The sequence below is a fragment of the Coffea arabica genome, chromosome 1e (assembly GCF_036785885.1).
Source record: "Coffea arabica cultivar ET-39 chromosome 1e, Coffea Arabica ET-39 HiFi, whole genome shotgun sequence".
NCBI lineage: Eukaryota > Viridiplantae > Streptophyta > Magnoliopsida > Gentianales > Rubiaceae > Coffea > Coffea arabica.
In genome coordinates, this window is record NC_092311.1 from 49,697,197 (window position 1) to 49,947,723 (window position 250,527).

The 250,527-nt window shown below is 37.2% G+C and overlaps 29 protein-coding genes, 3 long non-coding RNA genes and 2 other non-coding genes across 66 annotated transcripts; 20 read left to right on the top strand and 14 right to left on the bottom strand.

The window, feature by feature from the left end:
* Window positions 1-267: 267 nt before the first annotated feature.
* Window positions 268-1,463, bottom strand: LOC140021576 (uncharacterized). Its single transcript, XR_011825459.1, has 2 exons — window positions 1,306-1,463; window positions 268-713 (listed from the first exon to the last, which is right to left on the bottom strand). It is a non-coding gene; the product is annotated as an uncharacterized lncRNA (long non-coding RNA).
* A 2,457-nt stretch (window positions 1,464-3,920) lies between these two features.
* On the bottom strand, window positions 3,921-6,859 carry LOC113711266 (PHD finger-like domain-containing protein 5A). Of its 8 annotated transcripts, none has more exons than XR_011819804.1 (5): window positions 6,546-6,859; window positions 4,964-5,342; window positions 4,780-4,829; window positions 4,355-4,397; window positions 3,921-4,252 (listed from the first exon to the last, which is right to left on the bottom strand). XR_011819804.1 is itself a non-coding variant. In XM_027234437.2 (4 exons), exon 2 carries the CDS (start codon window positions 5,297-5,299, stop codon window positions 4,967-4,969), a length of 333 nt encoding a protein of 110 aa, XP_027090238.1. In that variant the 5' UTR covers window positions 5,300-5,342; window positions 6,546-6,859; the 3' UTR covers window positions 3,921-4,252; window positions 4,355-4,397; window positions 4,964-4,966. The 8 variants fall into 8 exon arrangements, 4 of the variants coding, with proteins under 4 accessions (XP_027090238.1, XP_027090243.1, XP_071917039.1 ...); XR_011819803.1 differs by having other exon boundaries at window positions 4,355-4,426; XR_011819805.1 differs by lacking the exon at window positions 4,355-4,397.
* Window positions 6,860-9,419: 2,560 nt separating this feature from the next.
* LOC113711284 (gibberellin 2-beta-dioxygenase 8) lies at window positions 9,420-12,150 on the top strand. 2 transcript variants are annotated; one of them, XM_027234449.2, is made up of 3 exons: window positions 9,420-9,927; window positions 11,129-11,456; window positions 11,610-12,150. In XM_027234449.2, exons 1-3 carry the CDS (start codon window positions 9,470-9,472, stop codon window positions 11,838-11,840), a joined length of 1,017 nt encoding a protein of 338 aa, XP_027090250.1. In that variant the 5' UTR covers window positions 9,420-9,469; the 3' UTR covers window positions 11,841-12,150. The 2 variants fall into 2 exon arrangements, with proteins under 2 accessions (XP_027090250.1, XP_027090256.1); XM_027234455.2 differs by having other exon boundaries at window positions 11,648-12,150.
* A 3,332-nt stretch (window positions 12,151-15,482) lies between these two features.
* On the top strand, window positions 15,483-22,212 carry LOC113711298 (uncharacterized). Its single transcript, XM_027234467.2, has 11 exons — window positions 15,483-15,687; window positions 16,369-18,960; window positions 19,050-19,179; window positions 19,302-19,390; window positions 19,793-20,037; window positions 20,200-20,286; window positions 20,373-20,472; window positions 20,611-20,818; window positions 20,892-21,021; window positions 21,475-21,532; window positions 21,622-22,212. Exons 1-11 carry the CDS (start codon window positions 15,598-15,600, stop codon window positions 21,820-21,822), a joined length of 3,930 nt encoding a protein of 1,309 aa, XP_027090268.1. The 5' UTR covers window positions 15,483-15,597; the 3' UTR covers window positions 21,823-22,212.
* A 1,712-nt stretch (window positions 22,213-23,924) lies between these two features.
* LOC113711317 (protein PMR5) lies at window positions 23,925-28,101 on the top strand. Its single transcript, XM_027234482.2, has 5 exons — window positions 23,925-24,398; window positions 24,552-24,723; window positions 24,873-25,051; window positions 25,226-25,384; window positions 27,209-28,101. Exons 1-5 carry the CDS (start codon window positions 24,058-24,060, stop codon window positions 27,537-27,539), a joined length of 1,182 nt encoding a protein of 393 aa, XP_027090283.1. The 5' UTR covers window positions 23,925-24,057; the 3' UTR covers window positions 27,540-28,101.
* A 1,144-nt stretch (window positions 28,102-29,245) lies between these two features.
* On the bottom strand, window positions 29,246-33,393 carry LOC113711332 (asparagine synthetase [glutamine-hydrolyzing]). The gene is made up of 13 exons (XM_027234497.2): window positions 32,952-33,393; window positions 32,198-32,336; window positions 31,980-32,075; window positions 31,753-31,894; window positions 31,461-31,651; window positions 31,155-31,316; window positions 30,990-31,070; window positions 30,649-30,870; window positions 30,428-30,562; window positions 30,266-30,346; window positions 30,089-30,175; window positions 29,889-29,996; window positions 29,246-29,767 (listed from the first exon to the last, which is right to left on the bottom strand). The coding sequence occupies exons 1-13, from the start codon at window positions 33,029-33,031 to the stop codon at window positions 29,522-29,524; spliced, it is 1,770 nt and encodes a 589-aa protein (XP_027090298.2). The 5' UTR covers window positions 33,032-33,393; the 3' UTR covers window positions 29,246-29,521.
* A 9,118-nt stretch (window positions 33,394-42,511) lies between these two features.
* Window positions 42,512-44,794, top strand: LOC113711339 (probable protein phosphatase 2C 25). The gene is made up of 4 exons (XM_027234505.2): window positions 42,512-43,093; window positions 43,507-43,845; window positions 43,958-44,137; window positions 44,249-44,794. The coding sequence occupies exons 1-4, from the start codon at window positions 42,635-42,637 to the stop codon at window positions 44,408-44,410; spliced, it is 1,140 nt and encodes a 379-aa protein (XP_027090306.1). The 5' UTR covers window positions 42,512-42,634; the 3' UTR covers window positions 44,411-44,794.
* Window positions 44,795-50,742: 5,948 nt separating this feature from the next.
* On the top strand, window positions 50,743-53,165 carry LOC113695888 (mitogen-activated protein kinase kinase kinase 18-like). The gene has a single exon (XM_027215081.2). It carries the CDS (start codon window positions 51,546-51,548, stop codon window positions 53,163-53,165), a length of 1,620 nt encoding a protein of 539 aa, XP_027070882.1. The 5' UTR covers window positions 50,743-51,545.
* A 6,429-nt stretch (window positions 53,166-59,594) lies between these two features.
* LOC113711344 (ERBB-3 BINDING PROTEIN 1) lies at window positions 59,595-63,380 on the top strand. 2 transcript variants are annotated; one of them, XM_027234509.2, is made up of 10 exons: window positions 59,595-59,808; window positions 59,920-60,026; window positions 60,219-60,303; window positions 60,400-60,549; window positions 60,706-60,859; window positions 61,921-62,136; window positions 62,220-62,356; window positions 62,471-62,562; window positions 62,679-62,861; window positions 63,092-63,380. In XM_027234509.2, exons 2-10 carry the CDS (start codon window positions 59,936-59,938, stop codon window positions 63,166-63,168), a joined length of 1,185 nt encoding a protein of 394 aa, XP_027090310.1. In that variant the 5' UTR covers window positions 59,595-59,808; window positions 59,920-59,935; the 3' UTR covers window positions 63,169-63,380. The 2 variants fall into 2 exon arrangements, with proteins under 2 accessions (XP_027090310.1, XP_027090315.1); XM_027234514.2 differs by having other exon boundaries at window positions 59,676-59,808; window positions 59,891-60,026.
* Window positions 63,381-66,096: 2,716 nt separating this feature from the next.
* LOC113711355 (ran-binding protein 1 homolog b) lies at window positions 66,097-69,374 on the top strand. The gene is made up of 4 exons (XM_027234522.2): window positions 66,097-66,420; window positions 66,548-66,699; window positions 66,817-66,942; window positions 68,766-69,374. Exons 1-4 carry the CDS (start codon window positions 66,269-66,271, stop codon window positions 68,996-68,998), a joined length of 663 nt encoding a protein of 220 aa, XP_027090323.1. The 5' UTR covers window positions 66,097-66,268; the 3' UTR covers window positions 68,999-69,374.
* Window positions 69,375-81,226: 11,852 nt separating this feature from the next.
* Window positions 81,227-86,964, top strand: LOC113711362 (potassium transporter 1). Of its 3 annotated transcripts, none has more exons than XM_027234527.2 (10): window positions 82,051-82,342; window positions 82,541-82,597; window positions 83,390-83,633; window positions 84,052-84,297; window positions 84,508-84,558; window positions 84,671-84,931; window positions 85,013-85,065; window positions 85,168-85,282; window positions 85,365-85,619; window positions 85,717-86,964. In XM_027234527.2, the coding sequence occupies exons 2-10, from the start codon at window positions 82,547-82,549 to the stop codon at window positions 86,721-86,723; spliced, it is 2,283 nt and encodes a 760-aa protein (XP_027090328.2). In that variant the 5' UTR covers window positions 82,051-82,342; window positions 82,541-82,546; the 3' UTR covers window positions 86,724-86,964. The 3 variants fall into 3 exon arrangements, with proteins under 3 accessions (XP_071917088.1, XP_027090328.2, XP_027090345.2); XM_027234544.2 differs by adding an exon at window positions 82,722-83,072 and having other exon boundaries at window positions 82,053-82,597; XM_072060987.1 differs by lacking the exons at window positions 82,051-82,342; window positions 82,541-82,597 and adding an exon at window positions 81,227-81,959.
* A 1,906-nt stretch (window positions 86,965-88,870) lies between these two features.
* On the top strand, window positions 88,871-91,738 carry LOC113711383 (INCREASED PETAL GROWTH ANISOTROPY 1-like protein 1). 2 transcript variants are annotated; one of them, XM_027234551.2, is made up of 5 exons: window positions 88,871-90,073; window positions 90,267-90,583; window positions 90,675-90,786; window positions 91,129-91,260; window positions 91,412-91,738. In XM_027234551.2, exons 1-5 carry the CDS (start codon window positions 89,327-89,329, stop codon window positions 91,562-91,564), a joined length of 1,461 nt encoding a protein of 486 aa, XP_027090352.1. In that variant the 5' UTR covers window positions 88,871-89,326; the 3' UTR covers window positions 91,565-91,738. The 2 variants fall into 2 exon arrangements, with proteins under 2 accessions (XP_027090352.1, XP_027090355.1); XM_027234554.2 differs by having other exon boundaries at window positions 88,874-90,073; window positions 91,405-91,738.
* A 1,074-nt stretch (window positions 91,739-92,812) lies between these two features.
* Window positions 92,813-93,504, bottom strand: LOC113711391 (uncharacterized). The gene is made up of 2 exons (XR_003453102.2): window positions 93,177-93,504; window positions 92,813-93,068 (listed from the first exon to the last, which is right to left on the bottom strand). It is a non-coding gene; the product is annotated as an uncharacterized lncRNA (long non-coding RNA).
* Window positions 93,505-95,906: 2,402 nt separating this feature from the next.
* LOC113711396 (6-phosphofructo-2-kinase/fructose-2,6-bisphosphatase) lies at window positions 95,907-105,996 on the top strand. Of its 7 annotated transcripts, none has more exons than XM_027234569.2 (23): window positions 95,911-96,516; window positions 96,652-96,715; window positions 96,809-97,107; window positions 98,172-98,381; window positions 98,878-99,087; window positions 99,202-99,297; window positions 99,534-99,632; window positions 99,715-99,744; window positions 100,562-100,615; window positions 101,215-101,268; window positions 101,339-101,416; window positions 101,718-101,809; window positions 101,885-101,942; window positions 102,026-102,100; window positions 103,030-103,077; window positions 103,234-103,331; window positions 104,208-104,283; window positions 104,569-104,631; window positions 104,774-104,859; window positions 105,163-105,231; window positions 105,324-105,387; window positions 105,480-105,545; window positions 105,700-105,996. In XM_027234569.2, the coding sequence occupies exons 1-23, from the start codon at window positions 96,325-96,327 to the stop codon at window positions 105,772-105,774; spliced, it is 2,256 nt and encodes a 751-aa protein (XP_027090370.1). In that variant the 5' UTR covers window positions 95,911-96,324; the 3' UTR covers window positions 105,775-105,996. The 7 variants fall into 7 exon arrangements, 5 of the variants coding, with proteins under 5 accessions (XP_071917110.1, XP_071917101.1, XP_071917106.1 ...); XM_027234565.2 differs by having other exon boundaries at window positions 95,913-96,516; window positions 104,774-104,865; XR_011819810.1 differs by lacking the exon at window positions 105,700-105,996 and having other exon boundaries at window positions 95,908-96,516; window positions 105,303-105,387; window positions 105,480-105,540.
* A 113-nt stretch (window positions 105,997-106,109) lies between these two features.
* LOC113695902 (RING-H2 finger protein ATL64-like) lies at window positions 106,110-108,670 on the top strand. The gene has a single exon (XM_027215103.2). It carries the CDS (start codon window positions 107,633-107,635, stop codon window positions 108,509-108,511), a length of 879 nt encoding a protein of 292 aa, XP_027070904.1. The 5' UTR covers window positions 106,110-107,632; the 3' UTR covers window positions 108,512-108,670.
* Window positions 108,671-115,634: 6,964 nt separating this feature from the next.
* TRNAI-UAU (transfer RNA isoleucine (anticodon UAU)) lies at window positions 115,635-115,708 on the bottom strand. The gene has a single exon. It is a non-coding gene; the product is annotated as a tRNA-Ile (tRNA).
* Window positions 115,709-116,530: 822 nt separating this feature from the next.
* LOC113711409 (zinc transporter 6, chloroplastic) lies at window positions 116,531-119,479 on the bottom strand. Its single transcript, XM_027234579.2, has 2 exons — window positions 118,453-119,479; window positions 116,531-116,927 (listed from the first exon to the last, which is right to left on the bottom strand). The coding sequence occupies exons 1-2, from the start codon at window positions 119,179-119,181 to the stop codon at window positions 116,613-116,615; spliced, it is 1,044 nt and encodes a 347-aa protein (XP_027090380.1). The 5' UTR covers window positions 119,182-119,479; the 3' UTR covers window positions 116,531-116,612.
* Window positions 119,480-123,467: 3,988 nt separating this feature from the next.
* On the bottom strand, window positions 123,468-125,230 carry LOC140012729 (probable N-acetyltransferase HLS1-like). Its single transcript, XM_072061018.1, has 2 exons — window positions 124,905-125,230; window positions 123,468-124,697 (listed from the first exon to the last, which is right to left on the bottom strand). The coding sequence occupies exons 1-2, from the start codon at window positions 125,076-125,078 to the stop codon at window positions 123,684-123,686; spliced, it is 1,188 nt and encodes a 395-aa protein (XP_071917119.1). The 5' UTR covers window positions 125,079-125,230; the 3' UTR covers window positions 123,468-123,683.
* Window positions 125,231-136,225: 10,995 nt separating this feature from the next.
* On the top strand, window positions 136,226-138,307 carry LOC113711424 (BAG family molecular chaperone regulator 4-like). The gene is made up of 4 exons (XM_027234592.2): window positions 136,226-136,597; window positions 137,047-137,303; window positions 137,377-137,523; window positions 137,819-138,307. The coding sequence occupies exons 1-4, from the start codon at window positions 136,369-136,371 to the stop codon at window positions 138,014-138,016; spliced, it is 831 nt and encodes a 276-aa protein (XP_027090393.1). The 5' UTR covers window positions 136,226-136,368; the 3' UTR covers window positions 138,017-138,307.
* A 1,392-nt stretch (window positions 138,308-139,699) lies between these two features.
* Window positions 139,700-143,282, top strand: LOC113711429 (uncharacterized). 2 transcript variants are annotated; one of them, XM_027234598.2, is made up of 3 exons: window positions 139,700-140,550; window positions 141,197-142,000; window positions 142,607-142,976. In XM_027234598.2, exons 1-3 carry the CDS (start codon window positions 139,866-139,868, stop codon window positions 142,675-142,677), a joined length of 1,560 nt encoding a protein of 519 aa, XP_027090399.1. In that variant the 5' UTR covers window positions 139,700-139,865; the 3' UTR covers window positions 142,678-142,976. The 2 variants fall into 2 exon arrangements, with proteins under 2 accessions (XP_027090399.1, XP_027090402.1); XM_027234601.2 differs by lacking the exon at window positions 142,607-142,976 and adding an exon at window positions 142,998-143,282 and having other exon boundaries at window positions 139,704-140,550.
* Window positions 143,283-144,199: 917 nt separating this feature from the next.
* Window positions 144,200-144,272, top strand: TRNAE-CUC (transfer RNA glutamic acid (anticodon CUC)). The gene has a single exon. It is a non-coding gene; the product is annotated as a tRNA-Glu (tRNA).
* A 170-nt stretch (window positions 144,273-144,442) lies between these two features.
* LOC113711441 (SAGA-associated factor 11-like) lies at window positions 144,443-146,603 on the bottom strand. Of its 4 annotated transcripts, none has more exons than XM_027234607.2 (4): window positions 146,432-146,603; window positions 145,921-145,998; window positions 145,171-145,482; window positions 144,443-144,972 (listed from the first exon to the last, which is right to left on the bottom strand). In XM_027234607.2, exons 2-4 carry the CDS (start codon window positions 145,960-145,962, stop codon window positions 144,790-144,792), a joined length of 537 nt encoding a protein of 178 aa, XP_027090408.1. In that variant the 5' UTR covers window positions 145,963-145,998; window positions 146,432-146,603; the 3' UTR covers window positions 144,443-144,789. The 4 variants fall into 4 exon arrangements, with proteins under 4 accessions (XP_027090408.1, XP_027090416.1, XP_027090411.1 ...); XM_027234615.2 differs by having other exon boundaries at window positions 145,921-145,991; window positions 146,432-146,514; XM_027234610.2 differs by lacking the exon at window positions 146,432-146,603 and adding an exon at window positions 146,237-146,418 and having other exon boundaries at window positions 145,921-145,991.
* A 2,673-nt stretch (window positions 146,604-149,276) lies between these two features.
* Window positions 149,277-151,920, top strand: LOC140012746 (uncharacterized). Its single transcript, XR_011819811.1, has 2 exons — window positions 149,277-150,031; window positions 150,899-151,920. It is a non-coding gene; the product is annotated as an uncharacterized lncRNA (long non-coding RNA).
* Window positions 151,921-154,979: 3,059 nt separating this feature from the next.
* Window positions 154,980-158,250, bottom strand: LOC113711452 (probable phytol kinase 2, chloroplastic). 2 transcript variants are annotated; one of them, XM_027234626.2, is made up of 7 exons: window positions 157,990-158,126; window positions 157,733-157,913; window positions 156,452-156,519; window positions 156,234-156,365; window positions 155,918-156,033; window positions 155,580-155,694; window positions 155,130-155,501 (listed from the first exon to the last, which is right to left on the bottom strand). In XM_027234626.2, the coding sequence occupies exons 2-7, from the start codon at window positions 157,847-157,849 to the stop codon at window positions 155,324-155,326; spliced, it is 726 nt and encodes a 241-aa protein (XP_027090427.1). In that variant the 5' UTR covers window positions 157,850-157,913; window positions 157,990-158,126; the 3' UTR covers window positions 155,130-155,323. The 2 variants fall into 2 exon arrangements, with proteins under 2 accessions (XP_027090421.1, XP_027090427.1); XM_027234620.2 differs by having other exon boundaries at window positions 154,980-155,501; window positions 157,733-158,250.
* A 5,164-nt stretch (window positions 158,251-163,414) lies between these two features.
* Window positions 163,415-164,637, top strand: LOC113695922 (uncharacterized). The gene is made up of 3 exons (XM_027215143.2): window positions 163,415-163,979; window positions 164,116-164,206; window positions 164,469-164,637. The coding sequence occupies exons 1-3, from the start codon at window positions 163,549-163,551 to the stop codon at window positions 164,625-164,627; spliced, it is 681 nt and encodes a 226-aa protein (XP_027070944.2). The 5' UTR covers window positions 163,415-163,548; the 3' UTR covers window positions 164,628-164,637.
* On the bottom strand, window positions 164,628-168,702 carry LOC113711467 (uncharacterized). Of its 3 annotated transcripts, XM_027234634.2 has the most exons (7): window positions 168,159-168,702; window positions 167,978-168,054; window positions 167,744-167,780; window positions 167,493-167,592; window positions 166,832-167,401; window positions 166,676-166,748; window positions 164,628-164,829 (listed from the first exon to the last, which is right to left on the bottom strand). In XM_027234634.2, the coding sequence occupies exons 1-7, from the start codon at window positions 168,424-168,426 to the stop codon at window positions 164,731-164,733; spliced, it is 1,224 nt and encodes a 407-aa protein (XP_027090435.2). In that variant the 5' UTR covers window positions 168,427-168,702; the 3' UTR covers window positions 164,628-164,730. The 3 variants fall into 3 exon arrangements, with proteins under 3 accessions (XP_027090435.2, XP_027090439.2, XP_071917146.1); XM_027234638.2 differs by lacking the exon at window positions 164,628-164,829 and having other exon boundaries at window positions 165,998-166,748; window positions 166,832-167,395; XM_072061045.1 differs by lacking the exon at window positions 164,628-164,829 and having other exon boundaries at window positions 165,998-166,748.
* Window positions 168,703-177,939: 9,237 nt separating this feature from the next.
* LOC113711497 (pentatricopeptide repeat-containing protein At2g30100, chloroplastic) lies at window positions 177,940-181,623 on the top strand. Its single transcript, XM_027234661.2, has 2 exons — window positions 177,940-178,945; window positions 180,576-181,623. Exons 1-2 carry the CDS (start codon window positions 178,238-178,240, stop codon window positions 181,347-181,349), a joined length of 1,482 nt encoding a protein of 493 aa, XP_027090462.1. The 5' UTR covers window positions 177,940-178,237; the 3' UTR covers window positions 181,350-181,623.
* A 3,981-nt stretch (window positions 181,624-185,604) lies between these two features.
* Window positions 185,605-191,899, top strand: LOC113711480 (ethylene-overproduction protein 1-like). Its single transcript, XM_027234647.2, has 4 exons — window positions 185,605-187,972; window positions 188,708-188,999; window positions 189,072-189,381; window positions 191,506-191,899. Exons 1-4 carry the CDS (start codon window positions 185,868-185,870, stop codon window positions 191,736-191,738), a joined length of 2,940 nt encoding a protein of 979 aa, XP_027090448.1. The 5' UTR covers window positions 185,605-185,867; the 3' UTR covers window positions 191,739-191,899.
* A 631-nt stretch (window positions 191,900-192,530) lies between these two features.
* On the bottom strand, window positions 192,531-198,025 carry LOC113711488 (probable inactive receptor-like protein kinase At3g56050). The gene is made up of 9 exons (XM_027234654.2): window positions 197,525-198,025; window positions 197,313-197,451; window positions 196,251-196,322; window positions 196,012-196,155; window positions 195,794-195,931; window positions 194,504-195,045; window positions 193,840-194,030; window positions 193,627-193,759; window positions 192,531-193,410 (listed from the first exon to the last, which is right to left on the bottom strand). The coding sequence occupies exons 1-9, from the start codon at window positions 197,637-197,639 to the stop codon at window positions 192,809-192,811; spliced, it is 2,076 nt and encodes a 691-aa protein (XP_027090455.1). The 5' UTR covers window positions 197,640-198,025; the 3' UTR covers window positions 192,531-192,808.
* Window positions 198,026-206,343: 8,318 nt separating this feature from the next.
* LOC113711519 (uncharacterized protein At5g39865-like) lies at window positions 206,344-207,129 on the bottom strand. The gene has a single exon (XM_027234681.2). It carries the CDS (start codon window positions 207,127-207,129, stop codon window positions 206,344-206,346), a length of 786 nt encoding a protein of 261 aa, XP_027090482.1.
* Window positions 207,130-211,537: 4,408 nt separating this feature from the next.
* On the top strand, window positions 211,538-215,676 carry LOC113711504 (LRR repeats and ubiquitin-like domain-containing protein At2g30105). 2 transcript variants are annotated; one of them, XM_027234668.2, is made up of 10 exons: window positions 211,538-211,805; window positions 211,924-212,018; window positions 212,130-212,288; window positions 212,857-212,967; window positions 213,069-213,169; window positions 213,999-214,136; window positions 214,443-214,491; window positions 214,736-214,801; window positions 215,139-215,258; window positions 215,344-215,676. In XM_027234668.2, exons 1-10 carry the CDS (start codon window positions 211,619-211,621, stop codon window positions 215,455-215,457), a joined length of 1,140 nt encoding a protein of 379 aa, XP_027090469.1. In that variant the 5' UTR covers window positions 211,538-211,618; the 3' UTR covers window positions 215,458-215,676. The 2 variants fall into 2 exon arrangements, with proteins under 2 accessions (XP_027090469.1, XP_027090474.1); XM_027234673.2 differs by lacking the exon at window positions 214,736-214,801.
* Window positions 215,677-219,091: 3,415 nt separating this feature from the next.
* LOC113711536 (ubiquitin-activating enzyme E1 1) lies at window positions 219,092-225,323 on the bottom strand. Of its 3 annotated transcripts, none has more exons than XM_027234702.2 (7): window positions 225,152-225,323; window positions 224,486-224,895; window positions 223,546-223,763; window positions 221,693-222,487; window positions 220,604-221,472; window positions 220,068-220,500; window positions 219,092-219,805 (listed from the first exon to the last, which is right to left on the bottom strand). In XM_027234702.2, exons 2-7 carry the CDS (start codon window positions 224,877-224,879, stop codon window positions 219,209-219,211), a joined length of 3,306 nt encoding a protein of 1,101 aa, XP_027090503.1. In that variant the 5' UTR covers window positions 224,880-224,895; window positions 225,152-225,323; the 3' UTR covers window positions 219,092-219,208. The 3 variants fall into 3 exon arrangements, with proteins under 3 accessions (XP_027090503.1, XP_027090508.1, XP_027090498.1); XM_027234707.2 differs by having other exon boundaries at window positions 224,486-224,892; window positions 225,152-225,321; XM_027234697.2 differs by lacking the exon at window positions 225,152-225,323 and having other exon boundaries at window positions 224,486-225,122.
* Window positions 225,324-228,128: 2,805 nt separating this feature from the next.
* On the bottom strand, window positions 228,129-231,683 carry LOC113711555 (uncharacterized). The gene is made up of 3 exons (XM_027234716.2): window positions 231,039-231,683; window positions 229,671-230,754; window positions 228,129-228,744 (listed from the first exon to the last, which is right to left on the bottom strand). Exons 1-3 carry the CDS (start codon window positions 231,440-231,442, stop codon window positions 228,460-228,462), a joined length of 1,773 nt encoding a protein of 590 aa, XP_027090517.1. The 5' UTR covers window positions 231,443-231,683; the 3' UTR covers window positions 228,129-228,459.
* Window positions 231,684-232,863: 1,180 nt separating this feature from the next.
* LOC113711564 (uncharacterized) lies at window positions 232,864-245,680 on the top strand. Of its 5 annotated transcripts, none has more exons than XM_027234724.2 (23): window positions 232,864-233,247; window positions 233,341-233,503; window positions 233,809-233,852; window positions 234,001-234,064; window positions 234,586-234,700; window positions 234,789-234,856; window positions 234,975-235,072; window positions 235,913-236,084; window positions 237,062-237,281; window positions 237,617-237,743; window positions 237,979-238,085; window positions 238,238-238,333; window positions 239,025-239,156; window positions 239,280-239,413; window positions 239,682-239,765; window positions 239,885-239,958; window positions 241,457-241,643; window positions 241,734-241,805; window positions 242,482-242,521; window positions 243,387-243,664; window positions 244,363-244,540; window positions 244,627-244,838; window positions 245,211-245,680. In XM_027234724.2, exons 2-23 carry the CDS (start codon window positions 233,444-233,446, stop codon window positions 245,511-245,513), a joined length of 2,865 nt encoding a protein of 954 aa, XP_027090525.1. In that variant the 5' UTR covers window positions 232,864-233,247; window positions 233,341-233,443; the 3' UTR covers window positions 245,514-245,680. The 5 variants fall into 5 exon arrangements, with proteins under 5 accessions (XP_027090525.1, XP_027090538.1, XP_071917196.1 ...); XM_027234737.2 differs by having other exon boundaries at window positions 233,404-233,503; XM_072061095.1 differs by lacking the exon at window positions 233,809-233,852 and having other exon boundaries at window positions 233,404-233,503.
* The last annotated feature ends 4,847 nt before the right edge of the window (window positions 245,681-250,527 follow it).

The window sequence follows — 250,527 nt, forward strand, 5'->3', positions numbered from 1 at the left end:
AATCTCCAAGCTTGATGGGCGTTGGACCCCAAAAGCTAGGAAAAGTAAAATAAAATGTTTCAGCATGTGTCTGTCACACATATAGATATGATAGATAAATAATCAATAGAATCTAACTCCTCTCGATCGGCCACTTGTGATTAGAAAGGAAAATGCATCAGTTGATCTAAAGTTTCAATTCACAAATTGATATGAGCAAAGAAGCAAATGTTGTAGTAGTGGATAAATTGTAATCCTCCTCCTCCTCCTCCTCAATGAAAATGCCACTTAATAACAAAGTCTTGAACATGAATTTCATTAAGAAAAAAAAAACATGGAAAGAAAGAAACAGCATACACGACAAACCCTTCAACGAAAATGTAAACAGGAAACTGTTGCCTTGACGAAGCCCTCCTTAAGCATAGGAATATCCATAACCGCAAAAATAAACAAAACATCAAACGGAGCTCTTTATTGCACATAATGCATCAGTTGATCTAAAGTTACAGTTTTAGACCCCCAGGATTGGATCATACTCTTTAGCCACTCACGTCGTATGCAGAAAAAGGTACTGATAGCAAATTTCCGGGCTTGGTTTTATCAACGTTTCCTGGGCCGTCATTTGCGGTGACCGCGCCTAGGATCATGGCCGGTGTTAGCCGAGGGTGCGCTGTAATCATCAAGCTTGATTTTCAGAGACCTTCCTTCCATCCCGGCAACAATCGTCTCCTCTTCTGAAAAACATATATCATCATCAATAAACACTGATATGGCTGGCTCAGACTTCAGAAGCAATATCCAATTAATTATTAAACCAAAAAGAAAAAAATAAGATATGCATTTTCAGCACAGAACGAGATGAGTTGACTGTTTTTTTTTTTTTTTTTAATATGAAGATTCTCATAATATGTTTTTAGAGCCATTGAGGGCCGTACCACCGTCTGCCATGGTTGGCTCGTAAACCGTAACGAAGGCTCTATAACAAATTAAGCACGTCGCACAACAATATCTCATGATCTCATCGTAATAATGAACATACTGATAAACATATACAAGAACCGAGGGGGCCCAAATAAAAAAAAAAAAAATGACCCCAGCATCTGCAATTACAAGCTCAGAGCACCAAGTCCCCAGAGTGCAAAGTAGAAAAAATCTTAGGTGAAATTTTAAGTTGATTTCCTTTTTTTTTTTTGGGTTAAGAATATTCCAGGATGCATGCCTGGGACAGAAACGGAGAGAGAGCCCATTTACATTTTCTGTGAATATGTACGGGTGTTTCGTTGGAAATAGGTAAATGCGTGAATGGATAATGATACTCGAAAATACCTGAAATGAAAATGGTGTTTCTAGCGGAGCAAATAACGAGAAAGGCAAGCAGAATACAGAAGCAGAATCGACTTCCTCCTCCGAAGCCCATTCCTCTTTTCAGTTTTTACTCCTAAAGAAGACGGTGTTGTGCAGTGAATGCCCTTCCTTCTATATAGAAAGAGTTCTTTCTACGACTGTGGGTGCCTGGAGTCATATATATATGTAGCGTCATTTCTGTTCCCCTTTTTTTGTTTAAAAAAAAAAAGTGGGGTTTGGTGGAAAATTGGAGTTGACATTTGCAAGTTGCAACCCGTTTGCGATGTGGAGTATTCTTGGAGTATCTGAACCGCTCATTTTGGTCAACGGATTGCTTTTTTTTTTTTTGGGCCAATGGATTGCTGTTGCTTGCTTATCTAATCAAGGTAAACGTAGCTGGGTAGCGATCACAAACTTTACGGACTCCATGAGATTGAGAAGCCAGGAAATTACTGTGGAGAGTGTGTTTGAATAGTAGAATTATTTTAAATAATATTTTATTTATATTATAGATATAATTTGAATTAATTTTTTTTATTTCACATACATCAAATCCTAAAAAATGCTATAATAATTGTTCTAAATAATATTTGAAATAATCTCATATTGCATCCTTCATGTAGTTTTTTGGACAATATTTTCCCCCTGATTTTAGTTTTATTTTTGCAAAACTTTAATGGCCCCAAATCCAATGAGTAGAACACGACAAAGTATTGGGACCGACCCAAATGAGTGGTTAACAGGGAAGAACCATTTTCCCGATCAAATGAATTATGGAGGAAACTAATAATCAAGTTAATTGTCACAAACAAACTATTGGGATCAAACCAGTAGTTAGGGAAAAAGTCTTTCAGAATCTTCCCCTTTATCAATTTAAGGATTCGAATTGTGTTCCTGACAATTACGGGTGAAAGAGAGTGTGGGTAGGGATGAGAAGGTTAAAAGTTAATTTCACAACAACAAAAAAAAGAAGAAGATGATCATTATTTTTTCCTTCAAGAAAAATAGATTTGTACATAGAACAGCTTATGACTGCCACTAAATCCAAAGATTAGCATAGCAAATTATTGTCAAAGTATTCAAATAGTTTCCGCAGACATTCCTTGCACCTTCCATACATTCTTGTTGGCAGTTGGCAGCACCATGTACAGGACTTATTCCTTCCACTGGGATTCTCAGCTATTTCCGTACCTTCCGATTATTCCCATGCCAAAGTCGTTTGCAGGTACCATCAGAACCATTCCACTAGGCATTTTATTTTTCATTTTATGATGTGAAATTCAATTCAAGAGATTCAAACATTGAGGACGAAATTTGTGGTGGACGAGCCATATACATGTCTCATATCACAACAACATCTATGGACTATGGATGCAGCATGAAAGTAGAGAGAACTAGCAATCCGACGAAGTTCAGCGTTCACGTTCATCACAAAGTCTCTCCGGCCAAAAAGCCATCCTGCTGCACGTTCACACCCTGAACTATGTGGCTTTCTAGAGACAAAAACCGGTGGCCAAATTAACTTCACACTCACTGCCACTGGTGCTTCTTAAGCTATAACCCCTTCTGCAAAACCACGTACATATACACGTAAGCTAGGGTGAATCTCTACTAGCCACCATTTACCCCTTTTTTTTGTAATAAAAAATTTATCTGAATTCGACTCCAACCATAACCACGCTTTAGAATATGTTTTTGAGATCATAAATTACTTGCAAAAGAGCTATCCCTTATTGAGTCCCCTTCCACGTCCCGGTCAATAAAGAAAATAAATGAACAAGGGTTTTAACCCCGCACCGAACGGCATAAAGTTCATCGTAATAGTTGTGAGTCTTGTGACTTGCAAGCTGCGCCTTTTAAAAAAACAAAAAAAAGAAGGATTTATTCAGCCGTTTTCCTTCTTTTTTTAATTTACCTTCCAAAGAATTTTTCTGCTGTTACTTGGACATCCAACCATGGAGAAGACCTTATGACTTCTATAAGCCATAACTGCCCCGTTTATCTTCATATTTATCAACTACTTGCCAGTCGATGGCATATGCATCGTCCTCACGAACTGACACTTAAAAATTTACCGGATAAAATAATCAAAAAACACACCAAGAGAATCGACACAATGTCATTCATTAGAGGTATTAAAATGGATGACTCCAACGACTTTGGACATGTCATGATTGGATAATGGATTTAAGTTCATCAATTCATTTATACCAATTTAAATAAATGAGTACTCATATATATATTTATTTAATAAATACATATTGATATATCCAATTACCCATTTATGAACTACTTAAAATTCTACTTATTTTTTTCTTTTTTTTAGCATTTTCTTTGACAAAAAAAATATTTTGTTACTATCAGATTGATAAAAAATTCAAATTTATTTACTTAACACTCACTAAAAGTTGAATTTAAATATATATAATTATTTTTAAATAGATATACATGAGTGAATCGAATCAACTCACTACTTTAATTGACTACCCATTTAGATCCATTCAAAATTAACGAGCAAGTTTAAATGAATTATTGGTGAACGAATCAACATAATTAGTTGTGATGGACACCTCTAAATGTCACCAAGCAAGAAAACCTTGTGGAGAAGACTTTGGCAATACGTATTAGGCCTGGTAAACTCGACTAGCATCAAAACATCCGGAAAAGTAGAGTGATACTCGACGAGTTTTAAGGAGAAGACTATGGTAATACAAACTAGGCTTAGTAAACTCGACTAGCATCAACACATCCGGAAAAGTAGTAGTACTTAACCGGTGTGCCACACGCCTTCATTATGGTAACAACTTTGCATTGTTGTCTTTTGTTTGTCACATGGCATCTAAGCATGCTGTGTATTCCTCCTTTCAATGGAAAAAATTCGTGAAGAAAACATGACTCCCCACCGTCCAGATACTCGACTGGATCTTACCTGATCAGAGCAAGTTATAAAAAGAGGAAAAAGAACTCAGAAAAGTGCTTTTAGCCAGCGTCATGACAATCAAGCAAATTCTTCAAGCAAATATTACATTACCAGAAAAAAAGGTCATCTGGCATCTTTAGCATAATCTGACCTGCTGCGAGGGGCACAGGCATGAATGTGGATCTTTTAACAAGAAGATTATGGACATAAACAAGAAAATGGAATATATTAATTTTCTGTTTACACCTTAAAATAACAAGCAAAGATCAACGCAAAATGGTGCATGCCATGGAAAAATCCCGCAAAAAAGCGGTACCACAGGAATCACTGAATCAAGCACCCACAGCAGGGAATATCCAACCAAAACATAAATAACAGAAACTAATATGCAAACAATTTTGACAGCTAAAACAGGTTCTTGAAATACACCTATCCATAACAATATCAAGTGCAATAAGTTGTTGATACACCATAAGAAACATCAAACCTAAAAAACCGTTAGCTGTTTATAAAGTGAACAAACTTCAGAGAATTACCAGCCAGAAAGGAAGTTCAGCTTTAGCAAGGCCTAGACAGAGATTGCACACTATAGAGAGAGAAATTTCAGATCATTTCCTTCCCACAAAAGTAGATATAAAGATATGATTTTGCACTTCTATCTTACAGTAGTACCACAATTCCAATACACCCCCAATTAGTGAAGCAATGATGAACCTATACCTTCTATCTTTTCTTGAAGCCATATTTCTTACGCTCATAAAACAAATCTGTCTTAGCACTTCCAAGATTAACGATTTTAGGACACCCATCCCGATCTTTCTCTTGTTGAGTACACTCTTTACAGTAGTAGGCATCAGAGATTCCCACTCCTCCACAGATGACACAGCGACCCTGAAATGATCCGTAGTTGCACTCATCACAAACTCGGACCAGCGTGCAAGGGCGCACATAAGAATCACAGACTACACACTTTCCGTCACATTTTTCACAAAGCCGTCCAATGGCTATCCCCGGCTGCTTCCTGCACATAATCAAATCAGGATGATGCTTGGCCATGTTTTCAACAGATAAATCCCAGATCCCAAATCCAATTAGTAACCTGCAAAATGGACAGACTCGAGGGTAAGTTACTAAAATTGGTAAACAACATTTAAGACCGAAAAGTTGAAAGACTTCACCAGAGTTTCATATTAAACGATTTCGCAGGATCAATTTAGTGCAATAGAGAATCTCTATTTCATTGAGATCATTTATCATTTTATAAAGTGTCACAAGCCCCTCCAACTAGCAAGCATCAAATGAAAGCTGAAAAAGATAGTCAGCATCATATGCAGATACTAGTCATAAACATGATCAGCCAATATTCTACCTTGCCCTTGCCACATGATCCCAAACACTTGGTCAATTTTGATCCACATACGATGTGTAGGTAAAAAGACGATACAAGAGCTGCTGAAAACCAATGCTCATAATAACAAGTGCACAAACCTTCAGAGTAGCTATGTTATGCACAGAATCACATATTAAGACAAACTTTCAGCACTGGATATGTTATGCACAGAGTAAAACAGATCAACAATAAAAAGAGCACGCTATTCCTGAAAACTTTAATCTGTAAACTATAACGACTGTCCTTAACCACTTTACACCTGTATTTTCGCCAAGGGAACTACAAGAGATGGATCATACAGACCTTAACTTTTATATTGTATATGCCCAAATTCATCAAAAACCTTTTAGCAATTAAATCAAAACTTTCCACATAGCATAGGCAAGTTTGCCACAAAATGCACTACAGGACTGTTCAATGCCGTCCATATTCTGGTAAAAGATTATAAGGAAATAAATGCATCTTTTGCCTATTGTTTTTTTAACCCAGAAACGAACACACGCTCCAACCTAGAAATTGTCTTACAACATACAAGCCTTGATACTAATATTTTGACAAAGAACCATAACTATTAGGGCTTAAAAGTGGCCTGGAAACTAGGCCATTCCATCAGAAATAGTGGACATAATTAATTCACCCAATCATTTTGGTTGGTAATGCTTTCAGCAAGTGACTGTGATAACCAGTTTGAAACCAAATATCATTACCAAAGGTAAAACACACCAGGTACCATTAACTTGTTCCCCTTTACATCATAATCGAATTTTAAGGCATTAGACCACAAAATCAGAAACCTGGATTTCACGATAGACATTAGCTAAAACAATAAGACTAACATATTTTCATAAATTATTAAACACAGAATTCTACAGACAAGAAATGGACAACGATAAGATTTTGAAGAGTACTAACCACGTCCCAGCAAGAATGCTATGGAGAGTTTCCGACGGAAAAGGCACGCCTCCGACAGCAAGTCCCGAATTATCTATCAGCTGGAAGATTGAGGAAGGCAGCTGCTAATCTGTCAAGGTGCGTGAACACAGAGGCCCGACTATAGAATACGCAATGGAATGGATGGTAACTTGAACCGTATCCGAAAAACAAAAGTCTAGGTTAGGCTCCGCCTCCTGATTCCTAAACTCGTGAATCAGGTCGGATATTTTGACCCGTAAGCTCAACCGACAGAAGGGCCCAGAACAGATTAGAAACTGGGCCTTCTTTCTTTATTTCTATGAAAGAGATTCATATTTAAATATTTACTAGACTTTTGAGTTTAGACTTCGGTGACATTTGCATTCTATGTATACATAAAAAAAAAAAAAAAGTTTATCCATGAACCGCTGGGCTGGAAACAATAATATATTTCGCTAGTGGTAGCATTTTAGAGGGGCTCCAAATTCCTTACCATTTCTCGACTCTGACCCCAAAAGAAAAAAAGAAAATATAAATTACCTTATACTTTAACATTTTACATTCGATCTCCCTACTGTTCAATAATATTCACTTAAGTATCTTTTTTTTTTGTCAATACAATAGATTCTATTCTATACGTACTCATACTCTATATTGGGGAAGGGGGATTTAAAGAGGTTAAAGAGAATTTGGTGAACCATCACAGGTCCAAACGGGTATGCGGTGAACTAACAAAGAACCTAAAGAGGTCAAGAAGAATCCAATGAACCACCATCGATTCTAAAGCGATAAAAAAAATCCGGTGAACCATCACTAGTTCAAACAGGTGTGCGATGAACTATCATCAGAAAGTCTGGATAATAAAATGCAGGTTAAGAGATTTGACTTACACCTAAATAGAATTTTAAAACTCTGTTAATAGCCAATAACTTTAGGAGTAGTTAGTTAATTACTTTTGTTTGATTGATGTATATTTGCTCCTAGTGTAAGTTGTATAAGTTTAGCACTTCAAAATTGCAATCCAATTAATTTTGAATTGCTAGTCTGCCCATTTTAAAGTAGTAGTTGTACGAAAAAGTAGTCGAGATTTGCAAAAATGGGTTCCATGCAAGGAAGTTGCTAACTTGGCTTATAGGCACAGGGAACCAACATCCGGACACGGATTCCCCTCCATTATATGGACGTTAGAAAAAGGGTACTTTTTTTTTTTTTTTTGGAGAAGAGGGGGGGGGGGGGGGGGGGGGTTTGTTTAGTGTTGGCAGATTTAGCCAAATCCCCAATTGCCCAACTGGTCAATTTATCTTTAGACCGCGCCAATAATTTCACAGCTCAATTACTCACATAATAAATCAGATCCATCATCCAAAAACGGTGGATCTAGACATGGTATTTTTGTTTGCACTCCAACCAAATCTTGACCGTCAAACAATCCAATTCAACTCTAACTAGAAATCTTCTCAAACCAACCGAGTCGCAAGAACAGGCAACAAAATAGGCAGCAGCCGTTTCTGAATCTGATGACTTCAGCACTCTTCTCTTCCTCAATTGCCATTGGAGTCGGTCAATTCGGATCTACTGTGTGTGTATCTCCCCACTACTGTCCCCACAAACCTTTCCTATTGGTTTCTTGAATCTTGATTGTTGGGAGCTTTATCCTCAGAAATTTTTTTCCCCAAAAAATAAAAGCAACCCTGATATATATATTGATATAAAAAATCAAAGGTAAATTGGACTTTACAATATACCACTCCATCGCCAACTGTCCTCTTTGCACAGGAGCTGCTCCTCTGCGTTGGCAAGTGGCAATCCGCGACGGGAAGCTCTCCTCCTCCAGGTCCACCTTCCATTTCCACTTCCACACATCTCTTCTGTGGCGAAGATCTTTATCCTCGTAACGACTCCCCGCGAATCCTGAAACTTGTGATTCATGTCTCTATCTTTCCCCGGTTTACGAGTTTCAACGCGGTACGTACTAGCGTACTAGTGATGTGCTCGGTCACACTTACAATGGGACCACGACAGTTGTGTCAAAGATCCACGAATAATTAGGGGCGGTCCCTTCCGCTTCAACTTTGTGGTTTGGAAGTGGAGTTAGAGAAAGAAGGAAAAAAAAAAAAAAAAAGGACCCAAATTTCCTCGTCTAAAATAAATCAAAGCATATCGTACTACTTTATTTTCCTTGATGAATTCTAAAAACATGCGTTGGACCCATACACTAAAACATGCTTTTAATTCTGAAATGCGCTTTGTTTTCTTGATTTGACCCACTCCCAAATCCTAACGATCTTGCTTAATAATTTTACCTTGCTTATTACTATCAAAATAAAGTAGGGCAAGTGATTAAAAGTGAGTTGAGGTTGTATTTAACTTTCATTTTCTATACTCATTGGTTTGATGACATAATCCAACCCGACTCACTAATCGTACGTGAACTATTTATTGCAGAATTTCAGTTTCCAAAAGTAACTTGGTTCATGCATCAAACTTTTTTTAGATAGGGATTCATGCACCAAACTTGAGTTTGAGTTTTATCTTTGCTCAAAGCTGTCAATAATAGCTTACCACATATGGGAAGGTAGAAATTAAACACATTTTAACAAGTCTTGTATTCTAATATGGGACAGTAACTAGAAATTAAGTGATTTTTTCTTTTGTAATTTTTCATAAATGAAAGATTTTAAATTCAAAACTTTCTACCGACAGCCTCTTCTCTTTTACTGTCTAATCTAATCCTCTGATCTAGACGCAAAAGCTATCGCTGCGACTCTCTGTCTAAAATAACGTGTCAATAAAACTCTTTTTTTTATTTTTTGCCCGGAATAAAATACTAATACTACTACGTCATTAAAACTCACTGATGAGTACAAATAAAAATTTCGTGCCTAAGGATTAAGGAATCTATCATAGTTTTGCTCGAAAACGTCATGTCTCAGACCGAGTACGACTCCTACCCTCCGTTGTTCCGCCCAAGGAGAAGCCCAACCCTCCCCAGCCCCGATTCTGATGACTTCTTCAACCAACAAGTTCCAGATTTCGACCCCGTTCCTGTGATAGATTCCGAGTGCATAAACCAGAAGAAGCTGGATGAAGCTTGTAGAGAGTGGGGTATGTTTCGGTTGATCAACCACGGGATTCCTCTGACCCTTTTGAACAAACTTCATGACCACGCCAAAAAGCTCTTTTCTCTCGCCTATGAATCCAAGCAAGCCTCTTTCACCCCTCCCATATCCTACTTTTGGGGCACCCCTGGCCTCACCCCATCTGGTGTTGTCATACAAAGAGATGTTCGTGCCCAGAACTTCAACTGGCTCGAAGGTTTTCATGTTCTTTTAACTCCATTATCCCAGCTTCAATATGAAGATCCTATGCTCGACTCTTTCAGGTTAGCTGCTTTTTTCCCACCATCATTCCAATTAACAACTTCTTTTCTGCTCTGGTTTGTCACGTTCAAGATTTTTATTGTCTTTTACTACTCAGTACACATTTCCACCTGTAGTATTTGCTTTTTTTTTTTTGGAACTTGGCCAGAAATGCTCTCCTGAACCGCTTTTAGAAGGGGATTGACGAGAATTAAGAAGCTTGATTGCGTGAAGAGGACAGGACAGTGACAATTGAATTTGAAACCACCCTCGTTTTAAAGATTATAATAATAAACGAAGACTAATGAATCAACAGACAATACTAGATTCTAAAAATTTGCAGCCGTAATATGTGGACTCCATCGCCTGTTGCTTACTTCTGTATGTTGGCCATAGGCAAATAAATTCGTAGTGAAAAAATAAAATATTTTAGTTTGGTCACTTATTAGATGCAGGTTGACAATTGAGATTTGACAGTTAGTTAAATCACTGAAGATATTTCGCTCACTAAAGTTGGTTTTTTTTTTTCACACGGAGAGGCTTAGTTAGATGAGCGTTAACGTGGGGTGGCCAAGAAAAGTCAGTACAGTACTAGAGATTCAGCAATTTGAGAATGGACGTCCGTCTTGGTGGCACTATTGACAATCAAATCCCACTGCCAATCCGACGCTCCCAGTTTAAAATGTGTAAATTTTTTGTTTAGGTGAAGGAAGTGGAAGATGTAGCAAAATTGTATGGTAGTTAGTTTGTCCACTCCACTAAGTTAGGTTGGCAAGATGATTACGAAAACAAGAGAGCTGCAGTTTTGTAGCGAATCTCTTCACATTTATGATTTAACTTTAAGTGGGGGACTGACTGAAAAGCAGAGGGAACACGAGCATCCAATCATGTTTTAGTGCTATCAATAAACTGCATTAACAGAAGCTCGTATCTGCCCCATCACTCCATCACTCCATCCTTTTTTTTTTCTTTTTTTTTTTTTTGAGTTGAGGGGTACGTAGATGCCAGTAGAAGAATACAGTTAATAAGTATCTTCCGGACCCATTCCTGTTCTCAGGAAGAACCAGCCAGCCAGGATTTTATGATTGGAACAATTTGCTTGCGGGGGGGGAGGGGGGGGGGGGGTGGAATTTAAAAGGAACGAGTAGCGCTTTTCTTTTTTTCTTTTTTTTTGATAGTGAAAATCTTAAAAAAGAACCAGGCAGGCTGTGGCAATTTTTGTAGGTGCTTGCTGGAAGAATACGGGAGGCAGCAGACTAGGCTGGCTACGACAATTTTCGAGGCTCTGGCAAAGAATCTCCAACTGGATTCTGAACGTACAAGAGCTTATCTGTCGACAGCAACGGGACACCTACGAGTTCATCGCTACCCATGCTGCTTCGAGGCAGAGCAGTTGCGAGCATGGGGCATAGATGTCCACACTGACAGTTCTGTACTTTCCATTCTGCACGAAGATGAAGTCGGTGGACTTCAAGTCTGCTCCAACAATCAATGGTTTGACGTCAAGCCTCAATTCGATTCCCTGATTGTGAACCTCGGCGACATGATGCAGGTGATCCATAAATAATGCATGGGATGATCCTATCCTGGCGCATATTGATTACTGAATCGAATGAATTTACTAGTGATTTTAAGTTTGGTCATCATTTTCAATTCTTTCACTCATCAAACTCCCACCGGTGATGGCGTTTTTTTCATATATAAGGCCATGAGCGATGACAATTATATTGGTGCCAAGCACAGGGTGAAGGTGAACAAGCACAAGGAAAGAATCTCGGTGGGGTATTTTGTGCTCCCATACGAAGATACCGTTATAGAAAGCTCCAAGTACAAGCCCTTCACTTATGCTGATTTTCGAGCTGAAGTGCAACGAGATTTGAAGACCGTCGGATACAAGATCGGCCTCCAGAAGTTCAAGCTCAGCGAGACGTTTTAGTCGTAGAGCACATTTTGGAAGTGCCAGTCAAAATCAATCTTCTCTGTTCTCTTTTTTTTTTGGTTGGAGACAGGTTGTTGGATTGGCATTTTTCGCGATTCTAGCTACTTCTGTTTTGGTTTCATTCTCTGTCGTGCTTTTTAGCTCTCGATGCGGTCTGGAGAAGCTGCGGTTTGGAGAGAATGTTCTATTTTCTTCTTTTCCAATTTGGTCATCATGGTTAGGTGTCGTATCTGGCTTCCAAGAGCGGAGGAGATAATTTCTTATCCACTCTCTTTTAAATAATAAATTACTAGTACTGTTATTATTATTTCTCTCCTCTTTAACAAAAAAAATAATAATTGCTTTCTCCTCTTTATTTCCTTCAAATTAATAAGCATCTCTAATCTTTCTCATTGCAAGATCCATAAAAGTCGCGATATGTTAGCACTCTGCCGGCAGACTGAACTTGACAATTTGGCATAATACTTGGAATGTAAAAGAAAAGGACAATCATTGGATCGGAGAAACCAATGTTTAATCATTAACACAATATATATAATAGCTTCAAAAAATTTAAAAAAAAAAAGAAAATCATTGACACCATATACGTTTGTAAACTCATCAGGCAACTGAATTATGGGATGCCTTGGCGAAACAGCTGCCGTAGCAAGGGCTAGATGGGGGCCGGACGGGGGGAAGGGAAGGAAGCGGAGACGGGCGGAGTATAACGCTACAAACGGGTGGCTACTTGGCCTTCTTTACGTTGGTTGCTGGTCCAACAATTCCTTATGCGGTTATGCCCCATCTTTTTCCTTAAGGACATATTCACCGCATTTGCATTGATGTCGACTTATGATATGGTTGCTAGCTATACCAGTTTTTTTTTTTTTTTTTTCTTTCTTTCTGGGCTGATAGATATATTGTAATGCTTGCTACTCTTTTTTTTATTTTCTAGTTGCCAAAAATTTTCGAAAAAATTATTGGTGCAATGCAAACTCAAAAGACTCGTAGATTTTTTTTTTTTTTTTTTTTTTAAAAGTTAGATTAGGGACAAGAGATTGCATGTCACAATTATTGCTGTGGGTGCTTTATTAGAATATTTTCATGATAGTGATAGAGATATGGCATCTCGGGATTCTTCGTTACCATCTTTATATGATAATGATACGGTATTTCGAGATTCCAGAACTCAAAAGGAGAATTATTTGCTCCCTCCAGTCCAGTCTGATGGCAATAACCAGATTTGCTTTACTATTTTCACGCATATGTATTATTGCTCTAGACTAGAAGAAAGGTTGCTAAGGCTAGTTTCAGAAATAAATCCGCATACTGTGCTTTTTTTTATCAAAGAAAGTGACGACAGGGTAGACTTCTGATAAGGCTTGAAATTATACGCATAGTCATATATAGACTTCCTGTGGTAGTGGTACATCACTCAAAGTCGTTATCTACCATTGACACGCCTTTACAAATTTCCCATTTCCATACTATATTCGCTTCTAATTTTTCAAAAACAGGAGAATCAGTCTTCTATTGGTGGAAATGCTGAGCAACGCCATTTGCATGGTCATGCTTGAAGGCGTTCCTTTTCTTTTTTTGGGGTTGGATTCTCTGGTTTTTGATCTTGTCCTTTATGCATTCTTACTGCCATACGTTATCAATTATTACTTTAATAATATTAATAACAGCAGAAATGTTGATACCGCAAATGTGATTAAGGACCCGTATCTCAGCTTTCCTTTCTAATGTAAAACTCCTTAAGAATACTTCTAGTACTACATAACTTTCCTTTTTTTTTTTTTTTTAGTGAATGGAAAAAATATTCACCAAACTACCTAATATAGCATTGTTTGGTCATTGAACCTTTTTTTTTTTTTACAACTAAAAAGGTCACTCAACTTCTTAAAACATGTCTTTAGCTTATATCTTCCAATTCAACCGGTAAACCAACCATAAAGAATCGTATTTGACCTGCTGTAGTAGGTTTTCAAGAGCAAAACTGTCTTGCATTGCCAGTTATTTTCAATTAATTTAGTGGAGACTGACCTGAAAGGACTTTTTTTGCTACAAAAAAAAAAAATAAAATTAGTGACCACATTGTGCTAGATAATTTAGGAGCCATTTTCACGATTTATTCTTTGTTTTTTGACAAATTACTACTGCATAACTCCTCTTCTCCTAATATGTAACTTTCTACACCTTTCAATATCTAATAGATCTAACAAATCATGAATTATCTACCACGTTTAAGCATGAACATTTGATGCTGGTTGTCACTTGGATGGTGAAATTGCCCCAAATAATATTTCGCTTGCATTATATATAAACACATTTCTCAACCTATACTTTTATATTTTCAACCACCTTTTTTATCTCACATACATCACATCATAAAAAGTGCTACAGTAATTATTTCAAATAATATTCTATCCAAACAACCCCTTTTAATTTATCTCATGTTGCGTTCCATGATTTGCCTTCCCTTTTATATGTCTATCTTTCCTACTCATGTTCATCCCCTACCTCCCCTTCTCAATATTAGAAATATTTACAGTAGAAAATGACATTTTAGAGTGGATCGAATGTATTGTATAATTAACGTTCCTCTACCATTCTTGAGGCAAAAAAGAAAAGAAACAAATGGAAATTATGAGGAGTATCTAACATTTTCATTATAGTCATATTACTTTTATTTTTCTCATTTCCCAGAAGGTTGTATACAGCTCTGATTGAATATATATATATTTTTAGGGTTTTTAGTTTTTAAAAATATTTTACTATAACATATTCATTTGGTAATTTTAAATGCGTATTAGAGATATAAATTTGTTGAAAACCTACATGCCCTAGCAAACAGAACCTTGTAATATAAATTTTAAAAACTCATTATCCAGAAGTTTTCCAAGTAAATGGCAATCCAAACCAAGCTTATTATATAAATTATAGTAGCATTTTTCTCATGAGCTCTTAGTGAACACTTGTTTATACACTTAATTATATTTATTTGTATATTTAATGTCGCATAACGAACATTTAAACACTTGCAACTTAAGAATAAATTGCTAAACTTAAAAAAAGAGAGAGAGAGAGAGAGAGAGAGAGAGAAGCGCCCACGAATCAAAGTATTTAATTACTATAGAACTTTGTGCAAAGTGGAATCGGACGGTCCAGCATTCTCCTGCGCTGCGTCACACCCTACGTTGATCACCATAAACCATTCTTTTTTATTTATAATATAATAATAAAAATAGTCATAATAGTTGTACACTTGGTTTTTTCTGTATTTAAATCCACCAATCCTCCTCACCTCAAGCTGGGACCCCACACAATCACACTTTTTCTAAAAGATTTCCTTTATGTTATAATGCCCCCAAATTGGATACAAATCAAACAAGACAGAGAAAAAAAAAAAAAAAAGAAAAAGAAAACACTACTTTGATTAGATAGGGGGAAAAGAGAGAAGAAGAAACAGTCATCTGCTAGACTGGTACTACTTACTTGGTAACCAAGTATGAAGAAGAATAATTATCAATTATCGATAAAATCAAATAAGAAAATAAATAAAAATAGCTGCCAAAATCCGAGCTTTTTGCGCGCACACACTTGTATTGTAACTACATAAATACAAGAATCGGACGCATTATAAACTAGTACCACTGCCAAGTATTTCTTTGTATTTATGTAGAAGTGTAGAAGAACCGAGCCCAAAACCCAAGCCCCCCCACAATTCCAACTTGCCCCCACACTAAAACCTGCGCTCTCCTCCAAGCTAATCATGGCGGCCCTCAACGATGAAGCCGCTGCTAAGAAAAAGAGGAAAAGGATTAACGGGAAAAAGAAGCTTCTCATCCATGATAAAGTTGAGGTAATGCTGCTCATGTTGTTTTTCTTTTTCTTTTTTTTTCGTTGGTTATCTGATTGTCTGCATCATTGTTCATGTGTTTGGGTAATTTTATTTAATTTTTTTAATGAAAATTTTGATTCTCGAATGTGGGCTTTTGTCTTTTTACAATTGGGTTTTGGATGTTTTTGTTGTTTTTCAATTCTTGATGACGTTTACAAGAATTGTCTCTCCGGGGCTTGATTTTACTGGCATTGTGTGGTTTTGGGGTATTCCTGTTTAGTAAGCATTTGGGAAGGCTATGTTAAGGCACAGGGACCGGTTGCATGTTGGCTTTTGTTAGTTTGCGAAGTGATCATGTGGATATTCTGTTAACTGGAGAGCTCTATGTGAGGTAATCAATAATTTTCTTTTCTTGATTGAGCTTAATTGCACATGCAATGCCTCATCCTTGACTCAAAATTAAAAAGGGTTAAGAGTTAAGCACCTTTCATCTATTTTTCCCTTTTCTTTTTTTAATATTAGTTAGAGTAATGCGCGCTTGTTTTTGTTTTTACCTTTTTTTGTCCCCCTTAGTGTGGGAAGTGATTGATTTTCGGTTGCATGAGTGTCAAAAGTGCCTGCTTTGTTGTATGGGAGCGTCTTCTGCAATTTCACTGTCGTCGGGAGTCAGTGGTTGTGTTTGACCTTGTAATTGTGGTGCAGGTAAGGAGTACGGAAGAGGGGTTTCTGGGCTCTTGGCATGCTGGAACTGTGGTTGGATGTGGAGAATTGCGTCGTCGCATCAAGTATGATGAAATCTTAGATGATGATGGTTCTGAACGTTTGGTTGAATGGGTAAAGGTGAGTCCTGTGCTGGATGGGCTTGTTCGTGGGAATCAAGCGACAAGCAATTGTTGCCGTGGCAATATAAGGCCATTGCCCCCTTCGGTTGATTTCCAAAAGTGGTCTCTTCATTATGGACAGTGTGTCGACGTGTTTGTACAGGATGCCTGGTGGGAAGGTGTGATTTTTGACCATGAGGATGGCTCCGATCAGCGGAAAGTCTTCTTTCCGGATATGGGTGACGAAGTTAAGGCTCAAATAGAGACGTTCCGCATCACTCGGGAGTGGGATGACATTACTGATGAATGGAGACCTCGAGGCAATTGGTTGCTTCTCGAATTGATTGAGGAAGTTGAGCTAGAGTGGCCTCTTCTTGTTTCAGTGAAGCAAATTTGGTATGAAATACGAGTCAAAATGGAATTTGGCAAACTTAAGGAATGGACGTCTTCTTCAAGGGATATTTGGAGACAACTGCTGTTGCAAGTTCTATCCACGAGTTATAAGCTAACTGTGAAGCAAATTTTTCATGAACTAAACTCTTCAGAAAACTCGACAGAGGAAGGCCAGCCATTATTTGAATTCTCTGCAAATGCACTTGATGCAATTCTTGACCCCGAAAGCATTTTTTCTGACTCTATGGCTATTGTTCCCTATGGAACTAATTGCCAGTTGGAAACTCATGCAGCGCTGTCTGCTGATTTGAACCCTTCTGAAGAGCAAAATGCTCCCAATGCTTTGGCTTGTATCGGCTGGGTAGAAATGGATAACTCCACTCATTCAATGAAAAGGCCCAATGAACTACCCTGTGTTCAGGCTCCTGCTTTTTCAGGGTTACCTCCCAACCCAGATCACAGTCCTGAAGCTGAGTCAGGTGCAAAGAGTGGAAGGTGCCCTACGAGCTCCGACAAGCTGAATGGGAAGCTGAAAGCTTCAGGCGATAGAACAAAACTACAGTGGCTTCCTGCTGGAATCGACATGGTTCCAGGAACTGCATGTTGCCCTGGTTCAGTAACTGATTATATTCAGAAGTGTAAGTTGAACTTTAAATCTCGGGCTGCTTCAACGTTGGAAGTTAGGATGCATATTTCATACTTGGGCTGGAAAATTCAGTTTGCAAGAGATAAAGCAGTAACTAGAATGCGATACATCTCCCCCGAAGGTGAGATTCACTATTCACTCTATCAGGTTTGTCTGAGATTGCAACCTGGATCAGATGTTCCTTCCCGGATATGCCAAGATGATGAAAGTAACAGTGATGATCCTGTAGAAAGCTCGGTCTCATCTTCATTAACTGTGATCCCAAAAGCAGACACTGGGGCACTGAAAGTGCTTTCTTGTTCTGAACCGGTTTATTTTGAACGCGATAATTGTCCTGAAGCTGTGCTGAACTATTCGAATTGGAGAGGGACAACTTGTCATGGACAGAATGGTGCAAAGGGTGGTATTATGGCTTTAAAGGCTAAAAGGCACCTATCCTTTCTGGGTTGGAAGTTCTATCTCGAACCAAAGGGGTTTAAGAAGGAGATGAGGTATGGATCCCCATGCGGTAAAAAATTTTACTCTCTTCGAAGTGCCTGCCACTGGTGCGTAACTGAAGGGAGAATTCATCTTAGTAATGATGCTTATAACAGTAAACAAATCAAGGAACCATTTGCAAGCCAAGAATGTGGAGTCCAGCTGACTTTGACAGATCCATCTCCTCCATCAAATGCTATGGTATCAGAAGGACATGTGAATGATGATCTGTCAAAACAGCTGCTAATAGAGTCATCTTCAAAAACATCACAGCCAAAGCAACTTGCTCAACAAGGTCAAGTCAAATGTCATGGAATTAGAGGACCAGAAAGGAAGAGAAATCATTGCTTGCTACAACAATCCTTGGCTGCTCTTCACACAGGCCCCCAAAATGAGGACTCATATTTGCTTGATGATGTTAAAGAATCTCAGGCTTCAGCCAAACAAAGAGATGATGTGAATGCAGAAATGTCTTCCTGTGTGTTGCGATCAAGTAAAAGGGCTCGGCAATCAGTTGTTTCTCCTTCAATTCACCAGACTCCTAGGACTACCTTGTCTTGGTTGATCGATAATAATGTAGTTTTACCAAGAGCAAAAGTGCATTACCGAGGGAAAAAGGATGGCCGCGTCATGAAAGAAGGAAAAATAACCCGTGAAGGAATCAAATGCACTTGCTGCCAAAAAGTTTTTACTCTCAGCAAGTTTGAGGCGCATGCTGGCAGCAATTATCATAGACCTTCAGCAAATATATTTTTGGAGGATGGTAGGTCAATATTTCAGTGCCTGTTGAAACTAAAAGGTGAGACGAATAAAAGAAAAATAAGATCAGAACCTCATGAAATGAAGGGTCATAGTCTTCACAATGACCATATTTGTTCTGTCTGTCACTATGGTGGCGAATTGGTCTTATGTGATCAGTGTCCATCATCCTTTCATACAATTTGCCTGGGTTTAAAGGTATGCTTCTCAAGACCTGTTATACTTTATCTCTGTCTTTATCACCTTATAGCAAGTACTTGGAATTGTTAATAACATCAGATAAGCAGGAGGTTCCCGATGGCGATTGGTTCTGCCCATCCTGCTGTTGTGGAATTTGTGGCCTGAGCCGATTGAATGAAGACACAGGACGACCTGTAGATGACAGGCTTATCAACTGTGGTCAGTGTGAACGTCAGTGTAAGTTGCTTATGTCTTAATTTTATGTTTGACAATTATAATGCCTCTTCAATCATCTTTATGCTCATCTGTATTAGCAATTATCTCAACTTTTTACTGATAATCTATCAATTTAATGCCAGATCATATAGAGTGCTTAAAAAAGAAGGGTCTTGTTAAGCGTGACTGTCATCCGGAAAGGAATTGGTTTTGCAATGAAAAATGTGAACAGGTACTTGGACCCTGACTTTCTCTATACTGCATTTATCCTAGGGATTGTCTAATAAGGTGGCCCTGGGACACTCATTATTTAGAGGCGCAAGTGTCAGTTCTCTGGAGAGATGAAGTTGGATCAGGAAAGTTACTAAAAGCAAGGGGTTTTAAATAATTATGAGTGTGCACATTTATATGCTTTTCTGGCATGTGTATGTGCTTTAAGTACTTACCCTTTCATGATGTACAGGAAATAGATCATCCCTGCCATCCCTTATGTAGTATCCCACAACTTATCTGTCAAGTCTTTGGAGTGTTAAAGAAAATCTAGCACAAGTGTCTACATTGGGTGCATGTTCTGTCTATGGTCTAGGCTTGCAAGTTCAATGTGTTTACATTTGTCTTTTGTCATAATGCACAGATACATCTGAGTCTCCACAATCTCCTAGGAAAACCAATTCCCGTGGGGCATGATAATCTTACTTGGACATTGTTAAAGTACAAAAATGCTGAAGATTCTGATCAAGATGGTTTGGATAATGAGCATTTGATGGAAAGCTATAGCAAGCTTAATATTGCTCTCAGTGTAATGCATGAGTGTTTTGAACCCATGAAAGAGCCTCGCACCAAAAGGGATCTTGTGGAAGATGTTATATTTAGCAGATGGTAAGAGCCTGTTTCTTTCAATATATAATTTTTATATTTCTGCTTTATGGTTTTACCCTTCTTTTGGTATGTATGTGGGTCTGTGTGCATGTGTGCGCTCCTACTTCCTTGGGAATTGGTTTTGCTGGCTATAGGACTTATGATTTTTCTCTTGTACTGTAGGTCAGAGTTGAACCGTTTAAATTTTCAGGGGTTCTATACTGTGGTATTAGAAAGAGATGATGACTTGATTACTGTGGCTACTGTAAGGTATGATTACATTTTTGCTTTAACTTGCATATTTTACTTGGCTTGAATAATCTTCCTGAAATTCTGTTTTTCTTTCTTATTTTAAGGGTCTATGGGGAGAAAGTTGCTGAGATCCCCCTTGTTGCCACACGTTTTCAATATCGCCGCCTTGGAATGTGCCGTATTATGATGAATGAGCTTGAAAAGGTATCTGTATTTAACCCACCTGGGGAGTTTAACATCAACGTAATTGGTTGCTTTTTTGGAATTTGCTGAATGGTGGCATCATTTGTATTCTAGATTGCTTCTCTGTTTATAATATCTGTTTGTCCTCATGGTTGCCAGAAACTCATCGAATTAGGAGTTCAGAGGCTGGTTTTGCCTGCTGTGCCTAGTGTGCTAAGCACTTGGGAAACCTCATTTGGGTTCTCAAGGATGACTGAATCTGAGAGATTAAACTTTCTGGACTGCACTTTCCTTGATTTCCAGGGGAGTCACATGTGCCAAAAACTATTGAAGAACACCCAGTGTACAGAACTTATCCAATTAACAGGCAAGCTTGGTGATCTTGTTAATTCAACGGGCAGAAAATTGACTTAATCACTAATTTGATATCATTTTTGTAGGAGTTCAGCAAAAGCTGTCCCCTCATTCTGGTGAAAAAGACAATGACTTGGAAGCCAGGGGTGCTGCTTCTGAGGTACTTCAAGCAGAGCAAGTTGAGGATATTGAAGTGGTGGATCAAGGAGCTGCAGAGTACGTAGATTTTCTCTTTTCCTATGAATTTGGGTAATAGTATAATTAATAGCTAAAATGCATTTTAGTTAGTGGCAGCTACTCAAAATACTAGTCCCAAAAAAAAAAAAAAAATTTGCTTTCTTTGATATGCTCCTGCAAATTTGAAGATCTCTATCCATTAATAACCAAGGATCTGGCAAGGTGCATGTTCAGCCTCAGGAGCACGTAGATGTAAATTTTGGCAAGACTAGTTGGGCTATTTCCAAAGTGAAGGGTGCATGGGAATTGGGATGCGTGAATTGATTCCATGTTTCTAAAATTGTTTATTCAATGGAATACAATGAGTCCAAGCTAAGTAAATCTCCATCAGGTGTCTTCATTAGTTCATATTGCATAAAAGTGTTTAGTTTTCAATTTGTCAAATTCATAGCTAGATATGCACATTCTATTTGAATCTCTTTTGTTTTGCAGTCTTCTGAGAGAAATTGGCAGCAACAATAGCAGTGTTGTCACTCCTTCAGTTATTGTGGTAACTTCTCGTCATTTAACTTATCTCTTAATCTGTCCCTAATAAGATTTTCCTGCTTTAGTAATTGCCTGATTTATATATGCAAGCAGGTGAACCAACCACCTGAACCAGTGAACCAGCCACCTGAACTTGTGAACCAGCTGGCTGAACCGGTGAACCAATCCCCTCTCTTTAATTTCTTGTCATGCCAGAATGAAATTAATCTGGGGTACTCGGTAGGAGCAAGTGGTCAAAGAAATCACATTTTCAAGTGCTACAAACGGAGAAGATTAGCTACTTGTGGAAGTTAAACTGCCTTCTACGATAAGAGCAAATACAAGTTCAGTTGTCATAGAGCCAAGAGAAATCTTGTGAGCCTGTTTTTTGACTCTTGATGGGCTTCAAATTTTTGTGTAGAATGTGCAGTCTCCTCTGTAAATGGTAAAGTAGAAAGGAGTCGCAAGAACTTCAAGTCTCAGGCTCTTGTTAATTCATGTATATTCCAGTAGTTCAAGTCTGTAGATCCCCGCGAAGCTCATTTTGGTTTCTGGAAGTTATCATGGGTAGAAAACTAGAAACTACAAACTAAGCCGAAGAAGCAATGGAATACGGCCCTATTTATCTCACATCATAAAATGGCAGCTCTCTACAAGAAACGTCCTAAGGCGATAAGCCTATAACGTTTCTTTGGTATCGAACCACGTAGATGTCCCTCAAGGCTTTGCTAACTGGCCAGAGAACTTTCGATTGTATATTTGTGTAGATCTTTTGATTTGCTTTTGCAGTTTAAAGCAAGCCTCAGAAACAGAAAAGATGGAAAAGTCATGACTGCAAGTGATAAAAAGAGGCCATGGAATTTAGGCCAATTAAAATTTTATCAACTAGTCCAACCTCAACTTCGTGAAGGAGTATTTGTATATTGGGTAATTTATCGCAAGTTTAGATTTTTACGACTTCATCATCCTGAACCCCCTAAATCAAAAGTGAAACAACTTTCAATAATCCCTGATCTTAATATATGCTCATGAATCTTTAGTTGGTGCTAAAATTGGTAAATTTGAAAAAAGAAATCATGAATTTAACTTGTCTGATTAAAGTCTTGATTTGAATGGTGTGATTTGCTCATGAATCTTTAGTTGGTGCTTTTTATTAAAATTTGGAAAAGAATATTAGACACAGCCAATTGCAAACCAAATGTCAATATGTGCATCATTGTTCAATTTTTGGGTACAGTCCAATATCAATATGTGCATCATTGTTCGATTTTTGGGTACATTCCAAGGATTCCATTTTTCACATTTGAGTGTCTGCAGTCTGCAGTCATCATCGCCAGAATGGATGTGGTTCATGATGAATCAACATCCAACACTTTTAATCAGTATGGTGGCCCCAACTTGGTCCACCAATTTGTGCTACAGTAGAATTATGCTGCTACCATGGTCTACAAGGAAGGAGAAGCAACGTAAAGTGGTCTTTCCATTTGTACAGTAGGCAGCATTGAACGTTTCCCTCGATGGGCAGGCAGGTTTGATACTCGACTTTTCTTCATCATCCAAGTATTCCATTATCTCTTGCTTCCACCGGAGTTCAAGAAATGGAAGGGAATCAGTTTTAGAGGCGCGGCTCCCTCCAAAGCACAACACAGCATACTGCCAGTTGGGAATGAGGGGTGACCTTTGGTCCTCAACCACTCTTGTTCCTTGGCCTTTTCAGGCTGCTAGCCTCTTGCGTCTGCCCCTCTCGTAAACAAGTGCACTCCTAAGAACGGTGCTCAACTTGTTTGGCCCCATAAACACGCTGGCTTCGCCCCTCATAGCAATTAAGCACTCCCTTTCAATTTCCCTACTTTCATTTCATGGTTGGTTGCTATTCCTCTTCAAGAATGTTGCCTACCTATATGCAGAAGATGAATTTTATCATCCAAGGAATTAGGAGCACTAAATAAAATACTTAAAAACTACAAGCATGACTACTCATGCACTGCTGTGCGGATCCCACGATCAACAGATGCCTGTCACAGGGTCACGGGCCCAGAAAAAGGAAAGCCATCGGGATTATTAGTACATCCAAATGAATTAATCCCATAAAAGGAAGCAATCAAAGCCAGAAATGTATAATCCCAGTTCATAAGATCACGATAGGCGGCTAATGTCCGTCTTAAATTAGAGATGCATAATCAGAGTTAATCGTTCTTTAAATCGTGTTGTCTGCAAATGGTCCTCCCGGGTCACTTCTGCATTAGTGGCAGAATGCCACCGTTATGACCAGGGGCACCAATCACCAGCGATTAATCTGCATATTTAAAGCACGTGAGCCATCTTATCTATCCATCACATGCAGAGTGCAGACTACTAGCGGACAAAAATACCACCCAACCCCCGTCCCCTTTTTATATTGAAACATTTCTGGAAAACAACACCAGTAAAAAGTACCCCCAACTCCCTCCAAAAACTTCCCTCCTTATTCTCTCCCACTGTTTCTTGATTTCTTCTTTAGTAAGCAGTACTTACAAAGACTTCCTATCTTTCTAGCTAAAGCTTTATGCCATGGCTCTTCTGTACTCAAAATCTGCTTCATTTTTGGCTTGTATCTTCTGCTTCACTACAATTCTATGCCTAAACCTGCTGCAATTTGACAGTGCCTCGGCAGTCTTGTTAGTGGGTTTGAGGAATCAGCACAGTCACCCTCACCATAGAAGGCCAATGCTCCAAGCCAACCAGAGGTCATGCTCCTTGTTTGTGGGCTCCTGGGTTCGTGATGATACTTATCCTTTTTATCCATCTTCTTGTCCCATCATCGACCCTGAATTCAACTGTCAAGCGTATGGCCGACCCGACTCTGATTATCTCAAATTTCGTTGGAAACCAGCCAACTGTGATCCTCCCAGGTACTAACAATCATACTTCTAGTTCACTGTGATTAAAAAAGTTACTGTCTTGATAATATTCTCGTCATGTTGTATTACTGTTTCCGAATTCGTTCCTTGTGTTGCTGGTGTATTCCCTGAAATAGAAGTAACCTTTGTTCGAACCGGTGCTAGGTTCAACGGGCTGGAATTTCTGATAAAAATGAAAGGGAAGACTGTCATGTTTGTGGGCGATTCACTGGGACGCAACCAATGGCAATCTCTAATTTGCATGATTTCAGCTGGGGTCCCAAGTTCCCCAACGCAATATCAGAGGGGTGACCCTCTGTCAACCTTCAAATTCTCGGTAAGCCCATCCCATAATGGATCAAAAATATATCTTTTTTTTTTCTTTTATCCAAGCAATAATTGCGATTCAGTTTCTATTGTGGGGGTCTTTGCGAAAGAAACAGAGCTTTGAGACCGGTAACTAAAATGGGCTCGCTCTGTTTGCAGGAATATGGTGTGTCCGTGTCGTTTTACAGAGCACCATATTTGGTGGACATAGACACGGTGCAAGGCAAGAGAGTGCTGAGATTGGATGACATAAGAGGAAATGGTAATGCGTGGAGGGGAGTGGATGTGCTGTCATTTAACACAGGTCACTGGTGGTCTCACAGAGGAGCTCTTCAAGGGTCAGAACATTTGATACTTAATTATTACTAGTGTTTGGAATTAATGCCTTTTCCCTTTCAAGAATAAACAAAAATTGAATTGGTCTGTTTCTTCTAGCTGCATTTTTAAGACCAATAATAAATGAGGACGATAATGATGATGGCTGTTTGCAATTGGGAAATGATTCTGTATAGGTGGGACTATATGGAGTCAGGTGGAAGCTTGTATCGAGACATGGATCGCTTGGATGCATTGGAGCAAGGTCTGAGAACGTGGGCCAGATGGGTTGATGCAAATATTGATGCTAGTAGAACCAGGGTCTTCTTTCAGAGTATCTCGCCTACGCATTACAAGTATGTTTTTCCCACATTAAATTATATTTCCACCTTCATCTTCTTTGTACTAGTAATTATTATTGTTCGACGACAGCCAGCTTGATTGCAACAACTCTTTTCTTAGTATTATGGGTACTGAATTCAAAGGCAAGAGTTAGTAGTGTTAAAAGAGTCCAGACTGCTGTTTCATTGCCATCGGGTGCCTCGTGAGTCTGATAGCTGTAATCACTAACTGTTACTTTTGTGGTGCAAGTTGGACTAGTATGAAATGAAGCTGAATTATTGGGCACTGGGACCTTACCGTCCCTTTAGGCCTTTTCCAACCTTGACCAATATTTCAGTCGAAAGTTCCTTTCCCATGCATCTGTCAAAGTCTTGACCGTTGGGCCAAATTTTAAAGTTAAATTGTAGTAATGATTTAAGTTCACCTAATGAAGTCTGGTAAATTAACTTGTGCTTCGGTCTAATAGTAGAATAGAGTCCTGACATCAAGAGACTGTAACCATGTCATTTTTAGCTTTTGATTGGTCTTGTTTTGCGAATGTGGAGCTGAATCAGTAGTGTTTGTAGAGTCCAGTTGAAATGGTATGTTTTAGTGTTTGTAGTTTCACTTTGTAAGTACATCGAATCATCGATGCTGGCACATTTTCTTGTTACAAAAAATGTTCACATGTCTATGTCGAAATCCGTGTGGTTGTGGTTCGTGAAGTTGTCGGTTGTCGATGATGAAGGGTGGCTTGTTTTCCTGTTCCTTTCCACCTGTGAACAATAGTAGTGGAGCATGTAATGTAATGGTATTAAATATTTAGGCAAATCCAGCTATATGTGAGGTCATGCCAATTCCTACTTGCTGCATTTTTTTTTATATACATATATATATATATATTTTTCCCCTCGAGTCACTTAGCTGAAAAAAGGTAATGTGTAGAGAACTACTTGTCAGGTGCTTCATATGTAAGACCAACCTCACCTTGTTAGTGGCCCTTCTTTTTTTCTTTTTTTTTTTTTAACGAAGCTCACAACCCAAAATCCTTCTAAATTTAGCATTGTGGATGTATAAATGCGCTTTTAGGACGATATGCCTGATTTGACTTTCTTTGAGATCAATAGATATAATTGAAAATGCCAGCTGTTTAGATATATGTAGCATACACAAAACACTAATGAAAGTGTCCCATGGAATTATTCGGTCCTTTTCCGCCGATACAATAAATAGAAATTGGGACATACGTTAATATAGATGGAATTCAGGTGTTAATGTTTTAGAAAAGTCATATTAAGTAGGGAAATTCTATGGTGTGAAATAGGGTAATGGTTGTCGGTTTGTGCATTGCCATAATAGGTTGGGTGTGATTTGGGCGTACTAGCAAGAACTAGAGCGCTTGTTAGAAAAACCCCGCGAATACTTTTGCATCCAAAATTAACAGAATGATGTGAATTTTTTTGCCGAAAAAATAATAATAATGAAATCACTGAATCAGTTGACTGGATGTGGACAGAAAATTTCACTCACTGAAATTGCTGGTGCCACAGCTCAACAAACTGGGTATAACTTGGCTTGGAATGGTACCGTGGAGTGTACTTGAACCACTTTTGTAGGGAAGGAAGCTCTTGGGAAAATGTGTGTACATCTTGGGATAACTTCTTTTTTTCCCAGATTCTCATGAATAGTGGTAAAATCTGTAAATTTAGTTCCTTGCCATGCAGTTAATTCAAAGTAATGCAACTACATTGGTTGATACAAGTGTCGTCACTTTCTTCATAGCTGTTCTTCATGTGGATCGCGGTACATAGAAGAAAATCTGGTAGCTAGTACTGATTGTTGAGTATTTATGGTGGCAGCCCCAGTGAGTGGAGCACAGGTTCAGCAACAGCAGCCAAGAGTTGTTATGGTGAAACATCCCCAATGACAGGGACAACCTATCCAGGAACCTACCCGGATCAAATGACTGTTATAAAGACAGTGATGAGCGACATGAACTACCCTCCATTTTTGCTTGATATTACTTTGCTCTCAGCAATGAGGAAAGACGCTCACCCTTCCATTTACAGTGGTGATCTCACCCCTGAGGAGAAAGCCAATCCTGACCATTCTGCTGATTGTAGCCATTGGTGCCTGCCTGGCTTGCCTGATACTTGGAATCAACTATTCTACACTGCCATGTTCTTCTGAACTCATTTTAGGCCTTTCTGTTCACCCTTTCCGTTCGGATTTCATTTTTTTGTCTTTTTCAGTTGTCCTTTCTCTGTAGGTGTTGATGCAATATTATACCCCAGGAAAGCTGAGGCTAAGAAATCTCCTCTCCTCCTTGCAACATACAGTGCATTTAATTAGGTGGTTGGACTGAAAGGATATGAACATATATTTAATGATTCTGTATATTTAAAAACAAGTCTTACCTCTGCAGCAGAACGAATGTAGAAAAGTGTGTTGAATTTCATATGACTGGCATGGTAGCCCAATATGAATCTGGATTATCCTGGATGCCGACTTCTTAGTGATCATTGCCTGCATAAAGGAGGCATTCATCATCGAGGAGCCCATCATCAACACCAATCCATCAACGTTTTAGCTTCGTGTGTGATTGTACTCTTCACGTGGTTGAGCTGCTTTTATAGAGGATATGGTGGATGTTACCCATCCTTGCAACATTACTATGTACCATGATGGCTTCGGCCTCCATTTGGAATAAAGAAAAGGCAGCAGTCCCTCAGGATGGATGAAATGATTGAAAGAGAGTTGCAAAGGTGAATGAAACACCAAGAAACATGAATATGACATGCTCCTCCCATTCGCTCCAAGAATACTCTATTTGCTTTTCCTTTTTGTTACATGTACCTCTTCATGGCTTTTCTGCACTGCCGTTTACTTTTCAGTTAATTTGAATGTGCACAGAGGAAGAAGCAAGATTAGATGCAGTTGATAAATCCAGCGCCGAAAGCCTCATGAAAGTCATTCCACATTCTTTAAATTCTTTCTACTCTGGCTATGGAAGCTCCATCAATTCAGTGGCTATTATACCTTCAGTTCCCGTACATTTGAAGTTTGAGAAAACACCACCTTAATCTGCGATCAACTTTTCAACTTCATACAGTACCAAACCCGTTAATGAGCTGGTTTCTGTATTCAAAAGTTAACATTGAATAGATTTTGTAAAACTGCTTTATATGCTCCTTAAACATGACATGACAGTGAATTTGTTTTCACTGTCCATTCATCTGCATAAGCTAATTTCAAAATCAAAAGAACATGAAGAGAGGTTTATATTATTCCAAAGTAGTACTCATTAGAAAACGATACTCTTGAAAAAGCACTCGAGCAACATAAAAATGTTGTGTCGAATTCATTTATTACTCCTGGAAGGATGGAGTGAAGTCCAAGTTCGGATAGACTTGAACCAGCCACTATCTGAGATACAATACAAGCACAAGGAGCTCTTCTTTTCCATGCTTATATTTTGCTCCCTCCCCTTTTGTACCAGACCGTACTTTTCATTTTGAAATGTCCTAAAATACTTGTCATTTTACTAAGTCAAAGTTATTTTTTATCTCTTTTTTCAATGTTATTCCCACCTCTATTTATATCTAATACTAAATTCAAATTTAAAATTTAAATTTTTGAGGATATGTTTGAAAATAAATCCGCTAACATCACTATGAATTCACTATTTTTAAAAAGTTGAAATCCTGAAATGCTTCGTAGGGAGTACTACTTTCTCTAGCCTCATTAGTCATTAGGTTGAGTTGTGCGGGAGGGGGAGGAGGGAGTTGCACACTACTTTCCTGCGTTTGAATGTCTACAATAATGTAGAACAAAGTACAAACAAAATGGGGAAAAAAAAAAGAAAAGAAAAGAAAAGTAGAAGTACTTGGTGCGGGTAGCCAAAACAGAAGAAATAGATTACAAAACATAGGTTACAACACAAAACTTGCTGCTTGAACCATCGCACCACAGCTCCGTGCACAACTTAAAAGCTATCCCCTAAACTGTTGCGCCACAGGACTGTATCAAGATTTTCATAGTGCCAAATGGCTTTATTCAACTTTACAATCCTAATAGTAATAGTAACTTCTTTCATACAGCAGGGCACTAAAAACTCATCCTGCATATTCTAACACGACCACAAACAAGCAGTTATATTCTTATTCGAAATGTTAGCTCTGGATTGTGAGCTCCTTTGCGGGTATTCCAACCATGCGTGGAACGTCGTCAATCATCGTAGGTGCCAAATTTCCATTAGCAACTGATGGAAGAAGCTTCTCGTAAGCTGAATTATGCACCCCGACAGCAGCCCTGCCCGAAGGATCAAGGTTCTCTGACCATGAAGCATCCCATTCAATAGCTTTTGCTGTACTGCATGCCACACTTGGCCCGCCAGGAACAGTAAGGCTTGCTGAATTCTGCACAAAATGGAACAGAGGAAAGACGCAGAGTTTAAGTTCATTTCTGTATCAAAATGACTAGTTACTCTTCAAAGCTCTTTTTTTTTTTTTTTTTTTTTTTTTAAATCTGAAAAGCTACCTGGGGGAAGGACCTCTCAAAAATTGTTCGGTAGTAGTATGCTTCCTTTGTGGTTGGGGTATTGTGGGGGAAGATGTGTTCAGCATTAAGCATCATCTTGTCGGTAACCTGAATGCACAATAGCCCACTAAATTAACCACTAGACCTGGACATAAACCAATTTCATACTGGACAAGCCAAAAGACAAGCGCACTACATACGTGCAGCTCAGCATGGGCTTTAAGGCCATCAATCCAACTATAACCTACGCCATCACTGAATTGCTCTTTCTGCCTGTACAGAATATGCTGCAGTAGATAAAAATAGCCTAGGTGAGTGGGAGGTAAACATTGGTGAGAATCCACGGACAAAATATTGGAAAATTGTAAACTTTAGACCTTGGGGAGATAGGGGTGCTCCTCATCATCAAAAGCTCTCCTAAGAATCCACTTCTCAATACGCCCCTCCCCTAGTTTAATCTGAAGTGGAAGGACAAATTCAGAAAGGCATTTAATTAAATTAAAACCAGTATCCAAGATGCTCATTATTTGCTGTCATACCATCTTCGACTCAGGGTCGATGCTCATGGCGACATTAATGAATTCTTTGTCCAGGAATGGAACACGAGCTTCTACACCCCAAGCAGATGTTGCCTTGTTTGCCCTCAAGCAATCATACTGGTGAAGGGCCTTAATCTGAACACATGCAGAAGTGAACAATTACTTCTACTTTGCTTTGATTCAAAACTTTAGGCAGCTGGCAAGCAAATATGTGGTCGTACCTTGCGACATGTCTCTCGGTGGAACTCTTCCTTGTTTGGTGCTTTATGAAAGTACAGATAACCACCAAATATCTCATCAGAGCCTTCACCAGATATGACCATCTTAACTCCCAGAGACTTAATCTTCCGCGACATGAGGAACATAGGCGTGCTTGCTCTGATTGTGGTCACATCATAAGTCTCGACGTGGTGAATAACATCTTCAATTGCATCGATACCATCCTTTACGGTGACAGGAAGCATGTCATCAATTAAAGCAGGAAATGAGGATAAATTGTTTCATGAAGAGAAACAGACAGCAAAGTTGAGCGCGGGTCAAAATGCAATATTTGTATAAATACCTGAACAGTGAAGTGAAATTCATGATGTACAGTACCCAAATAATCAGAAACTTCTTTTGCAGCCTTCAAATCTGGAGATCCCTGTTTAATAAAGCAAGAATGATTTTCGACCATCAAGGACTAAAAGTATTGAGATTTTCCCTTAGTGGAAGTGCGGGAGCTGACCTCTAGACCAACACAGAAGGAATGAAGCTGTGCTCCCCATTGCTTGGCGGCCTTTGTACCAGCCAAGTAACGAGCAGTGATAGCAGCGACCAATGACGAATCAAGCCCTCCAGACAGCAGAACCCCAAAAGGCACATCAGTCATCAATCTTTTTATCACGGCCTGCATTCATTTCCGTAGCAAGGGATATCATGCTTGATCGTTTTACGCGTTCAAGACAGTCCATGAGGGAAATTTTTCTGATATTACTTTGATTAAGCATGTACTTCTCAAACGAGGAACAAATATACTACAGTCAAATCTTACATTTTCAAATGCACGCCTCAGAACGAGGGGCTCATAAGGAGTTGATGGAATAGCCTCAGAAAACCACGGAGGATTGTACCATCTTCGGAGGCCACCATTCTTGCTGGAATACAAGTGCCCTGGTGGAAAGACCTCAAAATGTTCGCAATCATCATGCAAACCTTTCAATTCTGATGAAATCCAAACAGAACCTGAAGACAAACAGAAAAAAAAATCTCTCATCTGTATAAGTAATTCCAAAAGTAGGCTAATCTATAGCTGATAATTCATTCAAGAAGCTACCCAAACTTACCGTCAAGCCCCCAGCCAATGTACAGGGAAGTGATTCCAATGGCATCCCGGGCAACAATAAAGCTGTTGTCACGGGTATCCAGCAGAACAAAAGAAAACATTCCATCCAGCATGTCCACAAAATTTTCTCCATGCTCTTCATACTGACCGAAAAAAAAAAAAAAAAATTTTGAGTCAACGGTTTTAACATCAGAAGGAAAACAACAAAACCAAAATATTGATGCTTACAAGATGTGCAATAACATCACAATCGCTGCCAGTTCTGAACTTGTGATTAGGCAAACTCTTCCGCAGCTGCTCGTGATTGTAGATCTCTCCATTCACCTGAATTTTTATACACGTGACATGCCCCCAGTGTTAAATGAATCTCTTATGCTAATTTCAAAACAAAAAAGAAAAAAGAATATAGAGAATAATTAATCAGAAACCTGAAGCAATTAACTCACAGTTACAACGATCCTTTTGTCTTCATTGAACAGAGGTTGATCACCCGAGGCGGGATCAATGATTGCTAGGCGCTGGTGAGCCAGATAAAAGTCACCGTGCTGATATAATCCACTCCAATCAGGACCCCGATGCTTCAGTCTGTTTTTAGTGTCACGATTGCAGTTAAAATTTCAAGGGTCCTCCAGGAAATCAAATGAAACTAAATTTTCATCTCGATTAATCCATGAAGCGAGTTCTTCATTAAATTGACAGGACAGAAGGTAAAATACTAATCATGATTTGGGATTTTATTTAAGAGAATTGGAGCCCGGATGGATGCTAGTTACTTCAGGTAAAGCGTACAAGAAAAATAACCACGCTCGCTGATTAGTCACACGACAACCAAATGCAACAACGAAACAGACAAAAGGCTAGCGGATGGTTCGAGCAAATAAATAAAGTTAGGTCCCACGTTGGAAAATTATAAAAGATTAACCAATCATAATGAACTAGGAGCACCCTGTGTCTGGTTTTCACATCCCCAGTTGACGGGGTCGGAGATTCCCATGATTACGACGTCTCCTCCATTTACATCCGCAGTTAAGGTCAGTCTAACATCGCTCAGTAGTCGCACGCATTTTTATGATCAACTCAGTATTAAAATTTAAAACACGATACCGTTGAAAGGAAAACTGTGACACATAAAAGCTTAACGTCAAAATTAAAGGGGGGAAATAAAAAAAAAAAAAAAAAAAAAAGAGGATAAAGAATTGCCTGCGAGAGAGCTCGAGGACGCGAACCCTTTTGGCCTGAGAATCATCAGAACAACCCAAAACTGCTAATATTCCGCACATGATTTTTAGTGATCTATTGCAGTCCTCTTTTTTTTTATATATATTTTTTCCCTGTTTCTGTTTATTTGCTGAGTTTTAGTGGAAGGATAAGTCTATAACCAGGACTAGCTGAAAATTAAAAGTTGAACTGGCAATATAGATAGATGGATGGGTGCAGGGGATAGATTCTGAGGGTGGATAACGTCAGGAAATTGGATAAAAATACAAAAAGTAGTAGTGTTAAAAGAAAGAAAGAAAGAAAGATGAAAAAGGAGAGATATTTAGGGAGGTGTAACGTGAAACGAGCAGAGAAAGTTTATGAAGTGAGAATGGCGGAGAGGGAAAAATGAGTTTTAACTTTAAACTTGGAACGAGTTTTCTGTGAAGAACCCCCGTTAGAATAGCGTACGTATTTATAGCAGTCTGGAGGCTCAAGTTGACGATCGCAGATAGATAAATAAATATTTAATTTTTTTTTAAGAAATAAAAAAATAAAAAAAAACGTATGCGGCGACGTTTCATCGCTAGTCTCTAACAGATGTAGAATCTCAAAAGCTCGAGCACCTCGGGTATATTCCGGGACCACGCTGATCTCGCCACGTGCATTGTCATCCTTCGTCGACGATGTCCCTTTCCTTCTTCTTCTTTTTTTTCATTTCCTTCTTTTTTGTGTTTTTTAAGTTTGAGGGAAGGGTTTATCCGCTTAGAATTCTACGGATCGCTGAGTCAGCAACAATTATTTTGTTACTTTCTCCCGCTAGAAATCAGAAATGCACTGCGCCATTAATCAATAATCTATCTGTATCAGTATTAGCCATTGGGTTAAGACAGGCCAAAAGTCTTGTGCAAATTATACGGTGATCTTCTTCGAACGGAGGGCGGGTTTACGTGGCGACAAGGAAGACTTTGGGAGTCTAAAACAAGGCAAAGGTTTTCATTGGCTAGTTGGGGGCTTGTCAATGCTGTCATGTGCATCGCGTATAATCCAAAGTCCAGCGATGAATTTGCAATGGTGGCATCCGATTAATTACCAAAGCCCCAAGATTAAAATTTAAAAAAAAAAAAAAAAAAAGTGGCCATTGATGGTACACCCACTTTGAAAACAAATTTTTTTTTTGTTCGGAACTTTGAAAACATTTTTAAGTCTTCATTTTGCCTGTTCCTTGTTAGTGTCTTTCTTATGTCACTTGGTTATATCTTCTGCCACAATGATCGAAATGACATCGAAGCACTTGTGTAGCAATGGATGACGAAAAGATAGCACTAACCTTTGTGTTTTGCATTGAGCATTTGTTGCCTCCAATTGAGCTACTTATTGGCGTCCGTCTAGATTTCCAACAGCCGTTCTCTTTTCAATACCTTATTCGTTTTGGTGATTCCCAAGCGTTAATCTTTGTTGTTCTCTTCTCCATCTTAAAATTGTCTAGTCCATTACTGGGGTGCCATTTGAATAGAGTTAAAATCGAATAGTGTACTTCTCTGAATTTGAACTCGATCTCGTTAAGCTTTCAGAAGTCGAGTTCGACTTCAATTTACATTCCTCGAGTTTGAGTTCAATCAATGTGTTAATAGAGTATAATTGAGTTCACCTAATAAACATCAATATTTTGCATATAATTCAAACAAAATATGTAATCAACACTCCCAATTCTCAACAATAAACATAAAAGATTATATATATATATATATGGGTTTAGAAATATAATACTCGACCTCGGTTCATAAGTATTTTTGAGTAGTTCAGATTCGACTCGAACTCGGTAAATATCTAGTTCGAGTCAAGTAATTGATGGAGCTACTTGCAAGTTCGAGTCAAGTAGTTCGGTCAACTTGTAGTCCTAAACCAGTCTATATACTACAGAGTGTGATCTCGATCAATATGATTGACAAGTGGAATGCTTTTATGAAAAGAAAAAATGGTTGAATTTCCGTGAGCAAAATAGGAATGCGAGACACCTTACGAACCGCTCTTTAGCAACTAATTTGTGTAAATCGAGGGTTATTTTATCTCTTTATCTGTATATCTTAACTTAAGTAGTTGTACTACTTGATTTTTAAACGCCTTCGCATGGCAGATGCAGTGATTTGAACAATCCTTTCCGGGAATTCCAACTAGAAGAAAATATTTCAGCATCAATCTTTCTCTTTTGTATCACTTTGTCTACTTTCTTAAATCTACGACAAGTAGTAGGCGACATTTGCCAATTGCCATGAAAAGTACGGTAACGTACATCATTCGCTAATCCGGTGAAAATGCCAGATGATACACTACTATTTCAACCGGTAAAGGAACCATTCTGATTCTGCAAGGAGAATCACATCATACTCTTGTGCCTTCTTCGTTTCTAGATTTCTGTTGCGTCACCGTAATATAGGCTCGAAACCCTATCAAAGTCGCCTTCTAAACGTTATTTTCTATTAAGCTCATAACATTATTGTTATTAACTCATTAATTCGCACCGCAAAAGAGAGAGGGGGAAAATAAAATTTGTAAAATGTCTCTTTCTAATAATGGAAAACGCACTAAAATCAGATGCAGGCAGTTGGTTCCTCTTGGCTCTTTAATAGTGCAAATGCATGTAGTTATTACTGACGTATGCTAGTCATTTGTGATCCAAATTCATTGATCCGGTTTTGGCATCCATAATGGTTTCTTTTTCTTCTTCTTTTTTTTTTTTTTTCCTTTTAAGAATGATAAGAATGAAGAAAGGAGGAGGAATTGGGCAGTCAAAATTGAAATCTCAATGTAAAACGAGAAAATAGGCTCCCTTGGTTGGTTGGTCGGCCAGGGGCAACAACAGTGATCACCAAAAGTTTTCAGAATTCATCGAAGTCTTGCTATCATTTCCTTCAATAGCCAGTAGCCACGGCACATAATTTTTGGGAACATCATAATAGTTCCATTTTCCAAGTTTACTGTCCCTACCAGAACTTTTATGACGTGAGCGTCTTCATATCTGATAATAGAGGCCAGCTAGTTTATTGTGTAAATTACTGCATAATTGCCAAGATTCTTTTGTCTCTTTCTTAGGCTAGGAATAGAATATCATGCCAAAGAATATTCAAATACGTGCATATCCGTCGCCGATTCTATTGAAATACATAACACAGATAATATAATAGTTTAAGGATTAAAAAATATATATATTGCTGTCATCCCCGTATGTACACCAAAAAGAAACGGCAAAAGGCTTACACCTGCAGCGACACTTGCGTCCTTCGTTTATTAATCTTTTGGAGTAGAAACTCTTAAACATAACAATAAAAGGAAAAAAGGTATAATCTTTTTAAAATATTAGTTCAGATGGACTGGCCTTGTGCATAATTGATTGGATGAATCCTGCCTCAGCAACTATGCATGCCTTCTTGCTCCTCCAGTCCCGTGTCCATCCAACCCAATTGCTTTTCTAGATAAAATTATTGCAGAGCTTCCTTTTCTTTTTTTTTTTGGGCGCCGGGGGTATAAAGGTTTTACAAATCATTCATTAACGGAATTCTCATATAGACAATCGGATTCGACTACGTCAATGGAGTTCTCACATCGACAGTCGGATTCGACCACATCAACGGAGTTCTCACATCAACAGTCGGATTTGAACATACCAATTTTTATAATAAAAAAAAATAATTCGTATTTACCACTTGAGCGATTGAGTTGACTTATATTAACAATTATCGTAGAATTTAAATCGTGACAAACAAGTTCTATCATCACATACATACAAGGCCATTTTCTATTACGTGTCTTTAAGCCACAAAATAAAAAGAGGGGATGGATTCACAATAAAAGTTAATTTCATATACCTTATCAAGGTTGAATATATGATGCGTATGTAAAATTTGAAATTCAAATGTCAATTTAAATTAATTATCATATGTTTAACGATGTCAATACTAAGCATATACAGTTTGATACACCAACATGGAGGTCGAACACAAAATACCCCTAGAAAAGTCAAATTATAAAATGTCATGCGTTGATCCCTTTGACCGAGTTAGAGCTGCAAAATCTGAAGCTCGTAACATCTATATTCCCGTGTCCATCCATTCTCGGCTAGAGCGGTTAGTGTTTTGAATGCGGGAGGCATGACATATAATACCAAACAAGCAAAGGATTTCATGTCGTAAAACCTCAAAATTGCATGCAAGCTAAAATCAACCTAAAAAGTAAAAAAACTAAAAAGAGTAGGCCTTATCCAGATCCAAACTGGTTGGATTGGACGGATCAATGTCGGACACCTGTCTTCCGCCTGCAGCACAAAAACAAAATACACGGGCACATCTCCGTCCCACAAGGACCAATGGCTTAACACGACAGCATAGATATCCACTCACGTTTCAAGTAAGAGGGAACAACGTGACATTAACGATACTCATTGGATTTTTTATTTTTTTTTGGGTTTGAATGAAATTGTTCACCTGTGACGATCGAGAGAGGCTGGACGCGATAATTGCACTGATGCTCATCTTTTCTTGTCTGTGGAAAAACCGTTCTTCTTTAACCTATTGTATTCATGCCTATCTTCATCAAATGTGGGAGTTGACGACGGTACACATTCATTCAAAGTCCGGACGTGGAAGGATAGAAAACGTTTTATCACCAAGGTCCGTTAAAGCTGGGGCTTGGCTGTGAAGGACAAGTGTTGCAACATGAATGGGCAGTACACCGGGGCTTGCTTCCTTCAATTGTCGGACACCGCTGATTATTAATCACATCAAGCACCTATCACAGAAGGAAACGAAAAGGAGAAGGAGAGAAGACTTTTTTAAGTTACTGTGGGGGTTAGATTTATTTGTAAAAATATTCTTACTTTCTGTATGAAAATGTAAGGAAATAAAAAAAAAAAAAAAGGAGAAGGAGAGAAGGCAAGTCAAAGCTCTTGTGACATGAAGTTTAGTTTAATACTACTAACTACTACGTACTACTACAAGCTACAATCACATTACTTAAGACTTTGTTTACAGTCCGGCATATTTTAAGAATTGTCTTGAAAACATCTCCTCTTAATTTGTGTTGGGGTATGCAAGCAAAAGGCTCAATTAGTTATGCAATCGCTGTCTAATTTATAGATTGTTAACAATTGATGCGGCGATTTTGAACGGTTGAACGAGTGTAATAACATCTTTGGCTGGCTCATATTAATAGAGAGGACCACAAAGCTCTGTCTCCTTTTCATTCTGTCTCGTTTCGTTTTAAATATGAAATTGATGAGAAGGGACCATACCCAACATTTCATTTCAACGCTCTTTGGCGAGCGTTTTAGGTGACATTCAAATTTATGCACCGTGCGTGTAGTTATCTTAAGACATATACTAATACTCTACTCACATGATCATTTGCTGTTAAACTATTTTATTATTATTATTATTATTATTATTATTATTGAGAGGGGTTAAGCAGTTACATTCATGAAAGCAAATTTCTTACGGCGTCCCTTCGAGTTTATGCGCCCGAGTGATGTCTGTATGGACACCATGGTTTCAGCATGGGATGACTGACTCTCCTAAAATAATCAATAATTAATCCACTTGTTGGTTGTAAACCCAAAATAACTGCTGCAGTCCACATGCTGTGGGTCGCGGTGGCGTGCGGCGACACGGTTAAGTTGCGTGCAAAAGTCCAGACCGTAACATTAAATTAAAGCCATTTGTTTTCCTGAATATGGATAGAATCACCTCCTTTTGTGGGGCATTAGATAAGACCTTGAGATGTTGATGTGAAATCCTACCCCACCCCACTCGTTAACTTTTAGTTCAGGAATCTCCTTGCTACTGCTACGACCCGGCTCTGCAAATATCAAAAAAATGGTGCAAGAATTGAAAGAATGGACATGGCCCCTCGGGCGCAGATCGACTGGCTATGAGATAACTTTATTAGGTCTCAGGTCATGTGGTTGATTCTGGCTCTTCTACCGTCTCGTGTATTCTTCAGGAAGGACACTCCCTGTGTTGACAAAAAATAAAATAAAATTGAAAGAATGGACATGCGAGCTACGCCACAGTTGGAGAGAAGGGAATAAATGCCCAGACTTCATAAGCAGAAATGGGGGTGGAAGAACCTCCGGAAGCAATCAGAAAAGCTGCTCAGGGGTGACTGAACCCCAACTTGCTTTGTGTAATTCTTTTTTTTTTTTTTTTTTTTGGGGTCATGGGATGCTGAGGAAGTGTGAGATCAGTCCAATCAGACTTCTCATGAGACGTTTGTTTGTGGTAAGTTCACTCTCATGGGACTGTTTGAATCAGACGTCTCACGCTTGGGACGGTTCGTTTGTGATAAGTAATTCGTTGATGAATAGGACAAATTGTTTCGTGCGGATTGAAAGGGGAGAAGCCTGAATTGATTCTTCTTAATTGGAAGGTCTCTAACGTCTTTCATAGTAGGTTTTTTTAAGGCAACTGTAGTAGAAAAGAGGCTACTCGAATATTCGAGCACCACCGACGGTTCTTATCAATTCTCGGTATTAATCCAAACGGGCTCTAAGATTTTCTTTTGCAAGTTTAGAGTCAAAGAATTCTACGGGACAACGAAAGAAGAAGCCGTGGAGTATTCTGCCGTATTATTCCATCCTTTGCATATCTCTAAATGGCGTCATCTATGAATCTACTCCGCTTTTGAGTCAGAGTTCAAATCCTGCCTATTCATCCGTATGTGGATGGCTTAATTGGGCTTGATTATTTGTCACTTTTTTGGGCCACAATAGCTTATGACTAAAAATTAATGGGTTCATGATAGGCCGCGCCTGTCTATTCTCGCCTTGGCAATTGGTGCATTACGTTATTTTAAGAAAGGCAAAGAAAAATGGTCTCTTTCTTTCGTTTTAGATTCAACATTAACTTGACGTTGAACACATAGGTTTTGCAGAATTTGATATTTGCCTAGGGGCCAAGCCACTGTAAGCTGACGCCATAGTGCCACTCTCCGTTCTAAATTGATAGGTATCTCTCGTTCAAGTTAATGCTTAACTGTACATTCTAATCCCTTCGTCCCATTGAAAATGTCATTTTTTTCATTTTAGAATATTCCAAATCATTTGTCATGTTAGAAAAGTTAAAACATCTTTTAGCCTCTCTTTGCAATATAACCATTCTTTTTAATCATATACATGTTATCATTTAAATTTAAATTTTAAATTTTTGAGCGTAAAATAAAAAAGAGAAGCACAAACATCACAATCAAATCACTATTATTAAAAAATTGGATTCCCGAAACATGACTAAATAATTGTGACGGAGGAAGTACTAGTTTAAACAAAAGAACCCGAATCATATGTACTTATATTTTATGTCCTCAGATTAAGTCAAGACGGAGCATCGGACCTCAAAGTGTAATTGATACCACTATCTTTTTAGTGGAATGAGCGTTGGTGTTTCGCCTGTCCAAGCCCACTTTGATCTGTTCCTGATGTGCCACCACTTTGATAACTGGCCTGCTTTGTGTACCTTTGGTGTTTTAACAAACGTTTGAGTCCATTTTGCTTTTGCCTATCATACAATCCTAAAACAAGAAAGATTACTATCTTTGTAACGGGTTTAAGCCATCTTAAGGACAAGAAAGAAGACCCAACAAGTTCTGCAAAACCTAATTCATTGTACTAATCCTTGCAACTTAATTCGTATGGTACCACGTCTCTGATAATATCAAGCAACAAGAATGATCAGCTATATAACTACAGTCCTCCCCTGATGAGTGTTTTATTTCTTTTCCCCCTTTCGTTACGGCTACTAGGTGCTAACCATGTATCCAACACTATTCCTAAATTCTCTATCACTACTAAATTCAAAGCAATGTATGATTCCAAAATTTCCACGAACACAATACTAATTTGATTAGTAGTATTTGCACGAAGAATAGTAGATCTAGAAAGATGGCTGGACGTGTAAGAGCGGTAGAATTCTAACACTTAACTAACTCAGACCCGGTTTAATAACTCAGTTCAGCATATAAATTTAATGGATTCAGATCTTAATATATTCAGACCGTTTGATAATCAAAAATTGAACATCTAAATTAATTAAGTGACACTAAATTTTCTAGACAAAATTTGCTCTCAAAATTAAGTGATAAGATATTCACTTATCACTGAATATAACATACACTCAGATGTATTAGATTTAATACTTAACAATTCATTAATTTAATGGATTCAAATTTCAAATTTTAATTTTATTAAACGCACCCTTACAATTCTAACACTTACTGACTCCCATATATATATGTGTATGTATGTATCAATTATATTTAAAAAAAAAAACAAAACAAATCTGTGTTCCCTTTAACAAACTATTTCCTTAATTTTTATTTATTAGTGAAAATAGTGATTTCATTTTTAAATGATTAAAATTAATATAGTATAGTCTAAGGGCCCAAAACACTTACTTCACAAACCAGCAATGAATTAAACTTAATTTGAAGGCATGATACTGAAAACGAACGGTAGAATATCCCTCGATTATGTAGGTTCGATAATCAGCCTTACAAATGGATTAATTGCAGGCAATGCATCTATTCCACTCAAACACGTTCTTAATATAGAAATCAATAGTAATAGCGAGTAACAAAAAATCAACACATAATGATGTCGTTGGCGAAGTTAAGAGGACACGAAACGCGGTTTTGAAGATTGGACGAGTTAGGGTTTGATGTTAGTGGGGCTGTTAAGAAAAAAGAATGATGAGTAGGTAGAGGGGGCTCTGATTGTGCTATCATTTTCTAATGATGTCAGTGTGTGTAACGGTCACCACCTCAGCCTTCAGCATTCCATCCATCTGGCAACGGTAGATTCCCAAGCAGCTTCTGCTGCTACTGTTGAGTTGCAGACGCGACTCGTACTTATTGGCTGCCCGGTGAGAAAAGCAGAAAATAATCACGGCAAGACTTGAAAATCTCGGCTCTTGAATTGAACTTGTATCCAACAAGCCTCCATTTTCTTCAACGCATCGAGCACTCTTTTACTGGGTTTCAAACACGCATTACCGCAGCTTTTTTCTTTCTTTCTTTTTCAAACGGCATTGCTGGAGCTGGGATGTTCATATTTTTTACAAGTTTTTTTCCAATTTACACACTTGTTGAAAGATCAAGAGGGGGCCCCTTTTGCTTTCATGACACCAAACATATCTGATATTCCAACAATTTGCAAACGAAGATCCACGTGGCATATAATGTAGGAGTATTTATGGTTGTCAAGTTGGATTTGCCCCAAATTTTTAATATTGACGAAGACTACTTCAAATGTTTAATAATGCATTTAACTAAAAAAAATAAATTAAAAAAAAAAAGAAAAAAGCCTGGGCTGTGCTAGAATGAAGAAGTATCATGGCCAGAACCAGTTCACTTTGGTCAAAACTACAAGGAATATAAAATCAGGAATTCAGGCTTCCTGTCTTCAAACGCGGCATGGGCCATGGACTTTACTTTGACTCCAAAGAAGAAAAGACAACACGAAAAGAAAAGCCCACAACAATAGGCTCTCATATAAATACCACCACCATTTCCTTCACTCTCCCTCTTTTTATCCAGGAGTCAAACAACCAAAGCAGCCTACAGCAGAAAACAACAACGACCAATCAGACCATACCGCAAAACCACATCATAGATTCGAACGTTGGAAGGAAAACAAAAAGAATATGTCTTGCACCGTTGCTCTTTCAAACTCACCCGTTTTCTCCCCATCCGGTCGGGTTTCATCTTCTCTATTCTGCAAAACCTCTTCTGCTGCTGCTCCATCGGCGGAAACTATCAAAAACCCATCATCAACTTCCCCATCATCGCCTTTGCGAATACTCCGCCTGCAGAAGCCGCACCCGAGTCCAAGCGGGCTAATTGTGAATTCTTCGGATTTTTCGGCTTCCGGTTCGCCTTCGCCCTCGATTTTGAAGAGGAAGAGGCCCGCGAGGTTGGATATCCCTATAGTTTCAATGGGTTTTGGGAATGTTCCGCCAACCCCATCCGCGGCAGCGGGGCGGGATACGGATGTTGTGGAAGTGGAAGGGGATGGATACGTGGTGTATTGTAAGAAGGGGAAGAGAGAAGCCATGGAGGATCGTTTCTCAGCTGCAATCAATCTTCAAGGAGATTCCAAACAGGTACTGCTACTTAATTTTTTGCGAGTTTTAACTGTTTTTGGTTCTGCTCGTGGGACTTTCTTTTTTTTTTTTTTTTATGCTAAAACTAGCTGAGTTTCTTATTACCACTTAACTTTATTTTGTTTACCTAAATGATGGGATTTTAGGATTATGGGATGAGGAAATAGCAGGAGCGTGATTACATCTTAGTTAAGTAGACTTTAATTAATGGCATTACAAATTTTGTTACAAAAGTGTTTGATTTTAAACTATATACTCTGGATAGATAATCTTCGTACCTTAAGACTTTAGTGGATGGATATCCAGCATCTGATGTTCGTACCTTAGGACTCTCACAATTTGTATTTGTTGATATTTGGAGAGATTAATTTGGTTCTCTATGCTTAAAGAATTCCATGACATTGGATTTGTAGGCTTGTTTTGGGATATTTGACGGGCATGGAGGTGCAAAAGCTGCTGAGTTTGCAGCAGAGAACTTGCAAAAGAACATTATGGATGAAATTGATAAGCGTGGAGATGCTGAAATTGAGGAGGCAGTTAAGAATGGTTATTTGAGAACTGATGATGAGTTTCTAAAGGAAGATGTTTGGGGTGGAACATGCTCGGTGACAGCACTGATCAGGAAAGGGAATTTAGTGATATCAAATGCTGGTGATTGTCGTGCTGTGCTGAGCAGAAAAGGCATTGCTGAGGCTCTTACTTCTGATCACCGGCCTTCAAGGGAAGATGAGAGAGACAGAATCGAGGCTCTGGTAACCAATCAACTTCGCGCTTTATTGTATTTGTTGATAACTTCTCGACCTTGATCAGTTTATTGTCAAATTCAGATGGCTAATGATCTTATGTCATGGTGCAATTTTGCAGGGTGGCTATGTGGATTGTAAGCATGGTGTTTGGAGAATTCATGGGTCGCTATCTGTGTCTAGAGGTATTGGTGATCAGTACCTTAAACAATGGGTTATCGCAGAACCAGAGACGAGAATCCTCAGTGTAAAACCTGAGTTGGAATTCTTGATCCTTGCGTCTGATGGATTATGGGACAAGGTAAAACTAGTTACTTAGCATTATGAGAACTCTCTTCGTTGCGCAATAGTGTTGGTATTCGTTAAAGCATTTTGTGTCAAATAAAATGAGTCTTTCTCCTTATTTTGGCAGGTTAGTAATCAGGAGGCAGTAGACCTTGCCCGCCCTCTGTGCATTGACATAGAAAAGCCAGAGCCATTATCAGCTTGTAGAAAACTTGTTGACCTTTCCATTTCACGAGGTTCTGCTGATGATATTAGTGTCATGCTAATTCAGTTGGAGCAATTTCACTGACGAGGACCCCTATGGTAGAATGAGAAATAATCTAACAAATTGACCAATGGAATTCATCCTCTGATTCTTATTATTTATTTCTTGCTGGGGTTGCTGCTGTTTACCGGGTAGTAATGTTTGCTTAGACTTTAGAGAATAAAGAAAATTAATCTATGATGATGATAAGATTTGACGGGAAGAGCCCAATTTCGAGGCTTTTTTTTATCCAATTTTTTTGTTCCGTATATTAGACACTGTTAGAACACACTTCACATGACTGATGACTTTGATATGTACATGAAATTTATTGAGTACAGCTTCATGTAAAAATGATGAAAGAATCATATCATGCACGCTGAGTTTGTCTTTTATTATTCTTTTATACCAATTTTCTTCTTCCCTGCCTTTGCTGGTGATCATGGGCGAGTGTCGAGATCAATTATGGTCAGGGTAACTGTTTATCTTTCGACTAAGAAACATGTTTCATTTTCTTCACGCGTGAAAGTTCTGGCTAAAGCCTAGAATTTACAATTCTGAATGATCTCTTACATTTTAGTGTGATGGTTGAACATGAAAAGCACAACTTGATTCCTCCAAGGGAGATCATTCCCAGTTTTAGACTCTATATTAATCGCTTGTTGCGTGCAACAAACTGCCTGCTAGGATTAGAAAAGCCGTTGTTTTGTTTCTGAAGATGAGGGAGGAGAGTTTGAGATGGGAAAAGTGGGTGCTTCGACAATGGTATTCACAAGGTGAAACCCGGATTCATTAGAAACCATATTTCAGTGTAACCAAGTTGAAATGTGATCAAAATGTAAAAATTATACCAACTCTGTGATTAGAATTTTGCCCAGCAGACTAAAATGTAGTAGTAGTTAGAGGAATTTAAAAAGTTACTGTAAAAGCGCTATGTATGAATTCTATATACATATGAAACGAATAATCATGCAAAAAAATAGAACGTTAATTGAGCCGGAGTTAATGGGGATTGACTCCTGGGAAAACAACACGACGGATGCGTTAATTTGATTGCAGTTATTCTGCTTCTTGGTCCTCCGTAACCTTTTCAAATAGGGCAAATTACACTTTACCCCTCTGTAGTTAAGTATTTTTTACATAACCCCCTATGATTTCAAAAGTTATACATAATCCTCTCATAGTTTGAATTAAAACATCAAAATAACGGAATTTGCAATTCATAATAAAGCCAACTAAAATGTCAAAAATACCTCTGTGTAAAGTTGAAAATTATTTATTAACTACAAAGAGGTTATGTCTATATATTAAAAATCACAAGGAAGTTATATGATAAAATATTAAACCATAAGAGAGAGATATATATATGGTAAAAATATAAAATCATATCGGATTAGAGTGTCATGCATATTTCAAACTATGAATGGGTTATATTTAGCTTTTAAAACTATAGAGAGATTATGTGAAAATTGGCTATACTACAAGGGGGTAAAGTGTAATTTGGCCTTTCAAGTAAAGCGTGCAAGACTTAACTATTTGTCTTGATTTCTGGCCTTTTGGGCTCTTCGATGTCTAGAATCTAGATCCGCAGTTGACCCGGTGAAGTTCTCGATAGTCTATGATGCTACTTTTTGACATCCAATTCGATTTTCATTCATGGCTAGCTAATTAACAGCCAGAGGGACCATACGGTGCACGTCAGAAAGGAAAATTTTCTTATTTCATTCACTGTAAGATGTCTTAATTTGTAGAATATTCGGACAGCCAACCGTTTCAATACTGAAATACAATTCAAGCATCGAGGTGCTGGATTTTGAGCATGACCAACCAAGAAACTTACACCAAACGCGCTCTACTTTCTGCCTATAAAGTCTGATTTATTAATATTGCACTTGCAACTGTTACAGGTAAGAGTCCTGTGAATTATCCCATACATCTCTTCTAAAAGTGGAAATACAAGCTGTATTAGTACCCTCTTTTTCTTTTTTCTTTTTTGGGGGTGGCGGTGTTGATGGGGGATAGGGTTTATCCGCGTACTGACAAGATAAAGATGGATCTTGAGTCACTTCACAAAAATTCAACGCGTTATGAAAATAGCAAACACTACTGAATTTGTCGATTGAGTTGAATACCGAAAAACGTCCTATGTATGTGTGTTGGTTGGTTCAAGCTTCTAGTAACATTTTGTGCGTAAATGTCCTGTATTGGCATGGCATACCAAGTGGAAAAAGGCTACGGTCTTTCAAAGAAGATTACCGATCCTAATTAATTAGTCAGGACGGCCATTTTGGAGGCTGTGTACATGAGAACAGATATATAAGTTGCAGTATCCATGTTGATGTGGTGGTATCATATCACGGGTCGAATTGTTCAACATATGACGTGATATGCTGTCTGGTGCAACTCACAAGTTGTGCCTGTACCTAAGAATTTGACATGACCATGATTTGGTGCCTATGATTTCCCCACATCGCACGTTGTTTATACTTGCACTCTTGTGGTGTAATTTGTTTGGATATTCTTGGCAGGGACAACTTGGGCTTCTGATGCCCTTTTGGTGGATTATTAATGTGTCCGCCTATATCACCAAACGAAATTTCAAGCTCAAAAAAGAGAACAGACCAGAAATATGATGGTTAAAAAAAAAAAAGGAAGCAAGAGAAAACGCAGAGAGAAAGAAGAGACTCTGAGTGCAAGGTAAAGTAATGTCGCAATTAGAAGAGCCAAAGATAAAGATGAAAGCATAATTTAAGGAAACCATGTGAAAACAAGTTACTGTAATTCTTATGAATCCCGCGGATTATCAGGAACAAGTCTTCTTGCATTTCTCGACCTTTTTGTCGAGTTAAATTCATCAGACTTGTTAAATTCTGCCTTCAGGGACCGTTGCATCATTAGCAAAAGGGATTGCGAGACAACTTCTTGATTATTTTTGTGGACAACTTACAAGTCGAGTTTCCTTTTAATAAGATAAAATTGTGTTTAAAAAAAAAAAAAAAAGACCACATGCACGATGTAACCACCTTCCGACTTTAAACAAATTTGAGTAATCATGACACAATGCATAGATATAAAACACCAAAAATGTATGATTATTAGAGAGTAGGGAGTGGTCTGCTTCTGCTTAATATTCGGGGGACGCTTTGATCACGAAGATTTAGACATGTCGGACGATCTCATGGTTTGTGTACTTCGTGCTGTCTAGCCCTCTTGCGACACGACACTGGTGCCCTCCTAACGAAAGCCTCAAGTTGCCCACTAAACTCCAGATTTCAGTCATGACCCAAACAAATATGCTGTTAATTACCTTAACATGAGATTGTCTGCTGATAGACTGCTTGCTTTGCTGCCCTGTGAATTTTGATAGGCGGATGAATTAATAATTTATTTGATGAAAACATTTTGAGATACTGCTATTTCTTTAGTGCATGTATACGGTTGGAGATTGTCAACCCTTCTTGTCAACAAGAAAACACCACAAGAATCACCACCTCCTATAGGAATGCAGCACTTGTAATATTTCGTGTCGTTGGTGTTCTACAAAAACACTAACACAAATTGTGGTATTTTTGTAGGTAGTGACTTCTAAAGATAAGTAGTAATTAGATAAAAAAAAAAAAGTTAGTCATTCGGGCGAATATTTTGTTACGTTCGTTAACAGCGTCAAAAAGATTAGTCCATTCAATCACAAAATGACCTGTTTTTGAACTTGAAATCTTTTTATCTTACCCAAAAAAAAAAAAACAGAAAAAACTTGAAACTTCAGTTGGCTAACTTGTGTAATGAGTAACTTCAACTAGCTAGGTGCATGGGGAGCGAAAGCTGGTTATTGCATGCTGTTTAAAGCATATTATATTATTACTACGATGATGTTTCCAAGTGCGGTGTATATACGCTTCTAGCTAGACTTGAGACTTTACTACTTCAGTTTTAAATTTTGCTTGGGAAAGGCTTTTGTTGAAGTATCTCGACTCTCTCGAGTTAGATATAAGCTTATTTATATATATATATATATATATATAAATTTTGTGAAGCAGGAGTCAGCATGGTTGTGGGCTGTATATAATATCCCAACTGACCTGGACCACCCACATAGAATTTGACCACAAATTCTGCAGTTCTTCATTTCTATTTTCTGGACATTCACCAAATTTCGCTTTTCTGTTTTCCCCTTTTGTGCACTGAAATATGTGGCCCGCATTCATGATTTCATGCCAGCCGACCTTTTCCGGCACAGCAAGGCATCGTTCCTCGTTATCCAGTGTAGAACCCAATTCCGGTGTCTTTATCACTTGTCAGGATTCAAAGGATAGCTCTGTTTTTTTTTAAAAAAAAATTATTATTATTATTTTGGGCTCCTTTATAACTAGTGTTCCATAAACGAGTTTGGAGGACAGAGTCCATGTCGTTTCTCTTTTTTGCTATAATGTGACCGCCAGCATGAGCAAGGTTGGGGAGCGGAGGGACATCGTACTAAAGGCATACAATTTAAAAAGATTCAACAATCAATAAAATTGTCCCCAAAAAAGAAGTTATTAATTCTGGACATTGACATTCTATTGCCTGATGATATTGCCATAGTCATAATTTTTTATTTTCATCACAATTTCAAATTAGAATAGCTAAAATATCCCTTCATCAGGCAAAAACAAGCGGGGAGTGCTAATGAGAAATTTTGCCCTCCTGTGAAAATTTTGACGTAGCAATAAAATAAGCGTTAATCTTATACACACAGATAAATAAATATATAATATATGTGTAAAATTTAGATATTAAATTTTTTAAATTTAAATTGACTATCATACATCTAGTAGTAATAGTAGTTGTACCGTAAATGCATAAGACATTAATCTATAAAATTATGGGAATGATATCTTATTATTAGCCCCGATGAACATTATTGATGATTGAGGCAAACAACAATAAAGGATTTGATCACCCGTGACACCAGGTAACCACCTTGTACGCTTCATTCCACACGTCACACTGTATTTTTTTTTTGGGTTCTATCTAACGAGTCACTAGACCAGAATTTATTCGCGTCTCAACATGAAGATAAACTTGTAGCGCTATAAATACTAGCCAATTCCAAAGATCATCGAAACTGCAGTGCCCATACCATACTATGCTTTACAATCAGATGATTGGCAGCTGGATTATTATCAGCGCATGCCAGGCAGGCCTTATCCTAACTTCTACCTAAAATTCTGGCTCCCAATTTACGGTAGCGTAGTGTGTCATGTTGTGTGGTTGGCCAGTTAGTGCGTGACTGTGTGTTTCACAATTTGGGAACTTTATTTAATTTTAGGGGCGTGTCCTAATCTCATAAATAAATAAGATACGCAATGGAGATATATATATATATATATATACGCACACAGAGAAGGGGGAGGTGCAAAATAAGTATAGTGGTTTTATTACAGGGCCATGAAATTTCACTTGTCTGTGTGTGTTGAAAAGTTTGATACTGCTATCTATAATTGTAGAGAAAGAAATAGTTACGGATTATTGTGGTGGCTGGGTATGCACGTCTCGTCTCGTTCTGGTGGTTCAATTGCAGCACCGGCATATGTGCGCAAACGCAAAGAACGACGTCCATAATCCATTTGGCATCTCCCCTCCGCAGCCTCTCGTTTCTCTTTTGCGGAGACGTGAACCTACCATTTTGCGCCACGTAAGCCCGCTGTGGGTTCCCCCCTTAGTTCCCAAACCCAACCCCAACGAAACCTCAACAGATCGCTGTCTGCCCTTTCCCATGTGGTGGATTCGTACTTTTGGTGTTGGGGTCGCATTCGGATATCCATACAAACAGTAGCGACTGCGTGCTACTACTTCCCATGATCCGCTGAGCTGCTGCCTAAACTGCCCCAAAAAAAAAAAAAAAAAAAAAAGAAGAAGCCATAAGCAGTTTCTAACTCAACAATGCAGAAAAAATGTTTTAAGTTTCGGCCGCAAAATTCATTCATTCACACTTGAGATAACGATCCTTCAATTCTGCTTTTGAGCACCACACACGCCAATTGCATGTTTCCGTCGTGTAGAATTGCGCGTATTTATATCGATCGACTTACAAAAAAGAAAAAAAAAAGTAGAGTTTACTTTGAAAGTAAATCAAAGGTTAATTAAAGTCAAGAACAAACGAAAATACTACCACCACAAAACTTGAGGAAGAATTAAGGATTAGTATGCGGGTGAAGAATATTCTTGGGCACCTAATAATGGAGCATGATCAATCGTTGAAGCTGGATGCGTGGGATTAGAAATTTACAATTAGTAGAATATTGACACCTAAGATATCCATAAATTTCTGGAATCCAGGTCATCAATACAAGAAGGTTGCAGTAACCTACCAGCCGCTGCAACCGATACAGTTATCGCCTGCCTTTTTGTTTTAGAAAGACCACACCAAACATATGTTTATTTTTTTTATAAAAAAAAATACAGAAAGTAGCAGTAGCAGTAATAGTACCAAACTAAACCGAACGCAACTCCCAAAGTCCCAACCCAAAGGACAAAGACAATATGCCAAATCCTGCAATCAAACCACGTTTCCTAGACTGACTGGTTTCCCTTCCCCTCCCCCTCCCCCCACACAAAAACCAATTACGACTACATAAATCATCAAATCCTCTACAATAACAGCAGCATCGGATAAACCATCAGCCTTAGGCTGATGGCCACCACCAAGCCTTTAAGGCTTTGGTGGGGTGGGAGGCAAGGGTTCGAACCTTGCCTCCCACCAATTTGCCACAGTTGTGGTTCTTCAAAAAATCCAGATGGGTGCGTGGTGCACTCATCTGGTCTGGTGGTGGTTCTTCTCCATCGGTCCCCCCATAGGTCCAGTTGGGTCTCCCCTCTAGTTAGGTTAGAATAGAGTAGAAATAGGAGTAGGGTTGACGATTGACAAAAAAAAAAAACAGCAGCATCGGATAAGGATAAAACCCAGTATCACAAACTCTCTTTCGCGTCAATTACCTCGTGTCAGGTCCCAACCTCCCTCTAGAACCCCGTTAATTCTTTACATACGCTAATCCCCAATTCGGACAGTATATATACCCCCTTTCAACTCGGGCCCCCTTCTTCTTCAAGAAACACAAGTGCTCTTTCCTTCTTCCCCCAAAGAGAAAAAACAAAACCACAACAAGTACAGTTCACCTTCCTTCCGTCCGTCCCTGCTCACATGGATAAAGTGAAAGTTCCAAACAGCTGGATGAGAACCGCCGTCATCGGCAGAGGCTCCTTCGGGACTGTCAGTCTTGCTGTCAACAAGTCCAACGGTGCCCTTTTTGCTGTTAAGTCCGTTGATACCAACTCTGCCTTGCCTTCCCAAATTGAGGCGCTGGAGAATGAAATTGGAATCCTCCGCTCGCTCTCTTCGCCCTACGTGGTGGAGTGCCTGGGTGATGACGTGACGGTGGAGGCGCCCAGTATGACGCCGCTTAGGAACCTGCACATGGAGTACTTGCCAGGTGGCACCGTAGCTGATGTGGCAAGATCATATACTCCCTGTGGCGGCGGGGCCGATGAATGGATTGTAAAGAATTACACCTTCTGCATCGTCTCCGGGTTGAAGTATCTTCACTCCCAAGGCATTGTGCATTGCGACGTGAAGGGTGACAATGTCTTGGTAGGTCCTGCTCCAGGCACCGCCAAGCTGGCCGACTTTGGATCGGCGATGGAAATCCGCCGCTGTAGGAAGGCGAGCATCACGCCGCGTGGGACTCCCCTGTGGATGGCGCCGGAGGCGGTTAGAGGGGAGTATCAGGGGCCGGAATCCGACGTCTGGTCCTTGGGCTGTACGGTCATCGAGATGGTGACCGGAAAACCCGCGTGGGAAGATAAAGGAGCGGCGGACACGCTCTGTAGAATCGGTTACTCTGACGAGTTGCCTCGGTTACCAACTCAGTTGTCGGAATTGTGTCGCGACTTTGTGGAAAAATGCTTGCGAAGAGACGTTAGTGAAAGATGGAGCTGCGATCAGCTGTTACAGCATCCGTTTCTATCAATGTGCTCACCGTCCTCCGATTTACCCACTTATTATTGGTCGCCACGTTGCGTGCTGGATTGGTTCAATTCAGATTCCGATGAAGAAGATGAGGAAGAAACACCGAGCAGCGGGAGTAGGATCAGTGATTCCGACGTGAGGGGTAGACTTGGGAGATTGGCTGAAGGGAGAGGGGCAATTTGGGAATCGGATGGTTGGGTGGAGGTAAGGGGTTTAGCTAGTAGCAGTAGTACAGAAAGAGAAGAGGAGGTTTCACTTCCGGTTTCGGAGGCGGGGCGTTGTGGCAGAGGGGGGGAAGGGACGAGTTCGGAATATGGGGAATTGATGCGGATGGAAATTTCGGGGGCAGAGGTGGAATATGGGGATTCCCTTGGGATTGGGGAATTCAGTAGAAGGACGAGCGGGGAATATTTGGCAGATTCTAATTGCAGTGCCGTAGCAGAAGCACGAATTGATAGCCACCACGACGGCGTCGTTACGGACTCCGGACTGGTTGAGCGGCCTCAAGCTGGAGATTCACATCATGGGGGATGCACATGTCCATTTTTAGCTTTACTTTATTTATTTTTTTATTTTCAACCGACTCGACGAGAGAATTTGTATCCAATTCCTTCATTCCGTGGCATATACGAGAAAGTTTTGCTACATTTGCTTTTGTGCAAGACAACAGCGTATTATTTGAATTTTGTTAATTTTACGAGTCACTCAAACTTCCCCGCCTCCCCAAAATTTATGAATGGGCCAAACCCCGACTTACAACATAAAAGTAATAGCAACAAATCCGATTTGGTCTAAGCCGGTGGGTTTTTTGTTACACGTTCTTATGCATTTGCGTGTATCCTTCTTAAGAGTTCTCTTAATTAGGATATATACGTGTCAATATATTAAAGCATATGACATGAGTTTTACACTTCATTTATTTATGTGTGCTTCTTAAGAGTTGAACTTAATCAGGACGTAAAGAGAACGGATGTCAACATATTATTAATGTATGTAACATGAATTTTACACCTGATCCAATGTGTAACAGAAGGCAAGTTATTGTTGGGCTGACTAACTTTCTAACAAGGCAGGTATCAAGATTTCTTTTTCATCTTTTGGCCCTAATTCTCATCTTAGTTTCTTGCATGACATGGCAGCTGAAATTACGAGTGAGACTCGTAATAGAATTAAGGCATGCTCTGCCATCAGCCTACCTCTTATTTGTTCGATTTCGTATCGTGTTTTTTTTTTTTTGGCCCCCTCTCCTTACTCCTTGGTCATAAAATAAAATTCACAATAATATTACAGAGTTGACTTTCTTCTTATTTTCCTTTTTTGGGTAGATCAAAATTGATAATATTAGAGTTTATGCTGTTTGTTTTTGCTCATTGCATCGCCAAGATAGAGGCAATGGAGTATGTTTTTTTTGCCAACAACGATACATTGTATAACCTACTCTATCCTAATCTAGGGGGAGGGGGAGCCCAATGAGGCTTGTATTAGGGGCTAGTGGGTATACAGACCCAACAAAATCAAGCGAGTGGTATGGCACTACCCTTAGATTTTATTTGCTGCAGATGAGGTTTGAACCCTCACCGACAGGCCAAGGAGTGGCCACTGAGCTGGCTAAGGCAATGGAGCATGTGAGTTAGAGGTTTCCAATTAAGATAGGTGCGAAACTCTGATAGAGTACAACTTTTTTGGTGCAATATGATTTGTCACGCTGATTGGATTATCAATTTGGAAAGCGGAGGACCCTGCAAACTTTTTTGCTTTAGCTTTTTTTGAGGGAGAGGTATCCAAACCAGACGCGGTCCGACCGAGACTTATCTTGAGTAATTCTTAACGAACAAGAAAGAAGTTTCCCGCACGTAATAATTCTTGTCCAGCCCGCCGGTTAAATAAGCAAAGCAACTTCCTCGAGGTAAAAGCAAACTTCACAAGCTCCAATTAGATTGTAGCATGATCAATTTTATTAGCCCACAGATTGGATAATACTTCTAGATGGGTGTAGCGTGTAATCTTTCTAACTGTCTTTGACAAGTTTGCCTTCCAATTTCCTAGGAATAGAGATCAAACGACTGATAATTTAGTATCTCCAGCGAGGCTTTTCCAAAAGATGTGATTCTGTCTTCAATTGTCTCAAGCAAGTGATGCATGATTTCACATATAATTTATCTTTTTTTTTTTCAAGAATCAGATCACTCGTGATGTTGAGATTTACTGCACCTTTTGCGTCTTTAATTATAAATTGTGTCCTCTGATTATATATATGTATATATATATACTTTCTGTGTAAATTAGATCAATTGTGGGCTTAAACTGAATTTTGGGGTAGGCAATCATGCACTAGCATTGCTCATTTTCACCCCAACAGGCTAGATTTTTATTCCGCTATACAGTATTGGAGTTCTTGGCTTGATGGAGTATTTCTTCGGTTGTTGTGGCCGAATGAAGGGGGTTTGAATGAAAATTTAAGGTAAATCAAAAAATATTCTAGGTTGTTTTATCCTCCTTTTCTGTGATTCAACTTACTCTGCATCTATATATTTTCTATTTTTGATAAAATGAAAACCAGATATTCACCCAGCAAAATAACAGTAGTGTAAAATTAAATCTACAGTTCAACGCAAGTAATGTAGTTTTTTTTTTTTATCTGACTCTGGTTGCATGTTTGGCAAGAATTGTTAAGGACAGTTCAGAAATTTGACCAAATCCGTCAAGTTTTTCATGTCTTCTATTTTCAAACCAAACTGCTGTCGGCCGTGTTGAAGACTTGAACTAAAGCATTTGATGTTTATCTTCTTACCTCGAAATCCCAGATAATAGCCTAAACACAACCAAATGGGATTTTACCTACGTCAAGAATCTCATACAAAACTATGTCTTGGCATAATTAACATCTTACTTCTTGTGAAGTTGTGATTTGTCAGTTTTTTCTTGACTTAATTTTACTTGTTAGCTTCTTTTGAGTGTTTATGAAGATCTTCCGGTCTGTCCCCATTAGTCGAGTCCCCCCAAATTAAAATCTAGATGGATATGTTAAGCCACACCATGACAACGGAGTCCCTAATCTCTTGCCAACGTATCGCTGCATGATTGGTTGAACTTCTTCTGTGTTTGGATTAGTGCTTTATTCTTTATTAATGAAGAGATTGCTGATGGATTTTGGGAAGCAAAAAGAATCGTCTTCCCATTTGTTATTTTGTTTTCATTCGGATGACCTAAAAGTCCAGCTAATCCAAGGATTCTCATTCATTCCCTTCCTCTGTTCATCGAATATAATAAACTAAGCTAATATATAAAAGGGATAATTTCATAAATCTCCCTTAAATTTTATGACAATTGTTGGAAGTACCCTCAAGATTTTAAAATTACATAGACCTCCCTCAGAAAATAGTTTGGGGCTCACTTTGCTGATGTAAGCAAAATATCCCCATTGATAATCCTATACTGCTCTTAGGTGATTTTTTGCAATAGAAATAAAATTCCTCTGTAATTTTAAACTTAATACATTGACACATACTGTAAGAAAGCTATCCATCAATTTCATTTCTCTTCCCTTGGATTTTTAAAAAAAATTTCACATGGACAAAAGGAAAAAAAATCCTTTGATACCAGTTGAGTAAGTAATAGATTTTTGTAAGAATATAGAAAATTTCTTCCAAATTACTACAATATCGAGTAAGACTAGATTGAAGTGATTTGAGTGGTTTCGACAACAAATAATCTATTGCTCTTGCTCTTCTTTTTTTTTTAGCGGCTTGTTAACTTTGATTTCAAATATGAATTACTTTACTTCATGGAGATGTTAAATTAAGTAATTTATGAAGGCCATTTTTGTCATTTTACATGATTAGAGGAGGTAGGTATAATTTTTTAAACATAGTAGGTATCATTTGTAATTATTATAAGTTTTAGGGGAGGTTTGTGCAATTATCTCAATATAAAAATCCAAACTGAGTTGTCTGAATTTAGTACTGCAGATCTTGTTCGTGTTTATTTGGATATGTTTTGGCTTATGAGGTGGTCAATCGTACCATCTCCCATATTACTACTGGTTCTACTACGCAGTCACCACCAATTCATTTAGATCGTAATTATGTAAAATAATAAAATGTCCTAAATCCCTTCCCGTCTGTTTTCTTTTCTCTTTTTTTTTTTTTCTCTATCTTTATCATAAACTCGATGAGTCGATGCTTGTTCCCAATTGGCGTCTAAAATGATCCACTGCCTCATCCGTGTTCATTTTTCGACCATAGAGAAACATATGTTGGTTTATTTAAGATTCGCGCCGATAGACAATTGAGCTTCCCCAATGGATGAAACTTAGCTTTAACCAAAAAAAAGGCTATCTCAAAACTTAATCTAATTTCGGCAGGGGCTCTATGTGTAAGACAATCATTAAAATACGTAATCAATTATTCATTTAATTAATAGATTCAGATTTCATATTTCAAATTTATCAAATGCAAGCTTTATATAAGTCGAAGTTAAAGTGCCTGGTCATGTTATTAGAATCCTTTGTATATATAGTTTTGTGAAATCCACTTGCTTGCATTCAAACCAGCATCAACAGCCACGATAAAAAATAAAAGGGAATTTACCTTGTCAAATTAAACTTTCTAAGTATCCAAAAGATGTCAACTCCTACTATATCTTTTTCAAAATAATTAGGGGGACAGAGAATTTTGGAAAATGACTTATTTAATCCCTCACTTTTCACAAAAATATTATTTTCATTCTTCACTTTTAAAATGAAATAAATTCGTCTCTGATATTTAAAAATTGAAACTATTACATCCATGAACCCAACTTTCAATATGAATTAAACCATCCAATAACTCGATAATAAATTTTAGAGATAGAATTAATGGATCACTCAGTTAATTCTATCACGTTCACATGACATTCATTAAACCAAAAATGAAAAAAAAATAAAACATAAAACATAAAAAAGACGTTCCTATGTCTTGGAATAGTAGGGTTTCTTTTTTGGATAAATCTTTTCATGCACCATTAATGTATGCACTTGTGAATCAAGATATATATATATATATATATATATATATACCATACATACAAGTCTGGTATTTAAATTTAAATTGAAATGATGTGGTAGGTATTTAGACTCGTCAGTATATACAATGAAAGTATTGGAAAGATTAATCTTTCCTTTTTATGTTATAATTTTTATTTTATTTTTTTTGGATTCATTAATTTTCCCGTGAATATTAATTTAAGTTAAACGAGTGATCTATCAATTTTAACCCCAAAATTTGTAATCACTTCAGTTGAGTTTAGGAATGTAATATGTTTAGTTTTTAAATGTCAAGAACGAATTCGTTTCGTTTTAAAAGTGAGGGAAGAAACGAATATTTTTGTTAAATACGAGGGATGAAATCGGTCATTTTTCCAAGAAATTTTGCCAAAGAAAATCGCGTGGGAGGAGTTATCAGATTGGCTATAATTGTTATCTTTTAGCTGGCTGCTTTTTGCAAATCAGATCAATATATAAAAATGCCAGGTTAAAGGCCTACTCCAGCTTGAGAAATGCTGTCTCCTGAACTAATCCATCCATGATTTATTACATTTAGCTCGTTATTGTTCAAAATCCACGGTTTAAGCCTGGAGCCCAATATCCATTAGGACCAGCAGCAAAGAGGGATATGCATTTTCGCTTTGGGCTCGTATGGTTCTTTTAGCCTGTAACGTCGGACGATATGGGAATCGATTCAAAAAGAGCTCGCCTTTGTAAATTGAACCAAAAAGAGAACGATATGTAATTTGTGCAAAGGTGAATCGTTTATTTTGTGTACAATTTCAAATTATGGGTACAATTTCAAAATAGCAAGTTATGTACGTGTAGACATAAAATGTCTATGCGGCGCAATCCAAGAATTCAAGGAGAAATGGGCATTACAGTGCAGAAATTTTGAAAGATGCCAATTTAATTTTCTATTAAGAAATAAAATATGCCAACCAACCCATGATATGAAGCGAGAGTTGAAAACCAAAAGCCATAAGAAGATTTGAAGTAAAAGAATTTACTTCACAAATTTCAATCACCTTTTTATCTCACATACATTACATCACAAAAAATGTTACAGTAATTATTTCAAATAAATCATCCAAATAAACTCTTATCCAAACAAATATGATTTTCTTCTATTTCCATCAACAACGTGGTTAAACTAAAATGTTTGGAATGCCATTTTCCTTTAATTTTTAAAAAATTTTTAAATATATTTTTTAATTACCTTTTTATCTTACATACATCAAATAATTACAGTTTATTTTTCTGCAAGGCTTCAAAAAATACAGTCGAAACAGTTAGAATTTGTGGTTATGCAATGACCCTGTTCAGCCTTTTTTCTGTTTCAAGTAAACTTAGGATGGCTTCCTTGCATCTTCATCTATTTAATTTAAAATACTATACCAAAGCTTCAAGTTTTATCCTATTTCTCCATTTTCTTCCTCAAATTAAAGCTATTTACTTTCCTTTCACCATTCTATCCTAAAATAAAATAACACATTTTCCCCCCTTTTTGCTTTGTCTATTTTGAACGAAATAAGTTTCATGACTCGCTCTTAGGCATTTTCATATTTACTTTGCTTTGCCTTAAAAAAATCATTTCAAACATAAAAACATATATTTCTCTAAAGAAATTTTGCATTTTTTTAAATATAGTTTTCAATCACTTTTTTATCTCACATATATTAAATTAGTATAGTATAATTTTTTTACAAAATTTCAAAAATAGCATTACAAACAACTATTTCCTATTTTATCCAATTCTTTTTATGTTTCCATTACAATCAGTACATAGCTGCAGTGATCCATGAATTCCGGACGCGGGGCTGGAGCGGTTGTCAGAACAACCGCTCCGGAAGGTGTAACACTATTTGTACATGGTGTAACAATAGAACAACAGCGAGTAAAATAAAACAACATTTTTGTGGGTCCCACGCGACGTAAAAATCGAATTACAAAACGTGATCTGAACCGCACAAATTTTTGAGGCCTCATCCAGGCCGTGAACTGCCTGGGACGGTTGTCTCCTCGTCCATGAATTCCGAACACTATGATATGATCCGTGAGATTTGGGGAATATAATTGTTTATTACTTACAGCTTATACTTCACATCCCACCGGCAAAAAGAATAAAAAAAAAGCGGTAATCCCCAATTTTTCAAGAATGACACCAGTTCAAGTATATACCACTGCTTCCGTTTCCAGTGCACCTCACTGACACGTAGATGCTACTAAGAAAAAAAAAAAAGGAGAAATAGTTCTGTATTTTACTAACGTCTAATTTAAAATAAAAAGAAAAGGTTCCATCGCCTGGGCTCTCACTCTATCACTTCGCTGTTCCTCAAAGAAACCCTAAACCTCAACTCTAACCTCCACACTTCTCCACTTTCACTACCTTACCGCCCACAAGCTTCATTTCAGGTAACATTTTCATCTGAATTGCTGGAAATTTGTTTTAGTTTTGGCTTATATGTATCATCAATTCATGCCTGATATTCTCTAGTTTTCGTCCCCATTTTATTTCTGTTGCAGAGGTTCTCGATTAACTATGTCGGACGACGAAAGGGAGGAGCGAGAGCTGGATCTCACCAGTCCTGAGGTCGTCACAAAATACAAAAGCGCCGCCGAAATTGTTAACAGTTAGTCCCCGACTATCTTTTCACTTATATGTTTACGGATATGCTTGAATTTGTTTTTCTGTGTGGATAGAAACTGTTGATGTTTAAATGGGTTAAATTAATTATGAATTTTTCTATTATTATTATCTTAGGTTAATAATTGATTATGTGCTTGAATTATTTTACTTGTTTAATGAATTTGAATTAATGCAGAGGCATTGCAGTTGGTATTGTCTGAATGCAAGCCAGCAACAAAGATTGTTGATTTATGTGAAAAAGGGGATGCATTCATCAAAGAGTAGGGGATTTTTGTATATGCATAGATATTCTTTGCTCTGTTTTAGTTAGCGTTTTATAAAAATGTTGGGCTGATGATTGACTATATGGTCTGTAGGCAAACCGGGAATATGTATAAGAATGTAAAGAAGAAGATTGAACGAGGTGTTGCCTTTCCAACTTGCATTTCAGTGAACAATACTGTTTGTCATGTTTCCCCACTGGCTAGCGATGAGGCCGTTTTGCAACAAGGTGACATAGTTAAGATGTAAGTGACGGTTTAAACCTAATTTCGTTCTCTTGTTTTGTAGGGGAATGGTTTTAGCTGGTATTAGAGACATTTTTGTACTTCGGTTTTATGTGACACTTGTAATTTGGCAAGAGAATGTGCATGGTGATTCATCTTTACCTTTGATGGTTTCAGTGATATGGGGTGTCACATTGATGGTTTTATTGCTGTAGTGGCCCATACTCATGTACTTCAGGATGGGCCCGTTACTGGTAGAGCAGCTGATGTTATTGCGGCAGCAAATACAGCTGCTGAAGTGGCATTAAGGCTTGTTCGGCCAGGGAAGAAGGTAATAAGATGATTTACATTATTTTGTCTATTTGCCTTGGAGATGTACAAATGTGTTGTAATTTGACTTCCTGTGACTCCTATTCTAGTTAGATCTTCAATGCACTGGTTTTCGTCCGCTCTAATCTGTGAAAGTTGATCTATAGTTCAAGTATACCACCATCTATATATTGATCAAATGTTTATGGCATGGTGTCATAAAGCATAAGTCGTTCAGTCATGGAAACACTAATTTGTCTATTTCTGCATTCATCTGCCGTGCCAATCACTCGGACATGATAAGTTGCTGCTTTTTTTCCCCTTTACTTTCCACTTCAAGTTGAGAAATGGAAGTTCAACATGTGTATTTTAGATGGGCATTGTGACAATTGGCAGTACCATGTGAGATTGTTGTAGTACTGTATAGTTGCCAGATAATTGGCAACATGACCAATTGTAAATTTCCCTGCATGTATTTTTTTTGGTTGCATTTAGATGAAAGAGGTGGGAGTTGGGGGGTGGGGTGAAATTGCTAGTTGGCATGTTCATGTTCATGATATATGGTGAACAAACAAAATTTTTTAACTGGAGAATAGAATTGTAACAGGGTTTTTGCTTTTAGAACATGTTAGGCAACATTATTCACTGGTGATTTGAGTCCTTAAAATTCGAGAAGTTGGTTCTATCTTTTAACCTGTTCATAGTTTGCCCGAGGAAGCATCTGTTACTTGCTGGCCCCATACATGGGTCACTTTGGATTCATTCATGCAGGAATGACAAAGTCTTCGAGTCACCTATGATTTTTTTGGACCACCTATTGATGTAGAAGTCATTGACAATGTCATACTGTCCTCCTGTACAGGCTGAAGTACATTATCCGTGCTTCCCATAAGTGCAACCAAATATTGCGGAATATCTGCCTAATTAATTTGTGATGGGGCAATCTATTTTGGTGTATTCACGTCTATCAGCCTTTTCTAGTGTTGTATGGCAGACAAGGGTTGGGATAGTGTACGGTTCATTATTTGTCGTGTATGAGGTTTCCTTTGACATATTTACCTTTTTTTTTTGTGGAAAATACAGAATCAAGAAGTAGCAGAAGCAATTCAAAAGGTTGCTGCAGCTTACGACTGCAGGATTGTTGAGGGTGTACTGAGTCACCAAATGAAGCAGTTTGTTATTGATGGTAATAAAGTTGTGCTGAATGTGTCCAGCCCTGACATGAGAGTAGATGATGCAGAGTTTGAGGAGAATGAGGTTTATGCAATTGATATAGTTACTAGCACTGGTGATGGCAAAGTAAGTCTTATTTTGAATTTCATCCACGAATTTCTTAGATGATTTATCATCTTGTATTACTTATTTGAGGCGTGACTTTGCAGCCAAAGCTGTTGGATGAGAAGCAAACAACTATCTATAAGAGAGCTGTGGACAAGAACTATAATTTGAAGATGAAAGCATCAAGATTTATTTTCAGTGAAATAAGTCAGAAATTCCCTATCATGCCATTCACTGCAAGGTTTGCCACCTCTGTTGTCTTGCAAGATTAGTTATGTACGTGAATAGTAACTGCCTTAATTTTTGTTGTCAACTTTTTCTATGGTTTGCTTCTTACCCTTTTTTCCTTGAAAAGAGACTTGGAAGAGAAGAGGGCTAGGTTAGGGCTGGTTGAATGTGTCAACCATGATCTTCTGCAACCATATCCTGTTTTGCACGAGAAACCTGGTAAATACTCTAACTGGAATCTACGTGCTTTGTCCTTTCTGTTGTTCTCAAGTTTTTCATTTGCTGATTGATATGAAAAAGCATGCTTGTTTTTACTTATTGGGGTTGTCATGCAGGTGACTTGGTTGCTCATATTAAGTTCACAGTTCTGCTCATGCCAAATGGATCAGATAGGATCACATCTCATTCTCTACAGGAGCTGAAGCCCACAAAGACGGTAGACAGTGATCCTGAAATTAAGGCCTGGTTATCCCTTCCAATTAAGACAAAGAAGAAAGGTGGTGGGAAGAAAAAGAAAGGTAAATTGAAACAAAACTTGGTTGAATTATTATATTGAGTAATTTAATCAAGATGCTCTCTTATCCTAGAACGAGCACGGGCTTTTAAGAGTGTTAGCGAACTAGTAGTTCAAGAATATGAAAGAAATTATATCGTTGTTATGATTCTACTTTCCAGATTTCTTGGAAGGGGTGGAAACCTTAATCAAAGGGTTATTAATGGTCTATGATATCTACAACTGTTATTTTAGGTAAGAAAGGAGACAAAGCAGAAGACTCAATGCAGACTGAACCAGTTGATGAAGCGGCAAATGGCGCATCTCAATAATGAGCTCCTGAGCTGCTGGTCTATTAACCAACCACCTGTTTCAAGTTTGAAGTTATTAAGCTGTTTCTGGGATTGAGCAAATCAGCTAGTCGTTTTTCCCCTTTACTTGGGTGATGTAATACAAAATCATAGATAAAAGATATTTGTTATCCTTTCATTTTGACGCTTCACCATGGTCTCTGGTTTAAATTGAGCAGTTGGTTGTCGAGGAACGTAGCAGAGTTTTGCATCAGTTCAAACATAGGGCACTTTTATAATTTCCGTTGTTTTCTGCATGAATAGAACTGAGCAAGTTAGGATTGTAGTAGTTGACAGTTACCTTTGCCTCCTTGGGGAAGATGATGAAATCCGTGAAAAATGTTTGTCTTGACATATTAATTGCTGATGTAGACTTAGACGCATCAGATCCTCAGGAAGATGATAGTAAGCTCAAGAGCACATTGCGTTTCTGGACATTTGAGTTAGGCTTGATTCTATGGCACGTGTGTGGACATGGAACTAATAGGGAGGGAGTGGGGGGCAAATGCTGTTAGTGCCAGAAAAACTTGAGTTGTTTGGCGGGGTGAAAAAACATTAAAGCTCAGTTTTGGAGTTATGAACCTGTCACAAAAGATAGATCTGACAGGGTTATAAAGTATATCTTACATATATAAAGCGTCAATCGCTTATGAACAGTGCAGAATGAGCAGGTTATGCCGTTATTTTTGTGACTTTGAGGGGTATTTTGGTCTTTTGCTGATGGGTGGCGTGGTTTTGTTGGAAATTCGCTCCTGTCCGCGTGGGCAAATGGTCTGGTTACTCTGTAATTTTCATGAACTCTGGGGGTGTTTGTTGGTTGCATGATTTTTGGGTGGCTTGAGGAAACGTGGGTGCAGATAGCCTCGTTGAATCGGTGGACGCTTTTTGCTTTACCTTCCGTCTCTCTTCCTTGCTCTCAATTTCAATCATTGCTCTCTTCTAATTACCACTTTCTCTCCTGCTCTTCTGTCCGCGTAGGCCTCTTGGATGGGACCATTTTGGCGGTCAGCAATTTACTCTTATTCTGTTCTTGGTTCTGTTCAATCTGTTTTTGGCAACAGGATAAACTTTCTTTTAAAAAAATGCAATTTAAGAAATGGATTATAGTTTTTGAACTTTTACAATAGGTCCAATTTTTTTTCTTTTGAGCATGAAAAAATGATTCAATAAATACAAATTATCAAAACCAAAATCATCAAAATCTCCAAAAAAAAAAAAAAAAAGATATAGACAGCCTAAAAAAGGGAAGAAAGAGAGAAAAATAAGAAAATATATATATTCACCTTGCAAGTTAAACTTGTTCAATATTGAGAGTCCCATGCTCATTTTCAATAAATGATGTCTGTTCAAAGAAACCATTGTTGCTCCCTCCATTCTTGAACACTTTTAATCTATCAATCAAACAATCATCTAAATTGCAACAAAAAGAATAGGATCCAATATGAAACCCTGATTAGGAGACATGGTAGTATATATAAACCGAGGTCATGGTGGGATAGAGTTGAATAAAAATTATGTGTCATGAATATAGACCTATTAATGTAAAACAAAAAAGCCACTGAATATATAAAAAATATTAATTCAATTTTACATTGGTTTGAAAATATTTTTAAATATGTTTGAATGCTCATTCAAGTCTAGCAAACAAAAGAAAATGACAAACCCATTTTATAATTGTCTTTCTTTATTTCTTTCTTCCAAAGGATTGTTAAGTGTGAAGTACTAGCAAATAGAAAGTGTAAAAAAAAATGGAAATTGTCAAATTGCTTGTCTTAGAGAAGTAACGTGACTAATAAGCAAGGCTACACATTACATGTATAGCCATATGCCTTTTAGTTCTACCTAATTTTAGGCATTACTTACTGATTAATGCTATATTAAGAGTGTAAGATAACCTAATTTTAAAGTCATGTTTATTTGTGCAATTAGGAAAAAACATACATTCACACACATGACTACTATATCTAACAAAGAAAAAAAAACACACAAACATAACCGCAAAATAATGAGTCTCAGCTACCTGACGCATGGCGTCAGGGCTAAAAAACTAGTAGAGAAGAAAGTGAGAATGGGGAAGCAAGCAAAAAGGCGTTTTGCACGTTTGCTTATGGTTGCTGTTGCTGCAGACATCTTTGGTTAAAAGAGAAATGGGTGGTGCTGTCAAGTGCCAAGGATCTGTAAGTGTCCGGCGATGTGTTGCACAATCAACATGACAATGGGTCTGTTTGGTAAAGGCCCGTTGGAAAAATGATAATTTGGGCTTTAGTCTACGATCCACGGGCTTTTAACTGCCTTCCCGAACAGTTTCAAATATGGAGAGCTGCACTGCACAGCCTTTTTTTTTTTTTTTTTTTTAAATAATTTTTACCCTATCACAAATTAACTTAAGATTGCATGCATGGCCTTGTCGCAATAAACATTGCGACTTACAACATTTTTAGTCCAAATTTTTATCTTTTACGAATGAATTGAATAAAAAGACAAGATATCCTTTCTTGATCCTTTAATTTGGCCTTCTTTGAATTGTTATGAAAAATATCAAATTATCTGAAGGCAATGAGGCTTAAATTGGCACACAATGATTTGGCAAGAATTAAGCACGGTTTTTCTATTTATGCACTTGTAGAAAATAAAATGAGAAAAGAAAAACATAAGTCTTCAACTGGTCCAGCACGTAAAGAAAGGAGAAGAAAATTCTAGAAAATTCCGTAGCTTTTTTCTTTTCCTTACCTATTTAGTAGTCTACCTTTACAAAAAAAAAAGAAAAGAAAAGAAAAAAAAACAGTTGAAAGCCACCACGACTTCGTAGTCCGTATACCTGTAGTGCTGCGTAAATCTCACGCCTTCTTCGCAGTTCCAATTCCCCAAACCAAAACCCTCTCTTCCAGCATTCCAATCCTCCTATCCCTCAGGCTACTATATAAACCCTCATACCTACTCCATCGCACCCCTTAGGCATTTCCCAGTTCCCCACCCTCACCGCTCCATTGTCTCTCTTTCACGCACAACACATACTTGCTTTCGAAGTTAATCAGCATTGGCATAGAGCTCGAATTTTTTCTCTCTCCAGAGCACTATTAAAATGGCCAGTAACGAGCCCGAGCACAGCAGAGAGGAGGAAGAGACCGCTGCCGCTGAGGACGAAGATACCGGAGCTCAGGTTGCCCCTATCGTCAAGCTTGAAGAGGTTTCCGTCACCACTGGCGAAGAAGATGAGGACGCCATCCTCGATCTGTACTTTCCTTTCCTTTCCTTTCCTTTTTTGTTTTTTTTAATCTTTTGCCTCTCGATCTGCTACAATTATGGGATTTATGTTAGAAAATTATAGGGTTTTTCATTTTTTCTTTAAATTGTTAATTAGGAAATCAAAGCTTTACCGATTTGATAAAGACGGAAATCAATGGAAGGAGAGAGGCGCTGGCTCTGTGAAGCTCTTGAAGCACAAAGAGACTGGAAAAGTTCGTCTCGTTATGCGTCAATCTAAGACTCTTAAGATCTGCGCTAATCATCTAGGTCCGTTTCTATTTCTTTTTTTTTTTTATAAAAATATTTGCAGTAGTTTACCTGATTAGTGTGTTATTAATTTTCTTTGGAAAATTGTGATCTGAAAAATTTTGTATTGTTCTGCAGTTGGGCCGACCATGACAGTTCAGGAACATATTGGAAATGATAAGTCTTGCGTGTGGCATGCTGCGGATTTTGCAGATGGTGAACTTAAGGATGAGATGTTCTGCATTAGATTTGCATCTGTTGAGAGTAAGTATATGTCGCTGTTGATCAATGGATTTTTTTTGGGGGGGGGGGAACGTATCCAAGTTCACGTTTGTTCGATGACTTGCTTAACACAGTTTGATGGTGATGTTATCTGCTTCATTTTCTACTTTTACTTCAAGCATGCTGCGTGTTTTTATGTTGAGATCCATGCTTGTCCATTCTTTGTAGAATTAATAATATTTTCAGACATATGTAGTTTTTCTAATGCTTGAGATCATTTTATGCTTATTGCTGTGGTGATTTGATAGGTTCAAATTCTTTGCAGCATTTGGTTGTTTTTTGTTCCGAGCTGTTGGTTTTGTGTATCATTTGTATGCTATGTATTAGTAAAGTTTAGATATGATAGGCTTATTGCCTAGCTTAACTGTTAATGATAAGAATTGAGATATCTTGCCACATTTTGGTGGAGGGATCTTATCTCTTAGGATGGTTCAGGTTGGCTTTCCCATGAATTGTCTTCTGTTGAGTGTTTCTCTCTGATGTCATTGCTGTCGGCAGAAACCTGATAAAGGAGTCATGTAACACTTTCCTATGCTTGAAGGGCAAATGTTTTGACTAAGGTTATCATTGAAGCATACTTTTCTTTTTTGCCTATTAACATAAAATTTGCTACCATTGAAAACTTTTTGGCTTTTTAGGAACTAGTTGCTCTGAAGGTTAATGTCATTTAATGTGGCAGAATCATTGGGTTTTGATCTCATTAGATGCTTACTTTGTTGTGACCAATTAATTCCAGGGACGTGGCAGAGCGAAGGAAAGCATAACAACTGTAACTGACCCTTTTTCTGTTGCATGACTACTTGTTAATTAGTTTTCTATTTTCTAGGCAATGACTCGAGAAGAGCCAAAGACGAGAGTTCTTTTTTTTTTGGGGGGGGGGGGGTCGGGAAGGGGTATAGGGGAGATATGAAGCTACATTACTAGTCATTGTGTTTTTGCAGAATTTCAGCTTTCTCTGTGTTACCCTTCACCATGTAATGCCCCACAAAAACATTCACCTGTCATTCTTTTTTTAATAATTTTCCCTTTTTGGTTGTTTATATCCTTTCACTGGTTTCATGATTTGCAATTAGTGCTGGAAGAGGTAATTTTGCCAACATATGGATGACATGGACTCTTTTTTAGTTTATCTTCATAAACAAGTGCAAATGAAGAAGTGATCTATTTTTCTTTATAACCTACTGTGCTAATGATTGGAAAATGCTGGAAAGCTTCAGTGTAGTGATCTGCTAGTTAATTTATAATAAAAGACAAACTGATGCTAAATAGAAGAGGAGATGCTTGTGCGTTTTGCATGATTTGTTACTTATATCTTGCCAGATTGGGACTCTCAATCTGGGAAGATGAAGTATTTATACTTCCATTCGCTTCTTCTTGGTTACAGCTCTGTGAGAGTTTTCCGGTTGCCCATTAGCCACTAGGTATCATTTTATCATACATGGTTAATGACACACTTGACAAGGGACTAAAGACATTCATGGCTTCCTTTCCCTCACTCTCCTTCAGTAATTCTTTAGATGTTAAATATGTTAAAAATCTATTGATCACTCCTGATTATGTACTTATTATCCATTGATTTAGTCAACTTATTAAATCAGGAGAGGAAGTTTTGGGACCTTTTGGGCCAATACTTGAGAGTTGTGCCTTGTGATATTTCAAGTTGGTACTTGGCAGTACATTGATTATAGTGACGCAGGAGTAGTAGTTGTTCTACAATTGCTATGTTTCTATGGAGGATCAATTATTGTTGTTGGGTTGGTAGCTCTTGTTCTATTGCTTATGCAGTCGTTTGCTCCTCTGTTTAGATTGCAGAACCTTTATGGAAAGGGTTCAAGAAGTTGCTGAATCCCAAAGGAGTAAAGAGGAAGACAAAGATGCTTCTGCTGCTGCCGGAGTGCTTGAGAAGTTGAGTGTTGAAGACAAGGCAGGCAAAGAGAAAGCTGAAGAAAAACCCAAAGAGGAGACCAAAGAAGAGGCTCCTGCTGCAGGCAAGGAGAAGGTTTCGGAAAGTGAAGACAAGGAGACCGCTTCAACTTGAGAGAATATTGATGATGCCTTCAGTTCCCATTTCTGATTTGGTGAAGTTAAAACTCTCACTTCAGTCACCACCCATTCCATAGAATGTCTAGTCTGGTGAGGTCAGTGGAGTGTCAGATATGGGTGGCAAATGGTGTGGGTCTTCTTGGTCAGGTGTAGACAATGGTTGGTTTAAATTCGAGTCCTCTTTATGTGGGGATTCAACATTGTTTCGATTTTGGTCTTGTGTGCGAATATAACTAGAGGTTTTGGCCAGTGGTATTTATTTGCCTGGAGTAAGTTGTTCTGTTGATTTATATGCTTGATGTTACAAATTACAAACGGCTTCCGCTGCCGAAAGAGTTGGGGGAAAAAAATTTTCCATCTTGAATGCCTTATTCCTTCTATTATATCATTATATGTTTTGATTCCTAAACAAAGGCAGTTAGCTAGTAGTAGTAAGTTACCGTCCCAAGTATTTGCTCGTATTAGAAGAACTTGTGGCATGGCTGTGCAGCCTTCCAAAGAATTCTTATCGAGCATTACGTAGACACTGGAATTCCCATAAATATTGTGATCTAGTGATGGTCGCAAGAAGTGTAACAGCCTGAGTGGTTTGGGTGGTTCTAACGGGCTTGAAAGTTCTTGTTGCGTATGGTGGTCAAAGCAGAGTCTTATCTTCGCCCCCTGGGGCAAACCAAAAGGATTGAAAGAGACCCAAAATGGTCCATTACTTGTGCTTTCTTTGCTCACTATAGCAAGGACAAAATAGCCAGCGAAGGAGGTTGATTCCCTTTCTTTTGAGGATTCCCGGGGCCAAATTTGGATCCTGAGTCCTGGCATCATCCCGTGTGCAGTACATGTGAACTATTTTTTTAGTATTACCTCTTTTACCGTAGAGTGCGAGGAGATTTTGCTGATCAGTTCAGTTGGGCAGAATCAGAGTAGCAGCAGCAGCAGCAGTGTTAATTGTTAAATCACATAAATCTCCAAACGAAGCGCATCACAAAGGGGGTCACGAGCGTCAGGGAATGGGCTTGGGCCTGGCATTCAAAGGATGGTGGGTACAACAATAACTAGACCAAAGTAATTTCCTGCCTGCAACAGTTATGCCTTTACCAGCCTCCTTTACGGTATGCATTTTGCAGTTGAAATTGTCTGCTGCTGGAGGACTGGAATCGCAGGCAAGATCTGAGCCTTGTGGATTCCTGTAGGGTTGGCTGGGTTTATCATCTAATCCTCTCATTGACAATAGTACTGCGGGATCAGCCGATTATGACATGAATGATCGGAAACAAATCAATGAACCTAATCTTATCAAATAACCGGGGAGGGATAGAAATTGCCAAGCTCCCAAACAAATCCAAAGAACTCGAACTGACTTCGTTTGTCTGCTTCTGCTGGCTAGTGAGGTCGAAAACAGTCCGATCAAAGATGTTTTTTTTTTTTGGATCAGTTGTCATCATCTACACCTGATCAAAAAAAATATTTTACGCGGGCTTTTTTAAACTTTTATTGTCCCTACCGTTCCGCACACGAGGGCCAAACCAAAGGAGATCTCGATTAAGGTTTCCGGTTTGCTTCAATAGCTGCGCTTGGGCATGGTACTTTGCTGGGGCAGGATACAGATGTTAGGATTGCATTAAATGCGTGATATTGAAAGCACTCCAAACACATTCTTCGCCTCTGGTGCAAATTTTTTGTTTTTCATCAGTAGTCTGCGGCCTGCCCATACAGTGTATACCTATCAATAAAATTCGGCATTTAAGATGTGTACGGTTGGTACTTGGTACGCTAATCATTCTTGTGATTTTTGGTAGAAAGAAAACCAAAAAGGCCATCTTTGGTTGTCAATTTGCATAATTTTCAGTGCAGCGTATGGTGCCTCCGGTGGTCCGATTGGAACACAAGCAGTCGTGAGCTCAGTGGTAGCCAGTTTGGTTTGGTGGGGTTTTCTTTGACTACTGAGATCACCCACTTTTCCACCGGGCCAATGCCTTCTTGCGACCCAAAATAAAACTACCTCAAAATGGAATCACACCCCATCGATTACTGTTATCGATCAATAATGTAAACTTCTTGATTCACATTCAAAGCATTTTTTTTATCACTAGTTTCTAATAGACGATTGTTGACTCTAAACTTCAAAAGCATGGAATAGTTAAGCCAATGTATGTGCACTCAGCAAATCACTTCGTCTTTAATCCCAGTTATTATGTTTAAGATCATTGGACTACCAAGACTTCTTGGTATTTAAAAAGTCTTGCATCTCTACAATTCCATCAAGGAGAATGAAAGCATCAAATGGTCGTCCTATCGGAGAACATTCTTCTTATAGGCAGGATCATATAAGGTTTATGTGGATCTTTTTAAGAACGCTTAAAATTTTGCTCCTGAAAACAGGAACAAGTTGTTCCTGAATTTTGATTATAATTAAGAACTTGATCGAAACTACAACTCTACTGCAGAGGTCATTCGGTTCGAGGGAGAGGAGAGAGAAAAAAAAAAAAAAAAAACTGGTCCAGCTGGTGTAAGAGAATTCGTGTATTTGTTCTCACGTTTGCTGATTAATTCACAAATACAAACACAGTAGTGAGCTGGTGGTCACCACCAATATATTAAAGTTTGGTAGGGTAGGAGACAAGGGTTCAAACCTAGTCTCCCCCCAATTTGCCATATTAAAAAAGTGGCTCTACTTAAAAAGTCCAAGTTGGTGCGTAATAGTGCACCCGTCTGGTCCGATAATAGGTCGGTCCCCTCCGAATTATCCTTGAATCTCTCCAGATCCTTCTCCTTCCCCTACTGTAAAATAATCTATCGTATAAAAAAAAAACAAACACAATAATGGTCCAATCACAATATTCAGATCAATACAGCTACCCAAAGCTCACCCTTCCCCCACACCCCCCAACACACACAAACACACAACACCATCACCACCACAAAAAAAAAAGAAGGCTATAGACATTTTAGAGCTTAGAAGACAAAACCCACAAATTTTTTGTAAGTATAGATACTTTACCTTTCTCTTTGGTGCTAAAATGTCATTTGATATTCTAACATAGTTATTGACAGACACCGTAAATGTGTTAGAAAGGGAAAAAAAATGATAAATGTGTTGGCAATTTTTTTCATTCTAGTGTGAGTAAATCTGACTTAGCTAAGATACGTGTCTGACATGTTTCATCTTTTCCTTCAAGGCGTCAGATATTCCAAGTCCAGCTTAACATTTAATGCGAGATAATCACTAGTAAGTACTATTTTATTCTGAGGTGGACAACAGTTATTAGGCAAGCAAAGGGCAAGAATTAGAATAGAGAAGCAATTCTAGAGCTAGCAGGTGCAGAACATATTATTCCGACTTGGCAATTTGGGTGCAAGAATTTGCAAAATGATAACTATTTTCCACAAGTGTTTTTCTGCAACCATATAGATTAAGTGTGAAAGCCGGGGATTTATGTAGGCGTGGTCGTCCTCCACGTGGCGAGAGGCGATTGGCTTTCTAGTGACGTGGCACGATGTGATTGGTAGTCAACTGTGCTTGGTTGCATCTGATTTTTTCTCCCCGTTCTTCGTCCCGTCTTTTCTTTCTTTCGCTTTTGTACTGTTTTTTCTCATGCTTCCTTCCTTTCTATCCACTCATCAGCTTCCTCTCTACCTACTTCAACCTGCTTCTTTTTCGCCATATATTGGTATTGTTTCCACTTCAAAATTTGCCTTGGTTGCACTTGACTTTTTCACTTCTCTCTCCTTTATTCGTTTTTCCTTCCGTTTGTTTTTGCTACTGTGTTGCTTTCTGTCCACTTCTTTTTTCCTTTTCGGTCATATACTCCCGCTGTTTCCACTCAAAAAATTACTGTGCCTTCACAGTCCTTGCACATCCTTCCCACATTCTTTCTGTTATTTCCTTTCCGAGGATTAGGTGGTTGTGATGAGAAAACCTGTTGCTTATCCTCCTTATTTCTCCATACAATCAGGTAATTGGTATGTTCATGCCTATTTCGCTGTTGCTGCTGCTCCTCATCGTTGCCAATTCCACAGTATCCAGTGAGCTCCCTGTAGCATTCAACATTGGACTTGTCTGCTGACTTTGGCCTTTGATTTGTTAATGGATAGCCTCCTTGTCCTCTTCTTCTTCCTTGAAATTGATTTTCTTTATGCTGGTATTGTTGTTGTTGGTTGCCACGATCATTATTTCCTCTACCTCTGCCTCTGCCTCTTCTTCATGTTGAGTGACTTTCTGCTGAAGCCACCAGTGCTTGCTCCTCTTTTTCTTACTGGTTAATTTTTTGCTCATGAACCAACAAAGAACTCTGCAACTCATCAATTGAAATTGCATCAATATCTTTCGATTCCTCTATACAGCATACAATAAAATTAAATTTTGTTGTCATTGATCGAAGAATCTTCTCGACAATGGTGGCGTCCTTCAAATTTTCTCCATGGATCCTCATCTTGTTAGCGATTGCCATCATTCTTGCGAAATAATCAGTGACTGATTCGCTTGATTTCATGCGTAAAGTCTCAAATTCGGTCCGAAAAGCTTGAAACTGCACCCGCTTCGCCTTTGCATTTCCTTGATACTTTTTCTTCATGGAGTCCCAAATTTGTTTGGAGGTATCTTTGCTAAGAATTGTCTCCAAAATGGCTTGATTAATAGCTTGAAAAAGATAATTTTTAGCTTTAAGATCTTTTAGTTTCAATGCTTCCAACTCCATTTTTTGCACCTCTGACAATATTTCTCCGGCTGTTGGCTCTGCTACTCCAGATTCGACAACCTGCCAATGCTCCTTGGATCTCAAGAAGTTCTCCATTAGCATACTCCAATGATCATAGTGACCATCAAAGCGAGGAATTGCTAACTGCACAAAATTGTCGGTGGCCATCGTAATTAATAATTCTCACAACTCACTTTTGTTTTCACTCACTAGCCTAGATCTGGTACCACTGATACAAATATTGAGGCAAATAATAAGAGAAGCAAAGGACAAAATATTTATTTCTTTGTAAAACTGACATTCCTCATAACATGAAATTAATCTATTTATAGAGTTGAAACCAACTCCACTAACTATCCCACTAACTCCACTAACTCCACTAGCTACTCCACTAATTCCACTAGTTGCTCCACTAGTTGTTCCTCATTCCACCCCAAACTAGTTGCTCCACTAGTTGCTCCACTAAATGTCATAGGTATGGCCATTATCAGTCCGAATGTCGAACTAATTTGAATAGACAAAATGGAGAAATGACTAATTTTACAGAAAAAGAAGAAGAAGTGTCTCTTTTGATGGTGTGCCACATGAGTGAAGAAACTTAACAAAACACGTGGTATTTAGACACCGATTGCAGCAATCACATGTGTGGAGATAAGAAGGCATTCTCTGAATTGGACGAGTCATTCCATAGCACTGTCAAGTTTGATGACAACTCTACAATTTCTGTTATGGGAAAAGGAAGGGTAATTATCCAAGCTAAAGAAAATTCTTCTACCCACACTATTACTGATGTTCTTTTTGTTCCAGACTTAAAGAGAAATTTGCTTAGCGTGGGTCAGTTGTTCGAAAAAGGGTACGAGATTTCAATCAAAGATGGTGTATGTCAGATTCGAGATGCCAAGTTGGGCTTAATTGCTCAAGTTAAGATGCCGGCGAATCGTATGTTCCCACTCTATTTGCAGAACTTGACTCATTTATGTTTCTCGACAAAATTGAAAGATGTGGCATGGTTATGGCATTTTCGTTATGGACATTTGAATTTTGGGGGATTAAAAACTCTGCAACAGAAAAATATGGTAGCTGGTTTACCTCAAATCACAACTCCTTCAGAAGTTTGTGAAGAGTGTGTTATTGGCAAACAACATCGGGATAGCTTTCCAAAAGAAAAATCGTGGAGAGCAAAAAATGTCTTGGAGTTGGTTCACTCAGATCTATGCGGACCCATAAATCCGTCATCTAATGGTGGAAAACGTTATTTTATGACGTTTACTGATGATTATAGTCGAAAAACTTGGGTCTATTTTTTGCAGGAAAAATCTGAAGCATTTTCAACATTCAAAAATTTCATGACTCTTGTTGAAAAGGAAGCAGACAAATCCATAAAATTTTTCCGCAGTGATCGTGGTGGAGAGTATAATTCACAAGAATTTATAAATTTTTGTGAGGAGTATGAAATTCAGAAGCAGCTTACAACAGCTTATACGCCGCAGCAGAATGGTGTTTCAGAGAGAAGAATCGTACAATATTGAACATGGTGAGGAGCATTTTGACAAAAAGTGGTGTTCCAAAAAATTTTTGGCCTGAAACTGTCAACTGGAGCATTCATATATTGAATAGAATTCCCACACTTGCTGTTAAGAATATGACGCCTGAGGAAGCATGGAGCAGACGAAAACCAACAGTGGATCACTTCAAAATTTTTGGATGCATTGCCTATGCTCGTGTTCCAGAGCAAAAGAGGACAAAACTAGACAACAAAGGGGAGAAATGCATTTTTCTTGGTGTTAGTGATCAGTCAAAAGCTTATTAGCTTTATAATCCTATCACCAAGAAAATTGTCATCAGTCGGGATGTAATTTTTGATGAGAAAAATTTTTTGCCATGGAGCAGCAATATTATTAAACAACAAATACCCGCTGATTTTGATGGAGTTGATGAAGAAAACAGGCAGCAGTTGACCGAACAAATTCCATCAAATGGTCCAGATAATGTATCAAATTCCCAAACAGTAGCAGAAGATGAATGACGGTCTCAACGTATTAGAAAAAGACCTGCATGGATGATTGATTATGAGGTAACTGGAATTGATCAATCTGAAGACCACTTACATATTTTGCACTATTTTCCGATTGTGATCCTACAGTTTTTGAAGAAGCTGTCAAAGATTTGAAGTGGCAGAAGGCAATGGATGAAGAAATTGCAGCTATTGAACGAAATAACACTTGGGAGTTAACCAATCTTACAGAAGGATAAAAATCTATAGGTGTCAAGTGGGTGTACAAGACGAAATTAAAGGAGAATGAAGAAGTTGACAAGTACAAGGCACGTCTGGTAGCTAAAGGCTATAAGCAAGAGTTTGGGGTTGATTATGGAGAAGTCTTTACTCCAGTCGCAAGGCATGACATGATTAGGATGGTGATAGCATTGGCAGCTCAAAATTCATGGCCTATCTTCCAATTGAATGTGAAATCAGCATTTTTACATGGTGATTTACAGTAACAGGTATTTATTGATCAACCTCCTGGTTATGTGAAGGTTGGAAGTGAACATAAGGTATACAAACTCAAGAAAGCATTATATGGGTTAAAACAAGCCCCACGTGTTTGGTATAGTCGTATAGATGCTTATTTTTCTAAAGAGGGATTTAAGAAATGTCCATATGAGCATACACTTTTCATAAAGATTGGAGATGGAGGTAAATTGCTGATTGTTTGCTTATATGTTGATGATCTTATTTTTACTGGGAATGATAGTGCCATGTTTGAGAAATTCAAGAAATCTATGATGGCTGAATTTGATATGTCTGATCTTGGAAAGATGCATTATTTTTTGGGTATTGAAGTGGTGCAATCTGCTGATGGAATTTTTGTCTCTCAAAGAAAATATGTGCAAGAAATTTTGAACAGATTTCAAATGTCGAATTGTAATTCTGTTAGTACGCCATTCGAAGTGGGTTTAAAACTCATCAAAGAACCAGGAGGAAAGAGGGTTGATAGCACCCTTTACAAGCAAATTGTGGGAAGTTTGATGTATTTGACAGCAACTAGGCCTGATATTATGCATGCTGTAAGTCTTATTAGTAGATACATGGAAAATCCAAGAGAGACACATCTTCTAGCTGCTAAGAGAATTCTTCGATACTTGCAGGGAACCATTGAGTATGGATTATTTTACAAGACCGGTGAAAAATCAGATTTGTTTGGTTTTACTGACAGTGACTATGCAGGCGATTCTGATGATAGAAAGAGTACGTCTGGATATGTGTTCATGATGGGTTCAGCAGCTATTTCATGGTGTTCAAAGAAGCAACCAATTGTTACGTTATCAACAACTGAAGCAGAGTATGTAGCTGCAACCGCCTGTGCCTGTCAAGCAATTTGGTTAAGGAATATTCTTGAAGAGTTACATTTTCAGCAAGAAGGAGCTACTACAATTTATTGTGACAACAGTTCTGCCATCAAACTCTCTAAAAATCCAGTTCTACATGGAAGAACCAAGCACATAGACGTTGGATTTCACTTTCTAAGGAAGCTCACAAGAGATGGAATAATTGATTTTCTCTACTGCAAAAGTGAAGATCAGATTGCGGACATAATGACCAAGCCATTGAAGTTATTCACGTTTCAGAAATTAAGGAAGTTACTTGGAGTCTGTGCAGTTGATAAGTCCTATTAAACTGAATGTTTGAGAAACTTTCAGTTTAAGGGAGGAATTGTTAGAAATATTTACCGTTATTAATTAATTAATGGAGTTAGTGGAATAATTAGTGGAGCAACTAGTGGAGTTAGTGGAGTTGCTAGTGGAGTTAGTGGAGTTAGTGGGATAGTTAGTGGAGTTGGTTTCAACTCTATAAATAGATTAATTTCATGTTATGAGGAATGTCAGTTTTACAAAGAAATAAACATTTTGTCCTTTGCTTCTCTTATTATTTGCCTCAATATTTGTATCACTCCCATGCTCTTTTATGGACTTATTTTACTCTTTATTCCACATTTCTCCCTTTTCTCGTCTCGATTGATCTCTAGTTTTTATCGTTTCCGTAGTTTACGTTGCCATATGGATATTTTGCTATATACATGCTATTGTTTAACTTGACCTTGTGCTATTTCTTTATTGCTTAATTTCCTTTTGATTGCCTAAGTCGCTCCCCTCGGCGATTCTTTTCTGACAGGCTTGCTACATGTGCATTAATATAGCTAACTGCCTTTGTTTTGTCATAATTTTTGCATTTGCTTGCTTTGCTTTTGTTGCGGTTTTTCCTTTGCTTCGGAGGCATTACTTGCTCTGCTCTATTTTCTCTTCTGTATGAACAAGACTTGAATCACTGCTTGTTTGATGCCTTGAGTTGTTATTGAATCTGTCTGCATTTCACTTTTGTATTTCAAAGACTAGAACAATGGCTTTATGGAGCCTTGAGCCATCATGGTTATCTTACTTGGGAGGCTCGTATGAAAGTTTAGCGGCCTCTGCACAAGCGTAAGTCCATCTATAAACTTCTTCTTGTCTTTGAAGTTATTGTTAGGTTCCATTTTAAGTTCAAACGAGATATGCTTCTTGCATGCTTGCATATTAGCACGAGGCAATTGAGCCCAAAATAGCGCATCGAGATATAAAGTCAAGCAATATACTCATTGATGATGACTTCAATGCTAAACTATCTAATTTTGGTCTGGCTAAGTTGCTCGGTGCAAGAAAAGTCATATTACAACCAAAGTTATGGATTCCTTTGGATGGGTATTTATATCAGGCATCCAATCTCAATTGAAAAAAGTCTCTTTTTCCTTACTGCTTTCTGTTTACAAGCTCTCTAATTAACCTAAACTTGGCTCTTCTTTTTCTGACATTCTCTGTTTTTCCCCTTTTTTAACCCATATAGATATGTAGCATTTGAATATGCAAATAGTGGCCTCCTAAATGAGAAGTGTGAGGTTTATAGCTTTGCGATTGTGTTTTTGGAAGCCATTACTGGAAGAGATCCTGTAGATTATGGTTGCTCTGCACCTGAGGTATGCTAGATAGCAATGTTCGAATATATATACACATGTTTGTCTATAAATATCAAAAGTTTTGGCTGAAGAATTGGCGTACTTTTATTAATGAGTAAACTGGATTGTTTAAAATTAAAAATTCAGATAAAAATTGTCATGAATAATATGAAACTGCAATTCGCAATCTTGAGCCATAATCAATGACAATCTATACTTTATCTACTTTCCCTTCCTCTGTTTTCCAATGTTTTCTTGAACCTACAGTATCCAAGTTTGATATAGAAGTTTGAAAATACACATCATGATGATTGGTTCTGAGTATAGAAGATCTTCTCAGCATTTTGAAAAAGATTCATATCTTTACTATCTTGATTTCCAGTCATTTGCTGTTTGAAATTGACCAATTATGAGGACATCCTGCCACTCATGTTGAAATTGACTCCATGTTTTGATTTAGATTTTATTTGCATAATTTCTACGTTCATATTGAAGCCTGAATCTTTTTCATCTAATAATCTGGTTGCAGGGTGTTCATCCATGCGATAAGAGAAGCATCAGTCAATATCAATGCCTTTTTCTTGCAATAGATTTTTCACTGGCAAGTGTTTCAAATCTCTGCTACCAGTCATTTAGGGTGATATAGTGTTATCATTGGTCATGGACCAGATATTTCAAATAGTTTTTTCCTTGCATATGATTGGATCTTGAATCTTGATTTATGTTTAGATAGAAAGTGATGATGATACTTTGTGGATGGCAAATGTCAGGGAGACAAAAGAAGAAGTTGCAGTTAGAGGAATGAACTTCAAGAAATAGTAAACCGCTTTATTGTTATTGCATTATAAGTTGAACTTTAATCGCAACCACAAGCTTGTGTTCAAATGCACATAGGCTCGCACTTGTCATCTGTTGAAAAAGATTGCAGTAGTTTCAGTTTTGAGTAAGTAACCTCTGCTCAGGAGTACTTTAATAAAGTTTTTGATTTTTGGCCATCTTGGTCCTTATTGCTTGGTGACAAATGCATATGATAGAATGAGGCTTAGTCACAAGGTTGATTGGGAGTTAACCTTGGACTATGATGCAAAACATGGCTCTCTCTCTCTCTCTCAACCATTGTTAATTCAAGGGAAGATTAAATACTCATATGCATATTTATGAGTCTTTATACAATATAGCTGCATATCTGTGAGTCATTGTACAATATATAGATATAGGTAGCCATAGTTATGCCATACTGTCTATAACATATGTATTTAGATTGGTCATGCATAAAAACATGTGAAAGGTTCGACCCATCCACATGAATCATTTAGGAAGATTCTTGTGAACGAGATTGATTATTTTCTGCATTACCTTCTCTAGAACACTCCTCTGAAAAACATATATCATGGATGCAGGTTACTGACACGAAGAGAGAGAGAGATGGCTATTGTTACCCATGGTGGATTCTTGTTTCATACACTATCCACATTTGGTAATGACTGTCACTCTTCAGTCAAGAAAGAAATCGCTCAGCAGTAAGTTCTCGTGCTATTAGTATCTATCTCCAAAAACTTTAAACTCCATTTGGATGATGTGCTATTGTTATATCTGATCGTATTTTGGCGCAAGTATTGATTAAAGCTTGTAAGCTGTGAAGCAAATCGGATGGTAGACTATTTAGCTAATGTATGGGATGCTAACAACAGGATATCTTTTATTATGATGTTATGCTCCACCATTTTTTAGTTGCAGCAAGATGGCTGTTTGGGGATTTTATTCTCGTTTTATGTCTCGATATGATTGTATATTATTTTAAAGTTTTTTTTATGCAAAAAAAATTATGAAAACTGCAAAAGCTAAAACTGTAGCTTATTTTCACTATTTAATAAAATAACAAAAACTGCAAAAATATAGATGCACTTTTATGTAATTTTTCATATTTAATATCTGAATTTAAATAATTAAATATTTATGGGTAAGATTGAAAATTACACCGCGCATCACGCGGTGTCATCCTCCTAGCCTATTCTAAAGTTGTTAGTATTTCGTACGAAACGAAATCGAATCTCTGCTTTGGTGGGATCGTCATCGTATTATGGGAAAATAAACGAAAATGCGTTTTGGGCTTGATGTGACTGCAGTTGGGAAAGTACATGAATCCATGGCCGAAAGGATAATATATATATAAATATATATACTAGTATAATTAATAACATTTCATCAGCTTCCAGAAGGGGAAGTTTAAGATTCCTTGAAGACAAAAACACGAGAAGAAGATACTTTTTTTTTTTTTTTTTTTTTTGTCAAACACGAGAAGAAGATACTTGGAGGGATCTAATTGCAGCTTAGAAGGAATTCAATAAGATTTTTCACGTAAATTTGTCAGAAGAATATGCACATTTGGATGTTGAAGGAGCTCAGTATGAGAAAAGATGGGTGGCAGTTTATTTAGAGTGAAGTGACACGTGTATTCCAGGTGTCAAAAAAGTTAACGAGGAAGCACGCCTCAAAATGTGAAGCCAAGTGGTGTAACGAAAGGAAGAAGACATCTTACTTAAAATCTTGAGGTCATGCACATACAATGGTAAACAAATACCAACCTACAACAACAAAAGGGTTTGGAATCTTTGGCCGGATAAGATAAACACTGAAAAAAGCTACACCGTTTTACTAACTTGAGCACAGGAGATGCGCCGCCGGGGGAAAAACCCCGTCCTTTCTTGTTTCAGAGCATTTGCCACCGGAGTCAACTTGAACTTGTCGGCAAATTATAATATTATCATCCAATTATATTTACTGTAATTGCGGACCCAAGCTTCTGCAGGTGTTGTCTAAGGAGTTCTAGTCTCCTTCCCTAATTTCTATAAGTCATGGAAATAAATGGAGTAGTACTCTATTAGTTTTCAATAATGTGTCAATTGTTTGGTATCAGAAGCATTATTGTTCTCTATTAGGAAAAGTTCATCATGAAATGTGTACTGATGGGGTCATCATCATGATGAAATCGGAGTCACTTTGTAGCATGATATTATTTACATGAAGAAGCGTAGGTGAAATCAAGAGAGAGATTAGGATTCCGAGAAGGATTCGGAGAAGACGGGTGCCTACGAAATTTTCGTGAGAAGCTCAACTTGTTCGCTTAGAATTGGACATTCACATGGATTATTCACGGTTTCAATTTCAATCTCAGACAAATCGACAAGAATCCTAGGTTCCAGAAATATGCTCGAAAGACGTGCAAACTTCACAAAAACTTTCACTCTCATGAACTTCTCCAAATGGCTATCTTACCAAGGTAATATCATCAAGATGAAATTTTTCGAAAACTATATGCCTAAAAGACTGCTAATTCAAACCCATGGGATCATCATGCAGTAAACACTACTACTTACCAAAAATTTCCTCAATTAAACTATCATTCAGATTATACTTAATTTTAGTTGACTTGATTAAGTTCTAAATTTTTTGACAGCCCAACAAAGTCCTAGTACACCTCTTGACCAATGGAGAAAAAAATGGAAATCCAAAAGTAGAAAGCAAGTAGTGCTGCATTAAGTACAAAGGATAAACGCAAGAAATGACCATGAGAGAGAGAGAGCATTTAATGCATTCTGCAACTTCTTTGCGTACACAGCATTTGCCTGTTTACCTGACTGACCGACCGACTGACTGACATTTGTATGTTCTCCACTCCCTACCTACATTCCCTGCTTCCTTCTCTTCCTCACTCTTTTTATCTTTAGCAAGTCTTCTTCACTCCCTCTTCCTATCAGCTTTCCTGCTCTTCTGACTCATTCTCTTTAAATTGATTGCCCTTTCCCTTTCATTTGCTCACAACTCTTGAAAATTTCCTTATACTATATTTTCTGAGTCCAGCTACCCATGAACTCACCACCCCACCAAGAATCTGTAGAGAATGGAAGTCCTAAGCAGGTAATACCAATTCCCCTGTTTTCTGAATTTGGCCATTTTAATTCTTCCGTTTGTAAGAGTTACTCCACCAATAACCAAAAGGGTTCACTGCAATTTGCTGAGAATGACTTGTCATTGTCCACAGCATTGACGGAGGTCGGTGAATGACCCAATGTTAGATTTTCTAGTGGAAAGCCGAAGATAAAGTGTGTAGCTTTTTTTTGTTCTATGGCAAATTTTGCTGCAAGGACACAGCTTGCATCAATAATATTAGTAGGACAAGAATGTGATGATGCATTTTTGGTGCCTTAGAATTGGGGATGGGGCATTATGTATGTTCTGAGTGGTATTATGACCATTCTGCCTTTCCAAAAATGCAAGCTTTGCAAATAGAGTGTTTTTTGCCAGTTCAGCTGAAGTTGTCAATATAAGTGAAGTCAAGGCTGAATGAGTGAGGCCGGATATTATGGTTTTTTCATAGTACATTATATGGCTGGTGAGTTTTTTTTTTTCCGCTTATATTTCCTTTAAATGATGATGCCCATATCAGATGAAGTGAATTACCTCAATCTTCAAGTACTAAGGAGTGAGGACGTGGAAGTTGCAATAAATTTCTGTTGGATTCGTGAATGATGGGGGATGATCATTTGAAAAACTAGAAATTTATCTCCTCTTTCCACTGGAAATTAATTCATGGACTTCATCAGAAGAGAAGGACATTGGCTTTCATCTACAAAAGATTTTTTTTGCTTTTAAATTTGTGGGTTTAACATTTTTTGAACTTGGTCCAACCTTTTCTCTGTCCTGAATCAGAACTTGGAGAAGGCATCATGCATTTCTGCACTCACATTGGCTTATCAGAGCCTTGGAGTTGTTTATGGTGATCTCAGTACTTCTCCTCTCTATGTTTACAAGACCACATTTTCTGGAAAGCTTAGGGTTCATGAGGATGATGAGGAGATTTATGGGGTGCTGTCCTTCATCTTCTGGACGTTTACCCTTATTGCTCTTTGCAAATACATAATCATTGTCATGTCTGCTGATGATAATGGAGAAGGTATAGTTTGTCATCCTCTCTGGTCCTTTTTTATGAGATTCTTTAGAGATTCAAGTAAACAAAAAAACTTACTACAACCTAAAAATTTGGCTTACATAATCAAAGTAGTATCAATTATTTAGGAATCTGAATAAGAAACTTATTTACTAGAGAATTTTGTTCTTGAGCTATTACTGTCATGAACAAGTTCGAATGTGTTTTGCAACTAAAGCGTTATCCTATTCTCCTTTCCTATTGTTAGAGCTTCGAGACCATTTCAGTTGGATATTGTCCTACGTCTCGCATATTACTATTTGCCCAAACATTTCCACGTTCCATTTTGTATATGCTTTGGAGGCCCAAGTGTCTGTACACTTTCATTTTGACCCTATAGAGAAGATGCCTGCATCACCTTTTTGTGACTTTTTCTTTGGTGCAGGAGGCACTTTTGCATTATACTCTCTACTGTGCAGACATGCAAGACTTAGTATTCTTCCCAATCAACAGGATTCGGATAAGAAATTGTCCTCTTACGCAACAGAAGGGTCAGCAGACACTTGGGATAGCGCTTTTTTGAAGTCTTTTGCTGAGAAGCACCAAAAGTTTCGGAATATACTCTTGATCTTTGTTCTTCTGGGGACTTGTATGGCCATTGGTGATGGCATATTTACTCCTGCAATATCAGGTAACTTGTTGTAGGCTCCAGAATACAGTCTCATAAGTTGTTAACTGGTGGAATTGGTAGTGAACAGACATTTCCTATATCCAACACCTGAAAGCGAACTGTAGCCTTAGATGTCTCAATATTACCCATCATCTTTTCCTACAGAATGTTTGTTTCTTTTTTCAGATTGTAGCTATCGTAAATAAAGTTGTGATACATTTTTATTTTCAGTTCTTTCAGCTGTTTCGGGCGTTAAAATTAAAGCCTCAGAACTTCATGAGAGTGAGTCATTCTCAATATGTTAATTTGTAGATCTTTCTAGGGGTTCAATCAAATTTGAACTTTCTTTTTGTCCATTCTCACTACTCTATCTCGTGCAATATATTGATTCCAGATTATGTTGTGGTGATCTCCTGCGTCATTCTGGTGGTACTATTTTATATTCAACATCATGGAACAAGTAGGGTTGCTTTTTTATTTGCTCCAATTGTTATAGCATGGCTGCTCTGCATCAGCAGCATTGGTATGTATAACATAATCAGGTGGAACCCACACATATATCAAGCTCTATCTCCAATTTACATGTTGAAATTTCTAAAAGAAACAGGCTGGGAAGGTTGGGTGTCTTTAGGAGGAGTAGTTCTCTCAATTACAGGTATTCCCTTCACTCTTCTGATATACTCTTTCTGGTTGGAAAAGTTCATTAAGACTTCACATTATTGAATTCCTTTCACAGGCGTGGAGACAATGTTTGCTGTCCTGGGCCATTTTTCGGCATTGTCAATTAAGGTAAACTATCAGTCTGAGGACTCTGCTTTCCGTGACTGCCAATTTGAGAACAAGAAGGTAATCATAACATTTTCTAATTTAACATTTTGAATAAACCTGCAGGTGGCTTTTATATTTCTCGTATATCCATGTCTGATTCTTGCATATTTGGGTGAGGCTGCATATCTCTCTCAGCATCATCACGATATTGAAAGCAGCTTCTACAAGGCCATACCAGGCAAGATGTTTATGAGGGCTTCCAAGTAACTGGCTATATTTCTCTGTTGTGTCTTCTAATTATGCTACTGATCTATGTACAGAACCCGTATTTTGGCCAGTGTTTATAGTGGCCACATTAGCAGCAGTTGTGGGAAGTCAAGCAGTAATATCTGCTACCTTCTCCATTGTAAGCCAGTGCTGTGCGTTACATTGTTTTCCGCGTGTGAAGATTGTCCATACATCAAGTAAAATATATGGTCAGATCTACATTCCGGAAATCAATTGGATATTAATGTGCCTATGTTTAATTGTGACAATCATATTGAGAGACACAAACAGGATCGGACATGCTTATGGTACAAACTTTGACCATAAATGCTTAAGTGTCACATGTAAACCATTTATGTCCAGACTGACCATAGTCTTTCATGTCCTTGCTCTGTGTTTTGGCAGGACTATCGGTAACATCTGTTATGTTTGTAACAACATGTTTGATGACCCTGGTGATGGTAATAGTATGGAAGCAAAAGGCTGTAGTGGCTGCTTCCTTCTTAGTAATTTTTGGGTCGATAGAGCTCCTGTACCTGTCAGCAGTCTTCTTTAAGGTCCTGGATGGTGGTTGGATTTCACTACTTCTGTCGTGGACTCTCATGGCCACAATGTTCATCTGGAACTATGGATCCCTCAAGAAGCACCAGTTTGATTTGGAGAACAAGGTTTCAATGGACAGGATATTGTCTTCAGGACCTAGTCTCGGAATGGTTCGAGTTCCTGGAATTGGGCTTATTTACACCAATCTAGTGACAGGCATACCAGCCATTTTTGGGCACTTTGTGACAAACTTGCCTGCTTTTCATGAAGTGCTAGTTTTTGTATGCGTAAAGTCTGTTCAAGTTCCCTATATCAGCGAGAAGGAACGGTTTCTAGTAACCAGGATATATCCAGAAGACTATGGTATGTACAGGTGCGTCATCAGATATGGCTACAAAGACCTACAACAGGAAAACTATGATTTTGAGAACAGACTGGTGTCTGAAATTGTCAACTTCATAGAAACGGAAGGAGAAAATGAGCCAACACTAAGGATGCAAATTTGCACATGTTCTGGAAACTCTGATGATGAAGCCGTCGATGTTTCTGAGCAGATACTCTCCTATCCAAATCAGGGAGAGACAACGATGCAGTCTAAAAATGTCGGAGTGTTGATTTCACAAGATGGACATTGCAAAAGACCTCACCTGAAGGACGAATCACTACACATACTGAGAGCGAGGGAAGCTGGCATGGCTTACATCCTGGGGCATTCTTATGCCAGGGCAAAGAAATCATCTTCGATTTTCAAGAAAGTAGCCATTAACGTAATTTATGCTTTCTTAAGCAGGAATACTAGGCGACCTGAGGTGGTGCTGAATGTGCCTCCTACATCATTGTTGGAAGTGGGTATGATTTACTATGTCTAATTTCTGACAGAATCTGCAGAGAGAAGCGTCAGGATATGCTACATTGCGACTGTGCTGCTGACTTTTGTGATGGAAGCTGGTGAACAAAATGTTACCCAAGTTGAAGTTTCCTCATCTATGAGCTTCAGGTTAAAAATTTAGCACTGCTAAATGTACTCTGTATATACAAGTGCCAGAACATGATCAAAAAGCAGTAGATATACATTTGAATACACAAATTTTCGTATCTTTTTGAGTTTGACCACTGATTGTCAAAAAAGAAATACAACTGATAATTCTCGTCATAAGGTTGGAGGCTCGGCCACATCCAAAATTTATTGAGCCATTCAAAACTAAAATCACTGACCATAGTCTTTTGTACTTCGTTATGCATAATCTTGTATATCTCATTAGTGTAGGTGCCCATGTTTGCTCATAAAAAACAAGCTAAACCCTTAATGGGTAAGATCTAAAATTGTTTCTCACTAAAAGTGATTATCTACAAAATCAAGCTGCGGAGATAAGCCTCTCAAATCAATGATTAGCTGGATAGATAATTGAAGTGCCAGAAATGATCAATTAAGAAGAGCCGTGTTTTTCAGTTTCTTTTTATTATGTCAATTGCAAATGTATTACGGATATTGAATTTGGAACTTCAACAGTATTCTCCCATAAAAGGACATCAGCTCCTTGAAGACTCTAAAAATTGAGTAGACCAACGTTGCGTTGCAAAAGATTTTCTTTTTAAAAAAAAAAAAAATTTAAATTTGGTGGTCCAGATATCATTTTCTGCACCAGCAAATCTGGTTTATAAGCTATTCATATCATTAAAGACTTGAAGAAATCAATGATTTGTGTGTGTCAAATTGTTTTATGTGATTCTCACTTCATGATCAGCCACAACCCCCCAACAAAAACACTTTGCACCAAAAAATTCGGGTATGCCTTTCGAATTGCATAGCCAAAGGCCCCATCTCTTAACACAGATGACAGAGTTGTCATCATCAAGGCCAACACAGACAAATTTAACAGTGAATTAGTAAAAAAGATCTAAAATTGTCAGTCGCACTCATTTGGTTGGCTACATTCAATGTGGCTTTCAATTAAGAAGAATAGACGAGCAGTGGCCGATTCCCTGCAATAAACCCTGCGTCCAAGGATGGTTGAACTTGAAAGTTCAAACTCGGAAACCCAAACAATTTCTTTGACTGATCAATTGTGACGGCCGGAGCTTCCCTTGGACCCAAGGCAACTAGTAACACCTACTAGTATTTGATAAAAATCAGTGCGTGGAAGGACCAACGCCAACTGATCTGATAGACGCTAGGAAGACTTTGAGTCAAGGTCCTCAACACTCACACTACACGGACTTGGTAATCTGATCTGATACATTACGCGGCTGATTTTCTTTCCCAACAGCTGGGCATCACTTGAAGCAGCAGCTGTAATGAATGAATGAATTCAAGCGAAGTAGCAGCACGTTTTCTTGATTTCTTTCCCAGTATTATAAAGCGTATGTATTCTTTCAATAAATTGACGACATTATAGCTACTTTCAAGCAACATATGGTAACTTAAATTGCTTGATTTCTCCACTTAATCATGAGTTTTTTGATTTTGTATTCTTCTTCAACCACCAAAGAAAGTGAACGTTAAAATCATTATAGATTTGGTCGGTGTAAATATAAGCCACAACTCCTCATTGATTGATTTAAGGGAATCAATGCAGATTTAAGTAAAAATTAAGTTAAGATTTGGGCTGTAGCCTGTAGGAATAGGGGCTACACTTTTGCTTAATTTCTCCTCCGTCGGCATCAGTCACACCCACACACGCCCCTTTGTTTCCCATTCTTTTCGACTTCTTTACCTAGCCAGCTTCACAAGCAAAGAATAACGAGTGTTCTCCCGATATTGAAGACTTCAAGTGGCAGACATGTCACAAATTTTTCCACGTGGACTTTTGAAATGCAAACCACACACACACACACACACACACACACAAAAGAAAAAAGAAAAAAGACTTCTAGTTCTTCTAATGATTTAGATCCCCCAATCCAAGACTTAACACGTGGACGCTCGAGCATAGTTCATCGAGTTTTGTACATGTGTCTAGACTTAATAAATGTGGTTGCTCTTTTGCAATCAAGAAAAAATTTCGTCGGTTGATGTTTAATGATCCACACTAATTATTGCTAACTCTTACGAGTAAATCAAGATTGATTATTAGAATAATTTATACGAGGTACCGTCTAGGTGAGAATGCCCCACGCACGGTGTTGATCTCACTGTTGGAGGTTCATTTCCTCTTTACCCTCCCTCATAAGTCATGACCAAAACCACATGAAAAAGAAGAGCATATTGCACAGAGAAAAAGGTTTAATTTCTTGGAGAGTGTAAGAGGAGCAAAAGACTGATACATCAACCGGTAACATCCGTTGAAAATTAAATGGCACCTAACTTGACAACTTAGAGAAAGCTACCACACAAATCTCTTTTCCTGCAAACTCTTAGAAAACCACTCCTGGGCTCAGCTCTCAATTAGACTAGGAAGTGAACCGAATTGGTGTTTGCATTTCTGCAATGGCCCAGACGTCCTCCCAAGACAACAGAATTCCTCTTTGAAGTATGAAGCATGCAGGGCTCAGCCGTAACAAACTGCAACCTCTCCAGCCATCCCTGACAGACCAAGACAGGAAGATCAAGCTATCTATATCTCCTGCTTCTCTAATCACGAGAGAGACAGAAATGTTGGAGGAGATAATGCCGATGGATGGCGGCATCGTGAGGAAAGAACTTGAAGCTTCTCAGGCAAGGATCACTTTCCTGGAGAAGGAAAATTTGGAGCTGAGGCAAGAAGTAGCCCGCTTGCGAGCACAAGTGACTACGCTAAAAGCCCATGATGTCGAGAGAAAATCCATGCTCTGGAAGAAGTTGCAGAGTTCCACGGACGCCAAGATCACAGACAGATCTCAGCACAAGCAGACTTTCGCGGTGGAGAAGCCAGAGCCTAATCTCGCATTGGAGGAGAAGAAAGGCGCGAGAGAAGATCTCATAAAACCTGCAGCTCATAAAGAAAGACAAGCCAAATCAGTCAAATTAGCATTGCCGGGGCCAATACCTGAATCAAATGGAAATAGGTTGTTGCATGCCCCTGCAGCAGCGCCACCCCCTCCCCCACCACCTCTACCATCAAAACTTCTTGGTAGATCAAAAACTCTCCGTCGCGCTCCAGAGGTGGTGGAATTCTACCGAGCACTTATGAAAAGAGATGCCCAGAAGGAGAACAGAGCTGGTTCAACAGGACATCCGCCAATCCTGAGTCCAAAGAACATGATAGGAGAGATCGAAAATCGATCCACTTACCTCTTAAATGTGAGCGCAGTAACATCCATTTTCATCACCTTTTTATATCAGGAAGTTGGCATGACTCCTATTAACTGCACTTGAGCACAACTTAATTGGATTTTCATTGTTGTTTTATCAAAATTTACAAATCTTGATTTTTTTTTTTCGAGGATTTTATTTTATTTTTTACTATACTACATGTCATGTCCTCGTGATGCAGATAAAATCAGATGTGGAAACGCATGGGGAACTAGTGAGTTTCTTGTCAAGGGAAGTGCAGGATGCAGCATTTGCAGATATTTCTGAAGTGGAATTATTTGTAAAATGGCTAGATGGGCAATTATCCTGCCTGGTCGATGAGAGGGCTGTTTTGAAACATTTTCCGCAGTGGCCAGAAAGAAAAGCAGATGCACTGAGGGAAGCCGCTTGCAGCTACAGAGAAATGAAAAACCTGGAATCTGAAGTCTCGTCATACAAGGACAATCCGAAACAGCAGTTGACAGAGTCCCTCAGAAAAATGCAGGCATTGCAAGACAGGCGAGAATGTACACACGCTTGTGGTTACTACAATCTGCTACTTTTTTAGATCCCTTGAAATTATAACATGTTTAAACTGATCCGAGCGCAGATTGGAGAAAAGCACTAACAACATTGAAAGGGTGAGAGAAGGCATGAGCAAGAAATACAGAGAATTGCACATTCCTTGGGCATGGATGCTGGATACAGGAGTGATTGGACAGGTAGGTGGAAACACCGGAGAGCTTCAGTGAAAAGCTTTTAGTAGACACAGTAGTCATATTACTACTAATCTTTCTTCACCTGATAATGACATTTCAACGGCTGAATAATAAAAATACAAAAATTATATACCGCCTAATTAAGATTTAAGACTAGCGAACTCCTGCCACTTGACTTGACAATCAGTAATTAAGAGACGACACGAAAACCGTTTGCAATTTGCCCTTCTTTTAACCCCATTCCCATCGCTTTTCTCTAAGCTACGGGGCTTCTGAATTCTAATTTACAAAACATGTGATTATTAATGATTGATTGTTTTAAAATATAGTCTGTATTCTTTGCAGCTAAAGTTCAGCTCAGTGGCGCTGGCAAGGCAGTACATGAAGAGGATAGCTAAGGAACTGGAAAGCATTGGATCCGTCCAAGACGACGACCTACTAATCCAAGGGGTTCGCTTTGCCTATCGAGTTCACCAGGTGTTTAGTGTTTATATACCCATCCTTAACCTCCCAAGATTCCTATGGAATGGAACTTCCCCTTGCTAAACTTTTGCTGGGACTTTCTGATTGATTTTACCTTCCGCCACGTTCTATTCTACACTAACAATCAAAATCGTCCAGTTTGCAGGCGGTTTTGATGCAGATACTCTGCTCGCATTTGAAGAACTACGGAGATTTAGTACGACCGGCCCAACACAATAGTGGAATTACAAGCTTCTCTATGAATGCAGATTACAACCGAATGTCGCTAGATAATGCGAGATTTTTTGTGCAAGTGTGATCCATTTACAGAACGATTGAAAGCGCTGTATCGCTACCATCTCGCAAGTGCAATCCATTTGCAGAATTACTACCACTGGTACTACTCTCTCCGCTTAGAGACTTCACTAGGACCATGTAAAATATTGACGCAGAAGTTCTTAAACAAACGCTATTAAATTTTTTTTATTTTTTATTTTTTGCTACCTCCTCATTATTATCTTCTTTGCTCCACCAAGCCCAAAAGTTTAATCGAATGATTTTGACATTTACTCCGTATTCTGAACTAACAAATCATCATGCCCCTGCTACTAATTTTCTAGTGCTTCCCATCCGAAATAACATACTAGACGTATTTCCCATCCAAAAAGATATATATGAGGATCCATGATGGCCTTGGAAAAACCAACCAACCAAAAAACAATTTCTTCTACCATACGAGAAGAGATTCGCAGTAAATGTAGTATTGTTGGATGTCTATGTGATATGACACTAGAAACTGGAAGATTTGCTCCATTTCAATGCTCATCTGCAAGCCACAATCCCCAATGCATTACTATGAAATATTCCCTGGACATTCAGACTTTAAAATGGACTACAATGGAGCTATCCAGTGCATTCATGTATGATGCAAAAACTGCGACTTAAGTTCTTTCAGCACCAAGATGGCAACATACATCAAAAATGTATTAGAGTACAACCCCCAACAAAAGTTACAACGAGTGCACCAAGGAAAATTAACTAAGCAGAAACTTCGATCATGATGAACAATTTCCAGGCATCTTAGAACATCCATCTTCTCTCAGCTTTAGCAGAATAAAATGCCTCGTCAGAGGGCCATACATGCCCATCATTCAATGTCAGAAAACTAGAAGTATACAAATATTTCATCAACTTTTTCCTGGCAAAGGTCGTGTTTGCAGTTATAGATGTCTACTTTGATATCCCTCTAGGTATGATGAACTACTTGATCACCTTCAAATGAATCCTATATATGCAACGGGGACAAGAATCAGGCCATAACCCTGACCTAAACAGAGAATTCCACCCAGTGGGATTGTGTCAAAATCCGTGAACATGGAAATGGTCTTCCTGGGAGTTGCATTACACCCCGGAAATTGCACTCAAAAGTTTTATTTCGTTTAGTTTGACCCCTGTCCAGATTAGCCACTCAAGAGTCACAAGCATTCAACCCAATTGCAAACACACCACCATCCAACCAAATCACAACAAATTAAACAAAACTAATAAGCCGAAATCAACACGAAAATTGATCTGCCCAATATCACAAGACCACTTCCTAAGTCGGACTTTCACATAATAATCCCAGTTGCAGAATTACATCAAGTACCATAAAAACTAAAACTTGCAGTTAAAAGTTTAAGTCTCAACACATCATCATGACACAACACGATATCAATTAAAGAAAGATTAAAATTGCACGTTTATTTGTTGCGGGGTTACTTCGATCTCTGCCTCATCTTTCGGCGCTTTCTCTTCAACCTCCTCATCCGCTTCTTCTTCCACTGAATATGCAAAATAAAAATCACAACAAATCAATATCCTTCACTTCCCAGCTAGAAAATCAGACCAGCATATGAGCAATATAAATTAATGATGAGTTGATTAACAACCTTAGCTCTCATTGTTGCAGATTGACGAGGATTTGCTTACTTCTTCTTCCCCTTCCTTTTTTCTTCTTTTGCAGTCCAAACAATTTGCTGCGGCGGGGAGCAGGGTAAAATGCTGAGGGGGTGGGGACGATGCGATAGGAGGTTATAAAGGAAACCCTAGACCAAAAACTGCGTATTGAGAGTAGTTTATGAATTGGGCGGTGAACTTGGGGTGGGTCCCTTGTAAGTGAAGTTTGGACCAAATCCGACTCTCGCTGTTTTGAGTCTTTTGACGAAGCGATCCGAATACTTGAACCCGGCATCCAAAGCCTGTATGGGCTAATTACGTTTTTCCACACCAATACTTTATATAAAATTATAAATTCTTATTTCTTTTTTTTTTTCCGGAGACGACAACTATTATATAATCTATCTATCCTAAACTACAAGAGAGAAGGAGCCTAAAAAGGTTTTGTGTTAGGGACTAATAAATCACAGACTTTATTAGACCAAGAGAGTGATTTGACATAATTCTTAAATTTTTTTTGTTACATGTGGGATTTGAACCCCCACCTACAGTCCAAGCAAGGTCTTAAGACCCACCTAAAATCAACCTTGGTAGCCACTGAGCTTTTGCGCCCTATTTTTTTTTTTTTGGGGTTCGAATGTTTTGCGCCGTAATGTGTCTGAGACATTGGAGGTTACTCCTAATAAAAAACGTAGAAGAAATTTTGTGTGTTACTTTGCGCGACCAAATATTAATTAATTCTCATTCATCAATCAAATGTATCCAGACGTTGTCCCCACACAATACAGGGGGTTATGGTTTTTGTTCATTTCTTGTATTATCAAAACATTCCTTTTTTTTTTCCCTAGGATCTCTCTTAAACCAAAAAAAAAGAGAAATAGATCGAGAATGAGACAAGATTCTCAAGAACCATCAATTATTTTTATACCAGAGAATTCATGACTGAAGTCTTACGGTTCAAAATTTGCATAATGGATATTATAATTTGGAGGAACTTTGGAATTGTTATAGAACTATGTAGAGATATACGACGCTAATCTGTATTCACTAATGTGTGTGCAATTAATAGGACAAATATTTATAAATTTTTTTTATTATATTTATTGAAATCATTTTGAGTTCAATAGACGATAGCTTTAATGAGTAGTTTATTATGGGTGATGCTGAATAGAAGATGTTTTCAACAATCATAGCAATTATCGTGAGTTTCCAAAAGATGTGACAATAGTTATCATCTTAACAATGTACGTGAAAGTTGTAAAATTGTTTGATCTTAACATGAAGGGACAATTTTGGTAAAATAAAAAGTAACAGCAAAAGTTTACACCAAACCAAACCCTAGCTCCTACTTTATAGACTTATTTGAAATATTATTTGGAATAATTACTGTTGCACTTTTTGCGATGTGATGTATATGAGATAAAAAGGTAATTGGAAATATAAAAAAGTGAGTTGGGAAATGTGTTTATGATGCAAGCGAAATATTATTCGAGATATTTGTGCTATCCAAACACTCCCAGTACTGATATTCATTGGTTTACTTATAAGGGATATAATCAAATTGAATTGAACTCAAATTTCGCTGCACTCGAGTTTGAATTTGACCCCAATAATTACATTTCAACTTCGAGCTCAAACTCATTGAATTTTTTAATTTCATAACTTGAGCTCGTCTAGAGTCATTCGAACTCAAGTCGAGCAAATTGCAAATCCATACACAATAGTGTCAATTTGCACGTAATACTTTGGACTCAAATCTAAAACAACAATGACCACAAGATGGGGCAAAGAGAGTGATGAAGAGATATGGGAGAAACAGTGTGATAATAAAGAGGCATTTGAGAGCTAGAGAGAGGAGCAGAACAGTGATGATAGAGAGGTATTTAAGAGCTAGACATGGGAGTAGAAGAGTGAGCAGGCACGTGGACAGATAATTGAGCCAGGGAAGGGGCAAAAGAGTGAGTGAGCAAGCAGATGGAAAGACAATTGAGGGATTTCTAGGGTGGTGACAACTCAAAATGATGGAATTAAAGTGAGAGAGAAGAGTTGAACATGAAGGTATACCCAAGATAATTTTAGAAAGGATTTACAAATAATTTTATAAAAATATATATATATATAAAATAAGCTGATATTTACAAAGTTCGGTAAGAAGGATTAAAAAAAATTATAGCTAGAACTTGACTCAATTTCTTAATGATGATGATGCTACTTGAGATCAGTTTGTACGAGCCAACCCAAGAATGTCTTGAATGGAATGCCAAGTTAGTTGTGAGTAGTAGTTGGGTTCACTTGCACATCCATTTTGTCATTCTCAGTGAATAAATTGCCCCATCTTGAGCAAGTAGTTGAAGGTTGAGTTCTTGACCCAAATAGCTGGTTTGGATGGAACTTAAGATTTGAATGGAAAAGATAAGAAACGAAGGAAAAGTTGACTTGTCAATTGATTTTCGACAGATAGAAAAGAAAAATTCGAATGAAAAACGAAAAAAAATTATTGAAAGTCTACTAATACTTGTTAAATAATCATATTGCCCTGTTAGAATGACTTCTCTTCTCCTCTCTTCCTTTCTTTCACAATTTATTGTAAAAGTTTTCTCGTACTTTCCTTTCTGTCCTAAACTCACAAACTAGCTGAAAAGAGAAATGCAAAACGCAAAATAAAGGGAAAAAGAAAAGAAAAGAAGAAAGCGAAGAAATCAACGCCAAACCGTCGCTATCCTGTACCAATCCTTCATCATCCTATTCCCTTCTTATCGAAAACGCAACAGAACGCACGCTCGTCTCGCCTTTGCACTTTGCACTTTGCACTTTGCAGAGGAAACCAAAAAAAAAAAAAAAAAAAAACCAGCAAATTTTGCAGCCATATATAAACGACTTGGAACTTTTCAATATCCTCCTCATCTTCCAAATCTCAGATTCTCAATCCTCCTCCACCCTATCCACTATACCAACAGGCCCAACTCCAACGAGCAACAACAACAACTGGTAGCAGTGGTAGTTTCTTTACTTTGCATATTCCTATTCTCAGCTCAGAGTCAATACCAGTAATAAATTCAACGGTAGATGAAACCACCACCTCCGTAGTTGAATCCCTACAAATTTTTCACACCAGTAAGAATTAGAGAAGTAAAGAAGATAATGGGGACTGGTTCATCAAAAAACCCAGACTGCAGCAGCTCCCATGGCAGCGACGACAGGGAAGACCAAGGCGGGGGTCAGCTCTACGTCTCCCTTAAAATGGAGGAAAACAGTTACCTCCTCAAATCCGAACTCATTCCCCACGTCTACGGCTCCGTTCCCCTCGTCGGCTCCTGGGACCCCTCCAAAGCCGTAAGTCCTCCCCACTTCATCTAAATTAGCATTAGTTAATTGAATCACCTAATGTTCAATCCATGCGTCGTCGTCATCATCATCACCATCCTCATGAGTCGGTTAATCATTCCATTCTTTTATTTACTTCATAAGCTTGCAATGGAACGCGAATCCTCCTCAATGTGGGAATTGAGCTTCGTTGTCCCACCTAATCACGGTAACGCTTCTCTCCACCTCGTTAACTATCGGTTTGATTGGTTGATGAGTTCAGCTTAAATTGTTGATCAATTTTGTTGTAATGAAAATGTAGAGACATTGGATTTTAAGTTTCTGTTGAAGCCCAAGTACAGCAATTCGCCATGTGTAGTGGAGGAAGGTCCCAACAGGCTGTTAACAGGGGGAACATTACAAGGGGATGCAAGGTCTGCAGTGTTCCGATTGAGTGGAGGTGAGGTTCTTCTTGAGTATAGGGTGTTTATAAAGGCCGACAGGGTTTCCCCATTTGATCTCGCGGCTAGTTGGAGGGCTTATCAGGAGAATCTTCAGCCTTCTACTGTTCGTGGTATACCGGATGTTAGTATGAATTCCGTACCAGAGTCGGGTACCGAGGTAAGAATGCAATTAAGAGTTCGTACAAATAGAATTTCTTTAACTACTTACTGTTTAGTGGAGCTTTATAATTTATATTTGACGCTGGATGAAATTAGTTCTGTATATGATTGTGTTGAGCTGAGATGTGGAAATTGTAATTTTGGAACGCTTATGATCGATTCTTTCTCACAAATTTTATATAAAGAGTTCAGGAAGTTACATTATGTGCATTAAAAAAAGGGAAAAATATTCTCCCGAGGCATGTGCATTCTCTACTTTTTTTTTTTTTGGTGGGGATAAGAGTTTCCTTTTATTGCCCAACTGAAGAAATGGGGTAGCAAACCTATTATTAACCTCCTCGGCAGGTAATTGAGAGATTTCCGGATTGACAAGAAATCAGATAGTAAATGGAATAAACAAGTGCCTGGTTAGAGAAACTGCATAAAGCTCATCCTATGTGTTTCGTTCAAGAAGGGAAGACTCTTGACTTTCCTGTCTTGAAAACAAGGTCAGAAAGATGGAAATTGATCAGCTAGCAATACGACTCCGGCTTTAAGTAGTTAGGGGACTGAAATCAGAGGCTAACAGATGTTTCTGATTAGCGCAAAGAGGACGGAAAGAGAATTATCTTTGTGTTTTTTTATTTTGTTTTGGGGGGTGGGGGTGGGGGTGGGGGAGGGTGGAGTAAGTCTGAAATCATTCACATTATGAAAGATTGTGATGGTCAGTTTATTTTATTGCCTCCTGCAAGCTAGTCTGGTCCTATTGTCGTGTCCAAGATTGGCACAGAAAACACGAATGTGGTTAGGTTAATATTATTCGCATTAACTTCCAACCAGACTGTCAATAGCCCTTTTACATCCACCATTAGTGTTCCTCCTTTATTATGCAAGACTTGGAGATATCTCCTGGTAGTCTTTAATGTTTCTCAAGCAAAGTTGGTTTCTACTAGTCTTCTTAGTGATTGTTGGTTAAAGTTGGCTCAAGTTGTAGGGTATCTGTGGAGCTATGTAGTTCTACTTTCTCTGCATTCAATAGATTGCTAGAATCTCAATTGGATGTTTGGTTGTTCTTCTGCTCAGAATTGTTCTTCAGCAAGTTTGGAGCTTGATCTTGAACACTATGTTGTCCCAGCTCCAACAACGTCTGCAAACTCTGGATTGCTTTATGCAGCTAATATGACAGAAACTCCTAGGTCACTGAGTCATGCTAACGCATTCTCCAAAGCAGCTGGTGGTGCATCACATCCCGTCAGTATTGGTGTTCCCACTGAAAGACCTGCAACTATCAAGGTTAAAAATGATACCTGAACTTGTGATAAATCTCATCTCATCCTTCAAGTTCAGAGAATAGCAACTTAAGATCATCTGCGTCTGGTATTAAGTTTTGCATCTTACTATCTTATCATTGATGGTGAAAGAATCACGTGTTATGTACATTTAGCATATTCTGTATCTGAAGTTAGAATATCACAAGCAGAAATTTAATTTAATTTAGAAAGTAGTTGGGATTTAGGTCTAAGTTTGAGTTGGAAATAGCCATTTTCCTGCACAGTGTTACGCAATTTGAGTCATGCGCTGCATCATTTACCATCATTAAATGACTCTTTTTCATCAGATGCTGCGTGTTCTTCATGTCTGACTCATGTGTCTAGGATCTCAGGTTTGGTTTTGAGTGACAGAAATATCTATGTTATTTCAGTCATGTTTTCAATACATATACTTTTTGAAATTTGTTAATATTTGCATCTTAAAATTTTTTATGGCATTTATCCTATCATTTCATCAGGAGATGGAAGTCATTGTTCCCGACCCAACTATAGTGTATTCAAGTTCTGGCATTGTTGAATCGAAGTCTGTAGGAACATTGTCATCATTGCAGAAGCAAGATGGTCAAAGAGGACTATTTGTGGATAGGGGTGTAGGATCTCCAAGGCTAGTCAAATCACCTAGTTTAACTACTTTTACTGTTGATCAGAATGTTCATTCAGAAGCCAAGGTTTGTATACAGAGACCTTGTTATCTCAGGAATATACGCTTGTCTTTCACTCATAGCTTGCCCTTTTGCTGGAAACTGTGGGTTTCATGATCTTGATACTTGCTGTGATTGTAGAACCCAATACCAGCAGCTGCAGGCGCTGTTGCTGCTGCAGCTGTAGCAGACCAGATGCTAGGTCCAAAGGAGGATAGACATCTAGCTATTGTCCTGGTACATCTTGAAAAATTAAATAAGGATGATTTATTTGTCTAGAAATTGAACTTATTGCTTAGAGCTTGATGATGAGGACCCATCTGACACTGAATTATTGTCAGCAGGCAACATTCATTTTAAACTTTTCATGATTCTATCAGTTAAATCTCAAAGTAAATAATCAGACAAGTCTTATGCTTATTTTTATTTATTTTTATATAGTTATTTATTTATGTATATTGTGGGTACTGCAGGTTGGCTTGCCTGCTAGGGGCAAAACTTTTACGGCAGCTAAACTCACTAGATATCTTCGTTGGTTGGGTCATGACACCAAACACTTTAATGTGGGAAAGGTGATTAGTGCTGTCATCAATGCTGTTTCTCTTCTACCTGCAGACTTAAGGTAACTAAATAACTTGGTTTTGTTTGTAACAGTACCGAAGACTAAAGCTTGGGACTAATCAGGTAATGACAATTTTCTCAAGGAATAATTTTTGTTTGTTCAGACTGTAGTTCAGTTAAATATTAACAAGAATTAGCCTTAGCCAATAAAACAATTCATAAAATCTAATGAAGAATGCAATCACTTTAAATGGTTTACTGCCTTTGAAGAATATATGTGCTCATTCGATGATGCACTATCTAGCACTCTTTTACACACAGTTCAGTTTTTATTTACTAGTTCATCTGGAATGCATTACTTGTGTTGCAAGCGTGAATGGAGAAAGCTGATATGTACTCCATGAATAATTCAAATACTGTAACGATTACATCTTGGCAGCAGTTTCATGTGAATAAGTTGAATCAATGTATTTTTGAGTGGAAAGAGGAACTTATTTTGTTCATCAAACTTTGGAAGTTCATGAGGTCAACCAGGCCAAATTACCCTGCAAATTTTCACATGTATTTGTTATCATTCTTCTGCAGTTTCTTGAATAAAGAATAGTGTTTGATACTTATTTAACTCTTCATCTTTTGTGAAGCTTCCACGTGCTTGCTTGTAAAAGTTTTAGGTTTTCCTGAATGGCAGTTTTAGGTTTTCTTGCTGAAATTAGTTGTCATGATTTATCAAAAGTAGTTATAATTGTTGCTCCCCTAACTTCAGTGGCTATTTTTGTTAATCCCATTCACCAAATCAGCACCTACTCTCTCCAGCTGCTCTTCTTCAATGATTTGCATACTTCCTTTTTACTGTTAGATGAATGTCATTCCACATCCTCTTATTACTATAAGAATAGTTTATAATGACGACTATGTTCTCTTCCAAAATTGATTCATGTAGTCTGCTGACTTCTTCCGAGGAGATAATCCAGAAGGCATAGAGGCGCGCAATGAGGTAAATATTTATAGGAGCATTTGCTGTTAGAAAATGCAAGTTTTGTTGGTGAGTTTAGCTTTAGCTTTTGTTGTAAATCTGATGCTATATTTGATAGTATCCTCAAATGGGGAAACTTGATTGTGTGAATAAGCATTACGATTTTGGATGAAGATGGAGTACCTTATCTATGAAAAATCATCATTGGCTACAATGTCTAAGTAGCTTGAGAATGTGATGTCGTTGGTTGATGCTACTATGGGTTTTTTTCCTTGGATTTGCTCAATGCTTCTTCCTTCTATATGTCCTCTTCAAAGTCCACATCTTCATTATTACAATACGCTATGCTATGGCATGGATGTCAGACACAGGCAAATCTGGCATGCAAATGAATTTGAAATTATATCAAACGTGGTTTGTAATCAGCCGTGTACTTCTATGAGTTGTGCTGTCACTCTCACTGATGGCATTTGGGTAATAGACCTCCAATTAAGACTAATCTATTGTGAAAGTTTGATCTCTTCTGATTGCTTTGATGTTTTTAGCTGCCTATATCTTAATTCATTGACTAAATTGACATTTTTGTCTGCTCATAGTTTTAATACATGACCTGCAACTAGGTAGCAGCTTTAGCTATGGAGGATATGATAGCTTGGATGCAGGAGGGTGGCCAAGTAAGTTGGGACTTTTTGTTGTAGCATTTATCTCTAGTTCTTATAAACTGGTCATTCTAATCAACTGTAGGTAGGGATATTTGATGCTACAAACAGTTCCAGGAAAAGACGGAATATGTTAATGAGAATGGCTGAAGGAAAATGCAAGGTATGTAACTAACTAGTTGCTTATTCAAGAAGCTCAAGTTTCACTTTTGTTTGTTTGGCGGAAATCCACTATCAGCACTGGTCTTCAACCTGAGGTGCGAGTGCATCAAGACTTGTAAATACACATTTTGCTTTCGGATGACCATCTTCTTCTTCTTATTAAATGATTGCCTTGCTGTTATCTGAGTGTCATTTTTGTCTTCAGCTGCCTGAACTCCTATAGTGTTACATGCCTGTAGTATGTCACATGTTTAGGCAGTTGGTTTGCTGTTTTAATAGCCTATTCTTTTTTTTTACTGCAGATTTTTTTTTTAGAGACAATATGCAATGATCGCCAGATAATTGAAAGAAATATCCGCCTCAAAATTCAACAGAGCCCTGACTATGCTGAAGAGTATGATGCTTAATTTTTAGTTAGTCTTAGTTTGGCAGATGTTATCATGACAGGATAATCAGTGTTATTTTGCAGACCAGATTTTGAAGCTGGATATTGGGATTTCAGAAGTCGACTTGACAATTACGAAAAAGTAGTTTTCTGAAGCATTCTTTTGGTGTTTAATCTTTAGTAATGGGATGTAATGGATCATATTGATTCTTTCAAGGTTTCCAGGTTTATGAAACTGTAGAAGAAGGTTCTTACATCAAAATGATTGACATGGTCAGTGGTCATGGTGGACAAATACAAGTGTGCAACCTCATCTCTGTCTTTATATTATTTATTTTAACATCGCCCTATTTTCTTTATAAAATTCTACTAACTCTATGTACACCCCAAAAAATAAAAGAGCCTTTAACATCAGTTGTTTACTTTTGTAATGTACTCAACTAAATCTATTTACAGATAAATGGAAAAACAAAAATTCTGTTTTATGTCTTGTGTGCTGTGTATTACAGGCCAACAAAGAAACTTTCTAGTGATAACCGGAATCCATAACTCTTTTGCATCTTCTGAGAATAAATAAAAAGAGTAGGCAGCATGTGATAAGTATTATGATGGGTTTTGTGATTGAGTAACTTTAGAGACGGTATTGCGCTATAGACGCTGAAGTTTTAGGGTGTTATGGAGTGTAAATTTACTAGTCTAGGGAGGTAAGTCATCTGTCGACGTATAGTGGATGTTGTAACTGTCTATATTTGGAACTTTATAATTGACACCACTTTGAGAGAAAAAGATAATCATTAGCTTGATCTTACTTTATGTGCAATATTCGCACATCAAATATGAAATTTAAATGGTTACTGAAGCTGAATAGACAATTTTATTTTCAGGAAACGCACCTTGGTGATGGTATTTAATGGATTATCTGTGTAATGCTTTTTTTCCCCCTCTCCGGACTTGTATGATAGTTACAATTCCGTGACGGAAAAGCTTCACTTGCACCAGTTATTGCAATATCTACTATTTGAAGAGGAATCAGAAATTGGAAGATTAACATGCATGAAGTGTTGAAGTTCATATGAGATCATTTCATATGTTTGACTTAATTATTTTTTAGAAGAAATGTCACGTTGACTTCAATCTTATTTTGAAGTTCTTTTACATTTTTTAGATAGCAGTTCACAGTCCATTCATGAACTTTTTATTATAAACTTTAGTAATAAGTTTTTATGCAGGTGAACAATATTAGTGGCTATCTTCCTGGGCGTATTGTCTTTTTCTTGGTATGTTGATATGAGTAGCATTATTTCTGTCTACAGAAACCTGTTAATTACATTATGTACTTGATAAATGTCTGTTTAAGCACGTCTGGCAGTAAAGTGTGCCAGGTCCTCCGTGTTATTTCATGGAAACACCTGAGTCCTTTAGATGTCATCCAGGTGAATACACACCTAACACCTCGTCCAATCTTGCTGACGAGGCATGGAGAAAGTCGAGACAATGTCAGGGGCAGAATTGGGGGTGATTCTGTTTTGAGGTTTGGCCTTATGCGTTCTTATTCATTTTCATACAAATACTAAGGATATATATAACTTGATTGACAATCTTCCATCAATATTATGTAGTCGTGTTTCTTTTTCTGTGAATGCAATCTCTTTACTTATATAAATTTATCCTGAGCTTGGAACAGCAAGTTTGGCTTGTATGAGTTTTTCTATGTGAAGAAATAGATGCTTTATGAGAAGACCGTTGGGCTAATAGATGAAAGTACAAGAGGATTTTGGCCCTGTCTGCGTCTAGGAATGAGTTCATCTGTAGAATAGGTCAAAAATGAACTCTGTAAAGCTTGAATTTCATTATTTGGGTGTTGAACCATATATAATGCTCTTGTACTGTTGCTTTTAATTAAATCTTAGATACAACATCCTCTGAGGCTGAAATTGTCCTAGCACGTTTACTTGAGTTTTTGCCGTCTCTTTATAAATATCCCCACCTTCATGGGAACTATTCTTGGCAGCTTGACATTGAGAACTAATCTATTAAATTCTCATTGCTGTGTAATATTGATACCATCATGTACTGCTTTTTCAACTAGAAGTTATGTTACTTTCTCATAAACAATAGCTGTCCCTAAATTGGCTGCAAGCGTAGGATTAAGAACCTTTTGTTATTATTGAAGTACATGTTAATCTTTGAGCATAGTTGACATAATGTTCTAATTGTATGTTTCAAGTGTATATAGTATTTCAATCTTGTTAAAGGTTGCTCCTCCTGTAAGAACATTGGCGTTTGTGGACAAGGATTTTGTCTCTAGTCTGATATGATTGGATTGATTGCTTCACTGTTAAATATTCATGACGTCTTATTTTCTTCATGTGACAAATATGTTCTCATACCTGCTTTTTATGAACAGCGATACTGGAGAGGTTTATGCTAAGAAACTAGCTAATTTTGTGGAAAAGCGTCTGAAAAATGAAAGAGCAGCTTCTGTAAGTTCTGTTATTCCCCTTATATGTTGCTTCTAATTCAATGGAAGTTGAACCCTATCAATGCAGTTTTAAATCTGTTCTGCAATGAACATTCGATTTCTTTTTCCTTTATCGAGCTCTAACTTCATCGCTAGTACACTGTTGAAGTAGTTTTTTTGTGATTGACTTTTAAATGTTTCAATGTTTCTTGGGGCTCAGTCAGTAGAAGAAGGTGTTTGAAGCTTAATGTTGGCATGGTGATGTGACATGAGTATTGACACCGCATTTCTTTCTATTGTGGCTCAGATATGGACCAGCACATTGCAGAGAACAATTTTGACTGCTAATCCAATTGTTGGATTTCCCAAGGTTAGCATGTGTGTGGAAACCAAAAAAGGCAGTTTTCTCATCCTAGGAAGAACTGTGTTATGTAAAGAAGTTTGGTATATCATGATATTTTGCCTTGAGAGTTCTGCCAAGAGTTTTCTCATTTTTCCCATCTTTGTTTTAGATACAATGGCGTGCACTTGACGAGATAAATGCAGGTGTATGCGATGGGATGACATATGAAGAAATTAAGAAAAACATGCCCGACGAGTATGAGTATGCCTTCTGAGAATTTTATTTTTTTCTTAAAGTAACTCGTATACATAGAATTCAATAGCAGGTTGTGAAAATGCATAATCCGATTGGACATTTTAAACCATTTGTGTTTGATGTCTTGCTGACAAAGCTCTGTTCCTCGTGGGTGTTATGTAATAGACTGTTAGAAACAGAATTAGGGTCTTCTTCCTGCAAATAATGCCCAAGGACACAACTTTCTGGAACCGTATTTGCTCAAAATCTGTATCTTTTGTATGCTGAATTTTTATAAGGCTCATGGCATTCAATCAATTACAGGTCACGAAAAAAGGACAAGCTGAGATATAGATACCCTCGTGGCGAGTCTTACCTGGATGTTATACAAAGGTGTCACTCTCAAATTTAATGAGTCATCTGATTATTTAAAGTACTCAAAACTTGTTTTTATGCTAGTTCAGTTGACTCTCAACTCATTGCAGGCTAGAGCCTGTGATTATTGAGCTTGAACGACAACGGGCACCTGTTGTGGTGATATCTCACCAGGTTATACGTGGGGACATTAAGTTGCATAAACGCTTAAACATAGACTCGTCTTAAAAGCATTGACTTACTTTCTTTGTAAAATTCTATTGTAGGCGGTACTGAGAGCTTTATATGCTTATTTTGCGGATAGACCATTGAAGGAAATTCCGCACATAGAGGTGCTTATGTTTATAAATATGATTCTATGCTTATCATAGAATCATGGAATAGCATTCATGAAATATTTTGCAAAATTGGTTTATATCTCAAGTTTTGCTGGTGAGGCTAGTACCTATACTTAGATTTGGAATTTAATTGGTTTTGCATTTTCAGGTGCCGCTTCACACAATTATAGAGATACAAATGGGAGTAAGTGGTGTCCAGGAGAAAAGATACAAGCTCATGTAAGTTTAGGTTCTATTAGGAAGTTCTTTGCCTGACTTTTGCAACTCATGATGCTTGGTCAAGGCTTCATTCCTTAAAACTCTTATTGGATGCGGATGCCTATAGCGTCAATTGTTTTTGAGTAGCGATTCAATTTTCTCAAACAGCGATACGGGTATAATCCTGAATTTTGTCTTTGGACTACTAAAAAAAATAAAGGGAAAGAAGAACTGTCCTTTGATTCCATTTCTCGTATCGTGCTATGTTCTTCTATCCCCTGTTTATGGCTTTTGCTCGTACTTATTTCTAAATTAAGTCTTGGTTATATGATACTGCTAGAGATATCTCTTTTTCTTTTATACTTGTGTGTTTTTCACGAGCATATATATATGTGAAGCCTACAGAGGTAAGAAAGGGGACCATAGGTGATGGGACTCGTTGCAGCATATGAACTAGACGTAGAACCTCCCCCTCTCCTCTCCATCTCCCCAAAGAATTCAGCTACAAAGCTGGTCTATACATTTATATTAAACGAGGCAAATGAGTAGACCAGGTTTCTGACCCAAAGTAAGAATGCGTAGAGAATTTAGGTTCGAATGGGCTGCTGCTTACTGTGTGCCGTGTACCTGCTAGCCAAAGTTTGAAACTGTTTTGGGCTCGTTGTTAAAAAAGTGGTTGAAAAATGTGTTCACGAAAAATATAAAAACTTTTCTGCAAAAACTCACAATCCAAAATAAAAATTTTTCTGCAAAGGTTGGTTCCCTCTTTTATTTTGGCCGGTTGATTTGATTGCACTGTGTCTCACCAATATGGTGTCAAAGCTAAGCTCAGAAAGACACCGCCAACGAATCTGATTTCCTCAAATCCCCCAGTACAGTAGGAGCAATTCCTAACTGCAGCCGAAGGAGGAAACCTTTGGTCAACGACCCGAAATCCTAAATTGGTGGGAAGTCGCCAGCTGTTTGTGTTCGATACGAGTGGTCTTTGCCTTTGACTGAGGTCAGAGGTCACGAGCCCACCCGCACCAAAGTTGATGCAAATCCGTCTTTGCCTAAAACATGCACCAAAACCTGGACGTAGCCACCAAGCAGTAGACTGTGGGTGAGAGGGAGGGATATAGGCTTGGCGCATATTAGTAGGGGAAGGAAGGTATTAGGAGGGCGGAGGACGTCAAAAGTCCTTAGGCCTCCGCTCTTTGTTTTGCCCAATTCACATGAGAACCCCTGAGACTAATATAAACTCTCGAAATACCTTAGCAGGGCCCCTGTTTCTGAAATTAACGATAGACACTAATAAGATAACACAAATTATTAGGCGCAACGCACATATTAGTGCGCATATCTTCTGTATTATATACATACTACATGCATGGATTTGGGATCACCTCCGCGGGATAAAATGATATACTAATTCTAGTAGGTGGGAAAAATCCAGTTTTATATTGGCATGGTAGTAGTATAACTAAAAGTACTGACCTGTGGCTGCCGTCGCCTTCACGAGACCTTTATTTCAGGTCCCTTTGCCATTTTTCATGCATCCGACTCCCTCTCTGGTCTCTAACCTCCTTGGTCTAAGGGTTCTCTTTTGACCTTGTGAACTCATCATATCAGAAAAACTACTAATTATCCGACAGCAATCCGAGGGCACAGTCCCCCTTTTGTTTAATTCGTTCACCACGACTTTAAATTCACGCATACGCATACGTGATTCCATAATTGATAATGCTACTAGGAAGGAAAAGTTGAACGAGATCCCATGCCTTTTGCCTAAATTCTTCCCGATAAACCCTCATTCATACTTTCCCCGGAAGCTCTACTGCGCACGTACGTACTATAGAATATCACTCACATCGTTCACTCGGCCCTTTTTAACCTAAGCCAGCATGTTCGATACGGCATCCACAAGGTCAAACTCCATTAGCAATCCGGTGAACAATTTAGTTCATGACATCCTCTCCCACGACAGTAATGTCATGCTCGCCGCGGTCATCTCATTGCTTCTGGTGATTCTCTTTGTCTTACTGCTGCATGTTTATGCTAAATGGTTTCTAGTAAAAGCCCGTCAAAGGAGTAGAAGGTCTGTTTCGGTTCCACAAGTTTTAGGAGCCCGTTTTCATCACTTTCCTTCGATCCTGGTTGACACCACAGTTAATTCTGCTGCCTCCCCGACGATGGGTCTCGAATCTTCGGCCATTTCTTCCATACCGCTTTTTGTGTTCAGAGCTGATGACGGTGACGACGACGAGCATAATAAGCATGGACGACTGAGTGAATGCGCTATCTGTTTGAGCTCGTTCGAAGATGAGGAAATGGGAAGGAAGCTGCCCCGGTGCAGCCATGCGTTTCACGTCGAATGCATTGATATGTGGTTGCATTCTCATTCAACTTGCCCAATTTGTCGTTGCCCAGTACTGACGTTCGAGGATCGTAAATCTCCTGATCAGTCCAAATTGTTAGGGGAGCGGGAGGCTGTTGATCGAGAAATAGCTGAAACAATAATATTGTTGGATGAAGTGGCCGCCGAAATGAGCGAAGACCAGACCTCATCAAGGCTGGACATTATAGTCCAGGAGGTTCCTAATACAGAGAATGGAAATAATTGCAGGAAAGACATAAATTCCGTGTGCTCGACATCGTCGTCCCCCCAATCAAACGCACATTTGGTCGTCGTCGGCGACTCCTTAAAGAGAATTATGAGCAGCAGGAGTAGATCTGAACGTAAGGTCCATCCCTCTGGGGGCGCTGCTGAATTGGACTTGTGATGCAAGAAGTCTTAAGGGTTCTATCCATGGGGATAGTGGTAATGAGGAGGGCAACCTTTTGAAATGTTTTCCGTTTTGGGTTTGAACGAACGAGTCTTCTTAATAATGGTTCTTCTTGTCAATTTCTTGTGTGGCAGACCTCCTTTCTTAATAATAATAGCAAGGCACTGTTTGGATTGAAGGAAAGAGAATGAAAGGAAAGGAGAGGACACTGGTGTAAAAGAAAAAGAAAGAAGTGCAGAGGGAATCGGAGTTCATCCATATTACGTATTTGAATCACAGAAGCAAAGGAAAGAAAATTATCACGAATTAGCTACGTTTTTACTCATAATTTAAAAGTTTAATTTATAAACACATAATAGGTTTTTCTCAGGAAATTTTATAGGAATAATTTTCATTAAATTTGGTGTATTTTTCCATCGTTTCCATCCACTCTTGGACAAAAAGGAAACAGACAAAAAAAATAATTAGATTTTATCCCTTCCTTTCCCTCCTCAAAAACCAATCCAGACATTAAAAACCTTATCCCTCCATTTCCGTCCAATTCTCTCAAAGCAAACACAGCCTGCAGGCCAATAAAATCCCAACATAACCCGTAGAGCTACAGTCATTGTTTGTCAAGGCATGGCTCAAATTCAGGTGCAGCTATCGCGGTTCATTTGTACCGCAAGAAATTATTTGCGACGTCGTGCGATACAGTAATTAAGTGTCTGCTTCACAATCTGAATTAATCATCAGAGTCACACTGACACAGCGAGCTAACAATTGCAGTACATACTTTAAACCAGGGAAGGCCAAATTGCCGGTGAAATTTTTCTGAGCTTGTGATTGGACCTAAATTAATGGGCCCACTATGCACATTGGGCTCAGAATCATTTAAAGTGGAGTATGTTAATTAGGAATTTAATAACGGGACATGGAATTTAATCAGGGACCAAATTAAAATATTCCTTCACACTCCATGCTTTTCCTTCAAGAACGGGTAGTAGCCATACCGCATTTTCACCTAAAAAAACACTATGCGCAATTAATTGGCTTACAAAAGGAATGAGCGGTTTTCTTGCTTGATTTTTAGAGAACAAGTTTTGAAGGTGGAAATAATTAATTGGTATGTGTTTTCCACTTTGAGCTGTGCCAAATATGTAAATGTAATGACCGCTTCCACTTCGATATGAGAGAGACTAACACCACAGGTTGGGTCATCGTACGTGTGTACATATAACTTGTAAAGTTCTCCTTATGGTTACTTTTAACAGCATCTGATCATGAGATATGAAACTTTCAAAAATTATGATACATGGGGTCCTCCATCTAAGATAAACTCCTGAAAATTTTATTCATAAAAACAGAAGAGATTTTTTTTTTTTTTTTTTTTTTTTAAAAAAAGAAGAGTAAATTGAGAAGAAGAATTTTTTTTTTTTTTTTAAAAAAGGAAGGCCATGCGTAGAATTTTTACATTTATGCAGCAATTAGTAGCGAAGCAGTGGTAGAAGAAGAAGAAGAAGGACAGAGGTTGGATCGACAAAGAGGACAGCTTGCCTTGTTTTGCAGCCATTTATCAACGCATTCAGAATGGAAGACATGCATGCATCCGGGAATCACCTTTACCCTTTCATTTTCTTCGAACAAAGCCAAGCAGATTGAGCACTCGTTATTATATTCTTCAACACTAGTACTACTGCTGCTACCCACTGCACCTTCCAACTCAGAACTACTACTACTTACCATAGCAGTGGTACTGCGCAATGAGCTATGCAAGAAAACGGGCAAGCTATTGATTGTGGCTTCATCAAGTCCCTTGTTGTTGTTGTTGTTCTGAGCCATCGAAACGCCAATTATTCCTCCGACTCCGAGTACTGCAGCATAAGCACTGGTACTTGTGCGGCCGGATGACGATGAAAACTGGCGATGTTGGCGAATAAAATAGAAGAAAAAGATGGTGATGAGGATTATGATGGACAAGACTAGAATGGCGATGACGGCTAAGCTGTGATTGTGAAACTGCAGACTCAGGTTGAGGTCAGAGAGATACCAATTATGGGTACTAGAGGCCGGTTCTACATCGTCTTCCAAGGCCATAAATTAAAAACTCTCAACTTACTGCTACTAATCAACGAACCGGATGGATGGAGGTTGGAAGCGTTTTTGAAAGAGAGATCAGATATGAAGCAGAACAAGTACTGGTGTAGTTACTGGGATGGATATGGAGAGATTTGAGTGAGTTATGGAAGTTATGGGGATCGAAGTATGGGGCGCCAGTACTCTTTAATTGTATATCACAGTACAAGCTGATCACAGGCACAACATCAGCTTCTTTTGCTTGTTGATTGGTGAGATAGCATTTGTTATCAGTTGGCCAGTAATAGTTTCGAGTTTCAACTGCATGACAACTCACTATCCCCGGAAGCCAGTAACTTTGCCGGTAAGGACTTGGATGGGTAATCAGCCATTCGGCCCCAATTTTCTGTATCTTTTTCGACCCTTGAATATTTGGAAGCTTTTAGACAGAAAGCTCTTATATTATATACTAGCCAGAAGAATTTTATAGACAGAAATGTTTTGAAAATTTTACATGGAATATAACTTTTTAATTAGTACACGATTTATGGATTCATCCCTATATATCCTCGGGCTTGTTCTCAACTACTTTCATTTTGTAAAAGCTGATTTTCTACAATTGATTCTTAAAAATTGGATTTCTGAGAACAACTCATGTGTTCTCATTTCTTGTTAAAAAAAAATCTATTTAAATAAATGCATGGATGTTCTAGAAAAAGTGTTTTGGTAGATAACTAATCCTGCTCTTAAATATTACTACTGCACAACATCCTCCAGACATCACCCTGAGTAATGTTTGATTGGGCATGGAAGAGATCTGCCATAATGTAATTGAATTCCTCTCGCAACTGTGCTCTATGTCCCACAAAACTCCCATGACTTTATGAGGATTAACGAATTTAGTTTGGTTCTAGGTTAGTGATTCTGTTTCGTTTGACTCCTGAAAATCGTGGTATTGCCTAATAAAAAGGTGAAGGTAATTGATCAACTTTAAGTAGACATTTGCTTTACAATAGTTATGGTCAAGTTGTCAAATGATCAAAAGTAACACTAAACGACCTTGAAAGATTTCGCCCATTCACTCAACTGTATCAATAATTGCATACTGAAACGTCAGAGAAATTTATCTAACTATTACCATGCTTTGATAATCATTTTTTAGCATAAATTTCGACTGTATTTCAGTTCAAAAAGTTCAATTCCAGTTAATATTATTTTCCAGGAATTAATTTCGACCCGATGATAGAATTGGAGATCAAACAATTCGCCATGCATCTAATCAAACCAAAAAAAATAGGAAAAAGAAAAAGAAGATGGACATTTAGAAGCTCAACCACGACCAGTTCTCAACCTTGGCAATATACACATGGTTCGAAGTCTCGGCCGAGACCGAGACGACTAGGCCGAGTTGTCACCGAAATACTTGACTCGTCGAGAAATCGGCCGAGTCGTCACTGCGACGGATTGACTTGGCCGAGTCACTCCGAGTTATCCCGAGTCAAGACGAGAAATCAGCCGAGTCACACCGCGATTGATTGACTTGGCCATATCTTTTGCTATTTTTTAATTATTTTTATTTAGCATACTTTTTTATATTATTAACAATTTTTAGAATATTAAATACTTTAAAATTTGCGTCTCACCGAGACCACGACTGATATGCCGAAACCGATGTGGAATGTTCCGGACCGCGACCGCGACTTTGAAAATGTGCATTGGATGTTTAAGCGACACCTGAAGAAAATATTTACTATCAATGTTACACTTCATCACGGCTGCCAATCTCTCTCTCTCTCTCTCCTGATAGACATTACGATAATGTTATAAAGCCCAATTCGGACCAATCGGTCAAATCAATTGAACCGTCAACCGGCTTCTTTTTTTGTCTGGGTTTGCTTAAAAAAATTAGTTAATTAGTATCAATTTACATCTAAATCAGTTGAACTGTCCAGTTCGACCATTGAACTGTTAACCCAAAACGGTTTTGTGAGAATATGTTGGTTCAATATCCAACCTTAATTAAATCAATAATTTTGAATTTGGTCAACTAATTTCATTAATGACATTCCAAATTTAATATTTTACCAATTACCCATACATAATTATCTCCAATTAATTGGACAATAACAATCGTTGCCTTATTCTATTCAATTATCTTTCTCTTCCATAATTACATATTAACTCTTGTTTAACATTTATAACATATAATTGACTATATTAGTTTTTTTAAATCTTGAATGTATTTCATTTTTTTGTTAATGCCTTTTAAGTGTTTTAATTTTTATCATATAAACTAGTACTCATATAATTTAGAAAAATTAAAAATATATGAAATAATACTGTTTAAAATCCTTTAACTAATAAAAGCTATTTTTGAGTTTCAAACAAATAATATTACTTAGAATAATAGAATAAGAATTGAAATGATTACATTTGACCATATGGCTTAAGTTTCTACGAATATTTGTTTATTTTTAGATGTTTAATATTTATTAATAATATTTATATGATATCATGAGTTAATAACGGTCAATTCAACGGTTGAACCAGTGATCTTTGATCCATTCATTTTTCTGGGTCAATAAATGGTTTGGGTTTTCAAAACCTTGCATTACGACTACTAATCCGACTTCACTACTTTTAATTGTTACGAATACTCCATACAATAATGACTGCGTTTGAAGTGAGGAATTTGACTAATGATTTGAAATCCTCCGAAATCCTTCTAATTATTTACATTATTTAGGGGGTATTTAGATTTATAAATTGTACATTATTCTTGTATCTAATATATATTATAATAATTGTTATATTGTGAACTCAAATACTTATTAAGCAATTCAAATAATCAACGATTTGGATGAATTTCAAATCCTTCTTCAAATTCTTCCATCCAAATAAATGAAGCTGATTGATTTATGGACAAAATGTAAAAGTATCATAAGTAGTAGTTACATAGCCCTTGTTAATTAACCTCAAGATGCACGTGCGTATGCAAAAGAAATTACTTGTTGAACAGCAAAACTCCCCGCGGGGCTAAGATCAGCTGCCATGCGCTCCAGCCCAACTAGGACGCGCCAAGTCTCCGAGTGGTTTTGCAGAGTCATGGCACGACTGGTTCAGCGGTGGAGGAGTCAAGAGACGATCGACAAAGGGGACATGTGGACCGACTCCTTAGCCACTCGTCAACGCAATCGGAATGGAAAATATGGAGACAGTCGGGCATAACCTTAAGCACATCTTCATCTTCATACAATCCTAAACATATGCAGCATTCGCTTCGTTTGAAATTATTATGATTAATGCTGGTGTCAATATACACGGACGATCGATGTGTAAACATTGGGAGGCTTTTAATGGTAGTGGCATCCAGGCCTACTGCTACCGGTGCTGCTGCCGGTATTGCAATTGCATGTTGGCCGATCATCGTCGGACCAGTAGCGCCTGTTGCTGCGACGACAGAACCGCGGCCCCAAGAGCACGCTAGACGGAACAGGGCACAAGCTAAAAAGACACTGAAAATGAAGGTGAGAAGCACGAGCGCCACGGAAAGGGCTTGGCCCCGGAGATCGATCAAGTACCTTTGAGAAGGTTCAACTTCTTGAAATTCCATGATCGATCATCAAGAAGAACAAGCTAGCTGTACAATTGATAATGCAGCGTAATGAAGTAATCTCCTAATGAGTGATTATGAGAACTATATAATTCAGGAATGGGAATTCGGCTTAATTGAGTGAGAGATCTGGACCTTAGTTAATTTATAGTACTAGTACTCTGTAGTTTGCGACTAGGTGCTAATGTTATTAACGTAATTTAACATGGTTTGCCTGGATGGTTTGCAAGGTGCTAATTGCTATTTCTGTGTTTGGGCCAAACTCTAGATGTCCCTTGGAGCCTGTCTACATTCCCAGACATGCATAATTTTTTTCACAGATTAGAAGAATTGGATAAGCTCAAGCTGGGGCTGGTCGCAAAATGCGAGTTAGCAAACTTAATGAAGCTCCTCTGGAATTCAGCCCCTTTGGCAAACAATCCAAAGTTGGAGGCCAGCAGCACATAGTTGGTGGAAGTGTTTGATATTTTTGCTTGGACAACACCATGCAAAGCTGAGGATTACCTTGAATTGATGAATCATTAGGGTGGGCATTTGTCTCGTAAAGTACTAAGAAGCACAGATATTTCGATTAAGAACGTGAACTTCTTTGACTAATATCTGTCTTACATTTGTAGGATTATATTTGTAGATATTTTTCAAACATTGTCATTAACTAATTAATTGGTTTTTCTTTTCTTTTCCCTTTTAAATCAGTGGTAACAATTTGATAACTGCAACACTTACCCTTCAAAACCCAGATTTTCAATGTCTCACGCGTAAGGGGGGGAAAATTCTGGGTTCAATTTTTGTTTAACCGTTTCAGTTTAGGGCATTTCTTCAAATTTTGAGCCTTGTTTGGCAGACAAGTTTTTTGTCAAGTTTGTCTGCTACAAGTTTTTTAAAAACTTTAGTTATAGTAATCTCAAAAAACTTCTCAAAGTTTTTAAACTATACACTTCAAAATATTAAAAAAAAACACACATTTCAAAAAAATTTTAAAAAACTTTTACAATAAGTTATAGTAAAATTTTAGACAAGTACTCAAAAAACTCACTTGTCAAACGTGTTTCAGCAATTGTTTCTCCGGTAAGTTTCTTACAAGAAGCCTTGCAAATTCCTCTTTCAAACATATCTATTAACAGAAAGAAAAAGAGAAAGGAATATAACTAGTGAGAAACGTCCCGCATATATCTTGGATTGACAAACTGAATTAGACGGAGAAGACATAAATTTGAAGGTTGATAACAATAGTATAGAGGAAGAGAAACAAATAAATATTAGAGGTGGAATTGAAAATTTCAAGAGAAAGAAATGATGAGAACCGGAAGAAAGAATAGTCAAACAAAATTATTGATAACAATAGTAGAGAGAAAGAGAGAATTAAATATTAGAGATGGAATTGAAATTTTCAAGAGAAAGAAATGATGAGACCCGGAAGAAAGAAGGTTATAGTAAAAAACATTGAAAAGATGGTCCCGGCGGGGCTCGAACCCGCGACCTTCGGCTCATAAGACCAACGCTCTAACCAACTGAGCTACGGGACCTCTTCTTGACATGAATCGTAATCACAGATGATATTCTGGGTTCTGTTCATTACGAAACACAGCATAATCTACGAACGAAAAGTATAATATTCCACGACTTAAAAAACGGGATGTAGCAATTATGGTGAATAACAATAAGGATGAAGATGAAAATTTCTTCTACAGTTTGGATTGAAATGAGCTGAATTTCATATTTAAGATAATCGACCTGGTCATGCCAGATCTTTGCCTATTCATCCAATTTCCCATGAAATCTGCCTTGCTTCATACATCATTAAATCCAACTTATCGTCATAGCCCAAAAAGCAGAATTCGCATTTCAGCAGTGGACCGATTCCATGTTAGTTGTTGTGGCTTCTGTGTAGACATCCAACTCATACCCTGCGATTTGCTTTGTCTGATTCACATTTTCTTTTTCCTTCGCCATCCAATTCACATGCTTTGAAGGGAAGGAAAGAGTTTTTGAAGAAATGGACAAACGTTTATCGGTTTATGCAAATCCCACTTCAGATTCCACTGCCTCAACATCCAATACCAGTTCTGTGCATTTCCTTAATTTCCTCGGAGAAATACAAGCAGAGAATGTTGCACTCTCATAACTTTTCTCCATTTTGTTGCTATTAGTTTCCTGTTTTTCTGCTGGGAGTTTTTCTAGTATCTACCATTAAGATGTTCAGATTCATTTTTGGGTTCGCAAATTCAGAGATTCTACAGATGAAAATTGATTCTTTATTGAGTCGACAGTTGAATCAATGCATGAGCAAAGAGGACATCGCGACTTAAATCAACCTACACTACGTTTATCAGAATTGGACAAGAAGCTAAAGTTAAGGGACGACCTAATTTACCAATCACAATCATCAGAAAGTATGCGCAACTCGTATTGCTACTTTTACACAAGCTTTCAAGCCCAAAGTGCAAGGATTGACATTGAGGTGGAGCCAAGAAGAAGGGCAATAAAAGATGCCCTTTTCAAAAGTAGCTGTGAATTCATCAATTTGTTATGAAAGAAATCCAGAGCTACGAGGTCTACAAGACCCATATATATGAGAATACCAGAAGACAGGGACCCCAACAAGCCCTCCAAAATCAATGCATTTGGACTAGTGTCGTCGTAACCGGTCACTGAGAACATAATCATGCCCAAAACTATTCCAATGGGTGTAGTCACTGCAAACATGAAGCACATGTAAGCAGTTGTTCCAATGCTGAATCCTGCCTGTACACAAGAAATGATTCGTGAACTAGAGCGGATTTCTGGGCTGTAGAATAGCTTCAAACCATCTCAAATAATGCGTGATTATGCAGCAGATGACCAGCGTGCACCTATACACATATAATGTTTTCTGATGTTTTTCATCATTCGTGTTTTTAAATTTACATCGAACAAAGTCGAATACTAATCAATGTTCCAATAGAATGCTTTAATGAAAATCACACGTTAGTTCATCCAAAGGGGACAAAGAGACCAGCAAACTTAGGTCCAAGCTTAGCCTTCATAGATGTGACTGACCATTATTAACTTTGGCTTCAAGAACCACATAAACTGCGAGTGCCAAATTGTACGAGAGGGGGGAAAAGAAGCCCTGAAAATAAAGTAGTTTGCAATTCTACAGAGATCCAATTTGATTTCTTCTAGAACAACATTTCAACAGTGACGTTAAATTATTGATGTTGAGTTAGGGATAGCAAGGATCACTTGATTAGAGTCATCTTCCTGCATACTACTTAAAAGAACATTTGAAAAGCCTTACGAGAGGAAATGGCCTCACAAGAAAAGCAGTAAATTCTCTTCTGAGGTGGCTTGCCTGATAGGTATCTGACACATGTTTCCCGCCTCAGAAAGGAAGCAAGAAGGTAACCAACGGATACTCTTGCGGAACAAGAGGTTTGAATGTGCTCCGCTAAAGAATCTGGTGAGAGATGGAATTAGGCAGGGGATGCTCTACCTTTAGGTTTTAGGAAGAGGTGATTTTGGCTGAGATGCAATGGGTAGAATGCATTTGTTTGAGGCAAAGCGGAGAGAGGAAACCTTCTCAAGTTGAAAGCTTAAATAAGAAAGCAAGCATTCCCTTTGGAAAGAGAAAAAGATTCTGCCCTGAAGGGGCAAGCTACTACTAACAGGAACAGAGTGCACATCGGTAAACTGAAGAGAGGTGAATTAATTTTCCAAGTTACAACGGATTACCGAGGTGTTTATTTCAAGGCTTGAGCTTGGCCATCACCAATGGGTTAAAAAGAGTACATTCAGTATTGGCTTTTCTTCCTTATTTTTGTGGAATAACAGTTTCCGAAAAAAAAAATGGGTGAATGGAAAGTTCTGCTTTTACAGCTTAATGCACAGATCTGATCCTTGTCAAGAATGTATCTACTCAAGATATTAGCAAATTTTTTCAAGTTTCAGCTTCAATCAAACTAATATTGCGGTCGTAATATACTGTGAATTTGATGCGTCTGTTGCTGTTAATAACCTACACAACTACTGCTTACACATCGTTCATCATATGTATCAGAATTGGCAGTCTTTACTACTTGCATTCATCTGAATCCTCAAGGTACTTAGCACATTTTTCAGCATAACAAAGGAGATGACAATTCTTCACAACAGTAAAATTATTAACTCGTTAGTTGTTACCCATGTGCAACTATGCAGATTCTAAACAATAAAAAAAGACAATACCAACATAATTTCAGCCAGTCAAAAAATCAATAAGTAACAAAGATGAAGCAGTAAAAAAAATTACCTGAGCTATACAACCTCCGAGCCCCATCCCTTCAAAAATCTGGTGAAACGAGAGCGCAGCAATCAGCGGCCTAATAGTGCACTTGTTCTGAGACATCCCCATGGTCACCCCTATTATGACCGAGTGAAAGATTATCCCTATCTCCAGCACTTGCGACACCAATCTCTGCTTCAATTTCACCAGCTCCTCCGCTTGCGCCTCCACATCCCGACCACCATCCTCACCCCCCACCTCCTCAACTGACGACTTCTTCCTTTCCAATTCCTCCCCGCTCATCCCAATCGGCGTATAATCAGCACTCTTGCTCAGCTTCAGCTCCAGCTCGCCTCCGTGTCCGTGGCCCTGATGACCCTCCACGTGTGAACTCGCCGTCAAGTCAACGAACAGCGCCGTCAAGGCCCCGATCAACGTTATGAGCCCCGCAAAGGGGAAATCTTTCCAAGGATGGCGGGAGGCCACCTGGCAATCAGCGAGCGCATCGAAGGCGTCGGGCAGAACATGGACGAGGGAGGTGGACAAAATGACACCCGCCGCAAAACACTTGATAATTAGCACCGCCTTATCATAAGCGGGCTTTCCTTGGAACAACCGAGCCAGGAATACCGGTAGACTGATGCCTATGGCGCTAGTCAAGAAAATCACCAGAATAGAGATGAGTTTGAGGTAAGCTGCTGCTTTTCCATCCCTGCAAGAACTAGCCCTGCCCGACTCCGCAGCGCACACAGCCATAGCCAATCAGCCCAGTTGATATGTTGAATAGTAAGCAGTAGCACTAGTATTCTCTATTCTGTAGTAAAATTTTGGGAGGTCCAGACTTCACTCACTCCGGTAAGAGACGCTCAAGACTCAGTCGTAACGAGTCACGGGTGGTGGGTGATAGGACAGAGTTTGTAAGTACTCTCCTAGGTCCCAGGTGGCGATGACTTCAACCAGATGGGGTGCCGGGAAGGGGACGACGGGGAATTTAGAATTTAGTACTACTACGTCCTACTATACATGATATTGAAGGTTTGGAACGGTGCTGAGTCCACTAGTGAATCCCTTCAACCACCAAAAAAAAAAAAAAAAAAAAAAAATCCACTAGTGAATTTGCTAAGGGAGCCCCGTGTGAATGGTTTAACGTGTTCGGGCCGGGTCCGGGTAGCAGGGAATTAGTCGGACCCCGTAAGATTGATCCGAACACTCCTGTGTCGACAAAAAAAAAAAAAAATGAATTTGCTAAGGGAGCGTTGGCTGGGGTGGGGCATTGAATGTGGTGGGACTTCTATTATTGTTGTTAATGTAGTAAATGTATGTGGAGGATGATTAAACGCATTTTTTGAGATTTGTCATTTGTCTATAAAAAAAAAAAAGTAATTGGGCTGCATTAGCCGAACTTCAAGACAAATCACATATTGAGTTTGCGTTTTATGATGAGGATCTCAAGTGTCAAGTGTTGTTTCCCCATGCAAGTATGCGGCAAAAAAAAAAATATTTTTTGGAAGGAAATAGAGAGACTAGAAGTAAAATGTTGCAGAAATATATGTGTTTTATTAGAAAAAAGTGGACGGTGATTTGGCAAAAATATGCCAAGGGTTTATCCCAAAAAAAAAATTTAATATGCGTGTCACGTGATGGATTCAAGGTAAAACAAGTGCTCAAAAATTTAGATTGGGATCAAAATTTACGAACTTGACTTTTGTAAAGAAAGTAATAAAGTTACTATCTTAAAAGTAAAGGATTGAAAAAAAATTATTTGACAAAATATGATAAATATTTTGAACAATTTTCCTTAGTTAAAAACTTAAGATCAAGCAATCCTAGTTCAAGTATAGGTGACCTCATTCTACATGATAGGGACAACTTTTACCTAACCTATCGTTGTAGTTTCTTGAGTATGATATGCTGTAATTTATGACGAATGAGCAATTGAAAATTAATAGCAAGCGGGTAAAATTGAATTTGGGAATTTGCTGTTAGCACAAACAATTCCAAGAAGGTGTGAGTCATAAATGCCTAAATCCTATTGATGCTGGGCCTGGTGTGATTTTTAGATAGGATAATGTACATAATTCTGACTTTCATTGTTAAGACGTCTATTTGTTCAATTTACTGTTAAAGTTTTGGGTTCAATCTTACACCTGATACCCTGGATTAACAAGAAGTTGAGAAGAGGCAATGGACCTCATGCAGATTAAGTTTCTCCAGGCCCAGATTGACCTGCATAAAAAGGGCTTATATTGGCCTTCTGAAATTCACATGGAACAGAAATGCATGAAAATCACTGAGCTCGCGGACGTACGAGACCCACTCTGGACTCTCTTGAAGGACCAATATGTAATGGACTTCAGTAGATACTTAAAGCGGAGGCGTTCTCTGCTACAAGATATTGGCTCGTGGGCCGAGAGATGTTTGTTGCTCATTCACCGCCGCCACCACCATTGCCCTGAGAGTTGTTTGTGTCTAATCTTTTATGCAAGGCTGATTTATTAGTGCTAGCTACAGCATATAGAGTAAAAGAAGAGGAACTTTTCTTTTTTCTTTTTTCTTCTTTTTCTTTTGTGTGTGTGTGTGTGTGTGTGTGTGAAGACAGGGGCTATAGTAAGTTGTTTTGAGCATTTAAATCTTCCGGGTTATGATTATTGTTAACATGATGATTTTCATTTTATGCCGCCATGATAAACTCATAAACACGATACTTTCATTAAATCATTCTGTAACATTCTTACCACAGCAACAGAATCAGGGTAATTTAATGATCCTAAACACCTTCTAATCTAATAAGGGTAAATTAATGACTCTTGCCATATCAGTGATATTCCGATGTGTTCCGACGATCAGTTTTCTGCATGTGAAAGACAAGACATAGAGGTGTGGTTGTGCACTTGACATTCTGGCCTACTTGCTTCCAAAACATGAATGGACGTGTGAACTAAAATGAGAGAACTCTCTATTGCAGAGAGGCTCTGCAATTATTTTCTCGTACCCTTTTATGAGTCTGCATTGTGATTGCTCTGTCATCCTAATCAGTAGACTGTTTGGTACATACAACTGAGGATCCGTTCATACTACTTGTGATGCTTACTTGACAAAGGGGAGGGACGGGTTGAGTGGTTCAAAAAGAAAAAGAGGGAGTATAAGTTTGGTATTCGAACCTTGCCATTGACACTAAAAAGAATGCTTCTTTGAGACGTTGTGTGGCATTGGCAGTTAATGTAGAGGTAAACATGCAGGGGAAAAAAATTTCTTAGATTTCTGTTTTTGATTTTCATCTTTGGCTGTCATTATTATTTGCATTTTACATTATATAGTGTGGTACCCAATAAAATTTTTTTTTTTTTTTTACAAAACCTGAAGTTTGAGCCTTCTATTGTTGAGTTTTCACCGACAACTGCTGTCCTGTATGTTTCATCACATTCTATGAACACCACCTGTTGCTGCTGAACTTCAGATTCTTCATCGGGGATCTTTTTTTTTTGGCCATGTCTAGTTTAATTCTACTAGTACTAAAGTATCCGCCATTTTGGGTGGATAAGATTTGCTAATTAGACGATACAGTACCCTCATGAGAACAAAAAGAAGGCGAAAGTGTGGATATATGTTCATCAGCAGTATTTTAGTAACATATTTATTCTTGCTTTTGTTTCAGACTACTCAAGCATCATAAATTGGACTGCTGTTTTCTACTAAAAATATAGTTTTTAATCAGCTTTTCACTTCACATCTGTCAAATGATTACTGTACATTTTCCAGAGGAACCGACTTCTGCGCAGAAGCCAAAATGGTCTACATTTTTTGGTGGGTTCTACTTCTACTTCTTCCATTGGATTCATGTTCTGTGTTGTGCATTTGGATTTTCCTTTCCAAATAATATATATAATCTCTCTCTCCGTGGTGTACTCTGCAGTACATCATTTGGAGAAGGAAAACCATCGCCGATCTGTTACCCCCGGCCCACCTGTACTTGACAGCCACCACCGAGTTAGTGCCTTTACTGCAACACCTTCATGATTTAATTACTTCGAAGAATGAGATTCGGTTTACAAAATACTATGAAAAAATATTTTGTCTTGTTAAGGAAGGGTAGTAGAATTTTTACTGGTTGAATCTTTCTCTGACAGAGATTACAAGTGAAAAAATTTAGCAACAGCGCGACACTAATTAATATTAACATTGACATCCAAAAGCATAAGAAGAGGATCGTGAAAATGCTTATACCAATAATATATATATATATCATAATTAAAGGCGCTAATCACATCAACCATTGCTTTAACCCCAGATGATCAATAAAGTGATGCCCCACTGAGACCAAAGGTGTTCCAAGTAACGACGAAAAGGAAAAGCTCCTTGGAGTCTGGCCACCATAAAATGATGGTTCCAGGAGTCAGTCAGTGCAGCAAGCTTGCTTCGCATCCAGCCAATAAAATCAGCAGGGCCGATCAATAATTTATTCATCATCTATGTCACAATCGTCACTGTGATTAGTACTATCATACTAATCATCATTAACATTTGTTAGCAAGTTCCTATCAAATGCACTTATTTAAAGGCAAATCATAGTAGTGAATTCTTTTTCTTTTTTTTTTATCTTTTTCCTTTAAACAAATCCACGCAGCCCGCCTAGCTTCCTTGTTTGGCAGGTAATTCCTACTACTAGAAGTGAAGTAGAGTCGGGATTTAAGCTAGCTTGAGGTTTGCAATTTTGACCGGATTCTTCTAAAACCGATTGTTCTTGGGTGTCGTCAATATGCTTTCTGGACGTTAGTGCACAATTTGCAACGGATATTCTCACACTCTTTCCTTTCTGTTTTTACCAATTAATATTATTGAGGTTGAGACTGAGACCCAAAAATGGGGCTACAAATGGCGGATGATCTAAAAGTAGACATCTACTTTTACCCGGATATGCATGATGAGGAATGATCAAATGAGACAAATGTGGAGCGAGACAAGTGACTGCATGATTAGTCCAACAACTCACGAGGCTGAGGACCTTCACTTGCCAACAAAGACACGAAGAGGGAGGCACCCAATTAAGGAAATCTGTAAAGAGATACTCGGATCATAACTATGAAAGCAACAAGACAAAAGCTTCCACCACGCCACTGGTCAGAGACTGTTTAGAGACACAGCAGGGATGGATGGTCTTATCGGACAGTACATACAAGACGTTTCGCAAATTTTGCCATTTTGCCCAAATCCGAGAATTGCAACGCAGGGTGTTTAGGAAAATTCTCCTCTCTTATGGCTCAGACCTCTCTCGGGTCTACAAAAAGAGGATTTGATTTTGGTGGTGGGGCTTCATTGCCGAGGGTGGTTTTTGCGTCTTCATAAAATTTCAAGGCTTTTATGCACCACAAATCTTCAGGACAAGACAGTAACTTCCAATGCGGGATGTGAAGCTTCAGCTCATCGCAGCCTCCAACTTCCGTCACAATCACCTTGCACTCGTCCTTCCCATCAGACTCCCTAGCCAAATTGTGCACGAATCTGCAGAGCGTCCGGACCAGCTTCCCCGACGAAGGCCCTTCACGGTGAAATCCGTAAATGAAGTAAAACCCAAAGGGATTTTCGGAGAAATCAGGAAGTGACGGCACTCTAAAGCATGGGAGCACACTTTCCAGCATTCTTGAGCTCTTCGCATAAAACATGCAGGACAAGGTTGGTTTTCCTACCCTCAGCTTTATGACTTCCGTGCTTCTCCATACACTCATCATTGCCCAGCTATTTGGAATTCCTCCGTCCAATCCGAACCCCCCGCTGGGCGACTCGTGATCACCTCGACGAAAGTAGGCCACCCACGTGCCCAAGCTCAGCTTGTTTCTCAGTACTCTGTTGATGTCGTGGGGGAAGAATTCAGTCGAACTCATGAACTTGCGGTAAAGAAACTCGGCCTGGTCGACCTTTAACTTCATTATCTCAACACTCGATGATAAACGGAAGGAACGGTTGTACACCGGGTGGACGAGGATAACTGGGGTTCTGAACTCGAGGTAGCCGAGTTTATTGACGAAGAGGTTGATGGAGGCTTGGTTGTCTTTCTCCGTGGCCATGTATGCATACTCGACCTGATGGCTGATGAACCATTCCTCCATGTGATGCACAAGGCTTAGAGCTATCCCTTTTCGTCTGTGGCGCGGCGCCACCCTCAAGCCCAAGATATAGCCCACCTTGGCCAGATGATTCTTTGGAGACGTATGAAGCGTAACAACCTTGATGGAGCCTTGAATCACACCAATTATCTCATCGTTCAACTCGGCCACCTAATTAATTACCATGTCACACAGATTAAGAAGTACAACTTGTTAGTATTGCGAAGAAGAAAGACGCACTGATCGATCGCCATGAAGATCAATGCTATTACAACTTACAAGTTGAAGGGGAGCAGCAAAAAAAAAAAAAAAAAAAGATGATGAAAACGCACGCTGGAGAGGATAAAAAAAAAAGAGAAAATTAAACGGTGTAGGTACCAGCATGTTGTACATCGGACTATTGCGGATTCTAGAGATGGGGTCTCCCATAGTATCCGTGAAGAGGAAAACATGTTCTGCTGGCCCTACCTCGCATCCTCTTTCAAGATCTTCGACCCTAACTTTATCAATTTCCCAGTCATAGCTTCTTATCTTAATCTTCTCAAATGCCATTATGAGATTTCTTCCACCTCAAAAATTAGACTCTCTGAGCCTCGAAGATCTCGCTATAAATGTGTGATCAGGCGGATGGATGCGTGGAGACTGACACATTAACCTTAATCGTTAGTAGATGAAAAGGAAAAAATGGGCTTTTTGTTTATTAGAAGCCATACTAGAGACTAAAGCAGACTAGATGGAGTGGGAATATATATACATACATACATATATATATATATATATATATAAACATGTGTGCGTGTGTATTCGCTCTGGGCCCCCTTTCACTGCAAATTAACAACTACTACAGTGGGAAGCACGGATCTTGAAAATCATCATAATTGTCATGATCAGCACGTAAGTAGTAACTCAATATATTTACATGTACAAAATGGAATAGTCCTTTTCTATCATTCATTGTTTAAAACGACGGGAATGTTTAGTCACTATCTTTACGTTAAAACTATTTGAATACATGCGACAAAAAAAAAAAAAAAAAAAAAAGAGGAGGAGGAGGAAGTGGAGAAAGAAGAAGTTATTGGAGAATGAGAATGTTCCAATCTATAATCATCAACGTCCTCGGATCTACAATAGGCCTTAGGCAAATGATGCTACTATACAAAAGTTGATTACTTATAGAATCTGTATTTGTTTTGTCCGTGAGCCTTTTCATCGCATCAGTGTCGCAATTTACTCTCCCTCCTGTCCACGTTAAGATAACCTCAGGCTCACGACACGATGCGCGCCTAAGCAAAGCATATGTATGCGTTATTAATTCATTCATGTACTAATTCTGATCGGCACTACAAATTTTGATTAGTCACCGAATTTATTATTTTGTTTGTTATGGTAAGTAACTAGTATTTTATTCTTCCTGGTCCGTCGTGTGCCCTGATACTCAGAGCCTGGTCTGGTCCGATACACTTTTTTTAAACGTACTTTACCAACCGCATTAATCCGTACCAACAGTCAGACCAAACCATAAATATCTTCGAATCCAATCATAGTAGTAGAGTTTGTTGCGATAAAATAAAGGGTTAATCACATTTTATCCCCCTAAAGAATACCCAATTTCTCAGTTTGTCCCCTAACCTTTAATTTTGCTCACTTAACCCTCTTTAGGATAAAATTGCCCTTGCATTATTTTGACTTTTTATTTACCTTGTTTTCCTTTCTTTTATTTTTTTTCTCTTTCTTCTTTATTTAATTCTTCCTCTTTCCCACAAAAATCTTCACCTTAATGATTGAAATTAAAAAAGAGGAATTGCAGAGATCTATCTTCTCCTTAAATGATTAAAAAAATATTCAAATTACTTTCCTAAAATGCAATTTTTTTAGCCTTTCAATTCTTTTAATTTTGGATTTTCCTCTTTCCTTTCTAGTTTCTCATTTTATTCCCAATAAAATATCTTAAGATGAAATTGTGACTTGATTAATAATCATCAATTGAAATTTGTGACATGTGGCATCACACAAAAAATCAAAATTAGTTTTTGATGCTTTTTAAACCTTCAACTAGAAATATGCAATTACAAACTCAAAACAAAAATTTTCGTTGAAATGGAATTTCTATTGGGAAGGATGAAAGAGAGAAGAAAGAGAAAAAGAAATAAAAGAAAGGAAAACAATTTCATCTTATGATATTTTCTTGAGAATAAAATGAAAAACTATAAAGGAAAAAGGAAAACCCAAAATTAAAAGAATTGAAAGACTAAAAAAATTGTATTTTAGGAAAGTGATTTGAATATTTTTTTTAATCATTTAAGGAGAAGATAGATATCTGCAATTCCTCTTTTTTAATTTCAATCATTAAGGTGAAGATTTTTGTGGGAGAGAGAAAGAATTAAATAAAGAAGAAATAAAAAAAGAAATAAAAGAAAGGAAAATAAGGTAAATGAAAAGTCAAAATAATGCAAGGGCAATTTTGTCCTAAAGGGGGTTAAGTGAGCAAAATCAAAGGTTAGAGGGTAAACTGAAAAATGGGGTATTCTTTAAGGGGATAAAATGTGATTAACCCTAAAATAAAAGAGGATAACTGATGGACAGGTAGCCGTGAGATTAGCGGATGGAATTAACACATGCCTGGTCTAGAGTCTAGATGACGTTTAACTCGATTATGTTTAACACATGCCTGGTCTAGATTATGTTTAACTCGAGTGGCGGCCAAGACGTGTAGACGCTATAGTTAAACTTTTGTTTTTGATAACTGAGAGGTCTGGTCATCACAGACCCTCTCCTTTACCACTTGATCCAATCCTCTCCCGACCGTACGGCTAATCCAGCCAGGGTACCAACAAAATTAATTACAGCAGCGTGTTCTTTAGTTGTTGGATTGAAAAATTAACCTAGAACGGTTTGGTTTTAGACTGTAAAGAATAGTAGTACCGGGCGGCCGCTTTCAGTTGGCACTAATCTTCTTTAATTATTGTATTTGTGGGCGATAATGGATGGTCTTGGCTTGTCTTCAGCTTGGTCCCCCCTAGCTCAAGAAACACTCAACTCAAGATTCGAAAGTGGAAGTCCACTGTTTCCATCGTCTTGATTTTACCCATATATATATATTTTTTTTTTGATAAATTGAATTTTACCCATATTACAAAATTAAGAATCACTTTTTGGAAATACTAACGAATTTTATATTTTAATTCGTTCCACTATTTGCTAGTACTGCCAATGGGTCAGACTAATTCAAATCCGACCCTGTCAATCAAAGAAAAAGCCCAATCAACCTAACCTTTCATTGAACTACGCTGAACTTGGACCTAAATATTAAACTCAAATTAAATGCGAGGCGAATTTTGGCCTTATTAGACTCAAACTCGATATAGGTTCAATCCTTTAATCTGCACATATATATATATATTACTACTTTATACTTTTGAATTATGCGTCAAAACATATAAATATATATAAGAAATATTAAATATACAAACCTACGTCAAAAGATTCAAAATGACAAATCTTAGTGCTAGTAAATTGAGGACCTTTAAAGATTTATTGACGGTTGATTATTATGTTTCATTACTATTTTTCATGTACTTTGAACTCATTGGATATATTATTATTGACAAAAATTCTCGATTCATATATTTTTTATCGAAATGTTACTGATTTGTATGTAGTTTTAATGTTGTAGTCCTATGGATGTTAAATTAGCTTTAGAACTTAATAGTTATAGTAATTAATTAATGAAATTAAGAAGTAATAACTGAGTTTGGGCTAAACTAAACTCAAATATTTATGCTCACAATTTGAATATTTTGTGAGTCAAATATGAGTTTCACATTTATCAATTCGAAACTCATAACTCGTATCCCTAAAATGATAGTACTAATTATATGAATCGAGCCTGAGTTTGTTAAACCTGGGTCAGATCACTCAATTGACTGGTGTGTTTAAACCCTAGGCAGGGCTCGGAAGGGATGCCGGAATGGAATTTTTGTTTCTAATATTGCTGTCTTAATATCACAAGAAAACTCCTAAACCGACTTTCCTGCATTAAAGATGCAAGAATACGTTGAGGTGCCTTTTTCTTTTCTTTTTAAATATTTTAGGTTCCAATGAATATCAATTTTTTTTTTTGGGAGGCTGTAAAACTTACCTGCTGTAATTTACATATCATTCTCCTGTATTAAGAATTTCAATTTCAATAACTAATTAGAATATTTGGACGCCAACTCCTACACTCGAATTGTGATTCATGGATACCGTTATTCTAAGGAAACAGCCCTAATCAGTAAATTAAGGAAGAGTTTTCTATATCTCTCGTTAAACTGTTTGTAGTTTTCTACCTTTTGAATCTTTAATTACTTTATACCATTGCAACCTGCACTATCAAACTTATTGCTCCTAAATAAGCAGATTTTTACATAGTAACTACAATGCGGACTCATACGTCAGTTTTCTTTCTCGATCAAAAGGATATGATAATTGAACATTTGGTTATCATTTTCTTTTTGCCAAAAAACATTTGGTTAAGCTTAGAAAGGTGGATAACTCACACTAAAGATCGATCCTTATTGTTTACTTATATAATAGCCGGAAATTGATTAAGTACCTTTTTTTTTCAGTCTCATAGGAGCGAGCAAAAGAGCGAAATTACCTTTACAAAGAGAAAACTACTTCTGAAACGTTTTCTTCTGTTTTTGGACCGCTGATGGTCTAACAAAATACTACTGCAACTTAATGACTTCTAATAGCAGAATCATAATATTTTTTTTTTTACCCCAACATTTCTCTTTATCAGTGAGGATGTTGTTGATTTAGTTTATCCAAGGTTAGTGGATGGCATCTATAGTCTATACGTTCGTGAGGCTTGGCTTTTGGCAATCAAAGTGGACTCGATTGATTTGCTTATAAATCACAATTCAAGTTACCTCCCCGGTTCCCCCGAGTTGTGCGAATTTTTTGTGACAGGGTCCAATTTTTTTTATTTTTTTTTTTGTGACAGAGCATCAGAATTATTAAATTTGGCAGTTGTTACACGTACAAAGATGTGTAGAAAGGTACCATATTCTTGATTTTTAAGTCCAACGAAGTTTTGTTCATTCATTGGTGATAGGATCAGAGTCACTTCAAGATGGGGATTGAATGAATGTTGTTGGGAAGCATCTGCATCAGTCACGGGTGACATTATGTATGTATGGGTCTCAACTCTCATGCCAAATTCCAATGAGCATTTGAGTTCTAATTAGTTCCTAGCTTCATACAGCATTAATTAGCACTCAGCACTAATTTTGCACCTACTAATCATAATCTCACGAACAACAAATGGGCTCTCACGAATTCCTCCCTGTCTGTCTCCATCTCGACTTTTTTCCTTTGCACTTTAACCCACTAATTACTTCCAATTTCAACTGCCTAAAATTTTTTAATTCTCCCCTCTTTCTTCTCTAATCAAAGCACACAAAAACTAGGGATTGAAAGATGAACCAAACTACTCGACACTCAAATCCAGTTTAATTTGGTAAGGATTCGATAGAATTTGGTTCGCCAACTAGTCAAACCGAACTTGAACATCATTTTATGTTTGTTAATTTTCAGTCTGAATTAAAAAAAAAAACTCATTTAAACTCTATTCAACAATTAATTAAATCAAATTTGAATAAAATTTTAAATTCATTAAAATAATTAATAAGTTTTGAAGAGAACAAAAAAATTAAATAAATTTGAACACTTTAACATTAAATTTGATTAAACTCATTTACACCACCGATTGCGAAACCGTTGATGGCCCCATTATCAGAGCGAAAAAGACACGTGCATTTACAAGTTACAGGCGTCCAAATTCCTCTTATTGGACCCCCACCAGTAGTGGTCGACATTTTACTCAAGTGGGCACTGTGATTAAACCATCATGATTTATTCTTCCAAAGTTAAGAGAGTGCTCAACCAAATTAAGGAGAGATTACAGAAGCCTACAAATACAACCAGAAGCTGTCTTCTCGGTGTTTTTCACCTTTTTCTCTCCACGCATGATGTTATTTCCTGGATGATTTCCTGCTTTTGGAGAATTCCTAAATAAATGTGGGACTCCAGAGTTTTACGTGGGGCGAATCTTTCAATTCGGTTGGAGTTTCTCCATTGGCTTCTAGCTTTTTCCATGTTTCTTTGCTGTTAACTCTCCACGTCTAATCTTATCTACCACTTTCAAGAAAAAGGGCTGCTAATTGCTTCTGCTCATTTCCTCGTATTTATCCAAGTGGAGCTCTTAAAATCTTTTGAAACTCAAAAAGTGTTCTATAATGCAAACCCCATTGTGACAATACAATAATACTTATAGATGTATTCCAAGAATCAAGCAACCACGTGCATATCAACTGACTCGCACTAGCAGATTTTTTTGGTTTGAAGGTAATAAATAATAATAACCCCACGAGCTTATGAAATTTATACCGTTAGATCAGCAACAAAACCAAAGGGATTATCCACAGTACCACAGCGAGGATATCCAATTTTTTCCAAAAACGATTTTGGATACTCAGTTTTTTTCAGAAATTATTTTGCCAGTATCACGAACACATTTTTCAATATTTGTTCTATATCTTCAATTGCCTTTTTATCTCACACATATTACATAACAAAAAAGTGTTATGGTATCACTTATTGAGTAAATTTTATATACACTGACGGTATATATACTATTACAGTTAGATATACGACACATATACAAAATTTGAGTTTCAAATTCAAATTTGAATTATGTATCATGCATCTGTTAGTGAAAGTGTATACACTGTCAATGTATAGAAGATTAATCCTTATTTTAAATGACTTTTTCGAATAATCTCGTGTCCAAACACACAACGTTGTGACCCAAGAACTCTAGTGGAAATACAGGAAGCAATCGGATAAATCTACAGCATCATCTACAGAGGAGGGAGGGACCTACATATGTTGTCGGGCAACTTTATTATTTTGACAAATTCTTTCATATAACATGTAGTGATAAAATTTCTGATGATTGCAAGTGGATGTTTCCTAATTTCTTGGGCCACAAGAGCTGCAGAGACTTGACTAACAGAGTCTGCAAGAATTTACTGGGTCACATGCAGAGCGCGGTATCGAGCCGCCGTAAGCGGGGCTTGTAAAAACTGGCGTGTTAAAATTTGTTTGTAAGTGGATGTTTCACATTTCTGGGGCTACAATCTCGTTTGGACTGGACACAGGGTTTTATATAGGGCACCATATTCAGACACTGTGCTTGGGGCTAGTGAAATTTGGCCTGGTATACTTTTTGGCCAACACTGGCAGTGATAATGGCCCAAAGGAGCCTCCACTGTTTAATCCAATCCCTCGTAGGTCGTACCACAGCTCAACAAAATGGACTTTCCTACTGAAGCGGCCCAATAATCATGATCCTTTACAAAACAAATCTTGATCCTCCAATGCAATGATCTTTTTGTTGAACACAAAAGGGATTGTTTGGTTCATAGGATGACATTAGATTTACTAATCTATATCATTCCATGTTTAGTTGCGTTTTATGTATAGAATAATATATCTCACCTAATTGAATTAATTCCCATATAGGAGATAGAATAATCTCATGCGAGAGGCGGTATGAGTTATTCCAAAATGAGTAAGAGATGGAATGATGATAATTGAGATTTATTTACCCCTACTAATAGAATAATGCTCTATTCTAACAACCGTATAAACCTACTCTCACGCTATAATGTTAACAATTGGAATTGGATTTTATTTAAGCCTACTAATAGAATAACGCTCCATTCTAACAAATGTATATGTCTACTCTCTTGCTATAATATTTTCTAAATTTTGGATTAATTTGCTCCTATTAATCGTATAATAAAAATTTGAACAAATTTACCCCTATTAATAAAAAATTAAATTTTGGACTAATTGGCTCACATTAATGATATACCATAATTTTGGACTGATTCGTCCATATCGTTAACAAAACTAAACTTTTTACTCATTTGCCCATATTAATGAAATAGCTCAAATTTTGAATAAATTTGCCTCTACTAATAAAATATTTATGTTTTGAACTAATTTGTCCATTTTAATAAAAATAACTAAATTTTGGACTAAATTACCCTTATTATTAATAAATTAATTTTTTATTAATTTGGCCCAACTAAAATTTTAGACTGATTTTCCCTATTAAAAGCAAAAGTAAATTTTATACTATTTTGGCCCTCCTAATTAATTATATAACCATATTTTATTGGTTAAATTTAATTCATAGAAGGTTCGACATGTAAATTGAGATTTGTGAAGCTATTTAATAAGGTCGAACTTAGCCCAAAAGGAAAAAACTTATATATTAGTACAAGCCTGAATCACACAAATCTCACATATGTGTGCTGTTCACTAATATCAAGCTCGTGTTCAAAACAATCAGCATATACTCATATGTATATGTGTGTGTATGTATTTTTTATAAGTTGAATTTGAGTTTACTAAAATCTGAAAACGCCTAATTATAGGCTTCTCAAAAGGGACATTTTAGTTTATAAATGGGTAAAATCCCATATCATGCTATCTCAAACCAAACATAGGATAAGGATATTTTGTAAGACATTCCATTTAATATAAAACCAACCAAACACTTGGTAATAATATTACTCATTTGATGATAACTCTACTCTACTTATGATAAATAATCTGAGGATAAGTAATCCACTCTCCTCCAATCTGGAGACCAAATGCATCCAAATATCCCTCAAGTATAATAAAAATAGAAGGAAAGTTACGGTAACAGCCCAAATGGTTGCCACATGGCTCATCTTCTTTTTGACAAGTGGCATACTCTTTTTGAGGAAGGTGATTTAATTTCTTTTCTTTTTTATTTTTTCCTTATTTTCTCTTTCCTTTTTGACCATGACAAAAACCTACACAAATCTTAATGTACCACTGTTTCGTCTTTCATTCATTTCCACCTTTTATCTCTCTAACTGTTCCCATGCTTTAAACCTTTCTCTTTCATTTTTATTTTTCTAAACGAGACGAATTTGCTAACATAACTCATATTATTAATTTTCTTTCTAAATGAGGTCAATGTATTCCCATTTATACTTTTCAGTGGGACATTATATGTTAAATGATGCTTTTAGACTCTAAGTTGCGAGTTGAATGAGTTATTTTTTTTCTAACGATATCAACACAGTTTTTCATGCTATTATTATATTTTCAAATAAGGACATGTGAAGGTATATGTATTTGTTAGAATTAATTTTACAAAAAAAAAAAATTCATGCTTTATTTTTTTAGTTAATTTTTAACTTAGGACTATCTTATTTTTGGGCTAATGTTTCGAATTAGCAATGCTAAACAAAAACGCTATCATGTTGAAACTATATTTGCCATATATTTAATTCTTATATTGCTGCTATTTTTCTATATATATTTTAAACAATATTTCAGGTGGGCCCAAGCTGTGCCTTGCGCAGCATGGTTTCCTAGTGATATACATACAAATTCATATACTACAAAAAATACAATTTAATATTTCTTCTACCCATGTCTTAAAAATCTAGTCCGGTCAGTCAGTCTTCACGAAATGCAGCCACCTGTGGGGTATAAACAATTCACATTGCTTCCTCCCTAGTCTCAAGGCAAAACTTTCGATGAAAAGAGAAAAGCTCAAAAGACACTTGTGAAGACAAGTTTTTTTTTTTTTTTTTTTTCAACAACGATACATTTGTATAACCTACTTTATCCTAATTTAGGGGACAGACTCAACTAGATCAAGGGAATGTTATGACACAATCCTTAGAATTTTTTCGCTGCTGATGAAGTTTGAACCCTCACCAACAGTCTAAGAAAAGACTTAAGTTCCTCCCTGGTGGCCACTGGGCCAATCAGTGGTTGTGAAGACAAGTTACTTTGATGAAAAATGGATCATTGCATAAGCAAGGAAAACATTTTGGAGATCGGATCTATTGATGTGATTATTTACATCACAATTTCAAAAAATAATTGTATTCAAGTAATCATTTGACACCTGTTAGGAACGGGGATGATAACAGTGACACAACATGGAGAAGCATGGAGGGCCCATCGGTCCTAATTGGCACGTGTGCGCACAGTTATTCTTCCAATTTCGGGCTCTGAAAAAAATGCGATTATTGCACATTTTGGAGATCGGATCTATTAATGTGATAAATTACATCAAAATTTCAAAAATAAAAGTTTGTTCAAGTAATCAGTTGCTTAGACATAGGGATATACCGGTCCAGAAACAAGATTTGGTTGGAGTCTCCCAAAGCTGTTTCATGATTATTAAACAAGATTTGTCTATCTTGGTTCTTTTATTGTTGTCATAATCATCATCGTTACTTTTGTTATACTACTATAAGCATCCATATTTTATCATACCACATTAAGTACTCTGAAAAACTTGGCAAAGACAATTAGACTTTTTTGTTTTGCGCAAACAAAATATGTAAAAAAAATCTTAAAAAGAAATTATATATATTTTTCGAAGATGATAACAATTGTACAACCTATTTTATCCTAAATTACAGGGGATGGGGGAATTTAAAGAGACTTGTGTTAAGAACTAATAGGTACACAAACCTTACCGGACCAAATGGTACTTTGGCATCATCCTTATAATTTTTTTTTTGTTGCAGGTGAAATTTGAATTCCCACTTACAACCCTGAGAGGTAGGGATGGCAACGAGACGGGGTTGGGGCGGAGAACCCCTCCCCCATCCCCCCGCCCCGCTGCCTACAAACTCCCCCTGGCCCTGCCCCATCCCCCGTCCCCCACCCCGCCCGCTTCCCACACGGGTGCCCCCGCAAGGCTAATAAAAATTTGTTATATAATTTTATTATGGTTAAATTTTAGCAAATAATCAAGTACTAAAATATCAACACATCATCAAATTATTATTCATTGTAATTTTACAATTGAAACTTATAAAAACAATCAAACAAAAATTATTTGAATACAATCCAATATGATGAAATAAATATAACTAAAGTAGTTAAGTTTTCACTTTTGACACAAATACAATCACTAATTCATTATTGTGCTTGTGCTTGTGCTTTTTTTATGAAAAAAATGTTATTGTATTAAGTGTAATTAGGGATTTAGTATAAATGTATTAGTAAATTTAGTATAACCAATTAATAATTTGTATTAGTACACATATATAATTATTAGTATAATTAATAATATCAATTATATTATATATATTAATAGACATCATATAATACATATAACTAATAATATCATTATCATAAGTTTGTAACTAATTAAATTATACATTATATATATAATTATATACATATATATTTTATATATTTATTTTTTTAAAGCGGGTGACAGGGCGGGGGTACACTCCCCCGCCCCATTAGGCCCCCGCAGTCAACGCCCCCGTTGCCATCCCTACTGGGAGGGAGGGACCTTTTTTTTTTTTTTTTTTTTTAATAATCCGTGAGGGACTTAAAAAGAGGATACATGATGGTCCTATAATTTTTGGTAACTAGGAGTAAGTATATAATAGTGAGAGGAGGGCTTGCCTCCTCAAGGCACCTGTCCTTAATTTCACTAGCTTTAAGTAAACAAGGACGAAGCGCATGTCCGCTCAAAGGTCACTTTCCAGCGTCCCAATCAAAGTGGTTCGTTCACCCCCTCCCCAGCCTTTTAGTCTTTTTCTTTTATGGTCGTCACTCAATTCTTCTTCCTCTCATTATACTCACCTCTGCTCCTCAGTCATCTCAATCAAATGTAACCTCGCACCTTTTTTCTTTTATACATTTTTTTTTAAATTTCTTTGAATTATTCTGGGCTCTGGTAAAATACCACCGTCTCTATTTTATTTTGAGTATGAAAAGATCATCATTAGTATCTTCAAAAGGTAGAAGCTTGAGGAGGGAGAATGGGAAGACGAACAATGAAGAAGTGGTTGTGATCGAGTGGGAGGTGAGGCCTGGTGGTCTGCTTGTTCAGAAGAGAGGAGCTGGTCCTGTAAGCTCTGCTGGTCCAATGATCAAGATCAAGGTTTCCCACGATTCTTATCACCACGATGTAACTGTTCCATCTCAGTCAACTTTCGGTAATTACGTACTGTTTTCGCCTGACCATCATTTGTTATTTTTAGTGTAGCTGTTCTTTCCTTTTAGTTTTAGCGTGGCGTTCCCGTGCATACGTGCTTCGTCCCTCGGTTCAATTTTTTCTCATCTTTCTTTACTTACATTTTGAGAAAATTCTTACTTCCTTCCTTCAGCAGACTTTCATGAGCGTTCTTCATGATTTGAAATCTCATTTTCAGTATTGAAGTGTGGTGTTTTTAGCCAAAATTAAAAATTTTACTAGATTCTTTGCCCCCTGAAATTGTCCTTACTTTTTCCTCTGGGATCTTGAAATTAAGAAACCCAAGATTCTGTCCTTTTTTTTTCTTCCTTTCCTTTGGTTGATTGGGGTTTTTTGGGGAAGTGATTATGTTTGCAATTCTTATTTCTGTATCTCTATATTGATTAAAAACTACACGTGCTCTAATTGAAGGGGATCTAAAACGAATTCTTGCCAGTAAAACTGGCCTAGAGCCTATGGTGCAGAGGCTGTTGTTTAGAGGAAAAGAGAAAGATGATGATGAATGTCTGCATATAGCGGGCGTAGAAGACACGTCAAAAATAATACTTCTGGAGGATCCGGCTAGCAAAGAAAGAAAATTTGAGGAGATGAGGAAACACCAGGATCCAAACAAAGCATATGAAGCTGTTGCCAATGTTAGAGCAGAGGTTGATAAACTCTCTGACAAGGTCAGTGTTTATTTTTGTGCAGCAAACCTTTGTTTTCATTTATAGAACTGAATTTCTGTGAGTTCTGCTTTAGGTTGTTGACCTGGAGAAAGCAGTGCAAAGTGGCAATGATATTGCGGAGAAGGAATTTGTAGTCTTGACAGAACTGCTGATGATTCAGTTGCTTAAACTGGATTCTATTGAGGCATATGGAAAAGCAAGAGAACAGAGGCGGATTGAGGTTAGTCGCAGCCTGCAATTGTGTTTCACTAATCAAGTTAATTAGCTTCTTTGATTCTAATGGTCATTTATGGGGACATGTCACTTAGATTTTGAATTTGCATGTCTTCCAGTGCTGATGAGTTGTCGCTATTTACTACTGCTGCTTTCCAAGTTTCCTTTGGACACAATATGATTTTCCATAGTAGGGAGTTAAATTTAACTTTTGCTTAGTTCATCCAGCCTCGAAATAATTTCTCCCACGAGAATCTTTATTATCATCTGAAAGTTGCTTATCGCATTTTAATTGCTTACAGGTGCATCGCGTTCAAAGTTTTGTGGACAAGCTAGATAATTTGAAGGCAAGAAATTCTATTCCCTTCAGCAACTGTGGCAATGCTTCTTTTGTGACTGCCAAATGGGAGACCTTTCATTCTGGATTTGGAAGCCTTACTGCACCAAAACCCTTCCATCATTCGCCGAAAGTTTTTGAGGACTGGGAATCATTTGACTAACTGGAGAGATGGTTTCTATCCTTGAGTTCCCAGAGACGGAGTGAAGGCTGCTACAACATTTTTCAGTCTGAAATCCGATCAGCATATCATGTCACTTTTTGGTTCTTGTAAGATGCTATTTCCCAGGGATCATCTGCTAGACTGTTTCTTATTCTGTGAGATCATGAATTTTGCCATCCTACAATGTGTTCTTTAACTGGTGGGAGCCTGCTTGCCTTGTGCTAAAGACAGCTGCATTCTGTGCATACTTTTTGCTAATGTACTACTGTAAACCAAGGTTGGAACTGTCAAGGCTTTTCTTTTAATTCACTTAGATCGTACTTGTACCATCATTATTTGGATAAAACAGAAACCAGATTCCGATGATCGGAATACCTAGTACGGATCCATGTGTCCTTCGCTAAACAAGATACACGAGCACAAAGAAGTGAGAACACAATGTTGAAAGCAAAATTGGAATTGGTAAAGAGGAAAATAGGGACGAGGGATATTCTTCTGAGGACAGCTATGCAGCCTCTTAAACAGAGAAACTCTTTGCCTCTTTCATCCTGGACTCGATTAAAGAAGAGGAAGGCTTGTTAATTTCAGGAAAATAAGCAGATTTGACACAGATCAGAGAGCATTAGGACAAAATACCCGCAGAAGTATTCCAGTATTTCACATTCTCAAACTAATGTATCTTTAATCAGGACCGAGGGGCACAGGATTTCTGGTCTTTTGACACAGTTTCAATTTAACAGGCAATGCGAACCTCCTCGATTTCTTTGGTAACGAAAGTGTTTGGATTGCACTTTCCGTAATTTTTCATGGAAAAATTACTGTAGCGATTTGATATATGTGAGGAAAAAAGGTGATAGGGAAATGTGATCACGGAAAACGACAATATTTTTCGACGGAAACAAGCAATCCAAGCATGGCCTGTTGAGCTCAAAAAAATTCTACCAAAGAGTTATTGGAGATAAATTTTATAAAACCGGCGCGAAGGAATAATGTCAATAATAATATGTGACCAATACACATGGCGAGGACTGAGGAGGAATAATAACAACAAAAATATGTGACGGCGAAAAGAAATAATACCAACAATAATGTATTAGTCGCATATCATAATAACGAGGGATATCAAATTTCACTTTCCGAAAACTCACTCTTCTCAAGAGATAATAATAATAATATGACTCCCTATATCTTATTTATAAACTAGACGGCCCGATGGACAAGTCTTAACACTTTCTATTAATAAACAAGACACAAAAAATTTCCTAATCCAAATAAAATAGTAGAAGTAATTCTTAAACAGTAAAACTATTATAACGGACCATTATTAAAACCTTAACTTGACATCTTTCCTCTCTCTTTCTCTTAACCGTATGAAAATTATCAAGCCTTCCTAGTACTCTTCATATCTCAGAGGAGATAAATAGTTGGGCAGACAAACACATTTTGTGATTTTAATTCCTTGTCTACTACCTATTCATCGAAAATGATTGATGGCGTCTGTTCATAAATATGAGAGAGAGAGAGAGAGCAATAAAACGAGAAAGACGTGTCTACTGGTATGAATCAATGCGGTAACATTAAGAGGGAGTAATGCGGTGAATTGCAATCGGATCTTATTATTAAGTAGTAGTAATAATTACCAGTCGACCTTTCATGTTTTCTCTTCGGCGATAGAGGCGTGGTTCCAAAGCTTGCGAGAAATTAATGCCTTTTCATTGTAGGTTAAAGGGCGTGATTTTTGGACAGAGCCTTAAAATAGAATTTAAACCGCCAAAACCCTTGTCATCGTCCTCAAAACCTCAAACAGCCCAAACGGAGGGAGCGGCGGAGTAACACTTAAATCTTAATCATGGGCAACCTCTCCGACGTCGTATACCCCGAACTCAAAGCTACCCAAAAGTTGTCCTCCACGGGGGACAACTTCCTCATTTGGAAGCTCAAACTCGCCTTCGTCCTCACCGACCATCAACTCCCCCACCTCCTCAGCCCAACCAGGGAGGACCCCAAATGGCACGACAAAAACGACGCCGCCAAGTTTCTCATCCTCAGGACTCTCGACGACGATCTCCTCCTTGAATTCTCCGACTACCCCACCCCTTCATCCATCATGGAAGCCCTCCTCCACCGCTTCGATAATAGGCTGAAAGCCTTCAGAATTCTCCTGCTAAGGCGCTACAGGGACCACCGGATGGCCGCGGACGCCCACATTTATCAGCATGTGTTCAGGATGCGGGCTATGGCGAAAGAACTCGAGTATGCAGGGATCAAGATTCCTGATGAGATGCAGGCTGTGGCTTTGTTGAATAGCCTGCCGGATGATTGGGATGATGATGTGGAACGGTTGGCAATCGGGTTGGATGGAGCTTCCACAGAAAAGTTGAGTTTTGATTGTGTGAGCCGGCGGTTGAGGATGGTTAGCGATGTTAGATCGTTGAAAAAGTTAAACAATGCGAAGAAGTTAAAGAACAAATTCAGGGGTAGTTGTTATAATTGTGGGAAACGAGGGCACCACCAATCAGATTGCCCTGAGCAAGGTATATAATTTATCTTAGTATGACTATCAATTTTGTTTTAAAACTTACTTAACTCATGATGTAAATGAAATTTCTTTCGAGAATGAATCGAATGGCTTTGCAATCTATTTCTATCTTTGGTGTCGATTTAGTGCGCAATGGTTTCGGACTCGGAATGCAGTGCAATTTAGTGGAGTTTCTCTTACTTTTATATGGCTTTGTCGAGCTGCTTAATCTAGTCCTTTTAGTAGCTTTTTTGATAAAGTTGAAGTGCTTAATTGCTTCCAACCTATATATGATGGACTGGATGAAGATGGTTTAACTCCCTGAAAATTGAACTTGTGAATACACTTGATATAGCCAGAGATAAAGGAATAAATTATTTAGATAACCTGTTGTAATTGGATACATTCAGCCGAAATGAACCCCCTTTAATTTTCTTTGTACTTGTCCATGCTCGTTAACAGGGAATTTCCTTGTCTGCATCACCCAACTTCCTTAAGCTTGTATAGTAAGGTTATTGTGGATGTCTTCACCCCTTTGGAAGTCCTAGCCCTTCCTCTTTTTGCTGATATATAACTATTTTGGAGTCAATGACCTCTTAAAGTTGTTTTATTTATTTATTTTTTGGTGCTGTAAATTTGGCATTCTCACTCTCTCAATGCAGGTTCATCCAAGCAGAAAAGTTCTTCTTCAGAGCTTTTCACATTCCCTGGTGCATCTGCAACTCTATCTGAAATAATATATCCTCAATTGAAGACCTATTTAAAAATTAACTGCAAGGGATCAAGATTTTCTACATGGAAGAGAGACCTTTTTGATGTCCTTGAAGATAACCAAGTTGAATATGTCCTCAAAGACCTAAAACCTTCTGAGCCTACAGATGCTGCATCTGAGGTTGATGCTCAGCTTTATGATAAGTGGCATGCAGATGATTTCACGTGTCGCCACCTTATCCTTGGAGCAATGGACGATGATGTCTTCCTTAGCTTCCATGACTATCCAACTGCCAAAGCTCTTCTAGATTCTCTTGAAGCATTCTTTAATTCTCCTTCCACTGCTCAAAAGTTGGTTCTGCTCAAGAAGTATATGAACAATCATATGTCAGATGATACACTGATTATGGATCACATTTTAAAGATGGACTTGATGGCACATAAGCTGGAAATAGCTGGTGTCAACGTCCCTAATGAGATGCAATCTCTTGTTTTGGTGGACAGTTTACCAGTGTCATGGGGGGACACTCTAACATTGTTGAATATAAACATGACTTTGGATATGGAGAATGGTTTGAGCCTGGATAATGTAAGAAAGAGGGTGAGAGATACTGGTCAGATGAAAGAACTGATGGCTCAAGCAGATGACTCGTTGTTCGATGGCAATGGCAATAGAAATACAAAGAGGGTTTTCAGGGGCAAATGTTTTTCTTGTGGACGGCCAGGTCATTACCAATCTGATTGCCCTGATCAAGGTATGTGTCAGCAAATTCATAAAGAAGTTTAAATTAGACATTTATTTCTATAATCACTCACAAGGTGTGCTTGGCTTTGGCATTCTATGTCTGCATCATCTTAAGTTCTATGTGTACTGTTTGCCTGTTTCCTAGTTCAAGAAAATTATGTGGTGTTCTTGTGTAATTGAAAGAATAGGAATTGATCCATTATCTTGGAGTCTCTGCATAAGCAAGGAAGTAGTTGTTTGCTTCCATCTATGAAGGTTAGGCATTTGTGTTTATCTAATTTAAGTAGGAGAAGAATTCAAATCGAAGACTTCCATTCTTCATACTTTCAGAGATGAGTATTAGGAATTTTCTCTTTTCAGCATTTTATTCCCCCCACCACCACCCCCCCCCCCGGGCGCCCCGCCTCCCTTTTCCTTGGGTGGTCGGAGATTGGTTGTGAAGGGGGCCAGGAGATGGGATTGTACAGGTTCAAACTGTTGTCCTCGTCTTTCTAGAATTCAGTTAAGAGATTTTGATTGTGGATCCCATTTACGGTTTCAGAATTCAGAGTTAATTACATTTCCATCATTTGCTTTCGAAGTTTTTTTTTTATGCTTGTTTGTGTCTCTGCTTCAGATATCACAGGCCAGTGGATCCCAGCACATTTTGCTATGTGCTTGAAACAACTTCTTATTTGGTCCTATTAATTTAAGAAACATCCAGTGCTCGGCTGTGTTTGAGATTTTTAAGGTATACAGGCATGGTAGAATGTATATCCCCTGCCGAATTTGTGACTTTAGAACTAAAGCTCCATTTTTACCATTGCCTATGATGGCTTTTGAAACTAGTGCAGAACTTGAAAACTAGAATCTCCCAGAACATGTGTATTTCGTTTACAGATTGGTAGGGTTTCTGGTGAGAATTTTGCTACTTATTTCAATAGTATCTTGGAATATGATCATGTTTTAATCTCTACGTTCTTCTATTATGCATGAATTTCAGCCTCTGGCTTTGTCTTGCAATGTAGGTAAAAGGTGAAGTACATGGCTGGTAGATGTTCAAGTGCCCTGTAAATGAGAAAATCTACTCCTTCAGATTTTCTCTATCCTTTTCTTGTGCAGTACATTTCAAGAGATGATTTCGCAAGCAAATGAGAAAATGCAATAGTAGACGGTTTTGACTAAAAGGTTTCAGTCGAATGCAACTGTATTCTAGTCTCTAGTTGTCAAATTTGGTGTTGCTATGTGTGACTGTCAGAAATTTATACAGCAGACCCTGCACATCGGACATCCATTATTTCGCTTTTGCTCAATTTTTTGGTGGCATCCTTTGTCAAAGTGAATTTATAAATTTTAACCCGCCGTCTCGCTGTCTGGTTCCAGGAAACCTTCAAGGAAAAAGAAAGTTACTCCATTAGAAACAGTGTTACATTGGTAAATATTAGCTGTAAAAGTCAATGACAAATATGTAACATATCATTGACAAACCAAACAAAAAGTAGAGTTGTTAACACGTCAAGTCGAGTTTTTGGCTTTTGAGCTCAGCTCATTAAGTTGTCAAGCCGAATTTGAGTGTGGCTAGATTATTCAACAAGTCAAAAATTGTATTCAGACTCGACTTATTAAAAAAATTTCAACCTGTATGATACAAATGAATCAAGTTTGAGCTTGAGAAAATTAAAATGTGTTTGAATATCTTATACAATATTAAAAAAATTAACCAATTTAATTAACCTATTAATTGAGAAAAATTTCTCAAAATGTAAGATGTTCGGTTCCAAAATTTTTTTTTTTAAAGACTAAATCCTAAACAATCAAGAGAATCTAATTCTACATAATTATTAAGAAAAATTAGACACACTAAATTGAATAATAAATATATAAATGAGCCTAAATAAACATAAATGAACTATTTGTTACCTGGGTTTAGTTTGATTCATTTAGAAAATGAGCCTAATTTGATGTTTAAACTTGACTTGTTTAAATAAACGAACAAGTCGAACTCAAACTTATGCTAGCATAGCAAAATCAAGCTCATTTACATCGCGGTTCGTTTAACAGCTCTAAACAAAAATAATAGTTAACCATCTTTCTTAACAAGAAGTTAATATGTGACATTCGTTTACCGCGATAAACTTTTAACGGGACATTCGCTTTTGAATTTTTATGCCCGGGCGTTTACAAGTCACTATATCTTCCATTAAATTATCGTGTTTCAACTGCACATCAATCCGTTGTAGTCTAGATGGTTAGGATATTCGGCTCTCACCCGAAAGACCCGGGTTCGAGTCCCGGCAACGGAATTTTTGCCTTTTTTTGCGTTTTCGACGCGAACAAATCAAGCTTCAAGACTTCAACTAAACACACAGTATAGGATTGTATTAAGCGCCTCTTAGAGCTACCTGAGACGCACCCGAAAGCTAGAAGTAGCAAAATCAGCTGCAGCAGCTACGAGGAGAGGAATACATGCTCATTATAAGTAGAAGCTTATATCTCATTCCAATCAAATATAGTGGCTTGCCATATGTTAATTAGACAGTGGGGGTTTGTCGAAAGACAAAAACCAGCCGTTTCTTGAAGTATTCCTCAAATTCCTAAGAGGAACGGCTATAGGCCTACAAATATTACTGCATCAGCTGAGCAATGAGGAAAGAGGAAGGTAGGGAGGGAGGGAAGGGGATGATGAGCGTCTCCTCTCTATGGGCTGTGCCGTTGAAGGGGAATTTAAAGCAAGCCAAAAGTGATACATCACAATTCAATAAATTGGTTGCCATTGATTTGAACTGCTGCAGCTGGTATGCTTTTTCTTCAAATAACATGTCATGGCTCTTCTATGGTACCATTTGAGTACTCGTAACCAGCCACATGGGAGGTTCCATTTGATAATCGGCTCATGCTATTGGAATTTGAGGAAGGGGAGTGGTTGGAAAGAGGGTTGCCTCGTGAGTACCGGTTCTGTGCAGCAGTGCTACTTCTTGTGGCCTTGAGACGTGCTTTTCTGCCCTGCAGCCATGAAGTGCATTTTAAGATGGACTATAATTTCAAGAATTAATATAGAAAACTAAAAACTAGCCACCCAGGTCAAACAGATAAAAACTTGGAAAACATATGGCAACCAAAACAAGATGGCCAGATCAATACATTAATGAATTTAGCTTGAATTGATTTGATAAGAGATCATAATAGAACTTGAAGGACTACCTTTCCCATGCACTTTTCCAGATGAGGAGCAAAACGTCCAGCCATAATTGATCGGCCACAATTCATGCATTCAAATATTTCATTAGCTACAGGAGGATGTGTTTGTCCAAATATATCAAGCACATATTTGCTAGTCGTTTCACCACTACTACTAGGGTCTGCTACCCTGGCTCGAGCCTGTGCTGATAACCTCAGTTCTTCTTCCTCGTCATCTAAACTACGATCAAGTCCCAATCTTGCTATTCGGTGACATTCAGATGCAACATCAACAATAATAGAATCCAGAAGTTCTCCAAAAAATTGAGATGAAAGCTGCCAATGCAACCAAAAACAAGCAAGCCATTAGTATCATATCACCTAAATCTTGCATATCTAGGCATTTAATTGGAAAACTAAGAGCAAATAGAGCAAGGACAAACAAGTAATGGGATCTCGTTCGCATAAAACAACATTTCCAGCTAAATGCATGTATATTGCGCAAGCTCGGATTTAGACGTCTTCATTAGCAAATATGCATAAACGGATACATACAACCCCATCAAGTCATCAACGAGCACTTAGTCATAACTTAAAAGGTGGGAAAATGTAGCACAGGAAGGAAGGAAATAGTTGTCAAAACAATACCATTACAAGAGTTGATGAGGAAGTCAGACCATTCCATTAAATCTAAACGAATCAAGAGATGGGGGAAGAATTACATCCATTAGCAACATCATACTAAAAGTAGAATTCAATATGGACCATAGTTACCTGAGAATGAGAAGACAGATTATCCTCATTTGGTGCTGCCATGATCTGCCCAGAGCTCTTGTCCTACTATCCTATATCCTATCAAGAAACATTCAATAAATTAAAAAAAAAATAGAGAGAGAGAAAGAGAAAAGCTTCAGCTGGTTTATGTCATAAAGTTAGGTTGGCTAACAAAAGGGGGGCAAAAAAATGCTGAATCAAGTGGAAACCGAGTTTACCCGAAACTACAAATTAGGGATAACAGAAAATCTAGGGCAACTATGAATATAGGAAGAAACAAAAAGACAGAAAAGGTGAAAACAGAAGCCATAATCACCTATTTAACAATCCTTCCGAGAAAATTTACTTTTCGGAAAGAGATGTTCCGAGAAAATAAGCAATGATTAATCAACTCAGAACTGAATTAAGATTTCCATACGTGCTTGAATTTTATGTTCTTATTTCTAAAAGCGAAGAATTATAAAGCAGTAATTGGAAAACAAAATTCCAGTTTCGTGAAAGGAATACTTACAAATCAATACGGCGTCGTGTCTAGCCTATGAGTTCGGAGTAAGGGTTGTAGGGATTGCTGGCACCTCTTTTACAGTTTTACCCTGGGACCGTCACCGAAGCAAGGGGTCGTGGATTTGGAAATCTATACGGCGTCGTTCTAGTGTATGAAGTCCTTCTTGTTCCACGCAACGACGCGTAACACGTTATCTTGATATGTGTGCTTGATAATAGTTGCATTGACGTGATTTACTGCCTTTTTTTTTTTTTTTTTCTGTAAGACAAGTTTAGTTTGGATCATTACCACGAATTAGAACGTACTTCTAAAACATAAGCAGCTTGTAGATGTTTTTATAAATCACTCATCGACACGACTCTCACATCGGTCGCGAACACACAACTTTTTCTTAGTAAATAATTATTTCTTACTAATTGAATCAATTTATGTTGACATCTAATTTTCTTTCCCGCAATCTCATCTTCACAATTGTTCCTTAGAGATGGCAAATGGACAGAGTGGATAGGATTTATGTGGGACTCAAATAAAATTGAAAAATATGGACATTTTCTCAAACAGTCTGGTAAGGAAGAGGTAGACTTGTTAAAATATGAGAGTTATTTTTGGTTTAAAATAATTACAAATTTCTTTTTGATAGAGAAAAATTATTTAAGTTCAAAAATAGTAGGTTTGGAATCTACATTGGGACCCAAAAACAAACTTGTGAGTTTGTGTAGCAAACTGCATGCTCCATATGTGCGCAATAAAGGGTGGCAATCAGATCAGGTTTGGGTTGGCGGGTCGGGTTGAGGTCGAGGTATAACAAAAAATTCGTTGACCCGAACCTGGCCCGTCAACCCGAAACGGGTCAGGATACCTGAGATGAACCCGAAAAATTTCGGGTTGGAGGGTCGACCCGAAATTTAATTTTAATTTATTAATTTATTACTGTAATTTCTAATAAAATCAATTTCTTATAAAATTAATTACATCATCAAGTAATAAAAATTTAAATAAATAATTTCAAACCAAATGTAAAATAAATTAAACACCGTAAAAGTGTTTTATCCCAAACCAAATATAAAATAAATTAAAATAGCATAAAAGTAAAAAAAAATATAATATATTATTTGTCCAAATATGATAATTTCAACTTCACACAAGTTAAATAAATTCATTTAGGATTAAGTAATTAATGATTTAATGCCTTTGAAAAAAAAGAATGATTTACTTTAGTTAGATCAAATAATTTTTATGTGTATTAAATTATTTTTAATTTGTAAACGGGTCATATCGGGTCACCACGGGTTGATCCGAAATCGACCTGTTTTCTTTTCGGGTTCATCGGGTTCGACCCGATTCTGACCCGAACCTCAACCCAAATCCATTAATTTCGTGTTAGATTCGTGTCGTGTTTTCGGGTCGTGTCAGGAATTGCCACCCCTATGCACAGTGAATTTAAACAGCACCTAAGGGACTTCCTACTTGTAGAAGGGCCTCACAAGTGAATGAATTATATTAATGTGTAAATACAATATGGATAGCGTATAAATAAGTTGCAGTATAATATAAAAAAAATTAAAATGATCATTTCATCTTGAGATACAGCGAAATGAAACTTGTGGTCTTCGAATCTTATCTATTTAACCCCTCAAGATAATTATGATTTTTTTTTTTGTATAAAGAACTCAACTAGGCATGTCAACGAGGCAGGGTGGCTTGGATCCTTTTAATCTAGATCCAAATGCATTAAATTTAGTTAGATTTAGATCTAAACCCTAATGGATTTTAGTATCCAATTGGTATTCGTAGATATTTTTTTGAACAACAAAAGTAAAAATATTTTGACAATATATGCAGTTCAAAATAATATAGATACCATCCAATGTTTATTTTCAAATAGTAAAATTAACATTCAAGTTGTTGAATGTAATATTATAAATTCAAAAAAGAACCAATCAACTAAAACTCTTTATTTTCAAAGATTCATCTACATCAATATTTAATCTTTCATTTGTTTGCTTCTATTTTTCTCCTTTTCTTGAAAAGATTTGTTCCAAATATAGAATATTAGATTATTTAATAAATTTACTAATACATATATTTTATTAAATATATATTAAATTATTTACTGATATATATATTTAATTTTTTGTTTATACATGAGTTTTGGTAGGGTTTGGTTTGAATCTGAATCATTAAAAATTAGATCTTATCCAGACCCATGACTGTTTTACAGGATCTGAATTTGGGTAGGTTTGAGTTTAATTTAAATCTTATCCAAATATATTTGATCTAAATAAAATTTGACCAATTGATATGTCTAAACTCAAACGTTCAATAATGATTGCATTATTATTTCTCAGTATTCCGTAATCGGGACAATAATGGTTGAAGTGCCCAATTTGTTTTATGAGTATTTAAGTAGTGAAGAAGCCAAGAAAGGATTATAAGTAAGAGGTTCTAAATTTAAAACTATTCATTAAAAAAGAAAAAGAAAAAGTGAAGAAGCCACGTTTAGGTGCTTCTCCCGTAAATGAGAAACTGAAAAGCAGCCCGAAACGGAAATCATCATCAATCCATTTGTTCTTTTCCCCTCTGAATTTTGATCGCATTATGGTCTACCGTCCGACCTTCGATGGGTTGTGGCCTGTGGGGTCTGATAGGGGAAATGCCAGTAGTATTTCCAAACTGAAGAATTTTCTATGGCTTTCAATCTTCTCAGGATTTGGGAGTTTGCAGCTACTTCATTTACTTCCTTACTTTTTGGCGTCATTTCAGATACTTTTCCTCCAAAAAAAGAAGGAAAAAAAAAAGACGAAAAACTTCGAAATATGACAAAAACAATAAAGATAACTGCTTAGGGGAAAAAAAAAATACTTGGCATTGGGAAGAGGAACAAGACGAACAATGAAAAAAGATAAGTGAGGGAAACGATATAAAGATTAAGAATAAAACGAGAATAAAAAGTCCGCATGAGTCCCAACCAACTAAACGTCGTGTACACATATTTCTTTTTCAGCCATAGACAGTGACCTTATCATAGCTATTCTACAGTGTCCTCTCCAAAACTATCCAAGAAATGGAGAAAGCAGCGTTGACAGGGAGTTGGGAAGCAAGCAACCTGCAATCATCACCTGCCAGTCTTCCTCCCAATTGCAGTCCACAAATAGGAGGAGGAGGAGATGATACTCAGCTTCACTTCACCGGTGACCGACACTATTTCATGCATGGCGAGATTATTGCTTTCACAGCTATCAGTGTATTTGTTATCTTCTTTCTCTTCCTCATCCTCCCTTGGATTAGGCGAACCACCGGTTCAGCACCCACTGCAGATTCCGACTCTGGAAATAACAACAACTCTCTTCCAGTACTGGAACCAAATGATGATGAGAAGAATAATACCCTAATGGGTCGCCTAGATTAACATTAACCGGAGTTCTTCGTCCAGATTTTCTTTTTCTGCTGCCGCTTTCAAAATATCACTAGTAGTAGATTGGCAAGAATTCAGATCAAGATCGAGCCGGCCCCGCCATGTTTATACATCTCATTTCTCAAAGAGTCAAGATGGATACAGCTTCCGTATATAACATCGTGGCCGTTCATATATATTATTAACCAATTGTAAGTTCAATTTCTTAGACAATCTCATTTGGAAGTCGAAACTTTTTTGTAGAAGTCGAATTTGGTTTCCAATATTAATTTCTTTGATGATTTTAATGTCTGGATGATTACAATGTTGGTGCCTCATGATGGCTTTTCCAGTGTGAAATTTTGTTGGACCAAACTTGAACTGAAGCGTATATAGAGCTAAACATATATATTTTGTTCCACTTGTTAGTCGTTGCACACTTTCTACGTATTCACATCGCACGGTTAGAGTTTTTCTGCTTTCAGATTTTTTTTTTTTGCTTTATAGCTGTAACAAATGTGCAGAAAAAGAAAAAATACAGCCTAATCCGAAGTTTTGAGGTAGAATTTCTGTCTTACAGCTATATACTCCAGGAAAAAGAAAAGAAAGAAAGAGCAGTTCCGGACTAGCTTTCATGCTCAAAGCCCATAAATCGAAAGAGACCGAACTTGGTACGAAAGAATCATCAGCTTTTAAATTAATTTAGCACCCAATAGTCCGCGCAGAGGCCATTTTCTATGCCTCAAGCTTAATGGATCTTAATTTCTGGGCATGTTTTATGTGAGCTTAGCAAATTTGAGTATGATAAATTGTCAGCTATTGGATGCCCAGCGGTAATTTCTTAGTGAACATGATTGCAAACTAACCACGAAAAAACGTAGCCAAACACGTCCGAGAAGAGGACAAGTAATCGACTGGAATGGACGGGAGGTAGCCTGGATTCTCGACGGTGCAGAGCTAGTTGTAAGACGTGAATCGGTTTTCACATGCACATAAACGCTTTTCAATATGTCAAAACTTAGATTAGGGATATCTGCTCTTCAAAGATCCAATCTTTTTTTTTTTTTTGGTCGACACAGGGTGTACTGGTCAATTCTTACGGGACCCGATCAATCCCCTGCGGTCAGGGAGAGGAGGTCCCACTCCACACCGAACAGGTTAATAGCGGAACTCGAACCCTGGACAAGCCAGGAAGATCGCCATACCCTAAGGAGGGGGAGCGGACCACTCGAGCTACCCCGCGGGGGATTCAAAGATCCAATCATTCATCTCATTTTTTTGTTTCGCTGCCTGCAGCAATTAGTATTAATACAAATCAGTTTGTTAGCTTAAACTCTTTTAGAGAATATGCAGATTGAATTTAAAGAAATTTAAAAAAAGCTCACAAATCACAGTCGATGATTTTATGACTGCACGCGGATCAAATTATTTTTATTGAATTTACAGCTTAATCTTCTGTGTAATTAAACTGTAAGTTCAATGAAAATAATTTGATCTGTGTGCAATCATAAAATCATCGACCGGGATTTGTGAGTTTCTGAGTGGGGTGGGAGGTCTCTGTTAATTTTCTTGGAAATTAATCTGCATATTCTCTAAAAGAGTTTAAGCTAACAAATTGATTTGATTTGTGTTACTGCTAACTGGTCCGGCGAAACGAAAAATGAGACGGGAACGTTTCACTATTCAAAGGAACTGAATCGGAAGTCAGTGCCACTAATTTAAAAAGCGACGGTTGTTTATGGGGGATGGTGGAATCCACGTGGAGGTCCCTTGCTGAAGCGATCTGAATTGCAGCCCGATCCTCGTGCGAGTGAGGATCTGATCTGAAGCCCCATCAGTTTCTTATTCCCACGCAACTAAGTCTGGCTGGACACGTTCAATCCATCCTCATCGCCAGCGACTGCTGCAGCCAACATCCACCCTACTCCATTTTCACCGCTCACACCAATTGGACCCTGGATTCTTAGCCTTCCTTTTGACCTTAGTCCAAGATCGACAATAATATGTTTTGGTTCAAGCACAAATGAAAATTGACTTGTAATCTTAACACTTTTACTCCTACTTCTTTTGTTCTAATTGCAATTAGAAAGTATAATAACAATCAGCAGCACTCATGAGTTTCTTTTTTTGGCCAAATCCAAGGATTGGGTTTTCCTGGTCTTTGATTTTGACGATGAACAGGAATTGAACTCGAAAGAAAAATTCAGAATTCCTTTTGGGCTGATTTTTTTCGAGAATTGTTGTGATTGCATGTTTTGTGGGGTCCTGTCCGATGATGAAGTTGTCTATGCTAACAAAGAGAGAAGAAAGATTATGAGAGACAGAGAGAGAGAGAGAGAGCACATATCCACGTCAATCACGCGATCAAATTTTTGTGTCCCAAACGTGTCATTGTACGCACTTGGACAGGGAAAGACCAAGCATCTTAAGCCGAAATCTCAGGACGGTCGAACAAACTAGAGGTGTGTTTGGATTGTAATTTTTTTAAAAAAAATTATTATACTTTTTGTGAATATATTTTTTAATTAATTTTTTATTTCACATATATCAAATTATTATAGTAATTTTTTTACAAAAAATTTAGAAAAATGCAATCCAAACACTGATAAACTTAATAGTTATGCTCAAAATAAATCGTGGAATTAGTTTAGATTGTGAGCCCTCAGCGGTGTCTCATTACTCGAAGATTAATTACTAGACTTGCTAAATGGGAAATAGGACAAGTTGAGTTGTCAAGTCAACCGTTTGGCAACGATTTTGTATATATTACTACAATGTTATTGTAAGAGCTTTATTTATTTATTTATTTTTTTTTAGGAATGTAAGACCTTTATTCATTTATGTAAACCACTTTAAACAGAGCGTAAATATAGAATACATTTTAGTTAGCTCCATACAACACATTGAATTTGATGTACAAGACAAAATCTGAATCTCACAGTAGTCTTTTTTTTTTTTCATTTTCTGTGGCCAATCCTCACTTCCTCACACAATCATCCTGACTCCTGATAAATTTCTCCCGTACCTACGACTAGGGCTGTTTCGCGAATCGAGCCGCTCGCGAGCCAATCGCGAGCGGCTCGAATACGAGCTCGAGTCGAGCTCGAGCTAATTAAGCCGATCTCGAGCTCGAGCTCGAGCTCAAAAACATTAAGCTCGTTGGCTCGCGAGCGGCTCGCGAGCTCAATTATATATTTTTTTTTTATTTTTTATTTTTTATTTTAATAGTAAAATTACATATATATCCCTAATATTTTATTATTTGTTAAAAAAATTATTGTTTTATTCATTTTTTTTTAAAATTATTTTTTATTTTTAAAAAATAAAATAATAATAATTATTTTTTTTTATTTTTTAAGCTCGAGCTCGAGCTCGAGCTCGAGTCGAATTTGACTCGAGCTCGAGCTCGAGCTTGATATTTTGAGCTCGTCGAGCTCGAGCTCGAGTTCGAGCTTCACAAAATTAACTCGAGCTCGGCTCGATTAGCCAAAGCTCGACTCGAGCTCGGCTCGTTTGCACCCCTACCTACGACCTCCAAGACTCCTGACTCATCACCATCAAAACCTTTTTGTCATTTAATGCGTCCGCCCTTTTACTTTTGGTCACAAAGATGGTAAAAAATCTCATATCTTGAACTGACTTTTTTTTTTAAATTTGTTTATCAAGACATAACTATTGTATAACCCATCCTACACTAGAGGGGAGGGGAAGCATAAAGAGGCTTATATTAGAGACTACCAGGTACACAGATTTTACTAGACCAAAGGATGCTCTAGCACCATCCTTAGATTTTTTTCGCTGTAGGTAGGATTTGAACTCTCACCTATAGCCCAAGGAGGGACTTAAGTCCCACTTGGTGGCGATTGAGCCAAGCTCATATCTTGAACTGACTGAAATAGAAGACTTGAGGTAGACCAGGCCAGACCGTTGAACTAGCTAGTATTGGTAAGTAAACATTTCATCCATCTGATGGCTTCCATGGCATGTATTCTCAAAATATCCTCAAAGCCTAGGAAGTATTTGACACAGCAGCATTTTGCAGCGCAGATTCTGTATTCTCGAACATCTTCAAGGACACCTGAGCATTTGCAGCGGTGTTGTCGTCTATTGAGAGTGCGTGTGATTCAAAATGTGAACGGCAATAATGTTGGATATCGGGACAGAAGGATAGCTTTCAAAACAACCGGGCAACAACGACAAAGTTCAACTGGGACCTGATCCAAATAATTTAGAAAAACTTTTTCATCTGTGATCACAGGGCTTTCAAATCATCAAGAAGTTGCGATACAAACACTACCCTGTTTTTAAACTCGAATTGGTACGTGAATCGGTTCTCGTTTTACAGATTTAACCAGTGAAGTTCAACCAGATGGTTCACCGGTTTATTGCTTTTCCTTTTCATTTTTATTTATTTATTTTTGTAATCCTAAAACACACATGGAATTAATTACAAAGAAACAGTTCTAATTCATGAAGATCCTCAAGTGCAAATGGTAAGACATTACTCAAAACTCATCAAAAAAACAAAAAAAAAAAAAGAATTTCTGAATCTCATGTCTTAAATTACAATAACCAAATAAATTTTTGAAATCTGAGTTGAGAAATAGTAGAAAAAGAGCACTATTTAAGAACAAATAAAAAAAAAATAAAATTGGGCCAATTAGTCACCTTCATCTTCTTCCTGTTCAAATAATTTCAAATCAATATTTTCTTCAATTCTAAGAAAAATTATCATCTTCATCTTAACCAAAATAAAAAATAAAAGAGAGAGAAGGAAAATGGATCCAACTGGAAGAAAAGCACAAGGCTTGTAAACAAATAGAGTGAGAAATAAAATGCCCTTCTTCAAATGATACCGAACAAAAAAGGATAAAGCTACGTAGATAATAAAAAGAAAAAGAAGAAGAAGATGTAAATGATGCTACAAGAACGGCTGATGAAATTAGCCTTAGATTTGTTGGATGCATCGCAGCACTAGTGGACGTTAGAAAGGAATACGTCGTGATCCATGACAAGCAAACGCCCAAAGGAGAATGATCACTGAAGATGTATTTGGAGATGACCCAATAATCAGTCGGCCCAAAGTTGGTTTTTTGAGGTGTGTTTGGAAATGGGCAGATTATCAATAAAGCCCACAATTGGACCAATTTTTGGAGGATGTTGCAGGTTCAACCGGTTCTTGCTGGTTCCACAGTTTTGACTGGTTTTTATTCATTTTCCGGCGTTTGTATACAACCAGACTGGTGCAATGGCCAGTTCCCGGTTGAACTGGCTGGTCTGGTACTGGTACTGTTTTATACACACTGGACATAAATTGAACTGAGGATACATGCCTCCAGGTTTTAACAGCATTTCCCTGTTAATATCAACAACGATTTAGAAAACAAGAACTGCCACAATATATCCTTGCCAGCCAAACGACTCCCTCTCCTGCGATTGATCGCTATGTAAAGCTACATGATGTTATACAAGGAGTAACTATCGGCTTCTTCTTTCCTCTTGTATCAAAAAACAAAACTACCCACCAAAACAGAGGTTAGGGGAACTGTCAAATTGTCATCAAGCTCGGTGCTTATAGGGTGAGATTCAACTAATGCAGCAACAAGAGAAACTACAAAGAACCTGTATGCCATTTGCCAACTTTCCTCAACATACCCAAATGTCGAGAAGTAGTGCATGTACCTGTTAAGCAAATTGTCAGGGAAAAGTCCAGCAAGTCTTTATCGATAGATGCTCTTGAAGAGGCAAAGCATAAATTACCCGATGGATGCTAAGAAACCAGCAACAACCATTGAAATACTGCCAACAATGGATTTATTTTTATTGTAGGGTAACTTTTTGCTACCAAACCGCCTCCCCATAATATCAGCCAAACCTGTAGCAGGTTATGTATACAAAAAACACTCCTGAGTTTGTATGTGAGGTTTAAAAAGTATGAGATGCTCCTGTTTGTTCCTCCTCGTAAGCAAGATATTGGTTCTTGCTGACATTTGGGGCAAAAAACAAGAATAAAAATGAAAAACATGTGCATAGAAAATAACAATTATTTGGGTGATCAGATTTAATATTTACAGAAAACAATATGCATAATATTGTACCATCTCCAGCACAAAGGTTGCAGATTGCTGCAATCGCAATTGGAGAAGTTCTCCAACAGAGAGCACAAGCTAAGGTAATTGTGGTTGCATAATACAGTGGTCCCTTGAGAAGCTCCCTAATGCCACAATTATCCAAGCACAACGTAAGAAGACTTCTAAAGATGCAGATAATTAACCAGCTTGTGAAAAAGAATATAGTCCAACGAGCTCCTAGGAGTAAACAACAATTGTGTAACACTGTTTCTATGTATGTGCAAGGTGCAAGAACATAAGCCTGTCGAAAAAAGCATTAATAAGCCGGTTGAGGTTCTAGTACCTGTGATCTCCAAATCTGCTCATGGACTTCACAGTTGCCTCATCTTCATACACTCCAAGTCCTAGAAGAAGCACCTTAATTATGTTGACACCAGGAATCAAAGCTGCTAAAACAGCTCCACGGTTACCAGAACTGTCACAATCACCAGAACTCAATTGCCAATGCCATTTTGAAACAAATTAGAGTATCTCTTCTTTATTTACAGAATTTTAAGTTACCTGAACATTGGCCAGCAAAGGATGAAAACAAGTCCAATGCTAACATGCACAAGCTTCCTATTTAGTTTCTAGAAAGAGAAATTTGCAGAATAAGAATTAACAAAAGTTGAGATCACTAGAGAGATGTTCAAGTAACTTGTATTTACAGATACTGTATATCTCTGTCCAGGCTGAATCTAGAAAAGCTACTGCTTCTATACAGGTATATATTGCAGAATATGCAATGGGCACGTGATAGAGCTCTTCCTGATTCAGAAGAGATGGATTGTCTATAATTTCAATATGTTCATGACATTGTCATACTGAGCACCCTCGTGAGTCAAGATGCATGTAGTTCCAACTCGCCTTTTTAAAGCCATGAACATAACATTCGGTTGCATTAAATATGCATGTATCACATTAATATAGTTTTTACCCAGATACAAGTCCTTCATGACATCAAAATTAAGTTGATGCATAAAATGAATCCCATGTTGTTTGCACTTAGTTGTAAACAACGCATTCACGTGATTATAACTGCTAAGCTTCAATTGAATTTCTACCTAGTCTTGAAACTAGCCTGAGTTGTGTCAAGTCCCCCTTGCGTTGTTAAGGCCATGATAATAACATTTGCTCGCATTAATTACGCAGGCATTGCAACGATACAGATTTACCTAGATATAAATCAATCGTCACACCACAAATAAGTTAATGCACAAAATGAATCATGGCTCGGTGTGAAGGATCCTCACGCTGCCATGCTGGACAATGAGCCAGGTGCCAATCTAGAATTACAAACCAACTTCAAGAAGACACTTTAATTCACGACACTGGTTTATCATTTAAAATAGTTAGGCAAATCAAACTCGAGGTATTCAATCTAAATTACAATAGTCAATACAATAGAGTTACTAATTAAATTTTTCCAAAGAAACGCTATCGAAAAATCCAAGCAATAGAGCAAGCATTTTTATTTTATTCTCAGGTTTCCTTGAAATTAATCTCCTGATAAAGAATTACAGTTTACATTCAAGTGTAGTCTGTCAAAAACAAATGCTTTCTATCATTTAAGAATTGAATTGGGCCTAACATACTTTTCTCAGGGTTAAAGTCCGAAAACTAAAAGTAGTAGTATTGTAGTAAGCTCCAAACATTCTTACCTTTTCCCCCCAAAAAAAGAAAAAGAAAAAGAATGATAACTTTGTAGTTACGCATAATGCAATACAGCAGCAGTGATACAGTAGCAAAGAGATATGCTGGGTCAACAGCATTTCAAGAAAGAAACAAAAGTCATTGACCCACCTGATCAAGAACCCCCATCTTGGCAATCTCTCCCCAGAACCGGAGCAGGGAGAGAGCAATCCCGCCGGTCAACGCGGAGGCAACGACATCTCCGACAACTGGGTTCTCCGAAAACATCGGCAAAGCTGCTGCCCTGGCTGACCTGAACCTGGGGGAAATTCTCCGATAGGGGAACCCAAACCTGAATTTAGTAAGAGTATTACAGACCGCAATCGCAGGGGAGGAAGAAGAAGAAACCGGACAAACTCTAGTCGTACGAAGAATGTTAGCTGAAAAAGAGCGTTGAAGTTGCTGGGGTCGTAGATCTGTTGGGGAGTTAGGGTTGACTCGATTGAAGGAGAGGTAAATTACTGCTGTAATATTGGCGGCAGCAGCAGCAGCAGCCATCTACAGGTGGGGGGAAGCTTCTGCTGCCTCCTGGTAGAAGTGCGAAGCCATTTTGATAGTCAAACATGGGTAAAATGTCTTCCCACGAGTGCACGTGGTAGTCACGATCACGAGTTCTCTCGTTGGAGTTCCCCGTGAAAAACGAAAAGTCAAGTGTGGTTGATATCTTCTGTTTGAAATAATAGAATGGAACATGGGCCGGTGGCCACCACCTAGCTTGGTGGGGTGGGAGGCAAGGGTGCACGGCGGGTGTATTGTTCACTGATTTGATCCGGTGATGGTTCAGTCCCTTCCGGATTATTCCTGGATCTCCTTAGATTCGCCCCCCTCCTCCTTAGTGTAGAATAGATTAGATTATACAACAGTTGTCGTCTCCGAAAAAAAGAATGAAACATGCATGCATCAAGTAAGTAGCTCGATGTTTTTGTGATATAGAATACTTCTGGTGTGGATGTCGTCAATCACAAAAGGAGAGGGAAAAAAAAACATCGACAGAAATACCAAAAGTAATTTGGTTTAGTTGTTATAGTTAATTCAATCTTTATTCATGAAGCGTATTGTAGTATAATTAAAGTACATGTTCGTGAGCATAATTTTGACTAAGATACTTGAAAGAAGTACTAGCAATTACAATTACAGAGTGTGTTTAAATATGAGATCATTTGGGGGAAAAAATTATTTCAAATAATACCACGAGCGATATATACGCTTTGTGTGATGCGATATTACTTCAAATAATACGCTTTGTGTGATGCGATATATATAAGATTTTTATAAAAAAAAGTTATTGAAAATTGTGTTTATGATGCAATCAGGATAATATTTGCAATTTTTTTTTCTCCAAATTTGACTATCCAAATGGATTTTACTTTAAGGCTTGATTTTGTGCCACATATGGATCTGTGTAAAAGACAATAAACTACTACACCGTTTGGATTCCTTGTTTTTGCCTCTGTTTTTGATAAACTGTTTTTCACATTCCAAATGCTACAGTAAATGTGTATTTCAAAAACAATTCCAAAAACATCCAAACATTATATCAAAAACAACTCCAAATATACATATTTAATTTGTATATTTCAATTATGTATATTACGTATATATATATTATATTAATATAAATTGAAATATACAAATTGAAAATTATATATTTATATATTATATATTAATATTATACATAATATTGTATATTATACATAAACATAATATAATATACATAATTGTAATATTGTATACATAAATGTATAAATATTGTATACAAAATATATTATGTACATTACATTATAATATATACATTATTAATGTACTTTCATTATTATGTACATTATTGTGCATAATAATGTATAATAATGTTATGTATAATATATAATATACATAATATGTAATAATGTATAAATGTATATTATGTATAATATATTATATTATGTATATTATATTATATATATACAATATTATGTATATTATACAAATTGAAAATTTTATATTGTATATTATATAAATAATTATATAATGAAATATACAATAAATATTACAAATTGAAATATTATATAAAAACCATATTTATAATATTATAATATTTATAATTAATATTAATTATATTATATATATTTAATATATATATATATTTATTCATATTATAAATATTTTATTTTATTTTAAATATATTTTTATATTATTTTAAATATATTTATATAAATATTATATAGTATATATATTATACATTTATATAAATGTAAATTTATACATTATATATATATATATATATTTATGTATATTTATAATATACATTTATATTATGTATTATATATAATATAATACATTTATATTAATATACATAATATTAATTTTACATTTATACATAATATTAATAAATATTTATAATATATTAATTTATACATTTATATAATATTAATTTATAATTTATACATTCATAATAATATACACTTATACATTTATAAATATATTTATATTATGTATTATATATAATATAATACATTTATAATATATTTATATATTATTTATATATAAATATATTATAAATGTATTATAAATGCATAAAAAATATAAAAATTATAAATTATAAAAATACTGAAAAAATATGTTTTAAAAATACCTCTAAAAATAATCCAAAAAAATCTACAGTACAAGTTTTTCATATAGTTTTTGAAAATAACCCAAAAAATAACTAATCCAAACGGACTTGTATTTCAAAAATAAAATGCTACAGTATTGTTTTTTAAAAATAACCCCAAAAACAGCTAATCCAAACGGACCCTATATATTTGAAAAAGCTCACGGAATACGTGTGTACTTAACGTCTATAGTGGTGAGGTCGCATTAACAAGTTCTCCAAGGTGCCTTCTTGTTGACAGCGTGCAAAAGAAAAATGAGGGAGTCAGTTTATATTAGGAACTTCATTTTTTAAATTAGGAACTACACAATGACATATTTGTATTTAGTTTGATAATTAGTTGTATTATATAAATTAAAAGTATTTTTCACCAATTTAGGGTCTGTTTGGATGGAAGTAAAATGTTTTCCTTGGGAAAATATTTTCCGTGGAAGTAATTTTCCATGAAAATCATTTCCCTTTCATCATTTTCAGGTGTTTGGTTAGCTTATTGAAAATATTTTCTTACTTCATTTTTCTGGTGTTTGTTTAACTTTTGAAATATTTTCACTTTTATCTCTATCTTTACTTTCTACACATTATAACTACATATTTCTTCCCATGTAAAATAAGAAAATTTATCTCATTGTTTAACTTTAAAAAATCTTGGAGAGATGTATATATGAATAAAAAATATCTCCTTAAACAATAAACAAATTGCTGGCCATTTAGTGTCAAATATCAATCATATGCAATGCTTATTGTGACATATATCTTGCACTCTCACTGCTGAAAGTTTTTCTAGAAAAGAATGTCCCTATTATACATAATTAATTACTAACATAGGATGAGCAGGATGAGGTTTTTTTTTTTTATTTTGAATATACTAGGGGGGGTTGGGTGGTACGGGGGAGGGAGTGTAAGGAAAAAGTCTTGGGTTCGAATCCTCCTGTTTACACTAAAAAAAAAAAAGAACATACTACAAAATGTTTTCAGTAAGTTTGGAACATACTACAAGCGGGATGCATGTATTTCGGAAAACAACTTCAGTAAGTTTGGAAGGGAAGTTGTTTTCCATAAGATGAGTGAAAATATTTTACATAGGAAAATGTTTTCAGTAACTTTTGTGCAACCAAACACGGGAAATTAGGAAAATATTTTCCTGGAAAACATTTTCACCCGAAACAAACGGACCCATAGAGGAGTTGTATTTCTTTATAAAATTACTTGTTAAAGCACGGCTATCTTTCTGACAAAACAAAAGGTAGATGATAGGAATATATTTTATACATGTTAGTCCTCTTTTATATATTCGATACCTTAAAAAATTAAAAAAATCAGCAATCTAGTGACGACGCGAATGGGTATTATAGTTGGTCCTATTATATTAAGTCATTATCCGAGACAAGATTTCACCACTTAACTTATATTTCTATTCCTATTTTTCAGAGTTAATGAGAGCTGTTGTTTGAAGATATAATTGAATTATGCATATTTATAAAAATCAGATATAATTGAATTATGCATATTTATAAAAATCAAATGAAAAAGACGTAAACTTAAACTTTTCTTAGTGTTGGAAAAATTGGCTGTTAATGGGTCAGCCCAACTTGAAATTGATCCGTCCGACCCCAAAAAAGCTACCTGAACCTAAGTTTTAATTGGGCCAAGTAGAGTTTGGTCCAAAATATTAGACTTGAACTAAATTCGAGTCTAATTTGGGCCACATTAGGCTCAAATCCAATTAAAATGAGCAAAATTGTGCATACATACATGCATATACATCAACAATTTATAATTATACGTATATATTATGATATAAAATGTTAATGATTTATATATAGATTTATAGTAATTTATAATTATAATATATATTTTATATAATTATGTATTTAATTATGAATTTGGGTCAAATCCGATCTGAATTTGAAACTTATATAATAATGTGAATTGAGTTTGAACTTTTCAATTTGAGATCGAAGCCCAAAAGTTTAGAACCTGAAAGCTTGTATCATTCGTGAGTCGAGTCTGGACTTGTCAAAACCCAATTCACAAAATCCAATTGACACCCTTAATATTTAGGAAAGCTTGTGCAGTTTGAAAATTATAGACCAATGCTCTTAGCTTCTAATATTGGGCTCGTTAGGTAGAGAAAATTGAAAATTTCTTTTCCGAGTTGCAAGCACATGGGATTGGGATCCTAGTGTTGCTTTTCCGACGACAATTCAGTACAACTTCTATATTTATGCTAAATATTCTGTTTATTTAACTTGTCATATGCTGTTTATTTAAATTTCTTCTTCCATTACGTGATAAGTGGGATTGACACTGAATTTGGCACCGAGTAGTTGCATAGAGGATCCCAATTGAGTTGCAAGGTGCTGGTTTCTCATCTTCTTTTTTGTCTTTTCGAATGATAGTTCATAGTTTTTTATTTTTTTATTTTTTTGAGGGTAAGGGTAGTACATAGTTAAAACTTAAAAGCTTCTTGGACTTCTAACGCAGTACGTGTTATAAGTTGCACATTGGTCTGTTTCCCTATTCTCAACTGAAGCTAGTCCAATACAGAACATCGGAACATCCAAGTTTCTTTTGCAGCTAAATTGTAACACAAACGCCCAAAAAAAAAAAAAAAGTTCAAATGCTGCCCCAGTATCCAGAACATGTACATTGTAGGTAGGTGGTTGGGGCACACTATCACACAAGATACCCTTCCAAAACGGGGATTAATCTGGAGATTATATCGCAGTTTCCTCGTCAGAATTATACATTTAACATCAAGAGACAGCCAAATATTGTGTTTAATGTGATAACAATTTTCTGTTTATTCATTAATAGGCACTTTCTTAAAGATAAGTGCCAGGGTTTCCACCTCATTAATCTTTTCAGACATCAGCAGCTGCACAAGATTATCCCAAGGAATTGAAGAAATCCACAAAGTATTAACTCAACAACTGCCAAGGCAATAAGGTCAATAATCAATGCGGGCAATCTCTTTTCAAATTGTAAACCTTATTACGGTAAGGAAATAACTAATTTCCAAAATCATGATACAGTAATCAATTTTGGGGAAGAATTCAACTGGGGAAGAGCCGTAAGCAGTAAATATGGTAGGTAGATTTTCTTTATTTTTTTTTGTATTTATAGGCCAGGTGGGCTTCTTTCTAACATCCCCACAAAATGCAATGAACACCTCACTCATTTCTAGTCGGTGCATGCTCTTGAACCCTATCATGTTTTCCTTTCCATCTTTCCTCTGAGAAGAATTTTTTTTTTTTTTTGGCTTCACTTGGTTTTGCAGGTATAAGCATTGATAACAATGGAGGATAAGGCATCAAGGAGTGCATCAAGACCCCCCATATACCCTAAATTTAATTCCTCCACCCCCCTCCCCACCTTTACGATGATGTTCCCATCAACGTTAGCGGAGGCATTCGAAAACTCTTCTCATGGAGCTGGGGCTGGGGCTGGCCAAAATGGCAAAAGTGTTGCTATTTCTCCTGAACATAGGGTTGATCTTAACGCACCGCCTTCCCCTCATGTCACCCTTGATGCTGAGGAGGAGGAAACGGACAAAAATCAGATAGAGAACACTCCTCCATCTACCAGTAAAAAATGTCAAATCAATCAGGATGAAGAAGAAGAAGAATTTTCCCATAAGGCTAAGCGTATAATGACACTTGATGAAGCCATTCAATTTGAAAAAAATGATCGTGACCTGTCCCTCGAAGATGAAAGGAAGCTCAGAAGGTGATTAAAAACAAATCCATCTTACGGATTATATTTCCTCCCCTTGGTAGAAAAGCTTCGATTTCTAGAAATGAACTCAAAAACCCTTGTTTCCTCTCTTTCCCTTGTTATTAATATTATTATTTGCTGCTTCCAGGACTGTATCAAACAGGCTTTCCGCCCAGAGATCTCGACAGAAGAGGGCTCAGTACATTGATGAATTGCTTAAAAAGATTAAAGATTTACAGGTAGCTAACTAGGGTAAAGAACTAGCAAACAATCTCTAATTAGGTTTTCTTTTTGTTCCTCGATATCTTCTAGACGGTCCGTTTTCTTCTTACACGTTTTTAACTCTTTTGAGATATATCGTTTTACTTTAAAAAAAAAAAACTCTTTCAGGATATTTCAATTCATATTATTGATACCAACAAACCAAAAAAACAGAAATAAGTCTTCTTTGTTTACTACCTTACACCTTTTGTTTTTAATTTTGGTGAATCACAATTGCAGGATTATGTTGAATCCCTGACTTCCCAGTTGGAGAGCTGCATAGAGGGGCAGAAAATGCTGAAGATGCAGAAAGCCATTCTGGAGCAACGATTGAAGAACTGCATCGACAAATCTGCTTTGTGCGACAGTACGAATCATGCATGCAACCACTGTCACTAATTAAGTAAAATGTATATTCTAATGATTTTTCCCTTTATTATCACTATTGTTTTGCTTGAATTTGAAGGGGAAATTGAGGAGAAACAGGCTGAAATAAGGAGGCTCAAATACTTATACGAGGCCCTGCAGAAAGAGGGGATGATGCTGAGTTCTGCTGCGCCCAGTGCTGCAAGCTCAACAAGCAGCCTCCCCATTTATCCACCTGAAAGTGAGAGTAATTATCAAAGGGTTCTCTCCTTCAATTCTGCAAGCTTCTTTCAGATTGAGCAGCGGGCCGCAGTTGTGGAAGTTGTAAGCTCAGATCAAGGGGGGATTGAACAGTATCTGAACTTGGATGCAATGAATGTTTCTTCCTTCAATGCAACAGATACAATGTGACCATATCTACCATGAAGAATTTTTCTCGGCAGCTGTTTGGGTTTAATTTTCCATTATTTGTGTAAGAGATATAGAGGCCGAATTTAGTTTCATTGTTTTAGTTTCCATTGTGATTATGTAGCTTTTAAGCTCTGCGAACAGAATGTGTGCATTTTCTGCTGTAGAGAACAGTGAATGAAGTATGATTTTCCGCATGTGAACCAAGAACTATTTTAAATCTTTTCACTTACTCTTATGAAAAAATAAGGGGAAAAAAAAACTTCTCACTTAACTATTAACTATCTATGTTTCAAAAAAAACAAACTATAACTATCTAAAAAACAATTCTTTGGCATTCCCCAGTTGCGTAACAAAGATCTCTCGGTGTTGAATGAGCAGTGTCAATCAGATTCATTTTGCATCCAGCAGTCAATTTTACTACTCCTCGAGTTTCATGTGGATTTTGAGGTAGGGTTATTACTACGAAATAAGGGTTTGATGCAGTGACAAGTAGTCTTGTACGGCCAAATTGCCGGTGCCTACCATCAATCTTGTAATATCATTTTAAGAGAAACAAGAAAATTTCTAACTTTTCATTTGTTTTCTTCAAAATTTTATTCACTTTTTCCGTTGCTCTATCAAACTTGAAATATGTTTGAAACATTCCATTTGACATTCTAAAACCCAAAACTAGTTCATAGGCAAACTAATTTGCAAACTTACATCCTCTCCTATTTGATTGAGCCACAATGAATATGCGCACAAATAGAAAACCTTTTCCCATTCAATTTAGCCAACGTCTTGCAATCTAATCAGGCTTCAAATTCTATGTCATACGCCCAGGCTTCTATTTGCATTATCTTAAAGACAGTTTTCTAAGGCAAAATGGAACCCGACTTGTACTCGAGAGAAACAACAAAGTAAATTGAAAAACAAAAAAGAAGACCCCAGAATCCGCAGCATTAAGAGATCAGAAAAGAAAACTTTCCAAGGCATAAGAAAAAGTCGGGAAGTTCATCAACGAGTCCATTGGGTAAGATAACATTATACAGGCGGGACAAATATAACAGGCTAATTAAATTGCAACAATGTACTCCGTAATACACGCTCTGATGCCTGGAAATGACCAACTAAGCAAGAGGACAATGACAAGTTTGTCATTTAGATTAATGTGCTAAGGTTTTAGATTCTACAGAACTGAAATGTCGTTTCCTCTGCAAAAGTTACTAGAGAAACTAAAATCAACATGTTAAACAAGAAAATCATGACCACAAACCCTTAAGGTATATGAATTCCTTTGAAGTCTGAATAAAAAAGATTGCACTGCAGCCCTTATATTGAGTTTTTCAAGATAGTCAAATCAAAATTTCAGAATGAAATGTCCGCATAAATCATGCTGTTGATTGAAACATGTTCTTATATTTAGCCTAGAACATAAATTGAGTAAAAGAGGAAGAATCTTTGCATCCCCCAAACTCCGAATATTGGAAGCCTATTAACCGAGCCCACATGACCTCATTTGTTTTAGAACACTAAAACGGATTTTTACTTCGTTCAAGACTAAAGAAAAGGACTTTTCTAGTGGAAAGAGAGAAGGGGAATTGACAAGGATGAGAATGGACAGTTTCAAAGTGATCAAAGACAAGGAAGATCAAAACAAAATACCAGACAAAAGCATAAATTTGATTTACCTTTATAATCCTTGTCCTTACAAAACATGCTATCATCGGGGAATCCTCTTGTGCAAGTACCAACAAGATCTCACTAGAATTACATAAATTCATATAGTCAGATCTAGAGTACTTGCCAACATTGGATTCTTAAACTTATGAGTATCTTCATTCAACCTGTTAAATGTGGAGCTCATGTTCAAATCGATGGAACATTTTTCTTCGTTCGAAGCAGAAAACAAAGAAAGAGACAAAGTGCTGTCCTTTTCTTCCTCATCCCAATTATGTGTTCTTTTGCTTTCCCCTTGTCTCAGGTTCATGCTCAAAGACAGATTGAGGTCAACGCCATTATCCGGAGCTTTTCTCTTTGCTGTGTTTGCCTTTTCAGTCTTTGTACCACTGCACTTTGTTTCTGGGCTTGCAGCATTTACGATGCTCTCAACTCTTTTTTCTTTATAAATTTGTGTCAACTCGGAATTGGTTTCTCCACGGGATGGCCAGATACCTTTGTGATTGATTTTGGTGTCGGGTAACCATGTAAAATCTTCCATATAATTGTAAGATTTCCTCCTTTCTTGTGTACCAAATAGAGAACCATTGATCGCGTTTGCACCAATACCCCCATAGATCCTTCCCAACGATGTATTGTGGAAGACAGTTCCTCTTTTGATATTTGTATCATCAACTGTACCAGGCATAGCTCTCCAAGTCATATTGCTGGTCCAATTGTCATCACTGTAGCTGTAGCTGTTGTACCATGTTAAAATGCAGTATAGGATTATATAGTACTAATTTTTTTGCATAAACATAAATAAATTTCATGATAAGCATTAATTACCTGAAGCTGGACCGAATCCCGCGATCAAGTGTAGCAAATTGCCAACCGTTTCGAAGAAAATGATCCATGCTACGAAAGGGATACCCTCTTTCATTGATTACTGGGTATACGTGAAAGTTATACCAAGGTGTAAATTAGTTAAATTGCCCAAAACACTAAAAAGAACAAACAGAAAATATGTTTCATAAACGAGTTACAAAAACCCCCAATTAATTCTAGATTTCTAGTAGGAATAAAAGGAATATATATACCTTGACCGTGGTCATCAATATTCTTACTCCTATACATCTGTTGCAATAAAAAGAACAAAGAATTCGGGAACTCAATTAATCAATTGGGTTCTCAATGCTTAAAATATCAAAATAAGGAGAAGAAACCAAATATTGACATTCAAATAATATTGTCTTGGTTATATTTCAAATAATATCCTATCCAATATTGTCTTGGTTATATTTTCTTTCCAAGATCTGCAAGAAATATCTTACCTGTAAGTGGCTCTTGACATGAGCAATACTAAGGCCCTTGACATTCATAAGCTGCAAAACAAGTTTAGGTGTTGCTCCTACCAAAAAAAAAAAAAGAGAGAGAGGTAAGTCAAGGAACCTTGAGTCAGATTTTCTATAGTAAATAATCAAGAAAAGTAATTTTGAATGATTAATCACTTACTTTCCTGGCCACCTAATTTCTCAACAGCTTGAACAAAGCAACGATGAAGATCCGGAGTCCACCTTAACCGTGGCATCTTAGATCGTACATACTGTCTAACCCCAGTAGCACTTAAGCTCAACTTTTTCCCAGTACTCTCCACAGCCATGCTGTTGCTTGAGCTGCTTCCACTCGTTTTATGGTCATCTGAACCCCCTCCATCTTTCATCCCATGATCTGAGCTATTCACCTCAGGTAGTCCATCAGAAAAGTTTCCCTTTTCTTCCATGGATCCTTCCAACCTTTAAACTTTATTACGATGACCAACACTTCATGACCAAATACCAATCAAGGTGTGAAGCACTAGGTAGCTAGTAAATCTCCCCACCTCAATTTGTATCTTGTCTCAACATACTTAGGCAGCAGTTAAGCTTACAAGATTGTGGATGATGTGTAGTGTCGGACAAAGTTCTTTTTCAACCGATCACTGGAGCTCATGTATTTCTTTTAACTTATATATTGCAATGAAGGGAGAAAACAAGCCTAACTCTGTCAAAGTCCAACTTAGAAGTAGACCTGTCTAGAAGGCAGCCCCCTGTTGTGTGCTGATATATGCACATCTATTCATGCATGCATCTTCACATACATGCGTGTAGTTAAGCATCCACGCATATATATATATATATATATATATATATATATATATATATATATATATGCGTGTGTGTGTGGGGCCTATAAAAATGAAATTAAGACAATAAACATAAAAAGATGCTTTTTGGTGTAGAAAGTGAAATTTTGGACTGGTTTAACCTACATACGGTGGTAAAAAGGTTTGGTGGAGACTGCAATCAAGAATTTTGGAACATCAGCACTCTTGGATGCAGGTCAGGGATCAAATCCTTTGACTTGCATACTTCTCCAGGATTTCTTGAAAGTTTTATCCACAGGTGCAGAGGTATTCATTTGATCATGTGGTGATTGAGTTCCCTTCGGATTTTTAATTGAACCATTAGGTTCGTTCCCTCCCCCTAGTATAGAGTAGGAGTAGGTATATAATATAAACAGTTGTGTCAATAAAAAAGATACATCAACACTTTAGTAGCTAGGGTTTACTCCTCTCTCAATTGGGTTGTTGGGAAGCAAAGTTAATATATTTAGAATGAAAAATTATTCACCGTAACCGGGTTATTATTATTAGAAAAATTTGCTAAATTGGTTCCTTACATTTTTAAAAAAAAAACTTTTTTAGTTTCTAACATTTAAAATCAGCTAGAATAGTCCCTCGCATACAAATTATGTACCAACTTTCTCCTAATACTTGTCTTTGCTGATTTCTCCGACCAAAAATTGCACGCCTCTCTCACGTGGACATAATTTTAAGGGCAAAACTAGAAACACAGTATCTAATTAATTTCAAGGGCAAAATCGGAGTGGACCACAACATCCATTAATAAAATAATGAACATTCTTCAATTAATTAAAGTAAAAACACAGTCTTAAGCAAGATTTGGCCACAATAATTACTTTATTTAACACATTGGTAAAAAAAATTCACTATAATGCATTGTGAAGTTCCACTTTCTCGATTCGTTCTGCATCTTTTTGAAGGTTTTCTTCACAATTTTTCAGCCAAAGCTTCGATCATTCATCAATCAGATGCCTACACCTTACTCATGGTCATCATCGTCAACAAAATTCCTAAGGTTATGCTTGTTAGTTAGGGGATGCAAGGAATTAGGGTTTTTGTGGCTGTAAAATGAGGGGAACAGTGAAAAAATGGGGTGGTGGTCCTGTGCACTTTTGATTTAGAAGGGAAACAAAGTGTGTTTCCGATTTTGCCCTTAAAATGATACTTACGTGAGAGAGCCGTGTGATTTTCATTCAAAGAAATGAATAAAGACGAGCAATATGACCAAACTGGCACATAATTTGTATGCGATGAACTATTCTAGCTGGTTTTAAATGTTAGGGGCTAAAAATTTTTTTTGAAAATGTTGGGGACCAATCTGGCAAATTATTATTATTATTATTATTTAATGAAGTAATGAATAGTGGAATTGCAAAGCGGTGGGAAAAGTACGTATGTGCAGCTGATACTTCTTGTCAGTGTTCACGGATTTTATCTTTGCCTTGTTTTGTTTCCCATCACAATAATAAAGACAACGGTGAAACTTCATGTCGATGAATGAAGCATACGTACGTTTAAATTAATTATCATTTGCAGAAAAATCAAGAATCCTTTGCTTTTGTCTTTGGATGATAAGATTTTCGTGATATATGAAGATGGAGGAGTGGTGAATAATTTCAGGCATTTGGGAATTCGTCGGATATATATATATATATGGAGATTTAACTTTTGCATGGGAGACCATCTTTGATCAATCATCCAGCAGTCAAAGTCTTGAATTGAATGGTTCTTCGCAAAACGTACAGAAGAAATTGCTTCAACGGTCCAACACGTGCTTTGGGCGACTATATATTTTCATGCGTTGCTACGTAATAATTTTTCCTTCCCTTTCTTTATTGCGTTTAGGGAAGTTCTTTGACAACTGAGCAAGACATATTGGTAACTAAAGTTGTGGTTTTCTCATTGAAAGGAAAACTAAGCGAATATTTTCAACTATTAGTGTTGGCATAATTAAGCCAAACGTTCTAATTAATAATTAATGTTTCCTATTTCTAATTTAGAAGTTCAAGTATAGTCAAATTTTAGTAGTTTATGTAGAGTAATTATTTGATAGTTCCTTGTCTTAGTAGTTCTTATTTACTAAATCATATTGACTATATATTGGGTGTTTTAGTATTGTACTCGATTGAGAAAAATGATAGAAAAATTAGATAGAGTTATAGTTGTTATAAATGCAATTCTATCTAAGATATATGTCGGTGTTTGAATATGAAAATCGAATGTGCTTATTATTTAATGTGATTGATAATAAACTTCTCATTTCCCACATTTTTTTTACACGTGTCAAATATCCTTCGCTACAACTTTTTTGTGCTAACAATTAGTCCCGTTGTTCATCATTTTTTGGAAATTTTCCTCCCAAGAGGGGAACAGAAAGAGCCGATTGTAATAAAAATGAAACAGTCTTAATTTGACCGTGGTCGTCCAAATTCCGTAGGCTTCATAGACTCTTTGTAATGTTCAAGTCTATGTCTAATTAGCTGTAGCTTCTTTGACAACTCGGGGTTTCTGATAAAGATGGTCACCCAAATTCCTACCCAGTCAAGTACATGAGGACAATGATCAATCATGTTTTTCCAAAGCCTAGCAATGGATTTTCAATTTTTTGCTTTGTAAAATGGAGTTATTCAAAGTCAGTAGCCGCATATCAAACAGTCTACTGTAAGTATAAGCAGCCCTACTTGATGCAGATGACGCTCAACAGCTGTCTGCAAATCTGGGTTTTTTTTCTTTTTAATAATTGCTGGCTCCCATGGAAATAGATTGAATTTCAAGCATCCTTTTCAAAGTTTGTCGACTGTTACGTGCTACTATATCGAACAATTTACGAGAACAATAAATAAAGAAAAAAACAAAAAGCATAGACTTCAATACAAATACTACAAGCGTTTGTTTATTCGATAGAATGCCTAGAATGTCTGTCTCTTGGACCGCGCTGCAGTCGCCAAAAAAGAAAATTTAGAGCACCAATAAGCCATTGAGATTCGATCCTAAGTAGGATTACAAGTAATCAATTGCATTTTGCGCTGTATTTTTTGGAATTTGGAGTAAGGTTAGTAGTACGTACTACTAAACAAAAGTAGCTAGCTGCACCGTGAGTGGAGTTAGGGTTTGTGTCTTCCAATTTATCTAAGTTCTTTAAAATGGAATTTGTTCTGCATATTTATTTGATTTTTTCTGACACTAAAATTTGTCCCATTTATGCAATGGATTTATGAAAATCCACTCACCTTAGATTTATCGTGTTACCACACCAAAACAGTTCTTGATATGCGAAGGTTTATCAATAGTCCTTAAGAGGAAAGCTCAAGAAAATAGTGCGTAGTAAAACAAATACGACAGCGATGATGATGCTGGATTCTTCATCTACCGAAGTTTTCTACCCCTCGATCGCATTGTACATAGACTTTTTCATCCTTAAAACAGACATCAATCATTACTATTAAGCCTACAGTAGTATTTGTCAATTTCAACAAAGTCTGGACACAATGGCGGAAGCAATTGCAGAAAAGTCCAAGACTTGCAGGATACACAAGCAGAGTGACTCTGATTGGTATATTTAGGCATGGAAATACACAAGTTTTCTTTTTCTTTTTCTTTTTTTTTTGTGGGTGCTGGAACAGGACAAAAGTTTCAATGAGATGGATGAAATTACGAATCTTTGTTGGTATTCTTTTTTGTTTTTTGGTAATCTTGTAATCAGTAAATGCAAAGCCAAGTTTGCAATTTGAAGAGGTTGAAAGTTCCAGCGTGGACAGCAAAGACTTGAAAGAGAAGGAAGGGCAGAGAAAGAGTCCAGCTTAGAATTTGATGAACCGCGGCAACACAAGAAAGAAAGAAAGAAAAATAATTGCAGAAAGGCCACACAAGAAAGAAAGAAATAGTTGCAGAGAGGCCAAGAGAGGTTTTTGGAGTAAATTGGCCTGGCAGAGTGTAATTTTGTCCGACGATGTCGTCTACCTATAACCAATGTTTTAAAACTCTTATCATCAGTAAATAAATAGGTGTGGAACCACTTAGCCAAATAAGACGGTAAGTCGGGGGTTTGAATCCCACCTGCCATGAAAAAATTCAATGGTGATGTTACGAGTCCTTTTTTAGTCTAATCATATTTGTATATCTGCTAATCCCTTACATAATTTTTTTATACTTTCCTCCCAGTAGAATAAGATAGATTAAATAATAAAATGACATCGTTGTAGGAAAAAAAAATGTAGTGTTTAGATTACAGTTCAATCGATCTGACTGGTTCAACTCCGCATGTTTCCTACCTAAAATTAGATGTGTCAAAATTGGTGATTCTGATGAGTTTGAACGGGTCACAATTGAGTAATGGATATTAGTGGGTTAACTCATTTATGCCTATTTAATAAATGAGTCAAAATGAATTAACCCATTTAATAAATGGGTATTGATATACCCAATTGTCCATTTATGACTCACTTCACAATTATATTTTTTTATTTTTTGCATATTATTTGATAAGAAATAACAATATTTTATTATTATTATATTGAAAAAAAAATTAAATTTATCTACTTAATATCCACTAAAAAATAAATTTTAAATGTATAATTATTTTTAAATAAATATAAATAAATGAATCTAATCAATCTACTATTCATCAATTAAATAAATTTAATTAAATATCTATTTAGATCCATTCAAAATTCAGTTAAATTTTAACTGGAGTCCACTTACATAATTAGGTTGGCATCGATACCTGTGCTTACAGGACATGACCCTTGAACAAAGGTCAACTCTCAACAATCCCGTCCATTAATTTAAATCAGACCAGTCCACCGAAACCCAATTATTAATTGCATGCGAATACGTACCCTCCCTATAAATGCGGATCAAACCATTATTCGAGAATGAGTATGTTTGTCCTTTCTCTAAACCCCCACAATTCTCATCCATGCCATCATCATCATCATCATGCATGCTTCCATATTAATCATTGCCATAAAATATGTCATTCCCTCTACCATGCTCCTCCATTGATTCAAGTTACCAAATTAAGATACAAATCTTCATCACTAATTTCTCAAACTTTCAGTCAAAATTAGATATTGACGAATCTACTTCGGAGTTGTGGTAATATAAAAATCTATACTACATACACTATGTATAAAGGAAGAAAGAGGATTTGAAAATTAACAAAATCTTGTTACTTGATATATTTTCATAATTAGCAACTATCAATTATGGTTAAAAATTACTACCAGATAACTATTTTTTTATAAATTTTATTTTGATAAGTTTTCTAGTATGTATGGTCAAAATATAAAACTAATTGTCTTGAAAATGATTTCAATAAATATAGTCAAAATATTTTACAAATATATATTATTCAGTTGCACACACATCGATGGGTGTGTGTCTTGAAGACTACTAAGATTGAAAAGGCAGGTCCATTTTTAAGATACTAAGAGGTCGTTTAATATGACCTTTACTTTAGTTAAACTCCTTTTAGTGTGCAAATTACTTGTATGAGAGAGCTAATTTTTATGAATTAGTTTCCCAAAAAACTTGCTGGTGCTAAGATCTATACTGTTGCAAACACATCGTTCAAGTTAGACTCGAAGATAGCTCTTTCACGGGACTAGTAGACAAAGACCAGACAGGCTTGGGCTTCCTCAGCGGGCCAATATCCTAATATGAAAAGTTTAGAACCCTTTGAATTGCTATTTTTAGAAATGTTTATAGGAAAATATATCGTAGCAATTTGATGTATTTGAAATTAAAAAATATATGGTTTGTCTAGGGCACCCATTAAAGATGTATTTTAAGTGTTAAATTTTTAGAAATATAAGGATGTGTTTGGATTGCAATTTTTTAAAGAAAAATTGTTAGGTTTTCCGTAGACACATTTTCCAATCACTTTTTTACCTTACATATATCAAATCGTTACAGTAATTTTTCTACAAAAAATTTAAAAAAAATGCAGTCCAAACAAAGCCTAAGATTAATTAGAAAAGTGTCCAAATGCAAGGAAATTAATTAGGAAAACTGTATAAATACAAGAGAAAGTAGTAATTGTTAGTATGTACATATACATAATAGGTTAGATGGAATGTAGATGTGTTATCAGTGCTCATAGAACATCCATTGGAAAATTCCAAAAATATATTCCTAAAAAAAAATTCAAAAAACTATAATCCAAACAAGGCCTAATATGAGGACAACACTAACTTCAAATAGACTGAGTTCTGCTTGGGGTTGCAGTACATTTACAAAAAAAATAAATAAAAATAGTGCTTTTAAGAAACTTAACTTTTGGTAGCTTACAAGTGCCTTTTTTGTAAGCTACTACAACTCCAAACAGGATCTTAGTAAAAAAAAAAGAGTATAAAAACAGATAAAAAGCTTCACCATGACTTTCTCCTTTATTGCTCTCTTGGAAGTTATAAAGTTTTAGAGTATTCTTTTTCAAATAAAAATCTAGATGATAGTATGTGTACAACTTTTGAAGAAAAAAAAAAGGTATTGGATATGACTTATGGCTTATGAGATGATTAAAACCATCGGAGGAAAACTAGTATTGTAATTAAGTGGGTGAAATGAAAAGAAACAAAAGAAGTTTGTGTGCGATGTTGTGAATAGATGAAACTATAATAGGGATATTGTAAAACCAAAAAACTTATTGGAGATATATTTCATAAAATAAACATACATGGGAAGGTAATTTACACTCATAAAAGTATATGTGAAAGAAAATGAATAATATTAACAATAATCTATTAATCACATCGTAAGAGCAACGCTCTCAACCCTTCATTCTTCTCAATTAAACACAATAATATGATTCCCTATTTATAAACTAGATGACTTGATAAAAAAAATTTATAACCAAAAGAAAATTTTCAATTAAGATACTTATTTCTAAATAATAAAATTATCATAATTTGGTGCCAATAGAATTACTAAAATCCTAATTTGATTAAAACACTACTACATAATAATATAAAAATTTCTAATTTTGAGTATTGATTTAATACACCAACATTGTCTCCCTAAAATCAAACTGTCTCTTGGATCAGGTTCACCACTACGATCAATAATCTCCCTTACAAAATTCTACTAGTATCACTTTAAATTTTTTGTCTTAAAATTTTTGCTGCTGCAATATTCCACGCATCTGGACAGACTTATATCGTCGCTCAACTTATTTTTCACTTGTGAAAATAATCTAATTTTTTGGATAGACTGTTTTCGTCGCCCAACTTGATGTCAATTTATTGACAATTCACTTCGTAATTTTTATAATCACAATTCAACTGACAAGATTCTTTTCCGATATCTGTCGTAACATTTGCAATCAATCTGATAATTCTCGAATCAATTTTATGGTCTAATCCTCACAAACTAAACACTTTATGACCAATCTTGTGGTCTAACTCGATCAATTAATTTCTTGAATCTAGGATTCTGATATCAGATATTAGATATATAATCCAAAAAATTCATCAAAAATATATAGGATATAAGTTTGATAAAATCAGTGTGTATTGGGAGGCAATTTACACATATAAAAGTATGTGTGGAAAAAGATAAATAATACCAATAATAATCTATCAATCACATCATTAGAACAAAATTTTCAATCCTTCACTCTTCTCACATAAACACAATAATATGATTCCATATTTATAAATTAGATGACTTGATAAACAAGTCTTATAATTATAAGAAATTTTTAAATTAAGATACTAATTCCTAAATAATAAAATTATCATAATTTAATTCCAATAAAATTATTAAAACTATAACTTGATTAAAACACTACTAAATAATAATATGAAAATTTCTAATTTGAGTGTTGATTTAATATGTCAACATTAAGGAGGTTTGAAATATATTGGAGTAAACATACAAAGGGGTTAATAGGATCCGGTAAAATAATTTGATGATATTGAAGAAAAAATTTAAACTTGTGACAATGGAAAAATTTGAATTCTTTGCCTCATATATTAAATTCTTGTGATTGTTCATGTGAGTTTATGATTTATTATCAATTTGGGTCCATCAGAGTGGTATTAGAGTTACAATAGAAATATGATAAATTTTAACTCTAATATTATTTGTTCTGTCAAAAAATTTGAAACAAATGTGGAGTTCAATTTTTAACAGAAGCAAATGATAACCTATCTCAATGCATGAATTATATCGTTTTATTGAATCTACACTTGCCCAAGGCGCTAGTGAGGATCACAAAATAAAAGATAGTTTAACTTTGTTACAGATTTATCAGGCAATTAACATGTTAGTTTTCGAAAAAATTGGTCCATCAATATCATTTTCTTCTTGAGCAAACCTAGCTACTTGCCGAGAAAACCTACATAACATGAATGATTACACAAACTTAAGCAATAAAATGATCAACTTCTAGCTAGCATTGGTGAATTTTATCGTAAAACTTCTTTATCATTACTACTCCTCTTCTTTTTCTTCTTTTCCCCATTAATCTTCCTAAAGAATTCCCATTTGTGAGTGTTTGGATATCCAAATTATCTCAAATAATTTTTCGGTTGCATCATAAACACATTTCTCAACCTATCTTTTTATATTCCCAATCACATTTTTATCTCACATACATCACATCACAAAAAAATTCTACAATAATTATTCTAAATAATATTTCAAATAATACACTATCCAAACACCGACCAACGATGACAAGAGTTTGGTATTCATCGACCTATGAAAAATTGAAAATGACCCGTGAACCCCGTGCCGTACTCTTTTATATTCTCTCCAACCGCTAGTTGGTCGTGAACCACACAGGAGCGGGAGCCAGCCAATTCCGCTACCTTCATGTTCTCAACTCTACTGAAATCCCTCCCCTACCCTCCGGATAACTCCAAATTCCTGCATCACAACAAGGACAAGGAAGTAAAATCAATCTCCGGGGGATTATTCCTTCATCCGTCGCCATTGGAACACGTCTCGATAGTCAACACCTCAGCACTGTGCTCTCTGCTTGCTTCGTCTCTTTGTGCTGCGCGTGGCTTCACGGCTACTGCCAGAATCGTCCAACGTCTCTACATGATGATACCAGTACCAACTTTTATCTCTTTTTTTAATCGCTTCTTCCTTTTCATTTTATGGGCTCTTTTATTTACTTGAAATTACTTTCCTTCCAAGCTGCAACTGAAGAAAAAGGTCGGAGAGGAATTTTCTTGTTCTTAGTTTTTCTTCCTAAACTTTTGTTTCTCCTTTCTCCTGCTTGGTTTGGAAGAAATTTTTAGGTAAAGCTCAAGAAATTTCAATTCTTTGCGTGAAAAGTTGGATATTTTTGCCCCCGCAACAATGGTGACTTTCTTTTGCTCAAATTTCTTAGCTGGATAGATCACTCTTAATTGAACCCGTGAGAGTCTAGCTTCGTTGTAGCTTATTTTGTTGAAAAATGGCTACTGCTAATGCTTTTGCTATCTTTGCCAACCTGGGTTGTGCTAATTCTGGCTTATCCAAGTTTAAGGTTCAGTTTTGTGGTAGAGGTTTAAGTGTTAATTGTAGTCAAAGCCCAGGTTTTATAGCGGCAAAAGGAAGCAAAATTCGGGAATTTAGACTGTTTAAATCAGTGGAAGTGGATAGGTTCATAACCAGTGATGGTGAGGACGAAATGAGTGAAGGCTTTTTTGAGGCGATTGAGGAATTAGAGCGAATGGCCAGGGAACCCTCTGATGTTCTCGAGGAAATGAATGAGAAATTGTCTGCCAGAGAATTACAGCTGGTATTGGTGTATTTTTCTCAAGAGGGGAGGGACTCATGGTGTGCATTGGAGGTGTTTGATTGGTTGAGGAAGGAGAATAAGGTGGATAAGGAGACGATGGAGCTCATGGTTTCGATAATGTGTGGATGGGTTACGAAGTTGATTGAGAGGAAGAGTGATATTGGGGATGTTGTGGCCCTTCTGGTGGATATGGATTGTGTTGGGTTGAAGCCGAGCTTCAGTATGATTGAGAAAGTTATTTCACTGTATTGGGAGACTGGTGAGAAAGATGGAGCAGTTTTGTTCGTCAAGGAGGTGCTTCGGAGGGGGATTGCATATTCAGATGATAATAGGGAGGAGCACAAGGGAGGTCCAATTGGTTATCTTGCATGGAAGATGATGGTAAAAAATGTTTACCTGTATCCGCCAACTTTATGTTTTGTTTTGTGCATTAGCTTGTTTTGTTGGACGTTTAGATTATAACACACATAACCAAGAAGGATCGGGAACTATTCTGTTTCTGTCTTGCATTATGTAAATTTATGCCAATTTATGTGATTAACATCTCAGTGTTAGTATACAATGATATCTGGCAAAGACTGTTGATTTGCTGTTTCTAAATAATTTGTTGCAATTTCTTGGCTTGGGTTATGATTACGTTAGTACTAGAACAATTTATCTAGTAACTTATCAAGTTAATTCAAAGGATATAAAGAAATAGGTATAACTTTTGGATTTGTTTCGATAAACTGGCCTTGACCAAGTAATGCTGGAATTTGACCTATGATGCTAAATGGTGACATGTTTTAGGTCACAATTTATATATATATTTTTTATGTGTCTGTGTGTTTTCCCTCTCCTGGAAACATCTGAGAGCTTCTGAGTGGTGATAGTAGGGAAATCCGTGCTATTGCCTTTGCTGAACTGTTCTCCCGGACAGAATTATGAACTGCTCTCTACTTCTGTGAATGCAGTCACAATTGTCTTCCTGTTCAATCTGGACTTCATCTTAAAAAGCTCTTTCAGCTATTGAGCTTTTGTACTGTGGACATTAATTCATTTAGCATTTTCATGCTTTCTTTTTGGCGATGCTCTGCCTCTACATATCCAGATTATTTCGACTTTGCGTATGCTTGTCTCAGATTTTATCCCTGGCAAAAATAGTTTCCAAAATAGAGAACGGTTGCACCTCTACCAGAAATAATGCATATCGTCTTACTTGAATTTTACTTGGTTCAAGTGTACAAGTTTGTTGAAAATGGCATTCTTTTTGAATAATCCAGATGGGGAGCTTTTCTTTTTCTTTTTCCTTATTGAATTCTGGTTTGGTACATTATGGGATTTTGAGAAACTTGAACTTAGATAAGAAAAGCTCCCCAGCAGAGCTCAATTACTTGACTGCTGGTGTTGAGAAGCAAAAGATCACTTATTTTTGTGCTATTCTCATCATCGGATGTTGAGTTTGAGTTGTTTGCTGGTTGCTTACATATTTAACATAAAGCACTAATAAAAAAAAGAAAAGCGTCAATATATAAAACTTTGTGAAGAAGTGCATGATTGAAACAGATTATTGGCTCAATGTAGAAAATCAACTCAAGATGTGTAAAACCAATTTAATGACCATAGAGATTGCTTATCTCAAAGTATTTTGGTTTACTGGATCAAAACTAATTCAATTTGGCATTGCTTTTTTAAGTGTTATCATCCAGGGTTGACCTCTTAACAGGCTCTGTTGAAAAGGTTAGTGAAGTTGTATATAGCGTGACCATGGATTGAGGTGTTAAGTTAGTTTGTCTACCCGTTCTGGAAATGCACCCAGGTGCATGGAGATGCTGGTGCTTGTGTGTCATACATCCCATCTATTCAATATTTATCTCATGTGATATGCATGCCATTTACATATTCATTTATTTATTTTTAATTTACATATTCATTTATTTATTTTTAATTTACATATTCATTTATTTATTTTTAACTTCTTTGGGTGTGATTTTCCATCTTGCACTGATGAAATGTTAAATCATTTTGTTAGGCGGAAGGAAACTACAAGGATGCGGTAAACCTAGTAATCGGTATGAGAGAATGCGGATTAAAGCCAGAGATTTATAGCTATCTAATTGCAATGACAGCTGTGGTGAAAGAGTTGAATGAAGTTGCAAAAGCATTACGAAAATTGAAAGGTTTTACCAAGGCTGGTCTGATTGCTGAACTGGATGCAGAAAATACTGGACTTGTTGAAAAGTATCAGGCTGATCTCTTGGATGCTGGTGTGCGCTTGTCTAATTGGGTAATGCAAGAGGGAGGCCCTTCTCTTTACGGTATTGTCCATGAGAGGCTTCTTGCCATGTATGTCTGTTCTGGCAGAGGAGCTGAGGCCGAAAGACAGTTATGGGAGATGAAGCTTGTAGGAAAGGAGGCTGACAAAGATCTCTATGACATTGTTTTAGCCATATGTGCGTCACAAAAGGAGGCAGGTGCGATTGGGCGATTGCTGACCAGAATGGAAGTCACAAGTGCCTTACGCAAGAAGAAAACATTGTCGTGGTTGTTGAGAGGTTACCTTAAAGGTGGTCATTTTGACAATGCTGCAGAGACGGTAATTAAAATGCTGGACTTGGGTTTGTGCCCAGAGTTTCTGGACAGAGCAGCCGTCCTACAGGGACTCCGGAGAAGAATCCAGCAATCGGAAACTCTAGAAACTTACCTTAAGCTTTGTAGACGCCTGTCTGAAGCAAGTTTGATTGGACCCTGCATGGTATATTTGCATTTAAAGAAACAGAAGCTCTGGATCATGAAAATGCTTTGACTAGCAACAAGCGGAGTAATCAGAATCCTACTGAAGGATCAGGGTCCTTTAGGGTAAGTTGTTGTTCTCCGCAATACTGTGTGGAAGTGTATAGTTTTTTTTTGTATGGGGACTTGAGAACAGCAAGTAAAATCTTGAATCTTGTTCTCAAGCTTCCAGTCTTGTGTACATGTTTTTTCTTTATCCACTTTTTCGATCCTAGATAAGAATGCCCAACAAGTTGTACGTGTAAAACACTCAAAATTCTCCCCGGTAATGTGTGTGTTTTTCTGAAGCTGAAGCCTTTCTCAGTCTGCAGTAACTAAGATTCCTAATGGCAAGTAACGAGCTCTAAGATTCATAGCAAATTCCAGCTGGTCTCCTCAGTGCAAATTGGATGCTTGGTTGCTTTTTCCAGTTTCCATATATGAACTGAAGAGTATTATTACACCCCTCCATCAGTTGACCAACTGTGTCTCATGGTGTTATGGTGAAAACTCATGGGTGTTGGTATTGTAGTTAGGATGGTCATTTACCTGGATTCCGGAGTAAGCCATGGTTTTCCTCTTGGAGACGATTAGTACTAATCGTAATTGGAAACTAATGCACATTAACCTTCTGGGATGTGAAACTGTAATAAATAGAGTAAGGCAAAGCTTCGCAAGGCAAAGCTTGGACCCAGCAAAAGCCAGTTCTTCTTCTTTTGTTGTGCATCAATACCCAGCGCATGAAATCCTCCTGATTTTTAAATAAAAACCTCAATTTGAATCTTTCTTGTCCATAATAAAAAATGTGGCCGCCAATCTACTCTAATGAATGCCTTGTCTATTAGGGACCCTACCCCATTATATCCATTGCCGATTAACGCGATAAAGTCCAGATTCTAGTAATCTATCGGCCAATGCTAGACCTTTCGTGTCTTTCTTTCAATGAGATTCTCTTCCATTTGCTATCCTGATCCTCTCTTATTTAGCCGCTTCTATTTCTATTTTCGATCGAATTCAGGAATACAGCTGAACATGAGAAATAATTGTAAAACATATATGGTGATCAACTCATAGCTGTTTCACTACAGCGAATCATGGGAATTAGTCAAAGAGATGATAAAAACTGAGAAGAAAACTAATAAGTATATCATGATGTCTAGTGGACCAAACAATATATAGGCAATTGTCAAAATCAACTCATTTGTAATTGCTGACATCTTTCTCCCAATAAATATGGCTGTAGAACTATCCTCATGAGCAGTTCATATGATATGAGAGAAAATATGGCTGTAGGATTTCTATAATTAAAGGGCTCCATGCATTGGGGGGGGGGCCATCACAATGAATAATGGTGCCGTGCTGCGAGGAGTCTCAGTGCACCCTCCTCGCAGCACACAGAAAGATTCGAAATCACGTGCACTTATCATACTACTCCTGCATCTTTTGGATATTTTTCCCTCTTCTTTTTCTCTTTTATTCTTATACTATATATGTATATTTTCTTGCAACTCTCTCCGTGTCTGAAATATTCCATCTTAAAATGTTGGCTTCTATCGAAACAAGGGGAAAAAAGAAAGAAAGAAAGAAGATCTCAAAATGTTTGCGAATTGCAGTCAACCCGGACATGGTAACCTGCGCAAGCATAAACAAATGTATGTATACCAGCTCAACAATACGTGGAAGAAACAGTCGCCATTATGAATTAGATCTTACAAACATGATACTTGATCAGATCTGAAATGTTTTACCTAACTTTGCAATTATTTTGTCTCCATGTCCCTTTCTGATGAGCGGTTTTTATTAGTCAATAATGAAGATGTTATCCTGATATATATACAGATGCCGAGCACATGTATTGTTGAGTTTTAGTTGGAGATTGAATTATACATACGGAGTCCGTATTTTGGAATCTTGGAGTTGGTCTTTAGTTACTCAATCCTCTAGCTAGCCATGTTCCTTCTCAAAGCACCAAGGAATCAATGACGATTCATTTGGTTATTTGGTGAACTATGAAAAGCAAATTGGTTTTGAGTAGGGGAATTGAAGCTGGTATTTCCTTACCCCAAAAAAAAAACCTTCTTTTTTCATTGTTAACTTTCTATTTCTTGCAGGGATCGAGTTTTTGAACCAGTAATAGATAAACCACATCAGATTTTTGGATGAAAAATGGACTAGACGCTAGGAAATAGTAGTAGTGTAACTCAGTAGCAAGGATTGTCATTCGGTTTAACTTGGAGAGTTTTGTCCTGGAAGAAACTTGTGAAACATATCGTCGACTTTGCAGCTAAAGATAAACCATACTTGGGATTAGTCTAGACAGACATGATCCATGCATGCTTACCTCAAAGGCAAATGCAAAACTATTGACCCAAATTTGCACAATATCCAATATGATGAGCAACAGATATAGGTGGTGCATGTACCAATGCATTTATAACGTACGTTCACATTGATTAATTCAGGGATTAAAGTTTAATTTGTGCACAGGTCCTAAAAAGATAATCTTAACATTTTGGCATTCGTTAAACTACGGGATGCCCCCGTACTGATTTTGGTTCAAGAAATGGTCAGCACCCATAACTTATACATGTGTTACCAGACCTTAAAAGTGAGCAACCATTCGAAATGTTGAAAATCAGGTCATTATTTCAAAAACAAGTTTTTCAAATACATTGCTATAGTAATACGCACTAAGTACAAAAACATCTCATCCATGCAATATATCAAAAAAATTTTTTTTACATACATACTGTTACAGTAAAATTTTTCAAAAACATAATCAAAAACTGCTAATCCAAACGGAGCCGCTCTATTGCTCATATACACAATAGAAGACAGATTTTGCGTAGCATGCTCATGAAAGCATCTTGAGGATTTCATCTTTTGCTTTGCCACTCAAATATTTGCTTTGCTCAACACAACATGACAACAACCGTGTATGTGCTGCTGGTGTGAGTGAGTTGATTGTTGAATTGTCTCGAAGTAGCAGCAATTCACTACCGTCCAAAAGAAAATGGAGAAACAAAAATGAATACTAATAAAAGCAATCAATTTCAGACGCTATTCTTAGATTGACATGGCATTGGCCTCTCTCTTTTTTGAGTCCTTTTTCCTGCCGTCACGCATGCGTCCCTTGCTTCAACTAGTTAACTCTTGCACTAATGTTGTCTTGATGCTTTTTTTTTAAAAAAAAAAAAAAAAATCTATTTGCACAGAAAATTCATTGGCCAAGATGGAGAAAGGAAAAAAAAAAAAAGCAAAAAATAGAAACCCTGTTTGGTCCTTTTGCTGAGAAATACACTTATTTTACTCGGAAAGAGAGGGAGAGGAAAGGTGTAATGCTAATTAGATAGAGACTCCAGGATGGTCAAGAGACATGATAACCAACAATTAAGGCATCCCAAGGTCATGCTTATCTTTTCATGATATTGAAAAGATTATAGTGAGTAGTCCTGCGCCACTTTGCTTAAGATGCAATTTCGTCTTAACCTTTCTTTAATGGTGAGGTATCAATTTTGTGGAGTTGTTGACCATAAATGGAGTTGATTGCCCACATGCACAAAGCCCGGGCTACATTTCTTATCAATTTCTACATTCACGGCAAGGCAACCTACCTGAGTATGTGAAACCGAGTCAAAGAGACCTATACGCTGATGGATTTGTTAGCCTAGGGAGATAATAATGTTCTTTCATTGATTTGGCATCCTCTTGGTTGGATTAAGTTGCATGTCAGTTTGTGACGATAATACTGACCGAGACGCAAAAATGGCAATTCCAATTGATGTTTCAGCACTTAATCTAGATCCTGTAATATCATACGCTTAAAACAGGTGGACAATTAGCAATTGGGAACTGGTTTCAAATGGGAACTTCGATTGATGGAACCCAACTTTCTGATTCAAGAAACTTTTTTGTAATTCAAGAAAAGAGGTCTTCTTATCAAAAAAAAAAAAATTGAACCCAGGGCGTATTTTGTTCTAGTCCATACACATTACCTTCACTGGTTCATCCGCATCAATCAATGGATTTAGTTGTAGCAGTATTTATTTGGGGCAGTTCTTGTGTAGAAGTTTACTGTACCATATAATGCTGTATTGTTAAAAGAAACCCGAGTCTCCTCTTCAGGCAATCATCTTGAAAGTTGAAAGACTAAAACAATAATATATAATTATAGTTATAAATGTAATTATACAAAGAACCTGTTATGACTTGTGCGTATCACCAGTTGGCATTCTCGTCTAACACAAAATAAATAAATAAACAAATTTAAATGAACATGTTGAAGAAGAGATCCCTCATCCATCATATACACCATCCACAAGTTTTATCGCCCCCTTTCCATTCTTTTGATGATAAAGAAAATGAAAAAGTCACTCCATTGTTGAAACCTTTAGCCTGCATCACCACCGCCTCCTTGCTCCCCATGCCCAATCTTACTTCCTTTTTTGGTGGTGACTGCAGGCCAAAGATAAAGCTACTAATCTAACATATAGTATTATTTATAACAACCAAAAACAGGGGGGAGAAAAAAATAGTTGGTTGGATTCATGTCATGTCTACTTCAACAGATAATGAAGGTGGTCAATCACAACAACAGCAGCAGCAGCAGCAGCAGCCAAATTTAGCCAAATCAAGATTTGTAAATCTCATCCGCCAATATTCTCTGCAAGTTTCCAATACTATGCGTGGTCTTAAGCTCAAAGACCGTTGCAAGATCACCCAAGTTCACGCCTTTAATCCTTCTGACACCTCTACTAGCACCACCACCACCTCTTCAGCTACCACCACCACCAAGGTCGCCCACCAAGGTCAAGCGGGATATCCCACAATCAGCTCTGTACTGTCAAATTCTGTTGACCCCATTTCAGTGACACCAGCAGAGGTTCTTCTCCCATATGGATTGCCTGCAACCGATTCTCTTGAGCCCCCCATTGACCCGTTTCTCAAATCTATTGATTTTGTTGAATCTTTAGCTGAGCTGTATAGGAGAGTTGAAAAAGGTTCATATTTTGATAAATCTTTAATTTATCTAGAACAGTATTGTCTTTTGAGCGGCCTTGGTGATCCGAAATTGCTTCGTCGATGCCTTCAATCCGCACGCCAACATGCTGTTGATGTTCACTCTAAGGTTGTTCTGTCAGCTTGGTTGAGGTATGAGAGAAGGGAAGATGAATTGGTCGGTACATCTGCTCTGGATTGTATTGGGAGAAATCTTGAATGTCCAAAGGCTGCCTTGGCACATGGTTATGATCCGAATTCAGTATTTGATCATTGCAAATGTTTTCAGACAGCTAATGAGAGTTCTGAAGTTGGCATCTCAACTGAGGAGGAGTTAACCATCTCTGAAGAGGATGGAAATGTTTGCTTTTGTATTGGGGATGAGGAGGTTTACTGCTCAAGAGGTAAAATTGCTGCTCTTTCCTGCCCATTAAAAGCAATGCTTTGTGGTGATTTTTCTGAATCAGAAAAAGATAGAATTGATTTTTCACATGTTGGGATATCTCGGGATGGAATGAGAGCTGTTAAATTCTTTAGTCAGTATGGAAGTTTAGGCTCATCTTCCCCCAATGTGGTTTTGGAGCTGCTTTGTTTTGCAAATAGATTCTGCTGTGAACAAATGAAATGTGCTTGTGATAATTATTTAGCTTCTTTGGTTTCTGATATAGATGAGGCATTGATTCTTATTGATTATGCTCTGGAGGAGAGAGCGAACATTCTTGTGGCCTCTTGCTTGCAGGTGTTGTTAAGAGAGCTCCCAGGTTATTTATACAATTCAAAGGTTATGAATGTGTTCTGTAGTTATGAGGGTAAGGAGAGATTAACTGTAGTTGGGCATGCTTCTTTCTTGTTGTACTACTTCCTTAGTGAGGTAGCCATGGAAGACAACATGACGTCAAATGTGACAATAATGCTATTGGAACGGCTGAGAGAATGTGCAACTGAGAGGTGGCAGAAGGCACTTGCATTGCATCGATTAGGTTGTGTGTTGCTTGACAGGAAGGAATACAAGGATGCACAGAGTTGCTTTGAGGCAGCTGCTGAGGCCGGTCATGTCTATTCAATAGCCGGTGTTGCTCGATCAAAGTTCAAGCAAGGGCAGAGGTTTATGGCATATGAGCTGATTAGTTCCCTAATCTCTACATACAAGCCTGCAGGATGGATGTATCAAGAGAGATCATTGTACAATTTGGGAAATAAGAAGATTGCAGATTTGAATGATGCCACTAATTTGGATCCTACTCTTTCCTTTCCATATAAGTATAGAGCTGTTGCAAAGTTAGAAGAGAACCATATTGAGGCGGCCATTTCAGAAATAAACAGAATTGCAGGGTTTAAAGTCTCTTCAGACTGTCTTGAGCTGCGGGCTTGGTTCCTCATTGCCCTTGAGGACTATGAATCTGCTATGAGAGATATCCGAGCACTGTTAACTTTAGAGCCAAATTACTTGATGTTTCAAGGAAAAATGAGAGGCGAGCATTTAGTAGAGCTTCTCAACCAACATGTTCAACAATGGAGTCCAGCTGATTGCTGGATGCAACTCTATGATCGATGGTCTTCTGTTGATGATATTGGTTCACTTGCTGTTATACAACAGATGCTGATAAACGACCCAGGAAAAAGTGTTCTTCGGTTCCGGCAGTCTTTACTTCTCTTACGGTATGCATTCTACAGACTCGATCACATGTCTGGATTACCAGAATCTTTTACAGATGGTCCAGACATGCTTACCTCCTGAAGTTTAGTAACTGTTGTTATATAGGTGATAAAGCTGAAAGATTTATTACGTATAAAATGAACTTCTTTCTTTTGTAACTTGCTTTCATGTTACTTTCTGTGTTAGGCATCATGCTGCTTTCATGTTGTAACTTGCTTTCTTAAGCTTAGGTCTGACTAAAATAGTGAGTTAAGTTAATAACAAATTAGTTTCTTATTTATATTCTTTTTACGCTAAATGTAGCCAACAAGATGCTAATAGTCACTCCCGAATTGGGTATAGTAGTTTGACTAGCATGAATTCAGATAAGATTTCAAATGCATGTTCGACTCTTATGGAGAAAGTGGAAAACATGTGTGGGTAAGATTAGATTATTGGAGAGGTTGTAGCTAGATGAGTTTCAAGTACACAATTTTGTTTAGAGAAAAAGTAGGGGAAAATGTGAGGTCAATGAGTAAGTAATACAGAACTGCAACCGTTGTCTGCCAGAGTGGATCTAAGGGAATGTTACACGTTCAATGAATACAAGGGACTAATGCATTATTCCTACTCAGTGTCATCTGGAATATAAGTGTGTCTCTTCCATGATAAAAGATTCAGTTCTGCTGTCTGACCTTTTGCATGATTAACCATCTTCCATAGACAAAACAGCAGTAAAATTTTCCACAATCTTGTAGGCTAAATTGTCAAAAAGCTGCAATGCGCAGTTTGAGATTGGCTCGAAATCATTCTGGCTCCAAGTATGAAAGGCTCGTGTACGAGGGGTGGATTTTATATGATACCGGTCATCGTGAAGAAGCGCTCTCTAAGGCTGAAGAATCTATTTCCATACAAAGGTCATTTGAAGCTTTTTTCCTCAAAGCCTATGCATTGGCAGATTCCACTTTGGATCCTGAAGCTGCATCTTACGTAGTGCAACTCTTGGAAGAAGCACTTAGATGTCCCTCAGATGGTCTCCGCAAAGGACAGGTAGATTTTATCTTTACAGAAGTCCTTATTATTTACTAAAATGTTCTCATATTTAATCTTTTATTGCTGCAGGCTCTAAATAATCTGGGTAGTATCTACGTTGATTGTGGCAAGCTGGAACTTGCTGCAGACTGCTATGTAAGCGCCCTCAAAATCAAGCATACAAGAGCTCATCAAGGGTTGGCACGGGTTTATCATCTCAAAAATGACCGGAGAGCTGCTTACGATGAAATGACAAAGCTGATAGACAAGGCACAAAACAAGGCATCAGCTTATGAAAAACGATCTGAATATTGTGATCGCGATTTGGCAAATAATGACCTCAGTATGGCATCACAATTAGATCCTTTGAGAACTTATCCTTACAGATATAGAGCAGCAGGTATATTTTCTTTTTTTTTTTGGTTTCCTCATCTCGTGGCCTTTCCTGTTATTAAATGTGATTATACATTCTCAGTGAATGGAGATAGCAGTAAGACAATAGGCTTAACACAAGTGCAATAGTTTGAATGGCCATCTAAGTCACTGTCTGGAAAGAGCATGGCCACGTTAATGCCAAAAAATTTGTAATGCATGGCTCTGCTAGAGAACCTACTATTATCCTTAAAAACACAAATGTAAACATAGCAACACAGATGCAAACTAAGAGAGTCAGTTAAGATGGCACCTTTCAATCAATCAGGATAGAATGTTTTACTGTATACTACTGAAACAAGAAAGATATTGTTGACATAATCATTATTGCATTTAATGTTCCATTATTTGCATGCAAGCTTTTGAGGATGGAAGCCCATGTTTTTCCAGGAACTTGTATTCAAGGCATCCATGCATCCACCCACGCTGTATTTTCCAACTATTTCATCTCCTTTATTTAAATCATTGCCAAAAAAAAGTTTTCCTAACTGTGATAACTTCCAGCAGATATGGTCATCTACTGTCTATCACCAATTCAGTATGTTTAATATTCATGTCACACCTTTTCTGTAACAACGAGATAGGTGCATTTAGGCTCTCAATCTGGAATACTAGATCATGTCTCATAATTATGGCATTGCAGTTGACATGTTTTACGCATATATTTGTGGGACAATGACATGAGAGTTGGACCTTTCTTGACTGCAAAAACATTTGAGCATTGGCTGTTGTCCAAGAGCTCCTGATAGTAACAATATCGCACATCCAAATGGAGATATAATGACTTCAAGAGTGTCCGACTTTTATTTATTTTCTTTTCTGTAAATGAGTTTAGAATGAGCTTTAGAGTGTTTGGGATTATATGCTTCCTTGTCTAAATTAAATTTGTTGGGTTTTGGCAATCAATAATGATACAAATTGTAATCACCTTCTTAAGAACATTTCCATATACTTTGTTTGTCTGGGCTTATCAATTTATTACTGTAATCTAGTCTGTATGTCAACTTCTAGTTCTCTACCATGCTTTCCTTGTGAGAAATGATCTCCTAATCATTTATTTAATTCCATTAAATCTCGTACTTCTGTATTGCTGGAATAAATATGTTTGGTGGAATTCATTTCCACTAAGTTGGGATTTAGGTAAGTTGAGGACTGATTTTTATTTAATTGACTGTGGAGATAACGAATAATAGTTTCTTTTTACGGAGAAATATCCTTTTCTTTTGATGCTGAGTTCTTTTAGTGTTCCTATGTGTAGAATAAGTCTTGAATTGATGTCAAATTAATTTTATGATTCTTATTGGACTTGAGTGTTGAAGGTCATGATCACGTCATGTGTCTGGCGATAATTACACATACATCCCGGCTCCTGAGTTGGCCTTTTGTATCATGGATATGATTAGAACCTGATGTACAGGATTCATAATAGTTTCGTAGCATTTTATGCCACATAAGTATGTTTCCAATGAGAAAGAATTAGTGGTACTTGTCATGTAAAGGAAGACAGCAGTGCCATCTGATAAGGAAATCAGTAAAGAATATATGTTTAAATAAAGTAAAGAGTCGATGTAGCTATTAAGACTGACCTCCTGCCTTTAGGCGGTTTTCTGATTTGGTAGGAGAAATCATTCAAGTTCCTCAACCTCACTCAATTTGATGAAGTTGCGCAAATTTGAATTAAGTAAGTAGTTCATTATTTGGGGAATTATCAAGATTGACAGGTTAGATCATTGATAGGACGAGTTCCTTTCAGTAAATGAAATCAATTTATTACTGGATTCATACAATGCACCCACTAGTGTAAGGGGTTTTTTACGCAAGGAACTCACTACATAAGCATACTGAGATTTGACGAGATAGTATGGTACACTTGCTTAAATCTAGACCAGCTCATATAAAGAAATATTTAGATTGATGAGCTTTTTAGTTATCCTTCCAAGTTTCTGCCCACCGTGCATAAGAAGGGTGAAGAATTCTTACACCTAGGAGATTATCACTTTTAGTCTGAGTAATTCTAACCGATTTATGTGTTATCATTTAAAAAAAAAAATTGTCTGCTGGCACTACTAACATTCAAAATCATATGTATTAGTGCTTATGGATGATCAAAGGGAGAATGAAGCTGTAGAAGAGCTTACCAGAGCCATAGCCTTCAAACCGGACCTACAGATGCTCAATCTACGAGCAGCTTTCCACGAGTCGATGGGTGACTTCAGTTCTGCTCTCCGAGATTGTCAGGCAGCCCTCTGTTTGGATCAAAATCACAAGGACACCCTTGATCTGTATAATCGAACACAAACACAAGCTATTGATCCACATACTTAGCATGTTCAAGTCAAAAGTGATTCTTTGTGGAAAAAAATTTTGGGAAAGAAAGATGAATTGCTCGAGCTGTCCACTTGTCTACATTATTATCAGAATTTAGCTTGTGCTGAAGGGTTTTTAAGATGTCATTGGTTGTGGCATTCGGGAAAGGATGATGGAAAGAGCAACTGGATCCGCACATACAGCAATTCATTATGGACGATGGCAAAAACAAAATTTGTATAGAGCAGGAAATGGTCCTAATGAAAACGGCCAGGCCATATGAACAATCTGGGTTAATCATGTTGTATCTTTTAATTGCTTACTCTGGCAGAATGGTACAAGCTTCATGAAACTTTCTGAGTTTCAGAAACAAGTGTTCTTTTTTAAGTTGTGCACGGCGAGAAATGGGATTTAGACTTCCAATTGTCTTGAGAGAGAGAAGGTGGAAAAGCTTGAATTTTCTTTCTGTTGCCTATTGGTCTGTGTATATATTTATGGCCAAAGTCCGCAAGTCACTCCAGTGTTTTATTTGATCCGTTGTAGTTGCTTTTTCTATCTTTTCGTCTCTTCCATTTTCGCTTCTCGTTTTTCACCCTGCATATTGCAACGATCAAAATTCACTCTTGACCTTTGCGCGAGGTGGTTCGTGAATCTTTTGAACGTTTTAACGTGGGCAAAACTACAAAAATACTGCAAAAGTTGTACGATTATAGAGAACCCCACGGAGCAAGTACATCTTTACAACTTCAGATCGGCTGCTTGCCAAGGATGACGCTTAGGATAAACTGCAGAATCATGGGCTATTAAAACTCAGTTGAAACAGTTTTAAGATTAAGCACACAATAGTAAAATATGTATGAAAGTACCAGACAATTCTGAAAGGTGTCGGTAATCTAATACTCTGTACAAATTTGAGCCCAGATTACAGACAAGCAACGGCATAAATAAAGCACAGAAAAGAAGTTTAAGAAAGTATTAGGTATACCTAAGATGAAAAGAACTAACCAATCACTTGATTTACAAAAAGATATACAGAAAGAAAAATTTTTGAAATTGAAAAAAGGTCCATAGATTGCAGCTTAAACCTTTTAACTTGATACTGTTGACAAAATTTCCAATTCAGCCCACCAAAGAGGTGATGATTTTGGTGTTGCTCCATCAGGATCCAGAGCCGTAATTTCCTTCAACGTCGCCGCAATTTCTCTCATTCTTGGTCTCTGTTCTGGATTAGGAAGCAGACAATCTTTCACCAATGGGATTAGTTTCTCTAGCTCTTCCTCCCGAAAAGAATATAAAGTTGGGTCCACAATATCTCTTAAGGGTCTCCCTATCCTGAAGTAGTTCAATGCCCAGTCCACTATATAACCATCAGTTACCGAGTATGGAAGCCTACCAGTAATCATTTCGAGCAATATTACCCCAAAGTTGTAAATATTGCTCTCTGGATCAGCTGATGTAGTTTCCAGAAGCTCCACGGTTGCTGCTTTTCCAATCTTTGCTGCAATTACTTCATTCCAGAAGCTTAAATCCGAAATTTTGGCTGCATAGTCTTCAGTAAGATATACTGATGATGATTGTAGGTTACAATGGCCTATAGGTGGGTTAAGTTGGTGCATGTACTCCAGGCAGTAGGCCATGCCCATAGCAATGCGCAACCTTGTAGCCCAGTCCAGGTGCTCTGATTCTTTAACTGCACAGCAGAAAATAGAAGATGGACAAAGTTGAGTTCAATCATTATATACTCGCAAATGTCAGTTCCTGCTTTCAACAGTGTAGCTCAAACGTCCCACTGATTAAATACATTTCAATTATGATATAGGGTGAATGGGTAACTATGAGCTAATTCACGTTACAGTGATGCAGAACTGCAACCGTCACGATCCAGTAAAATGTATAGAATACTTACTGTGCAGGTGTTCAAACAGCGTTCCATTTGGAGCATACTCAAATACCATCATTCGAGCAAAAGGCTCCTGTTCTTCACAAAATCCGATAAGGTTCACAAAATTCTTGTGGTTCACTTTCGATAAGGTGTCTATCTGGGAGAACGAAAGAAACAGGAATAAGTCATAATCTGCAAGCCTGCGAAACATTCCAAGAAAGTTTATCTTCAACGTGCCTTATTCCGGAACTGGGCTTCTAAATTCTTTGACCAGTCTTTAGCTGACTTTACTGCAGTAGATGTCACTGCTATTTCAACACCACTTGAAAGAGTGCCTTTGTAGACAGTACCATCAGAGAGGGAAGCAATAATGTTACTGAAATCTTCGCAAGCTGCTTCAAGTTCTGATCGCTGGAGCTTTGGTACACCTGGAATGCAAATCACTCAAACGGATTAATTATTCTGCTTGTGCTATTACCATGTTTTGAATTGTTTAAAAGCATCAGTCACTAATTGCCAAAACAGACACAAGTTTTCCCATGATACAAAATTCCAAAAGATTGCCTCATCTGACTCATACGTTAAATGAGCAAAAGAATAATAACAGAAGATGATGGAGTTGGTTTCTAATTCATGAAGCCAAAAATGTGTTTTAAGGATTTCAAGGTTCCAAAGCCTTTGACTAGTTTTATACTGTCAGGTAACGAGGGTTTGATTAGTATTCAGGCATTTGATTTCCCTGACAAGCATATGCATTTTTATGTTAAGTAGTCAAAGTGGAACCATATAAAATAAAAGAAAAAAGGAGAAAAAGAAGAAGAAAAGAATACTAACATGCAGCCATTTTTCTTATCAAATTTTGTAATATAACCAAGTAACTTCAGGAGGGCAAGGACTTTACCTGTTACAAATGCTTTCTGCAGCTGTCCACTTAACCCCGTAGCCCAAGGTTTAACAGTAACAACCTTATTGCTACGGCAATAAAGCAGACTGAGAACTGAAACAAGTACAAGAACAGAACCACCTATTACTCCAGATAATATAAAGATTGTATGGTTGTTTGACTTTTTTTTATTCTTTAGTATATTGGTGGGAGCTAAAGCAGGTGAAGGGGACAGAAGAGGGGAATCCTCAGGTATAACAACTGGTGGAGATTCCAGAGTGGGTGGAGCTGCATTTGGTGAAAGTACTGGAGATTGTGAAGGAGTGGATGCAGATGGAGATGGAGCCTCTGTCGGCAATAATGTAGAAGTCGAGGGGGGAACAGATATAGATGAGAATGGTTGTTCTGGTGATGGTGATGGCGATGGCGACAACGAAGATGTTATAGCTAATATTTGACCCCGACTATTGTGCTTATTTTTCTCAGCTTCAGTTGGATTCGGGAAATCGATCCCTTGTAGCAGCCTCCGCAGAGCTGTATATCCATATTGCACTGTTTCCCTACCAGAAATGAAAGCAGAAAGCAGACATAATGAAGTGGTGAAGGCTCAAGTGATTGTTTAGTGTTCAAAAGGAGGCTGGATAACCTAAATCTCATGGCACAAGAAACATTTTTCAAACTTCCAGCATCACATCAAGCTCATCTTCTTATCGCTTACTAGTAGGTTAACTGTATCAGGTCATGGTTTTGCTTTGGATTACCACAAGAAGGCTTGTCACAGAAGCAGCCATACTATCTTAAAACAAAACTGCACAAAAACTCTCCAATACAATTCATGTAGACAATTTAGTTACAATTGCAGGATAAAGTTCTGTAACACAATATTTACAGACTATTTGGTTAAACTAATGTGTATTTTAGCTTTTTCACTAAGTCAACATTTATTTATGTAGTTCCAAAATCTCATGAACCCAAGTAAGAATAAGTATAAATTTTCTGCCACAAGTAATAACACCTTGAGTTAAATTGAACCATAATACATACATGTGTTGGCACCCATTTGGTTTTGTAGTTCCCTTCAACAATGCCCAATCTTTTCAGTACAATGTATGCTTTCCATAAAAGTATCAGAAACACATGGCTTGGACACCAATACTAGCAAAAATAATGGATCACAGATTCATGAAATATGCTGATGAGAATCCAAATTGACTTGAACATTTTACTGTCACTATATCATAGTTTCTGGCTCAGTTCCCACGGACACAGTGTAAAAGAAAAATGGCAAGTAGAAGAAGCAAGACGTACCATGCATTAGATAGCCTGTTCGAACTTGCTAAAGCAACACTGCTTATCTGATTTTCGTCCACTTGAGATTCAGAAATCACCTTAAGATCATTGATTTCAGGAGGCAAGCCACTGATAAACTCATTATTATCCAATAAGCTGCAACAATGACAATAAGTTAAGTTCACACAAGGTTAGTGTTTGGTGAATATGATAGACTTGACACAATGAGAACTAACAGAATTAAGAGGGATATATTGTTGCCAGTATCCAAGGGGAACGGCCCAGTAAAGTTATTATATCCCAAGTCTAATACTTCGAGCTCCTTCAGTTCTCCGATTTCTTTAGGAATAATCCCAGAAAAGGAATTATTGCGTAAATTTCTGCATGGAGGACAGCAGCAATAAGGCTGATGCATAAAAGAGTGTTGACAGAAATGACTGCTTTTAGATTGAGAGTTGCATGAATAAATGCTTACATGTATCTTAGATACGTCAGCTGACCTAGTTCTGGTGCCAATGTTCCTTCAAGACAGAGATCTCTCAGTTTCCTGTTAAAGTGATAGAGATAATCATTTTTTCCTTATATAGCATGAAGCTTTGCTCCAAGTTCTTCAAGTTCTCAAAAATTATTTCTATATCTTTCTGTTGCATGCTGTGTTTCAACTAGTGCATCTGGAGCCCAAATAAACTACAGGTTTTACATGCTACAAAGTCTAAGCAAGAAACTGCTTACATAATTCTTTATTTATCTGAATGCAATATTGGTGAGTGTGCTTCTAAATGAAAATCAAGGTGATGTACTAAAGCAGAAAAAACCAGACTGTTTGAGCGAAAAAAAAAAGGTGGAAAATGTAAATTGGTGTAACGAAAGGGTAGTATGCCAACACAAGTCCAGTAGCATTAGTGGCAAGTAATAACTGAGTACTCCCACGAAAATTAGAACAAACAGCTGCATGTCAGATTAGTGCACTATTTAGTATCATTTGATCCCTACTTGTACTAACGACTAGCAAAATGAAACTACTAATGGTACAGAATTGACCCAAACAAGTCCATAAATCTATCTAAAATTTGTTATATCTCAGTTAAAGGAGAGGCTAAATCAACATCCCTGTATGCTAAGATCCATACTACAACACTTAATGAGTAATAAATTGCTAATGCACGAAAGATATAGATTTAGGATGTAAAGGCATATCATAAAAGAGTAATTACCTCAAGTAGCAGAAACAAATCTGAAAATTAGGACGAAAGCATCACCTCAAATTCTCTTTCTACACGAATTCTTAGTTTTGGATTCTACTTCCACCCAATTATTCAAACTAATAACAAGACTCCGTTAATTAGAATATTTGAATATACATTCTGAGACAAACTAACATTAACCATCAATAATAGCTTTGGATACAAGTATCATGTTAGCATGATAACTACATTATATTATCTAATCTAGGCAAACAATAAAATATACACTACACGAAGGAGGATAATAAATAGTACCAGTACTGCGGAGTAGAATTTACGGACTCAAAACTCACAATGTAATTACGTTTCCATCAGAGCACTCGACGCCAAACCACGAACATGGATCCAAGTCTCCATCAATGTACTTCCAGCTCCGCAAAGCATTAAACGGATCATTTACCACTCTCTCTTTAAATCTCAACAGCGCCAACCCTGCCACCAACTCAACTCAGTACAAGAAAAATTGCTCTGACAAAAATTTAAATTAAAAAAAAAAAAAACGAACCTTCATTATTGAGAGACCAACTGAAGCTCATTTTGCACTGAAAAACGCTTAGCACCGTGGAGATTGCAATAACGTGTAGCAGCTGAAAACTTCTCCATTTCCAATTCCGGACCATTTTCAAACCACAGTTTTTTACTTTTTTTTAGATAAGTAAACAAAAATAAGGGAAAAAAAGGTTGAGATTGACGAAAAGAAAACTGTAACAGTTAACGAGTGTGTGTTATATATAGGGCGGGACGCGGGAGGAAGAGGAGGGAAGCGGTTTAGGCCGGTGGAAGGCGTGAAGGTGCAAGCTAATTAGGACGGTTGGAGAAGTAAGCGCGTGAAAATGGGTGAATTTTTTTGAGGTTGTAATAAGTAGTACAGTTTAATGGCAGATCAAAGAAGAGTCCAACTTACTATGCGGGGGAAAAGAGAGACGAGGAAACGAGAGGGAATCGGTGAGGAATTGAGTTGAGTCTGAGAGAGAGAGAGCGAGATTTGAATATTAGAATGGGCTCTGCGGCGAAGCGAATCTCTGACTCTGTCCTTATAGTGGCGCCGTCCTCCGGGTTTTGCCTCCATGCTTGTTTCTTAGGACGCCCACGTGCTCCGCCACCTGATAATCATTTTTATTCTTGTCCTTTTTTTTTCCTGTTTTTTTTTTGGGGGTTAAATATTTGTTTGAAAACCCTGCTTAAACCTTAAAAAAGAAAAAGAACAAATGTATTTTCACCTTTTTCATTTTTCCTATTGAAGAGTTTTTTTTTTTTTTTTTTTTGGCAATGACAACATCTATCCTCCTGTTATACTATCCTACACAATGGAAGGGGTTACCTACTCCTACGCTAACCTACATTATAGATGGGAGTGCACGGAAGAATTTTAAAGATGCTCTCCTTGATTATTAGACCAAGGCTCAATGGTTCCATTGGAGAGTTCGAGTCACGTATGTTTAAGTGTGTTCTTTTATCCACACAAATACAGTGACAGTCACCCTTGAAAAGATGCTACACTGAATAGCAGAATTATTCGGATAATATTTTACTTGTGTCATAAATATAATTTTTAATTAACTTTTTATCTTCTCAGCCACTTTTTTGGTCTTATATACATTATATTTTGAAACGTATTACAGTAATTATTTTAAATAATATTACAAATACTCTCCTATCCAAACATATTCACTATTATGGTTTGATGCATGCGATTGTATCCGATTGTTGTTTGTACTTCTCATAATATATATGGTATTTACTAGTTATTAACTATTGCATTTCTTGCAATATTTAGTGTACACCAACAAAATTCACATTTTTGATAAATTTTTTTTTTTAAAAAAAACCACTCATACAACAAAAAGATATGAGTGCATATCAAAATATAGAACAAGTACAATAATAATATACAACCGCACCAAAACATAAAGTACATGACGTGATATAAGGTACAAGCAACGTTTGCCAAAAGGGGAAAAAAAATTATCTATTTAAGTAATAAAAAAAGAAGAAGAAGAGAAAAGAGACCAATTTATTCACTATCATTCAACTTCACTTGACATTCGTGATTTACGTCGTCCAGTCGACTACTCTAGTGTTCGTCAGAGAGAAAATAATGTGATCTAAAGCTCTTTTTTTTTTTTAACTGCATTCGAGAGTCATTATTTTGTTCCTAGTGCAAGTAATTGTGTATTTGCGTGTGTACTCCTACCCTAAGAAGTAAATTTCATCCCGACATGCGTACCATAACCATAATTGTTTTTTTTTTTTTTTTTAAACAAGAAAACAACTAGAAAAATGAAAAGGATCAGGAAAAATATGAAACGCGGCAAAGTCCAAGAAGGAGGAATGAAGTGATGGATCATGCTTTGTTTTTGGAAGAATATGTCGTCGACTTATCATGGTCGATCGTTTCAGCCCGCAGAAAGCTACTAATAAAAGTAGTTCCTTGTACGTATGGTATATCATACAGGATTTGATTGTATCAAACTTCAGTCAGGCAGCGAACTGCGCATGTAATTTCCTCAAAATGCTTTCGAAAGCACATTGCCCAGCTTTGATTATATCGTCATTACCGTGTGGTTCATTGATTGGTCATATATAATCATTACTATATTCTTGTTAACAATTAGGATTAGCTGTCCTGCCCCGACAATATGCATGGTCTAATTAACTAGCCAGCAGCCTCTTCATGGTCTAATATGCATGTTCATAATCTTATTCATGTACTTTGAATAGGTCCGGTCTTCGTCCAGATCTTTGCATGGCCTCCATGAGAGTTTACTGTTTATCTAGGAGGCAGTAAATTCTATTTTTACATATGTACACAACTAAAATTTTTTTTTTTTTTTTTTTTGGGTTTTGAGATCTTTTTTCAGCGGGATAGGAGACGACCATGCAGATGCAGTATGTGTGCTTTATTGGAGTTTCAAATTTTTAACATGTTGTTCGAAAATTCGTGCCATTTTATACTTCTTTTATTTTCGGAATTAAAAGAAAAAGAAGATTTCACAGTTTCTATGCCAAAGACGGGGGGACTCGCCGTCTATCACTACTGCATGCTATCCATCAGCCAAAAAAAAATTGAGAAAGAAGAATATACCCTGAAATGAATTTTAATTTTTAAAGGCCGAGATGGCAGATGAAGGAGTAAAAGTTAGTGCCCACGACAACCATAAAGGTAAAGAAAGGGCGCAAAGAGACTTGGGGAATAGAAAAATCAAAGCAGAAGCTTGGAGATGATAGCTTTCACAAGTGGTGGATCGGTTAGATACACCGATTATGAAATTTCTTCACTCTTTCTTCGAACAAGATGCGGTGATTATGACGGCAAGACAATACATCTATCTAATATTGTTGGTTCACTAGCGTATTCACACGCCTAACAGCCAAGAGGTTTTGCCTGCTCATGATATATAAATATATATATATATTACAACCAGAGGTCCAGAACTAAATGCTATTCTACTTTACTTTGTAGGTGTATATTTTAATGAATTAATTATTTCTGTACTGTCAGTATATACATAAACGGATGTCACGGCATCTGAATTTGCATTTGAACATCAGATTTTACATTTCTAGAAATCATTTTGTACTCATGTTAAAATTAGCTATTAATAAAACGGTGTAACAGACTAATCAACTAAAACCAAAAAAAAAAAAATAGAGGAAAAAGGGAAGAATATATAGAATAGAAAAAACTTTTTATTTTCTGGATAGGTGTGGTCCAGTCACAATGGAAGAGGTACAAATGAAAGCGGCCGTTGATTACCTTCCTTGGAAGAGACATGGTAATAATGGTGGATGATCAACTGAAGCAATGTCAGAAGGAGAATGGATTTGATATGCGCAAAAGCAACCGACGGGACAGAGAAATTGACGAACCACCGCAATAATTAACCGAGAATGCTTTAAAAAAAAAAAAAAAAAACAAAACAAAAATCACGCCTTTACAATGTAGGAGCTAGTTTCAGTATGAGATCACGTTGTAATGGAAAACGCTTTCTGTATGGAGCCTTTCTAGTGGGATCCCAAGAATCAGATTGGGCCACCGTCATCGCAATTACTGCTGAATGAATTCCTGCAGGTGTCTTCTACCGTGTTACTAGACTGTGAAGTCGAGACTGGTCACCTCTTTTGTTGCCAATAAAAGGGGCCCTGTACCTGTAACTTCCTGAGCCGCGGAATTTTAGCTTTCATACAATGATGTTGGATGGATAACGTTTTCTGAATTCTGACCCTTTCAATGGAGTTGAGTACATGATAAAGTATGGTGTCGCATTCAAGCTTGTTTCTGTCATACAGTTCCAGGGCCCAAGTCAAGAAGCCATCCTTTCGTTTTCTTCTCACTCGTCGACAATCACAAAGTACTTATCTGCTACCCCATGTCTGATCGTGACCGGGCACAAATGTTTGGCACTTTCCCAGAGATTCTGGCACGACACGGTGTGTGATAGTAATTCATAATTATCAACTTTGAGTAATCATATCCTGCTTAAGAGATTAAGCTTGAGTAATCATATGTGCAAGATACTTGGAAGTAGGATAATTATCGATGTTTATAGAACACTAACTCTCAAAGGCTAATTTATGCACTCTCAGTTCGATAATCTCTTTGACTGCTAGCAGTTCAACAACTAAAGACTATGAAGTCTAGAAGTGCGAACTGATCAACTGTTGAACTCATGCACTGACCCAGTCATGAAAGCCATAAGATGGCTCTCTTTGATTGTTACCGCCTATTCACAAGATACAATGGTCTCGTTTGGATTGTTAATTTTTTGGATTTTTTGTAAAAAAAAAAAAATACACTGTAACAATTTGATTTATGTGCGATGAAAATGTAATAATTGAAAACGTAGAAATTTTTTTTTTTAAAAAAAAAAAAAAAAAAACTCCAATCCAATCCATGTCTGGCTTGGTCATGAGTCGTGACCAACATGAAGGCCTAAATCCATGCAACATTTTCTTGCGGGGCATGAGTACCATTTTATCCAGCTTAACCTCAAACACTAACAAACACTAAATGCCAAAAATTAGCGTAGTTTGTTGAATTGGAATGGCCGCTAAGGCGCTAGCTCACTTGCCTTAACAAATGCACATACCAAATTTCTCATGCACTACCACTAGAGTTTACCCAAACAGGTCTGTGGTCAAAATCGAGGGCCAGGCAAGGCCCAGGCCCAGAGGTGCTTTTGCCGTCTTCTGAAGCTGAAGATGTGTCATGGAGCTTTCACAGCTTTTTGGCTGGTCATCCTTGACGTGGATCGAAATACAATGTTTATGCTACCAAACTTAGGTGCAAGAAAAGTGAAAATGTCGAAAGAAATTAGGTCTGGGCCGGAACTTTAGCTTTAACACGCATGCTGCGGGAAGATTACCTGCTTGAGTTGCCAATGTGGAAATATAGTTGGACTTTTCAGGTAGGCCCACAAATGGCGAGGGTGTCAATCTTGAAAATTGTTATTAAGAATGATATTATTAGTTATAAGTATTATATAATGTATATGAATATATATGATATAATTAATATTATCACTTATACTAATAATTTTCTCTAATTTGGAAACCTACACTATAATTTCCTGTGATTTTGACTAAATTGAAAATTGGACAGAAAGTATCAAATCTAACGGTTGTGTATGAAATGTCAATATTACCCCTATTATACGTGAGATGCTTTCCATTCAATTTTCAATTTAGTCGAAACCGTAGGGAGTCATAATGTAACTTTTTTAAACCAAAGGAAGTTAAATTGAACATCCAACAAACCATACGAAGTTCATTTTTATAGGGGCAATATTGATATTTCACGTAACCATTAGATTGGATGTTTTCCTTCTAATTTTCAATTTAGTTAAAACTATAGGGAGTTATAGTGTATGTTTTGAACCCAGAGAGAGTTAAATTGAACATTTATTAAACCACAAGGAGTTTTTTCGTATTTTACCCTTATACTTAATACAATAACATTTTTATAAACCCTTACGGGTGCCCTATCGGGAATGGGGGCGGGGTCAGATGAGAGGTCCCTGCCCCTCCCTGCCCCATTGCCATTCATAAGTGGGATTGAAGAAAGTAACTGACTAACTCAAAAAGAGGAGTTTGAAATCGGATTCTTTTGTTCCTTTTTTATGCATCTCTGATATAAATTATCAATATTCCGATTACAGAAATTCGAGGAATTCATTTCCATTAACTTGTAACTAATTTTTAAGGTATCCTTCTTTTTTCACAAATAAAAGAGAAGTCAAGAGGTATAGCGATTAAGATTAAGATTCCACAAATTATAAGTGTTGGATTCAAATTATTTTTCTCTATTTTTGTTTTTAAATTTCATAATTTCTTTATTAAAAAATTTAAAAATGAAAAACAAACAAACAAAAAAAGAATGCCATGATGGTGATTTTGTTTTGTTTTTTATTTTTATTTTCTAGGCAAGAACTGAACCAGTTGGTTAATCTAATGTAGCCTGATCATTAGAGTTGTAATCGAACCAAGCTGCTCGCGAGGTCAAAAACTTAACTCAAACTCGGGTTGACCCAGTTCGAATATCCAAAAGCAATGCTCGAAAGCTCATTGAGTCTTATCGAGTTTTTAAATTTAATTCTTTAATATATTACTATTATAAAATTACTCTTATATCCAAAAGAATTGTTAAATTTACTAAATATTTTAGGTGGTATAAAAAATTTTAAAGGTCAATAATGTCTTTTCGCTCAAAAGTTGTTTAAAAAATGAAATTTTTTAACTCGAGTTCGATAAGGCTCGCATTGACTCAAACCCATGCAAATTAAGCTCGAATTTTGTGAGCAAACATCGAACTCAAGCTCGAGCTCGAACGCGAGCTCCAATAATACTACTTGCTCGAGCTCGAACATTCTTCTTGCACGCCGAGTCGAGTTTGAGTATCGATTTGATTATATCCCTACTGATAATGATGAGAAGTTCAAGAACGAGATCCACGATGCAATGATTCAACACTGACAAGTATTAAGTGGTTCACATAAGTATGGGCAGACATGTACAAACAGAAAGCTTGGCAACCTTTTGGACTTTGAAGGAAAGAGGAGAATCCAGCCACATGTCCCTCAACATAACTAGCCCAACCCACTCTTTGACATATGAGTACTTGAACATGGTCACCGTGCCTAAAACTGGACAGTTGGAGCCTTCCAACAGTTACAAGTTACAAGCACTGACCACAGTAATAAAGTCGCCAAACAAGTACATTGGTGGAAGAGAAGGAACCAGAGCAATCTTCCGTCACTCCGTGGGAGGAACATGCGTAAACAGGACTGTAATACTCAATAGTGAACCTCACAGGGTAGAAGAACTGCGGATCCAGTTGATGACTGTTTTGTACGTGAGATACTTGGTCCGCGTGCATCAGCCACGAGGCCGTGCAATTAGAATAGTAAACCTCAGATGAGTAGTCCAAACTCATGATTTCCACTTAAAAGAAGATGAACCATGTTTCTGAAAGCATATTTGAGTGTCTTTGTACTGTTTCCTAAATTGTGGTTACAGATTCTTGGGTGCCAATAAACTTGAATCCTCCAGCGGACACAGCACTCAGATGTATAACTGGAAGTTTATGACGGAAGACAACATCAGGAACACCTTGACAGGATTGACAATCCTTGGCCCAGATATTTACAGCAGATTGCATGGTGAATACCTTCAGTCTTCAGATCAAACTGGAAAAAGGATACCCTCCATAACATCAGGAGCCTCAGCTAAAAATCCTCTTGAAACAGCTTATGAGATCCCTACTACAAGCTATCTAAGCCATGGCTATCAGAGGAATGCTCCACCTCTGCTGTTCCTAAGTACCTATCTTCAGCTAATCCATTGCAGCAGTTGAAAAACATGTCAATTGGGTCTAGAAACATTAGACAGTTAACAAAATGACATATTGTAGATATCTGTCCGATATCATCAGCGTGCTATTGATAGCTGTACTAAGCAACAGCAAGTTGGCTGTTCTTTACCTGCAACATTCCCTTGAAGGATTTCCTGAACATTTTTCATGAACAATGGTTACAGCTAATCTTAAAAGCACCAGAGCACGTAAATTATCACATATTCCGGGATAACATCTCTCACCTCATCTTTGGCAAAAATTTTGAGTTTGGGGAAAAAAAAAATTGCTGGCCATGCATCTTAACAACACTCGCTTATTATTGCATTTAGGCCTGTTTGCATTCGAACCCAGCTAAGTGACTACTGCGTGTTTTGTCATTATGAGCACTCCAAGACCGTGTGTGTCGCAGCTCAAATTTGCATATCCTGACACAAACCAATGCAGTAATTCTCCTTAAAGGTGAGCATAGCAGACTGAAGGTATCAGATACAAATTATTTCGTGTGAATGATACTTCAGAACTGGTAACTTCTAGTTAGAACCAAGTGGGAAAGACAGCGGCAAAGAAAGTACGGAATCTATGCAAAACCTTTGATCAGATTCAGGAATTAACCTCACACTGACGATGCCTTTCCTCACTGTCATTTAAGTAAACTAAATGCAGCTTTTTGCGCAAAAAAATGTAGTGGGTTGACAACATTGAATATGCAAGGAGATAATTAGAGCGTCAGACCTACTGGCTAATGGTCTCCAGCAGCTCAAGATGATTAAGATGCAGATAAAAAGCTGAAATTAGAACGCTTAGGAAGTTGTTTCTGGGTAAGTAGACACCAAGAAACTCGTAAAGGGAGATCCTTCATCCGAAGCACATGCACCATTATCAATTCAAAAGGCCTGCCTGCTTAACCTCATTAATCAATATGAACAGAGGAATGCATGGTCTAAAATTTAAAGCTAGTAGAACCGGAAATAATCACCAAAAGATCAAAATAACAAGAAACACATACTAAAATATTAAAACTTGATAAAAAAAAAAAATGTGAAGCTGGAATTTGTCCGTTGCTCCCAGAATTTTCAGTTTTGTAAAGTCATCAATTTAACTGCATGACAAAGGAACATATCATTATCTCTTGATCGTTGATCCCCAACATGTTGGTCACTACTTTACAAGACTAAAGTTAGAAAACAAAAAGGAATGTCACATGAGCATTTGGCACTAGCACCTTCCTGCATTTCCACTGATTTCATTTGCATTTGCACATTGCACCTAACTCAACACAATTACAAAACTGTCCCAAAGAAAAAAGAAGAGAAAAGAAAAGAAAAGTGTAGGAAAAAAAAGCCACCACTTTTTCACCCTGCCAACCTTCATCATCTATTTAATCCTTAATTCCTTATCTTTCTAAGAGAACCTAATTAAAGTAATATCAACGGTACGAATCATAACATTGATCACTTATATAATCGGACGGCTCAGAAAGCAGCGCCGGAGCAAGAAGGGCACCTGATCAGACCGTTCTCATTGCAAGTTGTACAGCTCTTGAACCCACCTTTTTCACTATAACATTTGTGGCTTCCGCTGCACTGGTGGCAGAGGATAAATCTATGCCCACCACACACCTCGCACGTGCCGGGGTCGGCGGGGAGGCCCAGGCCCTCCACGTATTTCTTCAGCTCCCCCGTTTCATTGAGCCGCCGGATCTCCTCAGCGCCACCAAAGTACCTCCCCCCGATAAAAACTCGAGGGAGAGTCAGTTTCGTCTTTTCAGAATGGCCCAGAATCCTCTGCAGCTCCTCCATGAACCCGTGGTCCATCGACAGATCTCGCTCGTCGATTACGACCCCCAAGCCGCGTAAGATGGATCGGACGTTTTTGCAATCCTCAAACGTGGAGCGGACCACTCGCAGGCTCGTGAAGTACACCACTACGCGCTTTTCAGCTCCTGGCAAAGAAATCGACGGCTCTGATTCGTTTGGATTCTCAAATGAGAGTGATTTTGAGGAGGACAATGGGTGGTGGTGGGCGGCGGAGACATTTGATTCGGGAAAAGGGTCGAGGGCGGAGGGGGAGGAAGCGAAGGCGCGGAGGACCGAGTTGGCTAGTCGGACTCGGTGGAAAACAGATTTCTTGGGCCGATTGGTTGGGTCGGACTCGGAATTATAATCTTCGGCACAGAGACTCTGGATGTCTTTGAACGAAGAGCAGGAAAAGTTGGGGTGCTGAATCCGAATATTTGACTTGGTTCGTCTTAGCCACATGGGGTTCTTCTGAAAAAACTGATGAAATCTATGTACGGATATTGTCTTTCAAAAATTCCTCGTAATGAGCGTATAATACCTGAAAATTTTTTCTGAGGTTCTTGGAGAAATGAAGAGGAAAAAAGGATGCGGTGGATGGAGGCTAGAGAGGCTGTTGTGTTGGGGAGGTTGCGATTTGCGAAGCGGAAAGGGTATGCCGCAAGGGAAGTGGCGAGTCAGCTATGTCGTCCACCGGTTTTTTGATGTAGTTTACGCGCAGCTTCTTCTCTTGTCAACTTGTGTTGTTGTTGTTGAGGAGGGGAGACTAAATGGGATTTTCCGGAAAATAAGAAAGGCAGCAGCTACCAAGGGGAAAGACAGGATAGGGTGGTTACCGGTTAGAGCCTAGGTGGTTGTAAAGGAAGGTGGTCAAAATTTCCTAATTTTAATTTCCAATAGCAGTAAATTAATAATGGAAGCTTAAGCACAGAGGGATGAGCTGGTGAGAGGTCTTAATATTAGAAGATGGGATAAATTTTTTTTTTTGGGGGGGGAAGGTGGTGTTGGTGTTCGAGGTGGGGATTGGTAAACCTGGCAATTAGGCTATGTGAACTGGGTTTTGACACGCTCGAACTTAGCCCCCATGAATTATCCGTTGATGTATTTGAATAGCAATAATTTGATTAAAAATTATTTACGTGCATTAGAAATGGCAAAGGGAATCAGAATTTGCTCCCAGGGAAAGAAATGGGGTGGAGGTTGGAGCGAGGGAAACATACTCCAGCCTGTCCCCCGCTATATATATATATATACACACACGCGCGCACATGTATATTTTGCGTGGTTGGTCATTGTAGTTTGCTTTCTAAGCCAAATTTGATTTTGTAATCATCTTCTTGGGTGCTACTGCTTGTGGATATTAATTGATTGTCAAGTCCAGTGATATTCTCCACTTTCCAAGAAAAATAAATAAATATATTAATCTTTGCTCTTGTCTACAATATTACCCTTGGTACATAATACTTTTGGATATGCTAAAAGGTTGCCATTGGATCAAGATTTTGTGCCCGCAGGGGAGCGGGGCGGGGTGAGACGTTGGGTGGGGAAAGATATTTGGCAACGAGGCGAAGGACGGACCACGGGGTGTGCCTGTTGTCATTTTTAACTTGTATTACAAACACGTTTTTAATACATTTTTAAAATTTTTTATATTATACTTTTATCTCACATACATTACATTACAAAAATTGTTACAAAAATTATTTTAAATAATCTCTCATCTTTTTTTGTAATTTTAAAATCAGCTCAATTAATTTATATTGCTGTAGTTCATGCTTGACTCACAGAAGAAGTCGAGCCAAATTCGAGCGGGCCCAAACTCATGTTAGGTATTTTTTAAGTTAACACAATCTAGTTAAACGAAACAACCAACTAATCCATAAACGTTCTATAACATCTAAATAAAGTTGCAATATCAATGAAAATTTGAATTTCATGACCAAATTTAATATAATTTACTATAACATCCATAAACTTAGTAACTAGAGATTAAAAAGAATAAATTATCATAAAATTAACCATCTAGAATTCAATCATTTAACAAGATTTTGTTAAAAAAAATCTTCTTAATTCCTACATTAACCTGTAAAATTCTAGAAAATGAAGGATGATGTTTTCTTCTTGTTTAGATTGGAGATTATTAAGTAACTAGGATTGAGTAAATAGTGAAGAAAGTGTGGAGAAAGATAGAATAATGGATCTTTGATACCGCATAGACAACATTGTTGCAAAGGGAGAAAGGACAAGCTATATGTTAAATGGTTTATCTAACGGGTGTCTATAGGGTACTCGTTAAAATACATTTCAGATGTTATATTTTTTAAAATTTAAGATTAATTAGAAAAAAGTAACTAAATATAATGGAGGGTAAGTAAGATTAAATAGAAAAAAATATATAAATGTAAGAGAAAATAATAATTGTTAGCATGCGTATTTATATGATAAGTTATGTGAATATTAGATGCGTTAACGAATGTGCAAAGGATACCTGCCAGAAAAATCCAATGTTAAAAAGCCATTATTCGATAGAGAGTTAAGTGGATTTAGTGTAACCCAAGCTTTAACTCACGTCCAAATCAGCTCAACTCACCCAGCACAAAGGCACATTCCAATAAATTACGGCAGAATGAGCTGAGCTTGGGCCAGCGCAGCCCAACTGGGGATGTGATTTTCTTTCTCACCCTTTTGTTTTTAATGTGGACCAAGGAGATTTTGACCTCTCATCCTCGAAATTTTGCCCTTTATTTAATAACTAAAATACAACTTCTATGATAACTTCAAAGGGTAATTTTGCCCTCTCTAATTCACACGACGTAGAGTAGAAAGCGCAGCACCTTCCAACTTCGTAGGTCGCAGCTGACTGAACTTAAATGGGTTCTAGGAGCCTTGAGTACGAGGCGATTAGGGCTATGTTCCATTATAGTTCTGAGTTTTACGGTGGCATGCAAGAATTAGTAATTACACGAAACTGCTCTCACCTGTTAGTATCCGTTTGCAAAAAAAAAAAAAAAGAATTATTATACGGATGATTTGAACGCTAGTGTCTGTTATGATTAGACTGGAAACTGGAAAGGACGACGAAAATGGTCCACGAACTGCCTTATCTAGTTATCTTTATTTTTTTTGGGGTCCAAATTAACGCAAGAAATGTCGCACGTTGTTTGGTTTGATGCGACAATATCAAATATACTTAGACTGTTCATGTTAATACAGCTGCCCATTATCATAAAGTTTTTGGAAGAAATTCACACCCAGAGGACTTTTAGTTGCTTGTATATGAACTGAAAGTCAACATATGTTTCTGAATTCTGTACAATTGCCGTGGCCCAGAACTCACATGATTTCAAGTTGCAACAGGCTGTCTTCTAATCTAACTAGTAATAGCAGATAACAAAAACGATAATTCACAATAGTGGTGGTGGCAGTATATATATACCTTTGTTCCCAACTAACTATTTTGATGTCATGCCATGGGAATAATGCTAAGAGTCCTCCGCTTGATTGATTAATTTTGGTGCTGCACTGCACTGGAAGCTGGCCAGTCCCTTTTGTGATTCATTTTTCTAAAGTGGGTGTGGACCGGATAAAAATTACTGCAAAAAGAGACATGGCAGGAGTGTTACTATAGGGGATGAAGTACTGCGCAAGTCTTTTGCTGAAAGCTAAAGGTTAAATAATTCATGTAACCAAGGTTGGTGGTCTCTGAAAAGCTTCATGTGTGCCTGTCCAGGCTAAATAATAGACAAAAAAGGAAGTGGAAGCCTCTACTGAATTTCACAGCACAGCTTCACCAAGAAATCGAATATTAAAGTAATCATAATTTACTCGATGATACTTATAACTATTTATTTATTTATTTTTAGCTTAACGGCACATCTAACCTAGTCTAGCCTACTCCTACTCCTAAGGGGAGGGGAAACCTACTCTATGGGATGGCCCAACCGAGTCGGAGGAAATCTGATGGGGACTGAACCACCATCTGACCGGACGGGTGCACCACACACCCGTATGGATTTAGAACAAACCTCATATTGAGGGACATTGATGGGAGGTAAGGTTTGAACCCTTGACCTCCCACCTCACAATTAATGTGGTGGCCAACTCCACTAAAGGAAGTTGGTTATACTTATACTTATAACTATTTAGCCAAATTAAAATAAGCATAATTTACTCGCATCATTTGCAGAAGGCAATATCTGACCTTGTCTTTAACGCTCCCTCCCCACCCCAAAATACCGAAAAACAAAAGATAAAAAGGACCTTCACTTTTGTAATTAGTAACGCAACTCCAACCTTCTTCTATTGACACCCTCAAAAAAAAAAAAAAAAAAAAAATTCTTTCCATTCACACGCGTCTTTCTACTTCTGTTAAAGGATTGACGACATATTAATAGGTCGGATATTACTCAGATCCAATCCAAACTCAATATATTTGGATAGGAGTGAACACCCTCCAAAGAAAAAAAAAAAATCTTCCATTGTAGTGAAATGTTTAATAAAAGCAATTAAGATGCTTAAAAAAGAATAAAAGCAATTCAGAAACATGAATATTGGGTCTGACAGATTTTTAGGCCCCAAAAAAAATTTATAAGTTATTTGATTAAACCCTATAATTGAATAAAAAGGTCAATTAATTTAATGAAAAGAGATATAAATAAATCTATGACTCCTTTAATTGGTTTAAACACTAATGCAACTGCCAATGTGGCCCAAGTGAATAATGGGGAGCCCATATCTTTCTTCTGTCCTTCACTAAGATAATTGAGCTAGGTGTTGGGCCAAACAAAATGACAAGCATAATTGGGCTAGGTGTTCAAGATCTAAATGTTAGTCCATTCAATATACGTATATATTTAAACAAAAAAAAAAAAGAAAAAAAAAAAAAAGAAAAGAAGAGGAGGAAGAAAAAGGCAATCGGGCATTTGCGGGGAAGGAAAAAAATTAGAGAAGGATGGAAGCAGGTAAAGCAGCTGGTACCGATTCCCGGGAAGAGAGTAGGATGATCAAAGTTAACGTGAAGTTCTCTGGACGGTCTATACCGGTGGAAATACCGTTGGACTCCACCGTCAGAGACCTCAAGTCCATCCTTCAACCCCTCACTAATGTCCTCCCTCGTGGCCAAAAGTTCATCTTCAAAGGTGTAAATTTGTTATTGGACGTTTTAAACAAATAATCCGATGCCTTTAATTCTTGAAGAAGTGTAATCGAGTCAATTCTTGAACTTTTTTTTTTTTGGCCGCGTATTATGATTTGCAGGGAAAGTTTTGGTGGATGAAATGACAATGAGGTCATCGGAAATTATCAATGGTTCTAAAATCATGCTCATGGCTACTCAAGGTCTACACCAAGGGGTATCTTTTGTCGATCACAATGCTTTATTATTCCATTTTAGCTATGTTTTGTCGATTGTCTCTGCTAATTTTGAAAGAGCTGATTCTAATGATTATGATGTAAATGTATAGGATGGCCCCATTAAGCAGGAAGCTCCGGCTATAGAGAAGAATTTGAGGAGGAGGACAAGTGAACTGCTGAAGGCAAACAAAGAAGTTTCTGTTCCAAAAAGCCAGCTCGAAAGATGGAAAGCTACTGGGATTATTGCACTGTCTGAGTGCAATCTGAAGGTGTTGAGGAACAATCTTTCTTCTTGTTGAATTAAGCTAGCACTACTGCTCCTGCTACTCTTGCCTTTCTTGATGTTTGTGTACTTAAAATGATTCGTGTTCCTTGATGCTTGTGTCCTATTTTCAAGAACAGTAAGTAAATTAGTGATCCTTCCAAATCTTTTGGGATTTATGTTGGTTCTGTCTGATTTTCTACTTGATTGTATTCAGTGAGAGTGCACGAGTTTGTTGTTTTTTCCTCTGTAAGTACTGAGCTAAATCAGTAGACCTTGTCCTTATAGTGAAGAGGAAAAACACGATAACTGATTAGTAAATTAAATCGTACCCTCTTCGCTGTTTGCTTAGTTTTCAGAGGTATCTAATGTAGCTATTCCAGCGTGCTGCTTATTATGGTGGATGCATAGTGATATGTTCCGAGTTAGCATTCTCACACTTATAGTTCATGGATTATCTCATTATTATTATTTTTTTTAATAATCTGCTGTACGGTTCTGTGAGCTCTGCGTCTCTGAATCTTTAGTTTGTTTGGTTGAGACCATGCTTAATATATTTTTGGTGACTGAAAAAGGCCATACCTGAGGAAGTCTGGATGTGTGGACCTTCCGCTAGACTCCTTGATCTTAGCCACAACTCGCTACTACAACTCCCAGATAAAATTGCCTGTTTGAGCTCCATGCAGGTTAGACAAAACTCTTTCAGTGGTTGCTCTTTACTAGTTATGTGAGGAACTTCTCCTCAATGTGGTTCTGATTTTGCTTTTATCTTCATCTAATTCTACAGAAACTGCTCCTTAATGCCAATGATTTATCAGATGAATTAATTAGCTGGGAAGGGTTAACCTCACTGAAGTCTCTTACCATTCTGTCACTGAATCAAAACTGGTACTGCAACTGACTTTTGTTGCAAGAAATTGGGTGGATTTTATTCACTTTATATGCTGGTTTACCTATAATCTAATAGTATGTGACAAATAACTTGCATTGGTGGTGAACATTCTTTGGATCTTTTAGTGCACTGTCACACTATCTACTTGTAAAATTTCACTGCTGCAAGGCTTTTAAGCTGGTAGTGTCAGATCTCAGAGTGCTTGCTTCTCCTGAAGCCTGACCAAATGCACTCCCCCTTCTCCAAAAAAAGGGGGCAAAAAAAAGCAGAGGGACAATGCTTTTGCCGGTTTCTATTTTGGTCTTTGCAATCTGTTGTTTAAGTGCTATCTAGTACTGATTTAGTATCCAGTAAATGCTATATAAGACAAATTTACTACTGTGCTGGAAGTTGTCCCTCATGCACTGGTGATATCTTTTATGATGATAATTTCACTAGCCATACAGAAATTGACTTGTAGTGCAGAGTGTTTGTTTTCTGTAAAATCCAATATGAAAGAAATCTATTTTTGGTCTATTAATGTCCTCCAAGTATTGCGTAAGTTTCATTTATCCTTGCCAGAGTACTTACGTATGTCATTGTGGTTGTGTGTGTTACTTTTTTCTTTTTCTTTCCATTCTGTTTTCCTCTTGGTTAGACATGCATGTGTGCTCTAGTTGGGCATTGTTAATATTATGTCATATTGAGTGCAGCATTATAACATTACAGGCTTTGGTTTATTTTCCATGTAGTTGAACTGCATCTGCGAGCCTCAACTATGTAGTTGCATCAATCCAGCTCATTATATTCACTTATTTTCTTTTGTTTCCTATGTAATATGATCAGTTTAGCAGTGCTGCCTTCTGCCATCGGGGCTTTGACGTCTTTGAGGCAACTTCTTGTTGAAAATAACAAGTTGACATGTCTCCCAACTGAAATAGGCCTTCTAACAAATCTTCAAACCCTGAAAGCAGCGAACAATAGGTAATGTGTGAAATAATTTACTTGTGAAATATCTGAATTTTATTCTTTTACTCGAACAATTTAACTCGTAAAGAAATTTATGGAGATAATTGTTTTTTCTTTCCTTCCGTAGTTTTTGGTTTTGTTGTTTCATGTTTTATTTACATGATTACGAATGCCATATCCTGAGCTTAGATGGTTGACTCTGACACTTCATTTGCTTTTTTCCCATATTGGAAGAAGTAGACAGGATTAGTTTCAAAAGAAAGCGTAAATATACCACTCAGTACTTTGAATTCTAAAGAACATATTTAATGCTAAATGCAGCATAAACGATATTCCTGCAAGCATAGGGGAATGCATTTCTCTTGTTGAGGTAAAAGTCTGCTTCGTCTCTACCAGTTTTTCTCTCATTTTTTCAATCTTTATTTTTTATTTTCTATTTATATTCTGTAAAGCCGTTTGCCAAGCCCAAATAACAAAGAAGTGTGGAGAGAGAGAGAGAGAGAGAGATGCAAAGTTTTTGTCTCTTACTGATCAGGCATTCAAGCTTTTCATGTTTCCTATGTTTGCTTTTCACGGTTCCCTATCTCGGAATCTCGTTGTTTGTTGTTCTGCAGGTTGATCTCTCATCAAATCTCCTGGTAGAATTACCAGAGACATTTGGGAATTTAAAAGATTTGAAGGTCTATCTGCTAGCCTTTGTTATCTTGGAATTTCTTTATTCTCGGATCCCTCTTTATTTCAAATTGGAAGTAAAAGTAAAATACGGAAGTACTAACATCTGGCCTTAATATGCTAAAAAGAGGGCAAGTAATGCAATTTATGTTATGCCAAAAAATGAATTTGATCTTTTTCAAGTATATGAATTTGGGATTTGCCCTTGTTCAGTGAAGCTTGTAGACGCTTTTAGAACTTCCAGATGTATCGGTAGATTGCCTTGCTATAAAGGATGGACAATGTTTCTTAAATTGCCGCGATAGTGACACTCTAGATTTGCTCCCATCTTTTTCTGTATTGCAGGCTTTGTATACAAGTAATAATGGACTGAGATCCCTCCCCAGTACCCTATTTAAAATGTGTAGCCAACTTTCGATTCTGGATCTGCATGGGACAGAAGTAACAATGGATGTTCTTCGCCAGGTTCTTTTTCTTCTCCAAATCATATGTGATTCAGATCCCCTCATTGTATTCAAATTTATGTATGAATCCATTTTGTTTCTTACAGTTTGAAGGATGGGATGATTTTGATAATCGCCGCCGCTTGAAACATCAGAAGCAGCTGGATTTCCGAGTTACTGGGTCAGCTGAATTTGATGAAGGTGCTGACAAGCGCTACTGAGCTGCTAGTTGAGACACTTGCCGGTTGGAGACCTACACAACAGTAACGTAGGAAAGTCATAGTCTGTCCATTCAAAGTTCTGAGCTGCCAACGGATTTTGTTGTCTGATGGTTCCAAGGCTGAGAGTATGAATATATACAATCACAATTGAACGCATGATTAATATCTACAAAATGGAACTACTAGTGAGTAATATCAACAACCATATTTAAAGTAGTATCATCTGATTCCTGCACTTTTCCTATTGGGGTAACAACCTTAATTGCGTGAGAGGCCCCCGCCCAACCTTGCATTTGCCTGCCGTGTCCAAATAAAAGAACGAAATTTGAGTTAAACCAAATAAAAGAACGAAAAAAAAAAGCAGCTTTTTTCGTGTTTTTGTTTTTGTCTGTACTCTGTTTCACCATCTTCTGTGTGGATTGCTTTTTTGAACACATATTTATCAATCAACAGCGTAGTGAGAGATTGCAAACTTGTTACTATTCGCTGAAACTTTTACATGCTTTTCATTACCCACAATGTTTTGTCGCCTGCAGAGTACCATGGAGAAATAATTGAAGCACAGTAATGTTTCAATGTCACTTAGCTCGCAGAAACACACATAGGAATAGAAATCCAAATGGTAAAGAAAGTAGCTCGCAGAAACACACATAGGAAGGCGAGATGAAACAAAGAAGCTCTTTTGAGATGCAAATAGGCAGACCACAGCCATAAAGGACATTCTCAAGGTCTCTGAATGAATAAAATTTTCTCTTCGTTATAACCAAGGCGAGGTCCAGAGATGGTCTTTTTCTTTCTTTCTTTCATTTTTTTAAAGTCTGGCCATACCTTTCACAAGGCCATGTAAAATTATACCAATTATTTTCGAATATTTATTTTGGAATTTCCTGAACTAATAAAAGAAGTTTGTTGAGAAATACTCCGTCCATCCCATTTTGATAGTTTTAATTTTTTTCGCAACTATGTAAAGTTATACCAATTATTTTTGAATATTTATTTTGAAAATTCCTGAACTAATAAAAGAAGTTTGCTGAGTAATACTCTCTCTATCCTACTTTAACAGTCTTGGTTTTTTTCTAGAACAATTTTAAAAAATTAGTTAACTTTGTTGAAAAAGTAAATATAGCCTAATATTTTTCTAAAATACCCTTACATTAATATATGAAGTGTCACTAATCACTATACCTTTACATTAATTATAATACCATTCAAGACATATATCAAAACAATTATTGGTGGAAAAGTTGACTGTATTAAATAAAGTAGGTTATATTTACTAATAACGAAATATATTAAATAATGGTATTTTAGAGAAATTAAAAGTTAACTATATTATTCAATTGGGAGGTGAACTATAATTTGAGATGGATGAAAAAGGAAAACAAGATTATCAAGTAGGATGAAGGGAGTAATCAACTTATGTAGGTGGAAGGAAGTATCATCTTGAAATTTCAGTTATTGAAGGATTCTCTTGTAATTTGCAAATTCTGCTTTTGTTTTAACAAAAAATTGAAGTTCTCTTACCAATTTTTTAGCATATATTTTTAATAAAAGATGGAAAGATAGAAACTTCTTACGATGGAAAGATAATTGAAGTCTAAATTATTATTATCTCACCTCCTACTCATTCTGCGATAGCTCATTTAAATTCTCTCATGGGATTAATTTATCCCTCATATGGGGAATTAATTCGGTTAGGTGTGATGTAATAATCTTATATATAAAAAGCAACCAAAATGGGATGATATGGGATTAATATTTCAATCTTGTATCATCTCATGAACTAAACAAATTCTAAAGCACGAATATACTTTCGGCTACCTAATGTATAGAGGCACTTGTGTAGTAACTATAATTTTCCTCATGTTTACCATAAATAAAATTAGGAAGTTTGTCTTAACAATAGAGACATAGTTTTGAATTATAATATAAACATGTGATAGTATATTTTAAATAATTATCATGTAATTTGAATCTCAAAATCTTAGAAGGAACCTAACAGTTTGAGGAGTGAAAGTGTCTGAACAATACACACACTGTCTATTTACTAATTCTCTATTATACTCACTCTCTCTTATAAAAGTTAAGAAAATATCCGTCCCTATGATCTCTGTTTTCGTAGTGTATTCTTTCTTTTCAACTTGAATGGTCATTAGTCTGCCAGGTGTGACAAGGAACCAGCGTTATTAAGACAGTAATGCAAACTTCAGTGCATCAATTAATTTATACAAACCAACAGCCCTTTGGATGATTGGCTACCACGAAAGACTTTTAAGTCTTGGTGGGATGAGAGGTCAAAGATTCAAACCTTACTTTCCATTAATGTGCCATTATATGTGATTTTTTTTAAGACGGTTGGCCCAATGTAGACTAGAGTAGGAATAGAAATAGCTCCATTTTTAAACTCGGATCGAACCGGGTGGTTCGACCGATCGAATCGAGAACTGACTAGTTGGCCGATCCGAGTTAATCCTAAAAACCGAAAAATCAAAAACTCGGTCAAATCATGTCAAAACCCGAGTTTGATCGGGTTTTGACCCGGTTTGACCGGAAAAATGAACCGGTCTCTTTTTTTTTTTTTCTTTTTTTGAAAGGTCAGAATATTTTTAATATGATGTTTTGATCCTTAAGTTGTTAAAAATTATTAACATACCTCAAATATTTCATACTTTATAAATGTTGTCTTAAAGTTTGGTGTTATTTTTCAATTAAGTCCATAATTTTAATTCTAAACTTGTTAATACTTATTAAATAATATAAATTGCTACTTGATTGCTCTAATTTATTTGTATTTTCTTATTTAATATATTTGAAACATCAAATATATATGAATATACCTTTATTAATATTAACATGTTATTAAGTATTTTACATATAATATTTTAATTTTTAAATAAATTTTATTTATGACGTCATCCGGTTCAACCTCTATCGAACTCGATTGAACCCATTGACCCCTGAGTTCGACCGAGTCGATATCCGGTCTGATTCTGAAAACATAGAAAAATGGGCCAGACTAGCTGATGCCGTCTGATTAAAAAAAAAAAAACTTGTTTACACCTAAGCTGTTTCATTGAGCACATATGAAGTTGGATAAAGAATTCACCTATACCTTGGTCAGGTAACCACCAGAAGGTTTCCATTATGAGTTGATTTTACATGATGGCCATTTGATGCGGCTTTTGCACCACACCAATTTTACCTGAAAATTTTGTTTTCTTTTGTGATTTAGTTCCTGGAAGTGTGCCCAAATCTTTAGACTAACTTCGAGCTTCAAATTTACCCGCTTCAAAGATTTGGGTGGAACGCTATAAAACAGCCGACATCCTTTTGGAATGACGCTGCCACCGGCAAACGTGCGGAAAATGTGATCCAGTCTACACAATTTTGGCTTTCAAAAATCCTGTAGAATAAATATAATTCGGGGACGCACTATAAAGTGGCGTTAACTTCTTGGACACAATGCGCGTCACTGTTTTTACATGATTCAACCTATTAGATGCATCTAACTACTACTGAATTCGATTATCGGCACGAAATACCTGCATGTAACAAAAAAAAAAACACAATCAAACAATCCCGCACAATAGACGAGCATAATCAAGAACGACAACAAAAGGGTGCGCAGCTCAAGTGTCCCAGCTGTAACATCTCATTCTGTATTTTATGCATGAAAGTTGGAAAATACTTGTACATGCAGCTGACTGATTCATCAGTAGACAGGAATTACATTTGCTTAAAACAAGTAGTCCTAACGAAAGTAAATGGACATGAGAGGGATGTCAATGTCATTATCTTCATCATCCTCGCAAGCTACTACAACATCCAAGTGACGGCGATATGCTGGAATCTCCACCTTGGCCACCTCCCTTGCCAGATCCACTACCTTCTTGTCCATTCGTTCTTTATGCCTAGGGAACATGCTGTTATAGAGCAAGCAACTTCCACACGAGATGCTATAAGCATTTAGGCCTTTGTCAGCAAGCCATTTAAGCAGTTCCCTCAAAGTAGGATTGTCCTTTATTATCCACCTGTCCCAAACAGTCCAGCTCATGTCCTGATGCTTGATAACCTTTGGCTGAACCGGTTCAGACATGGAGAAGAACGGCAGAGCTAAAGTAGCATACGTGTTGCGATAATCCTCTATCTTGTGTCCCCCATCTAGCACCTTGTAGAGCTCAAGGCAAACTAATCCAGTAGCCATTGCAGTGGACGTGGCAATTGCAGGAATAATCCTTCCAGCGATGAATTTGGCTTTCAGCTTGTCAACTTCAGGTATAGAGTAATTTCTTGCTCTCATGTTAGCCAGTGCTGCTATCACATCTATATGATAATTTGTATCGTCATCCTGAACATTTAATAACAATGTCAAACATCAGCAGGCACATATAGTTCAGATTGGATTCACATTCGTGACACTTGCTCCAATCTCATGGTAGTGCAAAACAAAAGTACAAATTCTCTAAGAGTGCAATCAAACAACAACTAGTAAGACAAATACTGATGCATGTGCCTGAGATGTTAAGGTCAACAGGTAAAATGCTTTCTAAGAAGTAAGATTGCACAGAAAGAAATGTAGTGTGTTAAATGAGACAGAGAGCAAAATAAACCTTCTCAAACTGAATTGGTTTCATCCTATATCCTGGAGTTAGGTTCTTCCGAAAATGCTCCAGCTTCATTATTAATTCATTGATGACAGCAGCGTCATCTATTGAAGCAGTAGAGAGACTTGTAGCCTTTTCATCTGTCACAATTTTCACATCTTTCTTTGGCTGAAAGTCGGGAACCATGACTTTGTTTACAGCTTCAGCCAGTTTCTTTGGGTTCTGGGCCCAGTCAGGGACAGGAATACCAAATGTCTCAGCACGCAGTATGGATGCTGCCATGATGAAGTGGAGATGACTTGGATCAGCATCAGAGAACTGGAGGGGTTGAGGGAACCGTTTGGGGGCTGACCAGAATGGTGCTCCAGTACTGGTTGCAGCATCTTCAGGGAAAGTAAAAATCAACTGTTTCACACGGTTGGAAAAATAATCTTCAAACCTACAGATACAGATTACCAGTCAGAAACCGCAAACAGAACAAGGCACTAATTCTATCCTCACAAATTTGAAAAGGGACAAACTAAAATGACATGAAGCATTACTTGAGTCTAGCCCATGTAATACAATCTTGGAATGTTTCACATCTTTCCCTGTTGAGGCACTCAATAACACGTTCCAAATTGTCCCTGGCCTGCGCATCACCAGCATTTCTCATTGCAGATGTATATTCACTTGGATTTGAAAGGTAAGCATTCACCTCGGCTGGTGTTTTTTCAAGCAGGCCCTCAAACTCTGATCTGGCCCAGGTCAAGCAATGGTCAATGTTGTGGGGGAATGAATGCACAGTGCACATAGGTGCCTGTTTCTCCGGAGGATCCCTTGATGCACCATAGTTCTCAGTCAAGTGGGGAATGACCATTTGAGTATTGCACTTGGCACCAAGAGTACCAGACTCTAGAAGTGGCTTCTGGAAATACAAACATCTCTGATCAACATAAAGCCTGGCATTGACATTGTCAAGGGCATTAATAACAAGAGTCAAGTTCTCCCAAAAGGTGTCATCAAACACATTCTCTGTCTCAGGGCCAACACGATTCTGCAATGCTTCAATGTGAAGGCGAGGATTTATTGATGCAGCAGATGAAGCGGCAACGGTTGATTTGGCCTGGCCAATGTTCCAGTCGCGGAACAAGAATTGCCTACTAAGGTTACTCTTCTCTATAACATCATCATCTGTGACTGTTAACTTCCCATCACTGCCGCAAGAAACTCCCATTAGAGCCAAATTCTTGAGGAATTCACAACCCAGTGCACCAGAGCCTACAACAAAAACTTTAGCATCTTCTAGCTTTTTCTGGAGTTTAGCACCAAAAACTGAAATCTGGGCATCATAACGAGTGTTCAATGGCTTGAAATCACTAGCTTCCAATGGCTCAGTGGGAAGAGACTCAACAGAGTCAAAGTAGAAGAACTGAATCAACAAAGGATAAAGTGTCCATTAGCTCATAATAAACGAGGTTTAGAACGTTGACTTGTTCACCCAAAAAAAAAAGAGGAGCAAGAATTGGAAAAAAAAAAAAGGAAAGGAGAGATTTGCAGGTGCTCATGTTAAAGATTGATCATAGAAATACAAGACCCTTACAAAATTATCCAGTAAGAGGACATGAATTAACAAATACAAATTATATTACCTGCAAAAGAGGATGAAACTTTCCAGAGCATGCCTTGACAACCTCCTGACCAACAATACCACCAAACATGGCAGCCATGGGATTCAGAACAGCTCGGGCACCAAAGGCAAAATGCTGCAAAAGTTTTGGGTTGATATCTTCCAGTTTCCCATCCCCTAGTGCTTCATTTAAGTCTCTGGCAATAGATATAAGCTTATTAGCATCCTCCTCTGAACCTGCAACAGGGAGGCGTCCATGCCCAGCCACAAACTTGTCTAGTGCTATAAAGGCCAAATGCAAAAGAGGCGGGCGATCAAACTTGGAGAAATCACTAAGAAGAAAATCACCAGGATCTTTTAGTGCTTCTCTCAGTGGTTTGAAGTTCAAAATCTTGGGTTGCTTCACCTGAGTTACAATGCCACCTCTCTCATATGGACCAAAATTAGTAGTATCCTCCTCAAGGATGAATGAATAAGGCCTTGTACTTTTTATCTTTCTTGGCTTTCCATCATTAAGTTCTGTCATGCCTTTAATTTCTGAGAACACAACAAGATCCCCATCCTGAAACTCAAGCCTTTCATCGTCCACACATGACACCATAGCTGGATTATCATTGCTGATAGAGGCAATAATACCAGTATGAGGCTCCTCACCATCAACATCAACCACAGTGAACTCAGGGCCAAAATCACAGAACACATTGCCAAAAAGGCCTCGCACTTCAGTCTTTATAAAAGCAATAGGAGGTTGATGGTTGTGACAAAAATCATTGAATTCAATTGCCTTGTCTAAGCTGATATCAGTAAAAACTACAGCCTGTGCCAGTCATATACATAAATGGTCACTTCATTGTCAAATAACAAGTATCTGAATGATTCTAAAAAATCTATAATAATAATAACAATAGAAAATAAAAACTACTGCAGAATGTGTCAATGTATGGTCAATGTATGCACCAACAGAAAAATCAGCTTAAGAATTCAAAAAATTCATGAACAAAACAACTCCACCAGGAAAGACCACTTAAGCTCCGTATGACATAAGATGTATAAGTATCTAAAAAAGAAATCACCAACCCAAAATCCATAAAACCTAGCAAAAGATAAGCAAGTTACCTACAGAAATATCATGAATTGAACACCAATCACAACTCAAATACTGTGCTAATCTAATCAGCTGAAAGGCATATGCAATTATGTCCTGTTAGACCACCTATGTAGCACTAGTTAAATGGTCCTAAACCAATCACATCTTTACATCAGCAGACAGCAATGCTCTGAACAAGGGATAAACGGGGGATCATGAGCACAATATAGTAATGCATGTCATATGCAAAAAGTGCAGTAAGATATAGCAGACACCTATATGTTGCACCAGTAATCCCAATTTATACCCAGGATTAATGTAATGCTCATGTACTTAAATGACAACAGGAAAAAAAAATTGGGACTGATAGACAGTCCACAATGCCATGCAAGGCAACACAAGAACCTCAGACAGCACAACTGCCCATCACACAACACATAACAAGAAGACAACATGCTTTAAAGATGGATATCTCTTCCAAAACTAACAAGCACATGGGGTAGTTATTAACGAAACATTGAGTGTTGATATCCTTCAGAGACCAAATTATTTAATTCTACCAATATATTTCCTGTGCACCAAACAAAGCATGCAAACCAAAAAACATTGAAAGATAGGGGCACCTGAAAAATGGAAAAAATTGATCTAACCAAATAAAAGAAGCAGAATGGTCATCTCATTCTAAAAAAAGCAATCCACTGGCTTGTCATTAAAATTAATATTAATAAACCTGTTACTTCGATATAAATACGGATGAAGTAGCTGACAAGTAAAAACAGAACAAGTACCTGGAAATCAGAAAGTTGTTCTTTAGTCAATTGAGTTGAAAGAGCCGTAACTACTACAGCATTGTTAAGCTCCTGTAGCTTTTGAACAGAAGCAAGTGCCCTGTTTTTACTGATATCATTCTCTGTAAAAACAAAATTGCTGGACAGATCCCACAAATCCACTGATCCTTCATCATGTAACGTCACAGACTTCACACCAGCAAGTATAAGGTTCTTTGCTGCAGTTTATTAGAGTAGAATCATTAACTTTCCTTTTTTGATAATGCAAAAAGTAGAACTGTTACCCGACATTATCTATGAAATCAGAGTGCAGATGAATAGCCAGGTCTTCTCCCAAAAATAACTATGCAAGTACAGTCACGAAACAATCAGACCAAAACCTAACCAAAAGAAAGTCTCAAAAGGCTGGCAAATTTGACTAGATAATATCAATTCTGATTTACATGTCAGCTAGTTAACCAAAGGTTTAACTCCTAACACCTTAAAGGACCAACTGTGGTCAGTCAATTGCATGTCCCAATAGTATTTGTGTAATAACAATTGAAGAAGACTTGAAAGTTTATAATAGAACAACTGAATGTAAAAATTCTTAACCACATCTCCAATAACATAAATTTCATCCATAACAGATCTTAAGTATTCTGAATCATTGGTTAAGCTACATAATGTTATCGCCCACTTGTAATACACACTGAACATATCACATGGAAGGGGAAAGCAGTAAAGCAACAGCAGAGAAATAAATTGATAGATACACAAGAGGTAGCAAACTGTGCTCAAACTCACGGGCTTTTGACTTAATCCAATACCATACAATAGAGTAGCAAAAAAAATAATAATAATAACATTAATCAGAAGACCATTAAAAGATCTAATATTAACAACTGGACCAATTCCAGGACATTTCAGAGCATTCCAGAGTGGAGAAAATAGTCCTTACCAATTTCAGCACCGAGGCCTTGCATCCCGGAGACAAGAACATTCGAGGCGAAAAGCCGCCGCATGGTCTCGCGACCATACACGGCAAGCTGCCGGCTGTGGAGATCTTCATCAATATCATGCGGATTACCGTCATCAAAGGCCATCTCAGTCAGTGACCGTTCACCGCTGTCCTTACCGTTACTGGAACTCCCTAAATCAGCACCGGAGCCGCTAATTTTTACTTCGCCGCCGCTGGTAGTGGTCTTCTCGGTCGACGTGGAAGAAACCGAACCTTCGATCCGAAGCTTCTTGAGAACGCTCTCCCTATCGCAACTGCTACTGCTACCAAAATCAATTTTGTCGTCGCCTCCGTCAACTGCCTCGCCTTCAACAGTTCTCTTTCTAGGAAGCATATAGTGCAACAAGCTGCTGAACGGTCCACAATTCCCCATCAAAACAACAATCAATATAATTATCGTCAAACAAACAGGTAAAAAAGCAAGATCGGAGGATTTAGAAAGCAAAATTCCAATAAAAACAGGTGAAACAACACCGACGATGAACCCTAACCCTAGCCTGGTAAATAGTGCCATCTTTTGGTAGATTCCAAGTAGAAACTATGAAGAAACGAAGCTTAATTAATGTAATCAAAGCATAATGGAGTGAAGAAAGAGGGAGGGCGTACCAGATTGGAGCTGCGGAGAGGGAAAGAATGGAATCTCTGCTAATGAAAGTTTTTAGAGAGAGAAAGTAGCGGAGAAATGAGCATTAGTAGTGAGAGAAAGTGGTATTCGGAGTGGGGATTGGTTATGGAATATGGAACCAGTAACTTGGAGAAGAATTTTCCTGAAGGGGGTAGTGAAAGAAGGGAGGGAGGAAGGGTATTTAAGGATTTGCGTTAGTCCGCCCTAGGGTTTGGGGCAGGGGACAGGTGCCAAGCCAAACGGCCCTATTCTGAGGAGAGTTTGGGTACATGCTTCTTTCATCATTTGATGTCTGTTTCAGAGAGAGAGATAATAGAAGAGAGAAAGGAGACGGGGAAAGATGGAGGTCAGTACTGACAAAAACGCGGAAGGAGGCGCTGTTGCGTCCGTTTTGCGTACGTGCTGATTCGGCGTCGTCGGGGATCTGTTAAACGGTGGTACGACGTCGTTTTTGCGTTCTTTGAGTGATTTTCCTTTTTCTCTTTTCGCTTTTTTGGGATCCATAATGCATTGAGTGGATCGCTATTGTCTTATGTGTATGTGTGTTTTGATAGGAGGTTATTTGAAATATTTTTTAAAAAAATTATTGTAAGACCTTTTTGATGTAATATGTATATATATATAAGATAAAAAATATTTTAAAAACATATTTATAATGCAAACAGATAAATTGTGCAAATAATAAACCCTGTTGTTGTTGCCATAAATGTCCCATGAAATTATAATAACACTACCCGGGGAAGTATAGAAATGAAATTATTGGAATATGGGTTATTTCTATCAAATACACATATTCACATCCAATAGTATTTTGAGCGATTCGTATTTATAGTTTACTTGTTACGGTGCTTGGACTTATTTGGTGAAATGCCCATTCCACCCTTTGCTGTTCAAGGACGGGAGAGGTTAAATATCCTCTACTCGTAATTATTGATGGGTAGGGCTCGAAGAGTTGGATCAAACTGTGCCTCTTGCAATCAATTACAAGAAAAATTTACGAGGTTTGGCATTTACCAAGGGAAAGACTTGTAGCACCTTTGAAATTCCAAATTTGACAAACAAACTAAATTTTACAAACTCTTCACTTTGCTATGACTTATTGTTTGGACCGTAGTTTTTTATGAACATATTTTTGAAGTACATTTTTATCATACATACATCAAATCGCTCGCCATAGAACAATTATTTTTTCAAAAAAAAACTTTTTAAAAGAGTAATCCAAACCGACATTTACGTATTAGTTGCGATGACTAATGACTAATATTAGGTTGACGTGAAACTTTGGAATGGGCCACAAAATGTTGTTGTTTGGGTTTGTCTTTGAACTGATATGGGCCACAATATGAGCAACGAAGTTTCTGGCAAAGGATCTTCCAAGTTTGTCGATTCTACTGTGTGCGTGTCTATATATATATATATATATATATGCGTATACCTTTTTTTTTCGGGGTAGTCATATTGCTAATTTCTGACATCGACCCAACATGTGGTTCAACAAACATTTGCAACATTTTCGTAGAAATACCGACTCTCTCTTCTTTTCTTTTTTTTTTTTAATTAATTGAAAGTTAAGAATGGAAAATATGTTTGTCTACTGCATGACCACAAGCTTTTGAAACTGGGGGTAAATCTTTGTCATGTGGGAAGACAGGCTCAAAGCCCTTGTATTGGTTCTTGGATCAGAGGTCCAAACTCCCAAAAATCCCCAGACACCCATTTTGCGGGATGCATGTCTAAATCATTGTGCATTTTGTGTGTGTTTGCGTACGAGTCGTTGGTATCGGTATACAAACTCTGGAATTGAGCAACTCCCCTTTTACCGCGTCTTTGTTTCTTTTTTACACGGCAAATAGCGTCATTAAATGATAAAAAGAAAAATTCAATCAATTATTTTTCTTATGAATAGAGACAAACTAAAAATCTAGCAAACTGAAGTTGTTTAATCAGCACGAAACACAAATTCCCGATATCAAGCAAGTCGCCAGGCACGAGATCTTTCTTATTTTGATTAGAGCACTTGCTTTTTCAAATCCATTAGAGCATTTTTTGATCGAATACTAAAGAGATTTTGGATTATAACAAATGAACTGCGTATGAAAAGTATATATTGCTTCCAGAGTTCCATCTAATCCAAATCTACCGATTAAAGGAAAAACCGTTCCGATAATGCAACTTATGCATAATCAAATTCTTCTTCAAAGTTTGACTACAATCTTCAACTGTCGTCAAATAGCATCTGGTATAAACTCCATTGGACATTCAAAGTTCAAAGCTGCTTCCAACTCAATCCACTGTACTTTGGTCCAGTTAACCTATCAAAAGCTACAATTGCAGGAATAAAAACACGAGTCAAGAAGACGATTGTACATGGGCATATTGGCTTTTTCCTTAGCACGTGCACCCTGATAGATTAGGTTAATCATGTGCTATAAAGCCGTCCAAATTAAACTTCCGTTTCTAGCAGGGGTTAATTACTGCGCATCCTAGACAGCTATGGTAGGCTGGAGAATACATATGATGTTGTTGAACGTAGGGGCTGCAAATTGAACTCAAACTTAAAGATATTTAACTCGTTAGCACGCGAGTTAGTTTGATATTTTATATATATGTATATATATATATACATATATATATTATTTTTTTACTTTAATAATAAAATTACATATATATCTCTAATATTTTATTATTTATTAAAAAATTATTATTTTATTTATTTTTCAAAAATAAAATAATTAATTTTTTTAAACTCGAGGTTGAGCTTTATATTTTGAACTCGTCGATCTCGAGTTCGATTTTGAGCTTCATAAAACTATGTTCAAACCAAAACTCGACTCACTCGTGCCATGCTTGAATTGCTTGTTTCCGTCGGAAAATATTGTCGTTTTCCGTGATCACATTTCCCTATCACCTTTTTCCCTCACATATATCAAATCGCTACAGTAATTTTTCCATGAAAAATGACGGAAAATGCAATCCAAACACAACCTTAGTCATTTGCGCCCCTAGTTGAGGGGACCAACAACAACAACATTTTTCATCCTCTAGCTAGCCTCCCCAAACCAAGAAATAACTTCTAAAATGAATCATAGGTATCCTAAAATGAAGCGTCCAACATGAGTATTCGAGTTCTATATTAATAACTTCTAATAATCGGAGCCTAAAATGCGATTTCTCTAGTATATCTATCAGGCATCTCAGCATATACTCCTGTAAGATATCTTGTACAAGCAAGTACATTAGGATGGCTATATCATTTTTTGATGAAGAACATTAATTGTTATCACAGTCGTTAACATGATGCATGAATTAATAATGTTGATAAAATTTCAGAGAAATGAGGACGCTTGGAAGGGCAATTGTTCCAACACTTGGTCATCAGAGTGCGTAGGATTGGGGGGCAGTCTTTTGGGATATCAGGTCTAAGCCCACAGGCAGCTATTCCAACAGCAGCTTGAACCGGTGAATAAGCGGAATATGCCATCTCACCACTAACCATTTCCCATATAACCATGCCAAAGCTATACACATTACTCATCCATGTCTCACTAACACACTCAGGGTCACCTGCAATGATCTATCATGACAACCAAAAAAAAAAAAAAAGGAAAAAAAAACATAATGTTAGCAAACATCATAATCTTTAATTGACTTTCGTATTTGCATCACATATAAAATCACTGAAAATGAAAGCCTTTCTAATCCATCAAGGTTTGGTGTGGGGTAAAGAACTAATAAAAGTTTGTTTATGATTACTAGGTTTGGTCATTTTTGTCTTCTCTTTGTGCAATTTTCCTTGGTAAAGTCCATATCAAGGAAGAGTGGCAGACAACTTCAGCAAAGTTTACTTCAATTTAAAACCATCACGTGATATAAATCCTTCAATAGTTGAATACAGAAAAAATGAGAACTTCTGGGTATAACATTCCTTTTCTCCCTCCCAATAATAAGGGATAACATTCATTTGTAGAAGGTTAATGTGGATGAAAAGCATCCAATACTATGACTATAAGGAGCCAAGGAAGCTTTTGGCCAACCACACAGCCTCCACAACTAATGAAAGTGGAAATAAAGCTAGATTAAAGAAACCTTTTTGTTCTCAGTAGAGCACTATAGATATCCTGTCCAAGGTAAAGCTATAAAGGCAAAGAATAATTTTTAGGTGTGAAGCAAAATAATTATGAAGACAAGTTACGCATGCTCACGATGATGCTCCTAATTATTGGCATAAAATATCGAAGAAACAGCATATCATGAGAAGCACATCCAACAAAACTCTAAATTATTGTAAATGCACCATTATTATACTCCTATCCTTTAATTTTACATATATCTAATGATAATACAGAAGTCCAAAAACCATAATTTGTAGGAGATCTTCATCTCGTACAAATTCAATTAGCCAAAAAATGCTACATGAGATGAGAGATTGAATCATCTACTCTGCGAATGAACAAAGGAGTAAAATTTAAGTGACATGGATAGAGGATGTGATCAACCAACCTCAGGAGCTAGCCACCTATAGCCATCAGTTTCATACTCCATAGGTTCACCACCACTCCTGCAAACTGTAACTATTCCCATGTCTCCCAAGCAAGCATTTCCCTGTTTATCAATCAGAATCCTTTGTGTATTAAGGTCTCTATATGCTACACCATGATCATTCATAAACTTGATTGCTTCCCCTACATCAGCAGCAATCCTAATAAGTTCTTTAATTTGAAGTCTCTTTTTCTTCAGAATCAAATCATGAACTGATCCACCTTCCATTAGTCTAGTCACAACACATAAGCCATGATTTTCATGAATACAAACGCCATAAAATTGCAAAATTTTCTTGTGCCCACATGTCATCAACTCCAATAAATCTTCCCTAAGCTCAAAGTCAGCTGCAGTCCCCTTGTCGCACCCCTTCAGCCTCTCAACTCCCACCCTTTTCCCCTTGTAAACCCCCTTAAACGAATTAGGCCCAATCTGATCGGTAAACTCAAGACCATCCGTGTTCAGCAGCCACTTCCCAATCTCATTCCCACCTGCTCTCAAAGTCTGCCACTCATCAACTGAAACCATGATAGAACTATTTGGTAAAGGCATTTTCAACTGAATCTCAGGGCTTGAACTTTCAATTCCATTTCTATGATCCTGCTCCCGGTTATCTTCATCCATCTCTCCGAACTCTCTACATCCAATATTCTCCTTCTGACTGCCGCAAAGCCTAAATGGGAGCTTCATGGTAGTACCTTTAGCTTTCTTTAGAGACAATTTGAGTGCATTTTCTATCCGCGTTTTGAACAACTTTTGTAGCCCAGAATGAACCAAAAGTATAACAATTCCCAAAGTGAAATCCTTCCTCTCAAATATCTGAACTTTCTTGCAACAAATTGAAGCATTATCAAGCGCCCCTGACATTGCTGGCCATGAAATTGAAGATTTAGAAGCAAATATCAGCTTAAATACAACTGAACCACTAACTTCGTTAACAGACACTTCTTGTATCGTTATCGCTGGATGGTCCTCCTTTATCGCTTGCTCGATCAATTTCATATGCAGAAATACATCCTTCATCTCGAATCCAGCTTGTGCATAGCTAAATGTCAAAATGACACGATTAATCAGAAGAACAAAAAAAAAAGAAAAAGAAAAGAAAGGAACCAATCAAAATCCCAAAAGCAATGAGCGATCGATGTTCTACAATGATAGCTCGGAAACTCCGTCTATGTGATACTAATTTGAATTATCGCATAAATTCCAAACACGTGATGTGAGACAGGACATCCAAATGACGTAGATATTCAGAGTACAATCTTGGGAAAACATGCAAGAAACTTGAAAAACAAATAGTACTATAAGAATTGGTTGAGCTTGGTGTACCTTATTGGTAAAGAATCGTAATGTTTGCGAATATTGTTAACGAGCTTTTGTGGGAGCTGACTACATGGATAAACTTGAGTTAAGCTTCGCACAACATTTGCCCAAATCTGTTTTCGGCAGCTTTCGGGTCCACCCCATTGTGCTGAAAACGCGGGCTGGCGGGCAGAGTCGAGGTTGAGGGAATTCTTGAGCGAGGCAATGGCTTCAGACACGTTGCGGCTTAGCCTCTGCAGCCGCTTCTGCATTGCGGAGGATTCTTTAATACCATCACCAGTTGTAGTGGCGGAATTTGCGGTCTCCGGTGAAGCTTCGGATCGGTGGTGCGTTTTCATTAAGACTACTTGCTCCACCATGTCCTCGTCCGTGCTGGCTCGGCTCGACCAGCACTCTAAAGCTGCAGCCATGTTTAAAGTTTGGATTAATTTCAGCTAGCTAGCAATGGCTGACTAACGTTGCTCAGTTTCAGCTTTCATGGTTCTGTACCGTTTGACATGCAAGTATAAATGGAGAATGAAAAGAAGGCGATTTGGGGCCCGGGGAGAGGGGGCTGGGAGTGGGTTGTTTCAGTAATTGAGAGAGCGGTGAAGGACCGCGAGGAGTGTGTGAATACGTGTGTGATGATGGAGGCCGCGAGATGCTTTGGGATCATCATCATGATTCGTATTGATGTGTGTGTGAGATTTGAGAAGCATTTTATGCGATGTCGTTGGAGAATGGGGCAGTTTTACGAAAGTGGGTCCATTGGTTTTCTTTAAAACTTGCATTACGGGCCCACCTCGTTCTAGCTGTTGATCCGTCGGGTTGGAAGATGAAGATCCAGCCCACCGATACTTGCGGTAGATCGGTGGAAGGCTGGAAGCTGGATAGAGCCTCAAAGCCTTGATGACTTATGAATATTGTCCACTAATGGCCCCAAAATCTTCCACACGCAAAGGCGCAAAGAACAAACGAGCTGCTTCATTTTTTTTTTGTGTCCTACCTTGCCATCTAATTCAATCCTCTCTCTCTCTCTAAAAAAAAATGGTCTTAATCATATTAAATTATGCTTAGATTTGTTGTTATTTTATTCTTGGTGGAACTCAATATGGGATTTTTTAGTATGAATCAAGCTAGAATGGACATTTGGCAAAAGTCGAGTTCAATTAGAGGTTATGAGTTTATTAAGTTGAATTACGAACGAACATTGCATAGCAAAAAATGGGCATTTGCTAAATGGAGGTTTCTAATTTTATTATAAGTTGAACCTACAAACTTAATGATTCGTATTTAATTTGACGATTCAAAGAGTTGACGAGTCAATATTGATTTAGTCACTCTTAAATATTTCATTTATTAACAAAATTTACATAAGGAATCAAGTGTTGTTCCAATAAGATCACCACTACAACCGTTATTTCAAAGGAAGCAAGATTATAATAAAGATAAATACAATCGCGGTTCTTATGTTTAAACGCTAAAACCCAATTTTTTTTGTTGTCTTACAATTTTAGCAATTTTTGTAGAAAAGTTTTGGTCACCCAAATAATAATATGATAAAAATGTAGGACACTTTACACGAGAATTGACTAAGTAGTTGATAACTAAACTACTACTGTTGATGTGCTATAAGCGAGGGGAACAAAAGAAGTGTAATGCTCTCTCAAATTGACAACTTATAAAATAGTGCTGGCATGTTAGAGCACAAGAGCGCTATTGCAATTTCTAAATTTTTTAAACAAAGTCAGCACAATACCTTTTCCTTTTTTTTTTTTTTTTGTAATTTTTGGAACCTCTAACTCAGCGTACGAGAGACTCTAAGAAGGTCTTCTTAGCCATTGAGTCAAAAACGACAATAGACGAAATTAATTTTTTGGAAGGAAGGGACCGGAAAATCTGGAATAAACTTAAGCGTGCTCCAAGAGCAACCATTAAACCAGGTTAGGAAGCGCGGATCGCATACAGCAATGAGCAGAATTACACAAGCATCTCTTTTGGGAAAGAACAAAAATCGGGGGCAGTAGACGATCAAGATTTACAACGAACGAGGCTGGCAGTTACAATTCTTGACTTCAAAATATGATGTGGCGCAAAAGGTCCCGTCTATTCTACACCCAGCCGCGTACGATCCACGCCTCGAAAATATAAACGCCGTCGTTTAATTTCTTTTCTCTTTCATCGTCCGAGTGAAAAAAGTTCATCCGAAATAGATCTCTGATGCGTATAATCTCAGGTGCGGTTCATATTTCCTCCTGCTGAATGTTCCTCCTCCATTGCGCTCTTTAGATCCTCCCACCCTTATTTTTCTCTCTTCTTTGGTTTCAAGATATCCAAAGTTTGGATATTGCACAGATTGAAAATTTCAGACTGGTGTATCTCTGGAATTCAGGTGTTTCCTGCCTCAGTAGCTGACGTTCTTAGGCGTATCAATGGCGTCGACAAGTAACAGTCAGAGCAGTATTCAAGATGACGATGATCAAGAAGAAGAGGCACTTCTTTCTGTCTTTCTTTATCTATTTCTTTCTTACCATTAAACCAAACGGTTAAATTTGCTACTTAATGTAGTAGTGCAGTATTTTTATTTTTTTTTTGTGATTTTGTGAAATTGAAGTATTAGTGGCTGGCGATATTCATATTGAGCACAACTGAACTTAAACTACCAATTTTCTTCCTATACACTGAGAATGAATTACTTCTTTACAGGCATTGCCCGTTTATGAAAATTTTTTTTCCCCATTTTGTTGAATCCCTGAGCTAGAGAGATATATACTTTTCTTTGGTTAAATTTCTGCAGATTGAGCATTTTGATGACTTTACTCTAGCCTCCTCGTGGGAAAGGTAGCCTTTATCAGCTATTGGTGATCGACTCTTCACCTGCTTCAACTCTTGTTAATTTAATATCTTGCTCGTTGCTTACATTTATCTGGAGCTTAAATTATGTGTTGGAAATGATGTGTTTTAGACTAATTTTGGGTAAACGTTGCAGGTTTATATCTGAAATAGAGGCTGTATGTCGGCAATGGTTGGCTACTGGTCCCAAAAATTTGGTGGTATGATTCTTATCACCTTTTTGACAAAGCTGTTCCCATGAATTACATGGATGTAATTTAGTCATGATCATCAAATCAACTGAGATTTCTCATGTTTGTCATATTGAGGATCAACTATCATTTATCAGCTAAACATTGGAAACTATTCAAGACAGAGAGTTAGGCTGCAAAATCACATTCTCAAAGAAGATACTGCAGGCTCAAAGAAAATCTCTTTTTATTGTCTTCTTTTGTTTATTTTAAATGTTTTGGGACAATTCAACTTACAACAATCATCCTTTTACTAATTTGCTTGTTACCATGTCCGAGTTAGGAAACAAGTAGTTTTTGGTTCTCAGGAAGTGTTTTCTCTCTGCTGGTACAGTCTAATTTTTGTTTATCTGTCTTTATCTGCAGAATGACTAATAGAAACTTTTTCATTTTTTAAATTCAATCATATGATCCTTTTCAATTACAAATTTAGGGGCTTTCTGATTGCATTATAATTTTGGACCTCCATTTCTCTTGCCTTTCAATAATAGAAAAAAGATGCAGTTTGTTTGGATTTCTCCAAGAACATATATAAGGTCAGATCAGAGTTGAAATATGCTATGAAGAACTACAGCATGGAATACTATTTTGAACCCTTTAATGATGGTAAGAATTATGACTTTCCCATGAAGTTTAGTTTCAGCTCATGAGCAAAACCTATTTCGAGCTTTTCCTAAAGTTGGAATTATTTCAGGAAAAGTTGCAGACTGGATTTCTACATCGCATGATCTGCAGCAATCTTTTGGGGTGAAAGACTTTCTGGTCTCTCTCTCTCTCTCTCTCTCTCTCTCTCTCTCTCTCTCCCCCAGTAATGTTTCTAAACTACTGGTTTTTTCCTCTAAACATAAGTGCTTCACATTTGACCCTGTGTTTTCTACAGGTGATTGCTCCTCAAAGTGCTAGTGGTGTAGTTCTTGATGCACCAGAGGCTAGCAAGCTCTTAAGTGCAGTTTCAATAGCTATGTCAAACTCTTCCAGGTGTTTTTCCTGTAAAATTATTTGTCTTCTATGACTATTACGAACAATGTTATGGAGTCTTTCCTGCTTTTTTGGCTTACATCTGAATGTTGTTGTTGAAATAATCTGACATGATAAAGGGGTAATCCTCATGCAAGCTTTATAGAAAATATTGGAATTGGGTAACCATACATATCTAAGAATTATGGTTAAAAAAACAACTATTCTGTGACCTAAGGATAGATGGACCTTAAAGCTTCAAATTGCTCTTTTGACTTAGTTGAAGTACTGCCACTGAAGAGCTAGTTTTGGGACTATGCTTGTAGTTGACTTTGTTCTTTGTAGTAGGCTGTCAGATTTAGCGGAAAAGTAGTAAAGGACTTGCTTGAACATTACCAATAAGACAAGCTACCATCCATTACATGAACATTTTGTAGCTTAAAATTGCACAAAATTGGAAAAATTTACAGTTAAAGCAGAGAAAGATTAGTTGGCTTTATCAATTTGGAGATAGGAATCAATTTAAACATAGGATTCTCCTTGATGCAGTATCTGATATTTTTGACGTGGATTACTAGAGCAAGTGCAAGAATGTCTTTGAAAAAGAATAGTGCAATATTCCTCTGTAATCTTAAGAAGGCTCCAAGCTGGTGTCCTGGTACAAAATCTAGTTGCTGACCTCTTGTACAAGATTCCTTTCCTCAGTTTGTTGATGATTTTTTCCTTTTCTTTTTTTAATGTTTGTTTCACTGATGTTGGCATTTAATGGTTGGTCATATGCTAACCAAATTAAGGAACATAATGTGAAAGGCTTGATATAAGACTATACATTAAAGTTGCAGTTGCCTTAAATTTATGCAGCTTGTGGCCAGCATTTGTTCCTGTACATGATCCTTCTCGTAGAGCTTACATTGGAATTCAGAATATGGGAACCATTTTTACTAGAAGATTTGAGGCAGACCGCATTGGTAGCCAAGTCCCAATAAAGCTTATGCATTTGGAGGGTTTGTACGAACTTTTTGTTTCTAAATTTGTAAGTTTTTCTATGGTCAGATGTTATGCTGGTATTTTCTAATATGAGAAGTTAGTTCTTCTATTGCTTTATTAAGAAGTTGCAGCCCAAGGGCATACATGGTTCATTGTCTTTGATCCGTTGGCTGTAATCTTCTTTTTACTATTCTTTCTCTATTCCTGTACCCTTTTACTATTCTTTCTCTATTCTTGTATAGAAAGAAGAAATTGTTCAAAAATTTGTCATGCAAATTGTTTGATATTATTTTGGGTTAAATACCAAAAACGCCCTTGTGGTTTGACTAATGTTCACTTTACCTCCCTATGGTTTGGAACCTACAATTTAACTCCCTGTCGTTTCAACTAAAGTGAAAGTCTAACAGAAAACATCTACAATAACGGTATTTCTGTTAGATTTTCACTTTAGGTGAAACGACAGGGAGTTAAATTATAGGTTTCCAAACCATAGGGAGGTAAAATGTACATTTGGCAAACCACAGGGGGTTTTTTGGTATTTTACCCATTCTCAAATGCACGAAACATTCTTCCAAGCGTTTGACTTATAGAGGGGCAATTTTGACATTTTCCTTTCAGACGTTAGTTTAGATGTTTTCCGTTAGACTTTTACTTTAATTGAAACGACGGGGAGTCAAATTGTAGGTTTCCAAACCATAGGGAGGTAAAGTGAACATTAGTCAAACCACAGGGGGGTTTTTGGTATTTAATCCTATTATTTTTTGTTGCATGAAGCGTCATTTTTGCTTCTAAGAGAGCCACTTCTTTCTACACACCTGCCATATAAATTCCAAAAGTTTCCTTTGATCATCTTCTTCATCTCTCTCTCTCTCTCTCTCAGTTTGATATCTTCCTTTTCTGTTTAGACTTCATCATCTGTATTGGCATCATTTGTTTTTTAATGTATTTAGCAAAAGCTTACGTTCCAGCATCAGTTTTTGGATGTTTAACCTATATATATACCATGTGTTCTCCATCTTGAAGGCGTATTCAACTGTGGACTTGTCAATGCATCTTTTCAAAGTCCATTTTAGGATGAAGCTAACCTACAGAACCCTTCCCACTGATGATGACCCTGAAGTACAGCAGGAATCTGAATTCCTGGAATCTGGCAGGCATTCTGAATTTGAGACTCATAACAAAATACAGTGGGATGATGATTGTCCTTGGAGTGAGTGGTATTCTGCAGAAGATCCTGTAAAAGGTGAACCTTCTATTATGAATATTTATTTAATTTTGTTGCTAATTTTAGCCCGTCGTGCTAAAAGTTGAGAATATTTAATTACTCTAAACCAAGTCAATATTTACCAGCTACTGTCAGATTTACTTGCTATGTGATCAAATGAATGCAATGTGCAATTGTCTTGTGGCCCAGGACGCTTGGTAGGTGATTGCAGTAATTGTTTGACTGTTATTGTGTTTCTCAAGACGATGGGAATCTCCAATAAAAATATGGAGCAGAAATCATAAGAGAATAGTTTTCTTTCTTTTTTGCTCTAGCTAGTTTTCTCATTTAAGCTGATTTTGCTTGGTGCACAGGACTGGAGCTCCTTACTATATGGTCTGAGAGAACAGTTGATACTTCTCTAGTTATGGCTGAACTGGAAAACGCTTCACCTCTTGAAGCTGACAAATGGTTCATATTTCCAAATTTGTCTCCTTACCTGTAAGAACTTACACAATAGATGACATTTGCAACATTTTGGTTCATTTTTAACTCAGACTTATTAGAACCCTTCACAATTTTAGGTTTAGTGTACAGGACTTCTTTCTATTTGTCTCTTTTAAAAGGTTCAATATCATCTTTTTTCTGCTACTCTACTATTTTGAAATCAAAATTTTACTGATATGGATTAAAGTTTGACTTAAAACCTTGTTATCAACAAATATATGTTCTGCAGAGAGACTTCAGATGGAAGCACCATAGGATTTGCTTCACAATTGCGCCTACTGGTTAACGCATTGGATTCGTCCTTGGGGGCTCAATTTATGGAGGATTTTGTTTCAGGTCTCAAAAACTTATATGCTGTTGTTAGTTATGTTGAAGGAGGAATTGATTTATGTCTTACATCTGAATTTACATATGTTTTACATATTTCTTTCTGTACTTTGCTGGACAATGTTGAAGATATACAGTTAATTTCTTTTTTCACTTTTTAGCAGTTGAAAATTCAGGCTCTGACAATATGAAGTCTTCAGCTGTTATACCTCCGCCCACAGTTCTTGATCGTGTGCTCAAAGATCTCTTTCATGAGGGTATGTATTTTTGTCTTTTTGCCAGCCTTTAGCAGCATTTTTGTGGGACAGCTATTCTAAGGTGGATCTAACAAAATCTGACTTGCTTTTTTTGGTAACTCACTATGTTGAGGTCTTCATGGTTATCTCTCTATCTCTCATTTAATATATCCTTTGAGAGATTGCTAAACAATTTTATTTTACATTTAGTTGTTGGAGGTGAAGCCATGTAAAAGGAATGGGTAATGGGGTTTGTCTCATTTTACATTTAATTGTTTTTGAGAGATATATCCTTCAACTGGTTAACCACTATCTGAATATGAAATATTCATGTTGCGAAAAAAAATTGAATGCTAGCGAAGAGAAGTATGATTTTTAACTATAACGGCTGGGAAGGCCAAGGTTAGCAACAATCAAGAAAATTGTTCAACTCCATTTTTTGACAATTTAAGTTACATTTTATAGTCTTTGACAAGGGACTTTATCCACCTTTTCTTTCTTTTCTCTTTAGTCTTAGAAAGCTGGGGTAACAAGACAACTTGCTGTCATTTTGGCGGGTCTTATTTTTATATGCATCCAGTGGAGTTTAACGAACCTCCATTATATGTTTGTAGATTTTTTGCTTATTCTAGTGTGAATTTTATCTTTAAATTTGTCTGCATATGAACTTAAAGGTTTCTATAATATCTATCTTGAATTGTTCATTGTGCAGATGCAGAAGTAAAACTTGATTTTGCTGATGCTGAGAATAAGAACTCTCGAGCTATTAAAGGAGCCCCCCTTGAATCTCTTTTTGCACAATTTTGTTTACATGCCCTCTGGTTTGGCAACTGCAATATACGTGGTATAATGTGTTCACATTAGTTCTTTTAAGATGTAACCTTTTCAAATGTTGTTGTCGTCTTCCTCTATTCCTTTCCATCTTAACTCTCTTTCTTCACTGTACTTTGATGGTTTTTACTATTAGCCATTGCTGTACTCTGGATTGAGTTTGTTCGAGAAATTCGTTGGTGTTGGGAAGAGTCACAGCCACTGCCACGAATGCCAACCAATGGCACAGTTGATCTGTCTACCTGTTTGATCTACCAGAAGTTACACATGGTTGGTTCGATTAATTTAGATGCTTTACAAACAGATAAGGAATAACCAATCATTTCCCCTATAATCTGATTGGTTTTGATAACCATTTGAATTTGTTTCCATTTTAATCCGCCAATGGGCAACCATGGTAGCATTGTCTTCTTCTGTGTAATATTGTCCTAAGGATCTCTGACACAGTGAAGTGCATGTGGATTTATTTTCTCCTTCCTTTCATAATCTTAACAGACCTTGCTGAATCATCTTACTAAATTGTTAATCATGATATTAGCTTGCAATATGCATTGAGAAGAAGCATCAAGAGAACAAAGAACATCCAGATGTTGGGGACAAGAAAACTTCTCCTTACATTGAGGTACAATGATTCCCTTGTTTCCCTAATTTTTTCTTTTTATCATGATTTCTAAAGCATTTGACATCTTTAAAGCAACCCCGCTTCAAGCTTCTTAACTTTCTTTTCTGACTGAAATGCAGGGCAAAGCTCAGATTACTAAACAGTCATCTTCTTTACTTGAAGTGACTGAGGATTCTAGCGGAGAACGTGACAGGTAAAACCAAGTGGGAACTCCTATCTTAATGGCTTCCCAGCTGACCTTGTTGAGGACTAGAGTTCTTCGGACATTTACTTATAATTTTGTCATTTTTTGGTTGTCTTCTCAACATTAGAAGCACCGAAATTTTGGTTTTGGAGTTTTTTCACCATTGCTAGAACTATTATACTTGATTATTTTGCTCATCATCATACTTTTCCTTTTAAAAAGAAACAAAACAAAAATATTGCTGTAGTCTTGTAATGATTCTGTTGGAAGGTATTGTTGTTATGCCAAAGACACACACTAGGGATGCTGGGTTTTTTTCCCTGGGTTACATGGTAAATTTGCCATTTTTTTAAATTGATGCTTATGATGATGGAAGTAGACTTAAATTCTGGTGTGTTACAATTTCCATATCTGCGAAGCATTTTTATTCTACTTTTCAATATGTGCTCTTTATGAGGAATGCATATTTTATCTAATATAATTAAATGAGAAGTCAAACATGCTACATGAAGCTCCTGGTATTTCAAAGTTATTAGTGTCCTGATAGCATTCCCTTGTCTGCAAGAAACTGTTGAGATCAAGTCATACCTTGCTAACGGAACATTGGTCATTTCCTTAGTTTCATAGATTATAGATCCATTATCAAATAAGCACATAGTAAAATGGATGTAATGGCGTGCTGACTTAAATATGAGTTAGTAAGTAAAGTAAGGGCGTCATAGAGAGCATTAACAACTATCTTTTTGAATATTAGTTTAAGAATTGAAAGGAATGTCATGCTTACTCATCAATCATAGTTTTGAAATTGTTGCACTATAGGCAAGGGAGCTAGATATCATAAAATTTGTTGTACACCATGGTCTTTAAGATTGTTAAATGCTTGTCAATCTTGAGGTTCTAGATCTTTCTTGTATTGATGTTTTGGGTTTATTTCCCTCAATTAATATGATGCTAGACATCATTGACTTGAAGAAATGCTAGATATATGTCAAAGGAGAGATAATGTTTCATTCTTTTGGTTGCTGAGCCAATAAAGTATGATGACTAGTCTAAAAAGTTTGCCCTTCTGTATGAATATAGTCTTAGGTCCTACTTTTGGCAAATGAAAGTGAATCGTAGATTTAGCTGTAATGGTCTCTCAGAGCAACTACATTTTAAGTTGTCTAGTCAGTCTAATATGGTGTTAGTCTTGTATAAGTTACGCCTCGACATGTTTAGTTATGGTTGTTCTGCATTTTCAATTTAGTTTCCTTGGTTTTGGTGTTCCCTTTTACCGTTCCATTGTTTAATAGCACTTTTGTTTGCTTGGCTTGCTCAGCTCCCTTTCACTCTTTCAATATAAGTAAAAAAAATATATGTATATACTGTCTGAAGAGTGAGAAAAAGAGTAATTGATCCGACTTTTTCAACACATGCAGCTTAGATTAACTTTGATGCTGATACTTGCAGCACTTAGATCTGCTTGCAGCACCTGAATTTAATCCAGTAATTCATAATTATCGTGCAGCCTAACAGCTAGAAATGATTTGGGAAGCCATGGAGTTGCTACATCTTTGTCCAATTCTGAGCAACAGAATTTTGCAAGCCCTACTGACACAAAGTTGTCAGAATACATCAGGATGGGATCAGCTGGCGTTGTGGGGTCCACGATGCTTTTGAATTCATGCCAGCAAATGCATGCTCCCTTCACCCAGGTTTATTTGATTTAAGTGGTTTTCTTTGTCCTATTTGCATTTCACTTTCCATCTTCTCTCTTGTAGATACTAATGCTGAAGCTATCATAGGATCCACCTCTTATGACAGAAGACATGCATGAAGAACGACTCAAAGCAGTTGAAGCATTTGGCGATTCATTTGTAAGCTTGAAATTCTCTTATTTAGAACTTTGTTTCCTCAAACTATCCTCGCACTTGCATGAGATGGAATTTCTGTGTGAACTTGAATTATCATTAGCATTATGGGGATGAAATAGGAATTCTACTTTCAGTAGATAGGTAACACTTATGGCATTTATTATTTGTTGTTTGGATACTTTGTCCTCTTTTGACTTTGTCTGTAGGCACAGATTACAGATGATAGGTACCTGGAAGTCCTCTTATGAATTGATATGTCCATGTACGTTTTTTAAACAGAAGAAAGGGGGAAAAATCAAATTCCAACTGAATATACAGTGTCTTACCTGTCATGAATAATATCAAGCTAAATAAGTCTGTTTGCCTAATGTTCAATATTTTGTGGCTGATAATAATATATTGTAAATGGTATTCACTTGATATGTCTTAGAAAATATTGATACTTACAGATCCTAATAATATACTTCGATGAAGATTTTTAAGCAATTCTACTTTTGTTGAACAAGTCACCGATAACCTTGTTTCTGTTATGCTAATTTTGTGTAGTTCTGAAACTTTATTTCATAATCAATTACATCATCTTTTGTAATATGCTTAAGTTCTTGTTGCATGGTTAAGAATGTGTAAAATTAGAAAAAAAATATTTGTATAACAAATCATTGTTGCGTTTTGATTACAGAGCTTTTCTGCTCAACTGGAGAAGGAAATCTTGTCTTCAGGTAATAAAGACACTGTAGTTTCATTCTGCTTTCTGAGGACTTCAGTTGATCAAATTGTTTTGCATCTCAATAAAGAAAATATGGAGAGATGGTAATTTTCTCAATCACTTGGAAAAACAAGGTTACTTTTTCACTAGCAGGAAAAAGGGTGAACAGTAAAAAGAATTATGAAGCATTTAGGTGTTTCCATATAGTGATGTGGCTATAGGATTTTGGCTTTTGGTGGGTTGTAAAATTTTTGGAGGCATTTTGGAACTTTAAATGCTGAAAGAATAGTTGATATCTTAGAATGTCATCTCAATCTTCGAGTTCTCTTTCCAAGTTGTGGTTTGTTTTAAAAACAACAAACATAAGCTTCTATTTGCTGGAATAATCCTGTACATACATTGCTGCTGTGTGATGTTAACCGCACTTTATATCTCTTCCACTATGTGATTTGAAATTTCTTGATCAGCATGTGAATATTTAAAGTTGGTGTTTCATCATTATTTTACCATTCAACCAGTGCTATATGTTATCATTCTTCACACAATTTGGTGCTATGAGGCTATTCTTAAATGGTTTTGTCCTGGGTGTTTGAGTAACATCTCGTTGGCAAAGAAGTTCATATCCTTGTTCTTTCTAAAGTATTTTAGCAAGTGGCATGTCTTCCCGTCATGCTGTAATTAATTGATCTTTTGAATAGCTTCAGAATGGTAACTTACTCTTGAACATTATCAGAAGCAATGAAAATTACAGTCACGGTGAGAGACGAATGGCCAAGTTAGATGACCTATTCTTGGAGTCTGCTGTATAGATTGGAAGTCATGGTACATTTTGTGGATTTATACTTTCTGAGTTGATTTCTTTCTACAATCTGAACCAGACATGTCAGCATTTAAAGCTGCGAATCCTGATGCTGTCTTTGAAGATTTCATCCGATGGCATTCACCTAGAGATTGGGAAAATGATGATAATGGGAAGCTTGCAGTTTCTCAAGCTAAAGCAGGTGAAGTTTCAAAGAATGAGTGGCCTCCTAGAGGAAGACTTTCAGAGAGAATGTCTGACCATGGGAGTTCATGGCGAAAGATTTGGAATGAAGCCCCTTCATTGCCTGCTTTTAAGCAAAAGCCGCTTCTGGATCCAAACAGAGAAGGGGAAAAGGTATCTTTGAATTAATGATCAGATGTCATACTTCATGCATGTAGCATGTGTTAAAACTACATTTCTGCTCTGTGGACTAGTCTGATCATCTCTGACTTGCTGGAACCCAGCTGATTTTTCAATTTCGTAAATCTCAATGATGCAATTTCATGATGATTGGTTGTATGCCTGGTCAATTGGAAGCAACATTTACTGGGTAGTGTTCATATTTGTCTATGCTACAAGAGCTCCAATTCAGCTTGAACTAAGGTTTTTTTAATTTCCACATGTCAGTGCAACTAGGATAATATAGAGCTACGGCAGTTATCTCTTGCATAGTTTTATTTGGAAATGCAATAAATATGTGAAAAAGAAAGGTTTATGTGAATAAGGAGATTCTCTTGAAGCCAAGGTCCTGTAACTCCTCCAAGAAAGTTGTTTTCTTTGTTTACCTAAGCATCTAGCACTTCACCAGTCAGATTTGTCTAAAACAAGAGGCTGTTACCATTTTAAAGAACAAGTGCGACTGTCACAAGAACAGAAAATTTCCTTGTTTCACCTCGTGGTGTAGGATCATGATGCTCAACTGTTTCTTTGTCAACAGAACATGAGAGAGAGCATTGTATTTTTTGGATGCTCCTTTCCTGAGACAACGTGATTTTTTTATTTGTTGAGGATTTCTTTAATTGTTGAGAAGCTATCATTTTTCTTGAACTCAGGTTCTTCATTATCTGGAGACCATGCGTCCACATCAATTACTGGAACAAATGGTTTGTACTGCTTTTAGAGCAGCAGCTGACACACTAAATCGGACTGCATTTGGGGGCTTAAAGCTGATGACATCCAAATTAGGGCAACTTTACCTTACCATGGCTTCTACATTGAAATCTTTGCAGAGTATGCTTGTTTCTGTGCAAAGTCTATGCCTGTTTTTAGTAAATTTGATATGTGCAAAGCCTATGTCCTAACATTACTTATTGCAGGAAATAGCTTATCTGTTGACAGTGAGATTATTGAAGACCTGACAAGGCTATGTGTCATTTTTGAACACGTTGAGAAGTTACTGACCGTAGCAGCTTCACTTCATCGTAAGTTCTTGCAAGCACCACGGCTATCGGAAGCAATTTTCAGTGACTTCTACAACTTTTACCTTCCAAAAATGGGAACGGGTTCTGGGAGCCATGATATAGACAAGGTAAATTTCTTTGGAGCCTCTCTTTTCTCACACAAGCTTTTTAAACAGGTTTAATTCTAAGACAAGTCTTTGGAATAAAATTTACTACTGCAATTGCTTCTCTCAGGTCATATGCCTTTATTATTTCTCTTCTTCTATTACTCTTGAATATGAGATTTTAGTTAACGATTCTTAGCTATGCTTATTTGCCCCATCAAATTGGCCTTTGTGCAGTCCTTGGTAGTATCAAACTTTCTTAGTTGCATTACCACAATGCTGGCGCTAACACCCACTAACCTTTATAGCTCCTCTTCCTTCCTACTTTTTCCCTTACCTTTATCTCCTACTTTATGCTATCCATCATCTCTGATCCTGAATTTTGCCATCATGTAGTCGCAGGAGTTCACTAAGAAGCAACAAATAATGGCACGGGAGAAGGAAGTGGTCGCAAGCATGTTTACTCCGCCAACTGCCAATCAGTCTTGGAGGAAGGTATTAAGCCTGGGAAATCTTCTCAATGGCCATGAACCAATTTTGAGGGAAATAATATTTTCCAAGCGTGATCATGTTAGCGGAGGTTATTATGCTGGCAGCTATGCTGGGGGATATCCACAGGAGATAGAAACCTATCGGATGTATTTATGTGGCACCTCTAATGATCTCAGGGTCGCACTAGCCGTTGCATCATGTGACTGATATGTAACTGCAGATTCCACCTTGATAGCGAGTGTAGTAATAGTATTCTTCGGTACCACGTAAATACCATTCTTTGGTGCCGTGTATGTATTTATATTCATTCTAAATGTTATGATAGGTAATTTCAAAAATATAAAGAAAATGTGAGGAGATATATTTTAACCAAATCCCTCGATTTGAAGACCTGGTGCAGGCTTCTAACAAGAAAAAACAAAGAAATAGCAGTCTTGGTGCGTAGTAATTGAAATTTCGCATTCTTTTGGTGCGTTATCAATGCATGATTCTTCAGTTCTCAAGGCTCACTACAAGATTGAATGTAGGAGGAGGAGTGATGGTCAATTATGGGTGTAGTTGAACAGTTTGTAGGCATCAACAGCTTCCAAATGCTCCCCTATTGGTTCAAAAGAATTGCCTTCTTTAGATATGGATCAATATGTACAAATAAGAATGCTAGAGAGAGGATCAACGGTGACTGACAAATTTGGACATGCTCATCGGTAAGATAGAGTACGTACTCATCAGAATCCGGCCGACATGTGCACCAACTACGTGTCCCCGTGGATTACTTGTCTACCTTGATTAAAATCTGAAAACCTCCCCCAATTCATGGGACATGCAAGCTACCAGGCAAAACATTTCACTTTCATTCATCTGACTTCACTGGAAGGTGTCATATTTCCGGCGAAAGATTATTGCTTCTGTTAAATGATTCATTAAGAACCACGTAGCGGAATGAAATGGAATAGTTATAGTGGTGAATAATCAAGCTTTTTTTCTTAATCTTTTTATTTTTTGCTCTGGTTAGAAGAAAATCTATCGATCAATTGAATTTCATCGAGGAAGCGCTGGTCAAGTGGTCAAAATTGAAACTCTAAAAATTAAAGATTATGGACATAAATCCCCTTCCTCCTTTCTTTCCCAATTTATAAATCCTATGCCTTTCCTCCATAAAAAAGGAAAAATTTGAAGTTCGAGTTATGTACTATAACTTTCCCTTCTTCGAAATTGACTTTTCGAGGTCTCTTAGGATGGTTTCTTGAAGTACGAACGCGTCCTATATGGAGTATGATGCCTCTCTATGCCAATAGTGTCACGAAGCGAAGAGGAACTTTAATTGGTGCGTCAATTGGGCTCTATCCAAACAAAATGTCAGCATCTACTGATGGCACAGTTCTTATAAAACGAGGCGAGGAACGATTAGAATATCTCTACTGAAAGAGGACTACTAAGGACCCTCCGGCCCTTAAATGGGCCCAAGGCGAAAAGCGTAAAAGCTTTTGTTCGACGACTAAAAACCCACCAATTCCCACCCATTCACAACCCGGCGGGAATGCATATGTGTTGTGCATGTAATTAAATTTGAGTAAATCTTGTACTCTCTCCATCCCACTTTGATAGTCCCGTTTTCCTTTTTCGTCTGTCCCAAATTGTAATCCACTTTCTAATTGAAGAATGTAGTTGTATTTTAAATTTCCTAAAATGCCCTTATTCAATGTAAGTTGTTGTTACTATAAACCTACCCCATTTAATGAGAGTTTATTCTTTTTTTACCATCAATTCAAGTTCCCATAAGGTTGTACTCTATTTAATATGAGGGTATTTTAGGAAAATAGCAATCTAAATTTAGTTTTCCAACAAAGTTAACTACTTTTTCTTAAACTGTGTGACAAAAAAATGGGACTATCAAAGTGGGACGGAGGGAGTATATCATATAGATGAAATTGAGATTTGAAATTCAAATTTAGCATATGTGGCATTCATCCAATCATCACAGTGTATACACTGTGAGTGTACGGTAGACCTTTAAGTTTTCATATATTTAATGCTACTGAAGAAGTTCTTGATCTGATTGTAAAATTCTAAAAGTTAGATGTACAATAAGAATAATGGCAGTGCTATCTTTTAGGAATTTTCATAAAATTTGTGTGAAAATTTGAATTGATTACACCAATTAAATAAGCATCACAATGCAAGACGATTTTACTTTTCAAAATTGACCAAAAACATACTAATGAAATTATAATTTCTAAAGACCTTCAAAATTTTCCAAGTAGAATTCTTTCACCTGCAAAGATCGTTTGTCCCACTTTCTATACCATTTTCTGTCCCAATATTTATTAAGAGAAAAGAAAAAAAAAAAAGAGAAAATACTTCTTCACATTTTCCATTTTATTTGTCCTTTCAACTTTGAAAGTACCAGTAAAGGATAAAATCCACGGACGCCCAATTCAAAGTTGTATTAGGCGCTTAAGGTATCAACAAACTCAAGAGCCTGCAATTTTCTTAAACAGACGTTGTATATACTCCCAAAATTGCACTCGAACATAACATTTGTCTTATGCATCCGGAGTGCAAAATATCATCTTACTTTCAAAAATAATTCCCTTTCCCTCTCTCTTTCTTGGGAAGTCTATTAAGCTTTCATGGCTTTTGGGTCACCATCAGAAGGATATAGACCCAACATCAAAATGTAACATGAGTGGTGGGTGGGAGGTATTAAATAGAAAATGACGTGTGTATGTATAATATGTAATGAGATCCCCATCCAAAACGTCAATGCTTAGTTTTTATGGATCTTGATTTCCACTAATGCCACATTCTTTCTCAAACGCCCATTGTCCTAACGGACTAGAAGACACAGTCCATAGGCCATAGCCTGTTGTTGCTCAATTGGTCATGGAGCCACAGCTGAAAAGTCATTTCATGAATAATTCCAAAGTCCCAATTCCCCTATTCCTGCAAGACTCGGAATCTACACGTCTAATCATACTCACACTTCTTTTTTCATTTGACGTGAGAACACTCTTCTTCCACCATCGTCTGCTAGTTGCAATAAGCAGTTCTTTTGCGCAAACCATTAATTACCATATTTAGGCGATTGATAATAAAGCTAGCTATTGAAAGTGAAGTCATCGGCGTAAAGAAATTATATGTTACTCAAATCAATAGCAGAGTGTTTCATTGATCTTTTCTTTCTTTTGCAGAAAAAAGGATCGATTCTTTTTACGGTAGACGGGTTGTACATATAATTGGATGATTCTTTTAAAGGGTATGAGCTTAATTAAGCCGTGACGGTATCTTAAAAAGTGTTACAACGCTCCGTTTGGATTACCTGTTTTTTAAAGTGTTTTTAAAAAATTTTACTGTAACATAGAGTTTTTAGAGTATATTTTGAGATATTTAAGAGTAAAAGAGTTTTTAAAATATTTTTTGAAATATTTTTTTTAATATTAAAAAAAATTAAATTACTTTTTAGAGTACCTCTTAAAATACTTTTTAAAATATTTTTATAGTATTTGAAAAACTAATGAATTCAAACAGAGGGTATATTTCAAAAAATTATTACAATATTTTTTTAAAAAAAAATAATAATCTACTTCCACCGCAGTGTTATGCCTTTCTTTTGGCACGCATGCATGATGCTACAAAATAAAATAGCTTGTTTTAATTTTCATACATTAAGCGTCCCTCATGGTGTATACACACATTTATATGTGTGTATGCATGTATGTATGTATGTATATATATATATTAACACTACGTTTAATGAAGGTATTTCACCTCTCAGTATAAAATTAGTGCTGTTAATCAATGAATGTGGGATTTGCGGAATAGAATTAGTGTATGAAATTGATAATCATTACGGTGAAGAAGAATAGTAGTACACGTTACGTGCTTCCTTAGGATAGGATGTACCCACCCAATAGGGCCTAATTTGGCGCGATAGAGTGCCAGTGCTTAATTGGATGGATAATCAAAAGGAATCGTTGGTGGTGGGGTGGCGGGCATAAATGTATCTCAAATGTACGAATAATGTATTTAATTATCATATGAAGAATAATGATTATGTGGGGATTATGGAATTGACGCCTCCGTTGTCTCCATTTTGCGATTCGGGGAAGAATTATGGGAGAAGAGGCATTTCATACGCTTTCTTTTGCTTTCAAAAAAAAAAAAAAAATTTTTGAATAGGTCGTACGACGAAGCCACCATCTCAATCTTTTATGACACAGTCAATTGTAAGTAATCCATAATTATTGTAGTATTAAAGTACTCGTGTATCTTTTTAGTGAAAACATTAGTTGGATTTGATCATAATTGGATGGCTCAAAGCTTATCATTAGAAAGCTGTAATGCTATAAAAAGGTGAAATGATTAGAACTGTGGTGGAACAAACGGCAGGATCGGATTTGCCTTGTTCCGTATTAGAAATTTAGAGCTAGACCAATGCATGCTTGAGAAAACAAATAATATATTCCAAAGTTATAGGCTCTAATAATTATTTTTGTGACAGTAATGCAATCTATTTCTATGCATCTCTTTGCATATGTATATACATGCATTGATGCACAAAGAGTAGGGGTGGCAATTTTCGACACGACCTGAAAACACGACACGAACCTATCACAAAATTAATGGGTTTGGGTTGAGGTTTCGGGAATTCGGGTCAGAATCGGGTTGGACCCGATGAACCCGAAAAGAAAACAGGTCGATTTCGGGTCAACTCGTGGTGACCTGATATGACCCGTTTACGAATTAAAAATAATTTAATAAATATAAAAATAATTATATCTAACTAAACTAAATTATTCTTTTTTTCAAAGGCATTAATTACTTAATCCTAAATGAATTTATTTAATTTGTGTGAAGTTGAAATTATTATATTTGGACAAATAATATATTATATTATTTTTTACTTTTATATTGTTTTAATTTATTTTATATTTTGTTTGGGATAAAACACTTTTATGGTGTTTAATTTATTTTAGATTTGGTTTGGAATTATTTATTTAGATTTTTATTACTTGATTATGTAATTAGTTTTGTGAGAAATTGATTTTATTAGAAATTACAGTGATAAATTAATAAATTAAAATTAAGTTTCGGGTCATTTCGGGTCGACCCGTCAACCTGAAATTTTCGGGTTCGAATCAGCATACCTAACCCGTCACGGGGTTGGCGGGTCGGGTTTGGGTCAACAGATTTTCTGCCGGGTTGACCCGAACCCGACCCG

Bases quoted from the DNA above. Each gene is read 5' to 3' on its own strand.
- LOC113711266 (XM_027234442.2), bottom strand. From the start codon at position 5,299: ATGGCCAAGCATCATCCTGATTTGATTATGTGCAGGAAGCAGCCGGGG.
- LOC113711284 (XM_027234449.2), top strand. From the start codon at position 9,470: ATGTCTCAGACCGAGTACGACTCCTACCCTCCGTTGTTCCGCCCAAGG. The intron at 9,928-11,128 runs GTTAGCTGCTTT...CAATTTTTGTAG, and splicing joins CCTATGCTCGACTCTTTCAG to GTGCTTGCTGGAAGAATACG. The intron at 11,457-11,609 runs GTGATCCATAAA...TTCATATATAAG, and splicing joins ACCTCGGCGACATGATGCAG to GCCATGAGCGATGACAATTA.
- LOC113711298 (XM_027234467.2), top strand. From the start codon at position 15,598: ATGGCGGCCCTCAACGATGAAGCCGCTGCTAAGAAAAAGAGGAAAAGG. The intron at 15,688-16,368 runs GTAATGCTGCTC...ATTGTGGTGCAG, and splicing joins TCATCCATGATAAAGTTGAG to GTAAGGAGTACGGAAGAGGG. The intron at 19,391-19,792 runs GTACTTGGACCC...CATAATGCACAG, and splicing joins GCAATGAAAAATGTGAACAG to ATACATCTGAGTCTCCACAA.
- LOC113711317 (XM_027234482.2), top strand. From the start codon at position 24,058: ATGGCTCTTCTGTACTCAAAATCTGCTTCATTTTTGGCTTGTATCTTC. The intron at 24,399-24,551 runs GTACTAACAATC...AACCGGTGCTAG, and splicing joins GCCAACTGTGATCCTCCCAG to GTTCAACGGGCTGGAATTTC. The intron at 25,385-27,208 runs GTATGTTTTTCC...TTATGGTGGCAG, and splicing joins ATCTCGCCTACGCATTACAA to CCCCAGTGAGTGGAGCACAG.
- LOC113711332 (XM_027234497.2), bottom strand. From the start codon at position 33,031: ATGTGCGGAATATTAGCAGTTTTGGGTTGTTCTGATGATTCTCAGGCC. The intron at 32,337-32,951 runs GCAATTCTTTAT...CACTAAAAACAG, and splicing joins GTCCTCGAGCTCTCTCGCAG to ACTGAAGCATCGGGGTCCTG. The intron at 29,768-29,888 runs GTAGCTTTTCAG...CATTTTGTGCAG, and splicing joins TTGAGAGGTCCTTCCCCCAG to AATTCAGCAAGCCTTACTGT.
- LOC113711339 (XM_027234505.2), top strand. From the start codon at position 42,635: ATGTCTTGCACCGTTGCTCTTTCAAACTCACCCGTTTTCTCCCCATCC. The intron at 43,094-43,506 runs GTACTGCTACTT...TTGGATTTGTAG, and splicing joins TTCAAGGAGATTCCAAACAG to GCTTGTTTTGGGATATTTGA. The intron at 43,846-43,957 runs GTAACCAATCAA...GCAATTTTGCAG, and splicing joins GAGACAGAATCGAGGCTCTG to GGTGGCTATGTGGATTGTAA.
- LOC113695888 (XM_027215081.2), top strand. From the start codon at position 51,546: ATGGATAAAGTGAAAGTTCCAAACAGCTGGATGAGAACCGCCGTCATC.
- LOC113711344 (XM_027234509.2), top strand. From the start codon at position 59,936: ATGTCGGACGACGAAAGGGAGGAGCGAGAGCTGGATCTCACCAGTCCT. The intron at 60,027-60,218 runs GTTAGTCCCCGA...GAATTAATGCAG, and splicing joins CGCCGCCGAAATTGTTAACA to AGGCATTGCAGTTGGTATTG. The intron at 62,357-62,470 runs GTTTGCCACCTC...TTCCTTGAAAAG, and splicing joins ATCATGCCATTCACTGCAAG to AGACTTGGAAGAGAAGAGGG.
- LOC113711355 (XM_027234522.2), top strand. From the start codon at position 66,269: ATGGCCAGTAACGAGCCCGAGCACAGCAGAGAGGAGGAAGAGACCGCT. The intron at 66,421-66,547 runs GTACTTTCCTTT...ATTGTTAATTAG, and splicing joins GAGGACGCCATCCTCGATCT to GAAATCAAAGCTTTACCGAT. The intron at 66,700-66,816 runs GTCCGTTTCTAT...ATTGTTCTGCAG, and splicing joins GATCTGCGCTAATCATCTAG to TTGGGCCGACCATGACAGTT.
- LOC113711362 (XM_027234527.2), top strand. From the start codon at position 82,547: ATGAACTCACCACCCCACCAAGAATCTGTAGAGAATGGAAGTCCTAAG. The intron at 82,598-83,389 runs GTAATACCAATT...GTCCTGAATCAG, and splicing joins AGAATGGAAGTCCTAAGCAG to AACTTGGAGAAGGCATCATG. The intron at 85,283-85,364 runs GCAAGATGTTTA...ATCTATGTACAG, and splicing joins CTTCTACAAGGCCATACCAG to AACCCGTATTTTGGCCAGTG.
- LOC113711383 (XM_027234551.2), top strand. From the start codon at position 89,327: ATGAAGCATGCAGGGCTCAGCCGTAACAAACTGCAACCTCTCCAGCCA. The intron at 90,584-90,674 runs GCGAGAATGTAC...ATCCGAGCGCAG, and splicing joins ATGCAGGCATTGCAAGACAG to ATTGGAGAAAAGCACTAACA. The intron at 90,787-91,128 runs GTAGGTGGAAAC...TATTCTTTGCAG, and splicing joins ATACAGGAGTGATTGGACAG to CTAAAGTTCAGCTCAGTGGC.
- LOC113711396 (XM_027234565.2), top strand. From the start codon at position 96,325: ATGGGGACTGGTTCATCAAAAAACCCAGACTGCAGCAGCTCCCATGGC. The intron at 99,633-99,714 runs GTGATTAGTGCT...TGTTTGTAACAG, and splicing joins AACACTTTAATGTGGGAAAG to TACCGAAGACTAAAGCTTGG. The intron at 103,332-104,207 runs GTTTGGCCTTAT...TTTTATGAACAG, and splicing joins GGGGGTGATTCTGTTTTGAG to CGATACTGGAGAGGTTTATG.
- LOC113695902 (XM_027215103.2), top strand. From the start codon at position 107,633: ATGTTCGATACGGCATCCACAAGGTCAAACTCCATTAGCAATCCGGTG.
- LOC113711409 (XM_027234579.2), bottom strand. From the start codon at position 119,181: ATGGCTGTGTGCGCTGCGGAGTCGGGCAGGGCTAGTTCTTGCAGGGAT. The intron at 116,928-118,452 runs GTAATTTTTTTT...TCTTGTGTACAG, and splicing joins TCGGAGGTTGTATAGCTCAG to GCAGGATTCAGCATTGGAAC.
- LOC140012729 (XM_072061018.1), bottom strand. From the start codon at position 125,078: ATGGCATTTGAGAAGATTAAGATAAGAAGCTATGACTGGGAAATTGAT. The intron at 124,698-124,904 runs GTACCTACACCG...GTAATTAATTAG, and splicing joins GTCCGATGTACAACATGCTG to GTGGCCGAGTTGAACGATGA.
- LOC113711424 (XM_027234592.2), top strand. From the start codon at position 136,369: ATGAAAAGATCATCATTAGTATCTTCAAAAGGTAGAAGCTTGAGGAGG. The intron at 136,598-137,046 runs GTAATTACGTAC...CTCTAATTGAAG, and splicing joins TCCATCTCAGTCAACTTTCG to GGGATCTAAAACGAATTCTT. The intron at 137,304-137,376 runs GTCAGTGTTTAT...GTTCTGCTTTAG, and splicing joins TTGATAAACTCTCTGACAAG to GTTGTTGACCTGGAGAAAGC.
- LOC113711429 (XM_027234598.2), top strand. From the start codon at position 139,866: ATGGGCAACCTCTCCGACGTCGTATACCCCGAACTCAAAGCTACCCAA. The intron at 140,551-141,196 runs GTATATAATTTA...CTCTCAATGCAG, and splicing joins ATCAGATTGCCCTGAGCAAG to GTTCATCCAAGCAGAAAAGT. The intron at 142,001-142,606 runs GTATGTGTCAGC...TCTCTGCTTCAG, and splicing joins ATCTGATTGCCCTGATCAAG to ATATCACAGGCCAGTGGATC.
- LOC113711441 (XM_027234607.2), bottom strand. From the start codon at position 145,962: ATGGCAGCACCAAATGAGGATAATCTGTCTTCTCATTCTCAG. The intron at 145,483-145,920 runs GTAACTATGGTC...TTGCATTGGCAG, and splicing joins ATCTGTCTTCTCATTCTCAG to CTTTCATCTCAATTTTTTGG. The intron at 144,973-145,170 runs GTAGTCCTTCAA...TCATGGCTGCAG, and splicing joins TGGAAAAGTGCATGGGAAAG to GGCAGAAAAGCACGTCTCAA.
- LOC113711452 (XM_027234620.2), bottom strand. From the start codon at position 158,119: ATGGCTGCTGCTGCTGCTGCCGCCAATATTACAGCAGTAATTTACCTC. The intron at 155,695-155,917 runs GTACAATATTAT...AACCTGCTACAG, and splicing joins CAACCTTTGTGCTGGAGATG to GTTTGGCTGATATTATGGGG. The intron at 155,502-155,579 runs GTAATTTATGCT...TTTGCTTAACAG, and splicing joins GGTTTCTTAGCATCCATCGG to GTACATGCACTACTTCTCGA.
- LOC113695922 (XM_027215143.2), top strand. From the start codon at position 163,549: ATGGAGGATAAGGCATCAAGGAGTGCATCAAGACCCCCCATATACCCT. The intron at 163,980-164,115 runs GTGATTAAAAAC...TGCTGCTTCCAG, and splicing joins GATGAAAGGAAGCTCAGAAG to GACTGTATCAAACAGGCTTT. The intron at 164,207-164,468 runs GTAGCTAACTAG...TCACAATTGCAG, and splicing joins AAAAGATTAAAGATTTACAG to GATTATGTTGAATCCCTGAC.
- LOC113711467 (XM_072061045.1), bottom strand. From the start codon at position 168,426: ATGGAAGAAAAGGGAAACTTTTCTGATGGACTACCTGAGGTGAATAGC. The intron at 168,055-168,158 runs GTAAGTGATTAA...TTTTTTTGGTAG, and splicing joins GAAATTAGGTGGCCAGGAAA to GAGCAACACCTAAACTTGTT. The intron at 167,593-167,743 runs GTATATATATTC...ACGTATACCCAG, and splicing joins TATTGATGACCACGGTCAAG to TAATCAATGAAAGAGGGTAT.
- LOC113711497 (XM_027234661.2), top strand. From the start codon at position 178,238: ATGGCTACTGCTAATGCTTTTGCTATCTTTGCCAACCTGGGTTGTGCT. The intron at 178,946-180,575 runs GTAAAAAATGTT...TCATTTTGTTAG, and splicing joins ATCTTGCATGGAAGATGATG to GCGGAAGGAAACTACAAGGA.
- LOC113711480 (XM_027234647.2), top strand. From the start codon at position 185,868: ATGTCTACTTCAACAGATAATGAAGGTGGTCAATCACAACAACAGCAG. The intron at 187,973-188,707 runs GTATGCATTCTA...ACAATCTTGTAG, and splicing joins CAGTCTTTACTTCTCTTACG to GCTAAATTGTCAAAAAGCTG. The intron at 189,382-191,505 runs GTATATTTTCTT...CATATGTATTAG, and splicing joins TTACAGATATAGAGCAGCAG to TGCTTATGGATGATCAAAGG.
- LOC113711488 (XM_027234654.2), bottom strand. From the start codon at position 197,639: ATGGTCCGGAATTGGAAATGGAGAAGTTTTCAGCTGCTACACGTTATT. The intron at 196,323-197,312 runs GTGAGTTTTGAG...TCACTTTAACAG, and splicing joins GATGGAAACGTAATTACATT to GAAACTGAGAGATCTCTGTC. The intron at 195,046-195,793 runs GTACGTCTTGCT...CATTTCTGGTAG, and splicing joins AACAGGCTATCTAATGCATG to GGAAACAGTGCAATATGGAT.
- LOC113711519 (XM_027234681.2), bottom strand. From the start codon at position 207,129: ATGTGGCTAAGACGAACCAAGTCAAATATTCGGATTCAGCACCCCAAC.
- LOC113711504 (XM_027234668.2), top strand. From the start codon at position 211,619: ATGGAAGCAGGTAAAGCAGCTGGTACCGATTCCCGGGAAGAGAGTAGG. The intron at 212,019-212,129 runs GTATCTTTTGTC...GTAAATGTATAG, and splicing joins CTCAAGGTCTACACCAAGGG to GATGGCCCCATTAAGCAGGA. The intron at 212,968-213,068 runs GTTAGACAAAAC...CTAATTCTACAG, and splicing joins CCTGTTTGAGCTCCATGCAG to AAACTGCTCCTTAATGCCAA.
- LOC113711536 (XM_027234697.2), bottom strand. From the start codon at position 225,059: ATGGCACTATTTACCAGGCTAGGGTTAGGGTTCATCGTCGGTGTTGTT. The intron at 222,488-223,545 runs GTACTTGTTCTG...TGACTGGCACAG, and splicing joins AACAACTTTCTGATTTCCAG to GCTGTAGTTTTTACTGATAT. The intron at 219,806-220,067 runs GTTTATTTTGCT...TTAAATGTTCAG, and splicing joins AACCAATTCAGTTTGAGAAG to GATGACGATACAAATTATCA.
- LOC113711555 (XM_027234716.2), bottom strand. From the start codon at position 231,442: ATGGCTGCAGCTTTAGAGTGCTGGTCGAGCCGAGCCAGCACGGACGAG. The intron at 230,755-231,038 runs GTACACCAAGCT...TTTGACATTTAG, and splicing joins TACGATTCTTTACCAATAAG to CTATGCACAAGCTGGATTCG. The intron at 228,745-229,670 runs GTTGGTTGATCA...TTGTCATGATAG, and splicing joins ATAGGTGGCTAGCTCCTGAG to ATCATTGCAGGTGACCCTGA.
- LOC113711564 (XM_027234724.2), top strand. From the start codon at position 233,444: ATGGCGTCGACAAGTAACAGTCAGAGCAGTATTCAAGATGACGATGAT. The intron at 239,414-239,681 runs GTTGGTTCGATT...TCATGATATTAG, and splicing joins TCTACCAGAAGTTACACATG to CTTGCAATATGCATTGAGAA. The intron at 241,806-242,481 runs GTAAGCTTGAAA...TTTTGATTACAG, and splicing joins AAGCATTTGGCGATTCATTT to AGCTTTTCTGCTCAACTGGA.